The sequence below is a fragment of the Rattus rattus genome, chromosome 15 (assembly GCF_011064425.1).
Source record: "Rattus rattus isolate New Zealand chromosome 15, Rrattus_CSIRO_v1, whole genome shotgun sequence".
Taxonomy (NCBI): Eukaryota; Metazoa; Chordata; class Mammalia; order Rodentia; family Muridae; genus Rattus; species Rattus rattus.
Genome location: NC_046168.1, coordinates 7,907,294 through 8,195,651, shown reverse-complemented (window position 1 = coordinate 8,195,651; position 288,358 = coordinate 7,907,294). Strand labels below are relative to the sequence as shown.

The window sequence follows — 288,358 nt, the reverse complement described above, 5'->3', positions numbered from 1 at the left end:
TGCCAACCGCACGCCAGCTGCTCTGCTCTAAAGACAGAGACTCCTTTCTGGGAACGTCTACTCTAGAGAAGGTAAAGACAGGATCACTGCGGGGAACCTGAGCTAGGAAAAAACCCACTAGCCGGACAGTTGGTAAAATCAGAATGGACGCCACAGGTTGGTTAACAGTATTCTATCAGTACTGCAACTTCTTGGTCCGATCATTTTACACGTTGTATAATTTTTGGGAAGCTGGGCAAAGGATATTTGTGGATATTCTGCTGTGTTTGCAACTCTCTCATAAGTCTGAAATTATTTCAAAACTTAGAATGACAAAGGAAGTCATTTTAGAGCTGGGAATGGTGGTGTACACCTGCAATCTCAGCACTCAGCAAGCTGAGACAGGAGGCTAGCAAGGAAGAGTGACTTGAAATTATAAGCCTTGCTCCCTGTTCTTAGAGAGTCGTGAACAGCGGTTATCGTCTACCTATCTGAGTACTGTACTTGGGTACACAACTCAGATTTGCCTTTTTACTTCCCAGCCGTCAGACTGAGAAAGGCAGGAGTAAATTCAGTCATCAAAGCCAAGGAGCCACATTAGAGGGATCCCACCTGTACCTATACCTTCTTTGTCTAATGAGACCTGCACCCTGAGAATCAATGAGATCGCGATGGGGACAATATTGGGTGGAGGTGACAATTTTTAATACATTCCAGGTATGCTGTTTATGCCGGATGGGAGGCTGTAATGTCCACACATCCTCTGAAACTCCTTCTGTCTAGAGAGTGTATGTCTCCTACCCTCGAATCCAGTGGAGGCTAGTAACCTTTCCTTGGAGTAGGCTGGACCTTGTGGGTGTGATGTGTGACCACACACAGCTCCGCTTGCTCGGACAGATAGGAAGCTGAGGCAAGGTCCCTCCTTCAGTCCAGAACTGAGTGACGTTTCTATAACCAATAACTGGTGCCGGTTTGATCCCCACAGTGGTAGACAACCTAAGCAGTGGTCAAGAATAGTTAGAAACCGGAATCAAACAATGGGAAGAGACTTTGCACTGGACGTTGTCTTTAAGCAGGTGTCCACTTAAGCATTTCTCATGGAGTCGATCACAAGTCCTTGAGATAGCCACTATTATTGGCTCTAATTTACAGTGAGGAGAGCTGAGGTCAATGAATACGCCCCAGGTGATAGAGTTATGGAGTCACAGATGCATTCAACTGGCTGAATAGTCAGCTGTAAAGCAAGCATTTCATCCACACGAGGGATAGGAGAGGCCTTCAAAACAGGTGACACACATAGAGAAGTAAGGACAGCCCCTTAGGAAGCAAATGACCCTTTACAAAGTGGACAATGACAGAAGGAGAGCTCATGACTCGGATGAAGACAAGAAAGGGAGAGAAAGCATGAAAGGACATCCGAGAAAAACAAAAGCTAAACTTGTTATTACTGGGGATGCTCGTGGTGGGACCCACAAACTAACTTCAATTTTTAAGGGCATCCAGATCAACTGCAAGCCAGCATGCAACACCACCCCTCAAACTTATAATTGTGAGTAACAAACCATTCACAAAATAAGTCACTTCTGAACCACAGGATCAGAGTCCGTTCTATTGGGTCACCCTCTGTAACACCATCCCTTCTCTCTCTTCCTCTTAAAACCACCATTCCTTTTCTGGAATGATCTGGTTACTGTTTGCCTTCACAGATGAAAAAATTAAGCTGTCTTCCTCCCCTCCCCACACCTTTGTGTGTTTGTTTGTTTGTTTTCAGACACGGTCTCGCTATGTAGCTGTGGCTGGCCTGCAGTTATGTATAACAGGCTGGCCTCAAATTCAGAGATCCACCTGCTTCTGCCTCTCAAGTACCAGGATTAAAGGTGAGCATGGGGATTGAACCCACAGCCTCCGTGATGCTAGACAAGCACTCTACCCACTGAGCCACATCCCCAGATAAAATTCTCTTACTTAAGAACGTGGTTTGTGACCTTGGTTGGCCCAGTGAGCGCCGAACTCACTGGAGCTCTTCCAAACCAGATGTTTTCCTTTACAAGAAGCTCCTCAGTGCGCACTGAAGTTTTAAATGACTCCTCCACAAAGTGCCTCTAAAACCAATGCTTTCAACGTTTACTTCTGTCTAACAGGCTCTGTCTCCAAAGAAGACTGTTCACCAGAGACCGACACCATGCTACCATCCAGAAGAAACAGACAGGGAACAAAGATGTAAGCAGGGATGATGTTGGCTGAGGTGGAAATAGTATTCCCTCTCCCTACAATTCCCATCTACCCTACTCTCTGCTGAGTACACAACGTGCATGATGGGAACTACTCAGGTCATTTACAAGTGAGAATGAAGACTGCACCTTCTCCATCTGGGGTCACTCATGTGCCTCTGCCAACCTACCCTGAGTAGAAGCAGGAGGCACAGCCTCCTCCAGATCCGCATGCAATCCTCCCAGGTGCTGCTAGCATGGATCACATGTGAGGCTTCTCCAAGAATACCTCCTCCATACTTCTGGGTCCCACTTCAGAGAAACCAGCTTCTCTAGATTGACAAGTGAGGGAAGCAGAGTTCCTGGCAAATGGTCTTCCTTTAAGCCCTGAGCTTGCAAGGTAAAAAGACGCTGGCTTTAGACTATCTCAGTGAAGAGGTCAGTTAAAGCTTTGATGACCAAAGTGTGCAGAGATCCACAGCCTAGGGTCTTCTCAGTGTTGATCTGAATCACCGAGGCTACGCCCTGGAGGGGCCATCTGGAGGGGATCAATGTCAGTATCTGGCCAAGACAATTTAATATGCATGCTATTAAGAGACGATGGACCTCACTAAAGATGTTGGCAGATCTGTTACAGTTCCACGTCCCTCCTATCCCAGGTCTTACTTCTCCTTCCAATAGTGACTGTGAGATCTAAAGCCCAAGAAAGGATTGGAGACTCTGTGGTAGAAATTTACAGAAATTTTTTTCCTGATGTTTGGGGTAATGGGGCTGAGGAATGGCTGCTGCCTTTAGGTTAAGAGTGAGCAAATCAGAGGGACTGAGCAGGAAGGAGGATGGTGAAGGAAGCATCAGGTAAGGCAGTCAGTAAAATCCAGGAGAAGTGGCTATAGATAGGAAACCAGGACACAACTATAATTCAGCAGGCCTGCTGTGGTGGCAGGACTGACAATTCTAGATCTGCTTAAGCTACTTAGGAAGATGGGGTCTCAAAAGCAGACCCAAAAGGACACCCAAAACTAAAAAGTAGCTAATTAATTAATTAATTAAGAGAAAGAGAGAAAGGGAGAGACCCACTACGTAACAGCCACACAGGCTGCCTTCTAAAGAAATCTCCTGTACCCTGTCACAGACGATCTTTATTTATGGGCCTTGAGTTCACTCTGACGAATAGATCGTGTCTTGGTCTGAGACTTTCCCCTCCCTCTTTAAAACAAAACAAAACTCTTCTTTGCATTGTCTTTTCCCTTCAGCTGCATCAACCCACTCGATGCCTTACTGTTTTCTCTCTCCCAGGGAGGGATTCTGACAGGACGATCACCTACTTAATCTGGGGGTTCCATCATGCAGTAAATAATCGCTTTTTGTCCCTCTAAATCCACACAAAGCCAATCTGAACCAACTTGTCAACTACGTGGTGCTTGTGAAGCCCAGTCTAAGCCAGCTTCCCCAGCTTGTAAGCCACACAGGAAGACTATGCCCAGAGCCCCAGGCACCAGAGAAAGAGACTTGTGGCTCAAAGAAGGCTGACTGTCAGAGCCTCCTGTGAGGCCATGACCAGTGGCCCTCAGGACTTGGCGTTAGGCTGGAAGAGAGTTCCCTATGGAGAAACTACACCAACCTCCATATTTCTCACCTAATACTTCAGCCAAGCAGACATAGAAAATGCCTAATTCCTAGGAAATGGAGAAGGAATAGCGCAGACAGAATGTCTTATAGGCATTACCTGTCAATAAAAAAGCCGATGACCAATGAGCTGAGGCAGGAAATAGGAGGTGGGACACTGGCAGGAAGAGAGAGGATTCTGGGAAATAGAGGATAAAAGGGAAATTCGCCCGGGTGGCGGGGTGGGGGTGGAGGGGACTCGGAGGAGACAGAGCAACCTAAACCAGAAGAACCTGAAAGAGAGATGCTGGGAAATTCAGAGATTCCAGGGAAACGCTGAACACTAAGAAAGAAGTGGGACAGGACTGAAGAGAGGTAACTAACCAAGTGGTAGACATAGACTAGTTTGAATGGGTTAATGTGCCCCTCGTTGAAATCAAAAGATGGTTCTAAGAAACTATGCCTCCAGAAGTCCCCAATCTGCCTACTGAGTAAAAAAGGTACAGTAAACTCTGAACTTAGGCTCTTAGCTTAGGACCAAAATGGTACCTGATCATGCCTCTTGAGGCACTCGTGAGCAAGTGAGATAAACAAGCACCACTTGACACTCCTGTGGGAGTCAGAATCGAGAATATTTGGAAAGTCCAGGTGGCAGGAGAAAGTGCTAGATATCTCAGAATGCCAACCAACCAAGTCAGAAAGGAAACCTGTGCCAAAATATTGCCATATGTGAAGAAAACTGCCAATAGAGAATTCTAAAGTTCAGGAAAAGACAGGAGCTGCTTGCAAGAACATGAAGGGCACTACCCAGGCATGGTGGTTGCACACCTGTAGTCCCAGCACTTGGGAGGCAGAAGAGGATTGATGCAAATATGAAGCTAGCCTGGTACATACAGTGAGTCCCAGGCTAGACAGGGCTATTCGCTGTGAAAACCTGTGCCAAACAAACAATAATGGTGATGATTCTGTGAGAAGACCAGAAAAACACTAAACTGAAGGATGCCTGAGGTCTGAGTGTTGCTTTCCAAAGCAGTTCTGGCCCCTTGGGTTGTCGTTTGAGTGATTTCAAAATGTGTCCAAGCCAAAAACTAAATAAGCAGAGACATGTCCATCAGTGATGCTGGTGATGAATACTAAGATTGAAAGAATAAAACCCGAATAATTCTTCAGGATCTATGGCTAGCCAAGGACCTACAGGTTAATGGTACCCAACAGAGGGAAAGAACCTAAAGCAAGAAATCTTGTCCTATAAGCATCTAAGAAGCAAAGTATTGGCAATCAACAAACTGATTAGAATAAAATTAAATGCACAAAACTGCTACCTGTGACATGACCTCATTACTTCTCTGACTACGGGCCACTATCAGATCCATCACAACTCAGGCAAAAAAGGAGCCCACCCCTAGATCTGGAAACTCCAAATCAAATCAGGGCGAGTCGCGGAGCCTGCTTTGAAAATATAGAAGCTTTCAGCCGTTTCCCAGGATCTTTCAGCAACTCCCCCCAACAGCTGTAAAATGTAAGCTACAATCTGTTGAAGTCAGAGCAGGGACCCAGCAGGACTACAACAGTTCATTCACCCCATAAGCGTAATGCGATGTTTGAAGAAACACTGACAAGTCTGGACCTTAGACTTTGTGTTTGTGAAAATGAGAAAACAGTATCTACCACAGATGTCCCCCAGAAGTAACCACAACATATTCACAAGCCCATCAAGATCTGAAGCATATCTGGGCCCCCCACAAGGTCAGTATCCAGGGACTCCCATGGGCTATCCTAAGATAAGACAGCTCTTACACAACCCATCTTCCTCTCACCCCTCCCCAAACCCAACCCAGTAACTCTCAGAGTGAGCTTAGTAGAAACATCTGGGCAAACAAGATAGCTTTGTGTATGCTTTTCTGTACTCAGTACACTTCTACTTGACATTTTTATTTATCCATTCTTCCTGCTTACATTGGTCTAGGTTAAGAAGAAGAAACATTTGGTCAGGCTTGGTAGCACAGGCCTTTAACCCCAGCATTTAAATGTCAGAGACAGACTGATCTCCGTGAGTTCAAAGCCAACTTGGTCTACATAGGGAGATCTTAGCTAGCCAGGGCCACGTTGTGAAACCCAGTGAAGAGAAGGGGAGTGGTATGTTCCATTTTATATCTCTATATTCATAGCTATATTCATACCAATCCTATTAAATGACCACCATTCCCATTATATGGGAAACTAAGACACAGAAAGTAATTTACCCAGTAACTCCCATCCGGAAAACACAAAAGACGATTTCTAAGGCCAAGTCCACCTAACCAGAAGACTAAATCCCTTGGTTATTTCACTTGTATTTAGTAGGTTTTTTTATGGTTTACAGCAAGGGCATATTTTCAGAAACCTCATCTAACATCATAATTAATAATGAAAGTCTGGATGTTTTCCTCCATGAATAGAACGAGGCCGGCTGCTCTCAGCACTCCTATTCAACATTGTACTTGGCAGCCCGAACCGGTGCAAAAAGGAAAGAAAAAGAAAGAAATGACAAACAGACAGGAAAAAATTGAACTTTTCTGCTGACAACATAATCATGTGCATAGAAAGTCCCAACAAATCCAAAAAGGAAAAGCGATACTGGCACCAAAAAGGGTGAATTCATTAGGGTCACAGGACATAAAGTCAACATTAAAAATGGAAGGGTGGGGGTTACAGCTCAGCCTGTTTAGCGTCTGGAAGACATGGCCTTTAATCTCCATCACCACACTCAAAAAGAATTGCTATTGCTTTTAATATTGTCAGCCTTCCATATGTGCAGTTTGTATGCGTGGTTTATGCATCAGCAGACTGTACTGTACAGCTATGCCTGTGATAAGGTGGCATACACCTTCTTCTATGTGGAATACACATGGGCTTTCATCTTGCCATTGTCTCCTGAGCAAAGCATGACAATGACAATACAGCTTTCACCTCCTGTGAGGTATTGTACGTCATCTAGAAACAACTCTAGGAGGATGTGTAGGTTATATACAAACGCCGTAGCATCCATAAGGGATTTGAGCACCTACAGATTTGGATATTGATGGAGGGTCATGGAGCTGGCACCCCTTGGATACTGAGAGACAACTGTACTAGCAGTGAGAAACTGGAAGATGAGATCAAGTTAATAATATCGTTTATAATACCATCCCAAACCATGAAATACCTTAAAATTGACAAACTACATACAGGCCACATTCATGTATAACCAGACATTACCAAGACGTTTTTTGGTTTCTTTGTTTTAGACAGTCTCTCTACATAGCATCGTATATCTTGGAGTTCACTACATAGGCCAAGCTGGGCTTAAACTCACAGGGGTCTGCCCACTTTTGCCTTCAAAGTGCTAAGATTAAAGGCATGAGCCACCATGACTGGCTTTGTTTTGTCTTATTAATGTGTGTGTGTGTGTGTGTGTGTGTGTGTGTGTGTGTGTGTGTGTGTGTGTTGTGTGTGTGTTTTGCCTGCATGTTTGTCTGTGTACCACTTGTGTGTGCCTGATGCCCATGTAGACCAGAAGAGGGAGTCACTTCCCCCGGAATTGAAGTTACAGTGGATTGTGAGCCACCATGTAGGTCCAGTGGACGAGTAGCCAGTGGTCCTTACAGCTGAGCCATTTCTCCAACCCAGCAAGCTATTTTTTAAACTAAGACTTAAATGCTGCTTACCCAGGTTAAGAACAAACTCATCAGCCTAGCGTTCAGATGAAAGTCACTATACCCTAGCTCTAAGCTCCTATTTCTCACTTTCTTTGTCTGTTTGTCAACCACAGGCATGGCCTTCTACTACTGAGACTGCTGCTCTGTGCATGGAATCAATTTGTCTTGTTTTGTTTTTGTTTTTTGAGACAGGATTTCTCTGTGTCTCCCTGGCTGTCCTGGAACTCAGAGATCTGCTTGCCTCTGCCTCCCAAGTGTTGGGATTAAAGGCATGTATCAACATGCCCAAACAATTGATTTTAATTAATGGATTTCTCTCTCTTTACCCTCAAACTACTCTCACCCCATCCATCTCTTGTTAGAATCACGTCAAAACTGCTCCAAGGGATTTCTTAAATTCTTCAACAGACATGGCTGTCATTCCCTCCATGATGCCCTTATGTACCTCCCCAAAGCACTGTGTTGTCATAATTTACAACATTTCATACAGTCTAAGTTGCATTGCTGTTACATCTGGGTAGTTCAGAACTGTAAATTCGCTGATGGTGGAATCTATAGCCAGTTTATTGAAATAAACATCTAAAGGATAAACAACTTAAAAATCTCTTTAAATAACAAAACCTCTGGAATACAGATCACATGGCTGTCACAACAGAATTAATGCTACCCTAAGTGTTGAGTGGCCTGGGTTAGGTATTCAGCCATGCGGTGGCCTTCCTTCCTTTCATACAATTCTGAGTTAGCTCATTTTGGTTTTTGTTAGATGGGCCAATACCAAGATCAAGGCCAAGTAAAACATCTCAGCCTAATGGACAAGGACAGTCCATTCTCAGTCTTTATAAAGCAGATGAAGAGGAAAGGGGTAGGGAGCCAATGTCCGTAGGAAAGGGTAGGGAATCTATGAACGATTTTTTTTTTTAAAAAGACATAAAGATCCAGGAAAAGAATAGAAAGTAACCTGTCATATCTTGGCAGGGGTCTTAGACACAGAAACTGTGAGGATACCTGTGCCTCTACCCTTCTGGAAACATCTGCAAGGGGAAGTGAAATGTCAACCTGTGGTTGAAAATATTTAATCCCAATCCGGGGTTTCTACACCACCTTTGACCATTTCATTCCCGGATAAAAGACACACACGACCTTTATATTTATAATAAGCCTTTATTAGCACTAATGCTGGGCAGATATTTACCCTCTATATTATCAAAATCTATTTCCTATCAATAACCCTGAGTTCTTACTATGTTTCATCTGGGCTGCTTTTAACTCCAATTGACCAGCCCTCATGCCCATGCTTTCTTGACTAACCTATGGCATCTTTCTCCTCTCTTCACCCTCTTCTCTCTCCCCTCATGTTCTCCTGAGACCCCAAGCCTGGGAACCCCAAGTCCCGCCTACCTCAATTCTGCCCAGCTATACGCTGTAGGCATCTTTATTCACCAATCAGAAATAACTTGGGTGCAAGGTCACATAGCATCACTTGTTGTCTATGTGAGGACTGACTCTCTTTGTCTGTGGCAACCAAGCCTTGCCCCCTGAACTTAGCCTTACAATACATAGCAACAGACCAAACCGCAGCATCAACCACTTTTACCCACCCCCGGTGGCTAGCAGCACAACCATGGGCTGAGCAGAGGCTCACAGAAGCATTGGCTTTGGAGGCGCTCTACCTCTGTCCCAGAAAAGGTCCCTGGAGAGGTGTTTGGCTCTCGCTGCATATACAAAGTGGGAGGGAATGTGACTGTAGATTGAGCTCATATGCCACACTCTCCTTGAAGTAACTAGCTGGGGAAAGAGTCCTGGATTCAACTTGATTTCGTAATTCCGAAGCATCACAGGTGACTGACAGCAACTGATTTCAATCAGTATAATTTGTCTTTTGAGCCCAAGATTGGCAAGATCTTTGCCTGGGTCCTAGCACGTCTTCTTCATATCATCCTAATGCCCTCTGTTTGTCTGCCCAACTTCTTTCAGCCTTGCATGGCTCTCTAGCTCTGCACACTTGATCTGTGTGCACTCTTCTCTTCTCCATTCGTTAGTGTGTTTACTCACTGGCGTGTGTGTATGCGCCTGCTACTGTGTGTATGACCCAGGTGGTCAGCCTTGACAGCGAGCCTCTTGGCTCTCTGGGCCATCTTGCCGGCTAGGTCTGTGTACTGTTGAGAGCCTAATTTCATAAAAAGGCTAAACATTTCAGCAGGGAGTGGGTTTGAGCTGTTTGGGTGGATTAACTGGGCATTTTGACAACGTGGTTTCTCCTTTAGCGTGCTTAATTATGATGTTTAACAGACATCCTTGCAGTTTGAGATGACACTTTCAAAACAAAATTCTCTCCCACTAATGACTTGGACCCTGCCACTCAAGGGAAAAATCAGCAGATCATGTACGGATTTTATTTGAAGTTGGCACCCTCTTTTGGAATCTTATTTTTTTCCCTCACTACAAAGGAAAACAGGTAATGTTCAGTTTTAGATTTCAAGTGTTCCAGTTGCTTTACCATAAAAACTAATTGTAAAGACGAGAGTGAAACACTCTCAATTTTGCCGCGAGTTTGCCTTTCTCAGTCAGCTCAGCCACGATGCTCGGGAGCTGCCGACGTCGTCCCTTAGAATCCATAAACCAGGTTTACTTCTGCGTGCAAGTTCTAAACAGTCAATGGGCTGGGAGACTTAATTCACGAGGAACGGTAGAAAGTGATACCCACTTCACATTCAAATTCAAAACTGAGTGGGAGCACATCTTTAGTAAAAATTATACTAACACCATTTCAACCTTTGAAAAGAAAAGCCCAAGAGTCTGTTGTTAAAAACTGCACAGTACCCTGGGAATGTACCAGGGCATCATAGGAAGACCATGACTCAAAAACAGGAACTAAAAGAGGAAAAGAAAAGATGGTGCAGACTGATATTAATATATTGATATCACCATCCCTTTCCCAAGTCAATATTTAAAGCACCGAATGCCACTAAACCAACTGAGGGGGTGAACAGTCCCACTGTTTAGATATTTCATATTTATTTTCTCCTCTATTTACCCAAAAAGCACTTCCCTGATCCCCTCAAACACTCTAATCACTTACCTCTGTGAGTGTACATATGTATATACATATGTATGCATAATGTATAATAAATATGTATATCTACATATATCTACACATGCACACACACACACACACACACACACACACACACACACACACACACACACACACACACTACCGCATGGTTTCACTAGGTAGCCCCTGACTTGCTAGAACTCACTGTGCTGGGATTTAAAACCTGCACCACCATGTGTGGCCAGGGACTGTGTTTCAATGGCATAGCATCTAAAAACTAAGTTGAGATTTTAGATTCTAATCCCAGGATTGTATTTGTGAGGTAAAATGTGGGTGAAGTGGAAAAGAAAGGCTTTGACGAGATAACTTGACACAGAAAAGGACTCAGAAGTAACAGAACCCAAGCAGTTAAGATCTTGGATTGTAATGTAAGAAAATTTACCATAAAATTGTCTTAAAGGCAAAGTCAACACACTCCATCCATAAATAAAATAAAACAAAATAATTAAAACACGACTTTGGGGGAAATGCCTTTTAGAAAAAGACATATTTCAAAACTAAACACTTTTACAATTGTTTTAGAGTGGGGGAGCTGAGAACAGACAAGAGGAAACCATGCGATCTATATTCTGATAGATTTGCTGAGTTTTGAGCATTAGCAATGTGTTTCTTATATAAAAATGTAAGTGCAGTTTCATTATAAACATAAGCTGTTATCAGAGAATAAAATTTAAAAGCTCTGGATAATGAAGGATGGTAAGAAGTACAAAGGCCTTGATTAGGAGCTAAGAGGAAGTTAGTCATTTAGACTGTTGTTAACCAGGCTCCCGAGATCCCAAAACATTTGCTAATCAAATTAATAGTTCCTGTCTTTGCATTTAAAATTAGGGAGTGGTAACTCACCTCCTCCTACCTTCACCCTTAGAAAGCATCCTCCCCAGCAAGACCTTTCTTCCTACCTCTCAGATCCCATTAGCAACCAATCACCACACTGATTAAGCATATCATGGCCAAGTATTCTAATTGATAAGGGTTCCTTATCAATTAGACAAAAAGAGAAGACAAGTGGGTTCCCATAGTAACAAGTAAAGGCTACCATCAGACTCAGTCTCTCCCCCCCCCAAGTCCCCACCCCAGCACAAACCCCATGTCACAGATCAGGAAGTTGAGTGTGTTTCAACATGAATTTGGAAGCTCCGTTTTTGAACTTCACTTGACTTCATCCCCTCAAACGAGTGTCTCATCTAGACACAATACCAAACACTGCCAGGGGCAAGGATGAGGACAAAAAGGATCTCCGAGATGAGATGTTATTTCTGTCCCACAAATTCCATTCTGCAGAGGAAAGCAGTCGCCCAAGATATAATGGCATAGGGTGGTAATTCAGTCCCTGAGCCTATAACCAAGCCTGCCCCCCCACCCCCAGGACTGGCCAGTTTCTAATCTGGTTTCACTCTCCTGTCTTCACGCTGCAGCACGGCTGGTTTCCCAGCTGGCTGGAAAAGAAAAGATTCTGCAAATAAATAGCCTTTTAAAAATATTTGGCCACTTTTGCTATACTAAGTTCTGTGAACCACCTTCCTCTAATATGTCAATCTGGGTGACAGATTGATTTCAAAGTCCACAGAAGCACATCACACACTGGAGAACCACAAGTCAGCAAGTCCCCAAGGAAGACAGACACAGTCTTCTTTCCTTCTGCCTCCCAAACCTATTCAATTAGGAAATGGCTTGAAATGCAACAAGATGAGGTGCAATTACACCAAATATGTGTGAGCACCTCTTTCAAGCGGGCACTGTGTAAAGAACAGGACACACTGGCAGCCTGGCATAGAGTTACACGGTCCTTCTAAGGCCTTTGTAGCTCTACCTCTGTTTCCCACAGAAAGCTCAGAAAGCATCTTCATATATATATATATCTTAGAAATGCAAAGATTTTACTCTTTACCACTAGAGGTAGTCATTTTGATTAAATGCTATACATTGAAGCTATAAAATATGCCCTTTGTTTAGGCATTGCTCTTCCAGAGAGACCCCTAGCTGTCACTCTCAGGCCACGCGTCACAACTGCCACAAGCCCTTATGAGGACCTTTTGCAAGGGGTCCAGTAGGATCCTTGATTTGGTATGACTAAGGCATGTGCTTTAAGTACACTATACCCCTCTACATGGCACATTATCTCTGAGTCCCCTTCCCAAACACTGCCTGTAGAAGACGTCCCCAGGAACCACACCTCTCCAGCCCAGACAGCTCAGACCTGAAACTGACTGAACAAAGTAACAATTCAACCCCAGTTGCTCAACATAACGGCTACAATGACAGTTTCCAAGTGCCAGCTTCCCTATTTTGCAATGGGCAAATCTGCTCCAAGGAGAGAATGTTCCCAATGACCCTGTGGCCCACAGGGCTTTCTTTAGAATAGAAAACAGAAAATGAATGTGTTGGCTATTTCCTGCTGAACACAAGGAAGGTGTTGTGGTTAGTTAGGCCGATTCTGTTTCCTCATTTAATATGCCATTGCAGCACATGTTTTCTTTAACCACATTGTAGAAAATAAGAAAATAGAATTTCTGTTCTTCTGTCATATTGTCTCCAATTCCATAGGTTTCCTCTCACAGACATGCCCTTTAGTTTCTAGTCCTCTTATGTAAAGCTTCTCTGATGCCTATCTCCACACTACCATCCGTTTTTTTATTCCAAAGTATTTACTGCCATACACATTTCTGCTCCTCGATAATTTATGATGTGTGAGGGCCTTCCCTTTACAAATGATTGCAGTCCTAAATTTATCTCTGCAAGAGCTATACTACACATAAATAATCCTAGATGCCACAGCCTAAAAGCAGAGTATATCTATGACCTCAGATCTCTCATGATCTCTGCATTCAACTGTTGAAACTATTAAATGTGAAGCAAAAACAACCAAGGTGCAAGGAAGGAGACATGCAGGGGACAAAGGGCAGGGATGCCTGCCCAGATAGTGGCTGACAGACAATAGCTATCAGTCCTCAGTGACCCTGAGGAGGGATCAGGTGGAGACACGGACTGTGCATATTCAGGAGCGATTCTCCAAACATCCAAACAGAAACTGTCCTTGGACAAGGTTCAATACATGTTTTTACTATCTACTTCCCCTGCACAACACAGTTAGTTCCACAATTCCCCAAGGGATCTCAGATAAAATACTTAGAATGAAAAAGAAAAGGGAAGAGAGCAATTCTTAGCTGGTCTCAACTTGTCAACATAAAACATTTCAGAGCATAAAAATCCCCGTTAAAGAGCAGGCAACAAGGTTGCTTAGAAAAATATCCGAACCACAAACTGCTGTCTTTCCATAAGTTTTTCTCTCCATGGTAAGATTCTTCCAAGATTCTTCTCACTAAAGTGATCAGGGTTTAGTACAGTGCTTAGATACACTCCCACAACTAATTGCCTAAAATTTGCCTCCTGGGGGGAGGGGGAGCTGGGGAGGGAAGCTTCCAAAAGTCAAAGACATTGATCTCTCTTTTAAAAAAAATGAAAGCAGGAAATTTTCCAACTGTACAGTATTTTTGCTACTCAAGCCTTCTACACTACCCAGGTTTAGTCAGTAAACTGGTAAATACATCACCCACTTCTATGAGAGTTCAAGACATCTATTCCAGTTCAGGGATTCAACAGTCCAGGGTTACATTAAACACCACAGATTCAGCCCTTTTTAAAAATCATCTTATTGAGAAGTCAGTGGGACTCAAAGACAAGAAGAAAAGGCTGTTTTAAGCGTCATTTCTTTAACTTCCGTATGGGAGACCTTCACTCTGGGGCCGCCAGATATGCAGGCTAGCGTTTCGTTTACAATCCCCTGCATTCCTGTGCAACACCCAACATTGTGAAGACAGATGCAGATGCGGTCAGTACATCCCGCCAGGAAGATGTTAGAGCTGAACTTCAAACATTCAGCAAAAGCAAGTTACTCTTAACCACCATCACCACCACCACCAAGACCAGGTGAGCTACTTCACAAACTGCTAAAAGAGTGTCTCCTCACTAGTTCTGGGTGTTAGGAGGGAAGGCTGAGCTACTCGCTTAGCAAAGACAGGCGTAGCACAACCGAGGAAAAACAACCCAGAGCCACATGGAGAACGGGAAACGGTAGCAGAAAAAGTCCAACTCTGCCTGCGCCAGCGGTGGGGATGAGCAGAGCAAAGAGCCGGGGAGAGGAAGGAGGGGGCGGGGGCGATCATTCCCTAGGAGAACTTGTAAGCGGAGGCCTTCACAGCCTGGGAGTCTGCCCAGCTGCTCCTGTAGACCCTGCCAGCCTGGGCAAGGCAGGCCCCCGGGAGCTGAGCGGGCGAGGCCTCCGAGGGTCACTCCTGACTCACTGAGCCTCAGGCCAGCGCCTCCCGGACCTCACCGTCTTCCCTTCCGCTACTGGGCTATGATGGCAGCTTTCCAGCCCCACATGCCATACATCAGCCGCAGATCTCTGTTGGCACAGGCCAGCGCCTCCCCACCAGCTCTCGACCCTAGCACACACTTTGAGCCTGATCCTCCTTCGCCCCAAGCCCACATCTTCACCCACCCGCGACCGGCGCCCTATTCAGGGGCGGCCCCACCCCCCGGCGCCCGTGTGCTGCCAGGCCTGGGCACCTGCGGCACCTCTCCGCCCCACCCCCATCCTCCACCACCTCCCTCCCCCCCTTTCTCCAGCAGAAGGAGGGGGCGACTCACCGCAGTCAGTGCACAGGATCTTGCCCACCTCTTTCTTGATGTTTTTGCCGTTAGGGTCGACCGGGGCAAAGGCTGTCTTAAAAACTAAGGGCTGCTCGGTGGGCTCCAGGAAAAAGATGTAGCGCTGGTTCCTTTCGAGCGGCGCGCAGGAGCCCACGCTGATCACCTGCTCCCGCTGCAGCCCCCCGCTCCGGAGCGGCCACTTGTCCAGCACCTTCACCAGCGCCACCCGACCCGAGGCGGGAGGCTCTCGGGTGCTGTTAGAGCTGGAACCGCCTGCCGGGGCCAGTCCCTGTACCTTGCCCTCCACCACCACGGGTGCCTTGTACGCCTGGTCCTGCACCGACTTGAGGCTGGGCGAGTAGCAGGCGAGTGACACACCGAAGAGCAGCATCGAGAAGCCGGGGGCCGGGTCGCGCCTCATGCCGCCGGCGGCTGCGGCTCGCGAGCGGGCGGCGGCTCTCCGGGCTGCGGGGCTGCGGGGCTGCGGCTGTGGCTGCGGCCGCGGCTCTGGGGGCGCAGCGGGACGGAAGATGCTGCCGCTGTTGCTGCCGCTGTTCTCGCTGCTGCTGCTGCTGCTGGTGGTGCTGCTGCTGCTTCTGCTGCTGCTTCTGCTGCTGGTGCTGCTGCTGCTGTTGTTGCTGCTGCTGCTGCTGCTGCTGTCGCTGTAGCTGTAGCTGCTGCACCGAGCCTTCTCCAGTGGCGGCGGCAGCGCTGAGCAGCAAACCTGCCGCATCTGGCCAGGCCATTTGGGGGGCTCCGCCGCTCAGCCGCCGCCGCCTTGGGAGGGGAAACAGAGCCCTCTGGAAAACCGGAAACAGCGTAACGTTAGCGCCTCGAAGCCCTCCACCGGCAGCCCGGGGAGGTGGCCCAGCCAGGGCAGGGGACAAGCGGCAAGTGGGCCGCGATGCGCAGCCCGGGCGCAGCGCAGCGCTCCCTCCCTGTGCGCCAGGACTTAGAGGAGGTTGCGGAGGATGGGACGCCCGCCCACTTGCTCTCTCGCGCCCCCTCTATCCCCGGACCTAGTCAGGAGCGTGGCTTCTGCAGGGGAAGCTTGGAACTGCACTGCTTTAGTGCCCGCCTTCAGCCCGCAGGGGCGCGGGAGAAATCGTGCCACCCTTTGCTCTTGGGATCCATAGGCATGACAGTGGTGTTTAGTGCCAGGAGGTGAGGGTGGCTTCTGATAGCATCCCAAAAACAGAGGTGTAGGACACAGGGCGTGCCTCTCTCTGCCTTCAGCCCTAGGCTGGAAGTACTAGGGAGGGAGACCGGGCCAGGATGGAACGCCTGCTTCTTGTCTCTTCTTTCCCTAAGAAGACCCTGAAACGCCCCACTAGCCCCCAAAGAGTCCTCCTGCTCGACCCTGCCACCGCCTGGTGACCGCTGGATATTCGAGCTGAGATAGACGATTCCAGTCCCATCATTTTAAAAGAAGACAATGAGTCTTGCTTCGAGAGGTAATGATTGGAAGCAGGTCCAGCCTCCCAAACTCAGGGTTTTCTCCAGTTGTCAAGGGGAACCAGGCTGCGCGTTATACAACCCCGTTTCCTTTTTAAAAATCAGCTCCCTAAGGGGGGGGGGCGCTCTTGGGAGCCAGCTTAGAGCCAGAGCCTGTCAGGGCCAGAGAAGACTCCATGGAAATGCTTTCTTTGTAATCTGGTGCTTGCAAAAGTCAGTGTCTGACCCAAACATGTATTCCACAATCCATGCTTTTATCAGTGAGAGCCCAGGAAGTTTTCCATATTGTTCTGTTATCCTTGATAGATGTCAAGCTCAGAAATGCTAGTGAAGCTCTCCGAGAATTCAATACCTGAGGTGTGGGCCTCCCCGGGGAAATTAGCCCAAGAATACTGACTTGGGCTAGCAGAACTCTTCCAGGAAAGTAGGTGCTGACCCTTCCTTTCCTCCTGGTTCTCTTAAGTGGATATTCTAACAGAATATCCAAAGCCAACAGCAGTATCTCTCTCACCTGACTCCAAATTCCCTCCATTTCTTAATGATAGTACTTTATACTTGGGCATGCAAGCCATTCTCTAGTCTCGTTTCCTAACCGCTACCAACTGCTCACCCACCAAGTCCTTTAGCTCCACCTTCAGAAATCTCTGATGCATTTCCTTCCTCTCCACCTGCTGCAAACACCTTATGCTCAAGTCCTCGTTGTGAATCTGAACACTGCAGAGATCCCAGTGGTAATAATGCTTTTTGCCTCCTGGCACGGTCCCAGTTAGACCACAGCCAGTCCGCTGTCTAAAAATCCAAGTGAATGGATGTGACCAGACCCAAGAGTAAAAGCCATATTCCCAAGCAAAACTCTCCAGGCCTCCTTCTGCTTAGCAGCCTGGTAGCTGATCACACACACACACACACACACACACACACACACACACACACACAACCACCACCACCACCACCCCATTCAACACATATGCTCTCCTCTGGGTTACTATGTCACTTGCATAGCTCACCGTCACACCATTGACTCTACAGTACTTCAAGCAGCTACAATGGCATAGTTGATGTTCTATGAGTCTTTAGACCACTATTACATCCAACACACAAGGTACAATCAGCAAATCTTCAGAGAAGGAATGAGAAAAGAGAAGGAAAACGGGGGTGGGGCTGAGGATCAGTGTTCTTTTTAAAATTTTTTACTGTTTTTTTAAAAGTATGTGTGTGTTCTCTCTCTCTCTCTCTCTCTCTCTCTGTGTGTCTGTCTGTGTGTGTGTGTGTGTGTGTGTGTGTGTGTGTAGGTATGTGTACATGCGTATAAGTGCATGTGATCTCTGCAAGGGCAGAACACTCTCAACTGCTGAGCCATCTTCCCAGCATCAGTGCTCTCAGAGGCCTCAAGCCAGGCTTCACAGCCCCTTCACTGGTCATAGATACCATAAATCTCGAACTATTGCTATAGCGAGGGTGGCTAACCCCACCCCTCATTTTCAGTGGAAAGGAGCTCTCCAGAGAGGCTTAGATACTTAAGAGCACACACAGCAGCAGAGTTGTCAAGAGCGTGTACTCTGGGGTGAAGGAGAGCTGGGTGTTCTTTAGCCTGTTTTATAAGTTACTAGCTTCAGTAAGACTCCGCTTTACTCTCTAACCCCCAGTTTCCTCATTGGAGTAATGGGGGAAATTATAGGATGTGTCTCATGGCACCGTTTTATGTTTTTATTCAATAAATACTCAAGTCACCGTGCCTACGTGCCAAACAGCAAGCCGCCGCCCTAGTTCCTGGACGTATGGAAGAGCCAAATCAACAATGTCCCGTGCTCCCAAAGCTCTTGGTCTGGCTGGAGGGACAGCAACAAACAATTGAGTTGGTAACTAATTGCTTATAGTGGTCAGTATTCTGAAGGAAATAAACAGAACGAAATGATAGAGAGTAATGGGAGGGCAGAGACAAGGTCAGCCTGGACAAAGGAAGGCTTCTTTGGGAGATAACATTTAAAACCAGAATAGAAGGGTGTGGCTGATATGGGATGAGGGGTCCAAGGCACTTAGAACAATGCCTAGCTCGGAGACAGGGCAAAATTTATGTTGAACGAGAGGGACAATGGGTGACTTACTCTAGTGATTCCCAGGCAAAGAGATCAGAGCCTCTATGTGGTAAGAAATCATTGCACGGTAGGATTTCCTGTATGTTTTTAAAAAATGAGCTGGCAAGATGGATCAGGAGGTGAAGGTGCCCATCACCAAGACTGAGGACACGTGTTTAGTCCCTGGGGCTCCTATGGTAAAAGGGCAGAACCAACGCCCACAAATTGTCCTCTGACTGCAGAGATGCACGCTCCCACACACACAATTTTCTAGGCCAGCCAGGAATACACATAGAGATACTGTCTCAAAACACAAACAAACAAACAAACAAGCTTAAAAGGCAAATCCAGTCTAAAACAAAATGGTGGTGGTGGTGGTAGTGGTGGGGACCAGGACTGGAGAGATGGAGGTTAACAGCACTGACTGCTCATGCAGAGGAACAAGGTTCAGTTCCCAGAACCCACATGGTGGTTCACAACAACCATAGTAATACTGACTCCAGGGGAGCTGATGCCTTCCCCTGAGCTCTGTGGATTCTGGGCCTACATACACACATCCAGGCAGAACACTCATACGCACAAAATTAAACAAATGCAGGGCTGGGGATGTGGCTCAGTTGGTACAATTCTTGCCTAGCGTATGCAAGCGTATGCAACACACAGCAGTGTAAGTATGCACCATCAGATACATATGGCTGGAGATGTAGGTCAAGGCAAAGGTGCTTACCTAGCATGTATGAGGCCATGGGTTTGACCCTTGGCACTGCGTAAACTCAATGTAGTGGCACACGTCTAGAATCCTAACACTTGGGAGGCAGAAGCAATGTGTCTGAATTCAAGGTCATCCTTGGCTATATAACCAGTTGAAGGTCAGCCCAGGATACAGGAGACCCAATGTCAAAAAATAAAAATCTACTGCTAATTAGTACTAGAAGTGATTTCGTGGGGCTACATCCACCTCAGAGTCTTCAGGTGGAAAGGAAAGTTCTTATGTCCTAGCAGTGACCAGGTTCCTGTGGCCATAGACGATGCAGACCCAGGCGGGGTGTCCAAAGAGAAAAGAGACGATTGTCCCACTTTCCTGGAGGTGTGGTGTGTATGAGAATAACTGCAGAATTAGCTTCTACAGAGTATGGAAGGCCAGGGCACGTGGTGTCTCTAGGCAGCTCGTGTCTATGCCTTTCCTAGAATCCGAAGTGAATTAGTCCCCTGTCTTAGACATTTAGGCTTGGGACTCTGAGCCCCTAACTCTGCATCTGACTTAATAACTGATAACTACAATGGTGGTCTCCACTTATTGGGGGCATTTTGTGTCAACTGCCTCATGTACAGTATGTACTTGCTTCAACGGTTTTGCATTTTGCAAACTCAAAAAACCTAGAACATTGTCAAAGCAGTGTCGTCATGCACACCCCCAAAGCCCTCTTCCAATATCACAGAGACTCTATTTGGTGTTTGTAAGCAACATTTTACAAAAAAAGGGGGGGAGAATAGAGACGTATGAGAATATAATATAATTTTCTTTTCTTTCTTTATTTTTCTCAAACATAGACTTTTGTCATAACCCTGGCTGCCCTGAATATTAACTCTGTAGGCTAGGCTGGCATTGAACTCACAGAGATCCGCCTGCCTCTGCTACCCAAGAGCTGAGATCAAAAGTGAACGCAGTCAAACCTGATTCATAAATGATTTTCATTGCCAAGACTTATCATAAATTCAAAGCCAGGCTTAAAAATTTATTTATTTATTTATTTATTTATTTATTTATTTATTTATTTATTTATTTATTTATTTGTGTGTGTGTGTGTGTGTGTGTGTGTGTCCTGAAATTCAAACTCAAGTCATAAGACTTGATAGCAAGTGTCCTTACCAGCCGAGGCGTCTTATCACCCCAAATCAATGCTTTTGAACAAGAACCACACAGAGATGTGGATACAGCCTTGTTAATGTCCCCATAGCTCACCATAAGGTTGTGGGAGAAAAAAAAAACCAACTGGTTCATGTTAGCAGTGGGTTGTGTCACTATGTAATAGTCACTAAGAACAAAACCAGAGGTAAAGAGAATGATACAGACATTCTGAATTCAAGCTAGAACACCCACATGAAAACCTTGGCAATTCTCTCAGGGCCCTCCCACACAGGATGGGCTTCTTCCAGCTCAGGCTGGTCCATGGGCAGAAAGGACCCCTGACCCAAGTCACATGACTTGTTGCAGGCAGGAGAACTAGCTGGGCATGGGGGGGAAGTGTGACCTCCATCTGGTCACTGAGACACAGATCGAGCGAAACCCTTTGCAGGATAGTCTCGCTTTCTATATAAAGACATTTTTGTAAACTTCTTTTTTTTCTTCTTTTGAGATCTGTTTTCTAAATTTGGCTGCCAGAGTCACTTTCAGGTTCTGTGTGGTTCATTTCTTGTCCTCCAAGGATTTCAAACAAGGGACTAAATAGAAAGCAGTTACGGAGCAGCAGTGTTTTAGCAGTGGGCAGAAGTTTAGCACCAGTGTCCCTCAGCACATTCCCCTTTTACAGGGAAGAATTGAAGCCAGGAACCCTACTGATAGACTCAGGGTTGTACAACTGCTCCGTGGCAGGAAAAGTCCTAAGGCTCTACCTCCTTGCCCACCGCTCTTTTGTCTGCTTTTAAAACTGAGCTCAGATAAATTAATTTGCCTTTGTAAACCTTTATTGGGAGGACAATCGATCCACCTCCTAGGATTTGGTAAATGAACTCTTAGATAATTCGTACAGATTCACACACAAGGCTCGAGGCTGTAGCTCTATGGTAGAATGCTAGCTTCACGTGAGCGATGCCTTAGGTTCAGACCCCGGTGCTGCCAGAATGCCTCACAAGGTACCTGACACAGAGTGACCCACTAACTGTGAGGGCTTCAGCATCAATCACCTCCGTCTGAGCTTGGCTCTGCTTCATGTCTTTCCCACATTCTCCGCAACTGTACAACGGGTGACAAAATAATTCCTGTCTCATACCATTTGCTGTGGATCTTAAATAAATAATATCACCACCTATGTAGTACATTAGTCTATCAGTTTTCTTATTTTAAATAGCTACACAATCCCAAATTCAGAAGTTTTATAAGCACTTATTTTCATATTTGGGGCATATGCTAAAATACTAAGGCCTGATAGTCTACTTAATTTAAGGGGGAAAAAAAACCTCATCACTAATAACCTAGCCCTCCATCAGGAGAGGCCGTGACGCAGTAATTTATAGTATAGGGCTGTGTTCCGAGCTCAGGACTCCTTCTCTTTAACCTGCTGACAGGGCAGTAGCCCCTCTGTCTGACAGGCTCCATCTGGGATAATAATACTTATTTCTTTGTGCAGTGCATAAGTCCTTTGGATGAAAACTGCTATGTGAGCACAAATTATTATCTCTTTTCCAGATACCACTTTTAGATTAGAATCCAGAAGCTTCCTAAAATAGACTGAAGTGGAAGTATATCATGGATAGAGCTGCCTGTCTTGTATGATGTGGCAACTGGATAATGCCTTCGTGCATAACACCAATTTTAGTTTTCATTACAGATTGATATGTTGGAGCATATGGACTTGTTAGACTGGGGGAAAGGGAAATTCCCTTAGTGGGATGTTTCTGCTGTTTAACTTCAAAAATTTTTGTGTAGGTTGCATGCAAACACATGGGATGCCCATGCACTCACACATGCACACTCCCCCAACCTCCCACACGTGTGTGTGTTTGTGTGTGTGTGTTTTTGTGTGTGTGTGTGTGTTTGTGTGTGTGTGTTTTTGTGTGTGTGTGTTTTGTGTGTGTGTGTGTGTTTGTGTGTGTGTGTTTTTGTGTGTGTGTGTGTTTGTGTGTGTGTGTACAAGTGCAGGAACATATATATCTTCCTCTTTTTATACCCTACCTTTCCTCTGCCTCTTAGGAGTTGATATTCCACTCTTCTCCCAAGTCTAAAGGCAGACACAGACACAGACACAGACACAGACACAGACACAGACACAGACACAGACACAGACACAGACACAGACACAGACACAGACACAGACACAGACACAGACATAGACACAGACACAGAGAACCTCTATTTGCTGATGGGGCAAAGCAACAGTAAATGTTAATACATCTGTTACAGCCAGGATGACTCTTTAAATCAGGCCTAAGTGTCCAAGGCATCCCTCACTATATATTCTTATATATGTGTTTCTTTCAAAAGTATTTTTACTAGTCTTTCTTTTCAAAAGTCCATTTGGAGCTACTAATACAGCTCAGTAGAAGAACATTGGCTTAGAATGTTTAAGGATCTAAGTTTGATTCTCAAACGTACTAAAAAGTATAAAGATGTAAATTGATTAACTTATCACCCAAACTGCTTATAATTTCACACTGCTCTAACCTGAGGTTTATCCTAGATTCTGAGAACAGCGTGTAACACCCTTGTCCTTGAAGACTTTTTATCCATAAAGATGCAATCACCAATAAGGGAACAAACAACATTTCCAGAAGCGGAGATGGGGAATTGGGTTGAAACTTACTAGAAGCTACTCCTTGTAATGATGGCCTAAGGAGACAGTGTTTGAGCCAGGAACTGAAGAAGGAAAAGGAACCCTTCTTGCCAGTAACACTGGGATCACAGCATCTGAGGCAGAGGAAGGACTACCATACAAGGGCTCACAGCAGTCTGCCAGGGTAGTTACACAACCATGGACAGGGAAAAGAAGGAGGACCTGATACAGTTAGGAGAGCAAAGTACTTCTCAGACTCATGCTTTGCCTTTTGAGCTGTGTCCTGTTTGATATTTGAAGTAAGTGAGAGTTCACAGGAGGGGATCCATAAAGGAATACCACAATGTGCCTTATGATCGAAAACTATGACTTTGAGCAGGAGAGAAGTCTATGATAGGCAAACAGTAAACTCCAATTGTCAGGAAACTGCTTATGGCCTAGGTGAGAGGTGAGCATTGCTTTCACATGGGTGAGTGCTGGTGAAGTAAAAACAAACAAACAAACAAACAATCCACAAGTGACAGACTGAAGATGTGAAGGGAGAAGCAGCAGGGCACAGGGGAAAGGACAAAGAGAAGGACTCTCATCCAAGCCATGAAAGAGACCGTCTCTGAGTCCAGTGTGGTCATGCTCAAAAGTCTTGTGCCCCTCCCCCATGATGCAAATGAACTAATAAGAACTCAAATCCGATTTGGGGGAAAATCTACCTAAGGCCTATTTAATACTACAGATAGCTAGATGTTTGGGCCCTCTCCCATGCCTTTGAAACATTTGAGAACACTAGAGGAATAGGGAAAGTAGCATTCCACTCTAAAGAGTCTATTGAAAGTTACTTATCAAAGGCACTGTGTACAAAGATGGCGTCAGAGTTCAGGGAAACAAGAGGAATAGAGAGGCTCTACAGGGTTTCCATTCTGTGCATGGACAAGATGAAGATGTGTCTGCCCAGGCCGTGGAGGCTGGATGCTGGACAGCTACCAAAGAATGCCGCACTACAGCAGGAAGTTGGGGAGAAGTTTCTCCTGACTCCCTTTCTTCCTCCTACTCTCATATCAAGCATCCGCTGAGCCCATGGGAAGCCAGGGACACGGGAACTGCTGGTGTTGCCACAGAGGTCAATGCTTCTGGGCAGAGAAAGACAGTAGACCTATGGAGCAGAGGAGGTAAGGACATAGTTTAACCAGCACAGATAAGATTCCCGAAACAATTCAAGAAGAAAGTAAAGACCAATGTCAACTATGGCCTATCAATGAACCATTAGCACTTGCTAGAGATCAGAGATGGAGACGGAGAGCTAAGTCATAGGCAGACACAGTAACTCAGCTTTCATTCATTGTCTCAATAGGAAAGAGATTCAGAGGAAGACACTGATTGTACTGCGTGGCTTTGGGTTTAAGGATGCTGGAGTAGCAAATGTCTGTGAACGTGAGGGACTGAGGGAAGAAGAAAAGGGCTAATCCCACCCCCACCCCACCTCCACCCCACCCACCCCACCCCCATCCCAACTCCCAGGAGATGCTGGTTTACTGAAGCTTAAATTTAGACATAAGCTAGAGACAGACATTTGAGGTCAGTAAACTTGTGTCACCATGTGGGCACAATCAAATAGAAAGTAACACAGCACTGGAAGACTAGTTCTGACGTCAGATTGTTGGGGCTTACGTTCTTGCTTTACTACTTAATAACCATCATCCTTGAGTGAGTGACTCGTGTGACATGGGGATAAATAACAGCTGTCCATGGGGATTGCTCACGTAAAGACCTGAAGATACCACCCAGCAGGTAGGAAATGTCTAAGGAGAGCTAATTCTGATTCTGAAATATTATGCAGCCAACTTTCTTCTTAAACTTGGTCTTGGTTTCTTCCCTGTACCCCAATCCAAGCACATGCAGGCACCCACAAATAAATGTAATTTAAAAGGAAAAAAAAAAACCCTTGTAATCCAAGAAAACCTATGTCTGTTTTGTGAGTAACAATGATTATTTTTAATTATTATTATTTTATTTTATGGGTATTGATGTTTTGCCTGCATGCATGTCTACATATTACACATGTGCTTGTTCACACAGAAGCCAGAAGACGGTGTCAGGTCTTCTAGAACTGGAGTTGCAGATGGTTGTGAGTTAACACGGAGACACTAGGAATCGAACCTGGGTCCTCTTTAGCCAGTGACTTTAACCACTGAGCCATCTCTCCAGCCCCCAGCATATAAACTTTGGTCAAATTGCTATAGTTAAAGACTATTTTAAAGCTGAGCGTGGTGTCACATACCTGTAATCCCAGCACTCGGGAGGCTGATTGTGAGTTCCATCCAAGCTTGGGTAACACAGTGAGACCTTGTCTGAAAACAAAATAAAATGGGAGAGGTATAAAAGTGAGATAAAATGATAAACTTGTCTGAAAAGGTTACCATAAGACCTACAATTTTGTACATTCATTAAAATTTTAACTTAAAAGCAAAATCATGTGGTAGGACACACTCATTAATATATAATAATATCAAAGCTCAGATTTTTTTCAACTTCCAGGGGGAAAAGTGGACAAGCAGAATTCTGTGAGCTGCAAGTAAAACTGGAGGCCTTGCTGTCTGGTAAGGAAGCCATGAACTACTTTGTAGTTGTAAGTAATTAAAACCAACTCTCAAGCTTGAAGTGTAAGATTCCCCTCCCGTTTTCCTTTGCCATATTTCAGTGTTCAGGCCTGCCCTGAGACCAATACCTACTGTGAAGAGTAAAAATAAAAACTACGGTAATCACTGTGGAGAGCCTCTCTGAGCAGTCCTTCGGGGGTACTTTGGCTGTGAAAGACAACCTCATGACTTGGAAAGGAGAAGTTGAGAGGGGAATTTATTAGAAATATAAAAACCAGAGCAAAGATAAAAGTTGTCTGTTTTGCTATGTAGCCCAGGCTAGCCTTGGACTTGCACTCTCCCTGCCTCAGCTTCCTGAGTGCTATGATTATTGGTGTGCACCACCACACCTGGCACAACTTTTCCAACTTAGAATCCTAAGTTTTAGTCATCACTGTCATATAGAGGTGTCCTTTTACTGGTCCTTTACCCACCCAAAAAAGCACTACCACCCCCAGCCCCGTGGAAATTTATGTTCAATTCCAGATGTTTTTGCAGTGTGTTATTTTGTGATATAAGACAAGGCAAAAGCAGAAACAGATTTTACCTGTTCGTGCTCTCCTTGAAATGGAAAACTGGGTGCCTTTGTGCCCAGTGGCTTTTCTCAGAAGCTACTTTTTTTTTTTTTTTTTTTTTTTCTTTTTCAGAGCTGGGGGACCAACCCAGGGCCTTGCGCTTCCTAGGCAAGTGCTCTACCACTGAGCTAAATCCCCAACCCCGAAGCTGCACTTTTTAAAGTTGATGATTATCTCATGTTTCTGGCCCCACCCCTTCTCTCTCAGGAGTGCGCCGCTTTCCCAGGCTTCTTTATCTCTGCTCTTGCAGGAAGGCAAAGCTGTAGTGTAATTTCACAGACTGCGTATAAGGAGCCTGTTCTGGCCCCCCGGTGGGCTCTCATTCTTTCAGTACTTCCTTTTTATGGTATTTGACAGTGCACCAGAAAAATGCCACCGCTAGAATAGGGAGAAAATGGAACTTGTAAATTTTGTACCCTGGATAAATCTGCCATGTGCACACAAAATAAGCGGACTCTTGGTGACAGATAACAGTATTCCCCCTGGAAAAGAAACTCAAGTTCCTACAGGGGGAATGAAGCTTAGCTTATTTTCTAGGTCTCAGCAAAATCACTGCTACATTGTAGCTGCTGTTAAGAATTCTTATTCGGTGGGGGGATTGAAGGACCTGGAGGGGAAAGGGACTCCTCGAGAAGACCCACAGACTCATCTAACCTGGAACCTTGGGGCTCCCAGAGACTGAACCACCAACTAAAGAGCCCCCCACAAACATGTAGCAGATGTGCAGTTTGATCTTCATATGGGTCCCCCAACGACTGGAGCAGGGGCTGTTCCTGAGTCTGTTGCCTGCCTGTGGACCACATTCTACCAACTGGGCTGCCTTGTCTGGTCTCAGTGAGAGAGGATGCACCTAGTCCTCCAGTGACTTGATTTGCCAGGGTGGGACCATATTGGGGGGAGGAGGAGCATCCCCATCAAAGGAGAAGGAAAGGAAGTAGGAGAGGGGCAGTGTGAGGGGGACTGCGAGAGGGGTAAATAAATAAATAAATAGGGTAAAATAATTCTTATGAGAGCTGGTGAGATGGCTCAGCAGGTAAGGGAGCTTGCTACCCAGACAATCTGAGTTCTATCTCCAAAGCCGATATGGTACAACAAGAGAACCCTTAAATGTCCCCTGACCTCTAAATGAACACTGTGTGATACGTGCAACCTGATGTGCCCATACTAAATGAGAACACTGTGGTATGTCTACCCTGATATGCACATACTAAATCAGTAAATGTAATAAAATTTTAAACAGTTCTCACTGGGCAGTTTTAATTAGTAAGATAAATAAAGATATGGCTTCTGGATATAGATGGTATGTGTGGGTGAGTTTTTAAAACAGAGTCCCTAAAGGGACTCTATTGAGTCTATTGAATCTATTGTAAACAACCCAACTGACCAATGCATAAGAATCCCTTCTCCAGGAGAGCCTCAAAACTGAGGAAACCACCCATCAGGAAAGGCTGTTGTGAAGGAAGACCAAAGGCATTGGTCCACAGCTCCACTGAGCCCCCAGGTAGGAGCCAAAACCAGCTGCTGACTCGAGACTGTAGCTGCCATTCTTAGCACCCAACAACAACTTGACAAGCAGAACTACCGGTCAGTCTACAAAGGAACAAGCAACAGTAAGCACTTAAAGCTGCTAAACTTGGAAGTAATCTGTTAAGTAGCAACAGGCAGCAGACAGATGCCGGCAGCGAGGCTGTACTGACTCCCTGGCTTGCTTTATCACACACGTGCCAGGCACGTGCTTTGTTTAGAGGCGCTCAAGTCAGTCTGCATTGCGGTAGACTTTGAAAGAACAGGCATACACCTTTAATCCCAGTACTGGGGAGGCAGAGGCAGGCGGTTCTCAGTGAGGTCAAGGCCAGCTTGGTCTACATGAAGAGTTCCGGGTGAGCCAGAGTTCCATAGTAAGACCCTGCCTCAAAAAAAAAAAAAAAAAAAAAAAAGTTGTGTTTTAAACAGTATTTTCAAGGAATCATTCAATTATCACGTCCTTTTGCTACATCATCAAATTTTCCATCTGGTGACTTAGTCCCATTAGTAGATAAACACTGTGTGTGTGTGGGGGGGGTTGAATAGAGGGAGAGAGGGAGGGAGTAAAGAGGGAAAGAAGAAGGGAAGGAAGGAGAGAACAATGTGCAGGAATCAACTCTCTCCTTCTACTTTGTTGTTTCTGGGAATGGAACTCAGGTCATCAGTCTTGGTGGCAAGACTGACCCACCTTGCCTGCCCCACATACTACTCTTAGCACTCCCCAATCCATTTTTTTTCTTTCTCCCCCCCCACCCCCCGGAGCTGGGGACTGAACCCAGGGCCTTGCGCTCACTAGGCAAGCGCTCTACCGCTGAGCTAAATCCCCAACCCCCCCAATCCATTTTTTACATAAGAGCTTTTTTAAAAAGGTGCTCTTGCTGACCCCTCCCTGCTCAAAGTTCTCTGACATTTGCTATCGCACTCAGACTAAAACAAGCTCTCTGCCTGACCTGTGAGTTATAGCATTAGCTGGCTTCTGCTTCCTTTCTCAACCCTGTCTCCTGCCCCTTGCCTGGGAGTTGAGTCTGACTCCAGCTGTGCACAGCAGCACACCAGCTGCCCACCCAGAGCCCCATCGTTGGCCACTCCATAATGCCATTCCTCTGTGGATTTTCTTTTGAGTGACTGACTCCTTGTCCTTCAGGCTTGAATACAGATCTTAAATGATGTCCACCTAATGATGTCCCCCAGTCACTAACACATGTTATTTTCATTACAGTCATTCTCATTCACTGTTGTTTGCCTATATGTTCATTTTCTTGGTTATTGTCTGCTTTTCTCTACTAGGCTACGTTCCTATTGGTTCCCTGTTAAGAGACCTTTTGGTTTTATTTAATACTTTATTTCAAGAACTCAAGAAGGTTAATAAGTCAAAGGGCCCAAGTGAGGATGTCTCAATCCCACTTGAGAGGGAGAAGAAAGCAATGGGGGGGCTGGGAGGTAGAGGGGACAGGGAAGGGAAAAGAGAGACGTGGTTGATCAGGTATTGGGACATGGGGACAGGAGTGTAGCCCTCAGAGACAGCAGAAAGAATGGAATCAGACAACCTCAGGAGGTAGGAGGTGGAGTGACCCCCTAGAATGGACCAGAGACCTGGAAGGTGAGAGGTGTTCAGGACTCAAAGTGAGGGACCTTAGATGAAACGCCCAACAGTGGGGAGAGGGAACTCAGAGTTCACCTCCAGCAGAAAGACAGGGCATCAAGTGGAGAGATGAGGTTGTCATCCCACAGTCAAAAACTCTGACCCAGAATTGTTCCTGTCTAAAAGAACTGCAGGGACAAAATTGGAGAAGAGACTGAGGGAAAGGCCCAAATTGGGATCCAGCTCAAGGGGAGGCTCCAAGGTCTGACACTATTACTGATACTATGGTGTGCTTACAGACAGGAGCCTAGCATGGATGCCCTCTGAGAGGCCCAACAAACAGCTAAAAGAGTCAGATGCAGATACTTATATTAATCCAATGGACAGAAGCCAGGGACCCCCAGGGTTGAATTAGGGAAAGGCTGGAAGAAGCTGAGGAGAGTGACCTCATAGAAAGATCAGCAGACTCAGCTAAGCTGGATCCCTGAGATCTCTCAGACACTGAGCCACCAACCAGGCAGCAAACACCAGCTGATATGAGGTCCCTGACACATATATGCAGAAGACTGCCTGGTCTGGCCTCAGTGAGAGAAAATGTACCTAACCCTCGAGAGACTTGAGGCCCCAGGAAGTGGGGAGGGTTGGTGGAGTGGGGAGTGGGGCGTCCTCTTGGAGATGGGGGAGGAGGAATGAGATGAGGAACAGTCAGAGGGCAGACCGGGATGGGGATAACAACTGGACGGTAAAAAAAAAGATTAAAGAATAAAAAATATTACTTTATTCCAGGAGGCTGAAAGAATGCCTGGTACCTGCCTGGAAGCTACTCAAAGTGTGAGTTTAATGAATAGTGCTAAAGAAGAATAATAGTTGGGACTGGAGAGATGGCTCAGTGGTGCTGACTGCTCTGCCAGAGGTCCTGAGTTCAAATCCCAGCAACCACATGGTGGCTCACAGCCATCTGTAATGAGATCTGATGCCCTCTTCTGGTGTATCTGAAGTGTACATATATATAAAATAAATAAATGAATTTTAAAAAAGGAATAATAGTTATATATGAAGTTATTAGAGAACAAATTTAACTATTAAGGAAGAATTATTATGATCATTTCTTGGGGCTGTGGGCATAGTTCAGTGGTAGATTATTAGCCTAACATGGGTAAAACCCAAGGTTCAATTCCTGACACAATAATAAAAAAGAAATAATAATAGTATAATAATAAAAATGATGATGATGACATCATTTATTAATCTTATGTCTGTTGAAGAACTTTATATATCCCAGCATGACATATACAGGTTCATGCCTGTTAATTCATGCACCCAATAAGCAGAAGTATCAGGATCATGAATTACTTCAAGGCCAGCCTGGGTAACTCTGGGAGACATTGTTTCAATTGAAGAAAACAAAAGCATTATCTTAATATGGTTGGTGATCTAAATATTTCCTGTGCAGTGTTTGGAATTGTCTATGCTAATGTCTGTATAGTTTGTGTTACTTAGCTGTAACTGCTGCCTTCCTAAGAGAAGGGTTTGCCTCCTACCCAATTTTGTGTACTGAGATCCTGTGCGCTAGCTGACCTATAGGTTCTCAAAGCCTTACATACTGTCAATCAGGTTCTTCTCTGTCCTCTTCCTGCTTCTCCTCTTCCTTTCTCTTCTATTCTACACTAGGGATAAACCAGAGGCCTTCTAAATGCTAGGCAAGTGTTCCTCCCGTGAGTTGTATTCCTAATCCTCTTCCTTTTAAAAACTTGGAAGCAGTACCTCACTATGTTGCCCAAGCTACCCTTAGTCTCACTCTACGGCCAGGCAAGCTCAGAACTTTCCATCTTCCTGTTGCCCCTTCCTAACTACCTGGGATAGCACTAAATCACCAGGGCCCAGTGTCAGTCAAAGCCTTAATATCATCTTTGAGCTTAACTAGTGGAGTTGATATAAAAAATATATAATAAGAACAACCCTATGAGGGATTTGAAATCTAAAATGAGAGGTTGTTGTGTAAAGTTAAGACAGGAAATGATAAAGGGTTGGGGATTTAGCTCAGTGGTAGAGCGCTTGCCTAGCAAGCGCAAGGTCCTGGGTTCGGTCCCCAGCTCCGAAAAAAAAGAAGAGAAAAAAAAAAAAAGACAGGAAATGATAAAACCTTTATTTCTAGGAGTGCTTCAACAGTTGAAAGATAATATCTTTATAAACAGAGCTAATAGCCTTTCTTTTTTTGAGACAGAGGCTCTCTATATAGCCCAGGATAGCCTCTGGCTCCCCATCCTCTTGTCTCTGCCTCTCAAGAGCTGGTATTATAAATGAACACCACCATACCCAGCAAGTTGATGACTTTGATAGTGATATTGTAGATAATAATATTGCCACATTTAAATTCCTCTAGTTGTCACTATAATGCTATTTATGTAATAAATTCAATTAATGAGGATTCTGGGTTCCATGAATCACCCTCAGTGTCACTCATTACAAATTTTATAGGATAGAAAGATTTGAGAAATTACTTTTCCCAAAGATCCATAAAAAATAGTGACCCATTGACCATTGACCCTATTAACATTTCTTCCAGGCTGATATTCCTGGAGCCCCAGAATTCCCTACCATTACCAGGCCAATGAGGCAATAGGTTAGCAGGCAACTAGAGGAAGCATATCTGTAAATCTGTAAAAGCAATGCAGCATAATCAATGCAGCAACAGAAGTATGTGCAAGGTGCAGTCATACTAATGAGGACGAATCCACTGTGTCAAGAAACGCATCACAGGGCTGAAGAGATGTCTCAGCAGTCAAGAGTCTGATCTTCCAGAGAAGCGAAGTTCAATTTCCAGCACCTATATCTACAACTCCAGTTCTAGACTATCCTGTGCCCTCTTCTGGCTTCCAAGGGCATTGCACACGTGTGGCACACAGATATCTATAGGAAAAACACCTCCACACATAAAATCTTAATAAAAATAAATCTCAAAAAAGAAACTACCTTAGCTAAGGTTTCATTACTGTGAAGAGATACCATGACCAAGACAACTCTTATAAAAGAAAACATTTAATTGGGCTGGCTTACAGTTTCAGAGGTTCAGCCCATTATCATCATGGCAGGAAGCATGGCAGACTACAGACAGACAGGGTGCTGGAGGAGCCAAGAGTTCTACATCTTGATTCAAAGGCAGCCAAAAGGAGAATGTCCTCTGCAGGCAGCCAGGAGAAGACTAGGTTCCACACTGGGCGCAGATCCTGGGCATAGAAGATCTCAAAGCCCACCCCCACAGTGACACACTTCCTCCAACAAGGCCACACCTCCTATTAGAGCCATTCACTATGGTCTAACATTCAAACACATGAATCTATGGGGGCTAAACCTACAAACCACTATAGAAACATGTCCCAAAGAAGATAATGTTTTGCAAGGTTTCTAAATGATAAACTGAAACTCATTAGGATAAAGAAGAGAGACATATATAAAGAAAAAAATCTTTAGGTGCATTCCAATGGGAATATAGTTCCTGGGATAAGTCACGTGGTATGTCCACCTCCATAAAATGTTTTATGGCTAATAATCACTGCTGAAAAACACAACGCAAGGGTGGTGGTGGCACCAGGGTGGTAGTGGCGCATGCCTTTAATCACATCACCTGGGAGGCAGAAGCAGGTGGATCTCTGTGAGTTCAAGGCTGCCTGGTCTACAGAGTGACTTCCAGTACAGCCAAGAATACACAGAGAAATTCTGTCTTTAAAAAAAAAGGAAGAAAGAAGGGAAGAAAAGAAAAACACAACAAAATGTTTGAAAATAGATATAAGCAAAGCAAAATCTTCTAGTTCAATGTTATGGATTGTGTATAAAATATTCCCAAACCACCTCCCAGAAGGTTTATCTATTGAAGGTTTGGTACCCAGGTGGTAAATCTAACTATTCCGAGATGATTAGACCTGGAAAGCACTAATTTTATCAATGGGTTAATCCATTCATGAAGTCACACAGAATGACTCTTGGGGGTGGATCCTGGTTGCAGGAAGCAGAGCATGACTTTAAAGAGTATTACCTTACCCTGATTATTTCAAATCGACTCTTTCTGTACCCTGGACAGCCTTAGGTGAGCAGCTTCTCCCAGTGCACCTGATTGTCCCACTGACTTCTCCCTCCCAGCAGGCTCAAACAATGGAACAAGTGAACATGAACTAAAATCCCTGAACTCATAGCCAAGGTAAATCGTCCCTTTTTAAATTTTTTTTATTTTAATTTTTCTCAGGAAATTTGTCTCAACAGTGAGGTAGCCAACACTAGATTTGAGGAAGGAAAAGAGTTTAGCTAACATTAGAGAGGGATTATATTCTAAGCCTGAGGCTTTATACATGGATATATATTTTTTAATTTATTATAAATTAGCTGGTGTCTTAGTTAGGGTTTCTACTGCTGTGATTAAACACCATGACCAAGGTAATTTGTAAAAGAAAGTGTTTAATGTGGGGGTTATTGTTTCACAGGATTATGATCTGTGGTGGCAGAGCAAAGGCAGCAGGAACAACTGAGAGCTCTTGATCTGAAGTGAAGAGGCAGAAAGAGAGAGAGAGCGAGCATGCATGAGAGCACTGGGATCAATAAGAGTCTTTTGAAGCCTCAAAGCCTGCCCCTAACAACATACCTCTTCCAACAAGGCCACACCTCCTAATCCTTTCCAAACAGTTCCACCCAGGGTTCAGGGTCAGGGGAGCTAAGTAGTCAAACATGAACTTACAGGAGCCATTTTCATTCAAACTACTGCAAGGACCAAAAGCAATTTGGGGAGAAAAAGGTTTATTTCAGTTTGTAATGCTTAGATTACACTCTAGCCACTTAAATCACATTTAAATCCATCCTCAGAGGAAGTCAAGGCAGGAACTCAAACAGGAAGTTCGAGATAGGAACTGACACAGAGGCCATGGAGGGGTGCTGCTTACTGGCTTGCTCTTCATGTCTTGCTCAGGCTGCTTTCTTCTACAACTCAGGACCACCTGCCCAGGATGGCACCACCTACAGTGAGCTGTGTCCTTCTACGCAAATCATTAATCAAGAAAATGCCTGACTTACCTGTAGGCCAATCTTACAGATGCATTTTCTCAATGAAGATCCTTTCCCTGAATGTATCTAGGTGTGAAATAAGTTGACAAAATTCAAGAGCATAGCCAGTATTGAAACTGCTATACATTTAACTAAAAACCATCTCTCTAGAGCCTTCTAGTGGCAAAAGGCAATAAACACTTAAATTTCTTTTGGAAAAATGTAGAGCCCAAATGTTTAAAAACACTAAAACTTTTTCTTCATTTTTTAAGTCTTTATGTTCCCATCTGCAAAAGTATATTAATCAATGTTTAATTTCCCAACTAAAACTGGGATGTGTGTAAGAGTTGCTTGGAATCTAGATAGAGCTAAAAAATAGAATCAAACAAAATATTGTTTGTCTGGACCAGGCCAGGCATGTTTTCTAAAGGAAATTAACTCTGTGTGTGTGTGTGTGTGTGTGTGTGTGTGTGTGTGTGTGTGTGCGTGTGTGTGTGTGTGTATGTGCATGCATGTGTGCATGCGTGTGTGCATGTGTGTGTGTTTGTGTGTATGTGTATACATGTGTGCATGCGTGTGTGCGTGTGTGCGTGTGTGTGTGTGTGTGTGTGTGTGTGTGTGTGTATGTGTAAAGGAGATTTATTAGAATGGCTTACAGGCTGTAGTAGTCCAACAATGTCTGCCTACCAATGGAAGGCCCAAGAATCCAGTAGCTGTTCAGTCCACTAGGCTGGATGTCTCAGCTGGTCTGAAGTGTAGGCTGTCTTAGTTAGCATTTCCATTGTTATGAAGAGACACCATGACCAAGGCAACTCTTATAAAGGACAACATTTAATAGGGGCTGGTTTATAGGTTCTGAGGTTTAGTTCATTATCATCATGGCAGGAACATGGGCAGCATCCAGGCAAGCATGGTGCTAGAGAAGCTGAAAGTTCTACATCTTCATCCAAAGGAAGCCAGATGCAGACTGTTTCCAGGCAGCCAGGAGGAGGGTCTCAGTGACATACTTCCTCCGAGGCCACATCTATTCCAACAAAGCCACTTCTAATAATAGTGCCATTCCCTGGGCCAAGCATATTCAAACCATCATATATGCCAAGTTCTGAAGAAGTAGACTCTAACGTCAGTAAAGGAATGGACTTGTTAACAAGAGCAAGCAGGCAAAGAAAGAGCCTGCTTCTTCTTTCTATGTCTTTTGTATAGGCTGCCAGTATAGGGTGTGGGCTTTTCAATGAGGATTTTTCCCATCTGAATTAAAAGAAAAACATTCCTTATAGGTGTGCCTAGCCACTTGGGTTTTAGTTAATTCTGGATGTAATCAAGTTGACAATCAAGAATCGTCATCACAAATTCACCTCTTGTCAACTTGACAAACAATCATATATATATATATATATCCTTATGTCATGATTAATTTCCAAATGAAACTAATAACCAGGTAATATTTATGCCTAACATGCTATAGCTATCTCTTGTACAACTGCAAATGCATTTTATATTTAATATAGGTGGAGATGTGGCTTGGGAGACATGCTTTTATTATCTCAAATTTAGACATGAAAAAATTCTTTTAATTGATGTTACATTACATGATAAATCAAGGAATGAAAACACAAATATTTGTATAAACACATTTTTAAAAATTTATTTATTATAAAAAGATGTATTTATTTATTATATATACACTGTACAGATTTATTTATTAAGTACACTGTAGCTGTCTTCAGACACACCAGAAGATGGCGTCAGATCTCATTATAGATGGTTGTGAGTCACCAGGTGGTTGCTGGGATTTGAACTCAGAACCTCTGGAGGAACAGTCTGTGCTCTTAACCACTGAGCCATCTCTCCAGCCTGTGTAAATACATTCTAAACAAAATATGACAGAAACAAAGCTGTCAACTATAATCCTAGTTCCTGCACTGATTGTGTGGCCTAAGTTGGTCTTTATAGTTACCTTCTGCTATTCCTCATTCTGTAATTCCTCTACAGAAGCTGTAGATTTTGGCAAGTTGGAAGGCCTTTCCAAATATTTTAAAATGTCACCCATACTTTTAAAATTATACTTCTGTGTCTCTAGAACCACTTCTGTTACCAAAATATTATTAGTCAGGGCTCTCTAGACTCTAGAGTTCTAGAAGAACAAAATGTATGGAATATATATATATATATGTGTGTGTGTGTGTGTGTGTGTGTGTGTGTGTGTGTGTGTGTGTGTGTGTGTGTAGAGAGAGGGGGGAGGGAGGGAGGGAGAGAGGGAGGGAGGGAAAGAGGAAGAACACATAAAGAATGAATCTCTATATATCTATAAAGCCAATTTGTTAGAACTGCTTACAGGCTGTAGTCCAGCTAGTCCAACAATGGCTGTCTACCAACGGAAGCTTCAAGAATCCAGGAGTTGTTCAGTCCATGAGGCTGGATGTCTCAGCTGATCCTCAGTATCTGCCAGAATCCTGAAGAAGTAGGCTCTAATGCCAGTGAAGAAATGGCTTGCCAGCAAGAGGAACAAGCAGGCAAAGACCAAAAGCTTCCTTCCTCCGTGTCCTTGTACAGGATTCTAGCAGAAGTTGTGGCCTGGATTCAAGGAAGATCTTCTCACCTGTAAAGATCTGAATTAAAGGTGTATCTTGCCAAGTCAAAAGAATCAGGCTCGTAAATGGGCCTTCCTAATTCAAATAATTATAATTTAATAAAAAAAAAAAGCCTTCACAAGTGTATGCCCCTTGGGTTTTAGTTAATTCCATATCCAGTCAACTGACAACCAATAATACCCATCGGGGCATCATTATACCACACCATCAAACACAACAAACTATTCCAGCACAAGTAAAAACACTGGTTACAATATGCACTCAAGAAAAAAAATCCTCAAATTCTATCTATGAAGTCTATGTGTAGTTATGGAGTGTACAGCCACTCAATTAATCAGTAACTTCGAGCACGAAGACAATACAATTGAGAAGAGCACGTGGACATTTGAAACAACTCGCTTAAGAAAGTGTGAATGACGCACAAAGCCGCACCAGGCGTTGGGGAGGTGGCGTCAGCAGCTCAGCGAGGTCGCACCATTGATGAGACGATGAACGTTTAGAACACCAGTGCCCTTGTCGTAAGGATTTCTTTTTATAAAGAAGATTCACTGAAGAAAGTTCAGAAGATAGAGAACAAAGTGTAAAGATGAAGTTTCCTATCTGAAATCATTATCTTCTAGGTTTTTTTTTAATGTTAAATTCATTTAAAAAAATAGAGTTAGAGCGATCCTTCATACCACACACAACGGGATTACGATTTAAACATACAAGTTCTGGAACGAGGCTTTGGGGAGTCCCCTTCGTGCTCTATCTAAAGAGAACTTTGCTACCGAGATCTGAAGCCCCGAAGCAAGAGCTGGCAAAGACTGGAAAGCCCACAGTGACATGACTTTCATCACAGGGTTTAACTGGGCTTACTCTGCTTTATTATTAACTACTCACATTAGTTCCTTACTTGACCCAATCTGTCTTCTTTCCCTTTTATTGAAGACAGATTCCCTCCCCGCAATATGACATATACTGTTATGGTTTCCCCTCCTTCTACTCCTTCCAGTTCCTTCTCAACTCCCCTCCCACCTGGATCCAGCCCCTTTCTGTTTCTCATTAGAAAGCAAGCTGGCTTCTAAGGGAATATAACATAATAAAATAAATAATGATAAAATAAAATCTAACATTAAAGTTGGACATGACAAAGTTTTGGTCTCTCTCACACGCTGGAGGTCTTAGAATATTCTCCATAGACGGAGACCATTAAGTACAAATTTGCCCTTCAACATAGTAATCCCACTTATGTAAATTTAGCCTGCAGTCACGCCTTTGTCCTACAGTTCCTATTGCTCTGAAGAGACACTATGACCACAGAAGCTCTTAGGGAAAAAATCCATTTAACTGGCGGCTGACTTGCAGTTCAGAGGTTTAGCCCAGAGTCATCCTGCACACAAGCATACATAGCAGCACAGGCAGACATGGCGCGGGAGAAGTAGCTGACAGTTCTACATCTGGAGCTGAAGACATAGGAAGAGAGAGTGACACTGGAGCTGGCTTGACATATGAAACCTCCAAGCACCCCAGTGATGCAGTCCTCCAACAAGGCCACACCTCCTCATAGTACAACTCTCTCTGAGCCATATTTCTATGGAGGCCATTTTTATTCAAACCAGCACATCCTCCAATAACACAAAAAATACATATGCATCATTGCTTTAAGTTCATAAATTAGAAAGTATTTAAATAAGCAAGAGAGATTAGTTGAATAACCGTATGATGAATAGATGTGTAGATATATGATACACACACACACACACACACACACACACACACACACACACACGTATGACGTAGCTGTAAAGAAGAATATGAACAATGGACTGACTTGGATGGAATGGTAGTCGAGACAGTAAATTGAGAACAAAGTGGCCAGGCCTGGTGGTGCCCACCTGGGCAAGGCAGTGCAGAAGCATCACATCAGGGGCTGAGCCAGCTAGGGCCACATAGGGAGAGAAGCAGGCATAGCAAGCACACTGTAAGACATTAGATAACACAAGAAAACACATTATCATTGAGCTACAGAACAGAGAAACCTGCGAGAAACCCAGGTCCGGGCTGGTAGGAAGTGCCCTTCCCTGAGCACCTTTTTACATGGTTTTTGGTTTTTGTTTGTGCTGCTGATTCTTCATGCCATGCACAAAGATAAACTCTAAAAGGCTCAAACTTTTAAATGCCAAAACAAAACAACTATATGAATTATTGAAGAAAAAGTGGATGATTTTCTCATTGCCTTCTATGTAGGGAAAGCTTTGTTGCCAAAATTTGAAATACAGAGGCCAGAACCTCACATATGCTAAGTACAAACTCTACAGCCCAGCTGCACTTCCAGTCCTAACTTCTCAATTTTTTTGAAAACATATTGCATATTCAAGAATAAGTTAAAGCAATAAAAATATGAAGGAGAAAAACAAATCAAAGGCCAAAAGCCTGATGAAAACAAAACAAAACAAAAAAACCCAAACAAATAGTTTTCAGTGATTGTCATGACCATGTGGGACAGGGAAATGCTTTTTTAGAAAGAACTAATGCAAAGAATTTATGAACACAGCACTGGTGAGTGTGGGAAGGGGGGAAAGCACTGGCAACCTCGAGTTATTTTTAGTAGTGTTAATTGTAACGGTGAAACTACTCAAATGTGGGGCCAGATTAAGCCAATGAGAAGTAATGTTGATAAAATCCAGGAACCTCTGCTGGCAGTGATGGCTCCCAGCACTCAGGAGGCAGAGGCAGAGGCAGAGGCAGAGTGAGTTTGAGGCCAGCATGGTCTACAGAGTGAGGTCTAGGACAGTCAGGGCTACACAGAGAAACAGAGAAGCAGGGGTAGGGGGTCAGCATCCCCACTATGGAAGAAGACAGGCTTAAGTATGGAAGGAAAGAAGACATAAACAGAAATTAGGAACACTGGAACTGGTATCATGGTTGACAGAATATGAATATATATGCATTTACAGGTTTGTGTATGTAAATGCGCATATATATATGTATGTATGTATGTATATATATATGCATGTGTGTATATATCTTAATTTTCCTGTGTTTGTTCGAAGGTCTAAGAAGCAAATATGGCCCAGTGTCAATGAGAGTCTCTACAGTTCCCATCTCATTGTCTCTTGGTCCTCACTAAGGGAACCTGGCCTTCAAGGATGGTCAGTTCCAGGTCTGGCAGTGTAGGTGCACTGGAGCCTTGAACAGCTTGGTTGAGCCAGAAAATAAGGAAATATTAAAATTACAAATTAAAGAATACCCTGCTTTAGAAATAGCTTAACAAGACCCTTAAAACCAAATTTGAGACATTTAAGTCCTGAACTAAGTAACTACAGTAATTAAATTATAATTTGTTGAAAAATAGCAATCCATGAGACCACATTAATAACAGAGACAAAATCATACATTCACATATACATACATACATGCATACATATGATGATAGAGACATACATACATAATTACATGATTGTTATAAACATAATATACAAATGCTTGCATAAATGACTGACACACATGTATAGATACATATACACATACACACATAACTGATAAATGGTAGATATATCTATACATAAATGATTAATGCATTCATACTGTCTTAGTTAGGCTTTCTATTGCTGTGATGAAATAACTTGACCAAAGCAAATTGAGGACGAAGGGGTTTATTTGACTCACGTTTCCACAGCACTGTTCATCCCTGAAGCAAGTCAGGCGGGGAAGGAACCTAGAGGCTGATGCAGCGGCCATGGAGGGTGCTGCTTACCAGTTTGCTTCCCATGGCTTGCTCAGTCTGCTTTTTTATGCAACTTAGGACCACAGCCCAGGGATGGAAGCACTCACAATGGACTCGACCCTTCCCCACCAATCACTAACTAAGAAAGTGCCCTGCAGGCTTGCCTACAGCCTGGTCTTATGGAGGCATCATCCAAAAGGATGACTTTAGCTTGTGTCAAGTTGTCGTGAAACTGTCCAGTACACACATATGGGCATCGATAGATTTTCTGATAGATAGCTAATAGGATATACACCTCCACCTTGGAATTCCAGGCTGGTGTCCCTATGCGTGGCGGTGTCTGATACTTTAAAAGGCCCATAAAATATGTTTACGTTGCAGTTTCTTTTAAAAGAAATCAGGGGGAAATATAATGACGATATATCCATCTTGAGTTATGTTTGTGTTTATGTTAACATGGTCATAAGCATAATCCTGTGTTTGGAGGAAGACGCCCATGAAGGTGACTGTACTGTGGCCCATGAAGGTCATAATTCGGCCCCAAGAAGGATGAATGTGAATGTGGTCAGTGGGCAAAAGCTAGAAAGTCATTTACAATCGTCACGTAAAGATCAAATGAAGCAAGAATCAACAGAAGTCAAAGACAAGGGGAAACCTGGTGAAGAATGGGGTGCTGGCAGCCCTGCTAGTACACCCCAACACTTTGGAGGTGGAGACAGGAGGGTCAAGGGTTTGAGGCCAGGGCTGGGCATCTTAGCACATATCCTTAATCCCAGCACTCAGGAGACAGAGATCTTTATGAGTTCCTGACCAGCCTTGGTCTCAAAAACTAACAGAAGCTGGAGAGATGGCTCAGCAGATAAAAAACAATTGCTGCTTTTGCAAAAGACCTGCGCTTACCTCCCAGCAGCCACATCTGAAAGCTCATAAATGTCTGAAATGCAAGTTGGGGGCAGAATCCGATGCTCTCTTTTGATCACCTCAGGAATTCCATGCACGCAGTACACACACACACACACACACACACACACACACACACACACACACACACACACAATTTTTCTAATGTTTTAAAAAGAAACAAGCAAATGTGTTGTTCATAGACCTCTTACTAATTACAAGAAAAAAAGAGTTTTTATAAAGTGGAAAACTAAGGCACCGCCTTAAGTGATCAAAATTGTCTTTACCCACGAGGAACAGAGAGATATCACGGGTCCCGCTTGCTGAGACGGCTCAGTCTGATCATGAGGAAACATCAGACAAACAGAAGATGAAGTGTTCTTGTTTGCTTTTAAGTGGGAGAATTGCATCCTTCAAAGACGTCAATAGCCCTGGGGCTCAGGGGAGGCAGGCTATGGAAATGCTCTGTATTTAAAGGAGATATTGAAGAGTGACCACTAAAGGCAATAATTGACCCCCAAATTGAACCTGGGCTGAAGGAAAAAGCTATAGAAAGCATTATTACATCCTAAAAATATGAAGGGAAATTAGATAAGGTACCATGTTAATGTAAATCAATGAAGTTAATAGAAAAAAAACTATTTTTGAGAAATGCATGCTTAAATATTTTAAAGGTAAAGAGTCAAGACACACAACTCAGGGAGTTCAGGGTGGAAAGTGTGTGTGTGTGTGTGTGTGTGTGTGTGTGTGTGTGTGTGTGTGATGAATGAGATAATAAATGATGAAACAATAGATAAAATGTTAGCAATAATCGAATACTTGTAAATGATAAATAAATGTGTTTTTTTAATATTTTTGCAACTTCTTATAAATTTGAAGTGATTTTCAAGTATGTTTTGAAAACCTAAAAAGAGAGATTTTCTGTGGCACATCTAAGTGCCCACTTCACACTGCTCCCAGAGCCCTTCTTGCGCACGGCCACCGTCCTCTGTGAGCCTTTCCAGTGCTAGGACTACAAGCCTGTGCCAGATGCAGGGCCACCTTTAAACTGCTGAGATTTTAAAAATTATGGTCAGGAATACATTTATACATCACTTGCTATTTTAGACTGCACCACTAGGTGGCAACATGACCAATTTAATTGTCACTGTTCATATGAAATTTTTTTTTCCAAACTCCTATTTACAAAAATCCCAAAATAGAAAAGTAATTACTTGAAGAAAGTGTGGTCACAGCAGACACACAACCCCACGGTGAATCCATTGAGGTATTTCCATCCCAGGACCTTACTCATTCTTCGGCTAGACTTCTCTGAATAGCTTCGTCTGTCCCTTGGCTCCATTTCCTACCCAGCTTAGAAAACCGTCTCCTCTTTCGTTTCTTTCCATCTCAGTAAGTGGCGTTAGTACACTACATCTTCTCTGCTGCTCAGACCAGAAACTAAAAGTCACTCAGTCATAGAATGGAGGGCTTCGTGCTGTTAATTCATAATTTTGTTATATTATTAGGCGGTCCAGTGTTTTGCTTTGTTTTTAAAGAATGTGGTTTTATAGCTGGGTGTGATAGCACACACATTTAATCCCAGCACTGGGGAGGCAGAGACAGGAAGATCTATGAGTTCAAGACCAGCCTGATCTACAGAGTGAGTCTGGGACAGCCAGGGTTACACAAAGAAACCCTGTCTCAAAATAAACAAATGGACAAAGGAAAGAAAGAAAAGAAAAGGAGAATTATACCAACTCGATTTCTTGATAAATATCTGCCTCTGTGGGATATTTTATGTTTTCCCTGTATTCTTAAGAAGGACATGTAGGACAAGTAGCCATGCTGGGCTCAGTGGTAGAATGCTTGCCTGGCATAATTGAGCTGTAGCTCAATGTCCATGGAACAGGAGGCACGGAAGGAGAAGAGGAAGTAGCAGTTCTGTTGGGTGAAGTATTACCATGCTAGTCAAGTGTTCTGGATTTTTCCTGTACCTTCTGTAGTTTGCTAACGTTTTGTCAGCCTGCTCTGTCACTGAGGAAAACACGGTGAAGGAAGAACTTCCCACATTAACTGTTTTCTTGTTAGTTTCCTGCAATCCCATCAATGACATTTTATTTTATACACTGTGAGGGGAGTTGAACACTCATGTTCAAAATGGCTGGTTATTCTGTGGTGTTTTAAATGAGAATGGTCCCATAGCCTCATTGATTTGAATGCCTGTTCCCAGGATGGTAAAATTATTTGGGAAGGATTAGGAGGTGTGGTCTCATTGGAGGAGGTATGGAGTGGTGGGCTTTGAGGTTTCAAAAGCCCGCACCATTCCCAGTCCACTCTCTCTGTGTCCTACGTGAAGGATTCAAGCTGTCGGCTACTGCTCCAGTCCTGTACCTGCTGCCATGCTCCCCACCAGGATGGTCATGAGCTCTAACCCTCTGCAGCCATGAGGCCCAAACTAAACATCTTCTTTCCTAAGTTGGCTCGGTTATGGTGTTTGTCACAGCAACAGGATAGTAACCAGGACACATTCCTTCGCCGTTTGACAATGAAGACTACCCCTAATAGTCTGGAATGGCTATTCAAACCAGCTTCTCTTGGCTACTGATTGAATTTCTCTGCTTGGCCTCATACTAACTCTGGCAATCTGTTCTAATCTTCTAGCTCCTTCTCATTCTCTGGCTTGTTCTGTCTTCACCTGCAGCCTGTCTCTGTAAAATTGACCCAGTAAAACTGCCTCCTCTTCCTCCTTTTCTTCCTCTTCCTCTTTTCTTCCTCTTCCTCTTCCTCCTTTTCTTCCTCTTCCTCCTCCCCTTCCTCCTCTTCCTTTCTCTCTCTCTCTCTCTCTCTCTCTCTCTCTCTCTCTCTCTCTCTCTCTCTCTCTCTCTCTGCACTGCTCACTTAAGTCACCTTTCCTCCCTCTGTTCTCATACCCTATCTCTGACTCATTCTGTCAAATCTTTCTCTGATTCGTCACTTTGTTTGCTCCTCAATTAGACATCATTTTCAAACATGGCTGCTTCCTTCTACAAACTGAAATTACTTTATTGTTTAGGATTAAAGGTGTGTGTTTGTATTCTATCCAGAGAGATTAAAGGTGTGTCATTCCAGCTAGATCACAGACCTAGAAGTCTTGACTCTTGCCAATGTTGCTGTATCGCTGTATTAAAATTCCTCTACATATCTTTACACGTCAAAGACCTGGATTAGAAAGGGGTCTTCCCACTCAAATAATTTAATTAAGAAAAAAATACCTTGGCCTATGTCAGCCAGGAGGAGGCCCACACTGACCAATTCAGCTGCCATCTGTACCCAGATAGAGTGCTTTGAGATGATTCACCCCAACATTTACTCCATCTATAAGCTGCTGAAGTCCATGGAGGACGCAGTCCTGAAGGACCAGATGTCATTACTGAATAGGGCCATTCCTAGGCCTACTGGCAAGCCACACATGGAGCCACTGTGGCTACAGTCTGTGCTACTTGTCCTGCTTGGAGAACACAAGTACAAAGGTTGAGCTTAGCAAGCTTTAAGGGCAGCAGACATCATGGGTAGGGAAGTGTGTGGCAGCCTGGAGCCCATACAGAACCTGCCCTCAGATGCCCTGCCAGTCACAAGATCACCCTGACTCTGGGCAACAGCAGGATATCCGAGATGAGTCTCAGCCATGAGCCGTGCTCCAGTATTTATGGTATGTCAGAAACCTTGAACCGGACCAACAACTCATTGCAATGAATATTTTCATTTAAAGCTGTTTGGACAAAATACATACTGTGTGACAGACTGCAGTTTCTAATGCCACTGTGATGGATGACTATGAGGTGTCGAGGTGAGGAAGATGGAGGAATGGTGGGGAGGCAGAACTAGAGACCTGAGGGCAGTGATCTGTGTGGGAGAAGGCTGGGGTTGACTGGGGAACGTGTTGCTGCCTGGTAGGGTTGGCAGGGCGGTATGCAGCAGCTTGGAGCATTTGCAGACTCAGGGCCCAACATGCTGCCCAGCCACATGATGGAGCAATGATGGATGTCTGAGATGACGATGATTAATTTTCTGGATTGGACCTCTTTGAAAGCCCTCCATGGTCTGCGTTACCCCCTCCCCCAAGCTATGTTGGTATCTGTGGTCCATGCTGTGGCCTCAGGCCGTATTGAAGCATGAGGTTCATGTGGATGTCTGTGGACTGGGCTGCAGCTGGAGGTCATGTCGATGTCCAAGGCTCATGGAGCCCTGGCTATCCTGGTCTTGAACTCAGAGATCTGCTTGCCTCTGCCTCCCAAGTGCTGGGATTAAAGGCATATATTACCATACCCAGCAATTAGTGTATACTTTATATACTTTAAGTTGTAAAGTTCTATGACCTTTAAAAAACATAACCAAGGTAGCTTTATCTCTAGCACCCTAAAGAGTAAGCTTGTACCTTTTCATTCAAGGTTGACCTCCACATTCAGTCCCTGACAAATACTGTTGGATTCCCCCCCCCTCCACCCCTTTTCCAGAATGAAATATAAATGGAGTCCTTTAAGTTTGTTTTCTTTCACAAAGCAGAGTGCTTCTGTTGTTTATTTATAGATTACATAATCTTATTAGGTGGCCCAAGTTGGCCTTAAACTAGCAATCTCCTCATAAACGTAAGGACTGTGCTTACCACCATACTGAATAGCATAATGCTTTGAAAAGTCACTAATGCAATTGCATATGTTTCTTCTTTTTTATTACTAAATAATATCCCACTGAATGCCACAACTTGTTTAACCAGCTGATGGGCATTTGGCAGGTATCCATTTGGTGAAAAATACAAAATTGCAATAAATATTCCTTATAGGGTTTGTTTGTTTGTTTGTTTGTTTGGGGTGTATGGAAATACGTTATCATTTCTCCAGTGCAGACCCAGGAGTAGGACTTTTAGGTTATAGAGTAAAAATATGTTTATGGAAAATGACTCATCTCTTAACCAGTGTGGCTGCACCTCTTTGCTTTCCCACCAGCAATGTATGCGAAGGTCTGTTGTTCTGTTGTCTTTATTTTTTTAAATCTGGGTATTCGAATAGTTTTGAAAATGTAGTAGCACCTCACTGTTGTTTTAATTTACATTTTCCTGATGGCTAATGGTGTCCAATATGATTGTGTGTCCTTTTCTGTTGTCCCTACATCTTTTACGGCTTCATCTGCTCAAATCTTTTGTCTATTTTCTCATTTAGAGGGCTGCTTGTTCTTGTGGTTGGCCTTATACATTCTTAGTATACTTTCCCACATTCTTGAAAATGTCTCTTCTCAGCGTGGGGCTCACTTTCTCATTTTCTCATTTTCTTACTTATATTTCAAAACGACTGCATTTGGAAAACGCCCGTTTTTAATATTGTTTCTTCCCTATCTGGCCTTTCCCAGTACCACTGTTTCTTCCTCTTCAGGCGTGCAGAACCCCTCTCTCCTTGTGCAAAAATCCTCACTTGTATTTACTGTCACCGCCCGGTTCATTATTGTCTTTGCCTCCTTTGTTTCTCTGATGAGTAGTTGAATGGATAGGTTCAAGGAGGTTCCATTACTACTTAGTCACTTTTTAGGTCCCTGAAAGTTTGCTCCCGCTCATACCACACTACCAAAACTAGCCTCTTGATGTCACCAAAAACCTCTTACATATCGATTCCAGTCACATTTCTAGATCATGAGTCTTCCCTCCTTCCTCCCGGCACTTACAATAGCTGATGTATTTTCTCCGAAAAATTGTCTCTCAACCACTCGCTTTGAACATTTCCCAAGAGCCGATCTGAAGTTGGATATTATTTTCTTCGGAATCAATTCAGTTGCCGCTTAATGCCGTATGAGCAGGAGCTTCTTTGCTGAATAAATCCGGGCTTGTTGTTCTATGTTCAGACAAAAGCAATGAATATTTTAAAAAGTGGTTAACGTACATGTCAACTTACAGGACCTGAAGGCACCATTTGTTTGCTCAATGGTGCCATTGTGTTTTACATCCTATATTCCCAGCGACAGACATTTCAATGCAACCTATGACCAAGATAGTCACAAACTGTGCATTTTTAGAGTCCAAATGAATGAAATTTCTCTCTAATTATAACATGTATTATATAGTCAGAAGGGAGAGAATTATAGCCTCACTGGCTCATAGGCTCTCTCTGCCTCTCTGTCTCTCTCTGTGTGTCTCTGTCTCTGTCTCTCTGTGCCTCTGTCTCTCTCTCTCTGTCTCTCTCTCTGTGTCTCTTTCTCTCTGAAACTGGGTCATGTTATGTAGCTCTGGCCCAATCCTTCTGCCTCGGCCTCCTAAATGCTAGATTATAGGTATGTGCTTCCACACCCAGCTACCCAGCTTGTTAGAGCTGGAAATTGTGATGCACACCTATAATCTCAGCACTCAGGAGATGAATGCAGGAAGATCAGGAGTTCAAGGTCATCCTCAACTCCATAGCAAGTTTGAGGCCAGCCTGAGTTACACTAGACAGTTTTAAAAACAAGCAAATAAGAACAACAAAAAACCCTACCCCTTATAAGATAGAAAAACTGAAATATAGTAAAACAGATAAAAGCATCTCTTACCTCCAGCACGGATTAAAAGCGGCGGGCGAGCATGGCCGCACACACCTTTAATCCTAGCACTCAGGAAGCAAGGCAGGAGGACGTGCATCCATGTGCGTTCAAGGCCAGCCAAGGATACACGAGACTGACCCATGTGGTTGTCTGAATAGAATAACTCAATGGACTCATGTGTTTCAATGTTTGGTCCCCATTTGTGTGAAACTGCTTTTAGGGAGGATTTGGAGATGTGGCCTTCTTAGAGGAAGTGTGTCACTGGCAGGAATGTGGTAGAGGGTTGAGGTTTCAAAAACCCACACTAGGTTCAGCCTCTCTCTCTCTCTCTCTCTCTCTCTCTCTCTCTCTCTCTCTCTCTCTCTCTCTCCTTATCTCCTTCCCTCCTTCCCTCTGCCATGTGACTGTGGACTAGATGACAAGTTCTCAGCTGCTACCCTAGCACCATTCCAGCATGCTTCCTGCCATGATGATCATGGACTAAATCCCCTGAAACTATAAGCAAGACCCCATTAAATGCCGTCTTTTATAAGTTGCCTTGGTCATGGTGTCTTTTCGTAGCAATAGAAAACCAAGACACCCTGTCTCAAAAAACCAAAACATAATAGCTGCATGACTAGGAAGCCAATAACGTCTACAAACATGTTTCCTGTCTGTGACACAGAATACAGCAAAACCTACCTTAGAAGGAAACATGGGAAAGAATCCCATATTCAGTAAATACTTGACATATTGTAGTGTTAGTCCCTTCCTTCCACCTCATCATATGTCATTATAATTGGTCCTAATACCTTCTACCAGCTTAGCCAGAGCACTCTTGTCTTCCTAGTTAATCTGTGTGAAGACAAGAGTGTTGCACATCTTCCTGTGGACCAGGTGCCCCAGCCTGGCTTTTCCCTAGATGATGCAGTAGGGCACCCCCATCTTTCGACACAGGGCAGGCAAGACAACCACCAGCTCAATGGGGTCTACATCATGGGCAGTCACCACCAGATGAGCTGCCTTGTTCTCTACCAAGGTGACTGTATTGACCCCTGCTTGGAAGACAGGCGGTCCCTTAGTTGGGACGTCCCCTTTGCCAGCAGCTTTCTTCTCAGAGTGGGCCAGCAGTCTTTGCTTCTTCTCTTGCTTTGTCTCTGGCCTGTACTTGTGGGCAAGCTTAAGCAACTGAGTCGCTGTTTGCCTGTCCAGAGCCTGGGTCAACTGGTTAATGGCAGGAAGTACTTTGAGCTGCTTGTGGAGGATGGCTCTTTGCTGCTGCAAATGGCCCCTGATGTAGTGGGGCCATTTGATGAAGCATGTGAGATCTCTTTTGGGCTGCCCCCTTCCCCTTTCTTTATCTCCCAAGTTCCACAGGCAGGTGCCTCCGTGCCTAGATAAGCTGGGGGGTTTTGTTTGTTTGTTTAGTAAGTGTTAACTGAGAACTTGATACGAATCATGTGCCCTGGTGTACTATATTATAATAGATATATTCTGGTTATAAATAGCTATTAGTCCAATATATCACATATATCCATAAATTGTCCTTTCTTTCCCTGCCACTGTAATAAAATATCTCAACAAAAGCAATTTCAGATATGGTTTATTCTAGCTCACAGTTCCAGATTATAGTCCATTGTGGCAGGAAAATGAAGGCAGCAGGGGCTGGGTCAGGAAGTCCCATTCTGGCCTTTGTAATCAGGAAGAGAGAGACAGCAATGAATGCAGACTACTTACTGGTCCACTCCGTCTCTCCACTGATGCAGCCAGGATCCCAGGCAGGAAATGGTGCCACCCATGGTGGGCGGGTCTTTCTGCTTCAATTAGTGTAATAAAAATAATTCCCCACAGGCAAGATCAGAGGCCCTTCTCCCAGGTGACTCTGTCAATCAGACACTAAGTATCACCTGTGTTATGTGAGCTGTATCACGGTGATAATGACAGCATTAATGATAATTTTGCTATGACCATTCAGCATTTATTCTGAAGTAGACATTTTACATAAATGAGCTTGATAAATTCTCATTAACAAACTGGGCTGGAAGTAGATCTTAGGAGTTGATCATGTGGTTAGCATGTACAGGGCCCTGGATTCAATTCCTAACACCTAACTCAGGTACACAGTCATATCTTCAATCTGCATATTGGTAGAAAAGATTATCAAATTTTCATTCAAAAGAAAATACCTTCACGACTAGTAAAAATAACAAGAATAACGAGTGAACATCCCTTAGAGTCCCTAGAAGTTAGTAATTGTTCAGGTCTCTAAGCATACTAAACACATTGTTATGTGTTTTACGTTTACTAAGCTTACAACTAAGGAGGAGCAGAGATTGAAAGCCATTCTCAGATACATGGCAAGCTTAAGGCCAGTCTGGGATATATAAGACCCTGTCACAAAATAATAATAGTAATAGTAATAATAATAGTAATTAATAATAATAATAATAATAATAATAATAATAAACAAAATAAAACACTGAGAGACCAGAGACCAGATCTTTAGGGTTCAGACTCTACCTTAGAGAACCTGACCTAAGGCTGACCGCGAGTTAACTAACAGGCCTCCCAGTGCCTGGCATCAGTTTCCAGGCTACCTGTCAACAGGACCTGCATCTAGCACCAGTCTCCAGGTTATTCCCCAACAAATCTGCACCCCCAGGTCACAAGCCCATTCCTGACACTTCACATCCTAACAACCACCACTCGGAGGAAAACAGAAGTTAAGTTTATGGTTTGGCTCCTAGCACCAGCCAATTATGTTAAGGGCCATAATGGCCCACCAATCAAATGCGTGCCAGGATAGATACCCTCTTCTTGCCCTTACAGATGCTTGCCTGAAACTGGGATTGGGGTTGCGCCCTCTCGTTCTACTGCATTAGAGATGAGGGTGTGGCCCAAGCTCCAGCTTGTAAATAAAGACCTTAGTGGAATTGCATCAGAGATGATGCCTTGGTGGACTTTTGGGGCTTGTGAACAGGCACACTATTACCACCATGATCACTATACAGCAAAGAAGCATCTAAAGGAGTGGGACAATCCCAAAACCAACATTTAAGACAAAAAGTAGATATAGACAAGGTACACAAAAAATTTTTTTTCAGTTTCCCCAAAAGGTCAGTCTGTATACCCAGGCTTGTAGGAAGTGGTAGGTCCATATCATTCTAGGGAAGTGGTAGAGCCATGTCTTTTTAAACTTGCTCTGGTGTGTATCCTAGTTTGGGGAAGGGGCTGGGATTCACCATCAAAATTTAAATCTTCTCTCCTTCCACTTTCTGTTCTTGCTGAGTAAGAAAGAACAATGAAACAGAGTTGGAGCTCCTCATTGTGGCTAAAACCTAAGATCCCAATGTTTGGGAGGCTGAGGCAGGAGGATTTGCTATACAGCAAAATCCTGTTGCAAAAACTGAGAGACATCACACACAAACACACACACACACACACACACACACACACACACACACACAGACACAGAGACAGACAGGCAGACAGAAAGACAACACAAACTCTAATATGTCCTGCACATCTCCTTATCTTATTAAGCCAGATTCAGGTTTATTCACAAGCAGAATCTTCATGAGTTAATAAAGATTTTAAAAAATTTACTTGTGGGGCTGGTGAGATGGCTCAGTGGTTAAGAGCACTGACTGCCCTTCCAGAGGTCCTGAGTTCAAATCCCAGCAACCACATGGTGGCTCACAACCATCTATAATGAGATCTGATGCCCTCTTCTGGTGTGTCTGAAGACAGTGACAGTGTACTCATATATAATAAATAAATAAACCTTTAAAAAAATTTACTTGTGGGGTTGGGATTTAGCTCAGTGGTAGAGCGCTTGCCTATGCAAGCGCAAGGACCTGGTTTGGTCCCCAGCTCTGAAAAAAAAGAAAAAAAAAAATTTACTTGTGTTTTTAAATTGTGTGTGTGTGTGTGTGTGTGTGTGTGTGTGTGTGTGTGTGTGTGTGTAAATGGCTATCTTAGTTGCCAACTTGTCTAAAACTGGAATTAAATAAAACTCAGGAAGCCAGTTACACCTATGAGGGACTTTTTCTTTCTTTTTAACTTTTTATTGATATTTTTGAATTTACATCACTCACCACAATCTCACCCAACTCCTTGACTCTTCATACCTGCCCTCCTTGCAAACTGCCCCCTCAGAATGAAAACAAAACAAAATTTTAAAAAATCTCATTTTGGAAGCTCCCACAGTGTACCCTTTTGTCCACAGTCTTTTCTTGTAAATGTTCTTTGCAATGAGTCATTGGTGTGGTTCGAGGCCTCTGGCTTCTGCACACCATCAATGCTGGATCCTCACCAAGATTCCTCTTGGTTATCTTGTTGTGGTCCTGTGTCATAGAGTTCCTGCAGATCTGCAGTACTGGCCCCTTTGTACACTCATAGATGAGGTAGATACTGGGGTGGGCCAACTCAAAGCCCTGGATCTAGGCCTGGGTTGGACAGCTCACCAGCTCTCCCAGCACTCATATCACCAGGCAAGCTCATCCAATTTTGAAATTTATTTTTATTTTATGTATGAGTACACTGTAGTTGTCTTCAGACAGACCAGAAAAGGGCATCAGATCCCATTACAGATGTTTTGTGAGCCATCATGTGGTTGCTGGGAATTGAACTCAGGACCTCTGGAAGAGCAGTCAGTGCTCTTAACCACTGAACCATTTCTCCAGCACCCCAAGATAAATTTTTAAAGTATCTGTAATAGGCTTTCCAATTTGCCAACACCTATAGTTACTGAAGCCTCTCCTAGAATCTTGGAGAGTACTGAAATCTCACGACGTGAACTATCCTACAAACTGAGGGAGATACATGCATTTGATATACTGATTCACCACCTCGGAGAGGCAACATTTTTTGGTGACTCTCTATATAAAATTTAACAACTAGTGGGAAAATTAGGAAAATAATGATACTGATTGGTTGCTCCCAGAATCTCTGGATAAATTGACAAAGGAAAAGGAGGCACTCTGTGATCAAATTAACCACTTTCTGGCGTCTCAGAATACGGTGAAAGATAACAATGAACTCAGTGATAAAATTGACCGACTGCAGATGCACATAAACAGTGTAAAGGTTTCTAAGTGTGCCCTGGGAGAGAATCTCCTCTCCAGCAGCCACAGATCTCAAGCTGCAGGAAAATCAATCAGAAGCCCTCATTACAAAGTTGGCTGAATTACAAGGAAAATTCAAGTCCCAGCCTTGAAGGGTGTCAGTGGTTAAAGGGCATCATTGGTATAGAATGGGGTCCTGTAACTTGGGATGGAGGTGTGTGGGAAGACCCTATTGAGGCTGAAAGCTTTGAACCCTCAGGTTCTCAAGGGTTTACCTCACCTGAGGAAGTAATCTCTCCATTCCCACCCACATCCCCTAAAATGATGCCTTTTCCACCTTTCCCTGAGGAAATGAATCTTTCATTGTCTGCTAAACCAGCAGTGATTTCTCTTATAGAAATGCCAAGCAAGACAATGCTGATGCACCTCAGAATCCACCAATGGTTGTCTCTACACCTGTAACCAGACTAAAGTCCAAGCAGGGGAAAGAGTGTAGTCCATGAGGAGGTGAGCTACTGAAGAGGTTAATGAGTTTACTAATTCGTTCAAGCAGATGCCTGAGAACTGTGTGTGGGAATGGACTTTAAAGGGTATGAAATAATGGTGGAAGAATCATAAAACTGGATCTGAGTTTATTGATATGGGCCACCTTAGTGGAGACTCTAGGACAAAAAATTAAAAAGGTGTCAAGAGTTTGTTTGAATGGTCGGCTGAAGCGTTTGTCAAAAGATGGCCGACTGAAAAGGAGTTGGAGATGCCTGATCCGGGATGCCTGGAGATGCCTCCAAATGCCTGAAGATCCCTTGGCTTAGCATTGATGAGGGAATTTTAAGGCTCAGGAAAATTGTAATGCTTGAGTGGATATGCTGTGGAAACCTAATCCTCAACAATAGGAAGACCCAGAAGACATACCGTTCACTAATCCTGTAAGATGCAAAATGGTGGGAGGAGAACCAGCACATCTGAAGAAATTCGTTCTTGCCCTTCTCCTTTTGCCAGACCTCAGAGACGCTGCTGCTCAGTTGGGTGAGTTAAATGCAGTGGGTTTGACTGGGCCCAGTAGGAGCAGGGGCCAGGCGGCAGCCCTAAATCACCAAAGGCAAGGTGGGCGTACTTATCCTGATGGACAGCACAGCTAGAGCAATGTTCATGAAGGCCTAACCTGTTACATGGTCAGCACAGGCTAAGTGATTTTATGGTGGCCTGACTGGAATGGACCTTTGGTACTGGCTAATCAATTATGATGTCCCCCAAGTACAAAAGAAGCCCGTTGCATTTTTTTTTTTTGATCTGTATAAGCAGAAAAAAAAATCTCAAACAAATGAAGGAAAGGCCACATTGGATCATGGAGAAAGGGAATCTTGGCTCATGAATTAATTTCAACTTGAGCCAGTTTGCAGACACAGAACCCCTTGAAAGAAGTGACAGCCAGGTTCGCCTGTGGAAGGACCTTGATAAAATACCTTAGAGTTTTACTGTTAGCCTTTCCCCAGAAGGACCTTTGGCCTTTTACAAGGGTGACTGTACAATGAGGGAAAGGAAACAATCAGCACTTCCAGGATGTATTGGAAACGGGTTGTGAATTGACCCTGACTCCAGGAGACCCCAAGAAACATGGCCCTCCAACCAAAGTAGGGGCTTATGGAGGTCAGGTGATTAATGGGTTTTCCACTTAAGTCTGAAGGTTCAGTGGTCCTCAAATTGATTCTGTGGTTATCTCCCCAGTCCCAGAGGGTATAATTGGCATAAATATGCCTCGAAGTTGGCAGAATTCTCACATTGGTTCCATGACCTGTGGAGTGAGGGCTATTATGGTTGGAAAGTCTAAATGGAAGCCTTTAGAGTCGCCTCTGCCAGGGAAAATAGTGATTCAAAAACAGTACTGCATCCCTGGAGGAGCTGCAGAAAATAATTTCACCATCAAAGACTTGAAAATTGTAGGGGTGATGATGGTTCCTACCACATCTCCTGTTAACTCTCCTATCTGGCCAGTGAAGAAGACAGCTGGAGAATGACACTTGATTATTGAAAACCCAATCAAGTAGTGATCCAACTGCAGCTCCTACTCCAGCTGTGGTGTCATTACCTGAGCAGATTAACACATCTGATTCATGATATGTAGCTTTTGATCTAGCAAATGTCTTTCTCAGTACCTGTCCATAAGGACCACCAGAAGCAATGTGCTTTCAGTTGGCAAGGCCAGCAGTATACCTTTACAGTTTTGCCTCAAAGATATATTAACTCTCTGGCCCTGTGTCATAACTTGGTTCAAAGGGATCTTGGTGAGCTCTCTCTTCCACAAAATAATCACACAGGTCCTCTATATTGACGATGCTATGATGTGTAGACCAAGTGAGCATGAGGTACCAACCACTTTGGACTTGTTGCTAATGCATTTCTACACCAGAGGATGTGAAATAAATTCAACCAAAATTCAAGGGCCTTCTACCTAAGTGAACTTCTTAGAAGTCCAGTGATGTAGGGCATGCAGACAGAAATATTTCTTCTGTGGTGAAGGATAAGTCATTGCACTTGGCCCTTCCTACCACCAAGAAGCACAACATTTATTGGGCTTATTTGGACTCTGGAGAGAGCACATTCCTCATTTGGGTGTGTTACTCCAGCCTATATACCAAGTATCCTGGAAAGTTGCTAGCTTTGTGTGGGACCTGGAATAGGAGAAGGCTCTTCAACAGGTCCAGGCTGCTGTGAGGGCTGCTCTACCACTTGGATCACAGGATCCAGCAGACCCTGGTATCAATCTCAGATGGGGATGACGTTTGGAGCCTTTGCAGATCCCTATAGGAAGAGACCTCTAGGATTTTGGAACAAGGCTCTACCTTCATTTGCAGACCACTATTCTACCTTTGAGAGGCAGCTATTGGGCCTTAGTGGAGACTAGAAGTTTGACAATGGGCCACCAAGTTACCATGTGATCTGAGCTGCCCATCATGAAGTGGGTGTTATCTGACCCACCAAGCTATGAAGTAAGATATACCCAGCAGCAGTCTATTATCCAATGGAAGTGGTAAATACATACTCAGGTTAAGCAAGTCCTGAAGGCACAAACATATGGCATGAAGAAGTTGCCCAAATACTCATGGTTTCTACTCCCCTTACAATGCCATCTGCCAACAACCATGCATCTATAACCTCATGGGGCATGCTCCATGATCACTTCCTCAGTCAACTGATCATGACTGAGGAAGAGAAGACTGGGGCTGGTTTACTGATGGCACATTTGCAGGTACCACCCAGATGTGGACAGCTGCAACACTGCAGTTCCTTTCTGGGACAACCCTGAAAGGCACTGGCAAACTGGAAATCATCACGGGGCTGGGAATGGGGCAGAACTTCGGGTAGTACACGTAGTCATACATTTTGTTTGGAAGGAGAAATGGCCACATGTGTGATTGTTGCCTGACTCTTGACCTGCAACCAATGGGTTGGCTGAATGGTCAGGGCCTTAGAGAGTACGTGATTGGAAAACTGGTAAGACATCTTGGAAAGCAGTATGTGGATAGATCTCTCCAAATGGGCAAAAGATGTAAAGATACTTGTGTTCCACGTAAATGCTCATCCAAAGGTGACTTCAGCAGAGGAGTTCAATAATCAAGTTCATAGAGTGAGCAAGTCTGTGGATACTCAGCCTCTTTCCCCAGCCAACCCTATCATTGCCCAATGGATCCATAAACAACGTGGCCACAATGACACAGATGGAGGTTATACATGGCCTCTACAACACGGAATGCCACTTACTAAGGCCGACCTGGCTACAGCTACTACTGAACACCAGGTACGCCAGCAGCAGAGGCCAGCACTGAGCTCCAGGCATGGCACCATTCCCTGGAGAGACCAGCAGTGATCTGGGAGCAGGTTGACTACACTGCCCACGTCCTGCATGGAAATGACAATGCTTTGTTCTTGTTGGAGTAGATTCTTTTGTTTTGTTTTGTTTTGTTTTGTTTTGTTTTGTTTTGTTTCAGATAGGCTTTCTCTGTGTAGCCCTGGATGTCCTAGATCTCACTCACTGTGTAGACCAGGCTGGCCTCGAACTCAGAGATCTGCCAGAACTTTGCCTCCCAAGTGCTGGAATTAAGGTGTGTGCCACCACTTCCTGGCCTGGAGTAGATTTTTACTGTGATTATAGATTTTTGCCTCTCCTGCACCTAATGCGTCTGCTGAAGCTCATGCATGAGTTTACAGATTGTCTTTTCCAGCACCATAGTATTCCACACGCTATTGCTTCAGATCAAGGAACTCACCTTACAGCCAGAGAACGGAACAGTGGACCCACAATCATGGGATCCACTGCACTTACCATGTTCCCCACCGTCCTGAAGCTAGCCTTAGAGGAACACGACTTTTTGAAGACAGGTACAGGGAGAGAGGGCTGAAGCAGCACTCTCCCAGAGGCAGCGGAATATGCTTTGAACCAGCATCCAATATAAGGTATGGCCTCTCTGATAGCCAGGATATGATACACAGTTCCAGACATCAAGGGGTGGAAAAGGAAATAGTTCCACTCACTGTCACCCCTAGTGACCCACTAGGAAAAAATTTGTTTCCTGTTCCTGCGACCTTAAGTTCTGCTGACCCAGAAGTTTTGTTTTCAGAGGGAGGAATACTCTTGCCTGGAGCTACGACAAACATTCCATTGAACTGGAAGCTCAGACTTCCCCTTGGCTTCTTTGAGCTTTTGATGCCCTTAAGCCAACAGCCTAAGAAAGGGATAGCAGTGTTAGGAGGGGTGATTGATCCAGATTACCAAGGGGAAATTGGACTGCTTCTCCACTGCGGAGGTAAGAGAGATTATGTCTGAAGTGCAGAGATGCTTTAGGGCATCTCTTGGTGCTACCTCATCCTGTGATTAAAGTCAATGGGAAACTACAACAACCCAATTCAGGCAGGATGACAAAGGGCACGGGCCTTTCCAAAATGAAGATATAGGTTATAGGTCACTCCTCCAGGAAAAAGAAAAACGCCTAGGCCAGCTAAGGCCTCAAGAACAGTTACAGAAATGAGGATTATAACTGACATGTGTTTCTCTCCTACTTTGGGAAGAATTTATTTGTATAGATTTGTATTTATATTTTCTTTCCCCAATTTCTTTATTATGTAATGTAGTATCAATTAAGAGAATATCAGTATTAATTTGTTATATTTAATTATTAATTATCTGATTTAATTTTAAGATGCTTAAAAACTGTTACTCAAGGGACATTGCCACCTATTCTAAATTTATAATACATTAGTGGTTGTATGAGGAGTAGTTATATCATGCTAGGCATAATTGTGACCTGGTTATTATTTTCATTTGGAAATTGTGATATAAGGAGATGTCATTATGTGCCAAGTTGACCAGGGGTGGACTTGTGAACTATTCTTGGTTTTCAACCTGATGACATCTGTAATGAACTAAAACCCAAATGGCTGGGCACATCTGTGTGGGAAATGTTTATTTTTAATTACATTATTTGAAATAGGAAAGCCTACTTTTAGTCTGGATCTTTGAGGTGGGAAGATACACCTTTGATACGGCCCACATCTTATTTAAAGCCTGCGTAAAGGACACAGAAGAAGGAATCTTCTGCTCTCTCTCCTCTCTCGGGAAAGCCCACTCTTTCCCTGGCTTTACAGTCTCCATCTTCAGAATTCTGGCAGATATTGAAAACCAGCTGAGACATTCAGCCTCATGGACTGAACAACTATTGAATTCTTGGACCTTCCATTCATAGACAGCCATGTTTTGACTAGCTGGACTACAGCCTGTAAGCCATTTTTAATAAATCCCCTTCCTATATATATGGAGGGGGGAGGAGATTGATTCATTCTGTAAGTTCTGTTCACCTGACTCACACACAGTGTCTGTGCCTATGAGAGTTTATTCAGGTAGCCCTGGAGCCCGGAAGGAGGCATTGGATCTCTTGGTGCTGGAGTTACAGCCCTTTGGTGAGCCATTGATGTGGGTGTTGGGATCTGAATTCCAGTCTTAGAATTGAGCAGCAAGTGTTCTTAATTGCTGATCCATCTTTCCAACCCCTAAAAAAAAAAAAGAAAAGAAAAGAAAAGGAAAGGAAAAAGAAAAAGAAAAAGAGTGTTTTAATAGAAAAGATTGAAATGAGCCCAAGGCTAGCATGTGTGAAATGAACAAAGCATTCACTTCAGGGATCAAATTAAAGGAAGATTTTTTAAAAGGAAACTCAGTCACCAAGATAAATAATATTTTAATGCAATATCTTAATGAATCAGTTAGCAAACCACAGATATCTAGCTGCTCTCTGCAATTTGGAACCAGAGTCAGTTTTAGGGATGAGGCCATAGAGACAGGGTTAAACAAGCACAGGATAAACCCTCTCTTATTTCAGATGTTTAGATTCTATTCATTGTGGAGTTTGTTTTTTGTTGTTGTTGCTTTGTTTTGTTTTGTTTTTAACTAGTGGTGAATTAAAAAAAAAAAAAACCAACCTCAGGGCTCTCTTTAAATTCTCTGCTTTTCCGTTTTGCTATAGTCCTGGTCTGGCCAGGAGAATAGAGGAAAAGAAGGTAATCGGTGGTTTAAAGATTGGGGAATGGGGTCAAGACCTCCAGCAGAAAAGTGGAAGGTTCCGTTTTTATCCTGCTGCGCGCGCACTGTGCCCTGGGCGCCCTCGTGCCAGTGAAGGCTGCTCTTTCATTGAGCGCCTTCACTTGCTTGGCAGCTGTGCGCACTTTCATATGCAGGTTCTGGAATGCTGGGAGCTGTGCGGCAGCCAAAGCCTTTCCTCTCCCTTCTCAAATGTGACGTTCTCTGTAATTCAGCCACAGACACCTCTTTCCTCAGCCTTCTCACCCAGGGAGCCTGATCAAGGAATCTAAGAGCTAAGCCTCATTTGCCTTCTCTGAGTATGCAAGTGAATTTGCATAGATCTTGTGTCCAATTGCATTCCCTTCACATGGGCCATTTAGAATAAAAACAACATTCATGAATCAAAATGAAGCTTGTTCCATTCTTCCTCCGTCAAAGTATAGAGTAAGTAAAAGATACCACTGTGAGAACCGCAACGGTGTTTGCCAGGGCTGTGTTTAGTTTTAAAAGCAGCCCGATTGGATGGCATTTACTACCTTAGAACTGGCACTTAATATTTACAGCTTCAACCCTGAAAAACACAATCACTCAGAACTGAAAGGGCCACTCCTTCCTCCACCATTCTGGAGAAATTTGAGCCAAGTGCTCCTAAAGGCTAAAACTTTCCTCTTTTGTTCCTCACAGGTCGTTCGCTCCTCGCTCCTCGCAGACTGGAATGCCCTGATGGTCCAGACGGCTGCTTTCTCTGCTGGAGACAACACAGCTGAAGAACCAATTAAAAGAAGAAAGATAACTTAGTGCTCTCAATCCCCATACCCCCACTCCCTTCACCTTTAGGAGAGCCAGGACAGGAAAAGAATAGCTTAGGAGCCTCACTACCCTGGATCTCATTCAGAGAGAAACCATCCAGTGGACAGGGCATACTTGGAATTCTAAAGTGAGCTAGAGCCCATGTCAAAAAACAAACCAACAAATGAACGAACCCGTATTGTAAATAGCGAGAGCCAAGCAACATAGCGCTCTTTTGAAAAATAGAACTAAAGTAGGAACGTGTCAGTCAACCTGTCTACAGCACTGTCCGAGAGAAAACGCATCTAACTGAGGATATGAGGTACAGTCTGGTGGCAGGTAGACAGTTGGGGGTTGGGGGGGCTTAACCCATCATAGATTTTAAAAAAGTTATTTTATTGTTTAGTCTCCTTATTTAAAGATATTAGATTATTGGAGAAACTTTTACTTGTGGAGATAACTGATAACCAAAACAGGGTTGTCCCTAACAATGAATCTCCATTTCCAAATAGCAAATACTAACTGCTACTAGAATGAAGTAGTTTATAATTAATATAATGATCATGTGTTGGTTTCTAATTCGGAGTTTTGTAAATTTAGATAGTGAAAATTGATGCTCAATTCAACTCTTGGTTGAGGTGACAAAACCAAGCCCCTGAACAACCTGTCATCACGTGACCCTTGTCATTTCCTCCTTTATAATATCAGAGGATCTACTGCATACTAAGACAAGAATGCAGAGACTCATGAGTAGGAATATCTGCATTGTTGGAATAGATGTCCTCTAAAATCTTGAAAGTAGTCTAAATATCAATAAAAGGCTAGCTGAGTAGATCATGGCAAACATATACTCTATAAACATATACTCACAGTATTGAAAGGAATAATAAAAATGTATAGTTAATAATGTGAAAAATCTAAGATGCGTTACTATATAATTTTTATAAAATACTTTATTAAAATAATTATAAATTTTAAGGCAATGCAAATTACATGGAGGAAACCAAGAGCTAGATAAGCAGACAGACAGGGAAAGGGATGACAGACGATGATAAAGATGACAAACGTCCTGCTTCTTCACTTCCTAAGGTAAGACAAAGGGCGGGGGGCGGGGGCGGGGACGACACGACCGGGACTTTTCTCCTATCAACAGGGCCCTCCTTCAAGCTGACCAGTCCAGGCTGGCCAGACATGTTCAAGGGCGGTCCTGAACACATTTATCTAAAACTGTGGACCTATCAGATCTCCCCATCTCCCACCCCATCCCTACCCACCCTCCAGCCTTTCTTTCCTTTTGAAAAGTGTGTTTTGTCTGCATGTGTATCTATGTACCATTTGAGTGCAATACTCATGAAGGCTGGAAGAGGGTGTTGATCCCCTGGGAATGAAATTGCACACGGCTCTGAGTCACCACGTGGATGCTAAGAACTGAGGCGAAGTTCTCCGGAAGAGCAGCCAGCAATCTTAGCTGCTGAGTCATCTCTCCAGCCCCCCAGCTCCTTTTCTTTGTTTAAAATCAAAACCCATCCCAGACCACCAAACACCGCGCACGCGCGCGCATACCAACCCAGCCCTACACCAAAGAAGACAAATTCATTCAGACAGAACCCTGAAATAGGAATTTCTGGTTTCGCCGGAGATTCAGTTGTATCATGTGATGGTTTTCTGGAAACTGTCTTATGAGAGGATGTTTTGCTGAAGCAGACACATGGTCTTTTTCTGGAAGCTGCCTGGTGAAAGGCCTTTAACATTTTGCTGGAGCAGAGGCTTGGGACACTTGAGAGGACACATGTTTGGAAAGAGTTTAAGTATAACCCAAAGACATTGGACACCCCTGTTGCACTGGTTTGCCTTGCAACTCTTTGCTGGCCTTCCTTGGGCTCCGCTGACATTGGTCTTTCTTTGCTGATGACACTTCTTGCATTGGTTCACCTTGCCTTCTTCACTGATCATCTCTTGTCATGACTTCTTAGAAACCTACCAACGAACTTCTGGTGGTACTCTAGCTGCTTCTTGCTGCTTCCTCAAACTCTTGCCGATCCTTAAAGCCTTTCCTGAGTGGACTGCACTGATACATGCTTGATGTTTTGCTAGTGGACTGGACCACTGAAGTGAAGATTGGAATGGACCCAAAGAAGTAGTTCTTAACAGGTTCACAACTCCCATTTCCCATTAACCTCTCCTTCCCCTTACCTCTGGTAAATGGTGGTCTAGAAGGGAGGTTGAAGCTTTAAAGAACCATAATTAAAGTAGGTTTTGAAGAATCTAAGCCTACAGAACCCCTAGGTGGGTAACATTACAATGTAATTAAGTGTAGGAGCTGGGAAGGCGCCTCAATTGTTTGCCACACAAGCATGAGGACCCGCAGCACCTGCATGAAAAGCTGGGCGTGGCAGGCTTTGGTTGGGCCACCTCCACCCCCACCCCCACCCCCACCCCCACCCCTGAGCTGGTGGGTAGAAGGGAGGCAGAGATAGGAGGCTCCCTGAGGCTTGCTGATCCACTAAAATAGACAATCAGTGAACTCTAGGTTCAGTGAGAAGCTCTGTCTCACAAATACAATGTGGAAAATTATGAGAAAGAGATTATCAACCTCTGGCTTCTACACTTATATGCAAGTGCATACATCTTGCACACACCAAAATATCCTTGTGATTTAGATACTTAATGTATGTGTCTCTGTATGAGTATGGTGTTCGTATATGAACAAACATTTCTGGAAAAACTTAATTGTCATTACTTAATAGAGTAGGATTGGAGGATTAGGAGAATAGAAGTATAGACCTTTATGCTTTATAACTGTGCAATCTGCGTGCCTGTGAATAGTGGTTGAATTGATTTGCTGTAAGTCTATGAGGATTTATTAATTTATAATAAGCAAATGTATATTTATTATAGATGAACTCAGTGAGTAGGACAGAAAGCACCAGGGCCTGTGGTTGTGCCAAGCACAGAGCTGCTCACTAAATGCAGGGAAGCTAAAGTGATTTTCATTTTTCGTGGGATGGTTTCTCTTGGAAATATTAATATTTCTTCAGCTAAAAAAGAGCTCCATTTCCAAAGCAGAAAACTCTGAAGATTCATGTTAGAATAAAAGAACACTATCAAAATTCACTTCGAACCTAAGGATCCAGATGATGTGTGTCATTTGTTGATTGTTTGGGTTGCTGGTTTTGGCTGGTTTTGGCTGGTTTTGATGTTTTGAGTCAGGGCCTCTATGCAGTCCAGACTGGTTGAAGCTTCAGCCTCCAGGGTTACACCACCATGCCCACTTAACTGTGTCTTCCTAGTCCACATAAAACAGATTTTGTTTTATTCTTTGGGGTATCTATCAGAAGTGAGATTATTGGAGCATCTTATCTACTTAGCATCTCAACAGTGGGCGGGGCCATCTTACTTCCCCATCAGCAAGATTCTAGAGGGTCCCCTTCTTCACATGCTCTCCAACACTTGTCGTTTTCTGATTTTTGTCCTTAGCTACCCTATTCATACAGTAGTAATATTGTTATAGATTTGTTTGTGGTTTCCTAGTATTCAGTGATAGTGAATATTTTTCATGCTTGTTAAGTTGCTCATGAAAGTTCTTACTTTTAAACTAGCTTAATTGGTTAGGTTTTTTTCTGTTTGTTTGTTTGTTTGTTTGAGCGATGGTCTCACTCTGTAGCCCAGGCTGCCCTAGAACTCACAATCCCTGTGCCTTTCCCTCCTAAGCACTGAGATTTTTGATGGTCCAGCATACCTGGCTGTTGTTATTTTCATTTTTGAGTTCTAAATATTCTTCATAGATTATAAATACTCGAGCCTTATCAGATACAGTATTTACAAATATTGTCTCCATTCTGTAGGCTGCTTTTAGGTTTTCTTGGGCATAGTGCTGGAAGGTTCTATGCTTGATACAGATGGAGAAAAGCAATTAAAAGTCTTACCCAGCTGTGATCCTTGCAAGCTATACCAACAGTTGGCCCAGAAAGGCATGCCCTCTGATCCAATAGTGGCATGGATGTTATGGGGTAACCAACTATGCTTTATTGGATTTGAGGCCTACTTTATAATATTTAAATTTTGTTTTATTTTATGTGTATGGATAGATGTTTCACCTGCATGTATGTCTGCACTGAGCACATGCCTAATGCCATGGAGGCCAAAAAAGGACATCAAGTACCCTGATGCTGGAGTTACAGATAGTTGTAAGCCACTACCCATGTGCTGTAGATCAAATCTGGATTTTCTGGAACAGCAGCCAGTGCTTATAACTGCTGGGCCACCTCTCCAGCCTCTATAAAATTAAAAAAAAAAAGCAAGACAAAAAATCCCTAGGGTCTTGCCACATCATAGCTCAGGGTATCCTGGAACTTGCCATGTAGTGCAGACTGAACTCAAACTTAGATCCTTCTGCCTCAGCCTCCCAAAGACTGGGATTACAAATGTATACTATTACAACTGAATCATGTTCCCTTCTGTTCTAATTTATATTCTATTGCTATGTTATGTGCCATGGGAAGAAAGAGTTTATTTCACCTTGCAGCTAATGGTCAATCAGGAAGAGAAGTCAGGGCAAAAACTCGAGGCAGGAACCTAAAGGCAGGAACCATAGCACAGATCGTAAAAGAATGCTGCTTATTGGCTTGTTCTCCACAGCAAACCCAGCTTGCTTTTTATACAACCAGGCATACCTGCCCAGGGTTGGCACCATCCACAGTGGTCTGGGCCCTCTGACATAAATCATCAATCAAGAAAATGCACCACAGGCTTGCCTACAGGCCAATCTGATGGTGGCATCTTCTCAGTTAAGGTTCCTCTTCCCAGATGACTACAGTTTGTGCCAAGTTGACATAGAAGCAAAATTACCCAGAACTCCATCTTTTATCTCTGTCACCATTGTTAGCCAACTTGTTCCTTCTTATCACCTGAACTGGAAAGCTTTCTATGTAGTGTGCCTATCATGGGTAGATAGTATCCATTTACTACCACCAGGTTGTTTCTTTGCTCAAGAATGGGTGACGATTACGACTGTCTGAACTATTAATTAGAGACTGCCCTTGAAATGCAGTTATGTTAGCAGACTATGATAATCGTACCTTTAAGTCTAAATTAGCCAGCCAGATTTACCTACTGCCTCTACAATAGGTAGGTTGGAAGAAGAGCTGGATCAAATTACTGATTCAAGGTCGATGGAAGCAGATTCTTTTTTAACAGGGGTAAAAACAGTGCTTTTGATCCAAAGACCAACTTTCATTTACTCATTCCACAGATGTTAAATGGACACCTACTGAATACCAGTATTACGAGAAACAATGGTCCAAATACTGCACTCTAGTTATCACTTAGGAGAGAGTTTTAAAAATATCTAATAAAAGCACGAATGCAGTCCTGCGGGGACAACAGAGTGGAGTAAGTCTTTTTTTTTTTAAAGATTTATTCATTTATTATATATAAGTACACTGTAGCTGTCTTCAGACACACCAGAAGAGGGCATCAGATCCCATTACAGATGGTTGTGAGCCACCATGTGGTTGCTGGGATTTGAACTCAGGACCTCTGGAAGAGCAGTCGGGGCTCTTAACCACTGAGCCATCTCTCCAGCCCCCTGGAGTAAGTCTTATTAGAGAGAGATTCCCTTCTCACTAACAGATCTGTTAAATCGCCACTATTATTATCTAGAACAGTCCCCCTTCCCATCACCACTTTATCTTTGAACTCAGTCATTTACAAACATGTATTACTTATCTATCTAATCCCAACAAAAGAATAAAGGAATTCTAAGCTCCTTGGAATTGGACTGTGACATAGGAATGGTTAGGAAGTCGTATAGCTGTGAAGTTTTACAGGACACTTCCCAACATGCTGGTATGTTTTTTAAAATGTGTAAAACTGGAGGTTGACAAGATAGCACAGTGGGTAGAATCGCCTGCTGTGAAAGTCTGCTGACTTGAGTGTAATCCTGGAGGCCATGAGCAAGAAGGAGAGAAGTGACTTCACAGAATTATCCTTTGGCTTCCATAACTGTGCTTCAGTGCTCATCACACACACACACACACACACACACACACACACACACACACTTTTTAAAATTACACTAAATTAATACATTGGGGGAAATATAAGGTGAGTCAACATCAAAGCAGTGGCCACATGGCAAGAGCTGAGAGCTGAGAGACAAGTGCAGACCAGCTGCGGTGACTCCATAGTGCTGGAGGTCACATGGCAAGTTGCAACAAGGTACCTCCATAACGGCTAAAGTGGGTTTTGCACATTTTTTTCCATGGACACATTACAGGGAATGGAGACTAACTTGTGCCATTTTCCTTTACTTACATCCTGACTCAGATGCTTTGACCAGTGAGACGGAAACATCAGAGCATCCAGAAAGGAATTCACGACAAGCTCAAAGGATGGGCAACCTTCAGGAAGCAGACAGAATGGAAGACAGATCCCTGTATAGGATAGATGGGTGTTTGCTTAATGTAGGAAAACAGAGTCTGGGTGAGCAGAGATTTAAAGTGGACTGTAAGTGAGTGAACTGCAAAGTCTTACTAGTGGACACTCATTTTGCTGTCCAATGCCGATTGACTTTCTAGTTTCTGCTTGTAAACCACCATCTCTCCTATCTTCTGACTAAAGAAACTTCTAGTTGAGCTGACTCTACCCCAGAGCAGGAGTGAAGGTGCCCCTCAGACCTGGAGAACCATCACATATTCCCCTGGATGCTGAGACGGTCCAGGAATGGACTATAAGATATAAAGAGCATTTTCCCCAGTGGCCCTGTCTTTGGAGTTGTTCATGGGAAGGATGCTAGAAGCTGGAGATGATGCTGACATCTTAGAAGGCACAACTGAGAGTTGGTGTGGGGAGTGAGTCCCAGCCATGGGGTCCAGCCCCTGGGTGGAGTCCTGCCTGAGACTGCAGCCCTCAGTTATGCCAGCTGATTAATTCTCATGGGCATTTACTTCGTCTTATTAGACTTTTCTGTCACATGCAACATAATTGTCCATTAAAGACAATAAAAATAAACCCTGAACAATGCAAATGAAAGTTCCTTGGTGGGCATAGCTGTTTTCATTATCAAGGAATAAATTACCTGCAAGGTTGGATTGGAAACAGGCGTCAAAATGATGTTAAATCTCAGTCTCGGTAGGCCTCTAAGCTTAGGACACTCACCCTCCATGATGTTTGGTTTTTTGTTTTTGTTTTTTTTTTCTTTTCTTTTTTTTGGAGCTGGGGACCTGAAACCCAGGGCCTTGCGCTTCCTAGGCAAGCGCTCTACCACTGAGCTAAATCCCCAACCCCATGATGTTTGTTTTGTTTTGTATTGTTTTGGGCTAGGCACAAACTTTAAATTCCTGCACTCAGGAAACAGTGAATCTCCATGAATTCCAGGCAAGCCAAAGCTACGTAGTGAAACCCTGGTTTGGAATAAAAGTAAATAAATAAAAATTGTTTTGGAAGCTGGAGGCCAGAGAGATGGCTCAGTGGTTAGGAGCACTGGCTTGCGCCTGCAGAGGACTCAGGTTCCACACACCCACAAGGTGGGTGCCCAACTGTGTCTCCAGTTCCGAAGGACTCACCGTTCTCCTTCTCTGCTCTCCCTGGACACCAGGCACACATGTGGTATACATTTAAAAATGAATCAAATTAAAAAAAATTATTTGTGCCTTTAATCTCAGTACTCCAGAGGCAGAGGCAGGTAAATCTCTGTGGGTTCAAGGCCAGCCTGGTCTGCAAAGTGAGTGCCTTATTTAATGTAGAGTTTGCTTGTTAGCCACTGCATGCTTGGCCAGGAGCTGTGGAAGCACTGGGATTACAGATGTGCACCACTGGTATACTACCATGCCTGGTTTACCTGGGTTCTGGGGATTTGAACTCAGATCCCCACGCTTACATGGCAAACACTTTACCCACTGAGTCATCTCCCAGTCCCCTCTGCAATGTTTTGTAGTAGAACTCAGTTCCTCTCACTTGTATGGTCTACTTTTTAACAAGCCCAAATTAGATACAGAAATTATTAGACTTTGATCAAGTGGTATTCTTAGAGTTTGGGTCTTCTTTATGATATGTTCAAGATATATGGATATTCCATAAATATAATGCTGTTAATAGTGTTCATTTTAATAGCTAACCAAATGGCAGAAAAAACTGTCATATGTGATGGTCTCATCAACTGTCAGCTTGATGAGATCTAGAATCTGATTCCAGATAATAAGGGATTGTCTTGAATAGGTTAATGAAGGTGGGAAGACCTGCCCCACTGTGGGGGCACAATTCCCTCAACTGAGATCTTGGAGAAATTGGGCCAAGCATAAGCATTCGTCACATTCTGCTTCATTGATGAGATGCTCTAAATTCCTAACCTCACCACAATGGCCTGCAAACTCAAGCTGCAAACCAGAACAAACTTTCTCCCTTTAAATTATCAAAGCTGCAGGAAGAGTGCCTGAGACACTACATACTCCGTGTGTCTAAAAACCAGTGCATAGGCGGTGGCCACTATGTATGGGCTAATACTAACAACAGAGGCCTTGACTGCAAAGGCCTGATCAAGGGGCAGGGCTCCCCAAAACTTCTCTGGAGTTTTGGCATGAAACAACATCATCGTCAACACGGAGGCTGGAGAAAGGCAGTATCTGAAAATGGCTGTATCAAAAGTCAAATTTGGGGTTGGGGGATTTAGCTCAGTGGTAGAGCACTTGCCTAGCAAGCGCAAGGCCCTAGGTTCAGTCCTCAGCTCCGGGAAAAAAAAAAAAAAAGAAGTCAGAATTTTTCAAGATAAAAATAGAGGGAGGTCGGCTGGTTATAGAGCACCTCTTTAATCCCAGTGCTTGGGAGGCAGAGGCAAGCAGATCTCTGTCAGTTCAAGGCCAGCCTGGTCTACAGAGTGAGTTTCAGGATAACCAGGGCTACACAGAGAAACCCTGTATCAAAAAAACAACAAGTAGTAATACAGAAGGATGAAGGCCCTAGTTCCCAGCATAAACTTTCACTGATACAATTAACCCTATCACAGATTATTTAAATAGCGTGGGGCTGATAGCTTTAAAAAACAAACAAACAAACAAACAAAACCAAAAAGACAAAAAACCTGGGTCTGGCTCCTGACACACACTTGGTGGCTCTAAATCAGTTAAAAATTTAGTTCTAGGGGATCTGACACTCTTTTGGTCTCTGAGGGCACCAGTCATGCATGCAGTGCACATATATTCATTCAGGCAAAACACTTAGACATATAAAATACATCTCAAAACTTAAATGTGACTTTTAAAATTCTAAGTCTTAAAAATAAAATAAAGTAGCTACACTTATCCTAGTCTTTCTTCATCAGTAATTTGAAGAGCATTGGGGAAATATACTGCAGAAATATAGGAACAATGACAAAAGCTAAAACTAAATGATACCTCACAATGTCCTGGGTACCATTTTAAGTGTTTTCCTTGCATTAAAGGCCAAGTGACTCGGGGAACCAGTTTGAAGCAAGAGTGAGCTCAGGATGTGTCCAAACACTGATCTAGTCCTGAGATCAGGAGTCAGGACTGTTTCCTCTTCTCTCTGGGTCTGCATTCTCTGGTGCTTATAGTCTGAACGACGGCTACCCCCCACCACCCTTGAGGTAGTCAGACAGCCTGGTGGCCAAAATACAGGTTTAACTTCCTCTCTCCTTATAAGGACATGTCCAGCAAGCACCTGGAACTCCTCTTCATGCAAATGAAAAATTCCCAGAACCCCAGCCCCGGTCAATAATGTACACTTACCCCTGTCCTCAAAACTTCTACCCTTTTCCCAAGGTTTATACAGCCCTTGTTACCCCCAGTAAAAGAGAGCTGTTTCAAGGAAACCTGAAAGCTGTTTCTCTTGGTCCTCAAGCCAGTGGAGATCCTGAGAACCCACCCACCCAGATAAAGTTCCTTCCTTCCATTCCAGCTGCTGTGCACAGATGCCTGGATACCCTGAGGGCAGAAACAGAATCAGGCCTTCATTAAACCACGAATACCTCACAACAGCCCTACAAAGTAAACATATTAGCCTCATTTTTCAGAGGTTCAGAAGTTAGGATTCTTGCCCAAAGCAAGGAATACAGTGGATAGTAAGTAATTTGAAACAAGGCAGCTCTTTCTTGCTTTCCTACGTAACTAACAATACTAACTAACAATACAGGGAGCAATCCAAATTAGAACAGGAAACATAAAGGAAAAATCCAAAAGACTTTTCAAGAGTTTTCAGTGAGGGTGTGGTGTGTGATCCAATGGCACAGCACTTGGCTTACACACAGCATGCTTGAGGTCTTAGTCTATTCCACGAGAACACAAAATGAAAATAAATTGTGTCTGTCGATGTTTATGTGTTATGGTATGACACCATAATGCATGAATACAGCATGTAATGGTCAGAAGAGGAAAGCCAGCAAAGCCATCATCACCTCGGGCACGTGTCACTTTGACATTAGGTATAATTTTAGCAAGTCTGTCAATGTTTTGTCAAGTCCAACAGAAATGATGAAGGACAAATTAAAATGCTGGCTTCTGAGGAAAAAAATTAAGACAGGCAGGAAAATGAAAATGAAACCTGAAGCTTCCAGAAAGAATGTTTTCAAGATGGATTTAGTGATGTTTACCGCTGTGCGATGTAAGGGGATCACAAGTTCAAGGCCAACCTGGGCTACACAGTGAGACCCTCCCTTACCTAAGACATAAGAATGTAACCAAGCTTCAGAACCCTATGGAAAAGAATCTTTCACTATAATTGATGGATAAAATCAGCTAAGGGGGCTGGAGAGATGGCTCATTGGGTAAGAGCATGGGTTGCTTTGGACCAAAGAACAATTCTAAGTACCAAGTGGTGGCTCACAAATATCGATAACTCCAGTTCTGGGGCCTCTGTGGGAACCAGGCACAAAGGAGATGCACAGACGTACACGCAGGCAACACAAATACACACACAAAATAAAATCACATTAATAATTTTTTTTAAGACCAGTTAAAGAGACTTGAGCTGGGTTGGGGATTTAGCTCAGTGGTAGAGCGGTTGCCTAGGAAGCTCAAGGCCCTGGGTTCGGTCCCCAGCTCCGAAAAAAAAGAACCAAAAAAAAAAGAGAGACTTGAGCTAAGAAAGTCTTCAGTCTCAGAAACAGAAGAAAAATAAAGGCTGAAACAAAATAGCCCTGCTTCTCCGTGTTCCGGCAGTAGATGGGTGGTTGAGATGAGGTCTTGTGTAAGCATAGGTTGGCTTCAAATTCTTTTTGTGGCTGAGGATAACTCAACTCACCATTCTCCTGCCTCTGCTCCCAAATGCTGAGATCACAGGAAAGAAGGTAAAAAAAATGTTACTACGTCACAGCCAACTGCTCTCTTCTGTTAGCAAGAGAAGTCTAGGCTGCCTGTGGAGAGAAATAACTACAACGACAACCGACAACAAAACCCTTAGATGATCCTTTATTTTATTCCAGAATGGATTCAAGCACAAGAGCTGATAAAGATGCCCAGTCAATAAGAGCTCCTAAGAAAACTGCTTCGTATGCAAACCGTTAACTGAGTCTCTCGCAAACAAAATTCCATATCTCAAAATGATTAAGCAGAATGCAATCATATCAGGAGTACAAGGATAGTTCAACAATAGGAAATTTATTGCAATGATTAACCATGTTATCAAAAGAGATGAATTAACCAATTCATCTCTTCTGAATTGACTCATTCAGCCAATAGATGTTTATTAAGAACCCACTATGTGCTAGGTACTTTATTAAGTCCTACGGCTATGACAATGAACAACAAAATGTTGAATTGGTAATTAATAAGTATAAATTATATCTAATATATTAATATTTGGTAGTAGTAAATGCTATGGTAAAAATAAAGCTGGCTACAAAAGAGAGAGAATGATAGAAGAATGCTACTCAACGTAGGTGGCCAGGCCGGGCAGTAGTGGCTCACACTTTTAATCCCAGCGCTTGGAAGGCTGAAGCAGGTAGATCTCTGAGTTCAAGGCCAGCCTGGTCTACAGAGTGAGTTCCGGGATCCCCCAAACCACCTCAAAAAAGTGTGTGTGTGTGTGTGTGTGTGTGTGTGTGTGTGTGTGTGTGTGTGTGTGTGTGTCCGGAGCAGGCCTCACTGATGAGATTAAATTTAAGAAAGACCTAAAGGAAACGGGTAGGGGATGACCAAAAGAATATTTGAAGACAAAGGGTTCCAGGGAGAGAGAACAACAAACGCAAAGGCCTTTATGTGAGAGAGTGTTTAGTATTTTCAAGATCACACTTATGGCTAAACAAATTCAAACAGAACTCCACATCAGAGATATGGAAGGCAGAGTGGCAGGTGAGTAAGGCCAGTGGTTCACTGTAAGGACATTGGCTTTTGTTCTGATTGAGGCTGACAGTAACTAGAAGGGCTTAATTCTCATCCTCCCTTTCTTTCTTTCTCTCTCTCTCTCTCTCTCTCTCTCTCTCTCTCTCTCTCTCTCTCTCTTTCTCTCTCTCTGAAGCAAGGTCTCATGTAGCTGAGACTAGATTTGAACTTGCAATGTAGTAGAAGATGACTTTGAACTTTGGGTCTTCCTACTTCTAACCCTCCAAGTATTGTAACTAGAAGGTTTTGAATAAATAATTGACATTATCCGAATTTCATCGTAAACAGCTTCTCTGGTTGCTGTTAAGAATGGACTCAGGTAGCCAGGCAGTAGTGGTGCATGCCTTTAATCCCAGCACTTGGGAGGCAGAGACAGGAGGGTATCTGTGAGTTTGAGGCCAGCCTGGTCTAAAAGTGAGTTCCCAAACAGAGAAACCCTGTTTCAACAACAAAAACAAAACAAAACAAAACACAACAGAAAGAAAGAAAGAAAGAAAGAGAGAGAGAGAGAAAGAAAGAAAGAGAGAGAGAAAGAGAGAAAGAAAGAAAAAGGAACACCCCCCCCCAAAAAAAAGAAAGAAAAAAGAATAAACTCAAGCAAGATGGCTCAGTGGGTAAAGCATTTGCTGCCAAGCCTGGGACCCTGAATTTAATCCCGGAGAACATTGACTCTTGAAAGATACACACACAATAAATAAACTTAACTTAAAAACAATCAGTCATGGTGTGTACATTTTAAATCCAGCAGTCAGGAGAAAAAGATAAGTAGATCTCGGAGTTCAAGTCTAGCCTGGTCTACACATCGAGTTCCAGGACAGCCAGGACTACCTTGTCCAAAATCCAACAAACTAACTAACAAAAGGAATTGACTCAGTCAGTTGTGATGGTCATAATTAGCAATACTTTAGAGGCAGGGGTTCTCACCAATTACAAATAGAATTAGGCATTCAAGGCCAGGCTGGGATACAACCCATCTCTTAAAAAGGAAGGATTTGGTTCTTGATTTCAGACAAGATAGGAAAATGCTTCTTCTTCCTTCCCCTTTCCCTGATTCCATTCCTCCCTTCTCTGCCTCCAGAGTACTGGATTGATGTTTGTATCACCCTGGCTGAGTTTATTCTAAACCCAGGAACCAGATGTGCAACTGTAGCAAGAGTGCTTGCCTATCAGTCCTGAGGCCCTGGCTCATTCCCCCACACCAGAGGGAGGGAGAGTGTTAAGGTGGGAAAATTCTAGACTAGCCCAAGTAAGGGGCCGTGGTGACTAGTGTCAGGATGTCAGAAACACATGTGGGAAGTAGATACATCTTAGGTATGCTATGAGTCCCTGTACACTATAAAATTAGCTTTTAACAAGGAGGGACCTTCAAATGTCCGTCTATTTTTACAGAGGGTCCTCAAGACTTCTCTCAGAATAAATAACAGTTGCCAGGCAAAAACTGCAGTTTTTGAGTCAGGATTCAAATGCCTATTTGAAGTTTGTAAATCAGCAATGTAGTTACATATTTGGAATTTTGTATCCATCACCACAATAATTGCTGAAAGACTTCGGTCACTTCTGACAGAAACCCTACTTAATCCCATCACCCTGATCCTCCTCCTAAACCAGCATTAGGCAATCTACTATGGGTATAACTTAACCCATTCTGAATATTGCACACAAAGGGAGTTGTGCAACATGTGATCCATTGTGACTGGCTTGCTTCACTTAGTGTGGTTTTAAAGCTTGACTGTGTTGTAGCATTTTTTTTTATTGGGTGCTCTATTATTTGGTTGTTTTTTATTCTATGTCAGTGGAATTTGTTGTTTTTGCTCCCCTCTCTCTGTCTCAGTGCTGCTCTCTGTCTCTCAGTGTCTCTGTCTCTGTCTCTCTCTCTATCTCTGTCTCTCTCTCTGTCTATCTATCTATTTATCTATCTATCTATCTATCTCTTTGTCTCTCTCTGCCTCTCATCTTTAGAGATAAGGTCTCATGTACACCAGGCTGGCCTTAAACTTGCTGTGTTGTTGAGGATGACCATGAACTCCTCATCCTCTTACCTCTGCCCCTTAAGAGCTGTGGTTGCGGGGGTTGGGGATTTAGCTAAGTGGTAGAGCGCTTGCCTAGCAAGCGCAAGGCCCTGGGTTCAGTCCCCAGCTCCGGAAAAAAAAAAAAAAAAAACCAAAAAAAAAAAAAAAAAAAAAAAGAGCTGTGGTTGCAGGCATGCACCACTACCCCTGGGTTAATACCCAGCTTCCTCTTCCTCTGAGTCTGGGTCTTCCTTGGCTCCGCTACCAGGACAGTACTCCTAGCCTCAGAAACTATTTCCTTTGCAATTAGCCAAGACTCTAACTTAGCTTTCTGTCCCTAGGTCTTTGCAACCTCTCAGATTCTCGTCTTGAAGGTGACCTAGCACTATTTGTGTTTTCTTGGTTTATATAGACCACGATTCATGTGATGTGGGAGAGAATGTGAACGCCACAGACAGAAGTCACTGCAAGCCATCTTGGAAGCCACAGGAACAAGTATGTGGTTGTGTCGTAATTAAAGACTGAACATTTTGCTTTTAGATAACTCCCCAGAAAACAAAACAAATACCTCATCTATACCATCTATTACCTAAGGAAAGCCCTCGTCTGATGTTTTGAAAGGAATTAGTCTCTCTTTTTTAAATTTTTTCTTATTGATTCTTTGTCAATTTCACATCATGAACCCCAATCCCACTCATCTCCTGTCTCCCATATCTGCCCTTGCAACCTCCCCACCTAAAGAAAAGAAAACAACCAAAAAACAAAAAACAAAAAAAACCAAAAAACATCTCCCTTCCGTAGAAGCTGCAGTGAGTCACGGTGTGCCACGCAGGGCACCCTTCTGGCCAAACGGCTTCCTTAGCAGATGTTCATTGCAATGAGTCAGTGGCCTCTGGCTTCTGCCACACTTTCTGTATTGGATCCTCACCGGACTCCTGTCGGATAGCCTGTTGTTGCCCTGTGCCATGGAGATCCTGAAGCTTTAGTTCTGCTGGACTGGCCCCTTCACACACTCCAGCAGTTCCTAAATGAGGTAGATGATAGGGTGGACCAACTCAAAGTCCTGGTCTGGGCCCTAGCTGAGTTGGTCAGCTCACCAGATCTCCCACACCCACTCTACCCAGGCTAGCTTCCCTGCTTTGCCCAGGCAAGGGGCAGGGCCAGCTCTCCTGTGCCCTTGTTATCAGGACAAGCTCTTCTGTACTGCCCCCTTCAAAGGGCAGGGCTAGCTCTCATGCTCCTAGAGCTCCCTCCACCAAGGCCAGCTCTACTGCGCTGCTCAGACTGGGTGGGGGACCTGTCTTCTGAGTGCTGCAGCAGGGGTTGGGGGTGGGGTTGGGGGTGGAGCAAGTCACTCTCACGTCTTTAGGGCTAGTTCTCCCATGCCGTCAAGGCAAGGGCTGGGTCCAGTTCTCCTGCCTTCCACAGGCAGTGAAGGGCAGGGCCAGCTCTCCTCTGCTCACACCCTTGGGGCTGGCTCAGATGAACTGAACACCCCCTACACCCTCCTAACTCCCACTACTCACCCCTTCCCCCCTCCCACCTCCACCCTCCACTACCAGAGTCAGCTCTACTGTGCTGCCCAGGCAAGGTGCAGGCCTGCTAAAAAGAGTTGGTGGTAATTAGACTCCATATGGTGCTCTTTGATCAGTATAGAATATCTAGTAGTATAGGGATATAGAAATGACACTTTAAGGTTTGGTAGCAATGTGACTAACCACAACATTACTGGTGTGACGTTGACATTTTTGTTCACCTAGCATAACTACGGTCACTGGGAGAGCAATTGCTAACTAGCATTGGCTACCACACAATGGCTGTTAATCTTCATCCTGAACTTGATTGTGTTGAGAAAAGACCTAGATAGAAGATTATTAGTAAATAAAGCACACTTCTGGGTGTCTGGGTCTGTAGGAGGACTATCCACGGCAAGAAGGAACTGTCTTGAGTGTTGGTGGCACCACCCAATGGGCAGAAAACATAGATGGGATAAAAGGGAAATATGGGGAAAGGCCACTAGAGTATGGCCTCTTCTTCCTCTATTTTTCCTCTCCCTCATTCCCTCTCTTCCTCTCCCTCCCTCCCTCCTGGCCCCCATGATGTGAGCTACTCTGCTTGGCTACACTTTTCCACTATGATGGACTAAAACCTCATGAAGCCATGATCCAAATCTTTTCCCCTTAGATTGCTTTGTCCAGCTATGCTTTTATTTATAGCAATGAAAAATAGACACAAATTGTAAAGAGAAGCGCATATATCTATATCTATATCTATCTATCTATCTATCTATCTATCTATCTATCTATCTATCTATCTATCTATCTATCTATGTATCTATCTATCTATCTATGTATCTATACTACCTATTGTTTTGCTGATAGATATTCACTTGAACTTTTGTCAGACAACAAGAACTGGCACAAAGGGAACTTTTGCATTCAATTAATATCTCTGAATGATTGCCTCTTTGATATATGACACTACACTTAACAACGTAGTAAAGAAACACAAAATAAATGCACATACTCCTAAACATCTTTCACTTAAAGATTTTATTTTGATTTATGTGTTGATGCCTGTGAAAGTATAAACTGAATATGTCTAGTGATGGTGGAGGCCCAAAGACGGAACAGGATGCCCTGGAGCTGGAGTTAAGATCGGTTGTGAGTCACGTGATGAGAGTGCTGAGAACCAAACTCAGGTCCCCTGGGAGAGCAGCAGGTGCTTGTAACTGCTTGAACTATCTCCCCAGCCCTTGAAGTCTAATTTAAAGGAGGAAACAAGGTTGGGCATGGTAGTGAACATCTTTAATCACAGCACCCAAGAGACAGAGGAAAGAGGAATCTCTAGAGTTTAGGGCCAGCCTGGTCTACATATTAAGGTCCAGGGCAGCCAGGGCTATCTCAAAAATTAACTAACTAACTAACTAACTAACTAACTAACTAACTAACTAAAATAATGGCAAGAAACACAACTAACAAGCCATTATTTCTTTGTTTTTAAGGACAATAAACACAATTTCCTATACAAATTCTTAAAAGGGCATGGCTAGTTAACTGTGGTGTAAACCCTTACAGAATATGCTGAAGAGGCAGGGCAGGAAGATCATGAGTCTCAGGTCAACCTTGGGCTACCCATTTCTGAGGTAGAGAGATGAGTCAGCAGTTAAGAGCTGGCTTCTCTTCCAGAGAACCTGGGTTCAATCCCTAGTGCCCACATGTGGACTCAGAGTGGTATATCACTCCAGCTCTGGGAGATCTGATGCCCTCTTCTGCCCTCCATGGGCACTGTATACATGTGGTATACAGACATACATGCAGGCAAAATATCCTTGCATATATCATGCTTGGCAAAAAACAATTTCTAAGATGTTTTTTAAAGTGTGAGGGACTGGAGAGATGGCTCAACAGTTAGGAGTACTTAGTACTCTTGAAGAGGACCAAGGTTTGGTTCCAAGTACCCTGTGGTAGCTTATAGCTGCTTGTAACTGCAGTTCCAAGGAAACTGATGCCCTCTTCTGGCCTTCATGGGCACACACAGTGCACATCAACTCATGTAGGCTCACACACATACACATAAATAAATTTTAAAAAATTAAGCTGGCTGATGGTGGTGCACACCTTTAATTCCAGCATTTGGTAAGCAGAGGCAGGCAGATCTCTGAGTTTGAGGCCAGCATGGTCTATAGAGGGAGTTCCAGGATGTCCAGGTCTACACAGAGAAACCCCGTCTCAAAAAACAAACAAACAACAATTAAGTATGTGGTCAGGGACCAGTGAGATGAGTCAGTGAATCAAGACATTTGCTGCCAAGCCTGATGTCCTGAATTCTACCCCTGGGACCCACGTAATAAAATGAGAGCTTTGACTACCAAAAGTGACCCACACACATGTAACACACACACACACACACACACACACACACACACACAGAGAGAGAGAGAGAGAGAGAGAGAGAGAGAGAGAGAGAGGGAGGGAGGGGAGGGAGGGAGGGAGGGGAGGGAGGAGGAGAGAGAGAGAGAGAGAGAGAGAGAGAGAGAGAGAGAGCGCAGATGCCAATGGGAGTAATCCCAACACGTGGGAGGTTGAAACAATTTTGCTGTGAGTTCTAGGTCAACCAGAGCTACATAGCCACCCTGTTTCAAAAAAGGAAAAAATGGGGCTGGTGTTGCAAGCAGTTGAAAGAGAGCTTGCTGTGTGCAAGAAGCCTTGGGTTCAAGCTCCTGCAGCACATAAACCAGGCACGGCACAAACCTGAATCTCAGCTATTGGGGAGTGGAGACAGTGCTATCAGAGTCTATAGAGAGAGTTCCAAGCCAGCCTAGGATACTGGAAACCCTGTCTGAAAAGAAAAACCAGCAGGGGTTGGGTGATGGGGAGATGGGTCAGTGGTTAAAACACTTGCTATTCTTCCAGAGAACCTAAGTTCCGTTCCAAGCACCCCCCACATCAGGTGGCCCACAACCGTCTATAACTCCAGCTCCAGGAAATCTCATGAGTCTGACTTCCTGATGCATCTGCACTCATATGAACATGCCCACATGTAGACACATGCACCTATACATAATCAAAAATAACAAAAATAGATCTTTTTAAAAAGTATATCATGTATAGTGATACTTAGCAGTTGGAAGGTTAAGACAAGAGGGTTTTCAGTAGGCCACTTCCAGCAAGGACTACATAGAAATTCTACCTCAAACGAACAATGGTTCACATATCTGTATCTGTATCTGAATATACATGTATATAGTGTACTATTGTATGTATTATATTATATATATTGTAATATATATATACCTCAGCTTGGTCCATGGAACTGTTCACATGCACATGCTTTCATATGTGTGTATGTGTCTATGTGTAAGTATATCAATATGTATATTATTATTTCTCATGAATATTTTCTATATACATGTTTTTAGTTATTTATACAGATTATATATACAAAATTGCTTTTTTGATTAAAACACATTTCGGGGCACAGTGTAACAGAAGTGTCGGGTAGAAATGATCTTTATGGCTAATGCACATGGGCCAGCGATGGGTGCCTAGAATTTGGAAATTTCGCGGAGAGATTGATATGTGTTTTTATCATGTAGCCATGTCAAAAGAGGGTGAGTTGGAGCTCTCTGGTACAATTAAGATACGGAGAAATGTACAAATATATCTCGACTAAACTTGGTTCAGTGGAACTGTTCCAGATCAACAGACTGGAGGAGCCTTTTCTTAAAATAGTTTTGCAGATTGGTGTAAGCTTCGGATCACATTAATTTGTGATAGTAAGGAATAGTAAAGGATGTAATTTTATGTATTTCTATTTCTGTAATTTATCAGCAGGAATGTTTGGTGAACCCATAGTTTGTTGTTGAGCAACATGAACTTAGATGCAACAGTCAGACCACCTGGTTAGCTTCTCTCCCTCATCTACAGTCTTAGATTCTTTTGCTCAAACCATCATAGGAATCAATGGCTTTCTCGAAAAGAGAACTCCCAGACACATAATGTCAAATGAGGTACAAGCTCTTATTATAGAAAGGAAGAAGATATTTTTAAAGCTTTAGGTAAAGCTGACTTTCTCATTGTATATAAAAAATTAGTTACACAGCATTTTATTCTCACTAGGCTATCAAAAATTAAGAAGTATAGCAATACCAATCATTAATAATACATAGCATTCTTATGAACTATGAAAGAGTGAGAAACATTTGGCATTAATTATCTCACAAAATTGAAAATACATTCAACAGCCAAGCAACCCTACTTACTCCTATAGGGAGATATGCAAAAGCCATGTTTAACAGCAATATTTGAAATAACATGTGTAGGGGGGTAGGGATGAATTCAACCTTAGGTTATGTTGGAAACAACCCTACTGTGTCTCAAGAGAAGAGTAAATTCACAACAGGATGTTATTTAGAAATGAAAATGAATATATATATATACATATATATATATCACAGATAAACTTCAAAAACAAATATAATTTTTTTGCCCCGCCCCACAAATATAATTTAAAAAGAATATTGGAAGACAGTAAACTGGGCAGAGGTGTCACATGCCTATAATCCCAGCACTCAGGAGGCAGAAGCAGCAGATCTCTGAGTTAGAGGCCAGCCTGGTCTACAGAGTGAGTTCCATGATGTCCAGGGCAAAAACGAATTAAACAATATCTTCTTTTAGAGTATGTATACTCCTGATTGAATTAAATTTTAACACAAAGCGGAAGCCTGGTAAGCTGCCTCAGAGGTGTAGAGCACTGGCTGCTCTTTCAGAGAACCCAGGTTCAATTCCCAGTGCCTACATGGTAGCTCACACCCCCTGCAACTCAAGCCCCAGGGGAGCTTCTCCACTCTGAATTTACCAAGCACACCCACAGTACACAGACAAACGTGGGGACAAAGCATTCCTGTGCATAACGTAAAATGATGTTTATAACTTAAAAAACAAAGCGAAGCAGAGCCCTAGGTGTGCTGATCCGTGCCTGGAACACCAGTGCGTGGGGATGAAGACACCGGAAGAGGAGGGTTCAGGGTTGACTTGAGTTACATAGCATCTTCAAGTAGTTATCTCTAAAAAAAAAAGGGAGGGAGGGAGGGAGGAGGGAGGAGGGGAGGGAGGGAGGGAGGGAAAGATAAAACTAAAACTGTCATTGATACTAAGCACACAATTTAGGAGGCTTGCTTGTTGTTACCCCTGTGGGCAGGAAGCTGAGACAGGGGAAAAGCACAAGTCAGTGCAAGTGGCTAGAGAATGTTCTAGTTCTTAGGTTTGTGGATGTCCATTGGAATAGTAAGCTTTATAGTTAACATGTCACCCACGTATTTCTTTCATACTTCAAGGCAAGTTGTAAGCACTGAATCTAATCCATCCTGAGATCTTTTAATGAGAAATACAAATGCTGGTTCTCACAGGGTATGTTTGAAGAAAGAGAGAGAGAGAGAGAGAGAGAGAGAGAGAGAGAGAGAGAGAGATTCCCTTCCTCAAATAGAAATGAGAAAAAGTATTCTGGAAAATGAAACCCTCTCAAAGCTACTGGCAGGTTTTTAAGAGAGTTATGAATCTAGCAAAAGCCAGGAGAATATATGTAAAACGACGAATTGGCCAATCCCTAGGATTCCCACTCCACAGCATGCTAAGGCAGAGCACAAGCCTTCTTACCTCCCAGATGCAGGCTGGGTGTCATCACTAGTAGGTGAAGTTAAAGTCATTAATACTAAATGTTAAAATTTTAATCTGGCAGAAGAATATACATTGCCAAATACATCAAAGGTGTGTCACAAAAAATTTGAGGGTAGAATATCCTAGAGGAAATGGTGTGGACCTGGGTCTATAGGGCTTGGTCTTAGCATAAAACTCCTTTTTAAGTTTTTTTCTTTTTGTTCTTTTAAATCCTTCCTAATACAGAGGCAGAAATTTACCCAAAACAAGCCTCAGCAAAGCTGTTAGTTTGTGATACAATAAACAGATTTTTATATTTAATCTTAATACATATCCATTCAATCTCTCTTTTGTTTCCTTCTCAACAATAATTGTCTTGATAACCATGTGGGTTAGCATGTGCTGAGGAGGTGAGGTATATAGATTTAACTGCTTGCTGTATAGCTCTCATAACCATGCCATGAAACACTTTCTAAATGTAGTAAATGTGTGCCACAGAACAACAGAGAAACTGTGATATAGAGTAAGTTACACAAAAGGTATTGTTTTACAGAGCATGTCCTAGAACCATTGCCTTTGTATTTAAGAATAATATATTTGGGGTTGGAGAGATGGCTCGCTGCGTAAGAGTAGTAGCTGCTCTTATAGAGGTTCTGAGTTCAATTCCCAGCAACCACAAAGTGGTTCACAACCATCTGTGGTGGGATCTGATGCCCCCTCTTCTGGTGTGTCTGAAGACAGCATACTCATATAATAGATACATATTATGTATATTATGCTCATATACATAAGATAAATAAATATACAAATGTACTCACATACATAAATAAATATACATAAAATAATAAATTGTTTAAAAAGATAGTACATTATTTTCCACAGAGAACGGCTAGGGTGAGTTGCTTAATGTCTTACAGTGGATCTCTGAGATCATAGAGCATAGACACTTACAGGTTTTAGAGCGATAGCTGTGTTTCACATCATCGACCACTCTTGCAGAGGACCTGGATTCAATTCTCAACACCCACATAGAGGCTCAGACTGTCTGTAACTCCAGTTCTTGCAGATCTATTGTCCTTTTTTGTTTCCCAAGGCACCAGATATGCAAATGGTGCACAAACACATGCACAGGCAAATAATCTATACATGTAAAATATATGTTTTCAATTAAAAAAAGAAAAATGGAAGCCAGGCATAGTGGCACATGCCTTTAATCCCAGCACTCAGGAGGCAGAAGCAGGCTGATCTCTGTGAATTTGAGTCCAGCCCAGTCTCTAGAGTGAGTTCTAAAATAACAGAAGAGTCCTGTCTTGGAAAACAAAACAGAACAAAAAATAAAACAAAAAAAAAAAAGAAAGAAAGAAAAAGGAAAAAGAAAAATGGAGGAAAATTTGGTATACTGTACTTATTTAAATTGCCCTAACCTGTGTTGTGTTAGACTGTGTCCAACTTCATGACCTGTAATCCAATCAACCTGTCTTTCATATATATATAGCCAAAAATAAAGATAACAAATACTTCAACTTCTGATTACATAAAGAAAAACTTTTACCTGAAGACAAACTCAATTACAATTCAAATGTGCAAATTTAATATATAAAATAAAGTGATCTGAAGCAAATTACACAATTTATTAAGTGAGATTATAGAGCAAGCCACATAACGTTAACAGACGCTGTCACTCAGCAAACACTATCCACATTTGTAATGTTTTCTGACATCTGACAAGCCCACAACAGTAAGGAAGTTATCTCTTAACTAACCAAAAACATTCAGAGCAAAGGAAAAGGTGGTATAAGACGTTAACATGGAAACCCATCAGAGACTAAGGGGAATAAATTAACCAACAACAGAGACAGCGATAACAACAAAATCTTCTAGCTCAGTTGAAAACAAAAAAGTGTGAAATTATAACAAGGTCAAATAAGACGGAAAAATGCAAAGGTAAAGAAAATGTGTCTGTCTGGTGTTTCAGAACAGAGAGGACGATCGTACTCTGTTGCGGATTGGTTCTAATGCTTTGAATTAATACGGACACCAAAATCGGGAATCTGAGTGGCCAAACACTCTGGTCCTTGTCCCTAGTTGGTTTTTGATCGATCAACAAAGAGTCAACGGCCAATAGCTGGGCAGGTAGACTGAGGCAGGACTTGAGGATTTGAGCGAGAGAGAAATGGTGAGACAGGAAAATGAATTGCCATGACGGGGTAGGGGTGGGATAGGAGGCTGGGGGCGGGAGGCGTTGTGTGAGAGCTACAGGAGAGAAAGAGGGTAAGTGGCTACTTGTCACTTCCCCATCTGGGCCTGGGGTAGAAGGAGAAGGTTTAGGAGTATCTGAGGGGTGCGTTTGCTAGGAAGGGAAGGTATAGGAGTGCTCAGCTTTGAGCTCTTGGGCAGATGACTGGGCGCTCGACCAGCTGGGAGACTAAGCAGCATAGCTAAATTTGCTGTGACCATACTCTTAAAAGGGGCTGATATTAAAAATGTGTTCAAAGTGTAGTGCAGAGAAGGAATGAAGGAAATGGGAGGGGAAGAAAGAGGGAGAAATAGTTACACGACAAAAAGAGCATAAGGTCTACTAAAAACTAACAAACAAAACCAAGCCACGCTTGCTACTTTAATCCCAGCAGGAGCTTGAGGTCAGCTTGATCCACAGAGCAAGTTTCTGGCCAGCCAGGGCTGCATAGTGAGACCCTATCTCCAGAAACAAACAACTCATACCCACACCTAAAAACAAGTGTAAGCTAAGAAGGAAGTCTGCCCAGGTTCAGGTCCTAGCTCTGCTCTCCAGCCAGTTAAAATTCGCAAACTTCAGTGTTCCTATCCATAAGGTGGAGATCATAATGTTGTAAGAACTTTATGATTTAATCTGAGTGCTAGCATATCCGAGGCATATAATAAGGATGCTATGTGAACATTGTGATGGATAGTCTTGTCATTTTTCAGTGCATGTGTGTAGAGCAGAGGTCAGTGTCCTAATGATACCTACCTTGCCCCATCCCATCTCTCTCTCTCTCTCTCTCAGACAGGGTCTCTCACTGAACCTGAACCTGAATCTCATCAATTCACCAAAACTGTCTGGTCAGCAAACCGTAGAAATCCTTTGGTCTGGGTTGGGGATTTAGCTCAGTGGTAGAGCGCTTGCCTAGGAAGCGCAAGGCCCTGGGTTCGGTCCCCAGCTCCGGAAAAAAAGAACCAAAAAAAAAAAAAAAGAAAGAAATCCTTTGGTCTCTGCCTTCCCAGTTCAGGGGTTACAGGAATGCATTCCTAAGCCCAACTCTTCAGGTGGTCACTGAAGATCTGAAATCAGGTCTTCAGCCTTGCACCTCTGAGGCAGAGACGAACCAGTCTATGATTTTGATTTTTGAGGTAAGCCTGGTCCTCATAGTGAGTTCCAGGACAGTCAGGGCTACTTAAAGAGACCCTGTCTCAGAAAAGAAAAAAAGAAAGATAAAACATAAAAATGGCTGGCTATGGAAGTGATTGCCTTTAATCCTAGCACTCAGGAGGTAGAGGCAGATTTTATGAGTTCCAGACAAGCTTGTTCTATAGAGTGAGTTCCAGGATAGACACAGCCACCTTGAAAGACCTGTTTTGTGTGTGTGCTGGTGGGGGAGACAAAGTTTGGTAGGGAAAGGAATGAACATGAGTGAGTTCAAAGTTGCTGACAAGGATGATACAGAGAAAATAGCTGCTATAGTTGTTAGAGAGATTAGCACAAGCCTCTAGCTTGTAAAAGTTCATTCTCATTTGGAAGGGGAGAGACTGAATGGAGCACTAACTACCAAGGCAACTGTTTTCCCAGGTTTGGCCTACAAGGTACAGTGGCCACTACAGCTTGGCAAAACAGAACCAGACTATATATCAAACTGCCAGCAGAACTCAATGGCGTCATCCACTTGTTGCTGGTCTGGTAGACAGGTAGACAAGTGTTACGGGGTCATGGAGGCTTGCTCCAAGGTTCTAGAAAGCTACTGAGGACAGGTGGGGTGTAGCAGGGTGTGGCAGATTCCCTACAAGGAGACCTTGAGGGATCATTAAGTGAAACTGAGAATGCAACCTAAATTCCAAGGAAAACTCAAGGATGGTGGAGATCCCAGGACCTTGAGGCATCTAACAAATGGTGCTGGCAACAGCCCTAAATGCAGGGTTTGATATTTGCCCTGCTAGGTTCTGGTCTCGCTTAGTCCTATCTTTTCTTGCTCTGCCTGGTTCTTCCCAAAGGGATGGGAATTCTTATTCTGTTCCACTGTGTTGAGATCATGTAACCTATTTTTGAAATTTTACAAAAGATCATAATTAAGAGATCCCCCCAGTCTCAGCAGACAGTCTGCACTTATCCTTGAACAGCAATGAGACTGTTAAGACGGTAGGGAGTCACAGAGTTGGACTGAGTGCATTTTTTTCACTGTGAAATAAACATACACTTTAAGGACCAGGGATGGACGTTATGGTTTAAGTGTGGGGACCAGCAAGATGATTCAGTAGACAACGTGCTTGCCATTCAAATCTGACAACTCAAGTTTGGTGCCTGAACCTCCTAGTGTAAGGAGAGAACCTATTCCTGAATGTGGACCTCTGACCTCCATGTACACAGTCATGTGTACACATCATACACGTACATACAAAATAACAAATGAGGGTTGGGGATTTAGCTCAGTGGTAGAGCTTGCCTAGGAAGCGCAAGGCCCTGGGTTCGGTCCCAGCTCCGAAAAAAAACCAAAAAAAAAAACACAAATGAAAGAAAACTTTTTTTTTTTTTTTTTTTTGGGGGCTGGGGACCCGAACCCAGGACCTTGCGCTTCCTAGGCAAGCGCCTACCACTGAGCCAAATCCCCAACCCCTAAAAAACTTTTAAGTTATGTGTTTGTGGCTGTCAAACTGACAAGGAGTGGAGTCATGATTATTAATATTGTGAGACTGATAGGATTTAGATACAGCAAGAAGACAGTCCTCTAGGTGTGTCTGTGAGGACATTTCTAGAGAACTTTAACTGAGGTGGGAACGACGCCACTCATGGCTGGTGTCACAGGTGGAATGAAACCAAACTCCATCTCCACTTGTCTTCTGACAGCAAGTGCAATGCCACCAGCCACCTCAAGCTTGTTAGGCACTACTAGAACTGTTCTTGTACCACACCTGCCTCACCACGCCTGCCTCACCATGCCTGCCTCACCATGCTGGACTATGCCTAACTGTGAGCTAAAATAACCCTCTGTTCCTAAGTCACGTTTGTCAGGTATTTTCTTTCAGCAATGAGGTGGTAATGAATAAAATGTTACTATACATTTAAATAAAGATGTCTAAGGCCTGGCATGGGGGCACATGTCAGCACTCAGGATGCTGAGTCAGGAGGATCAAGAGTTTAAGGCCAATCTAAATTATATAGTAAGTTCTAGGCCAACCTGGATTATATAGCAAGAGCCATTCAAAACTGAGAAAAAGAGAAAGAAGAACAAAAAGGAGTAACATGGATAATGATGTTTAAGCAGTAATCAAGACAAAATCTGGTACTGATCTACAATCTTTTATCCAACATCCTTGGGACTAGATTTTTTTTTTGAACTTTAATTTTCCTCATATTTAAGAATGTAATATTATCTACATCTTACTGAACATGGTGTTCTGAGCAGGAGTCCTTAATCATACATTAATATTTCTATCAGTAGACACACAAAAATGCAAGAAATAAAGACTTAAAAGAGACTATATCAATTCCAATCTGATTTTGTCACCAAATGAGTTAACTTTTTTTCTTGGATTTTGGGACCACGGATAAATGATTGTGAATCTGCAGTTGTAGCAAATCATAAATCTTATTGTATTCAATAATAGAATTATCATGGGTTATACAGAATAGAAGTGGTATTAAATGAATGGCTTTGTTAAACATAAATATTCAAAAGCTCCTAAAGACCTTTGTCTCTCAAGGAAAAACTAGTATATACATTATCATAATAAAGGATGTGGCTGGATGTGGTGGTGCAGGCCTTGATCCCAGCACTCAGAGGCACAGGCAAGTGGGTCTCTGTGAGTTGGAGGCCAGTCTGGTCTACAAATTGAGTCCAGGACAGCCAGGGTCTATTACACAGAGAAACCCTGTCTCAGAGAAAAAGTGGGTGGGGTGTTATACCTGTGCATTATGTAAATTGTTCATAAGGCCCAGACTTACATGCTCCAATGACTATTTTGATCTCTGATCAAATGCTACCTCCTTAGAGAAATTTTCTTGATTTAAAACCCAAGGTGGAAGGTGTGCAGACATTCACACATATCGTGTGGACTCTCTCTTCCCTTGCCTACTTTCTTTTTCTTCTCAGTACTTATCATTGACTACTATTATATAATAATATCTGTTAGCTTATTATCTGCCCACTGTAGAATGAAAACTCCATGATATCAGCAATTTTGTTTGGTTTGAGGATCTAGAATGATGCCTTATTAGTGGACATATGATAAATACTGTTTAATAACCAAATCAAGGCAACAGCCTGACTGATAAACACCAAAGAGTTCCAAGAACTAGACCTGATCTTGTAGGCCATACTTAACTTTCCACAACGAAGTTCAAGGTGGTTTTAGAAAAGAGGGATGGGGCGCGGAGAGATGGCTCCGTGGTTAAGAGAACTGGCTGCTTTTCTGCAGGACCTGGGTTCAATTCCCCATACAGATGGTGAGTAACTGTCTGTAACTCAAGTTCCAGGGGACCTCTTACCCTCTTCTGCCCTCTGATGACACCAGGAATGAAAGTAGTACACAGTCAGACCTGCAGGCAAAATACCTATACACATAAAAATTTAATTACTAAATAGTTATGCACACACATAAATATGTAAAATCTAAACATCAGCTGTATTGTAACATAGCTAGCAATAGAATTCCAAAATAGTAATTAAAAACATCTCGTCGGGGTTGGGGATTTAGCTCAGCGGTAGAGCGCTTGCCTAGCAAGCGCAAGGCCCTGGATTCGGTCCCCAGCTCTGAAAACATCTCATCATCCTACACACACTTAAGTAGTATTGATTTAAATATAAGAAGTAAAAATTAATCATTCTATTTGTACTTAATAATTAATTAATTTTGTTTGAGTAGATGAGAAAGTGTGTTCCATCCATGATATTGTATGTCAGTAATCCCAGCATGCCAGAGGTTTAGCATAGGAGGATTAGGAGTTCAAGGCCATCTTTGACTAGAACACCAGGGTTACGTGAGTCCCTGTCTCAAAACTAAACTAAGCAAAGCAAAAGATTTAAAGAGTCAAATTTGGTAGTGCAGACATATAACTCCAGCTATGCTAGAAGCTGAGGCAGGTAGATCAAAACAAATTCAATGCCAGCCTGGGCTAGAGAGTAAGTTTAAGGCCAACCTAGGCAATTAGTGAAACAGACAAAAAAAAAAAAAAAAAAAAAAAACTTAAAAAAAAAAGTAGTGTCTTTAACCCCAGCACTCACGAGGCAGAGGCAGGCAGGTCTCAGTGAGTTCAAGGTCAGCCTGGTCTACAGAAGGAGTTCCAGGATTGCCAAGGCTGCACCGAGAAAACCGGAAGCCGTGACGGTAGCAGCGCTTATTTGTGCAAGGTGGCCTGTCAACATCCCATCACAGGTCGGGTCGGGGCTCATAAGGCCCATCTCTCCCTGAGAGGATCTGTAGGCAGCTAATAATGGTTGCTGGGGGAGGGGAGTCATTTTCCTTAGTGGTGTAGCCACTAGTAAGGTGTTCTTGTTCAAGTGACTTTACTTTAAAAAAAAAATAAATAAATAAAGTGGGACATTTATTGGGAAGAAGAGGTTCAGTGAGAAGGAGCACATTGTGTAGCCATATGAACTTATGAAGGAATTAAAATAAATTAGATGAGGAGGGTTGCAATTCCCAGAACAGCTTAGCTCTGGAGGACTGAGTGGGGTGATTCAGGAATGATGGAATGGCAGACACACATACATAAAAGCCTGAATCCGTTGGGCTGAACCCGCTCAGATGGAGAGTACCTGTAGTAGGACTGAGCCTGGGAGCTCAGTCCTTAAAGGTATACAGCGGGGGGGCGGGGGGGGGGGCAGGGGGGCCGGATTAGCCAGTCTCACTGGGAGGTCTCTAACCTGAGACTCAGTGGGAGGTCTCTGTAGTGGTGGGCGGTCTCTGTAACCTGAGATGGAAGTCTCAGGTTACAGCTGGGGAGGAAGAAGTTCTACTTGCTGGTTTTTGTGCGCGCACGTGTTTTCAGCGTGGGGACCAAAGAAGGGCTTTGCCAGTTCCATGGGTCTCCAGCATTGGTTTCGTTAACACAGCCATACATACTCACTGAGGACTTTATCCACTCCCCACACGACCCATATAAAATTGATGGGTGTGTGGTACATACTCCTCACGCTATGCTGGGGTTGGGCAGACACAGGAGGATTCTCGGGCTTGCTGACCAAGCCACTTTAGCCTAGTTGGTGAGCTCCAAGCAAGAGACCCTGACTCAGGAGGTAGATGGTGTTCGTAAGGATGACACCAAAGGCTGTCCTCTACGTACACGAGCATGAATTAAAGTGCATTCATGCACAAATAAAAAATAATAGTCTCGGGACACAGCTAGTAAAACACTCATGCAGCACATGTGTGTTCAACCCCCACAACCTGACAACAACAACAGCAATAAGATAAAAATGATTATTGGGGTTGGGGATTTAGCTCAGTGGTAGAGCGCTTGCCTATAAGCACAAGGCCCTGTTAGGTCCCCAGCCCGGAAAAAAAAAAAAAAACCAAACAAAAAACAAACAAAAAAAAAAAAGATTATTGCAACACACACAAAAATGTTAAACTTACTTTGCATTTTTCCCTTTGGATCATTGCCTCTTCTTTTTTCTCCTAGAAATACTTTACTCAATATACAAATTTTGCTGACCTCCATCAGGTCAAAAAGTTGCTATTGGATTAGGCTGTAAAACTGGTGTGGTTTAGCATCAGAGGTAAGCCACATGCATTTAGTTTTGATTCGGGCGGTACAGTGATGACACACTGATCTCCTAAAGGAAGCAGCAGAGAAATGTTGAAGTCTCTGTAAAATGCCAGCAACTTTCAATATAGAGATTCATACATTGGAAAAGCCTAGCTTTCTGACCACATCCCATCTATCTACTGTTTTAATAAATGAATAATTTTGTCTATTTTTAAAACTACTTTAAGGGCTGGAGAGATGGCTCAATGGTTAAGAACGCTGACTGCTCTTCCAGAGGTCCTGAATTCAATTCCCAGCAACCACATGGTGGCTCATAACATCTGTAATGGGATCCGATGCCCTCTTCTGGTGTGTCTGAGGACAGTGTACTTATATACATTAAAACTATTTTAAGACTGTGCATGATAATGCATCTCTTTGACCCTATTGGTGAAACAGAGCAGGTGGTTTGTGTGAGAGGCCAGCCTGACCTACATTGTGAGTTCCAGGTCAGCCAGGTCTATATGGCAAGACCGTGTCTCAAAAAACAAACAAGCAAAGCAACAACAAACCCCTCCAAAACAAAATTTAATTCAATTTAAAAGAGAAGGAAAGAAAAAGTTATAACTAAGAAGTTACACCCCACTTGGTGTAACTCGGTCAGCCCAGTGAGTAGACTCAGCAGGTAAAGGGACCTGCTGCCCCAAGCCTAACCACTTGCTTTTGGTCCCTGGGACCCACAAAGAAGGAGAGAACCAGTTCCCACAATTTGTCCTCTAACCTCTAAATGTGCTGTAGGTATACACACACACACACACACACACACACACACACACAATGTAAGTTAAAAAATTAGGCATGGTAGCTCATACTTTTAATTCCAGCAATCAGGAGGCAGAAGCAGGCAGATCTCTCTGAGTTTGAGGCTTGCCTGGTCTACAAAGAGAGTTCTAGGACAGGTAGGGCTGTTAATGCAGAGAAATCCTGTCTCAAAAAACAAAAACAAAGTTTATACCCTTGTATACCCTTGGGAAAAGTATCCAGGATATCCAACACCTTCAAATTACTCTACTTGTAGCCTAGAAATTGATATTCTATTGATTAAAAATGAGACAATTGGGGGTTAGAGAGATGGCTCACTGACTCCTCTTCCAGGGGTCCTGAGTTCAACCTACAGCGACCACGTGGTGGCTCCCAGCCATCTCTAATTCAGTCTGATGCCCTCTTCTGGTGTGTCTGAAGAGAGTGACAGTGTACTCACATACATAAAATAATAAATAAAGCCTTTTAGTATGTTACTTTTAGCAAGGCCTACTTTCTCCCAGCCTGGAATCATTGCTTAGTGGGAGCTGGCACAAACGCATCTGCTAATTTGTTAAGGGGTCTCTCTTCTTGGAAGCATACAGTCTATTTTCATTATTTCTACTTTTTTTTTTAGACAAGGCTGACCCAAAATTTGACATGAAGACCAAGGTGGCCTTGAACTAAGAGATTCACCTATCTCTGCCTCCCAATGTGGGACTGAAGTCATGTACAACCATGCCTGGTTATTTTTATTATTTTTTTCAAGACAAAAAAAAATCCTGGGGCAGGACTGATCTCAGTGGTTAAGAGCACTTATTGCTCTTCTTTTTTCTCTTTTCTTTTTTTCCCTGAGCTGAGGACCGAACCCAGGGCCCTAGCAAGCACTCTACCACTGAACTAAATCCCCAACCCGCATTTATTGCTCTTACAGAGGATCTGGGTTCAGTTCTTTTTTTTTTTTAAGATTTATTTATTTATTTATTTATTTATTATATGTAAGTACACTGTAGCTCTCTTCTGACACACCAGAAGAGGGCATCGGATACCATTAGAGATGGTTGTGAGCCACCATGTGGTTGCTGGGATTTGAACTCAGGACCACTGGAAGAACAGTTGGTGCTCTAAACCACTGAGCCATCTTTCCAGCCCTGGGTTCAGTTCTTAACATTCATACGATGGCTCACAACCATCTGTAATGCCAGTTACAAGGGATCTGTTGCTGTTTCTGACCTCCTCAGACTCATATATATATATATATATATATATATATATATATATATATATATATATATATATATATGGTGCATACATACACTCAAGACTCATGCACAACTTTGCTGAATCTGAGGTTGATAGTTTTAGCCATCAAAGGCTACAGAGTAGAGAATTAAAGGTAACAGTTACTGTTTGCTTTGTTTTGTTTTGTTTTTTGAGACAAAGACTCATTTATCAGTAACATTGGCTAGCCTGGATCTTGCTAGACCAGGATTGCCTTGAACTCATTGAGATCCACCTGTCCCCTGCTTCTGAATAGAGGTGATAGGTAGGAGGCTGAGGAATGGTCCAACTCTCCACAGGGAGGAGCTCATCTTCTGATGAGAGCTGCTTCAATATCATGTTAACACTAAGAAGTGAACTAAAAAGTACTAAATAGTACTATTCAGTAACTCTCACGCCAACAGAAAAAGCTGTTCATCGTGTAAGTGAAAATTCAGAAGTGCTTGCTTGACCTCTTTCACGATGCATGTGAACTCTGTCTCATGCTTCTGACCCACGTCTTCAAGTCTCTAAATTGCAATGAAACCAGATAAAAGCTCAAGGAACCACTTCACACCCTAAACACGTGCAAAGTTTGTTCAACAGAACATTCTACTGCCAAAATAGTGTTGGCAGAAGTTTGGAACAAAAGCCCCAGGCTGCATGGTTTGCTGGCACTGGAGTGCTTGAAAATCTTAACATAATACCATGGAGTTTGAGAATTACCAATTCACTTGAGACTCCTCCTCCAAGTTTGACTTGAGAAAGATGGAAGTGGCCATCAGGAAGGACTTTGTTAACATTTTATCCTCTCTCCAGAAATAATTGGATTTCCCATTCTTGGTTGTCATGCCTCTATATACCTTGTTTACACAGTAAATCTAACACAGGCTATTTTGAAATGGACATAAATTCAATTTTGTGAGATTGCTTTGGTAGTGGGTAATGAGAGAACTACTATACATAAACAAAATTATAACAAATTTCTACTTAGAGACACTTGATCCAAACAATTATCAACACATCACAATTTATTATCTTCAAAAAATGTGTGTGTGTGTGTGTGGTGGGCTCGGGGTAGCGGGTTTGAGACCAGTCTCAGCTACATAAAAATAAACAAAAAAGATGTGGGAGCAGTTAAGATATAGAATTACTTTCAGGTCACTACCACTTTATATTCAGTCTTCTTACTTCTCTGAGTTTGAGTGATGGGTGTTTACTTTCTATATGAATGATATAGAAAGTTAGGAAAGAAGCCAGGAAGTTTCTTCAACAAGGGTCAACAATAAAGTACAGTTAGGGGATAACTGAAAAGAAATTGTACTTAAATGTTAAAACTACAGTTAGAAGCCATAGTGGTGAACCCCTTACAGCACTCAAGAGACTGAGACAGGAGGACCTTTGAATTCAAGGGTAGCCTTGTCTACATAGTAGGTTCCAGTTCAGCCAGGCCTGTCTTTACAGAGAGGAAAAAATGCAGTCAAAAAACCAACATCTGGGCTGGAGAGATGGCTCAGAGGTTAAGAGCACTGACTGTGCTTCCTGAGGTCCCAGCAACCACATGGTGGCTCACAACCATCTGTAATGAGATCTGATGCCCTTTTCTGGTGTGTCTGAAGACAGCAAAAGTGTACTTATATAGAATAAATAAATCTAAAAAAAAAAAAAAAAAGAAAACCAACATCTACACTGACTTTAAACTATACTTGATAAATATGAAGTACTGTGAAACCATAGCTTGTTTTTTTTATTAAAAAGCCACTTTTGAAAGCACCACTTGCTTATCACACCGTAAACATTTTTAAAGTTTTAGGCTTTTCCTTCAGTAACTACATGTACTTTATTAGTTTCTGACAGCCTTCTCTAGTACCTGCCAAGTGCTCTTAATTCTTAGCTCCAGTTTCATATTTTCACCAGCTTCTAATTTCCACAATGGAAATATTTAGAACAAGATACTCCAGGATGTCAGGACGCAGAGACAATAGTTTTAAGGACATTTGTATAGTAGTGCTGCCACCTAAAGATGAGGGGAGTAAAAGAGCAATTCAAAGGAAAGGACCCATCATTGCAGCTCATTTTCTGACCTCTAACCAGAGATTAATAAACATTTTGTTGCTTTTTTTTAAGTATGTGGTTTCAATTGTTTTATAATGTATTACTATCATTTTCTATCAGCACAAATCTCAAATTCAAACCTTTTAAGTGTTCCCTTTGATTCCTCTTCTACTATTAACCACTATCTACAAAACATTAAAAGGTCATCAAAAGACAGTTTGAAGACAACAGTGGAAGGTAGTAGACAGAATGACTTAAAATATATCCTTCATGCATGATACAGTCCTTAAAAATTCTCGACTTTTCCAACTTAGAAGTTCTTATCTATAAAATGATATGTATCGAGTATTGTTCTTCTCTCACAGGTTTCACTAGATGAAATTCTTGAAGATTAATGACGTTTAAAGTTCCATCGCCTGCATGTATTTTCAAAATTACTTTAAAATCTGGTTAGGACATTTGCAAACAGCGGAATTCCCATACTTTAAAAAAAGCAACAAAATGTTCATTTAATCCTTAGGGGTGGGAAAATGTTTGAGATGGGTTGAAGAGAGCTGGGTCATTTCTTTGCTTTTTTATTCACCTCTTTATTTTCCTAAATAGGGTGACTTCCCTTGGAGATCTATTTAAATAAGAATGGTGAAAGCAGTCATTTATTCTGCAGATCATTAGTTTGATAATTGTGCAGTGTTCACTGAGATGTTATAGCGTATCTGACAGCAACTGCAACCAAAATCTTAAAGTTGGTAAGATTTCACAAACAAATGTCTTAAAGGATATTGTATAGTACTAGGTTTCACCCTTGCATAGCCATTTGTGAAAATTAATTTGTCCCCTTTTTCTTCCCTCTCTCTGCCCAAGGACGCATAAATAATATTTATCAGGGTTTTTGTCCTTAGTCACATTCCCTCAAAGGGGCCCAGCTTCACCTACACTGCGTGGGAGGCTGGGCAGAAACCCCACACTTCCTGTCAGTGGTTCCTGAAGCATAAGCCTGATCATCTAGCCTCTCTGCTTTATGCTAATTCCTCCCCTCCATCCCCTCTTAGCCCGCGTCTCAAGGCCAAGGTGAGACCCTCCCGGGAGATGAAAGGCTCGCTGCCTCTGAGCTAGGCGGAGGGAGGGGGCGTGTGACGAGGTGGCAGCAGCAGCCGCAGTGACGCTGAGGCCCTTAACGCAGAGCTGGCGCAGGCCCTTCACGCTCCCACCCGGGCCGGAGCCCAGCCTGGGCCTTGCGGACGTCCGCAAGGGATGAACCCCCTAGGGGCGCCCCGGGAGCCGGGTGGGGAGAGAGTAGCACCGGAGCCCAGTCATCAGACGCGCCCTGGGGCCTGGGCTGCGGTGTTGACGCGCCAACAGCAGCGAGAGCGCGTTCACGCGTGCGAGGCAGAAAAGAGGAGCGCGCTCGGCTACCGCGGCCGCCACGGAGCCGCGAGCGCGAGCCACGGAGGGGTGGGCAGCGCGGGGCGCGCGCTGACGTCGCCGGGAGTCACGCACGGAGCGCCGGGTTACGCGCCGACGTCTGGCTGCCACGACTCGCCGTGGCGGCGGCGGCGGCGGCGAGCGGATCCCGCTAGGGGAGAAGGGGAGAGAGCTGAAGGGGCTGTGAGTGAGCGGGAGGAGCGGGGTGCCAGCCCGGCCTGCCCGCTGGAGCGAAAGCCAGAGCGAACGAGGCCGGAACCCACCGCGCGGCCGCCGCCTCCGCCTCCTCCCCTCCCCTCGCGGCCCGCCCCCGCCCGCAGCCCGCCCTCCTCGCGGCTCAGCCCGCAGAGCCCGAGTGAGGCGCCGTTCGGCTCGCGCGCCGTCCAGAACAGGTGTGCGCGCGCCTCCCCCTCCCTCCTCCTCGCGCCCGCCTCGCGCGCGCCCGCCTCCCTCCAGCCTGCGCCCTCCCTCACCTGCGGCAGGACAGCGCCCGCCAGCCCGCCCGCCCCGGTAAGCCCCTCGCGACCTTGCTTGCTGTCACTGACACACTCGAGGTGCCGCCCACCTTGCCCCTGCAACTGTCCTCTCAGCGCAGGAATAATTATAGTGCCATTGCAGACCCAGGCAGTGCAGCAACGCCCCCCCACCCCGGGCCTGGCGGAGACGAACGAATGAACCCCCTCCCACTTCCGAGAAGGAACATAACATTTCCCCCTAAAAATTTAAGAAAAAAAAAAATTTTCCCTCCGCAGGCACTGGTGACCATCAATGATGCGGATTGTTTTTTAGCCATCTCTGAGCCCCCATTTCCCCAGACCACCGTGGCCCCGAGGCCTGGGACAGTGCGCTAGACGTGGCCGACACTCCCAGTTCAGCAATCCTTGAAGGTGGGGAGGGGAAGGAGGGATCTATAATTTAGATTCCACTACCAACCCTATCTCCTGCTCCGCCGCCCCCTCCCCCAAATTACATACACCCATCCAGGGTGCGTTGTTTAAAAAAAAAAAAAAAAAGACAAACAAATCTGTGCTGACATCGCAGATGAAGCCAGGCCCAAGGATGGGTAGCCGGAGCTCCAGGTCTGTCTGCTCAGTAGCAAACTCCATTTTTGTCGGAGGTGGGGGTCAAAAGGAAAGGATGTGAATCTAGAGGGTCTTCTCTGATGTCGACAGTTAAGACTAGAGGTGGGCTGTGATGTAAGAGAAGGGACCCTACAAACACATCTACTCTAAGCTTGAACTTTGGTAGAGACCTGAGAGAGACCAGCAAGGTGTCAAGGAGCTGTCGGCCTTCATCCCCCTCCCCTGAAAAAAAATTCTACCTTCTTTTCCTGTCTCTTCAGAGACGCCTGGAGGCTCTGTTTCGTTCTGATCAGGGCTCCTTACATATTTGTCAGCTAGGAGCTTTAAGGCATCTTTTAGCATCGGTGTCTATGTTTCCGTCCCATGTCCTTGGAAGGGAGATTTACAGTAGGCTGGATTTGTTTTGGCTTTTTTTGGGGGGGGGGTGGGTGGGTGGGAGGGTAGACTTTGGTAGAGGGAAAAGGAAAATTTTTATTTATTTTAAGACCCTCACCCCCGCCCAAAAGACTTAAGGGAATTGCGGCTTTGAAAATTGGAGTGTTGACTAGAGTGTGGAAAAAGTTGCTGATTTCAGTTCTTTGAGTACAGTACTAGTAACCATTTACGTATTAGACGAAGAGAGAGCATTTGATCTAAATGTTTTTTGTTTGGACCTTTGTGGGCACATAAAATGTCGGATTCTCTGAAAATTTTCATGGATTTTAGAATGTGTGATAAATTTAACTCTTCTGCAAATGTTTAAAATGAAAACATTTGGGAAATGGGAAGATTATAGATCACTAAATAGTTCTTTTCTGAATTTGAATATTTAGTTCATATCTTTATTTTTAAACACCAATACAGTGTCAAAGAAAGCTAATTATCAAGACTAGGTAGGTCATTGAAAGTTTCTTTAAAAGGATTCATGAAATGCCCGTTCTGTAAGATGATGGTGTTAATGTTCAGGTTTATTCGAGAGCGTTCTCTGAGCCATGAAGAAATGGGGAATCCCTCTGCATTGAATATTTGCAGCCTAACTGGTTGCAATTATTGGTTGTTTTTAGTGATTTAAGTCTTGAAGATGCTTGTCTACTTTTACCCAAATAGTACTTGAATGAAGTTCCAGTGTTCTCTCTTTGGGGGTGGAGTGGGGATGAAATTGGTGCTTTGTAACATGTTGCTTCTGTTGAGAACTATTCAATGAAGAGTTTACTATCCAGAAATAAATAGCCTCTCCTCAAGTTTATTTTATTAACTATGTGTTGCATTTTTCTCCTTTAAAGATAAAAGATGAATTACATTATTTCAGAATCAGTTTAAGCAGAGGAAAATTAAGGTTTTATTTTCTTTCTTGGTCTATCTTAGAATGTGTCTGTGTGCAAAAAAATGTGGGTAAGTTTCTTGAATATGTAGTGATTAATTTTTAAATATTGGTTCTCTTTAAAGAAGAATATGAGTGTATAGTGTTAAGAAAGAGGCTCAAGTGACCTAGAAATCTTTAGTAGGTAAATGTAAGCAAAATTTGAGGGAAAGGGGGATGTTTCTTTTCGATGATTTTTTTCATTAGTGTGGATATTTTGCTTCATACTATATTTCGTTTCTTTTTAGTTTTTCTTACATTGGCTGAAATTGTAAGATTAGTCTTACAGTTGTGTGCATTGAAGTAATAGATTCAAAGAGCTAAGCACTAGAACAGGTTTCCTTTTTCATTTATCAAGTTAGTCTATTTAGGTAGTTAACACATGGCTAAAAGTCTCTTTAAGTCCACACTTTCCTTATAGATATTCAAAGCCAGGATGCAGATAAAACTTTTAAATTCTACGTAAAGTTCTAAGCATTTTAAGCCTTTCCTATAAGTTACTATTCATTTATTCTGGCTGCCTTTGAAGTCTAATGTCATACCCGTAGCCTAAGGAAAGCAACCTTTTATCTTTTAGTCTGAGACAAATCCCACATTTAAGGGTTTATGTTGAAGTTGACGCTCTTGGTGAAGTAGTAAAAATATACTACCTACTTATTATTGTTGAATTATTAGAGGGAGAACCTTCAGTCTAGTTTACTTTTTAGATATAAAGTCTCAGTTGTTGCTGGTTTTCACTTAAAATTTCCATTTTAAGTGTGCAAATGATATTTAACTTGTATTTTATCTAGAAGCATCATCAATTGCCTCTGCTCCGGGGAAGAAGTCAATTCCTGGTCATAGCCCCATTTTCCCCCAGAAAATCAGGGCGCTCCCAAATTCCAACTGCTTCAGAACCCCTGGAAATAAATGTTTGGAACAGCAAGAAATTTAAACAGCGAAGTTAGTCCGGGAAGGCCATTTGGAGCCCCAAACCTGGAAGAATGTAGGGAGTGACTGGCTGCGGGTAGCCTCATCGAAATCTCATTGGCCTTGTTGTCTTGAGATCTCATTAGGGGGCAGGGTTTGGTTCATTGTAAACTCTCGCAGAGCAGCAGCCACCGCTCTAGATCGGGATTTCACTGAATCTTTTCTCCGTTTACACGTGGGAGCATAATACTGCTCTATTCTGTGCAAATACCCTGTCACTCGGCATTTAGGTTACTGGAATTACCGGGGTCTATCCAGGGTCCTGACTGTCAGAGGGAGCCTGTAGGGAGCATGTAGGGAGCCTGTAGGCACCTCTGTTGTCTTCAGGAATTTGTTTTTGTTGTGCGGAAGTCCTCTAAACGTTCCTTAACCCAACAGACTTGGAAGTAGAGAGAGCAGAAAACTCAGCACTGAAAAGGCCCTATGTGGTTCTAGAGATTGCTTCTAAATTAAGGAGAAATTATTTGGAGGCCCAAAGTAAAGATTTTGGCTTCAGAGTGTGCTTCCTCACTCTGAGCTCCTTCAGATATCACTGTTTGCAGGTGCATGTTTCTCAGGTTGGTTCACAGGATTCCTCTGATTTGCTCTTTGGTGGCCAGGATTCTTTGCTCTGTTTCTTCCTCTGTAATGGGAAGTAGTGAATGTGGCTAATGAAAAGTAAAATGGGCTCTTGCTTGGGACAGAGGATAGGAGAAAACGGAGGTGCAGAAGACATGAAGACCAGCACACAGGTTTTCCCTAAAAGTGAAAAGCTATATTAAGGGGCTTTGCCGGTTCAGGACTGGAACTGCATCTGTCCCTGGAATATTCTTACTTTAATTTCCCCCCCTTTGGGCAACCATCTAGTTATTGATTTCTGCAGCTAAGTGGGGAAGACCACTCTGTATTGTAGAAGGAAAGGCAGTTCAGCAGGAGTGAAACCCACAGATGTATAGGCACATTTCTAGGATGGAGGCAGCCGTTTATGTTGAAATGTCAGGGGTAAGGTGGCATGATCTGTATCCTCTACAGTGATGTGGATTTTGGGGTCATTGGCAAGGCCTTAGCTTTGTCACAGCTGTCAGGGCTGCACACTGCAGTGAAGGGGGTCTGAGCATTCACTGTCTAGGTGTTGGAAAATAAGCCCTAGATTGTGGATCATAGTTTAAGAAGAAAATTTTTGTTTCTGATCCCCATCTTTATTCTTGGACCCCTTTCTATGGCTACAGAAGATCCCCTTTAGCTATCACCATCCAAAGACTGATAGGTTAATTAATGACCAGCAACCTGTCAGCACAAAATGCAAGAGATCTTTTAATATTTTACGTGGGTGGGGGGCTTTCATTGATACTTGCTGAGTTTCTGGAAGAGTAAAGGGGTAAGTGAACCTGGTTTAATGAGTCCTGTAAGGAACTGCGTTTCCCAGGAAATTCCTGACATTTTTAGTTCATGAATTTCCGAAAGCCTGATTGGGTTTTCTCCTCCATTCTGGGTCCTTCTAAAGAAGAGTGGGCTGGGGTCTGAATTCTCAGCAGGGCCTGGTTCATCTGCAGAGCTGGCCGACAACCCAGGCTGGGCTGAGCTCTAAGTGGCGTGCCCCCCTTCCCAAATCTCAGAAGGGGGGGCAGCCAGGCAGTCGTGGTCCCAAAGGGGGTTGGTCGCAGGTTTTTGGGTGAACGTGGGTTTCTTTTTTATTATTGTTTGAGAGTAAGGGCATAGCCTACGGGAATAGGCACTGCGGGCACCCCGGCCCTGGTGCGGCTACTGTCCTCAGCCCAGCTCCCCCCTCTGGTGAGTGCGCCCGCCCGACTGTGCGGGGCTGCGGTTGGGGGGAGGGGGAGCGGGATCATCTGAGGCCAGAGCCGCTGCCGTGCGCGGGGAGGGGGAGCGGCGGGAGCGAGGGGAGGGAGAGGGGAGGGACGGGCTAGGTGTCTGCTGCTCCGCGCCACTGCTGCTGGCGCCTGGTCCTCATCCCCAGCAGCCCCCTCTGCAGCTAAGGGTTTACCACCGCAGCACCTCTCTTGGCTCGCCTGCCTCTTCGGCTCTGCGGTAGGAGACAGCCCCGCCGGGTGGTGGGTGACACTGTCTGGGTTTGGGTGTGGGTCAGGCCCACAGGGGAAAGGGAGGCCGTGACTCGGTGTCCCCTCTGCATCCTACTCTGCTGTGCTGTGAAGGCCCCTCCCCCACATCCTCTCTTTGGGGTCACTGGAAAGCAGAGACAGGCCTGGTATCTGTGCTCATTACGACATATTCCACCGCCCCCCCCAGCCCTAGTCCCCCGACTTCTCAAGTCGAGGCTGCTTAGGGTCTGGCCAACAGGGGTAGCAACGGCGGTGGCGGCAGAGGCTGCGGTGGCACCAGAACTGCGACGCGGCGCTCCCGCTCCCCCCTCCAGAGAGGGGTGTAGGGCGAGGGCCGGCGGGTGGGCGCCGCCTGGCGGGCAGGCAGGCAGGGCCGCTGGCCTGGGGAAGGGGCGCAGTCACGTGCCGGCGGGCGGGTGGGCGCGTACAGTAGGGCGCCCTGCTACTGTACTGGGGAGTCAGTGCCCTGTTACCGGGTCTCGTCTGTCTCGTCTCTCCCGCAGATCTCGCGAGAGTGGCTGACTGGCTGTGGGGGTTGCGGCGGCAGCAGGCGGAGCCGGGGAGGGAAAGCAGCGGCGGCTGAGGCGACTGAGGCGGCGGGCGGAGCGGCAGGCGGCGGCGGAGCGCAGCATCATGGCGGACCGAGACAGCGGCAGCGAGCAGGGTGGTGCGGCGCTGGGCTCGGGCGGCTCCCTAGGGCACCCGGGCTCGGGCTCAGGCTCCGGCGGGGGCGGTGGTGGCGGCGGGGGCGGCGGCGGCAGTGGCGGCGGCGGCGGGGCCCCGGGGGGGCTGCAGCACGAGACGCAGGAGCTGGCCTCCAAGCGGGTGGACATCCAGAACAAGCGTTTCTACCTGGACGTGAAGCAGAACGCTAAGGGCCGTTTCCTGAAGATCGCTGAGGTGGGCGCTGGCGGCAACAAGAGCCGCCTTACCCTCTCCATGTCTGTGGCCGTGGAGTTCCGCGACTACCTGGGCGACTTCATCGAGCACTACGCGCAGCTGGGCCCCAGCCAGCCGCCCGACCTGGCCCAGGCACAGGACGAGCCACGCCGGGCGCTCAAGAGCGAGTTCCTGGTGCGCGAAAACCGCAAGTACTACATGGATCTCAAGGAGAACCAGCGCGGCCGCTTCCTGCGCATCCGCCAGACAGTCAACCGGGGGCCCGGCCTGGGCTCCACGCAGGGCCAGACCATTGCGCTGCCCGCACAGGGGCTCATCGAGTTCCGTGACGCTCTGGCCAAGCTCATCGACGACTATGGAGTGGAGGAGGAGCCGGCCGAGCTGCCCGAGGGCACCTCCTTGACTGTGGACAACAAGCGCTTCTTCTTCGATGTGGGTTCCAACAAGTACGGCGTGTTTATGCGAGTCAGTGAGGTGAAGCCCACCTACCGCAACTCCATCACCGTGCCCTACAAGGTGTGGGCCAAGTTCGGACACACCTTCTGCAAGTACTCCGAGGAGATGAAGAAGATTCAAGAGAAGCAGAGGGAGAAGCGGGCCGCCTGTGAGCAGCTCCACCAGCAGCAACAGCAGCAGCAAGAGGAGACCACCACTGCCACCCTGCTACTGCAGGTGAGGAAGAAGGGAAGAAGATTGATCAAACTGAATGAAACACACACACACACACACACACACACACACACACACACACGCATACACATACGTGTACACACACACACACACACAGCCACACAGAGAAAATATACTGTAAAGAGAGAAATAAAAAGTAAAAAAAAAAAAAAAAAAACAAACTCCAAGGGAGCACCACCCACAGAACCTCCACCGACTGACAGTTTCTCTTCTTGACTTGCCACCCATCGCTGGATGTTGTCCACTTTATCCACCATATAAAACAGTAAGCAGCTGCTAAAAACAAAAAACAAAAAAAATATACAAAAGTAATAACATTATATGAACTGTGTTTCCTACTTGATTAAAAAATATAAAGAACTGAGTGTTTATTTCCCTAATTAACCAAGAACTTTTGTACACGTTTAAGCTATTATTATTAAAAGTGTTTGCAAAATGGTCAAGATTATAATATTGCTGAATTATATAAAAAGTCCTTTTCATGTTGAGCTAACATTTGACTTTAGCACAAAAAAAGAGATATTTTAGAACACGTAAAATAATATTTTTAGTTTTTCTCATTTTGTTACCAAATTTCAAACCTTACATGGAGGTTATTATAGTATATTTGACATCCTATATACCTGTGATTAGAGATGTGTATATATATGAGGGCTAGGCATGCTGTGTGTCTGAGCTTTGTCTAAATGTTATGCAGAAGTTTGTAGAGTTCAAGGTACGTAGGTTTAATTCATGCAAGGTAAACAATAAGTGCTCTCTTTTATACAATATGCATTGCATCTGGACCTTAAACATATAAAATGGTCAGTGAAACTTCTGTGAACATGAAGAAATTATTAAAAAAGGCATTTAAATGAAATTTGCTAAGTTGTGATTTTTATGGTTGGAACCAAAGTTATTCAAATAGTAAAAGAAAAAGAGAAAGAAAAAGGAAATTTCCCATAATATTTTTCTGCATCTGTTTGCTTTGACTGAGTAGGTGTTTTGTTATTATTGTGTATATGAGATGTACTTGTATTGTTCATAATATATATTTTTTATTATGTGTAGAAAGATTTTAAAAACCTAACTAACGTGCAGCAATTTCCAGTGAACCTGTACTTGGATATCAGGTAGTGAGTCTATTTGTGGTCACTAGCACTGTCTCCTAAACTTGTAAGAGGTCTGAAGCTATCCTTTGATTTTTGTCAGTGCTATTAACTTATGTAGACCTGTTTAAAAGCAAAGCAACATCATTCTAGTTATCCTACTGAGCCATGGATTCTGAGTTTCATTTCAAAAGTGAAAGCCAAGTTGGTGTATGTAAAGGATTTCCATGTAGCTGTGGTGCTAGTTATTACTGGCTACATTATATGCTAAGTGTATTTGTGTTCCCAAGTGTACAAGCCTTCTGTCAAAAGTATGTTCTATTATCACTCATATTCAAAGTGTAGGGTATGAAAATGCAAGCTTAGGAGAGCACTTTACCCAGCTGGTGTCCTCCACTGAAATTGTTTGTAACGATAGTCTTTTACAGGTTTTCATTTAAAGATGTTTGTGTGCTTTTAATTGACAACTAACTTCTTGCTGCTGTATAGTAAAATATTAATATATTTTTTATCATTAAACTGCTGCATGACTATCATCTTTGAGTGAAGAGAAAATGTTATAAAAAAGATGCCTTAAATACAGTACATTTTGGTTTGGAATTCTGTAGAAAGTATTTTGGTAAAAAAAGAAAAAAGAAAAAAAGAGGATCTTGGATCTTGTCTGACAGAGAGAGTTCTGGACATGCAATTGTTTCTTGGCAAATCCAGCCATCTAGATCTACCTGCTGTATGTAGAAGAAACCACCTGTAGGACTGGGAAGGGGTCAGTACCTCTCCCATTGGAAAGCATCGGCCTAGGAAGGCAGAACAGTTGTCTTTTTTGAAGGATTTTTTTTTTCCTGCTGGCTCTTTAGGTTTTGATTTGATATTTTTAAGCTTTCTGGTTGAGTGTGTTGTCTTTGTTTTTGAGATCTACTGTATGTGTTGAATAGCAAGCTATTTTCATTGTACTGTGCATTTTCCCATTGTTTGCTTTTCATATTCATACAATGTTAAATATGAGGTGACCGTAAAATAGTTAGGAGTTTCTTTACTTAAAAAAAAATCACTGGAAATTATTAAATTGCTTTCCCCTCCCCCCAAGGTGCATTTTTTTTTTATTATTTTCATATAGTAAAGTTGAGCTTTTACAGTGCATAATGTGACATTTGGAATGCTTATCAACTGCATGTAAACATTAATAACCTGCACTTTTTGTCTTAAGGTTTGTTGAGCTGTTTTGTTCACTGTACTTTAACTGTGATATGGAAAAGATTGCATTCTCTGTGCTGTTTCTAATTAGGAAAGAGAATTGCTTTGATTTTGTCTCTTGTTTACTATAGCTTCTTAAAGTTAAGCCTTGTGCTACGAGTTGTTGGAGTACTCCTAGATCAGTGTTTCGTAGTAGCCAGCAGTCAGTAGTGCAAGTCAACAAAAACACAGCAAACTTAGGCAAAGTGTCCTTTCTTTGAGATGCAAGTTCTTTCGTAAGGTTTTCTTTAGGGTCAGCTACCTAAAGTGAAACCTTTCTTACCTGTAGACTTCAGATTCTGCTTGGAATCCTACCGGATCAAGAAGCACATGTATTGTGCAGTTCTCTTTACACTATTAACAGTTAAACACAATCTTACTAGGACTTTGAATCCATTGTCTGATTTATGGTCAGTGGGTTTAAAAAGAAATCCACATGCAGATCTTTTAAGACTTAAAAAGTGGTCATAGAGAAGACTGAGTGACTGTAAAGATGCTCTTTTTGTTTTAAAGCATCTCATTTTCTCTCCCATTGACCTCCTGACCTCCCCTTCCCCTTCTCCTGTTTTATCCTTCCCTTACATTTCCCTCCCAGGTGCTCGGTACTTTACCAAGGTTCTATATTTCAGTGTATTATGTTAGAGTCTCTTCTTGTTTTTATTTTACTAGTGGATAGCCCCAGTTTGTGCTGAAAAGGGGGGGGGTATATTTGACCATATGTGTTACTCATTGAAAACAGTATGATCAAATGTGCCAAAAACAAGCAAACAGAACTTAATTCATGACAAGTATGCCTTATTTTTATTGATCTGCTTTGTCTTACAATTAAGGTCCAAGAGCTTGGTTAAACTATGTTATTTGCCTAAGTAAAAAAGAAAACTTGAAATGCATTGAAATATTGATTTTTTTTTTAAATGAGAGACACTGTCAAGTAATTTGATTCAGAGATCAGCCACCAGATTTAGAGAGAGAGAGAGAGAGAGAGAGAGAGAGAGAGAGAGAGAGAGATGGTTGTGGTGGTGGTAGTAGTGATGGTATTTGTGGCTTTTCCCCCCTTTAAATTACCAAATCTTATTTTAATGCTACCTTTTATTTGTGCCTCCTATTTATCATGCTGATGTTAGACGCAGCAGTCATCCAGCCACAGAGGGAGCTAAAGTTAACTAACCAGAACTGTAGAAATCATACATGCCTTTGACAACAAAGGAAGTTCATAGGAAAGCCACATTGGCTGTTCCTCTACTAGACACACATTGGAGGTAGATGAATATTTGCCAAATGAGGGAAAAAAAGACAAAGTAGTCAGGAAAGACAAACTGTTTTCCAGCTTCTTAAAGCCATGGAAAGTAGAAACCAAAACCAATGGGAAATTTAAAAGACCTTGAAAGTCTTACTTTCTAGTCCCATGCAGGGGTTAAAATTTGACTCAAAATGAGAAGTCTATCATTTAGAGATGGATAACTAGTCCAGTTTTGTTTTGTTTTGTTTTAGGGAATGGAGAAAGCTGCTAGTGATTTTAACCCCTGCTGAAAGGAGACAGATAATTTCATTTGGGAGCAAATACTTAATTGCCTTGAGAAATAGCACTGTAATAGTTTATGTTAATTAGTCATAGACTAACCTTTATCCCTTTCAAGCTATGCAAATTATTAAATAGGTATAAATTAGAATTGAATTAAAGAGTTGATTATATTGCAATCAGATGGCATTCACAAACTTAACTGAAGCATATACAAATAAAATCTATTAGTTTAAGAGTTTTTTTAATGCTGACATAAAAAATATAATTTAGCTACCTGTTCTAAAATGCTGAATACTATTAACATTGTATGATAGGTCTGAAAGACTGCCTCCTTTTTTGAAGAGAGAGATTAAGAATTTTTATAATTGCTTTTCATCAAATTTTAATATTTTTGTCAAGTTTTTAGATATTTAATTTGTAAAACAGTTTGCTTTGTACTGGCATACAGATATTAGGGTATATTGATTTTAAATTTTTTGAAGCCAAGTGATCAAGTACATTTGTAATAAAAGTCAATGGATCTCTATCAGTTGTACTCACTGTTTTCATTTCTTGTTCTTATCAATGTAGGAATTGGTACCTTTATCTGCAGGAAAATGGAGCAAAATTTGGGTGGAAGGGAGGGGAGAAGACAAATCTGTTGAGAAGACTCTAGGGTGGGATTGGTGGCCCAAGCACTTCAAAGCATCTTTATGTGGACTAAGATTTAGAGTGTTGGAAGGAATGTCATATTTTTATTCCTGATTTTTTTAAAAAAAAAATTTTATGGAACGTGATGTTTGGAGAAATCTTCTCAGTTTTGTTTCTGCACTTTTAGCATTTTTATGTTTTGGCAATGTTGAAACTTTTTAAACTAGCAACAGTTTATCTGTTAACATTTTTAGGTTAATCTGCCAACTATGGTGACCCTACCATGGGCATAGAATTATTTTTATCTTTACATGGCTTACCCTCTCTTCTCCAGTATTTCCATTAGTTTTTTTTAATGTTATACACTGTTCATATTTTCAAATGATTTTAGAATGGGCCTTCCCGAAATTACTTGGGTAGCTTTCATAGCTCCACCATTTTTTAAACACATAAGTGTACTTTTAATATTTTCTTCCCCATAAAAACTGAGATAGAAAATCAAATTTTCCCCTTTTTGTCATTTCTTAGATATCGGTAAAATTTTGTTTATTGTGTGAAAGAAAACTAAGACAAGGGGATCTTCAGCACTTTAAATTCAAAACTGGGTGAGAACTCTGAGTATAACATTCATGGTTGTTATCTCTAAATTTGAATATCAGTAATTTAGAGAGAGCTCATGTTTTGTCATGAGAATAGAATAAAGGAGAGATCTTTCTAATTGCCTAAGCCAATTTACTAGTTTTATAAGTTTATTTTAAACTTTATCAAAAATTTTAAATATTAAACATATCGAAACATTGTTTTCTTCATTGTAAGCCAAAATTAGGCCATTGATAGTATGATATCACATGATATGTAGTATCATACTCTATAAAACTAAAGTGACCACTACTTAAAGGGACTGTTAATCTAGCAGCATTAATTACCATAGCTCTACAGAGTTTGCAGTACATTTTTTAAGAAAAGCTGATTTAAAGATTTATGAAGCTATTTGATCCTAAAATCAAACCTAAATTTAAGGCCTAGGCCTTTTGGCTGCCTCTTTTTGAGCAGAAATTTCATTATTATGGGCCACGTAATGATGATCTAAACTAGCATTAGCATGGTCTAAATTAGCATTAGAATTTTAAGGTTAAGAGCAAGCAGATGAAATATGAGATGCTGGTTCTAAGCAGTTTGCCATCCTCCATCTACAAACTGACTACCAATTTTGAAGTTAAAGGGTCTAGGCAATTTGCGTCTTCAGAAAAGTTGGATATGAAAAATAGCCTCTTGCTGATGTTTTTCTTGTAAGGAATTTATATTATTCCATTTTTGCCTTCATGTTGTGTTTATGTCTCCTGCTTTCCATTACATCTGCTATCCTCTCCCTCCTTTTTCTTCCCTTCTGTTGTCTAGCTTTTGTGGTAAATTGTCTCATTGATAGATGTAGAAATGTGGTGGTGATCCTTTGTGTAAAACAAAGCTACTTTTTACAGACCAGAAATAGTTTGTTGTTCTTGGAATCATATTTTTGTGCTTCCATGAGTACATACTTTGTTTAATTATTAATTTGCATAGTAATTAATTTTTTAGCATTTTATGGGGGAAATTAATGAGTTTTAATTTTCTTGGTTTAGGATCCACTTTAGTAATTCAGAAGGTCTGTAAGGTGAAAAGTCACACTTGTATTTTGGAATTGTGGAAATATTGCTGGTATGTAGTTTGGTCTGAGATGTATTAATGCAAAAGACTTCGAGGAGGATTTAAGTGGTAGTTAAAAGTTACAGGACAGATGACACTCTTGAGTAGCTCAAACAGTAATAATAATCAGGTAATAATTTACACTGGTTGACATTAAGTTAAACTCTTCTAAAATAGATTGACAATTGGCAGTGAAGGTAGTTGTTGGTAGCTCTTGACCTCCATGGCAAGTATGTCCGACAACCTGGCTCCTTCATTCTCCTTTATGATCCTGTTCATAGCACCTGAGCTTTCCTCCTTCAGAAAGAAGTGAAATAATGACTCTTTCCTTTGAACATAGCTAATTGATGATCCAGAAAGATTTCTGTATTTTGATGTAATTTGGCCTCTCTTCCTCCCTTACTGCTGTTTCCCCCCATGATCTTAACTTGGCAATTTGAAGAGCATCTAAATGAGTACTTGTAAGGGAAGCTGGGAAATGAAGATTGTAAGAAGTATGTGTTTAAGCTACTGAGAACTGGTTCAGAAATTGGAGAGCAGAAAGAAAAAAGCTGTTTGTTTGTGAATGGGGGTGTGAGAGATACAGAAGAGAGTGATTGGAAATAAAGTAGGAGGAATTTTTATTGGCAGTAGAAAAAAGTATTAAGATGAACTCTGCATGAGAGGTGTTGACTAAGCAAGGAGGTTGGACTTCACTAAGGAAGTGTCAGTGGGTCCCTTGTTGGCTAAGTGAAAACTGTTGGTCTGTAGCTAGTAATGGTGGTGATGGATTATACAAATCAGTTTTGGTGTGAATGTACGATGGTTTGAAGGTTTATATGTCTGCGCCTCTGAACAAATTTAAGTAGCACAATTGTGAAATGGCAGCTTTTCTGATCAAGGCAGATTGGTGTTGGGAACTTATTATTTTGGGGGGAAAAGTTAACAGTTTACCCTTTTTCATTTACCCTTTTAAAACTATCAGTGACATTTATCATCCACTATTTTCTTGGGCTCTTGTCACAGCATAGTTTATGTTTGCACTTCAAAATAATCCTTTTAATCCATAAAGATCTATACCCAAAGATCCTTCTTTTATAGATACCTTTGGTCAACATGTATTTTTTAGAAAACAGTAAACCAGATACAGTCACTGAATTTCAATTTTAAGTATCTTTTCTATTTCCTTTACATTTGTAGCCATTAAACATTGTGGATTTTAAGAAGCCCTTGCTAATATATTTCCAGAATTAGATAATATGTCCTCTAACTCATGTTTTTGTTTGTTTTCCTACTTTAAAATTCCCTGTGGTTAGTGTACACAGAAGTTAATTATAATGTATCTCCCAGGTTCTTGTGTTCTTTGTAAGGTGAGTTGACAGTGATTAGTAATCTATTCTATAATCCCGAGAGTGTTTTAAGTTATTCAAGGTAAATATTTGTTTTCAAAGTTACATAACTCAAATTCACATTGACTATAAATTTACAATGGGTTTATTCCTAATAATTTTGATATATTACTTTCAAGTTTCATTTTAGTCAGATACCTATACATTCCTGTTAAGAATTTGTTTTAAAATAGCCAAAAGGAAGTCTTGGCCTGTACTTGGAAGGTGGTTTTTCTTGTCATGTGTCAAATTCATTAACATTAGTGATTACGTATCTTATTTTGCAGAGTTGACACTTAGTATAATTTCACATTTCATTGTGTGTCAGAATTTAAATTATAGCTAAATACTATAGTTTAAATCTGTGCAGAGCCTTCTTAAAGAGCTCCTCCCTTAGGAATTGTTTAAAAGAAGTGAAGAACAGTGCTTTAAATGACTGAGATGAGTCTGAGAGGTTTCCTCAAGTCTAGGCAATGGAGATAAACGATAGCCCATTTCTATGCTGCATACAGTTGTTAGGGTTTGATAATATGTAGAAAGTGCAAAAGCAGAAAAGACTGTGTAAGTGGCCTAAAAATTTATAGTTTTCATTATTGCACTATTTATCTTTGCACTTGAGTTTTTGGAAATTAAAGACTAGCACTTTCACTTTTGTTTCTAGTCTTTTCTAATTTCTTGCAAAATTGTTTTCAATATCCCACCCAAAGTTAAACTCATATGCAATTACATATGCTTTATAAGGCCAAGAAAATATTAATGTTATCTATATGACAGTAAATTTTGTTTTGATAAAAATTTTAATATAGATCTTTATTTGCCCATAAAATTCTTTATAAATATGAGCTTTATTAAGCTGTTAAAGTAGAAGCTTAGGATAGGAAATAATGTCTTCTGTATATAAAATTGTGTCTTTGAAATCCATTTTCCAGCCTAGTATGGCCTGGCTTTTGAGTGTTAGTATGTTTTCATTAGCAAGTGATATCTGAGTCTTACTGGGCAAGTGCTTAAGAAACTGGAAGTGAATAAATAGGTGGCAGTTCCCTCTTCTGTGTAGCTTTCTATAAGGTTCATATAACTTCTCTGTGGTTTATGTCATATGCTGGTATTTCATGAAATGAGTGTTTCTTTTGAAAATTTAAGATTGATGCTTTTTGAGGATGGTTATAGCAAAGGATATAGGACTTTCATTTAACCATTGGCGGTTTTATAGCCTCCTTGATACGCTCTACTCAGAGAACAAAGAGTGTACTTGTGAATATGTGATGCTGTATTCACAATTGCAAAAAGAAAAAAAGGAAAGGAAAGGAAACAAATTGAGTTTTCTCAATGGGACAGAGCGATGTATTTTTGGCGAGAATTGTTTTATAAGTTATTTAATGATCTTATTCTCTATCTTTTCCTGTAGTTTTTTACACACCTCATACTTAAAACCAGCAAGTCAGAGGCCTCTTTTCAGATTGTTTTGGAAGGTCTGAATGTGTTCTGGATGTGTGTTGATTGTGACATATTCCTCCCATCAGTTCTGCTGGTCACTGTGGTTCATAGTGTTTGCAAGTTCTGTTGAAGAGTCAGTGATGCATTTGAAATGAGAATATCTTCTACAACATGGTATGGATGTGTGTGGCTAGATTCCATGATGTAGCATGGTTGTGGAACAGTAGCCTTGATTTAATTTAAATAGAAAGTTTTAACCATAGTCCAGATTTTATGTACAGGAATTGTGCCAGGTACTTGTCTAAATGTGGACCAATTTTGGAAATGAAAGTTAATGGATGTGGATTTGACTCCAGATAATTCTGTACTCAAAACTAAAGTTAAAGGCTCACACCATTAGAGTTACCTACATTTGATGGCCTTAGCTCTTTAAATGTGGATGACATTCAGCATTATATCTGTGAATTTCCTTAGGAAAAGAAAAGTTCAGTCTTTATACCTTTTCTTGGAGGCTAAATTTACCACATATGGAAGTGAGAAAAATTGTAGCAAGTGTCTTTATTTTTGTAATGGAGTTTAACCAGCTTAATTAATTCCTTTTCCTACTTTGAATCACTTATTTCCCATATATAAATAAAGGGAAAGATCAGTAACCTCCCCACCCCCAGGCAATTTTTGTTGTCTGCCTCCATTTCCCAATCCTATTACACAATGAATTACGGGTATCCCTCTTAAGTCCCTGTAGTACTTTGGGTGGGGGGTGTCACAAATACCTTTGAAAATCTGATGAAAGTGATGGACCCTTTCCCCAGGGGAAAAATGCACATAATACAGATAATTTTGCTACAACCTCAGGGTCATCACTTACCTTCTGAAACCCAAGTTAGAAAATTTTTTGCTTTGAGCAAACTTTGGAAAACTTTAATAAAAAAAATTGATAAAGAGCTATTGGCTTAAAACATTTCAGATTGGAATTATTATCACATAGTGGCCCCTACTAGTGAAATGGGACATTGCAACTAGCTTTGTTAGGCTTTATAACATCCAGATAGAAGGGAAAGAGAAGTTCTGAGAGCTATTTATAAGGAGTCAGGTCATCTCCAGATGTGGGAGCCAGTCCTGGTTCAAGGTAGGGGTCAAGGTGCCTGACAAGTTTAGCAGGGTAGAGTTTGATAAACCATGCTCAGGATGCCAAGGGGTTAACCATTATCTTAACCCCTTCCTCACCAAAAGATTTTAGTTTTGTCTGTTGGGAAAGAAAGATGGCGCTAGGAAAAATGAGTTGCCTTACAACTTTGCTGGGACACATCAGTTTGGTGAAGTGTGGGACACTAGTATTATTTTTGAGAAGGTGCATAAAACCAAAGTAAATTATTCTCTATGTAGAACATTATTTACTAGTAACATTTGTTTGGGTGTATTAGCTTTGACAATTTTTACCAGTAAATGCTGATTTTATTTAGAACTGGGAGTCCAGTTTACATATAGGATAGTTGATATATCCATCTTTCCCCCGTGTAAAGAATTGTCTAAAAGATTTATGCATACTTTTTACTTTTCTCTCTTGATACCATGGGGTGGGGGTGGGGAGGACTTTGACTCGACAACTGACAAATGTCTTCAAATTTAAAAATCAAGAAGCAGCACTTTAAGTCTAATTCCACGCCATTTTAGTGCATGTTTTAGTTTAATAATGATTTTTGGTGCATGCCTTTGGGCTTATTCAAAAGTGTACAATAGAAAAGTGTATTTCCTTTCATAGAAAGGAGATGTTTTTCTACTTTGCAACATGTGATTACAAAAATCTTCCTCTGTGGGAAGATTAACCATGTATTGAACTACTGAAAAGTATATATTTTTAGATATACAGAAGGAATCTACACGGGGCAGCATTCAGACCTATATAGAAGTCATAAAATTCTGTATAGGACCAAAAGGAAGTAACATAAAACACTTAAACAGACTATGTTGGGTAGAAATACCTTTCGACCTTGCATTGACTTCCAAAATGAAAATGCCACAGAAGTTCGCTGAAACTTTTGTTTGAATTTTCTCTGTCAGTGTATATAGCCCAAATGCAGCAGCTTTGGGTTAGCACAATGTAAGAATCAAAACACAAAACTAAATAGTTCAGTCTGGTTTGCCAATCCAGCCTGACTGAAATAAGTAACCAATCACTTGCAAACTGAAAAACTGTCCAACTCCTCTAAGGTTTTGACAAAATAACCTTGGCTGATGTGGGAACATTCCCGCTTTGATTTCTGACCTGACAGCGAAGATTCATGCATGACATGATTTCAAACCTGACAGTGTCTGTTTAAGGAGCCATGGTACAGTTTGCTAATTCAATCCCAGATACCTGTTGATTACCTGTAAGATCTAGAGTTCAAAGTAGCCAGCAGCCGTATCCCTGAGTGCTCTGTGCCTATCAGATAGCATGAAGTAAGCAGAGTTGGGACAGGTCAACAGCTCTGAGGACTGACCTCAGAGCAGAGCCCCAGATTCAAGAATTGTATCTGCTTTCTTGGGAGTCACTGAACTATTGTCCCACACTGCATTACTTGCTGTAGATGTTCTCCAAGAGGAGGCCCAGAGCACACATCCGAATTGCTTGTGGTACTCAGAGAGGGGGTGCTAACTCTGATGCCCTGGCCAAATTCCAGTTTAGGGATGTGGGTCTTCTTGTCATTCTAATTGGAAATGTGCATCACTTTCCATTTTTTCCTGTTGCTCTCAGTGCAAACTACACAAGTCTGTTCCTTTGCCCCAATCCCGAGTCTCCAAGATACTGGTATTTTATGGGCCAGGTTCATGCCTTATCTTGATACACAAGAGTTGAAGAATGAGAGCTTGGCATCAGGATGCCTTATACTTGGAGGGTGGACTCTTGTGATGCCTGGGAATGAAACCTGCCCTCTTTTGGCATATGTTAGGGAGCTTGCACTGGTTGGAAGCTTCCAACCATAAGGTGTGAATGGAAACCAATTTCCCCTCTTTTCTTACAGCATGATGAGAAAATCTTTTGGGTTTTCAGTAGTTGAGGAAGGCCGGAGTTCTGCAGCTTTAATCTGGGTAACTAAGGCTGGTTTAATCTGGGTAACTAGCTGGTTTAATCTGGATAACTAGTACTGGTTTGAGCAAGACTTTGGTAAATTAACTCGGTTCTCAGATGCCACAGACTCCGTGAGAAGTCACCATTATTTTTAGTGGCCGTGATGGAGTCCCCCTGTAGCCATTACTTTAAGATTACATGCAGAGTTGCTTTATTTTGAGCTTTTTGTGTACACACAATCCCAAACTGGAAAAACTTAAAAAGGAATCCTGCTGTGAAAGGTATATATTACTCTAGATTTTTCTTACTGTAAATATTGTAAGATTGTAATACTGTCAATATTTTATTAACCAACAAATGTTAATCTATGTGAAATCAGACTTATTTTAAATGTGCTTCTTATTTACTGTGTGTGGTCCCTGTTGCTGACAGTATTAAGTTATATTCTGATGTAAGATTAACTTTATTAAAGAATGTAAACATTAAATGTTTCCTTATGGGAAAACAAATAAAGTATAAAGAAGACAATTCTTTTCATTGAAATATACTGTGTATTTACACTTGCTAGACCCAGCACCACTTATAAACTTAGTCCACTGTCCAGTTTCAGTTAACACAGCTGACACGGTTGTGCTCCACTTGAAGGTCTAAGCCTTGGTGTTGTTGGAATATAAACGGTTTGTATTTGTCTGCTGTGAATCATCTTGAGATTTCTAATCAAGTTTGTAAAATTTTTATAGTAAAACATTTTAATGACAATTTAAAAATTATCTTCTCTAAAGAATGGTCAAAACAATGTCCTTTCAGAAATACAGTTGCTCTTTACTATCTTTCCAAAATGACTTTGGTTAAACGGACCAGGTGTATATTAGTTAAAGTCTAGGGCTAAGTTCTTGATATTCTTTGAGTTTACAAGTTAATCCTTATTGGAGTTGTGCCAATATACAATAGAATATCATTAATTTGCACTGTTTGGGGACCCCATTTAAGAATGCTGAATTTTGCCAACTAAAAAGTAAGCAAATGCAATTTAAAAAGTAAATTTGAGCATTCTGTGTTAAATATGTGCAGTTATTATCATACGAAGAAGCGCAGTGTGTTGGGCTGTAATATAACCATATTTGCTGTCATGTTCTCCCATCTCAGTGCTGGGAACTCACCATGTGGAAACCAAGCAACCGTGTTGTGCGTCAGCCGGCTTGAGTTTGTTCAATATCACAGCTGAAGCTAGCAAGGTCTGCTGTGCTGCTTACTGAAGTATTGTGATTCTCTTAGGCATTGGTTCTTACAAAATATATACTGTAACAGTATACTTTGTACAGATTTAAATTTTATTTGAAAAAATGAAATAAAGTAGGCAAAAAATAAAGATGTTTATTTTTCATGTGACTACATAAACAGATCATCAGTCTTTTGTTTCAGTGTTTCTGTGGGGGAGGGATCTGGTTGACCCATTTGTTTTGGTTTGGTTTGGGTTTTGGTCAGTGGAGAGATCTCCAGGACCCCATGTCAGGTAGACTGTTTGCCTGCTACTCACCATCAGTTGGCTGCAGGCATTAAATGTGCTCTTACAGGAAAACCCCATTTTTAATTTTATTTTAAAACAAATTTATTTCCCTATAAGATTTTTTTTGTGTGAATAAACTTCTGTGTCTTCTTGGGTCAACTTTGAATAATAAATTATCTGGTAGTGTGATAGTTAGCCAAGCTGATGCACTGAAAAGAAGGGAGAACTGCTTGATTCCTGCGGAAGGGGAGCCTTTCTTGTTTCAGATCTTAAGTTTGAGTTTGGTTTGGGGTAATAGATGAGTTGCAAGAGTCCATGATATAAGATGAAGAGTTGTGCCTTGAAGTAAGGGCCTCTTCAGACTGCTGTTCACAGAATGGCAGACACACACACACACACACACACACACACACACACACACACACACACACACAGTACAGAAGGGAATCATCAGGACACTTACATTGGAATATTCTAGAAGAGTAAATGACCTATCCAAGGAGAACCACTTCAGTTTTGACCTCTGAGTAAGATTAAACAAACAAACAGAGGCCTCAAGAGCCTATAGGTTTATCTCCTTGGCTTTAGGAAGTGGAATTTAAAGTTCTATTTGTATCATTCTGTTTTTTATCATTGATGTTTTCACATACCTTCAAGCAAGATCAGAGATGAACTGGAACAAGCAGTTCCCCCAGTTGTTCTGGGAAGAAATCACACTTGGTGAGATCTTCTCAGTGAGGGGCCATGTTTCAAAACCTTATGCATGATCATAAAATGTTCTAATTTGCAGCTTGATGCTGTTCTGACTGAGTCCCAAAAAAAGTAAAGGGCTGTTTTGCCCTTTACCTAAGAAAATGCCCTCCCTTGTAGAGAATAAGCATTTTGGAGTAAGTTCCACAAGTGACAACTCTGATAAAAATAATGAAACTTTATCAAAATCTAAAGCTGAGGGTGCTACTATTTGGGAAGGATAGGTGGGGGCCCTAAGAAGTAAGTGTATGTGTGTGTATGTTGTAGTAGTAGTAGTAGTAGTAGTAGTAGTAGTAGTAGTAGTAGTAGTAGTAGTAGTAGTGAGAACTAAACCTAGACTTTTCGTATGCTAAGCAAGTATTCTGGCACTAAGCTATATCGCAGCCCTTAAAAAAAAAATGTTTTTGAGGGTAAGGTTCCATTAAATTGCCCAGACTAATCTTGAGCTCACACTGTAGCCCAGATAGACCTTCAATATGGAATCCTTCTGCCTCACTCTCCTGAGTAGTTAATATTATAGTTCTGTGTCACCAGACCTGGCTAAAAAGCTAGTTTCTGTAGTTGGCTATGACTTTAGGGGACACAAAGAAAACAGGTGGGTATCTCCCTCCTCAAGAAGCAAAGATCAGGTTAAATTCCTGGATCCCTTTCTAAGAGGAGCAGAAAATTCTAGTGAAGACTGTAGGGGGAACCTTCTCCCTGTAAATACAGGGAGTGAAAGGCAGAAGTCAGGCCCCTTCCTTATCCTGTGATCTTCTAAAGACTCAAATGGGACTGTGATAGATATGTCCAGTGGTCAGTTTGAAGAGCAAAAACCTAGATAAGGTTCTACTGCTGCTGTCTTGAAGGGTTAATCTCCCAGACTAAGGATAGATATGAAGTACAAGTCAAAGCCGGGTGGCTTGGAGACCTCCCACTCCTCACCTTCCAGTGGCTGTGAATTTTTTATTTAACCATGCAGCATATAACTTATTTTGTCTCTTTGGTTTGATTTTTTTTTTTTTTAGAAATTTTTTTTCAGTAACAGTTGCTGTCTAAGCAGACAGAACACAAAAACATACCTGTACATGTGCTCACACAGACATATATGCATGTATACACACACACACACACACACACACACACACACACACACATTCACAAATGAACATACAGACAGCCTCACACCTTTGAGTACCTGGGATTTGACAGGATTTGTTGATCTGGCATACTGTTTTAAAGGAGTTCCTACTCATTTCGAATCAAAGGGGAAATCATCTGTGGCGACTGACTTGCAGTTCTGCCTGGGTCCACACACCTCCAGTACTAGCATGTCAGCACCTCCCCCACACTCTGAGAGCCTCAGGAGATGTATATTTCCCCTGGAAATAGGATTCCACTTTAATATTGCAATTCTCCAGAGTGTTTCTGCTAGCATTATTACAGCTTTTCTACCAATGCTGATTTTACTCACTTTGATTGTTCACATCAGGCTGTTTGTACTTAAATTGTCAGTGAGAATGTCACAAAAGAGACTATGAATGTTCTAGTGTGTACAAGCAGGATATCCCCATGTTACAGCCAGCAGGGTTGTCCTGTTAAAGTTGTTGTCTTAGGCTGCCTGACTCCTCCATCCTGTTCAACACATACCTCGAATCTGTCAGTCTCCATAGGAGATTGGCAGCAGTATCAACCTAGCGATCCTTTTTGTCTCTGGTAATAGGTGTGTAATCACGGGCCTGTATTTTTCCAAGTCCCACCCCCTACCTCTTACATTTTAAATATTGAATGTTTAAAATTAGGTACTGAACTAAGTGTCTTACCTAGGTTACTTTATTTCATTCTAATTACAGCCCCTTTAAGGCGCACTCTTACTACCTCCAGTTTGCCAATGAGGAAGTTCCCTATGACATGGGATGATGAACCTCACCAGGGTTCCACCGTCAGAATTCCAAGCCCAGATAGTTTGAAGTCAGAGAACATCTGTGGTCTCAGGACTCTTGCTCTAGTGCCTTCCCATCATGGTTCTGTCTCTGCACCCACTCTGACTTTGACATTACCTCACCTCACCTATTTCGCTACATGGTAAAGCCAGTGTGCTCCTTACAAAAGAGTTTCCTCTGTCTAGTTCAGAGCCACATTTCCTGTTCTAGACTCAGCCTAATTCATGAATGAACGTACATTTTCACTTCTCCCTCCCTTCCTTGAGGGAGAGATTTAACTTGTAGCAGGTCTAAAAGAAGCTAGCAAATGGCCTTTCCAGACCTCATCCTACTGCTGTTGCTTAAAGTGAGCACAACCTGAAGTACTATTCGTGCTCTTAACACTCTCACCACAATGACCTCAACCACAGATTCTGTGAATTAGGCTCTGGAACTCTGTCATGTTGAATGTGTTCCCTCTCCATTTCCCCAGATTCTAACCACCACTACCCCACCCCCCAGCAAGCACCTGTTCTGTAGAGCAAACCTCCTGTCTGGACCCATGTGGACTCATAGAAACCCAACAACGGTATCAATAAGTCTCCAGAGAGGCTCTGGGCTGCCCAAAGTCCCAGAACCCCTGTGCATCAGCAGTTAGCCCAGTTTTGGATCAGCCAAAGCCAACCTCATCATCTTCCACTCAAGAGTTTTGACTGAGTTTTTAAATTCTGGAAGACATTTTCCTGCACCCTCTAAAATGCTATTTCCCAGATGTTTCCTGACCTCCAAGAGAAGGTCCAGTGCAGTGTGTGTCTGTGTCTGTCTGTCTGTCTCCAAAGGCTTCTTCCAAAAATAAAATCTCAAATTCCTTGGGACTTAGGGTAGTTTAGAGGGCTGTGGTGTCTGTTAGAATCTTGTCTAAAAAGGAAGAGCATAATTTAAACTTAGGACTCCTATGGGTTTTGTATCATTTAAATAAGTGAATTTTAAATTGTAAACCTAAATTAGAGCATTAGTGTCCCCTCGGAAACTGCTGGCAATACAAATTCTTGAGCCCCACCTGAAACCTACCAAATGAGAGCCTCTGGCACCAGAGTCCTTCAGGTGATGTGAAGCACACTAAGGTGTAGGTGTGAGCTTTGTTTTAAAGCCTTCGGTTTAAGAATATGATGAAAGAGTTGGAGAGATGGCTCAGCGGTTAAGAGCACAGATTGCTCTTCCAGAGGTCCTGAGTTCAGTTCCCAGCAACCACATGGAGGCTCACAACCATCTGTAATGGGAGCTGATGCCCTCTTCTGGTGTCTGAAGACAGCTACAGTGTACTTATATATAATAAATAAATAAGTAAATCTTTTTTTAAAAAAATATAAAAACGGGGGCTTTCTCAATTTCTTCATAGAACCTACTCCAAGATCCAAGTTAAGAAGTCCTTCCTACTTGGGTCTAGAGAGGTGGCTGTGTAGTTAAGAATGCTTGCAGCTTCTTACAGAAGACCCAGGTTCCCCAGTACCCACATGACAGCTCACAACTCTAGGGCCAGCCTGTGCTACACAGAGAGCTATGTAGGTGCTGTCTAAAAAGACAAACCAAAAAACATGGGCCAACAGTCCGGGCCTCTGGGACCAGATAAAGTAACGAGTTACTTCTGGAGCTGGGAGCTCAGTACCAGAGTGGATCTGTTAAGCTCACGTCAGCTGGGGAAGGGGCGGGGTTTAGAGCTACAGCTTCTGTCAATGGCAAACTCCCAAGAAACTCCCAAGGGTCCTTGGTTTGATTCCTCCGCGATGTTTTCACCAGAGCGCTCAGTGACTTGGACTGGCAGGCACACTCTGCTTCCTTCCTTCTTTCCTTTTCTTTCTTCTCTACTTTCGTTTTATGTATATGAGTGTTTTGCCTGCATGTATGTCTGTGTACCACATGTGTGCCTGGTGTTTGTTGAAACCAGAAGAGGACAAGAGATCCTTTAGAACTGGAGTGACAGCTGGTTGTGAACCACTGTGTAGGTGCTGGGATTCAAACCTGGGTCCTTTGGAAGACCAGCAAGTACTCTTAATCTCTCCATCCCCCAGGATTGTTTTTTTTTTTTTTAAGCCCTTGTACCATGACTCATGCTGGTACTCAGAGCAGCCTCACTGGGAAATTCTTTCCTCTACAACTGAGGCCTCCAAAGGAGACTTCCAGTCTTGGTTATCCTATAAATCTCTTGCTGTGGCTAGTTCTAAGACATGGCCCAAGCTTTATATGTATTTATCATCACCACCATCAATCATTAGAGTATCACTGTGTAGCCTTGGTTGCTCTAGACTCAAAGTGTAGACCCAGCTGGCCTGAAACTCAGAGATCCACCTGCCTCTGCCTCCCAAGTGCTAGGACCAAAGGTGTGCACCACCAGGCCTAACAGAAAGGCTTATTTTTGAACTTGCTGACTTCACACATACGAAGCAGAAGCTTCCGGTCCCTCACTAGCCCATTTCTTTTCCCATCTTAGCTCTCTGGCGCAGTAAATAGCGTTACTATATATACATTTTTAAAATCAAAACCAAAACTTGTTCTAGATTCTACTCTCCTTCTCCAATGGCTGCATTTGCTGAACACACCATTGTCACTGTAGCACAGTGACCCTCAAGCTTCACACTATCTCAGTCTCCTGGGCTACAATGACTGTAGCTCAGTAGGAAAGTACTTACATAGCACAAGTGAGTCTGGGCTTTGATCCCTAGCACCACAGACACCCATGCTACACCTATATCACATGTATGTTTCACGATAATGTCACGTCTTGCACACACACACACACACACACACACACACACACACACACACACACACACACACACACACACGTTCTGCTGAGCCTACCCTGGGTTTCTAATTTAGCAATTCTGAGATGGACCCTGAAGATTTTCATATCTAGCAGGTTCTCAGATAATGCTCCTGCTAATGGTCTAGGAAAACACTGCTCTGGCCTGTTACTAACTGCATCCTGTTTGGCCTGAGACTGTCTACTACTAGCACTGTCTACTGTCTAGCACTACTGCTCACATGGACATGTGCCTCGTTTGTGACAAACTGTTCATCTGTTTACCTAAGTCATCCCTACTGAGCTGCCCACCCCCACCCCCACCCCCCATATTATCTCTATTGGGCTTGCCGGGCTATTCTTGCCTCCTGAAGTCCATGCTCACACATTACAGCCTACGGGAGCTGTTTGGTTTTTGAGACAGGCTCACTCGGTAGCCTTGGCTGTCCTGGTACTCAGTGTGTAGATCAGTCTCCTACCTCCATCCTTGCTTCCCATCCACTTAGGATAAACTCTAACTCTACTCTAGTTGCATGGCCGCTATGACCTGGCTCTAACTCTGGCCTTTTCTCTTTCCTTTTAGCCCCTGTTCTTTCTCTCTAGCTATACTGGTTGCATACAGTCTCTTAAGCATTTGGAGCCCAGTGCCAGCTAAGGTCCTGTCTAGGGTTTCCATTGCTGTGAAGAGACTCCATGACCAAGGCGACTCTTTGAAGGACAGTATATAATTGGGCCTGGCTTACGGGTTCAGAGGTTCAGTCCACTATCATCAAGGCAGGAGCATGGCAGCACCTAGGCAGTCATGGTACTGGGGGAGCTGAGAGTTCTACATCTTTTTCCAAAGTCAAACAGGAGAAGACTGGCTCCCACATGGCTAGTAGGAGGGTCTTAAAGCCCACCCCCACAGTGACATACTTGCCCCAACAAGGCCACACCTTCTAATAGGGTCACTCCCTGGGCCAAGCACATTCAAACCACCACAGGGCCTTGCTTTGCTCTTCTTCCTGGAATGCACCTCCCCCACACCCTCATTGGCCTGTCCCCTTTCGCAGCCAGGCCCTGGCTCCTGTGTTGGCTCTTCAGAGGCCTTTCTTGACAACCCAAACTGAAAAGCCCCCTCACTCTCCTCCTCAAGTCTCTGCCTAGTGCTTCTCACTGTTTGGAGCGCCTCGCTCATGCATTTTTATCTACTGGTGGTGCAATGGAGAGGGCGTGGTTCCTGTGATACCTCTACTGCCCAGTCATGGCTGGCACATACTTCCTCAGCCTTTCTCTTGGGGAGTTGGGTGCCAACTTCCTGTGAGATCTGCTAACTGAGCAAAGGGAAGAGACCAACTATTTAAGGGACAATTTGCCCTATTTCCAAATGCTAGCTCCTCTCCTTCCCCAAGTATTTAAAGTGGAAATGACACCAACCAACCTGCCAACAACTTTCCAGGAATGAAGTATAAAAGAATTATCTTCATTTAACAGGCTGTGGTGGCACATGCCTGTAATCCAAGCACCTAGGTAGATCAGGAGGATCAGAAATTTGAAGTACAATTCTTGAGTTCAAAGCCAGCCTCTGCTATTTAAGAACCTGACTCAAAAGGAGTGTGGGAGTATGTAGAAAATTCTTCCTGATTTTAAACGAGGTTAAAATGAGGCTCAGCTGAATTTAGAATAAATATAGGGTCCTTGATAATGTTAAGTTAGACTCAAAAAGCAAAGTCATGGGGCTGGAGAGGTGGCTCAGTGGTTAAAAGCACTGGCTGCTCTTCCAGAGGTTCCAGGTTCAATTCCCAGCAACCACATGGCAGCTCACAACTGTCTATAACTTCAATTTTAGGGAATCCAACACCCTCACACAGGCATACATGCAGGCAAAATACCAATCCACATAAAATACAAATACATTTTTTAAAAAGCAAAGTCATATAGGACAGATTTGAAACTTACCAGCTAGGTCACCAAAATAAAAGGATAACTTCCTACGAGCCAGGTTTCTCCTTGGAGGAGAGGGACAGAGACGGGATATGACCTGACCAGATCATCCCAGTAGATTTCCAAATCCTTGGTATGAGCCTGATCTTTTGGGAAGGAGCAGTGGGGATGGGGCTTAATGCCAGACCCACATGCAAAACCAGGTTCCACTGCTTCTTAGCCCTGTGGCCTTACACAACTCTACCTAAGAGTCCCTGGTCACAGTGTTCTGGTCTGTAGTCAAGGACACCTACCGCCTTTGATTACAGGTGAAATAATTTACATCCAGAGCTTACAGTGTGGTGCTGGAAGAGTGGCATTTAATGCATGCTGCTGTTGTCATTGTCTTCTTCATTTTTCTTATTGTTGGTTTAAAAAAAAAAAAAAAAAAAAAAACCAGGGGCTGGAGAGCCAGCTCAGCAGTTAAGTGTGATTACTTCCCTTCTAATGGACCTGAATTCAGGTTTCAGCACTCACATCATCTAGTGGCTCCCTCCTGTGCTTGTAATCCCACAGAATCTAGTGTCCTCGTCTGGTCTGTGGACACGACACACATGGCATATACAAACACACATATACCAAATAAACATAAATCATTCGGGGGGGGGGTGTGTGTGACAGTGAGTCGGCAGAGTTAAAGGCTGCAGCAGCAGCAGCAGCAGCAGCAGCAGCAGCAGCAGCCACATTCCAGGCAGAATGACATAGAAGAACGGTAAGCATGTCTACAGCATGTGCAGCTTTGGGCCTCTCTACTCCTTTGGCTGTGCAAAGAGGACCCTGATATCGATACAGCTATATACCGGGTCACATTTATTTGGAGCTTTACACCTTGTGTCTGTGTCAGGTGGTTGGGGACTTCCTGGCTGGAATAGAGGAAAGTGCATACACAGTACGTGGCCTTGGTCTAGGGACTCTGCTTCGTTCTGGATTCAGGCAGTAGCTCTGCCGTCTGCCAAGGTGTGGGATGACTAGAGGTCAACGTTAATTTGTCTGTTGGACATCTAGGATGGCAACTAATCAACCCCAGAAGTGGCTCTAGAGTCAGAGGAATTGGTTTTTACCATGGCTAAGAACATTCTAGTCCCGAAATGTTCTAGAAATTTTACACTATACCTGCAAGGACAATGTACATTTTTCTGATAGAATGGTCCTTGATTTTCATTAAAACAAAATGAAACAAAACAAAAACCCTCAAAAGAAGCCAAAGCTCAAGAAATTTAGAATCACTGGTCCTACACTGGCCACAGGTGACTAAAAGGCATGTATTAGACAGTATGCCTAATGGTTAGGACTCCTAGACAAAGAGCAGCAAGGGAGGAGAGCCACTCTCCTTCATAGACCTTTCCTGGTTGGAGCCCCTCATGTGTGCATGGGAAATTGGAGATTCTTTTTTTTTTTTTTTTTATTTTTTTTTTTGGAGCTAGGGATCAAACCTAGGGCCTTGCGCTTGCTAGGCAAGCGCTCTACCACTGAGCCAAATCCCCATATGCCCATTTCCCCCAAAATGTGGGAACAGTGATAGAAAGCACTCAGCCATGCCCACTCTTGCCTGAGAGGACTTCTGTGATGTCATCTCAGAGGTAGGAGGCAGAGTCAGCTGACTTTGGTTGTAGGACTGGTGTTGGTGGGACAGTCTCTTCTTCATGCTACTCTCAGGTAAATACCTGGCTCATGGTTGGCCCACAGAGGTGACATATGAGCAATAGGAAGGAGTTGTTTCTTTTCCTTCTGGATACAATGAATCTAAGCTCTTGAGTCTGTTTTTGATGTTGTTGTTTTGGGGGTTTTGTATTGTTTTAAGTTTCCCAGGGGCCAGGGCTTCTCTTCACCTTATCTCTGGGCTATCCTTTCATGAGGAGTCAGATGTCTTGGTTTTATCCCAACTGCATGTATTATTCACTCCTTATATTTCTCTTGAAATCTTACAATATAGCGGGGTTGTGATGGCACAGACCTTTAAAAATTAGCATTCAGGAGGCAGAGGCAGGCAGATCACTGAGTAGGCCAGCCTGGTCTACAGGGTGAGTTCCAGGACAACCAGGGCTACACAGACAAATTCTGTCTTGAAAACAAACAAACAAATCCTATGACATATCTCTAAAATCTAAACTGGAGCCTGAAGGATTACCTGGTGCTTCTTGATAGAGACTATCCAGTTCTGGCTGGTCCTGATACCTGTCTGTGTTCCTCTCAGTGCATTTAATTCCTTGTAACTCAGGTCACGTTCAGCATCTCTTCATGAAAACGCATCTACTCCCTTGATGAGAACATCTTCCTTTCTCTCAAACCCCGGGTACATGTGTCTAACCCATGTTACCTGTGGGCACTGAATACCATGAGATCCCTAAGAGTTGAATGTGGCTGGCATCCTAGCTGAATCAGGTAAACTTATCATCAGCTACAACTGAGGAATGAGAGCTGGGAAAAGCCTAGCACAGAGGTTCCTGAATCCAGGAGCAGACCCTGATCTCCGCAAAATGCATAAGTGCCTTGACTGCTGGAAGCTCCACAGGATATTAGTTTTCCTTTGAGGGTCTTGTCTGAGTGTTCTCTAGACTTGATAGCAAGTGAACTCTGCACTTATGTTCTCTAGACTTGATATCAAGTGACTTAGGCCTCATAGACTCAGCGGTCAGACTCTACACAGTACCTGGCTCAGCCAAGAACCTCAGATTACCCAACAGGGTGGCAGAAGAGGCAGGGGCCAAGATCCTAGAACTACGCAAATCTGAGGGTGTCTTGGAGAAAAAGCCCATACAGGGTGACATTTTCTTTGTATGCTTTCCCAAAACATCCTTCTTTGCAAGGGAAATAAAGACTTGTTTTGTTTTGTTTTTTTTTGGAGACAGGGTTTTGGTATGTAGTTTTTAGCTGTCCTGGAACTCACTCTGTAGACCAGGCTGGCCTCGAACTTAGAGATTCACCTGCTTCTGCCTCCCCAGTGCTGAGATTAAAGACATGTGTCACTGCTACCCAGTGAAAATGAGGACTTGGGAAATCCTGTTGTGTTCAATAAAGTCTGAACGATGATCCTGTGATGACTGCAAAGGCAGCCCTTCCTCCAGCTTTCTGCCTAAGGCTGAGGTACGGTTGTCCCTGTTCTTCCCGCCATCTTTCCTTATCCTCTTTGCACCCTGCTCTCCTTAGTCGGTGTATATTGAACAGCTCCCAGCAGCACTAGCCTGAGTTAGCTGTTGATGGTAGGACACTGGGGATGGTGGACAAGGAGAGACATGGCCTTTCAGCAGAGTCAACTTCTCCTTCAGGGAAGGAGATCTGTCTTAGATCTTTGAGGCCATCTCTTCTCACACGCTGCTCCCTGTCAGGATGGTCCACCCCTTAGTCTTGGCCAAACCATTTTAGTTTTCATGTTATTTACAAAAGGTTTTGCCTTTTGATATACATTCGATTAAATGTATCTGTCTTTCTGCCACAGCTCTGAGTTCTGTGGTTCCTAAAGGCTTCCTAACAATTTTCAGATTTTTTGTGCTTCTTTCAGAATTGGATTTCCTCTTAGATCCTTAATTCATCTGGAATTAATGTGTATAACTCTTCTCAGAGGTTTGCTGTTGACCAGTGCTCGTGGCTCCATGGGCATCCTCTCCCAAGGCCTTCAAACACTACTTTCATACTGGAACTCCCACAGATACCTGCGGATAATTCTTGATTCTTTGTTGCATTGGACTTTTTCCTCTTCCTGGTCCTGAACTATAGCATTTTAATTACTGTGGGGTTGGGGTGTGACTTGATGGTACTGTATTTCTCTTTTTTCCTCCCAGGTATACTTACTAGGCTTAATGGCCTTTTTTCCATTCCAGGCACTTTCTTGTTTTTGTTTGTTCAGATTGTCTTCTCGTTACCAACAGAGTGTTTATTTTTTTTTAGAAAACAAGTTTTCTTTGCTACAGTGCATAGCTAATCACAAGAGTGTCAGTTAACAGAAGAGCCCCTGCCTCCAGGCTTACTTTCCAAATAGTTGATCAAGTTTTATTGAACAAATCCTCTTGGGGTCCTGGTTGGAATTTTACTGATTGTACGTATTTCCAGGGGAGAGTTGGTTCATTTACAGTAGTAAGACCTCTCACCAGAAACAAACTCTCTGAACCATGTTCGCAGAGACCTTCAAGGGAGACCTTGTCTCTCAAGCCACCTCCTACGGCCCCTCATGGTCCCCGGACTGGAGCCCTGAGCCACCAACCCGTGTAGTGCTTCATCTAAAGACTCCAGTGGGTTCACTCCCCCATTCCTCTCAGGTGGCTGAACATTGACTTTTGCTCAGGAACTCTGAGTTTTTAATCTTTCGAAGCCCAAAGAACTGCAGAGAGCCTGGCCCTGTTTTTCTCTCTCACACTTCAGCATGTCATTCTCAACCTCTCCCTTTTTGTCACGTGTGAAGCCCAGCATTTCTAAGCTGGAGTAGGGCAGCGTGGCATCTCCAGTCTAAGCATCCCTAGGAACCTAAAGGACTTGAAACACAGCTCTTCCTTCTGACCCTGCCCTTCACATTGTCCTGTGCCATTCCTGAGCTCTGTGAATGAGATGGCACCTTGTGTTCTAGAAGATAGGAGTGGACTTGAGGAACAGGTACAGTGAAGTCCAATGCAACCAATGACGGTGCATGCCTTTAATCCCAGCACTTGGGAGGCAGAGGCAGGCCGATCTCTGTCCTGAAAAACCAAAATGTTTAATAATAATAATAATAATAATAATAATAATAATAATAATAATAGGCACAATGTCAGAGTGAAAGCACAGGCTCTTTGCAAAAGTCACAGAGTCCCAACACATAGACACCTTTTGCCATGCTCTTCTCTGTGTCTGCATGTCCCTGGTCTCCCTATACCCTCCTTTGGGACCAAATCAGCCCAGGTTTCCACGATACCTTCACACATGGTCATAAGGCATCTTCATCCACTGCTTGTCCATGGTGGAATACATAACAGCAACTAGAAAACTTCCCTAACAGCACTGTCACCAGAAATGTTTCCTTAGGCATTAATGTTTTAAAAGCCAGAGAATGAAAGCAAGGCATGGTGGCACTGGTAATGACTTCAGAGGCTGAGATGGGAGCTCAAGTTTGAAACCAGTGTGGACAACATAGCAACACCCTTTCTAAGTAAGTAACCAAACAAATATTTTTAAGGCTGAAGGAACCATTCCCCCACCAGAATGATCCAATGCAGAGACAAGAATCTTCCATGGGACCTGAAAAGTTTTGCTAACACAAACAACACTTCAGCCTCTCATTCTTTGAGATCCCATCTTCCAAAGGCACACGCTGCAAAGATCCCTCCCCAGCCTAACCTCATCCAGCTCCCAAGTTGCTCAAGGCCCAGCCAGCCACCCAGTTTTACATGTCTAAATCTGAAATCAAAGTCCCCAGCAGGGAAAGGGATTGTCACAAGTAATTGCAACATCCCACAAGAATTTGGGAGTTAAAGGGAGCCAAACCTGGGCCTTCTCCAAAGCTTGCAAGTCTGAGCTTTTTGAGAACCACATTTAATCCTTCCAAAGTGTTAAATGTAAAACGTCTATCTTGGGCCTGCCTGGAAGCTCTGGGGGACTATGCACAGCCCCCTGCTAGCCCACTGTGGTGACAGGTGTAATATTTCCTTGAAAGAAGACAGAGTAAGGAATGGCCTGCCATGAGCTGCAGGCCCTCAGAAGTGGCCTCTGAACAACACCCACGGGAGCAGGGAGCAGGAGATCTGTAAGAGTCAGGACCCGGATGGATGCCATGAGAGATGTGGATGGGAAGGAAAAGGCCTAGCATTCTGCTTCACCTTTGTCAGTAGCTTACATACTAACTGCCCTTTCCTAGCCCCTGCCTTACCTCATTTCACGGTTGGCCTTTACAGGCATCATTTTGAGATTATACTTACCATCTATTTTCACATAAGGGGGTAAGAGCTGTCTTAAGAAACAAAGCCTGGAAGCTGCGTGTAATGGCATTTACATGTAACCCTGGCACTAGACAGGCTGAGGCAAGTGGATCAAGATTTCGAGGACTTAGTAGTCAAACCCTGTGTTTACAACTGGAGATGAGGGTGCTGGAGAGCTGGTACAGTGGTTAAGAGCTCTGGCTGCTCTTCCAGAGGACCCAGGTTCTATTCTCAACATAGATATGATGGCAAAACCACATGCAACTCCAGTTTTAGGGTATATGACATCCTTTTCTGGCTTCCTTAGATATCAGACACATGCTACATAGACATATATGTAAACAAAACACCAATACACATAAAACATGTCAAAGGTAACCTGTCATACAGTTGTTACCATCTTTTTCATATCAAATAGCAGAACTTGGCCCTTTGTGCAAGGCATAAACAACATTAATCTTTGTGAATCTCTCAACAACCCCCCTGTTTGTTTTTGTTTGTTTGTGTTTTTGTTGTTTGTTTGTTTTGTAGACAAGGTCTCTATATAGTACTGGATAACTATATACTCTATAGTATTACTTTGTAGGCCAGGCTGGCCTTGAACTCACAGAGATCCTCCTGCTTCTGACTCCTGAATGTTGGTACTAAAAGCATGTGCTACCACTGTCTAGTGAGGCCAATATTTCTATTCCCCATTAAATAAAGGAGAGACCAGGTCTGGCAAGATGAAGTAGCTTGCTCTTGGCATCCCAGTTGTTTGCCTGACTTTCAGAGGACCTGGTGAAACATCGCCATGGCACATTTTTCTTCATCACCCTTCGGTGATGTTCCCAGCCTCAGCAGTTTAAAATATCCAGGCATGGTTGGAAGGGATGTTCATGTCACATCTTTCCGGCCTTCCCAGGCTCCCCTAGGTAACCCAGAAGTATTGATGAGAGATGCTTAGCATGGGGATTATGAGGACAGGAGAGGGCGGTAGGTCGTATCTTGTGGTTTAGATACGTCTGAACTCTATGTCCTCCTAGTTCTTCAGGCTGTTTCAGAGGAGTGAAATCATTTCTCACTGACACCACTGTAGCCCTGACTAAATAAATAAATAAATAAATAAATAAATAAATAAATAACAAACCAGGGGAAAAAAAAAACAACAAGCCTCGAAGTCCAGACCAAACAAAGCAAGATTTTCTGCTTGGAAGCCAAGGGTATAACTGACCCTCAGCCCAGCTTCCTTTTAGCATAGCCCAAACCTCTGTCCCCTCTGCTGTTTTACATGGTAGGTTTATTTAATTAGTCAGAGGTAAAGTCAAAGTGCAGCTTGTTCTCAGAGTCAATTAATATTTACGGAGTCACCCCACAGAGCATGACGCCAAGGCTGCTGTGTGTTATCGGTATCAGCTTAGGGAGCAGACTTCAACCCCTCGAACCTGGCATGAGCAGGAAACAAGAGCCAGCCAAGGAGGAGCGCTTGACAGGTCTCTGAGCCAGTGTGAGGAACGGGTAAGGTCCTGACCCTAACATCCCTAACTCAGTGGCCATGCTAACCACAGCCCTGGGACAGAGGGAGTGGCAGAGAAGGTGACTGGAAGATCATGTCCCTCTCTGGGACCGATTCAAGGGGACAGAGGTGTAATGGGGACAGAAGCTACAGGGAACACATGCCCTTAGCTGTGCTCTCTAAGCATCATACATGAATAAATGAGGCAAGAATCTTTCCATTTGTCACCTAGTTCTTCCCAGGAAAAAGGACAGGATGGAATGACTGATGCTGGAGAAATTCAAGCATCATGAGTTAATGGAGTCACCTTTAGCTGTGGCTTGGTTGCAGAAGGAAGAAGACCTGGCCTGGGCAAAAGAGCACTAGACTGTGTGGTCCCATTAGGCCGGGGCCCTCCTCTCCTTGTGCTCTCTTCTGTGCCTGTGAGAGTCGCACTCTTACCCTGAAGCCTTGTTGCCTGCCTCTTTTCCTAGAGCCATTGCTGTGACAAGATCTTGCCATGGTGCTTGCCCTCTACCCTCGGTGTCCTCCTGGACTGCCATACCTGACAAGCATCTCACAGTTGCCCTGACTTTCAGCGTTGGGTGGCATGGGAGTTCAGTGCTCTGAGCTGCCTTTATGGGCGTTAGTTCAGGAGCCTCCTCCTCCCTCCCCCAAGAAAGTGACAGTGTAGCCAGATGTGTCTGGCATTTACAGATGTACTCCTGGGCTTGGCCTACCTGGGTCAGACTGTAGGGGTTACCATGAGGCAGCACCACCCCCAGGCATGGACAAGCCCTTCTGGAAGCCATAATCAAGTAAGTAGACATGCTGCTGAGATAAGTCTGTCTCCAGCTTCCAGAAGAAATGGCTTTTATAAGTCAAAGAATGGAGCATGAGTAGCCTGAGACCTACTCCACCCAGGTTTGGACAGGAAGACACAGGAAAGCCTGCAGGTGCCATTCCAGGTTTGTTGTCTCTGTACAGAATCAGAGACTGTGTGGGATGGGAACTGCTCAGCCACCTGAAGGACTGATGGGGAAATAGAATGAGTAATGGGGCTGAAACTGACATAGCCAGATTGTCAGCTATGGTCAGCCCTGCTGGGTCGAAGGGTCAGAAACGCCAGCGCCCCCTGCTGGTCCCTCAGTCAGGCTTTTGGCTTCCTCCACAGGAAGCTTCAGGGTCTTCTTTCCTTGCCACCCTGTACTGGAATGGCTGCTTCATGGCTTGCAGCATTTTTGCCTAATGGGGAACTGCTTTCCTGCCCCACCCCAAGTGTTCCTTCCTTCCAGACAGATATTCCTGAATCTCGCCAGTTCTAAAAGAAGCCCAGGACCTGTACTTCCCAGTATGCCATTCAGGACTGTTAAGTGGCGGCAGCCTTCCCAGAGTGCTTGCCTGCCTCCCCCAGAGAGGCTTCCTCCTCGAATTTCTCAACGCTGAACCATACCCTCATTGGGTTTCTGAGTTCGGCCACTCTCCTTTCCCAACCAACCCTCCATTTCACTTCAGGCAGACCAGGAGTATTCCCAGTTTCTCCTTCACACATCCTGTCCAGTTGGGGCATTTCCATTTCTCGGTTGGTGCTCTTTGTCACCCTCAGCATTCATCCCTGGGCACCTGCCACTAGGCCTTCTGCTGTGTGTGTCTATTGTCTCCCAGTGTGACCTTAGGAGACTGGAAGCACCCATAAGTTGAAAGCTTTAACTCCCATAAAGCCAGGGCTGTGTCATTCTCCCTAGGGGCACTCAAGGACCTTTCTGAATGCTGCTGCCTCTCCTGAGGAAACCTGACACTCACTTCCTCCGAGTGACACTCACTTCTCCTGGGTGTGGCAGGCCCAAGTTGGCTGGAGGCAAGGCTGTCATTGTCAGGTCACCTTGTCAGGTCACCACAAGAGGGGATGGGGGAGGGCTTTGATTTCCCAGGAGATTGGGTGAGAGTGGGAAACCACTGGAAGATAAGAACCCTAGAATCCTAGGTGTCCTCCATCACACCAGTGGAGAGGCTCACACAGGATTTGGAGCATACAGACTCAGAGACAACCTCAGGTCTCATGATGGTTGTCATTTGCCCCTATTCCTCCCCAAGGCCGCTTGCCTCCCAGGTTCCCAGCCCGGCGCCAGATACTGGCGTGACCTCGGGCGGGCGGCGCCCAGTGCTGCTGTGGACAGCTCATTCCGCTGCGAAGGCGGCCGCGCCCTGCGTGTCCGGGCGCCGCCAGGGGGCGAATACGGTGCCCGGCGGCTCCCTGGCTCCCGGGCTCCCGGGCTCCTGGTGTGGCCGCACCGCTTCGGAGAGGTCCGGGGGTAAGACGCTGCCTTTAGAGACCTCCAACCTGACTCTCGGGTGCGCCTCACAGCTTGGGCTCTCAGGCCGGGGGATAGGATGCGGCCACGTCTCCCGGGTGTCGGGGCACAGTGTGCGTGGGGGCTGAGCGGGCTTTTGGCGCTACCTCTCGTCCATCAGTCCCCCTTGGCTGCCTGGGCCCAGCCTCGCGGTCGCCCACACCTCGAAGCTGGCGGCCGAGTAGGCCGCATCCAGGGCGCCGCGAGCTGAGGATGCTGGAATGTCAGGAGGGGCGAAGAAAGACGCAGCTTGCTTCCCGGCTCTCTTCTCACCCCTCGAAAGAGGCCGAGCGGGCCAGTGTCTGCCGGGTGCGAGGGACAGACCCCGCGCCCGCTGCTGGAGTATGCGGCTCCCTGGCGCGGCGCGCACCTGTTAGCGCGGGCCTCCGCCCGCAGCCCCCGAGCGCGCGCGGCCTCCTGCGGCATAGCCTCCCAACTTGGAAATGATCAGTTTTAGGTTGTAAAGGAAAAGAACAGGGGGGTGGGGGTGGGAGTAGGGGGGTGGCTAGAGGGTGGAGGGGGTGAGTTTATAGTTACATTCCAAGGCTGCTGTCTGAGTCGCCTCGAGGCTGCTGCCTAACACCCCAGCAGCTCACAACAGTTCCAGGCCCGCATTAGACAGACTGGTAAGTGGTTCTTCCCATGGAGAAATACTCTGGAATTACAAATTAACCGATGTGAAAACTGCCAGAGTAGGGGTTGGGAAGCGAGAGGAGCTCTCTTGTGTCCACACTAACCTCTTTTCTGTCTAGGTATTTCTATTGATGAAGACATCCTTCTTTCCAAAAATGAAGTCAAGTTGAGATAACATTTTAAAGGGAAGCCTTGAAGTAGCACATCCCTGATTGTGTGCTGATCTGTCCCCTTGCGTTTTGGGTTCAGTTAGATGGTTTTGTTAAGACCTGGGGGTTTCTCAAGGTAAAGGATAATTAACTCTCAAGTCCCACATAAGCATCCATTTTATGTCCAAATATTCAGAATAGCTTTCCATCCTGGGAAAGCCAGGTCAAACCTGAGTCAGCCTGTATTCGGATTCATAGCTGATCATGTGGCCACTCGAATCCTTCAGGGAGGGAGAGGGTCTGAATAAGGGTACTTCCTCTGCGCTCCAGGATGTCCACAGGACACTGGCCTCCCAAGCAGCTTTGAGACAGTACTAAAGACAAGTATAGCCTTGTAGTCCTAAGAGCACCAGGTCAGTGGCAGATGCAGACATGAGCAGAAAATTACAAACAACGAAAAAAGAATTCTAGAGTGTTTAGAGCACATTGGGGTGGGGGGCAGTGAGAGGAGAGGGCAGTTTGGAGGAAGGGAGCATCCCTGACAGAACCTGACCTGCTGTCTCTCCACAGGAGGCTGCAGTGTCCTTAATATCACTCAAGGTTCCTGGCCAGCTTAGTGGTGGCGTACCTCCATCTTGTCCTCCATCAGGAGGAGTTAGGGTTTGGAACTTGTAATAAAAACTTCTAAGACAGGAGCAATAGATTTTTTTTGTGCACTATTTTCTCACTGCCCTTCCCAGGTAACCTCCATACCCCTGGCTGCCCCCCTGGCTGTCTCAGTTCCAAGGTCTAGCTAGGATAGACCCCTATCCCTCAGTAAAGTGCAGGACTTAGGCAGCAGAGCTCCAGGCCTGGGACCCTTTCAACAACACAGATATCCTAGATGCTAGGGTCTGCCTGGATTGTGTTTCTCTTCTGCTCCACAGTCTAGCTTGGATCTGGGTGCTTCCAGGTACAGACCACACGGCCCAGACAACCAGCGACTGCTGTGTTAAGGACAGAACAGAGACGCAAGAAGCAGCCCTCGGGTAGCCCAGCCCTCCACAGCCTGGTCTCTGCTCCCCTGAGCCCGCGGGCAAGAGTCCTCAGAAAACTGAGAGCTCCTCATCACGATGGGAACACCATCCATGGCTGGAGGATGGGAAGGTGTTCTGTATAGTACTGGGAACTTGACTTAGGCCTTAAAGAGCAACAATGTGGCCAGAATCACCAAGTACTTTAAGGCTTTGTGTATACTCTACCCTCCCTAGGAGACAGCTCCAGGGTGGTCTGCCTGGGAATGCCAAGTCCCTCTGCAGACACACCAGTACCCTTGCCAGTGACGGCCTGCTGCAGCAGCCTGTGTTTGATGAGGCAGCCTTTAAACTTAGTTTGCTTCTTTTTCTCGTTCCAGCCCAGGCGTCCCTCCTGAGCCATCCGCCCCGGCTCCTCAGCGTCTGGAAGTGGTGTGCAAAAAGGAATGCAGTGCCTGCCTTGGACCCCAGGGGCCCTGTTGCTCCCTTATCTTAGTATATTGAGCTTCTCTGTACGGTAATGTAGGTGTTAAACAAACCCACTGTCAGGCTGGGCAGCACTGAAGAATCCTGAGTAGGTGCTAGGAAGACAACAAAACCAAACAACCAAACAACCAAACCTTAATGTGTATACTTAGAGCTAAATGCATGAATCTTATTATTTAATCCTTTTAAATTAATTAGTTATTTAACCCTATTTATTTAGCCCCTGCAAGTTTCTAAGAGACATGTACTGTTGTTACTCACCTTTCATAGCTTAGGAAATAAGGCTTAGCATGGTGCTACACGCCTTTAATCCCAGCACTCAGGAGGCAGAGGCAGGCTGATCCTTGAGTTCGAGGCCAGGCTGGTCTACAAAGTAAGTTAAAGGAAAGCCAGGGCCGTGTAGGGAAACTCCATCTCTAAAGGGTGGTGGGGTATTGTTCAAGATCACCCAGCTTGTTCGCTTTTGGGGTTCATGATTTTTATTCCTCCACTATTCCTTCTACCCCCACGGGATTGGTCTCCCTGGTTCTGAATATGGTGACTTAGAGGTGGGCAGGGGCCCTCCAGTGTCGGGCAGAGCAGTGACGGCTCATCTCAGATTCCCTGCGTCTGGTGGCTGACTTCCCCACCTACCTCCACTGCCTCCACTCCTACCCTGGGCCTAATTAGTGACCTTCCAACAGCCCTGGCACCTAGCAGGTAAGCAACTGAAGACCTATAAACCTAGAGGTACCCTCTAAACCTGGAGCTCAGCACAGCCATGTGGTGACTCCCCAGCCCCAGGAACTGACCCCTACATACCACACACAGCCACGTGTTGTAGGGCAACCCCACAACACAGCAAAGAGAGGCCCAAAGAGGGGGGTTGGGCATGGGGATGGGTGTTTCAGAACTGCTACAACTGGAGTGAGTACTCCCCAGCTACTCTCCCTTTTCCAAAGGCCTCCTCCTGTGAGAACAAGGAAAGGGAAGAGTGTCCTGAGGGAGAGACCACCCTACAGCTTGTGACAAAGGGATGGGGAAAAGGGAGGGGAAAAGAAACCTTGCCTGGGGCAATGTTAACTGTGGGAAAGGAATCTCCCCTGTGCCTGCTCCCCCACCCAACACCCACAGCTCAGCTGTGTGCTCTTAAAGGTTCCAGATTTGACCACTATTCTCTGCACCCACCACTCGGAGGTCTTACGTTCTAGGACCAAACACGAGACTTGCCCTGTCCTTAGCCAATAGCAGTTGTAAGATGAAACGATACTTGAAAAGGCAAGTATGCTGGAAACAGCATAATGACAGCCACTTGAAGTAAAAGTCCCAGGCACTTAGGACAGATGCCGGGGATAGTCAGACCATTTGAAGGAGGGGAGGAGAGGGAGAGAAATCAGCCGGGCTGCTTTGAGGGATTCGAAGGAAAGAGTAATCAGCAAGACGGATTGATAGGTGCAGGTTTCCCCCGCAGAAGGGCCCCTTTAAGCGTGAGCCTTTTGAGGCTGCTGTAATAGGGTCAGGGGCAAAAGCAGAGTCGAGAAGAGAGATGAGTAGGTAAGAAGTCAAGGCCTAGGGGCAGGGCCTGTGGGTTTCCAAGCCGGAGGAAACAGGGACAGCCAGAACCTCCCACGGTCTCCCGGACCTCGCTGCGAAACAGAACCAGCCCGGGAACATTCCAGCCTAATCGCAGCTCAGATCGGCAGCTCCAGAGGGCGAGCCTAAGGACTTGGCGCCTGCTGACCCGCCAGTTCGTTAGGGGCAACCCAGCTGACCCAAGTGGGGACTTCGGAAATCCTCCAATAGCTGGAGGCCCAGGGGGGTTTCCCGTCTTCAGGTCGGGGGGAACTGAGTACAACTGGAAGGGATGGGCAGACATTGAGCCAAAGCCCCAGGTTGGGAAGGAATATAAAGATCCTGTCAGAAACGAACGGACTTCGGGACTTCCGGAGTCACCACAGCCCTGGGAGGCCCTGCTCTGGCCTCTATTTCTGGAAAGATACGGGTGTGTCGAAGCCCAGGTCTGTGCATCATCTGATCCAGGACCGGTCCCGCTGCTGTCCTCCGCAGGAGGGGGAGAACAACACAGGTCGGGACAGGGGAGCGACACACCCCGCCCTAAAGGCGTGGTCAGAGGGCCAGCTGGACAGATTTAAACGACAGAGACGGCCCCTTTAGTGTCCTCCTCGTATTCCAGAGGGAACCTTCATCATCATCCCATCCCACCCCAAGGCCTTGGCCGTCTTTACCCTGCTTCTGGGAAGCGGGCTCGCAGGCATTGAGGGAGACAAAAGTTAAAGGCAGAGACACCTCAGGCTGCAGGGTCCCCATGCCACTTCTCAGGCCAGCCGTGATACTTAGCTTTCTGGAGAGCTGTAGCATGAAACTGGAACTCTGAACTTCCTGTATGAAGCCCAAAGATGGGCTGCCAGCTACCACAACACTAGATCCAGACACACCCCCACCTCAGCAGCTACCTCAGGGACAGCGTCCTAGGATATCATTTCCCTAACACTTGCTGTGCCTCAGCTTTGCTCCACAACTTTTCATTCATTACCTTTTTAAACATTATTTTACTTTATGTGTGTTAGTGTTTTGCCTGCATGTGTGTCTTTGTGAAGGATTTAGATCCTGGAGTTATAGACAGCTGTGAGCCTCCATGTGGGTGCTGGGAATTGAACCCCAGTCTTTGGAAGAGCAACCACAGCTCTTAACCATTGAGCCATCTCTCCAGCCCCACCTTTTTTTTTTTTTTTTTTTAATCCTTCAACAACTTCATGAGAGTTTAGTCCTGTTTTACAGATGAGGCTCAAGAAAGTGAAGTTGATTCCCCAAGGTCATATACCGTATAGGCGACAGAATCAAGATTCAAGCTTGATCTGCCTGAGTCCAGAACCTTCATAAGCGCTCAAGCAAAACAGGGAAACAGACATGTACCCTCCCTACCCCACCCCTCCCCACCCCACGCTACCCCACCCCACCCCAAGCTTCCCAGGTAACATCCTCACACTTCAAAGCCACTCGTCCTTCACCACCATAAGGATGTCCGGAAGTAGGCCATCCAGAGCTGGAGAGAAATCACAGCGGGTTCAGGAAGATTCTACTTTCCCACACCCCTAACCCCTTCTCCCAGGGCTGTTCAATTCCAATGTCTCAAAAATGAGAGCCACTTAGGTTTTCATGAGGGGTGGGCAGGCAGCAAGCCAGGATGGCCTGGCACATGAGAAGAGACTGAGCTGAGCTTGGCACACTGGCCAGGCACAGCCTGGCCAGCATCACAGGACACGTGGGTGTGTCAGAGTAGCCATAGTTGCTTTTGTTAGTTGGGAATGACTGCGTTCAGAAGTGGGGAGGAAGGGCCCAGACCAAATGAGTGAGGGAGCCCCACAAAGGCCCGCAGTTACAATGCAGAGCTCTGCAGCCGAAGCTGGCAAAGAAGGCTCGATGGGGGACCTGGCTCCTCCCAGCACAGCCCCCAACCCCGGGATTCTGTCTACCTGCTGCAGGGCCTTTCTCCTTGTCATTCTGGAAGCTCTCAGGGCTCTCATGACTCCTGTGCTCAAGAAAAAAAGAATGGGACGTTCCACCCTTACTCTAGAAGAGCTGTGCCCGTCAGTGACGTCCATGAACATAAGACTCAAAAAGACTCAGTTTCTCTCCGGGCAATCACTGGATCTGCCTTCACCTCCCAAAAAGGAGCCCAGATTTTAGAGCCATAGAAAGCTGGATTGAAATGTCAATGCCTTTGCCTTTAGGTGTGGGAGTCTAAGCCTTCCTGAGTCTCATGTTGCTATTCTCCGAACTGGCAAGAAGTTGTGGCAAAAGTGACCGTGACGGCTGGAAGGATCATGCAGTTGCCAGCATCTACCTCAGACAACTCACAACCACCTATGATACAACTCCAGTCCCAGGAGGATCTGATACCTCTGACCTGCAAGAGCACCTGCATTCCTGTGCTCATAACCACGTGTGCATGTTTCTGAAACTGCCCTTAAACATGATTTCTACTGTTTATCAAGGGCCCACCACACACCAGTATATTTCATGGATTATTGCACTAAACCTTCAAAACTATTCTGTGGGTCAGGGGGAACTGAATTCAATGTCCAACGTGCGCACGCGCGCACACATCCAGATGTGGTGGCACATGCCTTTAATCCAAGAATCAGGGAGGGCAGACACATGGGATCCCTAGAACTTGCTGGCCAATCAATTTAGCAGAATTGGTGAGTGTCAGGTTAAGAAATCTTGTTTTAAGAATATGGAGAGTGATTGAGGAAGACAGCCTTTGCCCTCTGTGCACACTCACATTTGCATATGCATGAGCACACACACAAACACTCTGTGAGACTGGTGCTATTAACTGCCCTCACCTTGTAGACAGACCACAGCTTGGGTTAAGGTGCAAGCTGCACAGCTGGAATGTAGCTCCTCTATGGTTCTCTGTGTTGTCAGCTAGTCCTGTGTGCTCCTGACTGGTATGCACAGATATCCACAACTGGGTGGCTCCCTACCCCTACAGTAACAACCGGAAATGCTGAGCTCAGCCCCTGTCCCTGCCCCCTGCCCTTTGAACTTGTGACAAGCTTTTCCTGGCCACCTCCCTGAAAGTCCTTACTCCTTCCCCAGGGCCCAGCTGTGGTCTAACATCCTGTGGGTGTGTGCGGGACTCACAGTGAGGGCAGTTGGTTCCTGGCAGCTTGTGTCCTCTGCTGTTTGCTTTTGCCTCCTCCCATATGACCACTCTCCAGGCCCAGGAAACCCTGTTCCATCGGGTCATCAGTGAGACCCAGGAAGGACTTTTCTTGGACAGCCCCTCTTGCTCATCTGCAACTCTCAAGCCCTCCTCTCACTCCCTCAGGAGGCATCCGGAACCAGACCTCCCCCACCCCCATGCAGTCAAAACTACGATTCCCTTTGGGCTTTATTACCTCACTCCCAAACTGTTTGATTTTTTGTGAGCAGGTTCACAATGGCTCTGCTCATAGTGATTTCTGAGCTGAGAAGCTGCAGGACGGTCCGCCCGACAGAGACAAGTCTGTATTCAAGCAGAAGGCAAGACCTGTCCCCATCCTGGCTTCCTGAATCAATTCACAGCAGAAACCAAACCAGCCTGCTCAGCTCAGCAGCCCGGCAGCCCGTTACTTGAGTATTAAGGCTTCAGCCTGGGCTGCCAGTTTCTGATACGGAAGTAGTCCCAGAGACAACGGCTGGTGTCATTAAGTCCTAAGTCCCAAGCCCTGCTCTTTCTTTCAGCACCTCACAATAGCCCTCATAAATAGCATTTCTGTTTCCATTATACACTGGGCGAGGCTAAATCTAAGAAAAACCCTATCTGCAAAATTCTCTAACACGAATCCAGTGAGTGATACCACATGATCAGGGCTGGCATATCTTAGTCCCAAAGTTATGCTCCTCTGAGACATGCAGTCCAAGGTTAAAATCTAGATGAGGTGCTACTAGTAGGCTACGTGTATTCAAGCAGGCCGAGTTCTCTGAATTCCGAAGACAGGATTCAGTGTCCCTTAGGGCACTGATTAAGTTAACAAGTATTTACAGAATATGTACAGTACACTAAACACTTTAGCAAAAAAACCAACCCAGAGTTCGTTCTTATAGTCTAGGCTAGTAGGAAATAGGCAGATGTGTGTCCTATTACAAATAACCGTGATGTAAAGGAAAAACGAGAGCAGACACCGAGTGATAACATGACAAACAGAATTTAGACTAGGGTGAAGGAGTAGCCAGAGATAACATTTATACATTAATGCAACAAGGCTAATCAGCTGGTTGGTTAGTCTGGACCAGAGAGGTAGTCAGGGCCTCCTGCCCGGGCTGCCGAGAACCCAGGTTTTCCCGCGATAGGGGATTGTGGGGAAAGAATGCCACAGCCTACGGCCATTTTGCCATTTTCTGAAGTAAAGAGCTCCTGAGATTAGAGATCCCTGTGACTTCAGAATAAAGGCGACAGAAGTCATGTCATACGTGACTCTTTTTTTTTTTAATAGTCGCTCTGGGCTAAAACAGGAAGGGTAGGGTCTTCCACGCCCTGATGCATTGGAGCAATTGGCTTCTTGCCGCCCTCCCCAACCCTGAGTGTGGTGCTTTGTCGCCACCTGGTGGTTGTAGCGGACACTGCATGGGGTGGCCGGACCCCGCCGCCTAGGGTAGGTAGGCTCCAGAGCGCAGCTCTTTTGGCGCAGAGGCTAATGAGCCCGCAGGAGGTTTGGGTGACTTCCCGGCAGGGGGCAGAGGTGGGGAGAGGGAGCGAGGGTGGTGCATGGGGAACCACTGCTTGAAAGTCAACTGACTGGGGACCGACAATGGTTTCATTGTGTCTGGGGCCTTGACCTTGATTTCCTGCCACTCTCAACCCTAGAATATGGCATCACCAGGGTCTGATTGGCCAGGAATCCTCTTGGCGACAGTGGGCGGGCTGCTCGGTTGGACACTTGTCCTTGGGCTCCCCAAAGGCCGAGACGGGGCTGGCCCTGCCCACTCCCAGGAAACCCACGGGGCGGGGCAGCTTGTGGCCCTTGGTTCCTGGGAGTCAGCTGGAGGTTCTTCACCAGCAGGAGGCAGACGCTGCGGTTCCTGAAAGGCAGTGAGGCCTAAGACCCCGGATCTGCAGTTTTTGTTCACCAGGCTCAGTCCAGCTTAGTTCTAGAATTCTTGTGCTAACTGGCGTTAGCGCCTCCAGTTTTGTTTTGTTTTGTTTAATTGCTCACACGTAGTTACACATTTCTAATATAAAAGGCTTTACACAATGTAATTAAAAAAACAAAAAACAGGTTGGGGATTTAGCTCAGTGGTAGAGCGCTTGCCTAGGAAGCGCAAGGCCCTGTTCGGTCCCCAGCTCCGGGGGAGTAAGAGCTAAAAAACAAAAAAACAAAAAAAAAAAAAAAACCCCACCAAAGCTGCTGCCTTTGGTCAGCACTCCTCAGGCAACTTATTCCTTTACCGTGTACCCTTCCTGATCTCGTTCAATGTATTTATACCCCAGTTTGTGCATAGAAAAATGTTTGGTTAGGGCAGAGCCTGGTGACACAGGCCTGGACGCCCAACGCTGGAAGCTGAAACACGATAGAAGGATCAAGACCAACCAAGATATCTTAAGGAAACCCTGTTTCGATTTTATTTCTTCCTCCTCCTCCCCTTCCTCTTCCTCTTTCACCTTCTCTTTTTCTTTTCCTTCTTCCTTCTTTTTAACCTAAAAAGGAGACCGACGATATAGCCGAGTGACAGACGGCTTGTCTAGCCATGTGGTGAGCTCCTAGATTCAGTGTGTAGCACCAGCACCACAAAATGAGGGGAAGAAAGGACAGGGTGTTCAGTTGGAGGTATAAGCCAGCAGTGGAAACCTTGACTAGCACATACAAGGCTCCAGTTCAATCTAGCACATGCGTGTGTGCACGCACACACACACATTATTGTGTTCTAATTCTGAAGATGGGAATGAGAATATCGGGGAGAGAGGTTATCTGGGACAATTAGCGAAGTACTTGGCATACAGTGTCTTAATTTTGTTCTTGTCATTGTCTTCGGACCCCAGGCCCCAGCCATTCTTTCCTCCCTGCATACACAGCCTGCTCATTCTTCCCTCCATCTCCTTCCCAGGGACCCAGACGGATAAGAATCTGTGTCCCTAATGCCTGTGTTCTTTGAAAAACTAGAAAGAGCAGCTGGCGTTTTTTGCAGCATGCTCTCCCCCTTCCTCCCATAGTTGACCTAGATGCGACCACTCACTGCAGAAAGAACATTCCTATCCTGTGACAGAAGAAGTGTTGATGGCCCACATGATACTGAGGGTCTCCACGGTGACGCTACATACAGAGCAGCCCAGGAAGAATGCTGAAGGGAAGGCCAAGAGCTCTGAAAGCTCTCTGGAAGACAGCCAAAAGTGCACTGCTTAACCGCTGCAAAACTTAAGTCCTTACCTGTCCAACCTGTACGGTGGCTACCACACTCCAGGTCTGTGAGGATAACAGATGGAGGAGTGTCTGGAGGGACCTGCCATTGAGAAAGTCCCTAATAAACAATGAGTTTTGTTGTTGTAAAGCAATGTAGTGTGTTCACTCCACACTTCAAGTAAGCTAAGGGAATTACTAACATCTTTCTTCTTTTTAAAACAGGCTGGTCTTGTTCGTTGTGATGGCCTATACTTATAACCACAGCACTTGGGAGGCTAAGGCAAGAGGACCGAGTTCCAGGCCAACCTGTGCTAAATAGTAAGGCCCCTATCTCAAACGTGCGCGTGCGCGCGTACCACACACGCACACACACACGCACACGCACACACACACACGTCTCTGTAGCACGTAGGAGAAAATCTGGTTTTGACTCACGAGTCACTGAAGAAAGGGTAATGACCTGGGGTTCCTGGGGTCCCTGTTAGAACATCTGTTGTCACCTGTTGAAGTTTTTGCTGGTCCCCTAAATGCCACAGAGACCACAGAGGATGTTATTCCAGAGGATGCAGTGGAAATACATGAAACCTCAAAGGAATGACCCAGGGCCAAACCCCAGGTTCAGCAAGCACCCGTAGCCACCTGCCGTGAGCAGAGTTGGCCTCCACAGTGATTCACAGCCAGCCAGTCCTGACAACACAGTAATTTCATTTGGAAAAAAAAAAAAAAACACTTGCTGTGAATATTGGACTAATATTTTTCTGAGTTTACTAGGTCCCTACTGTTTTAAAAGACATTAAACAAGGCGATCAGATTCTTGCCTTCAATGACTTTTCTACATATGCTGTGTTCTCTATTATTTCTAAAGGCCCAGTTTACATGCACTCACCCTTTTAAGGTTATAGTCCTATGAGTGTTGACAAAGGCGGCTGTGGAACTATCATAACCAAACTATAGCAGTACACTATCACCGCCTCTACAACCTTCTAATCCATCCTCCAGCTCCAACCACTGACCACTACTGCCCCCATTTCTGTTCTTGTAGCTTCTTCAATCTGAATGAAATCTTACAGTGGGTAACCTTTCTAAAACAGTAGTGTGTATGTGACAGACCTACAGACACAGAGACACAAAGACAGAGGCTGACTCAGAGTGCACATGTAGAGCGCATGCCCGCAGGAATCAGAAGACAGCTCTCTCTTTTGGGAGCCAGTTTGCTCCTTCTGCAGTGGGTTCCAGGTCTCAAACTCAAGTCATCAGGCTTGTGTGGCAAGTGCCTTTGTCCCCTGGGCCTTGCTGGCCCCAGTGTGTAGCTTTTTGTGTATTTGTTTTGTTTTTTGTGTGTTTTCTCAGTGCCGAGGACTGACTCTGGCCCTGGTGCCCACTAGGCACGTGCTCTACCACTGAGCTATATAGCCCCACACCCCCCAAGGCCTTTTGCCCTTGCCGCAGTGCTTTGGGGGACCCATCTTAATTAATGTGCTCACCATCGGTTTATTTTTCTATTACGAACATTTCCAATATAGAGATAAGAGTAAATAATACAACCAACCTTCACGCACATCTGCTAGATTGAGTGACTGATTGCATTTTGCCATGTTAAGAAAAACCTCTAAATATAAACATACATTTACTGAACCATTAGAAAGTAATTTATAAGAGCTGGAAAGATGGCTCAGTGGTTAAGAGTACTTACTGCTATAATAGAGGACATGGGTTTGGTTCCCAGCACCCACACCAGAAAGCTGCCTATAATTCCAGTCCCAGAGAATTGACACCTCTTCTGACTCTCTTGGGTGCCTACAGACACGTGTACACACACACACACACACACACACAGAGAGAGAGAGAGAGAGAGAGAGAGAGAGAGAGAGAGAGAGAGAGAGAGAGAGAGAGACCCATGGGGCTAAAAGAAGACACTGGATCCCAGGAAGCAGGAATTATAGACAGTCACAAACTGCCCAATGTGGGTACTTGAACTAGGGTCCTCTAAGAGCTGCAAGCACTCATAACTCCTGAGCCATCTCTCTAGGACCCTTATAAACATTGTGTATAGGGTTTTGTGTGAGCGTGAACCTGATGTCCCTTGAGGGAGTCAGTAGGAGTGAAGTTGACGTGACTGCACTCTTACAAACTACACTCATTCTCTCTCCAACGGTGTGTAAGTTGCAGTTGCTCTGGGTAGAATCTGTTTTGTTATTGATACGGGGTCTTGCTGTGTAGCCCAGACTGGCCTGACACTCAAACACAGCCCAAGCTCAGTTCAAACTCCAGGTTTTCCTTCCTCAGTATTGCCTGCTGAGGCTACAAGCATCCATCACCATATCTGGGTTGATAATTACTGGTTGTCTCCCCTCCCTGCCTTCCCCCACCCCCATCCCATCAGGATAGAACTTGGCTTTCCAACAAGAATCTCCAGTGTCTACGATCCTACATGGTGCACAAAAAGCATTAGAGTTTGTGGGGTGAATGTGACTAGGAAACCTCTCGTGACCCTCCTCTCATCCTGTGCCTTTCGGGGGGGGGGGGTGTTTCCCCCTGCTGTCACTGTGGCAACCAACTTGCAGTAAGTGGAGCTGCTTGGCCTGTCCGCCCCTCTCAGGGTTGCCTGCTTTCCTCCGCCCCACCCCCACCCGGATCCCTGCTGTGCAGACTGGAAGCCAATGAAACGCCATAGTCTGATGCTCACTGAACACTCCGGTGCAGTCTATGCTGCTGAGGTACATTCCCTCCGGGTCAGGACCCAGGTGTCCCACATCGGTGGTCATTTTGTTCTCCGTGCTCCTTATTACCGTTTTCCAAGTGGCATCTTAAAGACATCAAGCAAGCCTTTTCCTTGCTTTTCAGCTTGCAAGGAAGTGGCAGAGATGGAAAAGAAACTAGAACAAATAAATACATGGAACCTACAGACCGGTGGGAGAGATCAGTAATAATTCAAAGATAAACATTTGAATGATTATAGGTGAAGCGGTACTTCATAAAATTAATTTATTCTCTGAGATTTTTATAAGATATAGAATGCATCTTAATCATATCTGTCCCTATTTCCCACCTCCTCCCAGGTGTTGATGCTGTGTTGAAACAGGGTCTCACGGTGTAGTCCTCAATAGTCTAGAACTTACTCTGTGGACCAATTGGCCTTGAACTCACAGAGATCCGCCTGCCTCTGCTTCCCAAATGCTGGGATTAAAGGTGTGAGCCTCGGGCTGGAGAGATGGCTCAGCGGTTAAGAGCACCCGACTACTCTTCCAGAGGTCCTGAGTTCAATTCCCAGCAACCACATGGTGGCTCACAACCATCTGTAAAGAGATCTGATGCCCTCTTCTGGTGTATCTGAAGACAGCTACAGTGTACTTATATATAATAAATAAATAAATCTTTAAAAAAAAAAAAAAAAAAAAAAAAGGTGTGAGCCTCCATCCCCCAACTAACAGTGTTAGAATAAGTGAGTATTTGGCTGGACAGGAAAATTCCAGTGGGTACAATCAGTGGTTCAGACTGTACAAGCTGGAAGGCGTGGAGTGATCCCCAGAACTCACATAAAGACGGAGGACGACGACGACGACTCCCAGGAGCTGTCCTCTGACCTCCACAGAGTACCTTGGCAAAAGCACCTACAGAGAGAGAGAGAGAGAGAGAGAGAGAGAGAGAGAGAGAGAGAGAGAGAGAGAGAGAGAGAGAGGGCGCCAACATACACATCATACATACACCATACATCATACACGAATAAATACAATGTAAAAAGAATTATTAACTGTCTTTGTCAGGGTTTCTATTCCTGCACAAACATCATGACCAAGAAGCAAGTTGGGGAGGAAAGGGTTTATTCAGCTTACACATTCACATCGCTGTTCATCACCAAAGGAAGTCAGGACTGGAACTCAAGCAGGGCAGGAAGCAGGAGCTGATGCAGAGGCCATGGAGGGATATATCTGACTGGCTTGCTTCCCCTGGCTTGCTCAGCTTGCTTTCTTATAGAACTCAGGACCACCAGTCCAGAGATGGCACTACCCACAGTGGTCTGGGCCCTCCCTGCTTCATCACTAATTGAGAAATGCCTTACAGCTAGACTTCATGGGGGCATTCTTTATGTCTTATAAATGACAATATTTAATTGGGCCTGTCTTACAGGTTCAGAGGTTCAGTCCATTATCATCAAGGCGAGAGCATGGCAGCGTCTGGACAGGCCTGGTGCAGGAGGAGTTGAGGGTTCTGCATCTTCACCTGAAGGAAGCCAGGAACAGACTGAGCATCCTCAGGCAGCTAGGAGGAGGGTCTCCAAGCCCACCCCCACAGTGACACACTTCCTCCAACAAGGGCATCCCTTCTAATAGTGTCACTCCCTTGGCCAAGCATATGCAAACTATCACATACTATCCATATGGAAAACACTGCAATCAATCTTAATTTCACACAATGCTTAAAATAGACCCAACAACTGATTGTTTTTTTGAAGGAGTTTTTGAATGGACCCCAGCTTAGTAACTACTGGAGCATGTGTGAAGTCTTGTGTTTGATTCTTTTTTTTTTTTTTTTAAGATTTATTTACTTTATGTATGTGAGTACACTGTAGCTGTCGTCAGACACACCAGAAGAGGACATGGGATTCCATTACAGATGGTTGTGAGCCACCATGTGGTTGCTGGGAATTGAACTCAGGACCTCTGGAAGAGCAGTTAGTGCTCTTAACCACTGAGCCATCCCTCCAGCCCCCCTCCTTTTTTTAAAGATTTATTTATTTACTATATGTAAGTACACTGTAGCTGTCTTCAGACACACCAGAAGAGAGCATCAGATCTCATTACAGATGGTTGTGAGCCACCATGTGGTTGCCGGGAATTGAACTCAGGACCTCTAAAGGCTCAGCCAGCGCTCTTAACCGCTGAGCCACCTCTCCAGTCCTTCTTCTTTATTGTTAAGTCATGGTCTCACTATGTAGATTAGCCTGGCCTTGATGTAATGGAGACCCCAGAGGCAGCTTGGATCTCCAGTGAGTCATGTTTGTTTGTTTGTTTTGTTTGTTTTGGTTCGTTGGTTTTTGTTTGTTTGTTTGTTTGTTTTTGTCTAGTCAGGTAGCTAACAAGCCTGAGCCATCCTCTGGCCTCTGGCCTCCATAGAGCTGTAACTACAGGCATGTGAGGGACCAGGCAGTTTTTATGTGGGTGCTGGGATAAGAACTCAGTCCTCATGCTTCTGCAGTGAGCACTCTTAACTGCTGAGCCATCTCTTCAGCCCTAAATATATATATTTTTCTCTACAACAGATTTTTATTTAGTAAGAAATCTTACAATTCAGAGTACTAAGATAATCAAATTAAAATATGGATGAAAGAAATTTAACAAGTCCTCAAACTATTTCTAATAAACACATGGAAAGTTTCTCAACATCATTAGCCATCAGAGAATTATACATTAAAATTCCAGTGAGGTAATGATGTAATCCCATGCGTCAATGAGAATGGGTAAGTTTATTGTTGTTGGTAGTGGTGATGATTTCTTTAGTTTATTTGTTTGTTTTTTGTGTTTTTTTAAGACAGGGCCTCACTATGTAGTCCTAGCTGACCTGGAACTCACAGATCTCCCTGCTTCAGCCTTCCACAGGCTGGAGTTTAAAAGCAACCACCAAGTTTGGAATAGCTAAACTTTAAACGACTGAAAAGGTCACATGCTTCTAAGCCCAGGGATCAAGAGGCAGAGACAGGTGGATCTCTGTGAATTCAAAGCCAGCCTGGTCTACACAGTGACATCCAGGCCAGCCAGGATGTCATAGTGAGGTCACGTCTCAAAACAAACAACAACAATAATAATTTAAAGAAAGAACTGTAAGTAATATATGTTGGGAAGAATACGGAACAATTAAAGTCCTAGCCAGCATCGTCGCTGCAGCAACAGCACTTGCGGCTTTGCCTAGGGATCAGAGTTCAGGTCCCACTGCCCACTTAGGGTGGCTTACTGTAACTCGAGCTCCAGGGGAGCCAATGCCTCCAGCCTCTGAGGGCACCTGTACTCGTGTGCACAGACCTGCACATAGATACACACACACACACACACACACACACACACACACACACAGAGTTAAGAATTAATATATTAAGGGCTGGAGAGATGGCTCAGAGGTTAAGAGCACTGTCTGCTCATCCAGAGGTCATGAGTTCAATTCGCAGCAACCACATGGTGGCTCACAACATCTATAATGAGATCTGGTGCCCTCTTCTGGCCTGCACGTGCAACGCTGTATACATAATAAATAAATCTTAAAAAAAAAAAAAAAGAATAAATATTAAAGTTTAAAAAAGAAAGAAAGCTTGCATGTTGTTAACAAGAGAAGTGAATTGGTCCAGGAAGGCCAGGGCTACAGGAGAAACCCTGTCTTCAAAAAACAAAGACAAAACAAAAAGGAGCATGAACTAGAACAATTACTTTGGGGGAAAGTTAGAATTCCTTGTAAAACTGAACATAACTCTTTTCATAAGCCCAGCAGGCGCCATAATCAATATTCACTAAAAGAAAGAAAGAAAATATCTGGCCATACAAAGACAGGGTTTGTCACAGCAGCTCATAATATCCAAAACTGGAAATGGCCCAGGTTTCCATCAACGGGGAATAGATTACGGTAGATTCCAACAGTGGCTTATCATTCACTAATAAAAAGGAACAACAGACTGACAAATGCTACATGAGTTTGTGAGTATGCTGATTACTCTTTGTCAAGCTGACACAAACTGGAATTATCTGGAAAGAAGAAACTTCAATTGAGGAGTTGCCTCAAATTACTTCTATCAGATTGGCTCGTGGGCATGTCTGGAAGGCGGTTTTTTCTCCCTTTGATTAATGACTGATGTGGGAGGCCACAGCCCACCGAGGGTGGTGTCACTCCTAGGCAGGTAGTCATAGGTTCTATAAAAGAACAGGCTGAGCAAGCTGTGAGGAACAGGTCATAAGCAGCACCCCTCCATGACCTCTGCGTTAGTTCCTGTCTCCAGGTTCCTCCTTGAGTTCCTGCGCTGACTTCCCTTAATGATGGATCATGACATGAAAACGTAAGCCAAATTCCCCCCAAGTTGGGGTTGGTCAGAGTCTTATTACTGAAGCAGAAAGCAACTGATACAGTGAGTGAAGTTCAAAAACACGCTACCTCAAAGAAGCCAGACAGAAGACTGCATGGTATGCATGTTTCAACCAACATCCTGAGACACGCTAAGCTGAGGAAAGGAGACAGAAAACAGACCGGGAGACCCTGTCTCAACAAACAAAGCAACAAAATGAATGGGCTGTATCATGTAATAAGTCCTAGTGGGAAAAAAATGGCATATTATGAGAGACACTGAGGAGGGAAGGACTGTGATTGGCCAGCCAGGGAGAGAGGCGACTTCTGAGCAGTGGGTGTCAGCCAGGGAGAGGGGCGACATCTGAGCAGTAGGTATAAGGAGGGAGCTACCCATGCGAAAACAAGTGAAGGGCATTCCAGGCAGAAGGCCTGAGCCAGAAGTGGTAATATGCCTTTAATCCCAGCACTCAAGAGGCTGAGGCAAGTGGATCTCTGTGAATTGGAGGCCAGCCTGGTCTACAGAGTGTGTTCTAGAACGTCCAGGGCTACACAGAGAAACCCTGTCTCAAAAACCAAAACCAAACAAAATAAAAAAGGACAAAGCCCTGGGATCAGGAAGAAGTTTGGCGAGTCTGGGCACGATCTGAAGGCTGTGGTAACTGACCAGGAGGATCGGACAGAGAGGCTAGAGAGGGAACAAAACCCAGATCCTACAAGAACTTATCAGTCCTGTTAAAGACTTAGAATTTGAAAATGTGAATCCCTAGTGAGCAGAAACAGACGGGTACATGAAAGAGTCATGGATGACAGCAGAGAGTAGCCAATGCTCCGTCTGGGAGGCCTTCATGGAGGTGACATTTTACCTGAGTCAGGAGAGCTGCAGAGTGGATGGGTCACTTCAGTGGAGGGTACTGCGTCTAAGGTGCCTACAGGCATGAGGCCACCTGGACCATTCAGAGACCTCGCATGTTGTATTATTGAAGCGCTTCCTGCAGGAGACAGGAGGCTTTGATCTCTCAGCCTAGATCCTGCAGAGCATGGAATCCCCCACCCCTATGGCGGCCAGAGGGAGGGGGGACTCTTAAGTCTGGGAGAATCAGAGTGAGGTTACACTTCAGGTGAGATCTCCAGCCTAGGCCCTCAGAGAGCAGGAACCAAGGTGTGGTGCGAGATAATGGAAAAGGCCTGAACAGGGTGGAGGTGGGGCCTGGGGAAATGGCAAACTGCCAATCATCAGTTGGCCCATTTAGGTTGAGGAAAAGAGCTGCACAGTTTGAGGACCCAGAGGGTATAACTGCCAAAGTTGATGTGCACCTGCTCTTGAGAAGGGCTCGTCACACCGGGAGAGCCAGGGGTTCCAGAATCCTGATTCAGATGCTTTGGATGGAACTCAAGAATCCACATACATTTAAAAACGTGCAGGAAAATTTGGCAGGCTATGGAAATATTACTTGAGGGGTGTGATCAATACAGGGGATTTGTCAAAATTCATTTAACTGTGCACCTTAAAAGGTATGCAGAACGTAAGATTTACCTCGGGAATAAAAAAGTGAACCAACCAAGTGTGGTGGTTCGCGCCTACTCTGATACAGGTGGGCTCGTATCTTGTGGCTGCCAGTTGAGCCTCTCCAGGCTTCTGGAGCTGAGGGCAGAATGGGCGCACTCTCACCTGGATCGAGACTAAAGTAGCCAGAGAGCCAGGTAAAGGCAGCATACATAAGGCTCTGGATGTGACGTGAACAAAGGTAGCAGTTCGTGTCTCTACCACTGCAGCTGAAGAGTAGCAGTTGACTGGCCATGGCCACCCCACATCACAAAGGCTCCTGATGATCTTATATAAAACGAGCATGGGGACACACTCCTGTAACAATAGCACTTGGGAGTTGGAGGCAGAAGAATCAGAACTTTAAGGTGAGAGTTTTAAGATCAGCCTGGATATATGAGAGCCTGTCTCAAAAAAAGAAACACGGGGTTGGGGATTTAGCTCAGTGGTAGAGCGCTTGCCTAGGAAGCGCAAGGCCCTGGGTTCGGTCCCCAGCTCCGGAAAAAAAGAAAAGAAAAGAAAAAAAAAAGAAACACAAACAAAACAGAACAAAAACAAACAAACAAACAAACAAACAAACAAAAAAACCAAGAGACCCCGCCATTCAGTGCTGCCACCTCGTATGGTGTGAATGGACTGAGCAGAAGTCTCCTGAGCCTTCTAGGTGGTCAGTCCTTTTGTTATACTCATTTAACAGATGAGGAAACTGAGGCTCGAAAAGATTAAGTTAATGGTTCTGATCCCAAAGTGAGAACGTAGGAGGCCACAGCCCCTTGACACTCCCAGCCCCACATAGTACTGTGCTCCCTCCCCCAGAATGAGAGACCCCCAGGGTGATCAAGTGACTTTTCACAGCAGAAGGGGCGGGTGGGTGTATAAGCTATGTTCATGCCTCGCAGGAGGTATGGAAGTCCTCCTTGTGTGTGGTTCGAGTGGCTTTCTTTGAGAAGATACCAGAGGAGTTGGAATTTGGAGCCTCATGGTGCAAACAGAAGTAGCAGGTTCCAGCTTCAGCACTTGTCTGGATCTTCTAAGAATCTCGCAGCAGTGCCACATGCTGGTGCTTTCTCCAAGCAACAGAAGGAGGAGGTGGAGGCAGCAGCAGCAGCCGCAACAGCAAATCTGTCCCCCTTGCTCGACAGTGCTGTTTTGCTCTGATGAAACACACTGGCAGATGGTTGTAAAGTCACTATCTTGAGAGCTGATAGAACCGGGATTTTTTTTTTTTCCTGTGCCAGATCTCATTTCCTTCTGAAACAATTCTCGTAGTAAACAGAGGTTTTCTGATCTTGTTAAGATCCAAGGATGGGATTCCTTTCTACGGGTTTAAGGATGAATATTTCCTTGTGGAGTAATGGTCCGTTGATGGCATGGGGTTTCGTTGCTTTGCTGTTATTTTGTTTTTGAGAGTGTTTCTCTCTGTAGCTCAGGCTGACCTGGAACTATGTAGTCTGGGCTGGCCTTGAGTGCTGCTTGCTGGGTAATTCTCCTGTCTCAGCTTCTATAAAGCTGGGCTTAGAGGCATGGGCCAGGACATTTGGTTTGATGCAAATGCAAAGACAGACAGAGACAGACAGACACATATAGAGTGTATGTGTGTACGCTCTGTGCATGCAGGAGCCCTCAGAGAGCAGAAGAGGGCGTCAGATTCCCTGGAACTAGAGTTATATGCAGTTGTGAGCCACTGTGTGGGTGCTGGTGACCAAGCCCGGGTCTTGTGCGAGAGCAGGCAGTGTTATTAAACCCTGAGCCATCTCTCCAGTCTCAGATGGGGGTGGTGTTTTGTTGAAGCAGGGTCTCCTCATGAAGCCATAGTTAGCCTTAAACTCCATGTATAGCCACGGCTGACATTGAACTCATGACCCTTCTGCATCAGCCCCCCACAGTGCTGGGATTGCAGGCATTCTCCAACAAGGCTAACTGGAGCTAATCTATTGGCGGCAGAAACTATTCCGTGTCTCTCCTCTCCTTTTCTCTCCAACGACCAGGCTAGGAAGATGCCCTGGCACCACCAGAGACCAAATCCCGATACAGACCACCCTGAATAAACCTTTCCTATGTTTCTCTGTTGCTACCTTCTCTTGACAAATGGGCAGCAAGACTGAAAAGCTTGCTGGGCGTGGGAGGCCCCAGGCAGAGGCAACATGGAAGGACCAAGAAGTGGGTAGATTGTGACTTGCATGAGGAGAATTATTTTGAACCAAGTCTTGCGTGCTGACAGCATAATGATCATTATTAGGGCCTCAGATATAACATGAAGCCCGCCCTAAAGTTAAATTTTCCCTTTCAGATAAGCATGGCCTGTCAGCCTTGTGTACAATGGTTCTATGCCAACCTCCTCCACGACTCGGGGTTGGAATGTTCCAGCTGCTCCCTCCCAGTTACCATCCCAAAGGCCTTTGCTTCTTTCTTACCTTACTTTAAAAAAAAAAAAAATCAACCTAAGAGACTGGGGGGTGGGGAGGTGATGGGGTGTGCACGTCTTTAATCCTAGCACTCAAGAAAAAGGCAGGCAGAACTCTGAGTACCAGGAGAGCCAGGGCTACATAGAGAAACCCTGTCTCAAAACAAAACAAAACGAACCCAGGAGATGTTAGCTGCTCATAGACAGGTTTTTTCTCATATTTAGATTCAGGCCTTCAGCCTGGTTTCCTACCACTCCAGGGACCTAGCAGGCACGGTGTGGCCCCTCACACAGGGACAGCTCTGCGGCCAGGATTATGCTGAGCAGATTTTGTTTGACTCTTACAGTATTTTGAAACTTGGCTTTGCTTTGTTTTTGTTTTCCCAATAGATACAGTTTGCTGGGTTTTGTTGAAAAGAAAAAGAAAAGGGAGCTTGAAAAGCAAGAAAAGTGCTTGCTACACACGCAGGAAAATGAGTTTGTACCCCCACATAAAGGTGAACAGAGCGGTACACATCTGTTCTAGCCCTCCTCCAGCGAGATGGGAGGCAGAGATGGGAGCTCATGGGCCAGCAAGCATTGGACATACAGGGGACACCAATAAGCCCTGTCTCAAGGTGAAAGACAGGGGCTGACGAGGGGTTTTCCTCTGCGCTCCCTCCCCCTCTCCCTCTCCCTCTCCCTCTCCCTCTCTCCCCCTCTCTCCTTCCCTCTCTGCCCCCTCCCCTCCCCTTCCTCTCTCTGCCCCCTCCCCTCCCCCTTCCTCTCTCTGCCCCCTCCCCCCTCCCCCCCACGGGGGTGGGGTGGTGAGAAACATTTGGGAGACATCCAGAAAATTAACGTAAGTTTGAGCCCAGCCTGGTCTACAGACCAAGTCCAAAGCCAGCTAGGGCAAAATAGCAAGACCCTATCTCAAAACCACCATAACAAATCAGTCAGCCTGCTGCTGCTTGAATAGAGTAGTTGCCTTCTTTGCATAAAGTTTGTTCCGGGTTCACTGTCATCCCCTCCTCCCCCAATCACCCCCCAGCCACAAGCTAGAAGGAAATTAAAGCGAAAGGCAGGTGAGGGTCTATGGATCTCAGCCTCAGCCCTGCCTCTTAATTTCCATGCTCCTAGCAACAGATATTTGCCTCTCTGTCTTTTAAGACAGGGTCACATGTATCCCAGGCTGGTTTCCAACTCAGTCTGTAGCCGAGGATGGCCTTGAACTCCTCATCTTCCTGTCTCCACTTCCCCAGTGCTGACAGTACGTCTTAGCCACTGTGCCTGGCTAAAAGGTTAAAAAACAGGAAGATGTGTCAGAGTTGTTGGGACTTTATTTTAGTCAGCTGAGACCCAGCCCAGGAGAAAAATGTCCTCCAGGACTGGCTCTTTTAAAATCACTATCGGGATGCCCAGCCACGTCAGAAATCAATGCTTCAGAAGGTAACAATTTGAAATGCATGCATTTATGTGCTGCCTCTTGAGAGCCCCAGATGCTGTACAAACACACTTAGGGCATTAAGTGCTCCTTGAAGTGCCTTCCTCAGAAACTATGCTTTCAGAGAAGGATGCATTTCCGTAAAACCAAATGCCAGTCCATCGCTCTCAGTGGCTTGTCTCTGTCTCCGAGTGCCGGAGTTACCTCCCCATTGGCTGTCCCATCGATGGAACCCCAGAGAAGGTGAGTGATTCTCAAGTGAATCGAAGCCTATCAGAATGGTCTATGACATAAGCCTTCTAGAACTTTCAGTGGGCTGATGCTCACAGTGTTGGCGGCCTGCCTGGAGGGGTCAGCTCCTACTTTCAGCTACTGAACTTCTGTTTTCCTTGGGAAGCCATTCCTTCCTCCCGGGGAATTTAAGGAGAATGAGTTTATGTCTAGCTTCAGAGAACACAGGACCAGCCGAGGCTTCACACTCCTGCCTACAACCACACATTCAGAAGAAAGCCAGTTCCGTATACCATTCAAACCCAAGACTTCACATTGGAGCTTTGCAGGTGCCGTTGAAAGCCTTTAGTCTACTGAGACTTTCAGCTGGGAGAAAGTACTCAGACACTGAAGGACTGGCTGCCTGAGGAGTCCTGAATGAAGACACAGGGAGGAAACAGGAGAGAAGCAGAGAGGAGATTCCTGCTGTCGGGTTTCACCTGGATCCAGGTACAGCTGTCCCTCAGATGAACGCTTGGAATTTTAGGCTCAGGAATTCACATATTATCACTTCCACTTAAAGTGATTTGACCAGTCCTTCCGCACTTGCAGCTAAGGCAGTTGTGACTAGAAGGTCAGAATTTGCAAATGTAGATGATAGGAAGGCTTGGAGCTGAGACCCATTGCTCAAAAGACCATGGCCAGAGACCAACAGTGACGTTGAGTTTCTCTCCTTTGCATGCACTTTAAATTCCATGAGAGAACTGGACGAGGAAACAGTAGTTTTGCTTTGGTTTTGAGACAGGTAACAGGTTGTATCGCCCAGGCTAGTCTCAAACTCTGAAGCTGAGGCTGACCTCAAACTTCTGATCCTCCTGCCCCCACCTCCAAGTACTGGGTTTACAGGCATGTGTTATCAGCCTGAAGTGATCTCTCTCTCTCTCTCTCTCTCTCTCTCTCTCTCTCTCTCTCTCTCTCTCTCTCATTTCTTTAATCCTACTTCATAGGAAACTCTGGCCATTCTTCCCTGGGTTTTGAACATGTCTGGTCACATTCACATCCGTCTTTTGTCTCCCTTACGAGTGGGAGTGACTCTGAAATGAGCCAGGTCTTGGTAGATTTCTCCTGGACTTTAATATTTGCTGTGCTCGACTGAAGAGGATTTTTCCCCCCAGTATTTCCTGGTGGCCTTGTAAGCTCTAAAAAGATGTTCGGTTTTTGTACCTACTGACATTCACTAATTACTCCCATACAGGGACCACGACAGGTAGGAGCAGGCTTTCTTTCTTGGGCATGGTAGCTTCTAGCTACTGGTCTGTCCTTGTCCTTTGAGTCTGTGTCTTTGCCATGGCGCGACTGACCCAACCTGCATTCTGCTCCCAAATGTCTCTCCACCGAACAGTGCCATTTCATCCCATTTCCCTATTCAAGGAGCTTGAGTGGTTCCTTCTCCTTTCCATACTTTGGATAGCCTCTTCTGCTTAGCTCTTAAAAAAACACTTACTGGGCCCCAGGCTTTGATTCCATAGGTTTCCCAATCAATCCTTGGGGTTGCTATAAAGCAATTAACAACCTTATCTCCCTTTTTACAACCTAGGGAACAATTGCATAGGAGTTAAGTCAACTTGTTCTAGGTCACAGGGTCAGTAAGTCACAGTGTCCCACTGCAATCCTGTCCTTCCAGATCCACACCCTGTGTGCCTAACAGAAGAATCCATTATCTCAAAAACCCCTCTTCGATCTGTTCGGCCTTTCTTTTCCCAGAACTTCCTGGTTTTCACAGCCCGCTTAGGTTGGTCTTCTGGCTGTCTTACCATTCTGTCATCTTTGCTTATGTGTTGAATCATTCATCCACTCCTTCATTCACTCAATAAAGGAGTCATTAGGCTAACCTCACATAACCGTAATTCAGTTACCTTTGCCTATCCCTTTATCTGTTCATTCATGGAGTCCCTGATGCAGATGTGCTGAGACCCAGAATACCCACTGTTACCGAGGCTTTGATCTAGACCTTAGCCAAGTAACTGGGATGGCATTCCTTCCATGAGGGTACAAAGGATATGGCAATTTACAATTCTTTTTTAAACACCCATTTGTGGTCCAGACACACGGGTGGGTTTTTTGTTTTGTTTTGTTTTGTTTTTTTTAACTGAGGACGGAACCCAGGGCCTTGTGCTTGCTAGGCAAGCGCTCTACCACTGAGCTAAATCCCCAACCCCCCAGTTTACAATCCGGTTTCACTGTGGCCAGGGAACTCCCACGCTGCCTGGTCTTCTTGTAGGTGTTGGATATCTGGAAGACCCAGCCGAGGTAATTAGAAACCAGCTCTCTTCCTTCTCCTTTGGAGATGGGGTCTTATGTATTCCAGGCTGCCCTGGAACTTGCTGTGTAGCTGAACACAACCTTGAACAAGAGTCGCCATGTTCCTGCTTCTGCTTCCCAATTCCTGGGCCTATGGGTATGTACCTCCACTCCTGGTTTTATATGGTGCTATTTACTGTTTTTGTGGTACAGTTCTGTTGAATCTAACCCAGGGCTTCATGCATGCCAGGCAAGCACTCTACCAACTTAGCCACACCCCTAGTCCAAGAAGCGGTTTAATTTAAAAAAAAAAAATGTTCACCGTGAATTCTCTATAGCCTGGGATGAACTTTGAATCCTTCTGTCTTTGTATTTGAACTGCTGTGATTATAGGTGTGTAGCACCGTGCCTGGTTTATGTGGTTCTAGGTCAAATACTGGGCCTCATGTACCGCTAACCAAGGGTTCTATCCGCCAAACTACATCCATAACTCCTAGAATGGTTTTTGGAATAGGCTTTTGACAGTGTGAAGGCTCTGGGAGTGTAGTTCAGCGTTAGATCACTTGTCTAGCCTGTGTGAAGAATCAAATTTGATCCCTGGCACCACAAGAGCAAAAAAGTTATGAATTTGGATTTTCTTTGCCCTGGGAGTTACGTAGAATTTACGATAGTTTTGTGAGGTAAGTGGTGTCATCATGTGGCTGATAGAAGCGAGACTTGCCCAATTTCACAAGTGAGCAAACCTCAAAGCAGAGACTCTTTTCACTGAACTATGCATCGTCTTTGGATGACTGCTGTGGATGAACACATGTTGAGACTTCTGCGGTTAGCAGACCTCCCACGAAACACGTTTTACTGCACTTCTTTGGTCCCCCCCGCCCCCCTCTAGGGACAGAAACACCCACTGCTATTGTGAAGAAATCTGTTGAAAGTCCTGCAACTTCTACGCAAGGCCTAATGTTTATCCTAGGACATGGTCCAATCTGAGAAGGCATGTGGCTGTGCCCACCCGCTGGCCACATCACTGGTTCTTAGATCCTGTCAGCAGCAACCCTGAGGTTTTTTTTTTTTTTTTTTTTTTTATTCACATGCTAGCTGCTCCCTCCATCAGCAATGGAGGTAGGGTAATGAATGTTTTGATTTTTCTTTGATAATGATCCCTTCACTGTGACCCTGCCTACTCAGAAAAAGGGAGTAGTCGGAGGCCATATTGAAAGAGATGCCCTTCTCTTCCCCAGAGCAGCCCTCCTATGTCCCAGCCTTAAGCAGATGTCATAAAGCTCTTCTCTTCAAGGCAATGCACTTCTTCCTCATCTCCACTTCTCTCACCAGAGTGGAGACAAGGAGACATGATGATAGCAAGGGCCTAGAAATGTTCCAGACAAAAAGACAAAGCTGGTATTCTATTAGGCAGGGTTCTCTAGACAAATGGACAGGGTGTCTTGATGAGTGCTGTCGGGATGCAGTTATGGATCTACCCGGATCTGCTTTCCCCCTGCCTCATAGTTCTGCAGAGTGGTGGCTCAAGCCACATGATGTTCCAGAGATAGTTTTGGGGGTACACTTGGATGACCTTTAGTCCTCAGAGGCTAAGGAACAATGCTGCTCTTCTCTGTCAGCCTGTCATGTGACCCTGAAGCCACGTCATCATCTTGCTGACCCTGTTTCTTCTTTTCAGGCCTTCCTCTTGCCGCCTCTCAGCTGCCCTGTGATGCTCTTAGCCTGCCTTTACCTCCTCTTCCCTTTCAGCACTGCCAAAACCACTGCCCACTTCTCCCTTCCCCTATCCCCCAGGATCCCTCAAAGCTCATTCTGGCCCAACTCTCTCCCCTCGTTCTGGATCTGACTTGTTGTCTAGTTGGAGGTCTCCTCAGTTCTGCTAGACACCGCAGGCCTGCCTGCTTCTGCCCTGTACCCACTTCCTCCTCACTGTTCTCCTCCTGGACTCAAGTTTTCTTTCTTTCTTTTTTTTATTAAGACAAACAAACTAGGGTCTCATTCTGGAGCCCAGGCTGACCTTGAATCTGTGATGACCCTCTTACCTCCCACATCCTTTTATGCTGGGATTATAGTCCAGGGCTCTGTTTCCAATCTCCTCTCTCCTTTCTCCTTTAGCTCTTTCATAATAAAGCTGTGGTGCTTCTCTGCTTTTCACAGCTGTCTTTCTTCCATGTATATGCTATTAACCAGACAAAACATGAAACCTAAATGTAGAAACGAGGAGGTACTAGTTGGTGGGGTTCTTACCCAGCATGAGTTTGATCCTTAGCAAATAAAACCAGGAATAATTTCACTCACCTGTAATCCTAGCACTTGGGGTAGAAGCAGGAGGATCAGAAATTTGCCATCCTCAGCTACATAGGGAGTTCAGAGCCAGCCTGGGAAACATGAGGTCCTGTTTCAAAATTAATATGTAATGAATAAAATAAACTGAGAAAATGGCTGGGCGGTAGTGGCGCATACTTTTAATCCCAGCTCTCTGGAGGCAGAGGATCTTGAGTTTGAAGCCAGCCTGGTCTACAGAGCAAGTTCCAGGACAGCCAAGGTTCTCGCTCTTTTACACAGAGAAACCATGTCGTGAAAAACAAAACAAAAGATATGGTCGTACTACCTATGTATTCTTGATTTTCCAATGCAATGTATCTTAATCAGCCTGGTCTCTAAGTTAGTTGTAAATTAACTTCTTGGTCAAAGATCCTATTGTGTGAAAGGCAGGGAGGACAGAAAACCTCTTTTGGAGATTGAGGGAGTAGGAGACTAGAGCTGAGGTGGAAGGCAGCAAGAGTGAGCCCCTCCCCCGTGGGGTGTTTCATTTTCATCTCATTTCTTTACATTTTCATGGTCTATTTGTTAAGACTGGGTAGTGACAAAGGTGTAAAGATACCGGTATAGCAATCAACGCGAGGACTTTGGACGGCTTTCCCCCTCTCTAGGCAGGTTCAGGGAGTCAATCTAGGTTTGCACATGCTTCGCAAGCATCAACCACTGAAATACATATTACAGCCCAGCCCAGAAAAAACCAGTTTCCAAAGTGAAAAATTAAGCTTTACTTTTTTTTTTTCCAAGTAGGACCGGTTCAGGAATTTCTCTCCCCGTGGCAATAGGGGACTTGAGGAACAAGAGGTCCTGGCCTGGACACTGGTTCCAACCTTCAAATTCTTGCAATTTGTCTTGTTACATTCTTGTGCATTGGTCACACTACTGCAGCAAGGTTTATGGGAAGTAGCTAAAGTGCAACTTAGTCATCAGCCTCAGCTCTCATTTGCAGCTCTATAGTAGGCCCCTGAACCTAGCAGCGGAGAAGAGGCCAGGCGGCAGCAGCAGCTCACAGCAGCCCGACATGCTGTGTGCCAAACCGCCCTTTTTCCCAGGCTTCCGTCTTAGGGACCTGGGGCGGCGTGCTCGCAAGGATCCGGAGAGAAACCCGCCCGAGCATGCTTGGGAGTGGGAGCCTGGTGGCAGTGTGAGTCGGTGCGAAGACCAGGGAGAAGCGGAGGGGCGGGGCTGTGCTATGACGCCGCCCTCGCTTGGTCCCGCCCCCTCACGCGTTGCCAGGGAGATCAGGTGACTCCGGGCTTCCAGCGCTTGAGGCTCGGGTGACGTCAAGCGTGCCGCTGCGGCTCAGTGGCTCGGGGCAGGTGCGGCGCTATTAGCGTAGTCGGGTCCGGTCTTCTTCAGTCCGGACACGGTCAGCAAGCGGCCGCTTCGTGGAACAGAGAGGTGAGGGTTGTGGGGTTGGAGCGGGGTGGCCAGTCTGGGCTGGGGCGCGGTGAGACACGGGCGACTGCGCGGTGAGAGCTGGCGAGACCCGCGGAGCGGCGGGTTGGGGCGCGCGGCCCCTAAGGAAAGAGAACCTCACTGCTGCCATCGCCCGGCGCCCTGGGGCGGACTGAGTGTCTCCCGCAGTCTGCCCGGCCCTCTGGGCTAGGGAGTCCGCGGGCTGGGAGCGGAGCGGGGCTCGCCCCACCCTGTCTCCAGGGATGTCCGCCGGAAGCTGCTGGATTTCTTCCCCTTAGGCTGCGGTTCCTGAGGCTCCGCGGTTTCTGTGTAGGGTCGAGCTTGTTGGGAGTGGCAGGGTGACCCGGTGTTTTGTAGGTGTGGGCACAGTGAACTCCGGCCTCTTGCTAAGGGCGCAGGATCCGAGTGTACACCTGTTGAGGTGAAACCGGAGAGAGTTGAGTGAGGGCATGAAAAGAGGAATCTGAGGAAAAAGAGCCGAGCCTTGAACTCCAAGGAGTGCTTACTGGGCCTGTCTAGGGTGGAGAGTTGGAGCTTTAAGTTGGGACCTGTTGGGGAAAAGCTTGAGTGTCTAGCTGAGACATTGTATGCTCTAGAGAGCCATTAAGAGGTAGACTGTTTTGGGGAAGTGGGAACAGTATGATAAGGAGACTCTGAAGTAATTTTTGTCTTTATTCTAGAAGAGACATACCCAACAGTGTGTTATTTTCTTGTATCCCATTTGACTGGATAGAATGACAGGATGAGAGATATATGCTTTCTTCTGTCTGCATGGAGACTGGAATATTCTCAGCACATTGTCCTTCAGAGACCTCAGAATGTCTTGCAAAAAATACCCCTAACCGTAGAGTGAAAGCCAAATCAAACTAAGGACAGGGGTTTTAATGTGGGAAGTTAGTAAAGAGAATTAGCACCAAACTATGATATAGAATGTTGAGTAAGATGTAAATTTTAAGATGGATTTTTTTTCAGCTCAATTTTTTTTTTCTACCCAACTTCTCTCTGAGTAAGATTGTTTAACTTTGCTGTATGTGAAGGGTGTGTGTGTGTGTGTGTGTGTGTGTGTGTGTGTGTGTGTGTGTTTCTGGTTTTGATTTTGAGGAGATAGTCTTGAATGTAGTCCAGGCTGGCTTCTGTTCTCATATAGCTGAGTCAAGGCATTAAACACCTCATCCTCCTGTCTCTACCTTCCAAGTACTGGGTTTACAGGTACACACCATAAACAAAGCACTTACACTTTGTTTAAATATTAGGCTATCTTATTTTGATTTCCCGAGAAGCCAGAAAAGTGTATTTTGGGTTTATATGGAGGAATGATTTGGTGATTTTTTTTTTGTATTCCTTAAAAATATATTGATACTGTTAAAACATCAAATCTTTTGTTTTCTGTAAAGAATCAAAGTGACCAAACCAATTTGTATTGTATTCGTTTGACTTCAGAAAACAAAATTGGACCTCTGGGGATTTTGTACAGTAAAAAGCAGTTTAGGGAATTGTTGAGAACTTAGGAAGGTGTCCTCAGCTGGTTTGTGTTAATGTAGAAACTGGTACAGCACTCTGGAGAGCCTCTCTAGGGTGGCTGAGATGGGAAAAACGAACTGCTTCCAGCCAGCTCAGTGAAATCAGTCCTAAGAGGTGATTTTAAAACAGCTTCAACCACAAAATTGCAATGTGCCTAAAACAGGGGTTTTTTCGTTTGTTTGTTTTGTTTTTTGTTTTTGAGACAAGGTTTCTCTGTGTAGTCCTGGCTGTCCTGGAACTTGCTCTGTAGACCAGACCAGACTAGACTGACCTGGAACTCACAGAGATCCACCTGCCTCTGCCTCTGCCTCTGCCTCTGCCTCTGCCTCTGCCTCTGCCTCTCTGCCTCTGCCTCTGCCTCTGCCTCTGCCTCTGCCTCTGCCTCTGCCTCTGCCTCTGCCTCTGCCTCTGCCTCTGCCTCTGCCTCTGCCTCTGCCTCTGCCTCTGCCTCTGCCTCTGCCTCTGCCTCTGCCTCTGCCTCTGCCTCTGCCTCTGCCTCTGCCTCTACCTCTGCCTCTGCCTCTGCCTCTGCCTCTGCCTCTGCCTCTGCCTCTTCCTCTGCCTCTGCCTCTGCCTCTACCTCTGCCTCTGCCTCTGCCTCCCTCTGCCTCTGCCTCTGCCTCTGCCTCTGCCTCTGCCTCTGCCTCTGCCTCTGCCTCTGCCTCTGCCTCTGCCTCTGCCTCTGCCTCTGCCTCTGCCTCTGCCTCTGCCTCTGCCTCTGCCTCTGCCTCTGCCTCTGCCTCTGCCTCTGCCTCTGCCTCTGCCTCTGCCTCTGCCTCTGCCTCCCTCAGTGCTGATTAATGGTGAGTGCCACCACCATGGGGTGCCACAGAGGTTCTTAAGTGTCTCTGCAGGAACCTAAGAATTGTTAGATATTAGATGCCTTGGGGCACATCAATTTTTTTCCTGTTAAATAAACAGTTTTCCAAATTTCTGATCATATTTCAGCTGGTGAACTGCTTTTGCCTCCTCTGGAAAGAAACAGGTTTTCCTCCTATCCTCCCTCTCCCAGTCACTGGGAGCTGTTAGGACAGTTAAGTAGGCTGAGAGTTCTTTTGGAATTTTTCCACTTCCATTCACCCTTGCCACCCCCACATGTTTTTCTCATTGGTTGAGAACTTAAGAGTTCATTGTCAGGAGAAAAAAAAATGTTGGTGTGTCTTCCTAAACACAGGCTGTGATAAACACCAGGGCTGGCCTTCCAGCATTCAAGACACAAGGTTTTCCTTACATGGAGCGGAGCCAAAGATTAGTGAGGTAGCTCACTGTCAGAGTGCTTGCCACACATGCACATGACCCGCATGAGGCTGGATCGCAGCACCATGTAGAAAAAGATGTTTGCTATGGTACTAATTTAATCTCAAACCTGAGTTTTACCTCACATTAGTTGTTGTTCCCAGATAAAAAAATAAAAGACACAAAGCTTTTATATGTATAATAAGTCTTAGAAGCACTAGAGCTGGGCAGATAGCTATTATGTCTACTTCCCTACCAGTAACCCTGAGTTATTACTTTCCATGTTCCATCTGGGCAGCTCTTGCAGCTTTTATTGGCCAACTTTCATCACCATGTTTTCATAATTCACCCACCCCATGACCTCTTTTCCTCCCCTCCACCTTCTTCTCTTTTTCCCAGTCTGGTCCTGCCTCAGACCCCAAGCCCAGGGACCAAAACTCCACCTCTCTCTCTTGTGCCCAGCTATAGGGTAATATTATTCAACCAATAGTTTTAAATTAATGAACAAGGTTACACTATTTTGCTTAGGTGAAGATTTCCTCATTCCCGTGGGGGATGGGGGGAACCATGGCCAGTATTTAGCATTGCAATACATAACAACCTCAATAATGTTGCAATTCCAGTGATAAGGGAAATTTCTAGTTCCAGGTGGGTTGCAGACTGAATTTGAGCCAAGCTTGGGCCATGTACACTGTCTCCAAAATAAAATAAAGTAGATTTTAAAAAGTCAAAAGAATTGGGCTTAGACTGGTAATTTTTGAGCCCTTCATCTTTGTCACTCCCTTCTTGTCATGGCCTGTACCCTCTTCACAGAGATATAATTAATATGAAGCTATATGAGATTTGAAGTGCTCCAAAGCAGGACATTACAATTCCTGGAGGAGGTGTATTTTGAGATGTAGCAATTTTTTTTAAAGGAGGTGAAAGTTAGGAACTTTTGCTGAAGTATCATTTACACTTAGAGCCCCCCCCCATCTTTAGAATTAGTTACTAATCAACCCATGATCAAGATGTAGAGGCCTGAGATCACACAGCTGTTTGTATTTCATATGCAAATAAGCACACATTTCATCATCCTATACCCTTTCTCTGTCACCACGAGTTGATTCTTTGAAGCATTTGCAGTAAACCAGTAACAGGGCAGGCTGGGGCTCACAGCTTCCTACCCGGGACCCTTTGACAGCAAGATTGTTACTGGAAACTGTCTCAGGCCTTAAGGAGTTAGTTAGTCCTTGGAGCTGTCAGAGGTAGAAGTCCGCATTACTGCTCACTACATTGGATGAGAATCGAATAGTTATTTTTGACATTTCCCTGTCTTGTTCAGCCACAGGTCTGGCTATAGTGAGATTCAGGCCTTGCTGTTGTTGCAGGAACTCTATGGAGCTGTGAAGGTCAGCCCTCATATTTCTGACCTTTGGTGCCTGAGTAAAGCTTTTTAGACAGAAGAGACTTCCTGTTTTCCTCAAGCTAAGCTGAGTACTGTGTCCCAGTCCTCAAAGCTCTTACATTTGTCCAAGGCAACTAATTGGCTTGGCTATAAAATGGGAGTCAGCCATTAAAGACAGCAGGATGGGAGTGTTGGATAGGAGCTGACTCCCTAGCCTCTTATGCAAAAGTTCATGCCCCCTTGAGACCTGAATAAAAGGGCTCAACAACAGGTAGGCTTTAGGAAACGTGGAATATCGGTACCCTATCTACCAGGGTTCAAGTTAACATTTTTCTACTTTATAGCGGGACAAAGTTTTACCCATATAACCATTCTTTCTTTTTTCCCCTTGTATAATGTTCAGTAAATTACAAGAGATTTTCTAGACTCCTCCCTGCTACATGCACCCCCCCTTTTTTCTTTTTCTTTTTCTTTTAAATGAGATCTTTTAAAAAATAATAGTCTCATCTTGAACAGACTGACCTCAAATTGCCATATAGCTGAGGCTAGGCTTAAACATCTGGTCCTCCTGCTTCTACTTCCCAAGTGCCAGGATTTTAGCCATGAGACACTATACCTGCCTCTCAACACTTTACTGTAGAATGTGCTTTTTGAATAGTTTTGTACGACTTTTTTCTCATGGTGTTTCAAACACATTCAAGATAGGGTTTGTCAGGGTGTCAGCCCATCATAAGTAGAGGAACACGGGGACTGATTTAGGCCTCATAGCCGAATATGTACAACTGGTAAGATCCTCATATCTAAAACAAAGAAGATAAATGGTTTGAGTCTGACCTTTGGACAGCAGACAGCATGAGTGATTGATAGTTTTCTGAACTCTTAATTAAAGATGGCTTGAGGCAGTGTTGGTAGTCATAGTGAGAGGATGGTTTGCTTTACCTGAATGTACTCATTAGGGAGTAAACGATTTTTTTATTCAGAGATGCCTATCATTAGTTAGTTCCCTGATGACTTGTGCTCAAGAATTGTTACTTAGTCCCAAGAGCATTGGCTAGAAAACGTATCACATTTGAAAACTATCTAGACATGCTCAATGGGAAGAGAACAGGAACGGTGAACAGTTGAGCCATAGAAATTTCTGGGAAGAGGAAAACCTGGGGATGTCCTAGATGTTGTCCACATTCATTTCAGCATCAGAACTGGAGGCAGGGAGCAGTTGGTGAGATGTGCGAGGAGCAGACACTCTAGGAATGTGCCTGTCTCAGTCACTGAGTCTACACTTGATGCTTCCCTGATGCCAGTAGTAGCCTCCTGGATGCTCCAGCCATTGTGAATCTTCTTCACTCAGCTGTTCCTGCAAAGCCCACTGTCTAGCTAACGGCAGATCCCAGTCAGAAGGCAGCCTCAGCCTTCTGGCCCTGCTGACTCTTGAATTAGGATAGTTGATTCATCACTGTCCGGATGGCTATGAAACCACTGGGACAAACTTTTTCAAGTGAAAAAAAGAAACCTCAGATGTTTAAGACATTTTTCATTAAAGACATTTTTTTTTCATGTGTATGGCTGTTCTGCTGTATGTATGTATGTCTGTGTATCATATGCATGTCTGGTGCTCATGGAGTGCAGAAGAGGGCATTGGATTCCCTGGAACTGAACTTAAAAACTGTTGGGAGCTGCCTTGTGGATGCTGGGAATCTTCTAATTTGGGCCCTCTAGAAGAGTAGCCAGTGCTCTTAACCACTGAGCCATCTCTCCAGTCACCTTTAAAGTGACTCTGAAGTGACTAGGGTAATGACATCTTGTCCTAACTATTTTGTGCATGCCTAGAGACTCCTCAGCCTTCTACCCTCCAGTAACCACATCTACCAGGAGGACATCTACCCTGGCCATGGTCCAGATGTTAACCAAAATAATTAATGTTCGTGCAAGCTAAAACATAAAACTAAAATGACTAGAAGTGTAAATCGAATTAATTGTTGCATATTGTGTGGAAAATACTGCTAAGCTCAGCAAAAGGACAAATGTTATAAGGCTACTCCAACCCCTTGAATGCTGATGTAATTGTGAGTGTTATCTTTAAAAATGCTGTACCCATGAGCTTTGGCACCAAGGAACATTTCGGAGGCGTTAGCTTATTCTTGGTCTGACCATTATTACAGGACTATTATTATTTTTTATTATTATTTTGTTTGAGGCAGGGTTTCTTTGTGTAGCACTGGCTGTCCTAGAACATGCTCTGTAGACCAGGCTGACCTCGAACTCACAGAGATTCACCTGTCTCTGCCCCTCCCAAGTTCTGGGATTAAGGACATGCACCACCACAGCCCCCCTTTCATCTCTGTTTTTAAAACTTGAAGAATTTGATCCCAGGACTCACAGTAGAAACAGAGAACTGACTCCCACAGATTATCTCTGACTTCTACTGTGCTATATGATACATGGGTACTGGCGTGCAGACACACATACTAGTAATAACGTTTTTTTTTTTTTTTTCCTTCGGAGCTGGGGACCGAACCCAGGGCCTTGTGCTTGCTAGGCAAGCGCTCTACCACTGAGCTAAATCCCCAACCCCAGTAATAACGTTTTTAACTTGAAATTTTTTTTATAAGGGAAACTATCCTATCACTGCCTTTACATTGAAAACTACTGTGTCAGCTGCCACAAATAGAAGGCGAATATTATAAGCTAAAATTGTACATGATCTCTAAATCATAGTGCATACATACTCACCCACCGAGATGACTCATCCATGGTGAATTTTCCAGGTGGCAGTAGGTGGGGGTAGGGCTGGTTTGGGTAGGCAGACCTTCAGAAGTCTCTTCAAACACTGTCCTAAAATTTATGCAACAGTAAGATATTAAGAAAGCCACAAAATGAAGAATCTAGTTACTCAGAATAAGTAGCTAGGTTTGGTCAGGAAGCTAAAGTTAAAAAAGAATGCAAGCTCAAGGCCAGACTAGGCTACATAGCAAGACTGTGTCTCAAAAAAAAAAAAAAAAAAAAAAAAGGAAAAGTATAATATAGAAATCTCTGGGTTCTTGTTTTTTTTTTTTTTTTTCTTCTTCTTTCTACAAAGCCAATCTAATACTCTGGGAGGCTGGTGGAACCTGGCTTTGTTGGTGCCGTGAAGCAGTCCTGTCTTTTCTGTCAAGCGCCCCTGGAAAATTCAGGTTTTATTTATGCTATTAGTTTCTAGTTTCATCGGAGCCACTAACCGCTTTGAACTCTCTGTCTTTTTACATGTCAAGTGTCCTTTGTGGGTGCTAACAGTGACAGAAAATTGTCACTTAGCATTTGTTTCATCTAGTCTTTATTATCCTTAATGCTTAGCCCTTTAGAAATGTTAGAAGAGGGGGTGAGAGAGTGCTGCTGGGGTGCTAGGCATAGGTACCGCAGGTGTGAACTCAAATTTGCTGTTGTCTGTTAAGAGAGCTGCCGGCTGCATTCACAGAGCTGTGGCTCTCCGTGTGGGTTAGAAAAGTGGCTTTCATGGTGCAGCAAAGAGGGCCGGCTGAGTGTTCATCAGGAGTCAGGAGTGCTTAGTTAAATTGCCAGCACATTAAGCTATAGGGGCCTTTGACTGAACCATCCAGACGTCAGCGTTCCCACAGAGCCCAATCTAATGGTCTGGGAGGCTGGTGGAACCTGTCTTTCAGGGGCTGTGCTGGTAGGGGACCTGACCTGGGAAGTAGCTTTATCAGGCTTGTTGGGAGGGATGGCCCTGTCCCTTTACAGCGTGTCCTCTCAACTTGGCAGGGGGCAGAGTTCTTCCCTTCTCTCTGGCTTTCTATGCTCTAACCTCTCCTTTCATTCCCCTAACTCACTTTCTGTGTTAATAGCTTTCTTCCCCCTTTCCCTTCCCTTCCGTTCACTGCTGCCCCCTCTTTTGATCTTTCCTCTCACCGGGTCTCATTCTCTCTCCATTTTCACTTTGAGGGCTGACTTGTTTGAAGTTCAGAGTTACAGTGCTGTCCTGTGACTGGATGTTATTCAGAGGCCCTATCCTTTTTTTCTGAGGAGCAGTGTGACATAGGCTTCAGATAGCAGCACTGGTGGGGCGCTGACCCAGCGTCTGGGCTGAGTGGCTGAGTGAGGCTCCAGGTACAGCCTCGTATGAAGCTGGTGTGGGTTTCCCAGCAGTACTTTGTACACTGGCCACCATCTTTTTTTTTTTTTTTTTTTTTAACAGTAATGTTTATGAGTGATTCTCTCTACGTAAAGCTCTTAGTCAGGCAAGGGGCTATCCTTGACTAACTTCAGGGAAAATAAGTTGGAAGCATCCTTTTCTTCTCAATAAGTAAATATTTTTTCCCTAAAAGCCATGTGGCATTTAGTCAAGGATAACCAGCAGGAATCTGAACCTTTATTATTAATGTGCCGTACAGGGCATGGTGGTACATACCTTTAATCTAGCATTCCCGAGGCAGAGGCAGGCAGATCTCTGTGAATTCAAAGCCAATCTAGTCTACATAGTGGATTTCAGGACAGAGAAGACACAAAGTCACCCCATCTCAAAAAAACAACAGCAGCAAAAAAACAAAACAAAACAAAACAAAACAAAAAAACCCCAAAAAACCAAAACCAAAACCAAAAACAAAAACAAAAAACTCAAACCAAACTAAAAGACCAGCTTGGTCTATGTAGATCAGCCAGGGATACAGAATGAGACCTTGCCTCATTAATACAGCCACTTATTATGATCTGATTTTTGGTTTTGTTTGTGTTTTGTGAAAGGGTGTTGAGTGTAGCCTGGGTGACTTTGAATATATAGTATGTAGTCCAGGATGGTCTTAAAATCTTATTGTTTAGTTCTCCCAAGTACTAGGAATATAGTCTTTGACAATATAAATTGATTTTTACTTACTTACTGCTTGATTGTGATTGATTGAGAGAAGATCTCCCTGTGTATTGCTGGCCAGCCTGGAATTTAAATTTACTATGTAGACCAGGCTGGTCTCAAACTCAGAAATCTACCTGCTGCTTCTTCCCAAGTGCTGGGATTAAATCCCTGACTTAAAACTTGGTTTTTGAATCCAAATAGCTAAGTGAATGCTGCAGAATGCTTCCTAGGTTTGCTGGTTGCTGCTGCTGTTTAACTACACTGGTCCATGGAGTTCTGTCTCGTTGTTTTGAAGGGAGGGTCTCAGGCAGCAGCGTTACTCCTGTCTACGGTTTGGGAGTACCTGGGTTTATTTTGCCATCACAGGATGCTATCCTGTGTGTGTTATAAACCTGTTATGAATATACAACAATAAACCTGTGCATATGTGTATAAAGCTTTAGAATCTTAGCATACTGTTACAATATATATATATATATATCTGTGAGATGAAACCCCTAGAGGTTGACCTTCCACTTCAAAAGATAATATGTTCATTTAATTATTTGAGGGATACTTTTAAATATGATCTGGACATAATGGCAAACACTTATAATCCCAGCACTTGGGAGGCTGAGGCAGGAGGAGCTCAGGTTTCAGACTAGCCCAGCCTACATAGGGAGATGTTAGGAGGAAGCAAGGTAGAAGCTCTTCAGTAAACAGCTTGCGAGTTTTGGGTTGACTCTGAGATATTTTCCTCAGCTGCACGTTTACTGCTGCAGTCTGACTTCCCTACTGAGGGTTGCTCTGTTTGTATCTCATCTTCAGTAACATTTCAGTAAGCTCTGAAATTCAGCTCCTGGGTTTCCTAACTCCAGTTTGTCCATTGAGCGTAGCAGACTACTTTACAATACCTTTGAATTAGAAAACTTGCAGAGTTTCCTTCCTGATACAGTAATGGACAAGATTGGTAAAGCCCACACGGATGTTAGGTCTTCTTCAGTAGTTAGTTCATACTCTGGTTGAGTGATCAGCTCAGCTGGTGGTGCCTGGCAAGCTGATGGAAATAAAGTTCTAAGAATCTCTTAGAAAACAGTACAGAGTAACTATAAAAAAGCACCCCTAGCAACTGTCTCACCTCTAGCCTCTTCTGTACAACAGCCCCCACCATAGTGACCCTGTCCATTCCTGAAATGTACTTTTTTCTTTGATATTTCCCAGATTGTTGCCTCTGACTAATGTGTAGAAGTGGAGTCATTGAAATTTCTGTTTCTGCTTACCTCTTGATATGATCATCACTTCTGCATAGAAACTGAGTTTCCCTGACTGTTTCCTTTTGTGCACATAGTACTCTGTGTTTCCTGACACATAAGTTGGTCTGGAATGGCTGCTGCTTTCTGTCTCTGTAGTCTGAACAGGAACTGACTCATGAAACATCATCTCAGTAGTGCCGGGAACTGCTAGTGTTGAGTTACCGTTGATGTTCTGGGACGTTTTCGTGGAGTGAATAAATGATCTGTGTGAGCACGCCAAAGTTACAGTTTAGTGAAAACTATAAATCAGTGAGATAGATGGTTGTGAAAAAATGTGAATAATTCTAGAGCTTTTTTTATCACAACAATCTGCATTCAAAATTAAGAGTGCAGATTCAAAAGTTGAGGGGCCTAGAATATAAAAGTCTCTAGCTGTGACGGTCCTGTTACAGGGGTAGCTAAAAGAGATAGGGGCCTTTAGGTTAAGATCTGTCCTCAAGAGCTTTTTAACTTTAAAGACAACTATACAAGCTGCCAGAAAGATTCTTAAGGCTAGGAGTATTGTGACTTCAGGCTTCAGTAAGAAGAATCATAGCTGGATAAGTGTGGCTGTAACCCAGAGCAGTTGTATTTAATACTGTCTTTACCCAGCCAAGCATCTTCTTAGTTACGACAAAAAGAGTCACAACTACAAAAGCCACAGCAAAAAAGCAGCGGAGAACAGATGTGTAGTAGAGAGTTACTGAGGTGAAGCTGGTAATGAGGGAAATTGGCTTCTCAGAATTGGCTGAGACTTAAGAGGTGAAGTAGAAATTAAAAAGGAGTGAACCACACGCACATATCAGAAAGCACTAAGAAAACTTAGTTTTCCCAAGCATACCAAAAATGTCAGCTACCTTTAAGTATTAATAATAATAATAATAATAATAATAATAATGATCTGCCTCTGATTTCAGAATCCTAAGCAAACTGTTGCAGATTTTTCCCCTTATAATAGCTAAGTTTTATGTTTGCTTTACAATGTAGCATATGAGAACTTGACTGTTTAACCCAGTGGATTTATATATATTTTTAAAGATTTATTTATTTTATGTACACCGTCGCTGTCTTCAGACACACCAGAAGAGGGCATCAGACTCCATTACAGACGGTTGTGAGCCACCGTGTGGTTGCTGGGAAATGAACTCAGGACCTGTGGAAGAGCAGCCAGTGCTCTTAACCGCTGAGCCATCTCTCCAGCCCTGGATTTATATTTCTTATGCAAACACAGCCCAGCTCAAGATACAGGCCATTTCTGCTGGCTGAAAGTTCCACCCGCATCTCAGTGTCTTAAAGTCAGGGCTGCTGCTGCTCCAGGTGAACAGAACCATAGACCATCATGGTGGTGCTCGATTCCAGCTGATTTCGCTTGCCTGTCTCTGGGAGTCACAGAAATAGTTCTTTCATTGAGTACTGCTAGGATATTGTTGTTTCCCCAAATAAATACACCATAGTCAATCTGTTCTGCTGCTGACTTAGATGGTTTCCAGTTTGGAGCTGTTATAATTCAGAGCTACTTTGCTGTATCTGTCTGTGTAGGCTTTTACACTCTTCCCTCTAGCGTACACGCTGAATACATTTTGGCCAACAGCTGCTGCATATACCGTAGTGTCCCACTTAAACTGCTCAGTGATGCTGTAGAGTAGAAAGATACTCTGCAGCGTTTGTACAGATAAGTCACCAGTGACACAGTTCCTCAGAAGCCATACTGAAATTTAAACAAAGCATGACACTGTGGCCTCCCTGATTTCTCAGAAATACCCTGCAGTTAAGTGAGGACAACTGGTTATCAGGACAAGAATTGCTGAGTCATAGGCAAACTGAACATATGATGTGTGTTTTTCTAAAAGTTTGATGCTTTAGCTTTTATTTATAGTTCTATGATGTGTTGTGTTATTTTTGTATATAAAGCTAGGAGTTACTCGCTCCCCACCCCCCTAAGATAGCCAATTAAACCCAGACTGTTTACTGGAAACATGATCTTTTCTTTTCTCAATGATAGTGGTGTCCTTGTGTTAACCTAAGTGACTGTACTGTGTGAATTTGTTTTAGGACTTGTCATTGAATTTAAATGCCTTAAAGTTTAATTTAGGGGCTAACAAAATGGCCCAGCAGGTGCAGGCCCCTGCCACCAAGTCTGATGACCTGAGTTTAGTCTCTGGGACTCACATGATAGAAGGAGGAGACTGACTCCCAAAAGTTGTCTCTCACCTTCACACAGTGTCATGGCATACTCATGCTCACAACACACACACACACACACACACACACAAAATTTGGGTAATTGCAATAAAAATTGAATTTTATTTACTATTGGGGTGTGTGTGTGTGTGTGTGTGTGTGTGTGTGTGTGTGTGTGAGAGAGAGAGAGAGAGAGAGAGAGAGAGAGAGAGAGTGTGTGTATGAGAGAGAGACCGCACACGCAAGAGAGAGAATATGTGTGTGTTCATATAACATGTAGAAGTCATATATTTGCATAGAAATTTACAAATGAGCTGTCTTTAGCCCAAGACTGTTCTACTATATCTTTTTATTAGTATTTATTTTAACAAAACTACGAGATTGTGCAGATTATATAGCTTTCTTTTTTCCTGTGTGTTTGTACATATGTGTATGACATGCATGTGTGCATGTACATGAGTAGGTCAGAGGGTTGATGTCTTTTTTTTTTTTTTTTGGAGCTGGGGACCGAACCCAGGGCCTTGCGCTTGCTAGGCAAGCGCTCTACCCCTGAGCTAAATCCCCAACCCCGAGGTTGATGTCTTTTTCTAGTCTCCATCTTGTTTTATTTTGTATGCTTTAGCAGTCTTGTGTACACACAGAGTAGTCCTTATCACCTTGTTACCCTGTCTTATATTCTCTCCCCTCTGCTCTGCTTCCATTTTATTTTTTAGTCAGAGTCTCACCCAACTGGAACTCACCGTTTTGACTAGACTAGCAGGCCAGGAAGCCCCATCATTTTCTCTCCTTATCCCCAGCACCGGGATTATAAACCCATGGCTGTTGTGCTTAGCTTTTTACAGGGGTTCTGGATTGAACTCAGGTCTGTATGCACTCCTGGTAAGCTCTTTACCAACTGAACCCCTCTCTGGCTCCTAAATTTTCCTGCACAGCATTGCATTTTATTTCAGAAGCATAGAACTGATGACTGAGGGTGTAGATTAATGGTAGAGCGCATGCCTAGCTTGTGTAAGGCCGTGGGTTCAGTCCTCAGCACTAGACGCCATAGAAACTCAGAAGTGAAAACAGAACCCACCACAGACTAATTATGGAGACATACTGTAGTAACTTGTTTCCTTGTTCAGGTGTATGCGTTGTGATTTCTTTGCCCTGCTTTACTTAGTACCAGCATGGAGGTCAGAGGATAGTGTGTTAGCCAGTGCTCTCTTTCCACCCAGTGAGTTCCAAAGATCAAATTCTGGCCATCAGGCCTGGAAGGAAGCATGTTTACATGCTGAGCCATCTTGCTGGCCCTTTTTGTCTCTCATGTTGAAGGCCTCACCCTCCAGTGTCTGATAATCTTTGTCCATTTATTTATATATGAAGCAATAAAAGTCAGAAGTCCTCTATGCATGGTTTTACTGTAGCTAGAGAAGTTTCTCTGTTGTCCTCTCCTGTATCACTATCCGATTTTTTTTTTCCTGAGACAGGATTTTACTGTGTAGCCCTGGCTGTCCTGGAACTCACTCTGTAGACAAGGCTGGCCCTTAGCTTGCCTCTGCCTCCCCAGTGCTGGGATTAAAGGCAGAAGCCCATATCTGAGTTTTGACCATTGAGATCGTTCAGTTTTTCTGGAGGAAGTGTAGTTACCATACTGCCCACCGGAACAGTGCCAGCAGCTGCCAGGTAGGTGGTAGCAATGATATTTTCCAAGGTTATTATATTTTTATTTCTTGGCTATTTCGATGAGGCCTTATAATATCTTACTCTGAAAACAACTTTCACCAATTGTTTCTGCCCTTCTGGCGAATGACTGTATAATCTTGTGACTGTGTTGTGTGTGTCTTTGTGTCTTGAACAAGATCTTGGGAGAACCATGGGCAGTCTAATGTGCTAATGGATCCTGACTGCTGCACCCCTTCCGGTCCTCCCTTCGAAACTCGTTCGTCTTTAGTGCTTCACACTGTTTACGTTTAATCTTTAGTACACACTCTACTTTTACCAAACATATGAAGGAAACCCGTCAAGTTACAAGTCCAGTGTCTCCAATTTAAAACTCATTAGTACTTTGCTTATGTAGTGTGGTCTGTAGGATGTGACTGTTAGGTGGTCTTGGTCAAGCCGGTTTGTTTCTTTAGTGGCTGGAGGACAATAGGTTTGTTCCAAGTGAAGTCCTGCTTTTCAAATTCTAGTTCTAGGACCTTTGATTGCATTCAGACTCCCTCTGTGTGGCTTTTGCTGTTCTTTTGTTGCAAGTGGCTTTTGGCTGCTGCTGCTGCTGCTGTTAGAAGAAACTGGACACAGACCTATCTGTTTCTTTAAGAGGACTGCCTGGGAAATGCAGGGGTGAGTGAGGAGGAAAGGGAGTTAAGGTTGCTGGAGCTACTGGATGGCTTCTGCTTTCTGTAGGTGTCTCCGAATAACAGATATTCTTCTCCCTCCCTAGACATGTTGTTCCCTGGATAAGGGGGAAGGCTCATACTAAAACTGAGGGGGGATGCACCTGAGGAGGAAGAGCGTTCAGAAAGAGAACTGCAGGATGGTGAGGAGAGAAAACAGACAGATGGGTTAAGAATAATCCCGAAGCAGGCAGCAGAGCACAGAGGTGCCAGTGTGGCAGTTCTGAGCTCTTGAGTGTCATTCTCTTCTCCACTGCTCACTGTTCTCAGAAAGGTATTGTCAGGGAAGATAGCTTTGGCTTTGCCTAGACTAAGAACTTCTATTAATGTATAGGCTTGCTGGATGGATCAGGTTAAACCACAGTTTTAATGAAGGCAGGTCATGCGTACTGAATTTCAGGACAGAGTAGTTACAGTGGCTGGCTGTGTTCTGTGGCAACTTAAAAGTAAACGATGGAATGGCCACATTCGAGTTAATAAGAATGACTTCTGTGTTAATCAGCCTTCCTGCTGAAGAGAGGAGACAAAATGCACAAGTGGTCAGTGCTTTCCCACCAGGTGATGTAGTGTCAGTCACAGTGGGGTGAGGCGTCCTAGATTAGGGTGGGTGTCACACTGACGTGTAACAGAGGTCGGAGAACAGGAGAAATCAGGGGTGGCTTCTGTTGTTATTTGTTCTTGGGGCGTGCGGTGTGTGTGAGTGCACATGTGACGCGCATGTGGAGGACATCCTTAAGTGTTGGTCCTCTCACCCTCCACAGTGTTTGAAACAGGACCCCTCTCGTGTATAACAGGATTACAGACATTCCTAAGTGCCACTGAGCCTGGCTTTGTGTGGGTTCTGGAGATGCTGGCCCAGGTCCTCCTTGAGCACACACACCAAGCCATCTCCTCAGCTGCACCAGTTGTGTGCTTGTCTGTTTGTTGTTTGGTTTTTGAGTCTCTATCAGACTCTGGAAAAGTAAACCTTTAAATGGGAGGCATAATGCACATGTGGTAAAACAGATCCGGATTCCATATTAGGCATTATAATCGTCTTCAAGGGACACTCCCTCTATCCCCATTCCTCTGCTAGGTTGAAGCCAGTACCCTAGCAGTCATTGTATTTGTCTTTCAACCATTGTCCAAGGCAAGAGTTTGAGTCACACTGATACGCGTGCCTGCCTCACTACTTTAGTCCACGTGCTAAATGTATGTTGAGTTGTGCGTCACCGCGTGTTTCTTGGCATGCTTACCATCGGTCCCCAGGGCTGGAAGCACAGTAGAAGTGGGTTAAGGTGGGCCAGTAGGTTAGGTTAGTTCAGTCTTTTGTAGCGTTCTCTGCATCTTAAAGCTGACAGTTGCTGATTGACTAGTAGCAATTTGGTAGGCCATAGCTTTCATAGACCTTTATGTGCCTGTGTCACTGGCTTGGGTTGTTAGAACTGAAAGAACTGAACTACTTCAGTCAGTCCTGCTGACTGAAACGGCATTTATGATCAACTCAGTTCTGGGTTCCTTGAATCATTTGTGATGAAAAAGGGAGATGCTGGCCTTGATTAGTGTAGCAGATTGGGTGCTTCCTCTAGAGCTGGGACTAGATGAGCTTTTCTTGAAGCACATGAACTATAGCAAGAACTGATGGTATCTAGCTGGAAATCTGATATTATTTGGAAGGAAGAATATGAAAGTTACATGCATAACCTGTTACTTTAATCCAGAATCCCTAGGGAATCTTATGACAATTCTAGCCTTTATGACATTACTTAAGAATTTATTGATTACATATTCTAAAGAAGAATTAATGGGATTACTAATTTGTAGTTATTAGATTCTTTCCTACTATTTAATTTGGGTTCCAAGGTACTCGAAGTAGGTTAAATGTTCATCCAGGAGATGGTTAACAGTGAGGCAGTGTGGTATCACAGGTATCAGGTTGTTTAAGTGACTCATGTAGACTACACCTTGTTCCCCAGTTATGATTTGTTTGCTTTTAATCTGGACGTCTCTGTGCCAGGCACTGTGGTGATTGTAGAGATGATGGAAGCAATATGTTGGCCCTCAAAGCCTCAAGTCCAGTCAGGGAATATTTTAATAGGCTAGGGGGCCAGGAAGCATAGGCTCCTTCACAGATACAAACCACCAAGGACAGGAACTTGTAAACACAGTGAAGATTCCTGGTGAATCTTTCAAAGAACCCTGGCAGTGTGGAGCTTGGAGGAAATTTTTGCTTGGCATTCTCTATAGACATCTCACTGCTTAGAGCCATGGGTCTGGAAAGCACAGCTGTGTTATCTTAGAGCCCAAGACAAGGGGTGTGTCTGGTCACTGGCAGCAGGGCTGCCTCTTAGGAGACACCACTGTAGCCTGACCCTGTTTATGGGAGGGTTTTCTGGTGTTGGACCAGCATCTGCTGATCTGGTTGATAGTTAGTGCTATTAGATTTTCTGCTATCTTAAAGCTAGCCAACCACGTTTATGGGCATTTCAGGGAAATTAAAAACAATGTATCCTGTTATTCATTCAGCACATTTATTGAGGAGACTACAGGCACCAAGCGCCTCTAAGGACATGGTGGCAATCCCAAACTGACTTGATTGATTCTGTTGTCACAGCCTACTATCTGGAATAGGAAAGAGGACAAGCAGAAGAAAAGCAAGCAGATAGGAAGATAAGAGCTGTGTGGTTGGGATGAGAATGAACCGACATGAACAAGGCTTTCCAGAGTCACTGGGGAACCTTTAGGGCATTTAGTAAATGATCTGATCAGTTGGAAATTTTTCTAGTGAGTTCCACATGCAAATGATTTTTATCCTCTTTGTCTCTTAGGTGCATTGCCAGGTTCCTGATGAACCCAGAGAACCCTCCACCATATCCGGGCCCCGGGCCAACAGCCCCATACCCACCTTATCCACAACAGCCAATGGGGCCTATGGGAGCCCCACCTCCTCAGGGGTACCCCTACCCACCACCTCAGGGGTACCCCTATCAAGGATACCCACAGTACGGCTGGCAGGGTGGACCTCAGGAGCCTCCTAAGACCACAGGTAGGTGTCTGTGAATTTGCAAATGTTCATGTCTTGGTTTCACACAAGAGAGCGTTTGCATGATTCGTTGGCAGAGAAGAAATCATCTTTGTGATTTCTGATTGATGTTTGATGCTGGTGGCTCAGAGTGGCTTTCACTCAAGATGACTTACTGGCCCACATGTTCTCTAGGGGATTTCTCCTAGAGCACTGTTGGGGAAAATACCAACTGGTGTCTTTCTCTTGCAGTTCCTTTTGTTTTGTTTTAGCTTATTGGGGTTATGTTATCGGTTAGCTTGTTGGCCCTTGAGTCATCCTCAGGCCTTGCTGCCGAGGTTGGTTTCCTTATTATTTTCATAATTCTGTTCAATCTACTACTTGAGATTGCCCTTGTTTTCTGGGTCTGTATGATAGAACAGTGCTACTCAAGGTAGTTCATTTATTGAAGAGTAAACTGTTACTGTGAGAACTAAAGAAAGTGAGAGCGGATGTTTAAAAACGGAGAGCAGCTTAGCACTCCTGACTGTCAAGCATATAATCACTCTTCCTAAACCTACCAATCAGTGCAGGATTAAAAATAAAACACTGCGAGAAGCATTGTTCTACATACTTGTCTGGTGACTATCTTATAACCCTTTGTTTTACAGAAGAGCTGTTTCAGCTTTTAAAAACAGTTAATTTTACCAAGTGCTTATTATACACCAAACGGTTTCCTAAAAGCTTTATGTATTTCAACATTTAATCCTTGCAACAATTCTGTGAGCAAAACTAGGGCCTTGTGTATGCTGGACAGGTGCTACCTCTGAGATGGCCCTCCTGCCTGTCATATTTTATGGTTAATCTAGGTATACACCTCTTTAGGGTGTACAGTTACGGTCTGGCACTTTACTGGGCTGTCTGCCAGTGTAAAAAGAAAATAGTCCAGCATCTGCTTATCTAGTAGATTCTGCCCAAATTGAAATTCATAAACGTTCCTCTGGTTTTCACCCAGAACGCTTTTTGCCAATTCCAGGCTTACTCTCTAGCTTGTGTTTGATGAGTTGAGAATGTTATTCAGTTTGTCTAGAACAAGTGCGTCTTAAGTTTTGTGGACTTCATGCAGAGAATACAGATTTGAGTTTCTTTTTGTTGGTTTAATTAATATTGATATATCTGCCATTTTAAGAAAAGGTTTCTTTATTCCTAAGATTAAAAGGCTCTATTAGTTTAGTGTTAGCAATCATAATTCACACAGGTAACCTCCCTTCCTGCAGTTGTGAATCAGTAGCTCCTGCTTTCATTGTGTTCCCAAGGAAAGTAGGCACTGCAGCTGCTCAGCCGCAGTTCTCACTTAGGGCCCAGGACCTGTGGACAGAATTCCGGAGGTGACGTCATTGTAGAGTGAAGCCGTCGGGCGTTGTTGCACTCCTGGTTCTTGGTATCGTCTCTGGGATCTCCAGTCAGAACCATCTGCTGTTCTGTTATGTGTCTGAGCTTTGTGTGGACATTTAAGCCTTGCTCTCCCGTTAGGAGATCTCAGATTTATCTGCTTCTGCTCTCTCTTCCTCTGAAGTCTGAGTGTGTGCTGTAGTTCTTCTGGTTAACAGCTGCACGGGTGGAGTGCCTCCTCCTCCAAAGCAGGGAGGCCATCCAGCAGCCATTCTTTTTTTTGGGTGAGAGGGGTTTCGAGACAGGTTTCTCTGTGCAACAGACCTGGCTGTCCTAGAACTTTGTACAGCAGGCTGACCTCAAACTCACAGAGATCCCTCTGATTGCCTCTGCCTCCCAAGTGCTAGGAGAAAGGCGTACACCACCACGCCCAGCTCCTTCAGCCATTCTTACTGATTTTTGGTAATCACTAAAGGCTTAACATGGATGTAATGTACGGGTGGGCAGGGAGCTAACCTAAGAGCTTTCTTTGGGACCTTTTATGACACACAGTTCATTTTTCAGGCCTTGTAGTGAAGGGCCTGCAAGATGGCTCTGTGGGCAAAGGAGCCATCTGTTTGATAAACCCCTAGACCTCACTTGGTGAAAGGCAGGAACCTACTCCTGCTCGCTGTCCTTTGACCTTTGGGTACTTGAGCTGTGCCATGAAGGCGTGCGCACACAAGCAAGCAAACAAATAAAAATTGTAGCTCAAACTAGAAAACAAAACAAAACAAAAAACCTTCCATCTGTCTTAGAAAATCACCCTTTTGGAAATCATATGAGTGGAGGTGCCAGTGGGGATAAGGCTTCTCAAAGGGGATGCCCGCAACTAAGTTCAGGATCGCATATGACTTCTCCTAACTATAGCAAGTATTTCTTGTTATATTATACTCACTATCAGCCTCAGGCAGTGGTAACAGCAGCCCCACGCTACAGCAGTGGAGTCTGAGGCTTATTCTGACTGTATTTCATAGATAGAGATAGAGATAGAGATAGAGATAGAGATAGAGATAGAGATAGAGATAGAGATACAACAGCACACCCCAAAATCACCTACTTAAAACAATGAGGGTTTTATTATCACTATTCCTGAGTTGGCAGGGAGATTCTTTTGCTTCATGTGATCTCTCATGGGGTCACGTGATTTAATTCAGCTGTCAGCCTGGCGGGGGCTGGGATGTCTAAGACTGTCTCACTTTCATGAATAGAGTGTCGGCTTGCCCGTGTGAGCCTCTCTATACATAACTCCCTTCTTAGAAGAAGATATGTTTTGTCATTCATATCTCCCCCATGAATTAAATAGCGTCATATCCAAGACTACCAGGTATCTTAGCCAATAACTACATTAGCTTAAACGATACACCATTGAGGGGCTGGCAAGCTCAGCAGTTAAGCTCAGTAGCAGCTCTGACTACTCTTCTAGAGGACCCAGGTTCCATTCCCAGCAGTCATGTGGCAGCCCAGAGCCATAGGTGGCTCCAGTTCCAAGAATCTGACACCTTCTTCTGTCCTCTGCAGATTGCAGGCATGCATGTGGTGCATAGATATGCATATAGACAAAAATAAAAAACCCATCACTGAAGTAGCCTCTGTGTGGACTAGACCTGCTACTAATCTTCCCCAGGCTACTCTCACTCTTGCTCCTCCCCGCCCACTCTGTCCCGCTCTGCTCTATACAGCTCTGCAGATCAAAATAAAATACCTGCATGACACCTGTCATCACCTAAGCCTCACTCCATAGAAGCTACTCCTCCGTGCACTCCACCTGTACACTAATGGACTCACGAGCATGTCCTCTCCCCAGATTCAGGTAGTTTTCATTTTATATTGTCTGGCCCGTCGGTGCCCAAATTCAGGTAATTTACTTAGTGGTTTAGGCTTTGACTGAAACTGTTTTCAGTCGAGACTTGTAAGGGCACACACATGTCACAGAACCTCGGGCCTTATTAATGAGCAACAGAGAACTGCCTGCTGCCTAATAAAGTGGCGATGCAAACAGGAAAAAGAGGAAGTCTGGGGGTAGAGGCTACAGAGACAGAAAGCCACTGACAACGCGGACGGAGGAAAGCCTGGAATATGTTTAAGACGCATAGGGGGTAAATAACCTGGGATGCTGAATGGAAGGGAGTCCAAGACAGACGCACTCAGCCAAGAATGTGAAAGATCCCAGCATAGGATTAAATAGGAGACATATTTGGCAAACCAGAATCTTGCCAAGCAGAATTTAAGGCTTTTGCTGACAGTGGAAGTTTGGTATACATTTGGTCATCTGAGCAATAAAGATTATAATTGTAGTTTAGATAGGACTTTGCAGGAAAGTTGATTCATCTCTTTTCTGAATACAGCTTACTAGGGCTGTGACACAGATCATAACAATGGCTTGCTCCCCTGCAGACTCCTATCTGCTTTTAAGACACAGGGTCTTACACACAGTCCAGGCTGACCTCAAATTCACTATGTAGCTGAGGATGACCTTGAACTCCTGATCCCCTGACCTCTGTCTCCCAAATGCTGATTTACAGACCTGCACCACCATGCCAGAACCAGTGCACCCTGTCTTCCCTGTAATAAGTTTTATAAGCATTGCTGTTGGCTTTGCTTCAAGATCCAGCAGTGCTATTCAGTTTACCCCGCACTGCGGGAAAGAGGAGCGGCTGAGAGGGAGAGAAACGTGGGGGCAGGCTGACTTGGGAAGGCTGAGAAGATTCTGTTGTTAAGGGGACCTGAATGCCTTTGTTCTTGTGTGTTCCCCACCAGCCTCGGGCTTCTCTAACTGGCTCTGTTTGCCTTTTTTAGTTTCCTTAAAGGTTTCATTCAATTGAGCCACATGCTATCTGTCAAGATTTTTAGTTTTGGTGGGAATTTGTACTCTACTTTCTTTTAACCAGAACTCCATAAAAAATAAACAAGTTACCTATCAAACATCTTGGTTGGGTAGTTGAAAAACTTTGGTGCTGGGTGTCCCTCTCTCTGCCTCTCTCTTCCTTCCCTCCGTGGACAGCTTCAGGGTGGTTAGTTAGATCCCAAATCTTCCTTTAAAAAAAGGAAACAAAATACTTATTTAACGTGACTCTGAAATAATTTCAGACACATATAAACATTGCAAAAGTAATTAGATGACCCGGACTCCCCCAGCCACATACACTCACAGTACAGTCATCTGCTTGTTCTTCTTACCCTCAACAGTCCAAGGGTGGCATTTCTCTACCAGACTCTGAGGGGGATCTTGCTATGTATGTGTAACTCGGGCTGGTCTTCCTCACCTTCTTGAGTGCTAGGATTACAGGCATGCATCCCTGACTCTTTTAGTCAGTCACAGCTCTGTAGCATACATTCCATTCCGAGGGGGAGAGTAAGTAGACGTCACTCCTTTGTGAGGATGGTGGCATCAGTTTACAAAATACCACATACATGAAAGGTCTTTGGAAACAGTTCTAGTAGTGGCAGGTAAATTCCCACACAGTGAGACATCCTAAATAACGATTCTAGATTCTTATGAACATACCATAGTGGTAACAGGTAAGAGTAAAAAATTAGACCTAATTGTATCTCTCTAATCTTGTGTCAGAAAACAGGTGCCAGGCTTGGTGGAGAATGTCTGTCATCCTGGCTACTTGAGAAGTCGAGACAGAAGAGTCACATTCAAGGCCTGCCAAGGCTACAGAGAAAATAAGTAATCAGTCTTTAAGGAAAGTTCTGTAAACTGTTAGAAGGAATGGAAAGGGATTTTAATTCTTTCACCAAGTTAAAATGACTCCCACTCAGGTACATCAGTCCCGAGAGATGAGAGAGTCCGGCTCAGGTGACCCCAGGTTAGCCACAGCAGCAGAGTCACTCAGGTCACGGCAGGCATCACTGATCCATTACCCATGATCCTGCTATGCATGGATTCGGCCCTGCATCCTCACCCAGCCCTGCTAGACAGCCATTATTGAGTGCCTTCGAGCTTCACACAGACCCATTTATCCTTTCTTATTTTTCTTAAGTCAATTCCCTCTTTTTAGAGAAACCAGTGCCACAAAACCATTCGTGATTTGCCAGGATTAGTGAACTCTTTGGTTTGAGTGAGTTTGGTTGTGTGTGACAGGGTCTTACTCTGTAACCAAGGCTAGCCTCCTCCTGATTGAGCTTACTGGTGTGAGCCATCACTCCTGGCTGAGAGCCAGGCATGTTGACTTAGGACAGGGCTCTGCTTTCAAGCTAACATCCCCTCCTTGTGCTGTGCTCGGAAGATCCAGCACAGGCTTGCCAGAAATTCTGAAACGCCCTCCAAGGGAAAATATTCTTCCAGCTCTTTTCTCCTTATCTATCTCTCACAACACAAACAAATAAAATTGTCTAGTATTTGTAATATGCTAGTAATTTAGTCCTCTTCCTCCTCTTTCTCCCCATCATCACTCCACCTTTTTTCGAGACAGGGTCTCACTATGTAGCCCTGGCTGGCCTTGAACTCAGAGCCCACCTGCCTCTGCTTCCCCAGGTGCTGCAATTAAAGGCATTTGCCACCACACCTGGCTTCCAGGCAAGTTTCTTTCTTTTTTTTTTTTTTTTCCGGGGCTGGGGACCGAACCCAGGACCTTGTGCTTCCTAGGCAAGCGCTCTACCACTGAGCCAAATCCCCAACCCCTCCAGGCAAGTTTCTTAACATCCCTGGTCTTTGACTGTGCTCACCTGCCCTTGGAAATCTCATAAAGGCAGTTTCTTCTCTTTTGTCTTTTCTAGAACAGTGCTGAGTACGTGGTGAACATTTGGAAATGTTTCAAAAATGGTTATGAGCTTGTTAGTTATCTGGGTCTCTCCCGACCATCTCTTTGAGAGCCTTTCCTTGCTTTTTAGCCGCAAGACCTGGTTTTATACCTAGTGTTCTAGGACAAGACTATGGTATTTGGCAACGTACTGATTTAACACGAATTCTACTTAGAGCACCATCCTTTGGGACGCCCACGTGGAGCTGCAAAGCCCAGCTGGCCTTAGAATTAGGTTTCTAAGTTGGAAGCCTCCCATTGACCCCATTTTTGTTCTTTGTAATCTGAAGGAAGGAATGGGAGTAGCTCTTCAGGGTTTGATTTCTCTTGGCTAGTAATAATTGCGTCAGAACTGAGGGGGGCTGAGGGAGACCCATGTTTCTCTTTCTGGGCTCCATTTGTGACGTCTCATGTGCTTTCATCAGTGACTACGAGGAGAGAAGGAATGGAGATGTAGCATTTCTGACTTCTCTGGATAACTGGCCTGTGTGGGACTGCAGCCTGGATTGTGTGAGCCTCCAATGCCTTCCTTCATCAGACACTCTGAACCCTCCCTGGTCATGCAGTTATTTTTCTCTGAGAAGCCTCTCTAGCATGAACAGTTTGGTGCCTCCCCTTCTCCCTTCCCTTCCCTTCCCTCCCCTCCCCTCCCCTCCCCTTCCCTTCCCTCCCCTTCCCTTCCCTCCCCTTCTCCTTCCTTCCTTCTTTCCTTCCTTCCTTCCTTCCTTTTTTCTTTCTTTTCCTTTTCTTTTTTCTTTCTTTTTCCTTTCCTTTTTTCTTTCTCTGGCCAGGACACTGAAGCCACCAAAACCCACATTGATTTAGTACTCTAAGTAGCATTTATCTAGTCCTGTGGATGACAGCTGCCCATCCTGTAAAAACGGGGTTATAGGCCCATGGTGACCGTGAATGCAGCTAGCACGGCTTATGACACATTGTGGATGGACAGAAGTGGGGACAGCAGGAATGCTGCAGAGAGGAGAGGGGACTGGCTGCTAAGGGTCAGTCCTGATTGTTGTGCAGGGCCTGCTGTCATCTCACTTGTCACCCTAGCCTGTAGTGGGTCTCCCTCCTTGTGCTTGTACTCCTGCTATGTTCTTCCTACCCAGACCCCAGAGTAGCTTCCATTTTACTCAGGTGAAAACCAGGGTCCCTGCAGGGTACCCAGCAAGGCCCTGTGTGAGCCACTGCCACTCTCTCCCCTCTCGGCCTGCTCTTCTAGGGCCATCCTAGGCACTTGCGAGGACTCTGGGCCCTTTGCACAGGTTGTTCCCATCCCGCAGGCTTTGTTTGCCTTGCTGCTCTTTGGTCTTGTGCGCCTGTTACCAAGCTTAGAAAGGTCTTCCAGCTGCTTCTTCTCCCTCGGTCTTTGTGTGCAGCACTCAGACTAGCCCCTAGTGTTTCTGTTAGTCTACCTGTTGCCCCTCCCTGACATACTATTTACTGGTGCACTGGCTGCACCTTCCCCCCTATGTAATGTAAGCTTCTTGAAGGGAGGGGCTTCTGTGTCGTCGTCGTCATTGCTGCTGCTGTTGTTATTGTTGTTTGAGAAAGGGATTGACTATGTAGATTAGGCTGCCCTAAAAAGACAAGTGCCATCATACCCAGCAGAGTCGCCTTCATGTTACTTCATGTCACCACTGAATTCTGAGCACTGATTGAGTGGTGTCTGGCGAAGTTCTCTCTCAGGCCTTCTCTTTTCCTCTTGTCTTTTTGGAATGGAACTTACTGGGTTACTATCACGAGTCAGCCCTAGCGCTGAGCATTGCATACACGTCCTTTATCCTTCAATCGCATGACAGTGAAGCCTGTAGAAGATGGGGACTAGTAAAGATGCTGGTTTGTTCAGGATGTGAGATAGCAGGGGCAGAGATGGCATCTGATGGTGCTATGCGGCTTAGAGCCTGCCCTCTGCGGTCACTGCTATGGCTGCCCCAGCCTGCTCCAGGTAGGCACCAGCCCCTCTGACTCTGCTTACTCCACCGTTGCCTCCTTACTTCATCTCGGACCCTGCTGCACTTGGTGTGCCTTGTGCCTCAGTGCTGCTTCCTCCTCCACCTTTGACTTCATCCTGGTCTACTCCTCAGTGGCAAGAGTCGGTTGGCGAGCAAAATCCCTTCCTTAGTTCATCCTGTTCAGTCCCCTAAAATCCTTCCCTCGGTCACATCCTACTATGCTGGGTAGAAGTCTGGGAAGAGCCTTTCTATCTCCTCCTCCTCTTCCTCCTCCTCTTCCTCCTTCCAATTGCTTCTGCCTCCCTTGGTCCTTTGTATGGTACTCAAACTAGTCCCCAGTGTCGTTCTTCTTTTTTTTTTTAAGATTTATTTTGTTATTTTAATTATATATATGGTATATGTGGTGTGGTGGTGGTGTGGTGGTGTGGTGGTATGGTGGTGGTGGTGGTGTGGTGGTGGTGTGGTGGTGGTGTGGTGGTGGTGTGGTGTGGTGATGGTGTGGTGGTGGTGGTGTGGTGGTGGTGGTGGTGTAGGTAGTGGTGTGGTGGTGTGGTGGTGGTGTGGTGGTGTGGTGGTGGTGGTGGTGGTGGGTGTGGTGGTGGTGGTGTGGTGGTGTGGTGGTGTGGTGGGTGTGGTGGTGGTGGGTGGTGGTGGTGTGGTGGTGTGGTGGTGTGGTGGTGTGGTGGTGTGGTGGTGGTGTGTGGTGGTGTGGTGGTGTGGTGGTGTGGTGGTGTGGCGGTGTGGTGGTGTGGTGGTGTGGTGGTGTGGTGGTGTGGTGGTGTGGTGGTGGTGGTGTGGTGGTGGGGGTGGTGTGGTGGTGTGGTGGTGTGGTGGTGGTGGTGTGGTGGTGTGGTGGTATATGCACATGAATGCAAGTGCCTGCAGAGGTCAGAGGTGTCAGAGCCCTCTGGAGCTGGGGTTATGGGCAGTTGTAAGCCAGCTGATATGCTTGAGTTTAGGTCCTCAGGAAGAGCAATGTACTCTTATATACTGAACCACTCCAAGCTCTTGCTTTTCTAGTTCTTAACTCCTATCCTAGGACATTCTTTTGGGTGTTTTAAAAATCCTTTGGGAAACTTCCCCTGGTAGTTCTATGGTTTTTTGTTTTTTGGTTTTTTTTTTTGTTTGTTTGTTTTTTTAATTTATCTTTTGAGGCAGAGACAGTACCCCTGGCTGTCCTAGAACTTACTCTGTAGACCAAGTTGGCCTTGAACTCATATTCTCCAACTCTGTCTCCTGAGCATTGGGATCAAAGGTGTGTGCCACCACTGCCCAGCTCCCCCTCAGTCTTATCTAGGCCTGGACAGCATCTCTTTAAGAAGGTATTTGAGCTTGCCATAGGTGTGAGATGTTTGCTTGACCCAGCATGGGGATCTGGACACATATTCTTGCTAGAGTAGAGACGTGAAGCTCTTGGTGGCCACAAGGACAGATGCTTGACTTCTCAGCTGCCTGTGTGATCTTCCCAGGGTTTGTGACCAAGGACGCTCGCTCTAGTTCATCTTCATGGTCAACTCAGAAACGTCCTCTGTACCAGAGAAACTTGCTGATCCTGTGTGGAAGGAAGCCCCCTCCTTCCTCCCTGCAGTGTTCTGTTGCCCTCCTAAGGTAGAGGCTTCACCAAAGTGTGGATTTCTTTTTTCTTAAAATAATGGCCAGGATTCAGAAGGCCGAAACCTGTCCTGGTCTGCCCTGCTTCAGGCCCAGTTTTTGTTCCTTGGGCTTGCCAGGCGTCCATTCCTACTCATATCTCACAAATGCCATCTCCTCTGTATTGCTTGAGACATTCTTCACTTCTTTCTGAGGTTCATATTCAGACTGAGGCATCAAAGGAATGAAGAAAGTTCAGTCATACCCACAGAATGCTGGGGGGTCAGATGGGCTATGTACATTCCAAGAGAGCGAGCGGCACCAACTACCACACAACCTGGAGCCCCAGCATTGTTGTTATAGACAGCACAGTGGGAGGGGTTAGTTGTTTTGGTAAAGGAAGAAGCCCCAGTTGTTTGTTTTTGTGCTCACTGTTCAATTTTCCTAAATATCCATACTTGGACCAGAGAAAGGCCTTTGCTAATTCTGAGCTGGGGATGGGGAGGACTTGGCATTTCTCCTGGGTCTGTGGCATTGGTCCTTAACATGGCTCTGCTCACCTCCCAATTGGGGTTAAGTTTCTGACCTTCACTCTGCGGTCTTCATTTAGAATTTTATAGCATCACCTCTAGTTACAGATTTTTTTTCTCTAATCTAAAAGCACCATGATAGATCTTGTCCAATTTGACTGACCATTGGGTTCCCCAGTAACTGTTTGAAAGTGATTGTAAAGTGTTGAGCTGGGCATGGTGGTTAACACCTCTCATCTCAGCACTAGGGAGGCAATAGCAGAAGCAGGCACACTGTTTGAGGACAGCTCACACATACATTTTAGATGTAGGACCGCACAGAGTGAAACTAGAAGAGCCTTCTTAAGCTGTTAGACCCAGCTTGATTTTGCAGAGAAGATGGAGTACTTTCCTCCTTACCCTGGTCTCTTTTGGTCTGGGACTAGAGCAAGTGTTTACAGTGTGGTGGGAGCCTGGAATATTGTTAGCATGCCGGCAGTCACAAAGATCTGAGGAATGTGACCTGGCTGAATGACCCTCGGGCTCAGAAAATTCTAACAATAGTCTCAGGGCCTTAAGTTCCATTTATAATCCAGATACTCCATCATCGCCATTCATTTTCATGGTATTTCCTGGGCCGTTGTTGCTTACATGAACATGGCTGACACTGTGCTATTACATCGTGGACACCATGTGTGTTTGGTACAGGCACCTTTCCTGTAGGGCAGGATTTCTCAGCATTATTGGCCCTTCTACCAGACATCTTTTACGGGTGTTTTCCTGCAGCCCTGTAGGGTGAGCAGCAGTGCACCTCCGTATTAGCTGTAGCAAATACTTTTAGTTGTCTCCTGGTCTTATCATGTCCTCAGAGGGTCCACAGCACCTTCCCTTGAGAACCTGCTGTGGAGTCTGAGTCATTCAAATTTAATCCAGAGAAGGAAAAGGCCTTCCCAACCAGCTTTGTCAACTCCTGAAAACATAGAACGAGTTCTGCTGGCCTGCTGGGGAAGGTGGTTTCAGAATTCGGAACTAGGTAGAACTTCTGGACCGGACAGACTTTGTCTATGCAGTTTGGGGTTAGAAAAGTGGATGCTACCAATTCCTCTATTAAAGCCATTAGAACAAAAAGTTTCAGGCCAGTGTTTTTTTTATATTAAATATTCAGTAGTTCTTTTGTTAAAGAATAAATACTATGTAAATCATAGAGCAAATATTTGCCAACCAGTTGCGTATGTTGGGCACTTTTATCTGCTAACTCATTTAGTCCTTAGAACAACTCTCTGAGGTAAGCCTTCTTGTTCTTGCTGCTCTGTAGATTAGAAGTGTAAGGGCCAACATGTCTCTGGGCAGTCGGGAGCCCGGAAAGCTGAGATCCCACCCAGCAGGCTGAATCTGCAGCCTGAGCCCCTTGGCAATGGCTTCATTACTGAGCTCTTACTGCAGTCCCTGGTTCTAGGCTAAGAGATTCGTGGATTAATTTCTGGTTCCTTTCCTTTCCTTTCTTTCCCTTCCTTCCTTCCTCCCTCCCTTCCACCCTCCTTTCCTTCCTTCCTTCTTACCTGGGGTTTCTCTGTATAATCCTGGCTGGCCTAGAACTCAGAGATCGTCCTGAACGCTGGGATTAAGATGACACCACCACTGCGCCAATAATTTCTGATGTCTTAACAGTCTTCCAGGATACGTGATAATATCCCTGTGAGACCAGGGACTTACAGACACTGTAAGGTCTTGCTGTGGTCACTCAGGTCTGACTTGCTTCTGTGTGTCATGTGGTCCCCCACGCACGAGTTTAAAAAAAAATCATGGGGGAGAGGGGCATTGGGTAAATGTCCTCACCATCAAGCCTGATGACTTGAGTTTGAGCCCCAGACTATGTGGTGAAGGAGAGAGCCAACTCCCTCAAGGTCATCCCATCCCCACACAAACACATTTTAAAAGGTTAAACCATTTATGACCTTGGACCACACTCTTTCATCCAGTTCTATGCATCTCCTAATTCAGGGCTGGTCACAGCTGTCGCTGGGCCTCCTTAGACCTTATTCATGTGAAGACTATCTTCCTTAACCCAACCAGCAGTCCCAGGGAGACAGGAAATAACTTTCCTATGGTCTGTTGCAGCAGTAGCTAGCTGAGCCTGATTTGAACCCACGTCTATCTGGTTTCAAGCACCTTTAAATACAGCATTAGCAACAGCACACACTATTAGTTGTAAAAGGATTTGTAGAATTCTCTGTGGGGACACTCAGTGAACATCACAAAGTCAGGTGACAGTAGCCTTCAGGAGTCTCTTAGGGACTTAGCACCAACTAGGTCCAGCTCTTCAAGTGTGGTCTCCTTGATAACTGAGCTGTCTCATGGACCTGTTGGTTATGTTAAGACAGTTTAGCCAAGCGTGCTGGTCTGCCTTTAAGCTCAGCACTTGGGAGGCAGGGGCAGATGGATCTCTCTGTGTTTCTTTTTTGAAGGGCTGGCTTGGCTTGCCCAGCACCCAGAGTTAATGGAGTGTGAAAACACAACTACTTTTTGCATATTCCTTTTCCTTGGCTGGCAGGAATATCCAGTGCTTGCTGACTGAAAGCAGGCTGGGTTGTTGAGACAAGTTTGTCATTGAATTCTTGCCCCCCCCCATCCATGTACAGCCTGGATTTTCTGCTCGAATATCACACCACCTCATTTTGAAACAAAATGCTCTCCATCCTTCACGTTCACAGCCTCCTTCTGTAGTTGGGCCAGCAGAAGCAATGAAGACACTGGTTTGGTGGGCAAGGAAACAAGTCCCAGAAAACACTGCTCTGTTCAAGAGGCCGCTAAGGACGTTTAAGCGTGGGTGGGATGAAGTGTGTCAGTCTCAGAACGACTAACTGAGCACTCACTGCTGGAGCTTCTCTTTGCAAGCCTCTCTCCTGAGTAAGACCAGTGCTTCAAGTCAGTAGGTATCGGGACAGCGAGGTGACAGGGATCTCCCTACATCGTGATTTCTGAATAGGCATTAGCTGCACTGCAAGGACCTAGGCTCCAGGCTGCTCAGGGCAATGTGGCTCTTGTCATACCAGCTGCCCATGTGGCACAATGCCCAAAGCCACCTAGCACCATTCTCCCAGTGGCCAGTGTGGTTAGCCATACTGGAAACCTGAGGAAAACCTCTTTACATCTGAAGTCTCCCTTGGGTTTTTATGGAAGCCACTTTCAGGAGAACTGGCTACCCAGGAAATGGTACCTTTTAAGAAGCCTACATTCCACCGTTGTTGTGGCTCTCCAGAGTTGAGTTGATCTAAAATTTGAGATTTCCACAGGATGATTATCATTAGGCCGCTGACAGGGAAAACCACAAGCACTGGTGTCTGCACTGCCAAGTGAGGACTCAGCCTGACAGACAGTGGCTGCGTGAAGGCCAAATCCAGACTCACCAGTGCCCACAAGACCCGGATTCTTCCAAAGCTCAGCTCAGTCGGCTCTCCTAACAGTCAGATCTTCAGCTCTGGCTAGACCTAGGTTCCTGTACCAAAAAACGTGGCCACTTAAAAAATAATCATCTTATGGAGAGATGGCTCAGTGGCTAAAAGCAAGGACTGCCCTTCTGAAGGACTGAACTCCATCCCCAGCACCCATATTTGGTGGCTTACAACCTCCCTTAACTCCAGCTCTAGGGACATCAAGTTCCTCTAGTCTCCATGGGCCTCTGCACTCACATGCACATACCCATACACAGATACAGCACATACTCACACATACACATAATTAAAAATAGTAAAAACAAATCATTTAAGAACTTTGTAAATCGCACAGTTGTATCTTCCTGAATCTGGGAAATGGTGGAGCTTGGGTTGGGTCAGTGGTAGAGCCTGTGACCAGCATGCACTTTCATTCCACTGTGTGAGTCCCAGGAATTGAACCCAGGTTATCAGGCTTGGAGGCAGACGCCTTTGCTGGCTGAGCCACCTCACCAGTCCATGATGTAGTTCTTTTTGAAACTCATCTAATACATGGTCTTGATCCACGGGATATACGTGAGGCGAATCCTGTACTACGTAAAAGTGTGCAGGGTGTTCTGTTCTTGTTTCTGTTAACATTTTAAATTGTCAAGACCAACCTGAGTGCATCTTGGCTCCAGAGAATTGGAGTCTTCAGGAATGCGTGTTGGTTTATACTGAGGTCTCCATTCGAGACGTTAGTCTCACTCTGCTGACTCCATCTACCCCAATACAGTCTGTGCCTCACTTATGATATCGATATTGGACTGTCTTCCCCAATTGTTTGTTGTTCTACCTTTTCAGGATTTCTTCTTCTTCTTCTTTTTTTTTTTTTTCTTTTTTTCAGAGCTGGGGACCGAACCCAGGGCCTTGCGCTTGCTAGGCAAGCGATCTACCGCAGAGCTAAATCCCCAACCCCTCAGGATCTCTTCTTGAACCTGCAGTTCACTGTTTCTGCCAGACTGGGTGGCCAGCAAGCCCCTAGTGTCTGGCTGTTCACCACTGTCCCCAAGGACTGGGGTTATGGACAGGTCCCCGCACTAGTTCTTTCTGTGGCTCTTGGGGCTCTGAGTTAATGTCCTGTGCTTGCACGGCGAGCACTTCACTCACTCACCTGTCTCAAAAGCACCACAAAAAGGCCGCTTTGCCTTTTAGCCCTTGACTAATTTAGAAGTAGAGTAATAACAGTAACAGCCACAAGTCTCTTCTGGTTTTGTGCTAGGTACCGACTGCTTTATCTATCTTTTTTTTCTGTCGTTATTTCAATTTATTGTAAAAGGGTGCCAAACTAAGGCATCAAAAAAATAAAAAGCTTTTAACACACCTTTCTATACTCAGAGCTTCAGATATTTCTTGATGTTGCAGATGCTACTGTAAATGCTTCTGGGTGAATACAGTGTATTTAATGATTATCCTCAGAGGAGCTCAGTTTGCCCTGCGATCCCAACAAGTCATTTCCTGCACAAGGAAACCAACCCCAGGAGACTCCACAGAGGAAAAAGAGGACACATAAATATTACATAAACAAACTCACCGATTAATAAAAGAAATCTTCTGTGGAGAGAGAACTGGCACCTCCTGCAAGGATTATCTATCTTATGTGAGCTTTCTAACAGGTTGGTGCTTTTTGTAGCTATTTTTCCACAAAAGAAACTGAGCCATGGAGAGGGTAAGGGACTTGCATTTGACTTTAAATGGACTATGTCAAGTATATTAAGCACAACCTAAATCTAGTGAACTTGTGTCTGTAAGAGCTGGGCCTTGGCCATACAGAACTAAAGAGGCCTACCTTCTACTGAGCTGAGCTGAGAAGCTGGCAGGAACCTGGAGTCCACAGAAACAGATCCAGTGGCTGGACCCTGACAATATTTGAGTCACTGCTCTTCTCTTGTCTTGCCTTGGCTCCCTGGAAGAGTAGGTCTCCTCTCCAGGAAACTTTCCTATCAACTTTTAGGGAAAGTCTTACCAGCTCACACCAGGAAGCCGGCTACTCTATGCTGGCAAGGCTGCAACCCTTGAGTTTTGAGAGGCCAATTGTATTCCCTTCTTTTTCCTTCCCTGCTGGAGGAGTTGGCTTATGTATTTAGACTAGGATACTGATTGGAAAAGACCCCCCTACTGGGGGGGGTATCTTGACTCACTCTTAGCGTTTTAGACATTACCTTTCTGAAGCAAGAGGGAGGAATGGATTGCACATGTTCTTGGGGAATAGCCCAGGTTTCTTCCTGGGGTCCTAGGCATCAGACCTTGTTCCCTTTAACAGAGAGAGCATGGGACAGCCTAGAAAAGAGTCTCAGGCCATTTATTTATACTTTCTCCTCCTCCTCCTCTTCCTCCTTTTCTTCTTCTTCTTCTTCTTCTTCTTCTTCTTCTTCTTTTCTTCTTCTTCTTCTTCTTCTTCTTCTTCTTCTTCTTCTTCTTCTTCTTCTTCTTCTTCTTCTTCTTCTTCTGCTTCTTCTTCTTCTTCTTCTTCTTCTTCTTCTTCTTCTTCTTCTTCTTCTTCTTCTTCTTCTTCTTCTTCTTCTTCTTCTTCTTCTTCTTCTTCTTCTTCTCCTTCTCCTTCTTCTTTTCCTTCTCCTTCTTCTTTTACTTGTTCTTCTTGTTCTTCTTTTCTTTTTTCTTCTTCTTTTTGGAGGTAGAATCTCCTTAGGTCTTTATTTTTAGTAGTATCTAGATTCTCCCTGAATTGTGAGAACAGAGCCCAGAGCCTCATATATTTAAGGGCATACCCTGTCACTGAGCCACACCACTGACTCTCAAATACTTGCCCAACGTGGAAGACTTTACAGAAGTGGTGTGAGATTGAATTATGAAGGCCAAACATGAGAAGGCCAGGCATCATGGCACACACCTTTAAGCCTACCACTAGGGAAGCAAAGGCAGGCAGATCTCTGTGAGTTAAGAGGCCAGCCTGGTCTACCTAGTGATAGTGAGTTCCAGGACAGCCAGGGCTACATAGTGAGACCCAAAACATACAGTAACCTCAAAAGATACTTTGTTGTGAGCAGAATGACTTTTGTTCTTGTTTTTGTTTTGCTTGTCTCATGTACCATGTGAATCTTAGGTCATTTATGGATCTCAGTTCCTTTCCCTTCCCAGAGTTCCCCCAAAAGTCCTGCCCAGGATCCTCTGTCAGCCTTTGAGTAACCATGAATTTCCCTGGGCCATGGGCAGGGTATTCTAGGGCTACAGCACTGAAAAAAAAGTTCCAAAAATGCCCCGTGGACGGGGTGTTTTGTGGTTCAGGGCTTACTCTCCCTGGGCCACTGCTGTCAGCTCCACTGCTGTCAGCTCCACTGCTTGCTTTCTCTTCTCCTGAGTCTAAAGCAATGGCCTGATACCAGGCATTGCCACCGGCCCTTTTGAGAAGTTTGGGGTATGCCCAGATCGTTTGACGCTTTGAACTGAGCGAGACAGGGGGAATGGCAAGGCTGTGGTGGGACATGCCTGCCGTCTCGCACTCCAGAGGCTAAGGCAGGGGGATTGTGAGTTTGAGCTAGCTTGGATTCTCTAATGAGACCCTGTCTCAAAAACAAAGTTTTGTGACTGTCTTCTCTCAGTACTTGGTTGGTTTTGTTGCTTTTACTGCTATTCATAGTTCTTCAGAGAGCAGCTTAACTAAATCTGTGCCTTCAGCTTGCTTTCAAGTGAGGTTTGAATAGCTATCCTAGTGGCAATTGTTTATTCATTTGGTGTCTTCTGTGTACTGGGCCTACTGAATTCCCTGTGGCAGGTTGTGGGCAAAGGGTGATAAATGGCGTTGAAGTCCTGAACAGTTTTATCAAGGTAGAACTAGGAGCAGGGAGCTCACCAGAGCTTTTCTTGAAGATCAAGGGGGATTCCTAAATAAGATCACTGCCCTCTTTAGCATAAGAGTGATTAGGGTAGGGTTACTACAGGGTTCTTGTTAGCTGCTAGCTCCAGCCTTCTGGAACTGTGGGCATACATGGTAAGGACGACTGTGTAGTTATGTTTTATTAAACTGGGAGGTGTCACTCCTGGCCCTTCTGGATTGTCAGCCAGTCACTAGCATTGACAGCTCTTTTACCCATTCCCTTGTCTCTTGTTGGTTCTTCAGAAACGCCTTAGTTTATTATATAGGAGTATGTGTAGGCTCTCCTGGCTTTATGTAATGCCCACGGTGCCTCCAGTTAGCTCAGCCCCAGGGGGCTCTGCCTGGCCTTCTTTAGGTGTCTGTCTGGGGAGTAACAATAGCTGCTAATGTACACTGAACATTTGTGTCCTGTGTGTATTCATTCACTGAGGAAACATGCATCTTACACATGGGGAAACTAAAGCTGGAGAAACTGTGGCTTTAAGAATGACCTTGAGGGTGGTGTAGGACACCTGCCCTGTGTCTCTCCTTTCTCTGCACTGTGTTCCTTGACAGGACTGGTTGCCAGGTGAGACACTGGTCTGCTTGTGCACAGGTAGGTAGATGTGGAATGTTGCAGACAGTCCAAGCGTGTTCTCTAGGGTGAGAGTGTAGTATGTAGAGTTCTCTGAGAGTGATTCTGTTCTCTCTCCAGTTTCTCTAGATGGTGACACTATAAATAAACCCGCTGCCTTGGGCAGCTGAACTCTCCTCAGTGGTTTGGGAAAAATCAAATGTGTTCTAGACTTCCTGGCAGAACAGAGCAGAGGCTCCAAGTATGGGTGCTTTACCCCCAAGGCCAAACCATTTCAGAGTTTTATTGAAAAGATTTCATTTCAGGGTGTTATTGCCTGTTTCAGTGGGAATGTGATGATAGTATATCTTTTGAATGTCATAGTGACAAGCTGGCCAGACTGAGTGTTGATCACGGGAGAAAGGTGTTTCTCTAAGTGCTGGCTCTGTCTCCCAGGCTACCAGAGTTCCAGTCACAAAGTCTGGCTCCCCCTCTGTCTCCCTTTCTCCACTGGGAAACCTCTGGCCTTAACAAATAAGTGTGTCTGTGAAAAGAGAGTGGTTTTCAGGACCCATTGGCATTGACCTTCAGGTGGATGTTAGCTTGTCATAGTTAGAAAAACTGTGTACGTGACCAGCAGAGCGTCTCACACCACTCTTTTCAGATGTGCAAGGATAACCTATCCTCTAACTCTGGGCAGTGTGCTCAGGTACTCAGAGGGGAGACATAGGCCCGTCAGTGAGGGCTGTGCCATGTCAGCACACTCAGTGACAATGTCCTCCTGTCTCCTCCTTGACCTCAGAGCTCACTGGGTTCAGGGCTCTACCTGCACTCAGGAGAAAACAGCTATTTTTACTGTCATATAATTACGTCTGTTGGTCAAGGAAGAAAACAGCCTGGGGTGTTTTTGCATAAATACATCTGTGGGAGCTGTTAATTAGTAACCTAGAAATCTGTTCTGGGTAGAAGCCAGTTGTGGTCTGTATACCTAAGATAAAACATGATTTGTATTCAGTAGAAATGATATGCAGTGTTTGCTCTCCTGGAGAATGTGGCAGATACTGTTTGAATGAGGCTCATGGGGCTGGCACTGCACATGAGTCAGGCTGACCTTGCTGATAACAGGTGCCTGTGCCTTTCTGTGCCTGGGCATGAACAGGTAAGACCGCAGCTTCCTCCTGGGCGATTCTGCCCATTTGGGCAGGTTCCAAAGAGCTGGCTCCCCTCACAGTAACCTCTCCATAATTTTCCTATAATTCCTTTTCCTATAATTCTAGTACTAAACCCCCAAAAGCAGTGGTTTCCCTGATCTCTCATTGGCTCTCTAAAATCATTGTAACAGTTTTACTTTCTGGGCCATCTACATTAGAGGCTGGGAAAACTCTCCTACTGAGCTATACATCTCCAGTCCTTCACCAGAACATGAGGGCTATGTTAGTCAGAAGGCAGGGCCAGCCCACGGTGACACAGGACTGGCGTTCATCCCCCCACAGCTCATCACAGGAGGACCCTGTCCTGATACAGAGTTTCAGTTGTCTGACCTGTTGGTTCTCCCTAGTCTAGCATGCACCAGCGCCCTGAGTTAGACAGTCTCTAAATTCTAAGCTCTAAAATCCTCCAGGGTTGGCTGTGTCAGGAAAGGAGAAGTGAGCATTGAGGGGGGAGACCGAGGAGCGACCACAGCTAGTTTCTCCTGGAGCCCTGGGGGTGAGGTGTGCTCGGAGGGACAGTCTGGAAGAGTCTATGGGCCAGGAGAGCAGGCAGACCCCAAGGCAGAGCCTTGGATTTCCGTAACCGTGACATGCCGTGCTGACTGGAGTCCAGGCTAAGGGGAATTGAAGCTGCCGTTGGAACAGAATGTCCCTGTGCCACCAGCTTAAAGAATTTTGCTGCTGTGAACTAGGCTCTGGTGTCCTGAATGGTGAAGAGCTCTGGAAGGCTCTCGAATCCGTAGGAGCCTGAAGAATGTGGGTTTTGATGTCACTCAGGATCCCTGAAAGGATGTGTATAGTTTATAACATAAATCCGCTCTTTTGACCGTATCTGAGGACATACAGCCCTTTGGCGTTAGGTGCATTGACACTGTTGTTCATTGTCTGTTCTTCCCAGACTGAAATGTGGCACCTCTTGAATCACAGACCCCATGCTCATCCCTTTGTCATGCCCCACAACCCCATTCCCCTTTCTGCCTGTGGATTTGACCAGTCTCTACTTCAGATCAGTGGAATCATAGGGATCCTAGTAGCAGCCTTTCTGTGACTGGCTGATTTCCTTTCTTTAGCACTTACCCACTTTTTCTTTTTGAGGCTGGGTAATTCCCATTGACGATAAACTCCACATTTATTTTATTCATTCATTGGTAGACATTGAGCTGTATTCACCTTTCAGCTGTTGTAAATAACTTCAAATAGTGTGAATAATGATCTTTGTTATACAGTATTTGTTCAGGTCCTTGCATTCAGTTTTTTGGGTGAGGGTATTAAAGCAAGATGTCTTTAAAGATTAGTTGCTGATGAATTCCCTTTCTCCACTGAGGGCTTGACTTTCAGACAAAAGTCAGCTTTCCTCAGCTTCTAAGTTTAGATGGCAGTGTACCCCGAGTGGTCATCTCAGCCTCGCACTGCATTTGATATTTGATCAGCTTTCATAACAGGCTACAGTCGCATTCTTACATATCATTTTCCACCAGGAGTTGAGTGGTGAGTTCCTTGTAACTGCAGGGGTAGCCTTGTGCTAAATAGAACCCTGCTTTGGTGGGGGGAGGTTGTCCCTAGAAATGGCTCCATTTTGAGACTTGAGCTGTGAGCTGTTGAAGCCCGAGGACTTGCAGCAGCAGCAGCTTTGTTGCAGCACACAGCGTCCGTTTGTTGACTGATAATCTGCTTCCGTTTCATCTGGTTCTTGTAAAATATAAGTGGAATTACATGTAGATGTTCCCTGGGAAAATGGCGCACTTGTGAAGTTCCTTGCTGTTGGGAATTGCCACCCAACTGGTTGCACGGGCTCCTGACACACCTGCTTCGGAGTGGGCCTTGTACAGCACAGCTGTTGTGTATGGAAAGGCTTCCCAGGCCTGGATCCCCCGTATTTACCTGCCATTACTGCTGGAAGTAAGATGGCTGGTTGTGTGAAGCTGAGGTCTTAATGGTCATTGGTGTTTTCTTTGTTAATTAGAAATTCTCTAGACCCACAGATGAGTCACTCAGATTTCTTCTGCGTAGCCACAGACACGGTAAGGACCTAGACTGTGGGCCATGCAGCCCGTGTGAATGGTGCAGAGATCCTGCTGGCCATGTTTCGGGCACCCTGCCCTGAATCCCAGGCCTTATGGATGCAGTGTGTAAGTGAGGAACTCAGAAGAAGGAAAGCATCACCAGCTGTAGCCTTCGTTACTCCTGCTCACCCTGTCTTACCATGTGCTGTGCAGCTTGCACTGGCCTAGAGTCGGTCCTTTCTCATCTGAATGTTGACTTGAGTCTCTCTGCCTCAGAGCTCAGCCGACAGGGCTGGATTTGCATGCTCGCCAGTGAGAGTGCTTGCCGGACGAGTGTTGATGGGCTGGAGACCGTGCAGAAGCTCCTCCAAGGAGCCGTCAAAACTTGGGTGGGGCAAAGCAGAGGAGAATGCTCCTGACTTTTCTCTGGTAACTTTTTCACTGCTCTGGTACATGGCTGCTGAGACAGGAAGCATAATCAAGTGGTATTTTGTTGACAAGACATTTTCGGCTTTGGGCATTTACTACAAAGCACCAATATCAAGGTGCAAGGACAGTCCAAGTTAGGAGCAGGGCTGACCTAGGGAGGGAAGGGGCATCAGGCAGGTTTGAGGTAAATAAGGGACCTGTCAGGACTGTGGCCTGGGTTTTGTGCTCTGCTGTTTGAGTTTGTTTTGAATGCTATAGAGTACAAGCAGATAACTCTCAGGAACAGAGGTTTTATGGGGGCAGAGGGCAAGGATGATATTTTCACAAGGTGATCCAATCTTGAACGGAGTTTCTGACGTCACCGTGGGAGGAGCCAGCTAATGAGCCAGGCAGGTGGTTTAGGAGCTGACTTCTCCGCGTCCCACAGGCCATGCCTTTGACGAGGAAAGGAAAAAGGGTTATTCAACAGATATGCCGCCAGGCCAGTTCCTGGAGGTGGATGGGCGTGCTTGCGCACAGGTGTTCCTGCCCATCTGGTTCCTGGGAGGCTGAGACACAGCAGGTGGTCTAGGCAGGTGCAGAGAAAACCCCTGGGAGGAGCAGAGTTCCTGCTGCGGTGCACAGGATGTCCAGGCCTTCAGTGGGTGAGGCATTTTTCTGTTGGGCATGGGCCTGTCTGACTGCACCTGCGTCTGTGTCCCTGGGCTCTAGTCCTGATGCCTCCTACCAGTGCTTCCTGTGTTTTAGGCTCAGTATTTAGATCCCCTCCACTGCTCTTGGAGGCACTCTGCCTGGACCTTACTGGGCTTCTAAGCATTGGACTTCCTAAAGGTGTGACCTAGATTCCAATTATGTTGAAGCCAAAGGAAAAAAGTAACAGGAACTGTGTGGAGATGTGTGCAGCGTGGAGCAAGGGAAGATACATAGGCAAGAGCCCGATTTCAAGGTTCTTCCCTTCTCCCATAGGCCAACCAGCTCTGCTTTCAATCTCTCTTCCCTCATGGTGGCGGCTCTTCCCACACAGGAACAGTCCTTTGCTACTTACAGCCGGACCCCTTGCTTCTAGAACAGCATGTGGCTTTGCCTCCTGACCTCTTGCTTATTTCAGAAGCTTCTCCCTAGAGTCCAAGGGAGCCCCTCTCAGTCTTTTTCATCTAGATCAGCCTGTACGAAGCCTACTTTTGTCTGGCTGGTAGCACATGGCTGTCATCTCAACATTTGGGAGTCTTAGGCAAAAGGATTGAGAGTTTGAGGCTAGCCTGGGCTAAACAGCAAGACCATTCCTCATTTTATCAGGTGGGGCCCTGCCTGAAAACTCACAGTCATGTGAATAACGGTAAGAGTTCAGTGAAGTTTACAGTGATTCACAGTGTGCCAGCGCTGCTCTGATGATGTATTGTCTTTTAATTTTCCCAACAACTCTCTGGGCTGCAGATCACCAATATTACCCCTCTTTTATTACAGAGGGAACTGAGGCTAAGAGAGATTATTAACTACTCAAAGTTGCTTGGCTAGGAAGTAGATGATTGTATATTTAAATTCAATTTGATATGTTTTATTAAAATCACTACTCTAAAATCCTGAATGTAGTATCCCCAACTAAATGGAGACATGATGTCTTGAAGTTTGTGGCCTGGCTTGAGGACATCTGTTCTCATGTGTTCTCTTTGTACTGGTGTGATGAAGGCCATGCCCAAGTGCAGCCCAGGAGGAAAGGACTCAGTTGTCTTATATGTTCGGATCACAATCTATCACTGAGGGAGCTAAGGCAGGAACTCTAGTAGAACCCCTAAAGGGACGCTGCTCCTGTACCTCATTTCTATTTCTTGCTCAGCCGACTTCTTACACATTCCAGGACCACTTGACCAGGAATAGCACTACCCACAGTGGTCTGGGACCTCCCACATCAGCCATCAGTCAAGAAAATGTCCCACAGACTTGCCTACAGTCCAGGCAGTTCCTCACCTGAGGCCCCCTCTTCCCAGATGACTTCAGCTTGTATCCGGTTGACAAAAACAACACAATATTCCTTTAGGATGCCCCGGAAAACCAAAGTGCCCCCTTTGCACCTCCCCTTATCCTCTTATTACCCATCAATACAGAAGATGTCTATGACCTCTAACAACAGCTTGGGAAGTCTCCCCATCAAAGAAGCAAGCATCTGATTCCGTAGCACCAGATGCCAGCCTGGGCATCGTCTGAGCCATTCTCAAGTTGTCCACCCAGAATGGCATCAGCTCCTGTGTTGAAGGCTCAGTCTCTACATGCGTTCCTCCATCCAGTCTCAGTCCCCACAACCCCCTCCTCCTGTTCATTGGTTTGCTTGAGTGACTCAGGGAACACTTATGTTTGCTGGTTTATTATAAAAGCCAGTACAAAAGACAGACAAAGTGATGTAGACCATGAGGGTGCAGAAAGTTGTATTTTTGCCCTCTCCAGGTCTGACATCCAGGGACTGCCATCAGTTTAGGGCTGTCTAGAAGCCCCAAACTCTGCCCTTTGGAATGTTTTATGGAGGCATCCATGATTGGACTAATGCAATGACCTTTTAATAAGTTCCTCATTTTGTGGTGACTGCCAACCATAAAATTATTTTCATTGCTACTTCATAACTATAATTTTGCTAGTTATGAATTGTAAATATCTTGTGTTTTTCCATGGTCTTAGTTGACCCCTGTGAAAGGGTCATTCGACTCCCAAGGAGTTACAACCCACAAGTTGAGAATCACTGGACTAAAGGGTCAGCTAGAGCAGGGAAACCAGCATGGCCTGTCAATGTAGCACTCCTCTCTCTGGCGCTGTTGGGCAGGATCCTTAGGGAATAAGGACAAACTTCTGACCTACTTTAAGGTAAGCCAGAGAATTCACCTTTTTTTTTATTTATTTTGTTTGTTTGATTATTGAGACAGGGCCTCACTACATAGCTTTGACTGTCCTGGAACCCACTTTATAGACCAGGCTGGCATTGAACACACATGCGCCACCGTGCCCAGCTCTTAAGGGAGTTCATTCTTAATAGCCAGTTCCAACACAGAGAGGTGGGGAAGGGTTAGTACTTCTGTGAACCTGATTTAGGGAAGAGTCCTGGTTTCTATGTCTGCCTCTGGGCAGGAGTTAGGAGCCAAGGACCGTGGGATGAGACCTCAATAACAGATTCTCACGTGCGTCTGTGTGCAGTTGTCAGGTAGAAAGGATCCCTTCTGTTTTATGTGAACGTCATCAGCAGAGTCCTGGCAGAACCTGCTGCCCCTTCCCCCACCTTGCTTACTGCTTCCAGCTGTACCTCAGTTCCTGAGGTGAGGAGAAAGACCAGGACAGAGGCAGCTTGAGCACGCAGTGAGGGCTGCCTTGTTGCACACTGCAGGGAGAGGCACGCAGTGAGGGCTGCCTTGTTGCACACTGCAGGGAGAGGCACGCGGTGAGGGCTGCCTTGTTGCACACTGCAGGGAGAGGCACGCAGTGAAGGCTGCCCTGCTGCACACTGCAGGGACAGGCACGCAGTGAGGGCTGCCTTGTTGCACACTGCAGGGAGAGGCACGCAGTGAGGGCTGCCTTTTTGCACACTGCAGGGAGAGACATAGGATATACTGTTTAAGACACCTTTATGCCCTATACATTCAGAGGTCTAGTGTGAGCCACTCAAGGGTGGTAACACACACAGCCAGGCACAGCTGGACGACATGCTGGGTCCTGGCCCAGCAGACTTTGCCTTTAATCTCTGATATAAACACTGGCTGCCTGAAAGCAGTTCCTGTCACCCAGCTTTCAGTGACCAGAGTTCTGCAGACTTCCACACTACCAAATATAGTCCTTAGTGCTGGAAACAGAATTTTACACATGAAATTCATACTTCTGTTTGGAGTGTTCACAGCCTAGTACTTGCTTTTACAGGGCACGTGTGTCCGCAGTTAGGTCCCTTTACTCTTAGGAAGAGGGGGCATTGGTGATGTTTCTGTGATTGCTGCAAACTCTCTAAGTGCTATATACTCTTGTCAAACTGCTAGGCAACCTGCCTTGGGGACAGAGGTCAAATGAAAGTCTCACATGTTCAGAAAGGGCACTTGGTTGAGGTGTCTGAGGCCCCACACACCCATAGGATCCATGGAGTCTGAATAGTTCAGACAGTAAAGGGAAAAGTAGGTGTTGTTGAGCAAATGAGTGATTGGTTGGTGGGTTAAGTGTGGGACGGTGAGAGGTGCTGCAGATTAGCTGCGAGATGGGGAGGACATGCTGACAGCTGACTTTGGACAAAACCAGATTCTATCTGGAGCAGTTTCTTCTCCATAAAATTGGACCTCAGTATGCTGGCTCCCTGTAATGTGCAACACCTCCTGTGTGTGGGCCCCATGATGGCTGGGAGATGAGGGCAGCTGTGCTGACTTGGAGGCTGCAGTCCTGTATCCTTGTGTTCCAGATGTTGGAGGGCACCTAGAAGAAATGGCAAAAGGAAATGTTTGCAGAAGATATGCATGTCCTTAGTGTTGGTGGATGGAGCGAGCAGGCTCTTCCTGATCGTGTACCCCTGAAGAACCAGGCCAGCAGCAGAGGAGAGAAGCTGTCACTGGAGTTGAGATGTAGGGACTCTGCTTAGGATGTGAGAAGAACATAGATAGGGTTATAGTGTGGTGAGCAGGACCAGGGGATCCAGGACCTAGAATCCTCCCAGATGTTCACTGCTTCCTGTGCCCTCTTCCTCCAAGACCCAGATCAGCTGAGCTTTCAGCTCCGTAGAAGAACCCAGAGAAAAGAGGGTGAGGCTGGGGCTGTGTGTTAATAATGTTATGTTGCTTTGGGGAGAGAGCAGGGGTCAACAGAAACCTTGGCATGTTTGGGGCATGGCATATAGGGGAGTGTAAAGAAATTATTCTAATTAGCCCATATAACAGACACAGAAGCCTGGTATTTTATTTACCAACTCTAATCCTGGACTGGGCAGGTTCTAAGCTATCCTCACCTGTAGCCAAACCACACGCCCCTTGTTAATTGCTGTTAGTCTCTCCCGGGCTGCCTCTGTCCTTCAGCCTGTCCTCAGGATGCAGTTCTCCTGGTCACATGCTCATGAACCATCCAGCCTCATACGGATGCCTTCTCTTCCTCCTCTCCCCCCCTCCTCTTCCTCCTCCCCCTCCTCTTCCTCCTCTCCCTCTTCTTCCTCTCCCTCCTCTTCCTCCTCTCCCTCTTCCTCCTCTCCCTCTTCCTCCTTCCCTCCTTTCCTCTTCCCCCTCCCTCCGTCTTTCTCTTTTGCTCTCCTCCCCCGGTTTCTCCTGAGCCCCCTCACTCGATCCTCAAGTCCCACCTTTCTCTCTATTGCCCAATCACAGGCTCTAGCCTTTTACTAACCAGTCAGCTTTAAATTGGGGAGCAAGGTTTACACAATAAAATCGGGTATTCCTGAGAATGCACTCCTCTAGACCGCAACCAGGTCTTGGGCTCAGAGTTTAGCATTTGTAAGTGTAGCAACAGACCGACAGGGGAGGTTGTGTTTGCACTCACAGGGCCCAGCTCTAGGAATGGCACAAGCACAGTGCTGCTCACCCTCTAGGCCCTGAGCCTCTTAGAGGGAGCGTCAGTAATTTGATCTGGCTTCTGCTGCTTGGCCTGAGTCCTGGCATTCACTCAGGGCCCAGAGGCAGCTAACTCTGAGGAGTCTGACTAGAATCCTGATGGGTAGATGGGAGCGGGGATCAGACACTGCCAGCTGTGGCTCCGAGGGGAGCACAGCCTGGGTGGAGCCTGGCTGAGTGGACTTACAGTTTATGGTAGTGGCTTAGGAGGAAGCCAGGTCAGGGCCACTGAGGCAGTCAGTGCCGGGCAGTGAGCAGCACAGCTGAGCTTGCTGAGAGGACATGAGGGGTTCAAGGCCGCCAAATGAGACCGGTACCTTCCTGCTGGAGCTGGGTCTCTCTCTGCTTCCCTCTCTCCTTCCATTTTAGAAAGAGAAACCCCATTGAGTGTGGCTTATACCAAATAGATTTAGGAAAAGTGGAAAACGTGAAGTAAAAACCTCTATTCTTCCCCCACACTCTGACATTTAAGTTTCTCATATTATCTCAGAAATATGGACAACTCTTTTCATATAAATAATAAGATCATTACTGTATTCCTCCCTTGCTTACTCTGTTGGCCCCATAAAGACCTACTGAGCTCTCTTTAGTAGCTAGTATTCTCTGTCTGTTCTCTGGTATATGCTCCGCAGTGCGTTAGCTGATTGGACTCTAAAGTAAATTCATACTGATTCTTTCTCCTTATCCGAAGTAGTTGTAGCTCATCACCCACCCACACACACTATAAAGGTGTATGACAATGTCACCGTGATGGCTGGTAGTCAAACATGATTGTGAGGAATTAAATGAGTGGATAAAGCTTCTCCAGTGCCACCCGCACCAGGCTTAGGACAAGGGCTGTGAGTGGGCTCACTCATTCAATTTTTGTTGTAAATTGACAATATCAAATGAGGTGCTGGATGGGGTTTCATAACTTAGGGAAGTGAGTGACTGGGAACAGTGGTCTGACAATTTCTGATGTGTGCCAGGCACTGGAGTGGCCCCTGGGCTGCCCCTGCAGAGCTGACAGTTGTGTGCGTGTGAGTCTTACAGTGTGGTAAGTGCTACCAGACAGCCACTGCTCCAAGCCCCTTCTTAACTGCTCTCTCTCTTCCCCCGCCTGCCCCTTCCCTGCTCTCTCTCTTCCCCCGCCTGCCCCTTTCCCAGTGTACATTTTGGAACGGGAAAGGAAGACGAACACGGATGTTGGGTGTCAGGCAGTCCTGGCTGCATGCTGGGCCGCGCTCTGCTGCTGCTGCCTCCTGGACAGCTTGGACTGAGTAACCAAGACCCAGTTCTCTCACAGCCGCTGCTGTTCCCGCTGCTGGAATAAACAACTAGTGTTACACAAGTAACACTTTGACTGTTTTGGTTTTCTTTCTTTGGAAAAAAAAAACCCTATCTGTAGTCTTTCAAAGTTTAGCACATGTAAAGGGATGTGAAATAGTATTCCTCTTTTTCCTTCCAGATTACCGTTGACCTTGAACAAATACACATTTGTACATTACCAAATGTGTATGCATGCATACATATATACATATATAATTTTATACATTTACATATTTAAGTTTTATGTGAGCGCATGAGTCTGCCATGACACACATGTGCAGGTCAGAGACAACATTCAGGAGTTAGTTCTCTCCGTTCACCATGTGGACCCAGGAGTTGAACTCAGGTCCTCAGGATTGGTAGCATGTGCTTTGGCCTCTTGGTATATATTCTTAAGACCATTTTTCCCTATTGTCTTTTCCTACTGATTTTTAGAGAACCCTGGCTTGGTTTGCTTTTGCAGGGAAAGGGTCTCGTTATGTAGCTCTGGCTGTCCTGGAAACTAATTCTGTAGACCAGGCTGGCCTCAAACTCACAAGAATCTACCTGCCTTTGCCTCCCAAGTGCTGGGATTAAGGGTGTGTGCCGCTGTGCCTGGCTGAGAAGTTTCTTTCTGATGCATGAATGCTTGTCTGGTTTATAAACTTGCAAATTTCTATCAGGCTCTCTTAATTTTTGTAGCATAGCTTTAGTTGTTTTATTTAACTGTGTGCATGTCGTCTCTGTAATTCTTCACTTATTTCTTTGAGGTAAGGACTCTCCCTGAACCTGAGCTGGTATCTGTTTGTCAACTAAGTTGGTCACCAGCAGGTCCCAGGGCCATTATTTCTGTGCCCTGAGCAGTGCTGGGTACAGGCATGACTAGGAGGCTGGATTTGTACCTGGGTGCTGGAATCTTAATTCTTAATCACGAAGCATCTCTCCAGTCCCCTCAGTGTTTCTCTTGTTTCTCACTGTCTTCCTGATTCTGCCTCTCAAGTGCTGGGATACAAGCATGTAGCGCCATCCCCAGCCTAAACTTACGATCATGGTGGATAGAAGTCTCACCTTTTCTGTTTTGGTAGTTCTAGCCCCAGTTTTGATTAGGTCGTTGAGTAGAAAAGAAATAGAGCCTGATTCAGTTTCTTCTGTGTATGCTGTCACAACACATCTCTTCTGACACCAGAGTGGGAAGGTTTCTAGGCACCAGGCAGTCTGAGCAGCACTGGCAGACACCAGCATATTGTCCCCAACTCAGCTCATTCTGAAGATGCCTCAGAGGAGATGGCATTAGATCCACAAGCTGGGGGTGGGGGTGGGGGCACAGCGATGGAGATGGCGGACGATGACTACACTGCGTTATTAGGGCCGGTCCCATATCAGATGTCAGGCACAAGCCTCAGGAAGCTTTACTGGTCCTTCTGATCCTGGCTGTGTAAGTCGTTCCCACAGCCTTTCCTTGAGTGACTCAGAGCTCAGGGATCCTGCTAACTGGTGTATTCTAAAGACATTACAGGTGGAGGGGTCTGAAGAAGAGGTGTAGAGAATGAAGGAAGGGCCTATGTGCCTTTTTCTGAGTTCACTACCTGTTTGGGAACCTCTACGTAATCGAGTTTTCTGAACCCCACATCTTTTTGGGTTTTCCTGGAGACTGCATTGTAGCAGAGTGGCTGTACTGTAGCAAAGGCAGCCATGGAGTTGTGGCAGGGACTGGAGGAAAGGAGTCTAATGCCCACAGACTGAGTGGGGAAACCCAGTGAGGCCTGGCCCTTCCAGTTGGTCTCCATGCAGAATTCTTTCCTTGCTAAGGATTACTCTGACAAGGCAAGTCACAGGATTTCATGATGGCCAGCTCCAAACAGAGGAAGGGAAAAGAGCTTTCCTGACCTGCTTTGAGGAAGAGAAATCCCAGTTTCTGTGCTACCTTGGGAAGAAGTTATGAGCTATGGGTAAAGCATGTTTATAAATATCACAGCCATCTCTTCCCCATTAATTTGAAATGAGATCAGCCAAATTCCCATATATAAATGAAATGGTAATTATCCACTCTGCTGGCTCCTTTCATTCTTGAACTGGAAACAGAGCCCAGTCAAGCCCCCTCGACCGTATTGCTGTGACCAGAGATCTGCTGTAGACCAGTCTGCTTGTTTTGAGGTCTTTTCCCTTTCTCTTTCCTTTTCTTTCCTTTGAGACAGGGTCTGTAGCCTGAGTGACTGTATTGTGACTTGCTGTGTAGAATAAGCTGGCTACAAAGTCACAGAGATCTGCTTGTGGGATTTAATGTTGGGTTTAAAAGTATGCACCAAAAAAGGGAGGGGGTGTGTGTGCACCACCATGCCCAACAATTAAAAAAAACCCCAAGATTTATTTAACTGTTTTTCCTGCATGTCTGTATATGCAACTGTGCATGCCCGGTACCCTCAGCAGTCAGAAGAGAGCTTCAGGCCTCCTGGACCTGGAGTTTTGGGTGGCTGTGAACCAAACCGAGTCCTCTGCAAGGACTCTTAGCTACTGCACCGTCTCCCGATCCAGCCTCTCAGGGATTTTTGTTTGTTTGTTTTGAGGGTTTCCCCCCCTTGTTTATATGTGTTAGAGTTTCATGTAGCCCCAACTATCCTTGGACTGGTTATGGAACCAAGGAGAACCATGGACTCCTGACATCCCTGTCTCTACCCCCAAATGCTGGCATTACAGGCACCTGTCTACCATTTTATCCTGTTAACACCATATTACAGAGTAAACGCTTTTAATTTTGATAAAGTCAGGTTGCCAATTTTTCTTTTATAGATATTGCTAAATTAACCTCAAGTACTGAGGATTTTTAAATTTCTTCCTAAAAACGTTCCTATTCTATTTAGAATCATGATCCATTTTTAGATTAATTTTTAAAATAAAGTGTTTCGGTTCTGGGGTGGGGCCAGGTGTGATGTGCATGCCCTCTGAGTTCCAGGACAGCCAAGGGTATTCTCAAAAAAAAAAAAAAATGAAATAAAATATACTCAGGATTGTATTATTTTCTACATTCCATTTTTTTCAACATTCTTTATGGAAAACTCCCCTTGTTTCAGGGCTTGCTCTGCACACTTGTGAGCAAGCCAGCCATGTTTGTGCCAGCCCTTTTGTTATTTCTGTTCTATCCCTAGACCTAAGGAGACATGGACACTAATCACAAGTACTGTTAACTGCTGACCTGACCACTCTACTTTATAGGGAATCTTGTTTTAATTATCACGTCCTTTTGTCTTTCCATAATCTATCTATGCTGTGTCTTAGGATTTTTATTGGCATTGCATTCAGTCGCAATCATTGTGGGGCCTGGTCTTATTTCCCCACTTATTTGAGACAGGGTCTTACTGTGTAGCCCTGGCTGGGGCTCCAGCCTGACAGGTATTGAAGTAGGGTCCTTGATTGCTCTCTGTTCTTGCTCTTCACTGCTGTGACAGAGCTTAAGCCCCCAGCACGATGAGGTGTCTGCTGAGGTGAGACAGCACGTGAGGTTCCTGAGGACTTCCCTGCCTCCAGGTCCTCACACTTGTCAGGACACAGACCAGCTGCATAAGAGGATAAGCCTACATCACAGAGGCAGTCTAGACTTCTGTGAGTTTAAGGCCAGTTTGGTTTACATAGTGAGTCGTAGCCCAGTTAGGGCTACGTAGAGAAACCCTGTTCCAAAAAAACAAAATTCCTGCGTTAGGATATGTATGTGATGTGAGACAGTGACCTCTGTTGTCTGCTGTGATGTTCCCCATGCTGGGTTTGGAGCACCAGAGAAACTGTCTTCCCAAGTACACCTTGGAGCCGTCCATAATTGACTCCTTCACCTCTGATCCTCACAGCACATCTTCCCAGTTCCCACTCCCATTTCCTCTGATCTGCTCTGAGTGCCAGCTGTAACCCAGAAGGTACTGAGTGACTGCTGTGCCCCAGTGCCCCTCCCATCAAGTCTTCTGGCTGACCTCAGGATCAGAGGAATCTGGTCTCCGGTCTCACTAAATGTGCAGCGTTATTTGCTTAGGCTCTCTTCCCTCGGGGCATATCAGAGTGCTCCCCAAGGTCCGCAGCAGGAAATGGCCGTTTGGGATTCTCTTTGTGGCTTGTTTCCTTCTTTCTGCAGCATGGGAAATTCAGAAACACAAAAGCAAAATGAATTCTTTGTTTTACTTGTCAGACTGTAGGCCTTTCATTTTATAAGCATATCTGGATAGAGCCCCAGGCAGTTTGTGCACTGGGTGTGGCGTAGGGTGAGGCCCTATCAATGATGTTTGCTGCCATTTGCAAAGCCAAGATCTGCATGCAAACCAGCCAGCCCTGTGCTACACTGGAGGGCCCTCCACTCGCCAATAGCTCTGTCGGGACAAACAGTGCAATGTTTTAAGATCCGAATGCTGCCTGGGAAACTCGGGGAGGAAACTTTATATGGCTTCATATTGAGAGCCATATAAAGTGAAGACTTTTGACCTGTCTTAATACTGCAACAGTTTCCATGACTTCATCTTCTTAGTTGTAATAGAGCAGCAGAGGCTTTTCAGAGAGGCCCCATAATTGATCTGCGGGCCCCTCCTATAGAAGAGTAGGTCCAGGACCTCAACTCAGTCCTGGCAATCACCCCAAACTCCTAGCAAAGGGTCCTCCATTAACTTCTCTATTTAAATACCTGCTTACCCTGTAACATCATCTTTACAGGAGAATAAATAGTGAACCCCTAGTATCTTGCATCCCTGGGGCTGGCTTGGCTCATTCAGACTACTCACATTGGATTGGCCTTTACAAATAATAGGCGCAGTCAGTTCAGTGCAATGTAAGGACTGTAGTTCATTCCCAACACCCAAAAAGCTGGGTGTAATCATACACTTGTCTGTAATCCAGTCCCAGCACTGGGGACCAAATTGTTAAGCTTCAGGTGCAGTGAGAGACCATGATTTTAAAAAACGAGGTGAAGTGAGGCTGAGGAGAGTGTAGTGCTCGCATGCAGGCATGAAGTTTAGCTCTCCAGCACCCATGTAAAAGACAGACATCGGCGAACGCCCGGAACACCAGCAAGGAGTAGGACAGATACGGGAGAGTCCTGGAGGCCTGACAGCCAGTTATTGATCTTTACGTTCAATGAAACCTCACCTTCCAAAAAACAAGATAGAGGGGCCAGTGAGAAGGCTCAGCAGGTAAAGGGGCTTGCTGCCAAGCCTGATGGCTTGAGTTCGATTCCTGGGATCCGTACAGTGGAAGAAAAGAACCAACTCCTGCAAATTGTCCTCTGACTTCCATGTGCACGCTGATGAGGGACAGATAACAGCAGGCCTCCGCAGGCTCACGGTTAGGGGGACTCTTGGGGGACAATGCTTTAGAGGCTCTTTACCCTTTACTCCAGAATGACCTTTAAAGATGTGTGTTCACATCATTACATGTGGAGACCAGAAGCCAATATTGGTGGCTGCTGCTTCCTCCTCCTTCCTCCTCCTCTTTGCTTTCTTTCTTTTCTTTTGGAGACAAAGTTCCTCGTGAACCTAGAGCTCACCCATGTTTAGTTAGACGCTGGCCAGTGAGCTGTAGGGATTGCCCTGTCTCACCTTCCCCGTGTAGGATTACAGGCACACACACCACACTTGGCAGGGATGCTGGGCATGGAACTCAGGTCCCCACCACAATCGTGTGACAGTTTACCACCTGAGCCATCTCCTTGTTTTCTTCAGAACTTTTATCTGTGTTAGTGATAGTTGTAGACACCACACCCAGGAAAATGTTGCCTTGCCCTGTGTCTATGTGAGGTTCTTCCTTTCATCCAGCAACTAAATGTCTGAGTATTTCACCCTCCTCCCGTCCCTGCAGGGTCTCATCAGCTAAGGCTGTGAGCATCTGCCTGCTACCCTGGCCTGCCACACAGATCATCTTTTGTCATCCGTGTCCCCTCCCCCAACACACCCACACCCCCTTCACCTTGTGCCCAGCCTGCTTTCTCACCTCTAATAACATGAAACTGCACTGATTAGAAATACGCATTAATACTGGTTGGTGGGAGCCCCTTCTCACAGACCCAGAATAAGAACACCTGTACTTGCATGATTTCTCCTGTAGGATGTTACCTATTAGTTCCTGTGTGTCCTACCAGGTCCCACCAAACACGTTACCTCCTCATTTTGTTCATAATACACTTTGTGTTACTCTCTGGTCTGTAAGGTCAGAGCTGTGTATTAGTGGTGGTGGGCCAGTGGCAATCCAGACTGGAACTGGAACATAGGTGCATAACCATCATTCTCAGAGCGCCAAGCAACAAGGAGTCGAGGAGCAGCTGAGGAAAGGCTAAACAAGCTCTCTTGAGGGGCGCACTCAGCAGGCACATAGGAAATGTACTCTTTCACAGTTGACTACTGGAGCAGGTCCTTATCAGGGATGGGCTCTGACTCTAGAACATTCTCAAGCAGGGCAGGAGCTAGACCTTGACCAACATGCTGACCTTTGTCAGCACCGAAGGGAAACCAGAGGCACAGGAAGCAGATCAGTTTCTCCCTTTCACAACAGCCATATCTCTTGGCACCTGTACTGTAGCCAGACTGCTTGTCTTTGAGGTGAGCCATCCTGATGTGCACAGCCCAGGCTAGGAGGCAGTAGGGTGGAATGAACAGGTGAGGATCTGCCTTTAACTACATAGTCTCAACAGACTTTTTGACACTCAGAATCTTTAATATGGCCAAGGCGATCTCGGTTTTTCTGCACATCACCTGAACCTAGCTCAGAGGCTCACGCTGCCTTAGCCCCTAACCGGTCTTGTCCTGTGCTTGTCTAGAGGCGCAGTGCAGACCTACGTATTAGGCCAGCACTACTTGTACAGATGCACCAGTTGTGGTTTAGGTCTGGGGACAGCACCCCCTGTGTAGCCTTTGAGTGCTGAGCTTCTAGGAGTTCGTTGTGCTGCCACTCCCCTTTGTTCTGTTTATCCAGTGATGCTCTGGGGTGTCCTGCTCACAGATTTGGGAGTGGAGTGCTAAGCCCTGGCAGGATTACTTCAGGGCTCACCTGGATGACCCAGGGGTTCCCTAGGTTTCTTTAGCCCCTCAGCTGCACTTGAGACTAGGGATAGGACCCATACCCATACTCTGATCTTCCCCACACTAGTCCGTGAACATGGAATAAGTGGGTGGCAGTCAAAGGTGTCCCAATCAGTGGGAAACTGCCTGTCCAGCTCTGTCTGATCTGCTTCAGGGAATCTAGGGGCACTGAAGTAGGGAAAGAATAAGAATTTAGAAGACCTGGTTTCTCATGACTCAGTTCCACAGAAGAGATCATGAGGTCAGAAGTGAAGCTTCTGAGGGCAGCTTGAGACATAAAGGTGTGAAAGGCACAGGGGCTGAGAACAGCCAGACTCAGCAAGCAAAGGTAGCTGTGGCCATGAAAGCTGGCTGAGGCTGTAGGAAGTCCTGATAGGCCTGTGACAGTCTAGTGGGAGAGGAAGGGGCATGTGGAAGGGTCTCCTGACCTCTCACACCCTCAGCCTGTGGAGTCTAGGGGAGACATTACTGACAACCTGCAAGCTGAGCCCATCCCACCGCAGTCCTTGTTGCTATGCATACCCTCCACACATACTTGGTGCTGTGGGCTAAACAGGGGCCTTAAGCAATGGGACTTCTCTGTGCAGGCAGTAAATGTCTCTGGCATAGGTATCCTCCTCCAAGGGGTGAGACAAGTGCCTTTGCCTGTATGTCCTCCCTTCCCTGTAAGGGCTACAAGCCGTCCTATTTTGAGGTTCTTTTTATGATAGCACTTAAGATTTCTCCTTTTGTCTGCCTCTTGGTCTAGATGGTCGGAAAGCATTCTGACATCTTCTGTAATCTCAGGAAGGCCAGTTAGCTGCCATCTGTCTGGATGCCTTATGTGGGGTGGTGGCAACCAAGACTCCACTGGTGGCACTCCTCATGGGTCAGTGTGGCTGTATGCTCCTGACAGACAAACCCTAAAGGGCTGGGGGACCTGTCTCTGGGCTGGAACTTCTGCTTCAAGGTGCAGTCTTCTTGCTGAAGGTTCTTGCTCCTTGTAGAAAAGCTGTGGGTCAGACTGTTGAGATGTACTCACAGGCGTGCATACACAAGGACTTGTCCACTCTACCAGCATACCAGAGCCTTTGATCAATCATTTAGAGGGTCAGAGTAGAGCAAGTGAAGGTTTCAGATGTCAGGCTGACATCACCTGAAGCCTTTGCTCACCTTCTGGTGACTCGTCCCTGCCCTTGGAAATGAAGCCTGTGAGGTTGTAGACTGCCCTGGAACCAAGGGCCTTCTGGTGTGATATGTCTGGTGGCCTGGAGAAAGGCCCCAGGGATTGTTGCACAGACACTTGGTACAGGACACTGAGTGCCTCCTGGCATGGCCCGTCTACCTCTCTGGTAGCATAAAGACAAGAGGCGGGTAACTGCCCTGCCTGTGACCATCTGAGTCCTCCCAAACTCGCTCTGCACCCAAGGCCTTGGGGGCCACCCTGACCTACACTGGGGCCATCCTGACCTACACTAGGTCTCCAGATCCCACCCTGCACTCTCCTACCCCACCACCACCTCTTGTATTTACACCCAGGTGCAAAGTTCTAGGTCCTTGATCTTCTAAGACTCTACCCCAGACTGAGAAGACTGACAGCTGGCCCATGGTGGAGGGATGGCTTCAACAAAAGAGGCAGGGCAATAAAGGAGCCCTGATCTGGTGTCACCCCAGCCTAATCACTGGGAATAGACCCTTTTTGCCTGCGACCAATAGAGACCCCTACCAGTGGTTAAACAGAATAATCTGTGACCCTCGTGAATGAATGAGGTTAGTCTTTTGATTGAAATGAATGGAACCCAGTTTTAAAAGTCCTGTGTACCACAGGACTAGAATGTTTCAAGTCTGGCCACAGGGGGGCACTCGACCTTCAAGGAGGATCTCAAGCTGAGCAAGCTCTACAGTGCCAGAACCATTTTCCAGGCCTGAACCAGCCTGTTCCCATACCTACCCCATTGCTTGTGATTCCCAACCCCCTTTTCCTTCTTTTAAAAAAAAAGTAGAAAAACTGAGAGGGCAGAGGTGTGGGGACAATCTCACAGTGCCAGCATAGTTTATGTAAGGTATTCAGCCGTACACACACACTGCTTTGCCTATAAAGGCAGTTACTGGGCCAGTCCAGCTGACCCGGGTGCAGAGCCCTCCCTGCTGCAGCACCTGCTGTGTGACCACCTGGCACTGTGATCTCAGCCTCAGGACAGGCCCACTGAGCACAGAATACCTGACTGATTTGATAGTGGGAAGGTGTGAGAATCCTCAAGGCAACTGATTCCCTCATAGAGCTGACAGGGACAGTGGCAACACAATACAGAGCCACGAGAGTCCTGGGTTGATGGAGATTCCAAGGCAGAGGCCAGGCTTTGCTAGTCAGTAAAGACGCGTTCTGGAAACGCAAGGCTGTTCTCCGGTGAGCACATGGAAGGTTTACCATCTCTAGGCTCTTAGCACATGCTGTGACGCTCTGGAAGGCCTTCAGACTTGCTCCTGGGTCAGTTACTACTGCTTTGGTTAACTTGAAAGTAAGAGGCAGGTAGGAGACTCAGACCCCACCTCTCCCCATCCCCATCCTTCTAGCATGACAGGGAGGGTGGTCAGGAGAACTTTGGAAGACTGTCATCTGGAAATGAGTGCCTTGGGCATCTGGGGGGGATGAGCTGAAGTCCCTAGGTCGCCAAGCTTCCAGGAATTTGTGAAAGAGGCCTGGCAGCAGTGACCGTGGCTGAAGTGGAGAGGAAGGCAGTGAAGGAAGCAGGACTTGGTATTTGTGTTGATGCAGCTGAGCCAGATCAAGGTGCCCACAGTGGGAAGGCCTGTGCCCGGGCTTGGGAGGTGGTCTCACCGAGAGGCAGAACTACGTGTGTCCTGTGCCTGTTCCTCAAGAAGGCAGAGGGTTGGATGACACTGCGTGGTGGGCTTTTCACTGAGTCTTGGCATTACCCTCCCCATGGGTAAAAGCTGGAGACTGAGTGGTCTAGAGTTGAACCCGTGCCAGTTTCCTAACAAGCTGGGCTCCTACTCCAGCCCCAGAACTGCCAAGGTATAAAATAGAAAACGCAAGACTAGAGTTGAAGGCCCACTGTATAACTGGTTCAATTTGTAAAATCCGCAAGTTCCTGTGCTGTGTGAGTTTGAAGGTGTGGATTTGATGAGGGTGCCAACTCCTACCCACCATAGAACCAGCCCCTGGGGGAAGAGAAACTGAGGTGCAGTCAAGTGTAGGCTCGGACTTGCAGCTCCACTCTGAAGGCCTCCAGGCGTCCGCACCCCCTGCTGCAGTGCTCTACAGTGTAATGTGCTACACCAAGTTGTTGGTTTTTTGGGGAAGGAGTTGTTGTTTGGTCTGTGTGTCTTTGGCTGTCCTGGAACAGATATCCCCCTGCCTCCTGAGTGCTGGGATTAATGGCATGTGCCACCACTGCTTGGTGGGGGTTTTGTTGTTTTGTTGCTTTTATTCCTGATCATTCCTTTAAAATACAGATTTGAATTCTGCTTGGCTTATCTGAATCTGCAGGAGTGCCCCCAACACACACACACACACACACACACACACACACACACACACACACACTGTGGTGTAGGGGACAGTGCTTCCTGGCTTCTCAGCTGTTTACGGGTCACCAGCTTCACTCCTTGGTTAGGTCATTCTATAGTGTCCCAAGTATTCATTCCCAGGAGGAAGGTTGTCCTCTAGAGCAATGGGAGAAGAGAGGCCAGCCTCCTCTGTGCACCCTTGGCAAGCACGGAGAAGCAGGCTGCATACGCCGCTGCTGCCACTCTCCTCTGGTCCTGAGGTGACTGCAGGCCTGAGGTGTACACTGGATCCGTCTCACTTTCCCCCTCCTTTCTCTTTCCAGTGTATGTGGTAGAAGACCAAAGAAGAGATGACCTGGGCCCATCCACCTGCCTCACAGCCTGCTGGACTGCTCTGTGTTGCTGCTGCCTGTGGGACATGCTCACCTGATCACCTGATGAGCCTAGCTCTTCTGCTTGGCCGCTCTGTGCCACTCCGATAGGTGTGCCTGGGCCCACCTCTTCTGATTGCTGTATTGGCTAGCTCTGCGCAGACACCTCTACTCTCAGTCCTATGGAGTTTTAGACTAGTGAGGGTTTCTGCTATTTAGTTCAGTGACTTGATCTTTTTAATGTTCAAAACTCATTTCTTACTGATCTTTAACAAATGTGCTAAATAATTTCCCTTTTTTTTTTTTTTGGCCAAAGGCTTAGTTATGAAATATATATTTATAATGTTTAAATTATACACTCAAGGTAATGGCAATATGTGACACACCACTAGATCTCTGCTCACACCCTATATGTTTCAATAAATCTGTCCAAAATCTGTGTGTCTGAATCATTCCAGGTAAACTAAACCTCCTTGGGGCTGTGCTTCTGTATCTCCTAGGTTCTGTTATACTCCAACCACCACGGCTCGTAAGATGTGAGCAGGTCAGCTTGTGATACCTACCACCCAATTCACAAAGGGGAACTTCTCTTCTATTCTGACTAATGTCTTAAAAGTGCTGCCCAAGGCCCAGTGTCATATTTACCAACACAGCTCAGACTCGCTTATGCCTAGGCCCTGGGAAAGGGACCTCTGGGGGACTCTGAACTGCTCCTGCTCACCAGGAGTCCATAATCACAGGGTAAACAAATCAGAGGCTCTTCCTGCTCCCACCCACTCCTAAACTAGTTAACCAACCTGTTGTTCTCACAATAGCCACAGGGTGTCGCTAAGTTGTCAAAAAACAAGTCAGAGTCTCCTTGGCCACAGAGCACCAGGGCAGCCTCGCCTGCTGTCCATCTAAGCAGCAGTGGAGGGCAGTGTGCTTCCATCACTCAAACTGAAAGTCCGACCTAAGCTAGAGAGACAACGCCTCAAGAGAAACAATTTCCTATCTTCACACACTGGATCAGCCCTCCCAGCTAAGCCCACCACCAAATAACACTCTGGCTGCAGGGAACAGGGAGGGAGGTGTTCTGAGTGTTCACTAGTAGTTTTTTCTAAATACTTAGTTTACATCTAGTTTTCAAGAACAGTTGTGTTCAGCTGACCTGCAGTAAATTCCTGAAAGCTGCTCGGTGAACGGGCTGTTCTGAGAAAACGAAGGGGAGCTCAGAGGTGGCACCATGGCCAGACAGAGCCAGAGGCCGGAGATGCTGCTTGCTACTGAATTTTGTTTTGGAATTCTGAGGAGAAAACAGGGAAGGAACCGTGAAGCCAACTGTGGCTCTGTTCACCTCACCTATCAACCTGTCTTCCTTCTTCTATGCTCGACAGGGAGGCCCATGAGTCACCTGTCAAGGGACAGGAGGAGAAAAAAGGGACACGAGCTGAGTTAGACACTTGCCTCTCTCTCCTCAGTTGGAGAAAAGCAGATGTCATAGAGTGAGACATAGTTTTTTATTGGTCTAACCTGGTCTAACCCACATGCCTAGTGACAGGCTTGGGCAGCTTTCTCCCTCTGCCCTCCATTTCTTCCCTCTGTTGAGAGCTCCTGGCTTGCCCCAGGAAAGAAGAGTGTCCTGGGCAGTGGTTGGCAGACATTCAGTTGGGACCTGAAGGGCCTCAGGGTGACGGAGAGATGGGGCCACAGGACAGAGGGAGGGCAGTGCCCTGCACAGCCCCTGTCTTGACAGGATGAGAGGGATCAGCAGCTCCTACTGTGCCCTTCGAGCCATCAGCATCTCTCGGATGTTGTCTTCCGCTTCCTTAACGCTCCGCTCCAGGTAGGACTTTTTCTGCTGTAATGTGAGGAAAAAGGGTTAGGACCAAAGTGAGCAGGTGCAGCCATCACAGCCACAGGTTCTGGTGTCCTCCCTGAAGTGATATTAGACATGCTCCCAAACAAAAGGCAGGTAAGCTCGCCTGTCTGTCCACAGCATTCCCCTCGGGCAGCAGGAAGAACTGGCTAGGTACAGGGAGCACAAAGGCCCTGTAGAGGGCAGGCCATAGCAACCTTTCCCCCAGAGTAAGGACAACCAGACACAACCAGACGAAGGCCAGAACAAAGCTGCTGCCCCACAGTGGACAGTCTCTCTGGGGTTTCCATGGTCTGAGCCAGGCATCCACAGCCTCTGGTGGACAGAGCAGACAGCATGCACCACGCTACGGTGAGCCCAGAGCAGTCTCTGCACATCTCACTCAGGCAGATGAGTCAGAGTGCAAACTGCTTTCCTAATGAATCTGCTGCTGCCACAATCCAGAACAATGACACATGGGTAAAGCAGGCTTGTGGAAGCTCACCTTCTGTCCTAAATTAAACTCTAAACTTCGACAAAGAAACTTAACTACTTTCTGAAGCCACATCAGGACTGGGACCACAAAGATTAGTCAAAGGAAATGATGTATATACATTTTTTGTCCTGTGCTCATCCCAAAAGCATGATGGCTTTACCACAGGCTCCTGCCCAAGGAACAACATTGTGGCTGTGTTCCCATCTAGCAGACAGGAAGTGCCCATTAGAGGAATAGTACACGTCTTCAAAGAATACCAGGAACCACTCCCAGGGTCAATGACTGAAGGAGCTGCACTGGGGCTGCTAGAGCCAAGGAGGTGCCACCAGTGTCCTCCACATTTCACAAAAGTGCCTACATGACCCAGGGAAAGTGTACAGTGGAGGGCTGGTGGGCCACATATCACTGTGCTTCTAGAAGCATCACAACCTGCTTGACAGATCTTCCGGACCTGCTTGCTTGGGACATGAAGGTAACAGACAGGGAAAGAGCCTATCTACAAGGTGGTCATTTGTACCAAAGCTCTGCCTTAAACTTCTCCTACTGTGGCCAGACAGCTCTCAAACCATGCGTTCCAAGGCTCGCTCTGCAGAAGCAAGACACAAATCTGTACCAGCTCTTGTGTGAGTCTTTTCTAACCTGACTTTCCAATTAAATTTCCTCTTGGGCAGGAAAAGCCCAGACCTTGACTCATCTACCTTCTGCCAACTTGCACCTACTTCCTTACAACACCAGGAGTGCCATAAAAGCCATCAGGACTGTGACAATTCAGCAGCCCCAAATGTGTACTGTTGCTATGGAATTTTGCTTAAGTACACTGCTAACCCTGATACGGCCTATCACAGTGATAGAGTGGGGACTGAACTTCCTTTGATAAACAACCCTTACTTGTGAGTTTAAGAGGCAAATACTGATAACTGCTGGCTCATCACTAAAGAATGTGCCCACATAGGATAGCAGTCATAGTTCCACATGCCACCTGGGCAACTTGGACCCAGCCTCATGAGAAGAGCTGGCAGAGGAGCAGAGCTCTCCCAGCCATAGCTAGTGCCCAGGGACTTGGGTCTGTTGCTTTTGGTCTGACAAAACTGCTGTCATAGATGACAAAACCATAAACTTAGAATCACAGCAAGGGCCACTTCATCCTGCCCAGGTTTCCAAACAAATGCAGATTATAATCCCAGCATCAGTACAATATCTCACAGCATTTCTTCCTTCAGTCTTTCAGAAATTTTATATTAGTATAACCCAAAGTCCTCGAATTTAAAAACAAAACAAACAAACAACCCGGCAGAATGGTGGCTAGAGACCTAGCTCAGCAGTTATGAGCACTGCTTGCTCTTTGCAGAGGATCGAGGTTCAGTTCCTAGCACCCATATCATAACTCACTCTAGTTCCTGGGGACCCAATACCTTCTTTTGATGTCCTTGGGCACCAGGAACACATATAGTATACATACACACATACATACATGCAAACAAAACACAATATGTGAAAGTATTTTTTAAAAAGATAGCATAAGTAAGCTTTTAAGTCTCATTGTCTGGTTGGCTTTTATTTTTAGAGACAGGATTTTCCCATGTAACCTGAGCTTTCCTGGTACCCTATGTGTAGCCTAGGCTGGCTCTGAACTTGTAGTAATCCTCTTGCCTCAAGTCTTCCAAGTGCTGGGGTTACAGGTATGTGCCATCAAACCCAAAACTTTAAATCTTCAGTTTAAATAAACTTAGTGGACAATTCTTTAAAAACAAGTAGTTTAATAATGGAGCTTTCCTAAGTATTTCAATAGTTCCTGTCTCGGCATCAAGTATAACTAAGCCCAAATGATATCCAACCCAGACGTGCTGTGAGGGAAACCACCTGATCCCTGCTACCCTGAACACACTCTTAATCAGGAACAGAAGTCTCCAGATATGATCCCATTATGGATTCTAAATCCAGTTAATGTCCTTGAAAGAAGGGGATGTAAAGGTCACAGAGGGAGAATGCCATGTGTGCTCTAAGACTTGCATGGTCGGCCTATAAGAAAGCTGGAAGAGCTAAGCAAGCATCTTTCTGCGGCCCTTCAACACCTTAGTTCTGGACTCAGCCTCCGGGAAATGGGAAAAGATTTTTTTCCCAGTCTATGAGTTTGTAGTGAGTATAGCTAAGAAATCAACACAGAACACGAGAAGAGGTGTGTCTACAAACGCTTCATACCAAAGCTCTCTAGACCTGAAGGACCATGTACCTCTGGTCACATCAATTGGCAAATGTCTCTAAACATTTTTATGCTGGGATTGTACTTCTCTCAAAGACGCGTTAAGGACTCAAGCGTTAGTTGGCCTTTTTTCCCTTGACTTCTGTACTTAAGTCCTAAGTCAGGGCCTGCCTTCCCTTTCTGGAACAGCAGCTCCATTCTTGCCTTGGGTCTACACAAAGCCATCACGGGTGTGCCATCCATGAGCCTGTCACACCTTGCTAGCCCTGTCTCCAGACCTTCATGAAGTGACTGTCTCCTGACTTCCTGACTGTGGCTGGGGTCTTCCCTTTGCACTCAGAGCTTTCTGTCCGACAGCCTTCAGTCTGTAAACACCAGAGCCACTGAGTCTGTGGTTGCTAAGGGCAAACAGCACAGCCGAGGTGGCTTTAAACCTAAGTGTCCTGCAGGCCAGGGCCATTCAGAATCTGGGTGGCTTTGTCAGGCTCACAGTGTACCCTTCAAGTGTCACATGAGCTCCTTGCTTCCTTAGAGCACCAATCCCATCCAAAGAGCTCCACCCCATCCATGGTCTAACCACTTCCCAAACCCAGCTCTTCTAGGCCTTCCTCGAGTGTCACCTTATCTAAGAGGGAAATGTCTCGTGGGCAGCATTTGGTTCTGTCCACGCCTGGGTCCTAGAGTCCAGGACGGCCAGTGCACAGCAGCACTCATGCTAGTTGCATGTGGTGCATTCGCTGGAAGAGCATCTTGGGAGTCTGTTCACTGTCCTTGTTGTTTCCCTCCCAAGTTCAATAACTGGGGAGCATGCACCAGAGGAAGCAAAGGCAGAGAGTGACTCCTTCACAATGCCTTTCCTCTTTGGGCTTTGGCCTCTACCCTCTTGCCCCTGGATATATAGAATTTACAACTAAAACTTCTCATGCCACAGAGACCTCAGAGCCTTGATCTCTGAACAGGCCCTTAGGTTTTAACCAGGTCAACTGCTATAGCTGTAAAGCAAACCTTTGCAAGTTCCCGCAGTTTAGACTCTGGGATCTGGTGCCAGCCTCTCAGCTTCTGTGGACTGCACCAGACAATGGTCACCTGTAAGCTCCAGGGGCCCCAGAGCCCACCTTCCTACAGCAGTCCAGGGAAAGGTATGTGCTGTCCTGGCTGCAGCGGCCTCCTTCCTTGCACATAGTTCCCTCACAACCCTTCCCTTCTCTGGTTCCATCAAACCACAGAGCTCTGGGTGCAGTGACATTCTTGTGGGACCTTCTTTTGATTAAGAGTTTCTGAGACTTCTGCAAGGCTCAGCATAGCTAGGGAGGTGGCACTGCTGAAGTTACTGCCCACAGGGGAGACATCCAAAACTGGCTTTCAGTCTCACCAGAGGGACAAGGTTCAAGCACCCAGAACTTTCCCGACGCGACGCAATCTTTTAGACTCTTGAGATAACACCCCCATGACTCCATGCAGGCTTCTCTCTCTTAGGAACTCTCCTAAACCTGCACTTTCCCCCTTCCTGCTTGTACCTTGGGGATAAAAAGAAGATTCGGGGTTTTCTTTCTTCCTTCCTTCCTTTCTTTTTCTTTTCTTTCAAGACCATGTAGCTTGCTTTTTAGTCTAGGATGACTCTGAACTCACAATCCTCCTGCCTCAACCTCTCAAGTGTTGGGAATATGTGTGCAGCACCACACTAGCTGTCAGGTTCTTCACTCTAATCCTCTCTAGGGTTTTGACATGTCTCCTCTCTATGCCATTCCGTTCTCCCTCAGCCACAGACTCTCAAACATTAAAGTAAAACAAAATGGTGATAAGGGGCGAGGAAAGATGTGGGGGACCAAAGCAGGCCTCTAGCTACCCTGTGCCTCCAATCCCAGCTGCAGGAGCAACAGACAGGGTTGCCTTACTCTTCTACATCAGACTCGGGAGGCTCCTGTCCTCAGAGCCCCTTTGCTCTGAGTCTGTCCTATCCACAGCCAACACACTCAACACTTTCTCTACGGTGAGTCCAGGGATCTGCCAACCTCAGGTTTCCTACCAGTCAGAGAACGGAGGCAAAGGCTGCTTTCTCCTCGCTGTCCCCTGACCAGGTCAAGAGTGGGAGAAACAAGCACAGTCTTACATGCCTATGGACCTAGCACATGCCTGTTGTTTAAAAGATGAAGAGGATGGGGAGGAGGAGGAGGAGAAGAGGAAGGGAGGAGGAGGAGGGAAGAGGAGGGAGGGGGAGAGAGGAAGAAGAGGAAATAATATTAAAGGGTGGGGAGATGGCTCAGTTGGTGGTATGGACTATCAGCACATACAACATGCGACAACACATGCCTAAGATCTCTGCAGTAGACAGCAGGAGACAGGATGACCCTGGACCCCCTGGCCAGGCAGGCAGGCAAATCGACAAGCTCTGGGTTCACTGAGAGACCCTGCTTCAAAGGATAAGGTGGAGAGCAACCAATAAGGACACCCGATGTTGACTTCTGGCCTCCACCCACACTCATGCATGCGCATGCACATACACAGCAGATTCCTGACTTCTCTCAGTCTTCAGAAGTGCAGCGGGTCAGGGGGTGGCAGCTGCCCACCACGATAAAGCTGGGAAAGGCCGCGATGGCTAAAGGGAAGGGGATGTATCTAGGCAGACAGGAAACCAATGTGGAAAGCAAGAGGGAGAGAAGCAAACGGAACAGACAGAAGGCATGAACAGGAAGTCAGGAGGCAAAATGAAAGGCCGCTGCAGCCAGCGGGAGCATCTGTGACCCAGCAAGGACATCTATGACCTGAGCTGAAGACGACAACATCACAAGGGCAGGAAGTCAGGGTCTGATGGGAGAAACGGTACTGACCATTGTGACCCCCACTGAAGATGCCAGGATCCATGGTGACTGCACAACAGCACTGAGGGACGAGCTCAAAGCAAGCAACTGCCTGTCTCAGCAGGGTTCAGTACCTCATCTTCTAGAAGCAACGTTAGGGACGCCCTTGGAAGCTGCTGGGCTGAAGGCCAGGAGCCCAGAACTCGTTCAGTCAGCAGACATGGTGTGGTTTTCCTGCAGAGAAGCTGATGCTGCTCCTGTGTGGGGTCACACCCCAAAGCAGCTGGATCCCCTGCTCCCTGTTCAACCCAATCCACCATGACAAAGTGCCACACTGGCCTAGCACCTTTCTTCTTCCAAACCACTGGCCAGCCAGCCCCTCAGTCTCCCTGACAACTTCCATTTAAGCTGAGGTCTATCAGACACTCTGGAAAGACAAGGGTGAAGGAAAGCTTACAGGAATGTAGTGGCAGTGGGGACAACTTGTCCAAAGCAAATGGCACCAACGAGCTTCATCCAAAGAGCCATCACCAGTAAAGACGAAAACCCAGAAATCCTGTGGTTTAGCTGGCACTGATACAGGCAGGGACATTTGGATTAACAGAGTCGTAGAAGAAGAGCCCTGAAGGGCAGTGCTTCTCATGTGGGTCCCATCCCAGAAGCAAGCATCAGCAGGGGCTGTCGGAAGTACCCGAACCAAGGCTCACTGGATCAGAGGCACTGGGCTGAGTCCAGTAATCTGTGTTTCCACAGCCATGCAGGGATTCCAAAACCCGCTGAAGTGTGAGAGCTACGGTCCAAACCGGGAGTCAGTACATTTTTCCTCTACAAGGCCAGATAATAAATAGTTTAGGTTTTATGGGGTTGTCTGCAACTGCAGCACAAAAGAAGCCGTCGACAATGTGCAGACCAGTGGTGTGATCTAAGTAACGGGGCACAGCTGGCCTTTAGGGACACACACAAGGCCGCCCTTCAGCAGCTGTAATGTGCTGACCTCTCTCCAGGGTGGTAAGATTCAGTGAGAGCTGACGGCCATGCCAGTCTCCATTCACTCGTTTTCCCATTCATCCACTCGCTCGCTCACTCGCTTACTCACAGAACAGCTTTGCCTACTTTTTCCTTCAGCAATTGGACAAATTCTCCCAGCTGCCTGGGTGAGCCCTCATTCACTGGGGGCTCTCTGCCTTCCCGCCCAGAGGCTACATCATCAAGTGACTTAAAGTAGGGAGCAGACAACAGCCCGCTGACGTTACCCCATGTTCCTTATGTTCCTCGTCAGCCACCTAGCTCAGACCCTCCACTAGATTCCACAGCTCCAGTACCTGTGCCTGACCACACAGCACTCTCACCACCACAGCCTTGAGACCTTCTGGACCACTGCTGTCTGACACTGTGCTCTACCATGTCCAGAGTGCCACCGTTTCCCTCTCCCTACCTACCCAGCCTAGCTGCCACAGACCAGCAAAGGATTTTTAAATTTTCTTAAAAAACAAAAATAATATTATTTTACAGGCACACACTTTTCTCCTTTACCCTCTCCCCTTGTTGCACTTATCTGGCAAAATACCAGTCTGTATTAACCGTATCCATGCCTATGGTGGCTAGGAACTGCTGGAAGAAGACAGTCCACAGACCACAACCCTCAAAAGATACTCAAGCCCCACTGTCTGTCTACCTGTCCACACTCCAAAACAAGTCTATGCCTGTTGTCTTTGATTCTCAAACTTTATTCTCTCTCAGCTCACCAATGGGGGAAAATATTATAATTACTCTGCTTCTGCTGCTGCATCTAAGCAACCGGTGGTGTGACGGTCCCTCCCCACTGTCAGAATGGTCAGTATCCCCATGTTTCTACAGGAATCAAAATCAGCCCCTTCGTAAGCACCGAATGCATCACTGCCTGCCTTCCCAGAAACCTCACGCAGCTACCCATCTTTCTTCCTAAGCTATTTAAGATCCATCCTTGGCAAGGAAAATCATTAAAATGAAATACTGAAAAAATGTTTCCTCTGGGTCACTGACAGCTCAACAGGGAGGAGAAGCACTTGCCACATAGACCTAACAGGCTGAGCTCAATCCCCAGGACCCAACAACAACAACAACGAGATCGGCTTAGCTGCACAACCCTGGCACTCCTACAGAGACAGGAGGATTACCTAGGCATTTGAACTCACAGTGATCCTCCTGCTTCAAGATCCCAGAGTGAACACCTCCAACAGCTACAAAACCATTAGCCAATCATTTCAGCAGCTGCCTCTACCTCCCACTTGTTCCTCAGCCCTCTCCAATTCGGCTTCCATAGGACCTACAGCTATAACCCCTGCCTGTGAGCCCTGCTGCCCAAACACCAGGGCTTCTCTGTGATTTGCTTCGGTCCCTCACCAGCACCCACCATCCTTCTTGAAGCACCTCCTCTCAGTACCTCAGAGTGTCAGACATGTGAAGGCCTCGTTAAGCCTGGAGACGGTTTTGCTTTCTGGTTTTAAAGAGGTCAGCGCGCTTACAGCAAAGGTGATTATACGTATGCTGCTCAGGCTATCTTTGCTCAGTAACTGGCACTCACCATTTGCTCAATTCTTAAAAATGTAAAATCCACATAGCAGCCAGGTGTGATGTTAATCCCAGCACTGAGGGGGCAGAGGCAGGCAGATGGAGGCCAGGAGTTCAAGGCCAGGCTGGTCTACCTAGCAAGTTCCAGGTCAGCCAGAGAACAGTGAGATCTGTCTCAAAAAAAAAATAAAATAAAACAAAGAAGACTCCTTTCCTAAATAGTCAACTAAAGGCAGCTCCAAGGAAGTCTGACATGGCCCCTCCCCGATGCAGCCTCTGGCTTGCTTTGCAGTGACAGACCACAGGTACAGACTCTGACACAGCTTATCTGACTTGGGAAACACTTCAGCACTTGCACAAGAACTGCACCCAGCACACGGCAGGCCCACAGACTGCTGGGCTTAAAAGAGTGAGCAAGTCACAGGCTTTCTATCACAGGGTGCTCACAGCAGGGAACTAACTCCTGATGCAGATAAGAGCTCTCCAAAACAAAATAAATAAAGGTGAATTTTAAAGATGTCTTTAAAGGAAACACATGTGGCCTCATGTAGGCTTTTGAAACTGCAAAGCTCACTGCCAGTGATACACCTCCCACAGCAAGGCCACGCCTCCTAATCCTTCTCAAATAGCAAGACTTTCTGATGACTAAGCATTCAAATATATGAGCCTATAGGGGCCACTCTTAGTCAAACCACCACAGAATACAGTAAGAGCTCTGAGGAAAAGCAGTGTGCAGGAGGAAGCATCTGAGGTAATCAAGGCTGTTGCAGAGGTTCCTCAGAAGACAGGACAGAGCAGGGTGTGTCTGGGAAACAAGGTATGAATAACACTGAAGCACAGAGACGGGCAAGTGAGAACCAATCGGATCACACAGGGCCTTTTTGGTTTTGGTTTTGGTATGGTTTTTTTGACACAAGCCCTACATAGTCCTAGCTGTCTTGGAACTCACTGTGTAGCCAAAGCTAGCCTCAAACTCAGATCTTCCTACCTCTGCTTCTAGAGTACTGGGATAAAAGGTGTCCATAATCACATCCAACCTATTATACAGGGTCTTAAGCCACCAATGTCTTAGTATTTATCGTGAAGCCACTAGGTTTTAAACTCTAGTGAGTACAGCACCTCCTTCTCACTAAAGCCCAAAATGAAAAGTCAGCTTCTCACAGAAGGGACTAGGAGTTGTGAACAGCTAACAGGCATGCCCAGGACAGGTTGCTTTATCCCCAGAGGCTGAGTGGGTCCGGGGCAGCTGCTGTCAAGGCTGAGCATCTGGTCCAGTTGCCAGTGATGTGCAAAAACAGCTGTCTAAGATCTGCGATTTAGAGATGTTATGAAGTACAGGACTACAGAACACACGTGTAAATGTTGAAAATATATTAGAGCAGTGGTTTTTCAAACTTTCTAAGGCTGTTGAAGAATTAAAAAATTAATAATAAGCCGCCTAAGAAGAAGTGGGGTCTGTAAGAGCTTGAACTTTTCACCCTCCCCTGCTGTACAATGGTTCCCGGAACATTCTTGCATGAAAAGTTTTCTGGAACAGCCACAATGACCCATAGCCTCCGGCCACAATGCTCTAATGACCCTGTAGAATGTCACAAAGCCCTAGGTGTGTTGCCTGGTGTTAACTGTATGGGCTGTTTATGGTCTTGGAATTCCTCCCTCCCTCTTGCTCCCCCTAAATTGTTTTTTCCTTTATAAAGCTCTGTGAAAATTCAGGTGAGTGTGGTGTGAGTCTCGAAGCATGCAGCTCATCATCATCTTGCTTACAATAAAACTTCCTCATGTGATTGCAGGTCGGGTTGACTCTGTGTCCTACTGGGTGCAAGAGACTTGGTGGGGGGCTCCATTTGGGGTCCAACATTTTTGGGGCTCGTCCGGGATCAGCCTTGACCACCAGGGTCCAAAGACCCACTTGGAGGTAAGATTCTCTGTTTGTCTCAGCGCTGTGTCTGTGTTCTGTCTGGAAATCTGGTAATAAGATAGACGTGTCCAGGTGTCCACCGTCCGTTAGCCCTGGGAGAAGTCCCAGGAGGAAACGGGGGAGGACCAGGGAAGACTGGTGAACCCCTTCTGGTAGGTCCAGAGGAGACTTTATCCTTGACGACCGATTTGTTAGGCAAGGTCTGGGACCTGCCGATCAGTTTCAGTGCCTCTGGTGGACAGAGGTCTTTTGTTTTCTGTTGTCTTTTTTGTTTGTGTTAATTAGAAAACTGCCTCCTTTGAACTTTGGATCACTGGACTGAAATGGACTAGAGCTCACAATTTTTCAGTAGATGTTAAAAGGGACCTGGCAGACTTTTTTTTTTGTTCATCTGAATGGCCGACCTTTAAGGTAGGATGGCCACCAGAGGAGCCTTTAACCTGTCTCTCATTTTTAAGCTGTCAAAGCCATCTTTCAGGAAGTAGGAGGACATCCGACCAGATCCCCTATATCACCGTCTGGCATTGGTCCAGAATCCCCCACCTTGGAGTTCGCCCTGGACCGTTCTGGCAATTCAGCAGCAAACCTAAGCAGACCCAACCGTCATAATCGCACCCCAAGATCTACCCTGAGATCGAGGACCCTTCATGGACAGAGCCACAGCCTCCCCCCTACCCTCTGTTGCCATCTGCAACCCACCGAGAGGGACACCTCTGTGCCCAGAGGGAGATTTCACACGTTGCCTTGCCCCTCCGCGCCTATGGCCCACCACCGGCCCCGGCGAGCTCCCTTTGCAGTAAGAGCTGACCTATATATTGGAAAAATAATCACCCTTCCTTTTCAGAAAATCCTGCAGGCCTGACCAGGCTTCTTGAATCCATTATGTTTTCTCACCATCCCATTTGAGATGCTTGTTAGAGGAAAGACCCTACTAGAGGCCAGAAAAATGTTCCAGACACGGATAGAAGGCCCTCACTTCTGCCTGCTCTCTTCAGACGCCTGAAGGTAGGGAGTGCTCCAGGTCTGCCGCCAGGCTCCAAGGGTTCTCTGAGGGGCTGGAAAGTGCCCCCACCAATCTGGGCAAGATAAGGAAAGGATCAGAAACTTGAAGGGTTAAGTTAAGTTGCTGAGAGTTAGTGTGTTACAGAAAAGTAAGGTTAAAGAAAAGAAGGTAAAAAGAGCAGAAAGCTAGGGAAGAAAGGAGACAAAAGAAGAGGAAGTTAGAGAGCTAAAGAGAGATAAAAGACGGAGAGGAACATATACTGGCCACAGTAGTTAGGGAACCTAGGAAGATAGTACCTGGCAACAGAAGAGAATTCCTGGCTAAAGATCAGTGTGCCTAATGCAAAGAAAAAAGGACACCGGGTCAGTGACTGCCCAAGAAAGAACAAGAGGGCCACTGGAGAGCTTCTTGGTCCTAGGAGTGCTGGCTATGTACAGAGATTTGGAAGTGTGGATACAGGGACCCAATGTTCTGTGCTCCCATGCCTCCAGTGGGCCAATATCCAAAGACCTTTGAGTGCAAGGGGCTGGACTGCCAAGAACAGTGGACCTTGGCGTGGGCCGGTAACCCACTAGTTCATAGTCATCCCTGACTGCCCCTATCCCTTGCTCATGAGAAAATTGCCTCAAATTGACTTGTGGGCTGAAATGGCTGGGTGAGGCCATGTGTATGCATATCTACAGACTGTATGTGGAGCTTAAGACTTGTCTCAGTGCAATAAAATACCTGATGCTGGGAGATGAATGGCTTAGCACTGTTCTGCTTTTGAACATATCACTGCCAGCCAACTTCATAACAATTATCACCCAATCCAGGACTTAAACTGTGATAGAGTGGCTGATGTTTGCCTTTGAATAAGTGTCCCAAAAGATGGGACCACTGGTCAACTGCCATGGACTAGATTCTCCACCGGTGGGGACAATCTGGTCACCTTGCTGCCAGTCTCGGACCTGGAGCCACCACAGCACGAGTGTCATGTACTGGCAGAAGCCCATGGGTGGAGGAAAGACCTCTGACTGGCTGATTGACCAGCTTCTGAAAGCCGAGGACCTTGTCACAGACGGAAACAGTTCTCTTCATGAATGAAGGTCAGAGATGAGTGGTTGCATACAAAATGATGTCATCTGGGATGGCAAACTTCCAGCACATCAGCACTGCAGATGCCTTTGCCATCTCTTGGATGCCCTGGTGAAGCCAACAACTGTGAGTACTACTCATTGCCCAGGAAAACAGGAGGGAAGAGATTCAGTGACATGGGGCAGTAACAAAGCAGATAAAGTGGCTGGGAAATAGCTATGCAGGATATCCTGGTTGGCCTGCAAGAGACAGCCACTGGGAACTGGATTGGACTAAGGGATGGCCTCACTTAGAATGTAAAAACAGAAGAAAAGGCTCAAATTGGGAAAAAAAAGAAATGACAATGACACTTGAGGGGAAATATATACTCCCCAGAGAACAAAGAAAAGACTCACTTTGCCAAATACAGAAATGGATTCATTTAGGAGATAAAAAGTTTGTCCAAGTAGTTAAGTGTATGTAATAGACTTTAAGATTTTAGCCAGAGAGACAGTAAAAAAAATATAAGGTATGTCAGTAATGAATGCTAGTCCTAGAGAGTTTAGTGAAAAGTCAAGTGAACTTCACTGAGATAAAACCAGAAAAAATATGATCAAGTATTTCCTAGTGCTTGTAGATACCTTTCAGGAACAGATAGAAGCTTTCCTCACCAAAAGAGAGACCCTCTGCAATCATCAAGAAGATACTGGAAGAAATCTTCCCCATTTGGAATGCCCAAGGTAATCTGGTCAGACAACGGCCCTACTTTCGTTGCCAAGGTAAGCCAGGGTGTGCCAAGTATTTAGAGGTCAATTGAAATTACATTGTATTTACAGACCTCAAAGTTCAGGACAGGTAGAGTAAATAAAATTTTAAAAGAGACCCTGACCAAATTAAATTGACCATGGAGACTGGCACAGACTGGGTGACACTCCTTCCTCTTGCTCTCTTCAGGCAAGAAATACCTTCCAGATTCAGCCTTTACCCTTTGAGATCTTAAATGGGGCCTCAGCCCCCTGACTGTATTAGATGATGTTACTGAACCAACATGTCATAGTGCCATGTAATAATGATTTGTGTGCCAGGCTAAAAAGACCTATAGGTGATACAGAAAGAAATCTGCAAGCAGCCTATGCCCTGGAACCCCCAGAGACATCCCATCAGTTCCAGGTCGGAGATTGCAGCTACACTGAGCCCAGACACTAGCCTCCTGGAAAGGACTGGTGCTGCTGACCACCCTGACAGCCGTCATTCTCAGCCCTCACCAGCCGTGGGATACTAGCTGTTAGGGGCTGAGAGTTGGGACCTAGAGGAAATTCAGTCATGTTTGTCCTGGGTTCTATCAAGATAGGTGTGGGATAGGCTTGATTTCCATTACAAATGATGTAACGCTTGCATATTTAGTACTCCCAACACTTTTGGGACTGTGCCTCAGGGACACAATCTATATAAGTTTAGAAGTTCTGAAAGCTAGTCATGACCTTGGTGTGGGTTTAGATAGTGTCCAGATTGGAATCTTGATGCAACGACTTAGTAAGACACAAAAAAGGAGTTGAGAATTACTTAGGGCTATATCTTGGGGCTATCTAGGTGCTGCAAGGGCAGCACAAGGACATCTGCTGTTGCAATACAAGGCTTATAGAGAGTCAGAACTGCCATTCAGAGTAATTAAAGACTCCATAAATAAACTTAGAAAAGGTTAGACAAAAGGCAGACAGAGAAGCATCTCAGGGATGGTTTAAAAAAGTTGGTCTAATAAGTCCCCATGGTTAACCACTCTCCTCTCTCTTTAGTTGGGCCCATCGAATTCTCATGTTCTACTTACATTCGCCATGCATACTCAATAGGTTGGTGACTTTTATAAAAGAAAGAGTGAGTGCTGTTCAGGTACTGGTCCAACCAAGAGCTACAATGGGATGAACAGTGGCTCTAGGATTAAGAGCCCCAATAAAAGAAAAAAGTGGGGAATGAAGAATTAAAAAATTAATAATAAGCCTAAGAAGAAGTGGGGTCTGTAAGAGCTTGAACTTTTCACCCTCCCTGCTGTACAATGGTTCCCGAACATTCTTGCATGAAAAGTTTTCTTGAACAGCCAAATGACCCATAGCCTCCGGCCACAATGCTCTAATGACCCTGTAGAATGTCACAAAGCCCTAGGTGTGTTGCCTGGTGTTAACTGTATGGGCTGTTTATGGTCTTGAATTCCCTCCTCCCTCCCTCTTGCTCCCCTAAATTGTGGTTTTTTCCTTTATAAGTCTCAGAAAATTCAGGTCGTGGTCGAACCCTCTACTCCTGTGTGGTGTATGAGTCTCGACCCCCAGCATGCTGGCCTGAGCTCTCATATCATCTTGCTTACAATAAAACTTCCTCATGTGATTGCAGCAGGTCGGTCTCTGTGTCCTACTGGGTGCGCGTCTCTCCCGAGACTTGAGTGGGGGGCTCCATTTGGGGTCCAACACTGTGACCCTTTAATATAGTTCCTCACGTTGTGGTGACCCCCAGCCATAAAATTATTTTTGTTGCCAATTCATAACTGTAATTAATATAAATATCTGTGTTTTCTGATGGTCTTAGGTTACCCCTGTGGAAGAGGTCTCAACTCAGGTTGAGAACCACTGTGTCAGAGGTTTTGCAATAGTCTAACAACAACAACAAAAATCTGGACACCTTTAATCCCAGCACTTAGGAGGTGGAGACAGTTGGATCTTTGAGTTTGAGACCAGTCTGGTCTACAGAGTAAGTTCCAGAACTGCCAGAGCTACACAGAGAAATCCTGTCTCAAAAAAAACAAAACAAAAGACAGCCCCTTAATGGTGATTGTGAACAGTGAACGGGTAAAGAAAAGTCGAAGGATTTATGAAATACCAGGAGACAGCAACAACAGAACCTCACCAAGTCCCTCACTGTCACCTGCACTAGGATCAGATGTCAGGGGAGAAATGAGACAGGAATGCCTTCCCAACCCACACACCTAGCTTGGGCCGGGCTAGTGTTACCCTTTACTAAGCTAAGGATGCCAGAGCCAAGACCAAGACTGGAAGGAAAGATTATGAATTTTATTTTCACCAAGTATAATGCACCTATGACAGACTGTGAGTGATGGGAGACAAAACTAGATTGATCTGAAGTTGTGAAGGAGAGTGAGGCTGAGGATGTAATTGTTAGGGTTGGGGAAATAGCCTGGCTAGTAAACTGCCTGCTGTGGAACTGGGGAGGCGGAGCGGTGGGTCCTTAGTTACTGGCAGCCAATGCAATCTACTGGGTGAGTTCCAGACGCAGGAGAGACCCTGTCTCAAAATATGAACAAAGATGAAGGTTGGCCTTTGGCCTCCACACACATCTGTGCATGCACACAAGCACCTGAACACACATGTGCACTCACACAAACAAAGCATCAAAGAGTGATACAGACCTTTAATCTCAGCACTGAGTAGGCGGAGACAAGAGAACCTGTGTTTAAAGCCAGCCTGGGCTACAGACTGAGTTCTAGACTAGGCAGAGATACACAGTGAGATCCTGTCTTAAACAAAACAGAAAGTTGGGAAGTATAACTTGGGAGGTTGACAATGTACGTAGTTCAGTGCACATAACTTGCCTAGTACATGTGCCCTGAATTCAGTTCCCAGTACCACCAAGAGATGAGAAGTAAAAGCAATCTCTCCCCCTCCCTCTCCCTCTTCCTCCCTCTCCCCCTCTCCTTCTCTCATGTATACAGGCAAGAGGATGGTTGGTAAGGGTGACTATCACCATGACCTCTGGGTTTGATCCCCAGGACTCACATAATGCAGGAAAAAACCCACTCCTGCAAACATCATCAAAGTTAAAATAATAAAATCAAGGAATGGCCCTTGAGGTCATGAGAAAGGATGAAATTCTTAGAATAAGGAGGATTTAGCCTTAAAGAAATTCAACATTTTATGACTGGAGGAAAAGGAGAAACTAGGCTAAAAAGGAGGGGAAAAACCAAGAGGAAAAGAAAGAAAAAAAGGCTTAGGAAAGGAGATCAACCAGAAATCACTAGATGTATTCAGACAGGAGCAGCGACTATGGCACTGGTGGTGCCTGAGAGAAGGACACACAGACACAGACACAGACACAGACACAGACACAGACACAGACACACACACACACACAGACAGACAGACACACACACACACACACACACACACACACACACACACACACACACAAATTAGGAAGGCTGTGGCAGAAAGCTAGAAAGTCAGGCCGACCAGGGCCACACAAGGAGACCCTGTCTAAGAAAAACAGAATAGAACAAAAGGAGAAGGAAGGAAGGGAGGGGGAGGGGGGGAGGGAAGACAGGCTGTGTGGGAAGAGAGGGATGCCATATTCAGTTTCTAGGATACCTTCTACCCTGAGGACTGACCCCAAAGTTTCATGAAAGAAATTAGGTAATATTTTCAGTGTCAAGATCTTTCCAGTGAGACACTGGGCCTTGTAAATGCCCCAGACTGCTGAGACCTAATTACACCTAACAAATGCTGAGAGGCTGAAATGCTTTGTTCAGGAAATAATGCAGCCAAGGCAATATCCTCAGAGACCACACAAGGCCAAGGCTGAGAATCCCATTAAGTATAAGGAGACCAGCAAAAGGCAGCAGAGAACTGCTGAGGTCCCACGGAAACCCGAGTGAGTGCAGCGCTTGCTTGCCTTGTAGACAGTACAGCCTGCACACCACAACTCAAGTCCCTTTGCAGGAGAAAAATATGAGCACTTGCATGTGATAAGAAAAACACGACATGCTTTTTTTTTTTTTTAAATAAATCAAGAATGTCCTTAATATATATTGTTTTTATTTTTTCCAGGATTAAAAAGGTTCCTGGGGCTGGAGAGAGGGCCCAGCAGTTAGGAGTGCTTTACTCCAGAAGAGTCGGAACAGCCACTAGAACCTACACTGTCTGTGACTCACAGCCACCTGTGACCCCAGCTCCAGAGGATCAGACAGCCTTCTCTCCCCTCCCTGGGCACTATACATGCATGGCATACACATACACACACAAATTGTTGTAAAGGTTTTTATAAGGAAGACAATGGTCTCAGTAAGAAGGGCTGAAGGACTTCAGACTCCAGCAGCAAGATAAAGCCAGTGAGTGCCTGCCTTTAGGTCTTAGAAGGAACCAGAAACCAAGTGTCTGGACCGAAGGCCCAATAAAGCAGAGAAGAACAGGGTGTGCCAAGGCTGGAAGAGGAAGCAGAAGCCAACACCTCACATTCTTAGAAGTGGGGGTGTGACTGACTCAGCTCAGTAGGGGGTAGGACTCAGCCACGCAGGTATGTGGACTTGTGGTCTAGCTCTCCGCTCCAAATAAAAGAAAAACTGCTGTTTTCTTACAATTCAACAAGAGCAATTAAAAAACAACCGAAGGGCTGGAAGGTGGCTCCCAGGGTAACTGCACCAATCTGTATGTTCAGTCCCCAGGCTCACAGGGTGGAAGGATAGACTGACAAATTATCCCTGACCTCAATCAAGCTAACCTCAAAAGCCACGTTCCACAAAAATCAAAAACAATCAATTCAGCCGTGAGGTGACTCAGCAGGTGAAGGGGCTGGCATGCGGCCCACCGCAGCCTGTATCCAAGCCCTGGAACCCACACAGGAGAACAGACGCCCAAAGGCACAAAACGAGCAGTGTAGAATCAGAAAAGAAGAGAACGGCTGCCGTAACAGGGAAGTACGATGCGCTCGTCTGGGGTGACAAGTATTCTGGGGTCGCAGTAATGACTGTTACACAGCGGCTTTATGCTAAGTGTATTTTACTCAGCTACAAACTGTATCCTCACCAATGCGCCACACATGTGAAGCTTTATGCTGCAGCCTGTCTGAAACAGGTACAACCGAGAGGAAGGTTCTAGCAGATTATTCCCCAGTGGTACCCCAACTGACCCGCAGCCCACCCAGAAACTTGAGTAATTCATACATAGACAGACTGCCACACTGATTTCTGAAAACTATCTTAATAATCGGAACAGAAGCACTAAGCACTTAGAGCAACGAGTTAATAAGGAGCTCTGAGAGCCAATGAACAGTCGAAGGCTATGTGATCACACTACTACACTCCAATGAAATTAACATATTTGTACAACTGAAAAAATAGAGATACGGCAACCGGAAACCCATAAAAGGACCTGGAGACAGTGAACACAAGCTCAAAGCCACGGCAAGCACAGAAGCATGAGTCACAGGCACCGCCTGGCTGGTCTATGTGGTCAACAGAGGGCACAAATGGAGACTACAGTCCACTCCGATATCAAAGCGCTATTTATAAAGCTTTCCAAAACCCTGGCTCTTGCTTAGATGGAAAGGAAGGAAGCTCACAGCTATACCTGTCAGCATGATCCCAGGAAACACTGCTCTGTCTCTAAGCTAAATTTCCAGGCTACACTAGCAAGCGGACCTGTTCACACCCCAGTGCTCTGATGAGAAGATCAGGTCCACATCACTAACTTCACGGTGCAGGATGACTGATGCAGAGTTCAGACCATGATGAAACCATTCAATGGACCAAACGTCACAGTTGTTATTTGTCTCCAACTCCACACCCACCCATGCTACCATGGAACTGGTGTAAACAGACTGGAGTTTCATATGCTATTAGCTCTAAGTACTGACATAATACCAATTAAATTTATAATGACTCTCGAGTAATAAAAGAGTCCTTGGCACAATTCTCTATGCAAACATGATTCAAGGGGTGGGTTCCGTTTTGCCCTTTCTTCAACCCCTAGGTTTAGCCATAGAATCTCTATAGAAGCCATGCACAATCTCTATAGACAGCTGATGTTTTAAGACAATTATCATTTTATAAAAGGATCAAAAATCCTAGAAAATTCAAGAATTTCCCAGAATGCCTGCATCTTGGGCTGGCAGGGGACTCAGAATAAAGAAAGAAGCCTGCTATACAGATCTCTGGAACCCACACAGTGGGAGAGAACCAAATCCAACAAGCACACGCACACACACACACAAGTAAATAATTAAGTGTTTGAAAGATTTTTCATTTCTTTAGAGCCAAAGTGAATAACAGTAAGAGTTGGGGTCTACAGCCCAGAGTCCTGGGTTCCTACTCTGGTGTCCCTCTTTTTCTCTGAAGGATTCTAGCCCCACAAGGCACAGGTAATCTAGTTCCAAACTGTGAACGAAGGACACCAACTCATGAGATGGTTTTCTCTACTGTCCACGGCTATTGAGGAGTCAAAGCAGCAGATCTCACATGTACGACGCCCTCATGCCACGAAGCCAGTCCTCCTGGCCCTGGGAGTTTATGTTTCTTAGAGGAGTCTTAAGCCTCATGGCCACACCTACGTGGGATAAACTATGGTATCAACACTTGATTCTTCAAATACAATACAGAAAATTACTTTTTCTTGTGGAATTTCTACAACAGTTAAGAATCAACGAGCCACATCTATTTATGTAGTAGTCAGAGCTATGAAGCCTGCTATTGGGCGGGGAGCGTTAAGATATATGAGTGGCTTGTCATCCACCCACCTATACGCCATGAAAGCAGCCAGCCTTCTTGATGGTCGCTGCTTCTGGCAAACCAGTGAGACTCCACTCTCATCAGCACTGTGGTGTTCTGGTGATGGTGTAGGCTTCTGTATATGGAGAGGGCATTTTGGGGGTCATCTTGTTTTGCCTCACTATGTAGCCCTGGCTAGCCTAGAATTCACTATGTAGATCAGGTTGGCTTCCAGCTCACAAAGACCTGCCTACCTCTGCCTGCAGAGTACTGAACAAACATTAGGAAATGCTGAGGCTGGGGTGTGGCTCAGAGGGCTTGCCTGGTATGTGAAAGGGTCAGAGTTCACCCTCCAGCACTGCCAAAGGAGAAAGAGAAAAAGTTCATTTGTTATTTCTGAGTGGTGACTACAGGTTTGTTTGAGACAGGTTCTCACATAACCCAGGCTTGCCCCAAAAAGCACTGTTTAGCCAAGATAGACTTTAAATGTCTGACCTTCCTCTTGAGTGCTGGGACTGCAAGCCTATGTCTAAATGGCACCGCTGACCAAAAAGAATTGAGTTACATCCCAGTCCCTGACGTTGATTTTGCATATCTATGTATCTTGATTCTTTCCCAACTAAAAAAACCTTTATAAACATTTGATGGTGATATGCAGGATTAGTAAACAGGTATGAGGAAGCTGGTGTAGTGGCACGCACCTCTAATCCCAGCACTCTGGAGGCAAAAGCAGCTGGGTCTCTGTGAGTTCAAAGCTACCCTGGCCTACACAGGGAATTCCAGGACACTCAGTGCTACATACTGAGACCCTGTCTCCAAACAAACAAAACGACAGGACTCGGCCTTATACCTTACATAAATAATAACCTAATTGCAACGCACAGTACTGAATAGTTTACACATGAAGCTGTAGGTGGGTGTGTATAAGGAAGACATGCTTTTCTTCCCGACCCACTCCCGTTAGTTATGGTCTTGAGAAACCACTGAGACGGGAGAAGAGCTCATCTGAAGCGCACATTTTCCTTCTGAGGTGAGAGGGTCTGTCCACCTCTGCTGCCCTGTGACTGTCTCACCCTTCACCTCTATGCCTACTCTGGAGCGGCTACAGAACCCATATTACTGCTGCATGTTATGCCACCCTCTTCAACTGCATCTTCACCACTAAGGAAGGACATAAATATATGTATATATTTAATTTTTTTAAAAGATGTGACTTTGATACTCATCTGACTTCCAACTGACTCCATCCTGGTGGGAAACTGTCACCCCAACTCCAGTAACAGCTCACACAGGCATTTTTGAGCTATAAAGCAGTAATTTACCCAAGATAGCAATAGGTGAGAGCTACAGTTCTTGTTCTTTTATATCCTACCCCAAGAATTCATAAGGTCATGTATTAATACTGGGTATATCACAGCTAATAACATCTACAATAGGCTAAGATCTTCAAGGTAAACAAAGTTATTCGAAAGCTGAAGTTTTTCTTAGTATATCCTCAAATCTTAAAGAAAAATGTATACGTGTGACTGCATAGAGAGAAAGTACTTGGATTTGTTTTGTTGTTGTTCTAAGTGCATGAAATAAGAAACTCTGCTACATGGGATGGGGGATCCTAACACATGGGAGACTGAGGCAGGAAGATGGAGATTTTCCAGCCTAGCCAGGGAAACAAAGTGAGCCTCTATTGCAATAAACAAATCAAACAAACAAAAATCTGTGCCATCTATCTATGATATCTTCAGTAAAATTTGAGGTGGGCGTTTCCAGTTAGAAGGAAACATGCCTGAAGGTAAAAGGCCCCTAAAGAGATGCTCAGAGTCTTCAGATGCTCCCTGCAGGGTGGTTCATGAACATGACACACTCAGCTCAGGGATAACGTGACTTCAACTTTTACCTTCTGCATACCCACTTAAGAGCAAACCGGCCTCCCTCAGTCATCTAGGTGTGGCCTGCTCTAGAGTCAGAGCAAGTAAGGGAAAGTTAGAAAAGGTATTTGCAGGTCAGGACTGAAAACTAACAGTCCCTAGGCTGAGAATGTAGCTCAGTGGCAGAATGTTTGCCTAGCATATGTGAGGCTGTAAGTTCAATTCCCAGCCTCCCAATACACACACACACACACAAAAAAAAAAACATTGTTTAAATTTTTAAATTAAATGCAGGTGTACTGAAATAACATGCATAGTTGGCTTTTTTAAAACAACCTGACTCAAAACAGCTGGGGAGGACTACATACATTTCTTTTCCCCACATTCACTTTCCCATTTAAACTACCAACCCTCATTTGCTTGCTAGCTTTTTCCTCTCAAATTTCCCCTATCCTTCTCTCCCCATTCCCTGAATGGGGAGCCATCAGCACAAGGCTACAGCTGCATGGTTGACCTTCAGCACAGACAGATGGACAATTAGGTGTTCTTTTTGAGCCCCCAGGCTCTGGCTCTCCACTGTAAACTGATGTGGGTCCCCAAGTGCTCTGGGGTGTGAGAAAAAGGTGCCTAAGACAATGGTTTGTTTGGTTATTTTAAACAAACAAACATCATCATTCAGGGGAAATGGTACCAGGTTCCGTTTGCCTTTTCCCTCAGGAACCACCCTGAGCAGTGAGCTGTGCCTCTCATCAGTGAAGGCCTTAGAACGCACGCACTCCCTATTTGTTATTTTTAGCAATTTAGTGGACAACGCCTGACAAGTAACCGTGCCCAGAATAGCTAAAGGGAGGGGTTACAGATACCACCAGCAGAAGACAACAAAGTTATCACTTCCTCTAGCCATAAGGAAGACTCATTTTCCACATCTTTGCAGCATCACAGTTTAACCTTTAGAGTCACATATAAAAATAGTATTTCACTATAAAACACTAGTGGAAACTGATAAGGTTTCCTGAACTGGGCACTGTTCCACACTCATGTCTATTTTCTTAAAAACAAAGGCAGAAGCCGGGTGTGGTAGTGAATCTCTGCAATCCCAACACTCCGGAAGACAAGGCAGAAAGATGACAGCAAGTTTATTAGGGCCAGGGCTACCCTGAGACCCCATCTCAAAACACAGTCAGGACTGGCTGGCCAGTGGGACAGCTCAGTGATCAAAGGCACTCGCAGCGTGAGACTGAGCCCAGCACCAAATCCCACTTTGTGGAAGGAGAGAAAGGTCTTTCACAGCCATCTATTGAGCTCTAAATGTGTACTCCAGCATGCACAGAGGGATGTGCAAGTGCACGAGCATGTACACACACACACACACACACACACACACACACACACACGCACACAATAAATAGATAAATAATTAGCAACATAAAGTCAACCTGAAACATTCTACTTATAAGTGAAATATGGGGGGGAGGGGGCTGGTTATTGTCCTGCATGCTTTTAATCCCAGCACTTGGAGGCAGAAGCAGTTTGATATCTGAGTTTAAGGCCAGCCTGGTCTACACAGAAAAATCCTATCTTGAAAAACCAATAAATAAACTTTAAAAATAAGTGAACTATTACAAAACCATTTTTAAATGGCACAGGAAATTAAAATGGCAAATAAAGTTTCAACAAGACCAGAGTTATCTACATTAGCAAATGACTTGAAACCAATACGAACTATCAAGAGACAATTTATAAAACGTCCATGTACAGTCAGGGAAATCTAATTCTTTATCAGCATTTGTTGAACACAGGGACAAACAGGTCAAAATTCTCAGGGCTGTATAATTTGTAAGACTGTAAAAGTGCTACAAATGAATAAAGCATCTTCCTGTGTGTGCGACTAATACATGTGCACTTAAACACTGGTGATGGCTAGTATGAACTTCGTTTAAAAAGTTGTGCGTACATGTCACCGTGAGTTTGTACATGTGAATACAGGCAGGTCCCCCGAGATGGAGTCACAGGCAGCTGTGCTTGTGAGGCCCTGACACGGTGCTAGCATGGAAGACTGGTAAATACTCTCAGTGCTGTCATCGCTCCAGCCCTCAGTATAAACTTTTAAGGACCATATGACCCTCTCTTTGACATAGTGACTGCTACAGAAATATGAAAGGAGATGACATCATGCCATGAGCACACTTATTAACAGGTGTGCCCTTCCCCACATTGAGTACTGAACACTCTGGCTTCTTCTGGCAAGTACCTTTTGGTCTGTGTGTCTGTCTGTCTAAAACAGGATCTTACACAGTCCTGGCTGTCCTGGAACTCACTAGGTAGCAAAGGAAAACCTTGTACTTCTGATCCCCACTGCCTCTGCCTCCCAGAGTGGTAGGGCTACAGGTGTGTACCACAGCACCTGCTTGGCCAGCAACTGTCACTTGAGGCTGAAGATCACCTGTCCCGTAAGAACAGCAACTGAGAGAATGAGGACTAGGGTAAGTGAAGTCACCAATTCCTGATTACCGCATGGAGCTGCTGGCTAACGTGAAAGAAAATTAAAAGTCTAACTTATCAAAAGAAACAAGCCTGCAGTAGCCTGAGGAATATCTGAAGACCTCCCGAGCACAGGGATGCGGAAGGTAGGGCTCCTGTACTCAAATGGACACAAATGTGTGTAACAGCCACGGCTGAGGTCAATAACTCTCAGAAGCACTCAAAAGGAGGTCTGACAGGGGCTCAACATTGCAAGGACACAAAGCTCCCTGGAATCAGATCTGTGAGGAAAAGCACAACATGCATCAATATGCAGGAAACCCATCTCTGGGCTCATTGCAATACGCATTTAATTACTGCAAATTTTCACCTTAACCATAAATTAAGGTACACCATCAGGAAACAGTGAAGCAAAGGCTATGCTGCACATGAGATACCTGTACCGTGTATCTGACAGACAGATGAACAGAGTTATCCGGTTAAAAGGAATAGTGCATTTGAACTGTTCACGTCTAAATTCTCCTTAGACCACACACACACACACACACACACACACACACACACACACACACACACACACACACACACAATTTCTACTGAGAATATGAAATATACAAAGTCTCTATTTGGGCAAATTTTAGTAGGGAATCACAACACCCGAAGACACTAGAAATAGTGACATAGGGAACACTTGGTCAAGGCTTCGAGGGACTATGGCTACCTCTGAAGGCATGCAGATGACCCTGTAGCTACATTATCCCTCATGGCATCAGGACTTAGGATCTTACAGAGTCCACCACTGACTCTAGGGTTTCCACCCACTGACACCATAAATGACCAAAATCATTTGAAACAAACATACACTTTTATAAATGCTGAGAACGCAAAAATGGTCTCTCTGAAGAAATGGCCTGTTACGTCTGAAACCTCAATGGACTTGGGAACTTAACCTTTGTATTTTTAAAAAATAAAAAAGAAATATGCCCATTAGATCCCTTTCTGTACAGTTACTCTCCTGACAGCCAGAAGTCTGTGGAATTAATTCTTGACACGCTTTTTATTTCTAGGACTCATGCTCTGCTGGGGTGAAGGCCTCCTCAGCAAGAGTGTGTTTTAAACAGTCACGCTGAGGTCTGCACGAGGACGATGGACTGTCTGCTAGCACTTCTGCACACTGTGACACTAGACATCAGGAAAGATGAGCAAATCACCTTAGAAACAAGCACTTCACACACACTGAGCAAAGAAACAAGAAAAAAAAAGGACTTGCCTTTCTGTATGCCTCTGTACCCTGTGCGTGTCTGATGCCCACAGAAGCCAAAAGAGAGCAGCAGATCTCTTGGGAATGAAGTTACCTATGGCCGTCAGGCACCATATGCGTGCTGGAAATGAAATCCGGATCCTCTAGAAGAGCAACCAGCCATTAAGCTCAACTGCCTCTCTGCACTCTGAAGGGTAAAATGGCTGGGGCTGGAAGGGTGGCTCAGCCATTAAAAGCACGGATACAAATCTGAACCCAGCACCACCACGTACCCACAGTTCCAGCTTCAGGGGATCTGACGCTGGCTTCCTCAGGCACTGGCAACTCCTGTGCGCGCGCACTCGCTCGCGCACACACACACACACGCACACACACACACACACACACACACACACACACACACTGACATACATATACTCACATTCAAACCCACATGCTGACATACACACAAATAATTTAAAATAATAAACTAAAACTTTAGATTTTTAAAAACTTTATCTTATATGTAGGAGTGTTTTCCCTGTGTACATGTATGTGTAACACATGCTGCTTGGTGTCCTTGGAGTTCGAAAGAGGATGTCAGGTCCCTGAGAACTGGAGTGATGGGTGGTTGTGAGCTGCCATACTAGAGACGGAACCTGGGTCTTCTTCAAGAACGGCAAGTGCTGGCCCATCTCTCTAGCCCCAAAATAAATCTTTTTTTGAAAAATAGTTACCTCAAAGGTTAAGGTAGTAAAAAGCAAACAAGTAAGCAAGCAAGCCAGGCCTGGTGGCACATGCCTTTAACTGCAGCATTAGGAATCAGAGGCAGGCAGATCTCGGAGTCAAGGCCAGACTGGTGTACACAGGAAGCTGGATAGCCAGGGCTATGTAGAAAAACTGTCTGAGGAATAAAAAGAAAACTACGAAAACAGGCAGGCTAGTAGCCAGGCATGGTGCCTTTACACCCTGAGCTCAGGAGGTAGACGCAGGAGGGTCTCTGCTGCATTTGAAATAAGCCTGAGGTACCTAGGCCAGTCAGAGCTACAAAATGAGACCCTGTGTCAAAAAAAAAGAAAAAGGTCAGGGTAGGGGTTAGCAGTTGCCTGTGGGGAGGGCAAGCGGAATGGTGGCTTAACCAGGAAATGGGAACAAACGTGCTGGGATACCTCTGGTGCCTTGTCCATGTCTGATTTCTCAGCCTTATAATTATATGGGTATTTTTTTTTATAACCACTAAGCTATGTTTAAAACATTTCTTCAAATTCCATATCTCATTACAACACAACTAATTAGACTACAAGTGTAATGGGTTCTAACATGAGTTATACAAGCTAAAAAGGGTATACTCCATTACTAAAGATTGTGCCATCTTTAGACTGTTTCATTTGTAATCGTGTGTGTATAGGAAGGGAGGTGTGCATGTGAGTGCGGTTGCATGCGAGGCTAGACCTGCCAATTTGCCTTGAGCTGCAGTCACAGGCAAGGTGAGCAGCCTGCCACTGAACTCAGCCTAGTGAAAGCAGTAAGGCTCTTAACCACTGAGCCATCTCTCCAGCCCTCAGGCTTAATGTTCTTAAAACATTCCAGTGACCTCCAAAGGCAGATCCATCACAACCAATGCCAGCTCAAAAATGAAATACTTATGGCAAAGTTGGACATCCATCCAGATGCCACCTGGGCTCTGGAAAAAATTATCCTCAAGGGCAGAGTAAAATTTCCTTAATCATAGGAACTCCTTCAAAATATGTTCTCATCAGGGACCAGAGCTAAGCCAAGTACAGCATCACAGACACCTCATATCCAGTTCTCAAATCACTCTTCTTTTTCTTTCAGAATGTTTTGGATTTTACTCACAGCCTGGGCTGTGTATTTCAACAACCCTAATACTGCAACCCTGCGTCAGAAGCGGCAGTAAGCCAAGGGCAGAAGCCTGTATTTCCTCACTCTTTCTGTCACTGCTGAGCTAACCAGGGTGGTGGGGAGGGTGGAAACCCTGTTGGAAAGAGAAGGGAATGGCAAAGGCAAAAGAGCATACAGAGGTGCCTCGCACTGGACAGAACCCATAGAGAGGGGCCACTCTAGCCAGAGATCCCGAAATGCAGCAGGGGGCAAAAGACAAATTAACAACAGTTAGACGGACATAAAACTGACAACAATGGATACCAGAAATCAGTGGAATGTTTTCTTGAGAAGAGCTGAGAAACTCCTAAAAATATAAAACCTACTCTGAGGTGTACATGCAGTAACCATGGAGACTCACACACTTCCCTTTAAGTACCACTGCCCACTAAACTGACAGATGAAAGACATAAATAAATACCCTTACAGGAGATCCCACAAATCTCTCATCAACTAATTGAATAAACAGAAGAAAAACCAGAAGCAGAAAGAATATTATAATTAATGTGAGTCTGTTCAAGTACACAAGTAAGTTTTAAGCCAAAGGAACAGTCTATTAATGTGTGCAGTTAAGAAGGACCTAAGTGCTTGGAGTAGCACACACCTTTAATCTTAGCACTGGGGAGGCAGGGCCAAGTAGATCTCTTGAGTTCAAGGCCAGCCTGGTCTACACATCAAGTTTCACAACAGCCAGGGCTACCTAGAGAAACCCTGTCTCCAAAAACCAGAAACCAAATCAAATCAAAACTAAAAAAGAACATAAGGATTGTTTCAGGAGAAACAGGAGCATGTGGGGCTGCTGATAAAACAGGGATTATGGGCAGAATGGGAAGTGCACACACCTCCTGCGGCTGTTCATAGCTACTGCACTTCCTTCATATACTAGTTCCTTTACAGTGTGTGCAGGAGGGTGCACGCGTATGTGGGAGGGTACATGTGTGCAAGTGCACCCATGCCTGTGGAGGTCAAGAGGACAACCTGCAGTCCGTCTCTCCCACCGCTGGGTGGGTCCCAGGGAATGACACCTGGCCTGGCCTGGCACCTTTACTGGCCGAGCCACCTCTCACTGACTCCAAGGTCTGTCACAGGACTGTGCTGGGCATGCATGCCGTCAGCACGTCTTCAACAGCAGATGCGAACTTCTTTCTGTGACACATTGAAGCAGTTTTCAGGATACTTTAAACTTTCTCATTATTATTGTATCTGTTGTTGGTGATCTAAGCTTGATAACTAGTTTTTTTATACTTAGATTTATTTATTTTTATTTCCCGCATATGAGAATTGTACCTGGCTACATACATGTATGTGCACCTCCCGTATGCAGTGCATACAAAAGCTGTTTAGAGTTACAGATGGTTGTAATGAACCACACGGGTGCTGAAAACCGAACTGGGTCTTCTGCAAGAACAGCAAGTGCTCTTAACCACTAAGCCGACACTGAACCTTTGATGTCACTAGTCTTTTAGGATACTTCAAACCATGTCCACATAAGATGGCAAACGTAACTGATAACTGTGCTCACTAAGTCTACTGGCGGGTTATTTCTCCATTTTTTCTCTCTTCCCAGGCCTCCTTATTCTGAAACAACAGTATGTAACCTCAGGGTGTGCATAGCTTCCTATAAAGGAAGAGTCCAACATCACCTACTTAAACAAAAAATCACACATAGTTAATACGACATGATACCAGGACTGAGATAAGCCAAAAGAAAGGCCACTTGTGGCAACAGCCAGGCTGTAAATGGAGAAGAAAACGGCAGAAATGCAAGCGCTCCTCTAGGGAGCACATGAATTAGAAGCACAGCAGGCTTCACCATGGTGGAGGAGACTCTAGCAATCCAGACAAAAGATCAAAGCAGCCGCCACAAGCCCTCAAACCAAAGGCAGCCTTTGCCGCTTAACTCTGTAAAGGCTGAGAAAGCTGCAGTCTTACAGCTACAGCGGCTGACGTCTCCACTGCATGAGTGCAAGAAGCAGCCAGCGGAGGGGCCACAGCTCTGAAAACTTCACTAACAACGCCTGTGCCAAACAACAGCCTCCCGGTGCAAGATGCCGCCTAGGGCTCCCATAGCTAGAGAAATCCATTCCTGACTTTAGAGCCTCAAAGGACAGTCTGGATCTCTAGTTACTACAGACTAATACGGCTGATGATTAAAGTGAAGACGATGGGTCATTTACTATTAGAACCTTCACAGGCCCGGGACACTGCATCTTTGACTGCTGCCTACTGTTTCCAGGATGTTCTTCTGAAAATGTTAAGGTTGGTGCTGAACCTACAGCTCAGAGAAGAGATCCTTTGCAACATATTACTGAGCACATCCCTGGTCACCCAACAGCTCAAGTCCTCACACTTGCTAACACAGTAAGTATGGCACAGTTTCCATCTTCACCATTCACTTACAGCTTTTTTAAAGCGAGGCAAGGTGGTGAGTGCGTGTAACCCCAGCACTTCGAAGGGTTCAAGGCCAGCCTGCCTACAACAGTGAGAGGAGAGAGGAGGAGTGCGTGGCTAGCATTCTCAAGGTCCTGGATGGCTCGCCAGCACAGCATAACAACTTGGATGTAATGGCACGTGCTGGAAACCTCAGCACTCAGGAGCTCACTGTTGGGGCTGAGAGGTGGTGTGGAGGTTAACCACACACATGAAATAATAAAACAAAACTAGTAAGAAAATTTTAAAGAAAAAGTTCAAGGTCGTTGTCAGCTAGACAGAGGACTGAAGGCTGCCAATTCAAAAACAATTACTACACTGATGGACCCTTCAGTGCAGCACATGATACTGTTCAAAAGCGTTCTGCCTACAGTGCAGCACCTTACTGAAGTAGAGTGCTAGGGTTTTGCTGTTTACGAACCCAGGGCATGCGAGGCAAGCATTCACTCTGGAAATGTTAAGTTTTCAGGACAATGCTATTGTCTTTTAAAATTGTCATAGTCACCCCAGCATTCAGCAGCCACCACCCTAATCAGTCAGCAGCCATCTATACTTCTTTTTTAAAAGATTTATTTATTTTGTATATGAGTACACTGTAGCTGTCTTCTGACACACCAGAAGAGGGCATTGGATCCCATTAGAGATGGTTGTGAGCCACCAGGTGGTTGCTGGGAATTGAACTTAGGACCTCTGGAAGAGCAGATGGCTCTAACCGCTAAGCCATCTCTCCAGCCCCAGCCATCTATACTTAATATAGGCTGTCCAATACACACACACACACACACACACACACACACACACACACACACAAACACACACACAATCAAAACTCACCAAAGTTTAGATGATCATTCACACTTTTCTACAACAAAGCATTTTTAAATCTTTTTATTTATTCATTTTGCCACACAGTGGTGTCACCTGCCTTTAATCCCAGCACTCAGGAGACAGAGGCCAGCCTGGTCTACAGAGTGAGTTCCAAGACAGCCAGGCTACACAGAGAAACCCTGCCTCAATTTTTTTTCAGTTATCTTGTTTATCTTCTGTGGTGCGGTTATCTGCTTTGCATGTATGTCTCTGTGCCACATACATGCCTGGTGACCACAGGGGTTAGATGGAGTCTAAAACTGGAGTACAGGGTGTAGTTAGCTGCCTCGTGGGTGCTGGGAACGTGACCTGAGTCCTCTGCAAGAGCAACAAGTGCTCCTAATCACTGAACTAGCTTTCCAGCCTTTTTTAAATTAAGGCATATACATTTTTATAGCACACATTTTATATATGCTAAATATATATATATATATATATATATATTCTAAAGTATGATGTAAACACAACTCTCATAGGTATTGAGAAACCAAAAAGAAAAAAAAATCATTTTAGCCTTAATAATCGTTATTACTATCACAATCTGGGCTATCTTCAAAGCCGGTGCAACATAAGCTCAAGCGATAACTGAATGCAGAGGCAATAAGAGTCTGACCGTAGGAGAAATGCAAAACAAGAAACCAAATACCAGTTCACAGTGTTAAACCAGAAGGCTAGTGATAATTATCAAGTGACATAGAATAATGTTCTTTTTTTTTTTTTTTTTTTTTTTTGGTTCTTTTTTTTGAGCTGGGATCGAACCCAGGGCCTTGCGCTTCCTAGGTACACCGCTGAGCTAAATCCCCAGCCCTAATGTTCTTTTTTAATGTGTGTGTATATATGCATATTAAGTGTGAAAATACTTATACTGAACAAAGTTGAAATAATATGTACCAAATTGTGCGTATAACACTTGGAAGAATACTGGAAGACAAGACTATATTTTCATGTTTAATTTTTCTCTAACTTTTTTTGCTTTTTATAGTACAGATTTATTATTTTTATAATATAAATAACATGTAAAACTAAAGACCTGAAAAAAGAAACAACATCCTAGAGCAGAGACTATGTAGCCCTAGCGATTTTCTACAGATTTAACTGATCCCCTAGCACTCATTAGAACTGAGCAATATGCTGAAATCATCTGTGGCAAGCTTACCTTGGTGGGGTGAGGGAGAGAGAGGGAGAAAGAGAGAGCGAGCACATGTGTGGTGTGTGTGTGTGGTGTGTGTGTGGTGTGTGCTGCGGGGGTGGTGTGGTGGGGGGTGTGGGGTGTGTGTGTGTGTGCGTGTGTGTGTGAGAGAGAGGTCCATGTGGTATGGTGTGTGTGTGTGTGTGTGTGTTGTGCATGCATGTAAATGTGGTGTGGGTGGGTGGGTATGTGTGTGTGAGTGTCCATGTGGTGTGGGTTTGTGTGTGTGTCTGTGTGAGAGTGTCCATGTGGGGTGTGTGTGTATGTGTGTGTGTCTGTGGGGTGTGTATGTGTGTGTGTGTGTGTGTGTCTGTGTGAGAGTGTCCATGTGGGGTGTGTGTGTGTGTTGGGTATGTATGTGTGTATGTGGGGTGGGTGTGTGTGTGGTGTTTATGTGTGTATGTGGGGTGTGTGTGTGTGTGTGTGTGTGTGTGTGTGTGTCTGTGAGAGTGTCCATGTGGGGTGTGTGTGTGTGTGTGTGTGTGTCCATGTGGGGGTGTGTGTGTGTGTGTGTGTGTGTGTGTGTGAGTGTCCATGTGGGGTGTGTGTGTGTGTCCATGTGGGGTGTGTGTGTGTATGTGGTGTGTATGATGTGGTGTGTGTATGTATGTGGGGTGTGTGTGTGTGTGTGTGTGTGTGTGTGTGTGTGTGTGTGTGTGTGTATGTGAGAGAGTGTCCATGTAGTGTGGGTTTGTGTGTGTGTGTGTGTGTGAGAGTGTCCATGTGGGGTGTGTGTGTTTGTCACCTGGATGCAGGTGCCCATTGAGGATCTTTTTTTTTTTTCATTTTTTGTTATTGGATATTTCCAATTCACATTTCAGATGTTACCCTTTCCCCCACAGAGGATCTCTGATACAGAGGAGCTATGGGTGGTGGTAATCTACTTGATGTGGGAGTTCTGCAGGAGCTACACATGCTCTAAACTCATGAACATCTCTCCAACTCCCTTTATTATTTTTTTCAAGACCGGGTTTCTCAGTGTAGCTCTGGCCTGAAACTTTCTCTGTAGACCAGGCTGTCCTTGAACTCACAAATACCTGTCTGCGTTTGCCTCCTTGCTGGGATTAAAGGTATGTGCCTTTACCCAGCCCCTTGGAAAATTAAGTATAAAAGCTAAGAAGATAAGAGTGGGGGGCTGGGGGGAGGCTAAAACCCTGCCACAGAAACCTGACCACTTACGTCTGATCTCTAGACCACACACCCAACTCTCAGAAGTTGCCCCTGTGTCATATCTCACACACACACACACACACACACACACACACACACAATTTTTTCACAAAGTAGGCAATGTATACTTATAATTTATTCAACAGATTATATGAAAAAAAGAAGTCTCAGGCTAACAAGGCTCTCTGCCGTAAAAGCACTGGCTAACAGACTGATGACCCAAATTCAATCTCTAGGTCGCACAGGGCAAAAGAAGACTCTCCTGCAGATCTCCTGACTGCCACACAAAGCACAGCATGTGCATGCCCGTCACCATATAAATACATAACAGTTTGAAAGAAAAAATCATTCTATCTGGATGCCCTAAGTGATTTCCGTATGGTAACAACTGCTTAACAATTTAAAATTTAGCTTTACATATCATTTAAAATATTCAAAAGCCAGGAATGTTGAAATATATGTGTAATCTCAGAATTTGGGAGGTAAAGACAGGAAGTTCAGGAGCTCAAGGTCATCTTTGGCTACATGGCAAGTTGAAGGCCAGTATGAACTAAAGGAAACTCAGTCTCAAAACCATAACACAACAAAATGTAAACTTACATTAATGGCTTTGATTCTGGTTTGTTTCCATAAAATGATTAACCAAACGGGGCTGAGGAGATGGCTCAGTTAGTAAAGTGCTTGCCATACATATATGAGGACTTGAGTTCAGATCCCCCACCGCCCACATGGAAAGGCCAGGTGCGATGCGGTCCTCCGGTCACGTCGGGGCTGGGAAGGCAGACATGTGGGCTCCTGGATTGCTGGCCAGCCAGTCTAGTTAAATCAGTGAGCTCCAGGTCCAATGAGAGCATCTGTCTCAAAAACTACAGTGACAGAGGAAGACAGCCAATGCTGACCCCTGGCTCTCATGTGTGCACACACACACACACACACATACACACATGCCTGCACGCACGCAGGCATGCACACCTCTTTACATTCTGCTATTTATTCATCAGGACAATTTATAAATTTATTTACCTGGCTGCAAAAAGCCAATTTTTTGTTTAACTATTATGAAATGGTTTCATTTGGATTTTTCAATATTTCATTTTTTTCTGAGTAAAAGCTGCAGGAAGGGAATTTGCTGTAAAGCAGCTGGAGGCATAAGGGCTGCAACAAGCAACTGGGTACTACAGGCTGACAGGCTTGTTTCCCTATGGTCTCTGCTTTACTTTACACTGCACTTTCCAATGCACAGACATATTACATCAGTTTAAATTATCAGCCAAGCTGGGCAGTGGTGAGGCTCACCTTTAATTCGAGTATTCAGGAGGCAGAGACAGGCAGATCTGTGAGTTCAAAGTCAGCTTAGTCTACAAAGTGAGGTCCAGGACAGCCAGGGCTATACCGTAAAACCCTGTCTCAAAATCCCCTATCACCAAGAAAAAAATTATCAGTCAAACTAAAATAAGACTAAGAAACCCTTAGGTTTCTTAGACACTCACTACACACTCCAAGGCCACACTAGATCAGTGCCCCTGAGGAATCCCCACAGACCAGAGGGGCTGTCTCCCCAATTCAGCAGAAGAGTGAGTCATGGTCTAAACCACTGCCTCAATAGTACTGACAGAAATTAGATCACGTGACCTATGAGATCATGATGTATCCACCCTCATCACAGGAACAGTTGGTGCCTAAAAAAACAGCCAATTTTTTGATCTAATGTAGCCTCTATGACATACAGGACAAACCCTTCTCCAAAGCCCCAAAGAAAGTCCCATCAAAGGTTCCAGCACATGAGGAAACTGTAATGATAAACTTGAGTTTCCCTGCACTCCCTAGTCTATCGTCTTTTACCCAAGTTTTAAAGTTTTGTTTTCCTCACTGGAACACACAACATCCCTCAGATTGTTTACCAGGTATTAAGTAATTAATAATTAATTATTACTGTTTATCAATTATGGCTCCCTACTTCGTCACTGTCTGAAACCCGAATTTCAGATAAAAAGAGTTGCATGTAAAAGAACACCTCCAGCACTGTCACTACTGCCCGTTAGTCTGCCTATCTGCCATAATCTACTACATAAACAATGCACTACTGTTTCGTTTATGACTTTTTAAATTTATTCTTTTGTTTATGACTTTTATTTTTAAAGAATTTGTCCACTAAAAGACAGCAGAGGGGGCTGGAGAGATGACTCAGTGGCTAAGAACAGTAAAAACACTGACTAAACTTCCAGAGGACCCAGGTTCAATTCCCAGCACCCACATGACAGCTCACAATTGTCTGTAACACCAAGACCTGACCTCACATCAACATGCAGGCGGAATACCAATATATATAAAAAATAAAATAATTTTTAAAAAAGCAGCAGAGAAAATACATTCAGATCCACACCTTATCTTTAAAATTGTCCACAGTTTTTTTTTTTTTTTTTTTTTTTTTTTTTTTTTTGGTTCTTTTTTTTTGAGCTGGGGATCGAAAAGGGCCTTTACGTTTTATTTAAATCCCCAGCCCTTGTCCACAGTTTTAAAAATGTTTTTTTTCTTTTCTTTTTTTTTTTTTTTTTCGTTTTTTGCTTGTTTGTTGGTTTGTTTGTTAGTAGTCCTGTCCTAGCTAACCTGGGGCTCTCTTTGTAGACTAGGCTAGCCTCAAACTCACAGAGATCTGCTTGCTTCTGTCTCGGGAGTGCTGGCACTAAAGGCATGCGTCATCGCTGTCCAGGAACAGTTTAGCTTCTTATCTTTGTATGCTGTCATAGATATGGCTGTTCCATGGTGTTCAAGATAATTAGAACAAATTAGATAAAACCAAACTATGGCTAAACTCGTGTCTGCCATCTTTCATTTCACATAACAGCGGGATTACCACTTTTGTCCCTTGAAAGGTTCTGGCTGCTGTGTGGGCATACCTCCAGCTCTTTAATTTTTTCTTCTGCTATTTTCTGTTTTTCTAACAGCTGGTTGTGAATTACTTCCTTGGACTGTAGAATAAACCTAGAAAACAAAAGAGTTAAAAGTTAAACCACATGGCTACTGTATTTAAAACCAGTTGTTATAAACCACAGTTAACGGTAGTCAAGAGGATAGCCTCTAGATTCAGGACAAAAAAACTGTTCCATCAAATAAACCTTGGAAACCATAACGGTTTTCAAGCTTTATTGGCCAAGGAAAGGTAAAGGGATAAAGGTAAATTATGTTTTCTTATTTAAAGGGCATTCTGGTGTTGAAAATATTTACAGATAGGAAAAAATGGCAAAAGCATTAAAAGTCAACATATAACAAACTTCCAGTAACTTTGGGTTGTCTTTCTGTGTGGACTTTTTAACGCGGTATTTGTACATTGGAGCGTCCTTCCATCTTTTTGGCTTTTTGTAACAGCAGTAACTCATGACCTTTAAAGTCACAATCGAGCACTGTGTTAAGATCAATGCCTTAGTGTCTCTCCGCGCTCCTCACACAAAGGCTCTACATACGCCAGAGTGTCTTTTATTGCCATTCCCAGTGTATGATACCTCTGAAGAGCTCAAGACGCACAAACAGAAATCTCAACTTTTTCCATTTCACAGTCAGGCATATTATTCACCACTGTTGAGGGCCCAATTATGGGGAAATTTTATGTATTAACACTGAATTGTGACATTAAATTCATAATTCTTGCTGCAGGAAAAGGAAGAACAAACTGTTTCAGAGCCTCAAGTAAGGGAATTGAATGAAGTATTTCTCTTCTGAAACCATGGAAAAACTCCAATTCCTCAAACAACTTTCAAGATTATTTAACTATGCTAAAACAGATTAAGTAACAATTATGATTACTTTTAAAAGATAATTTATTTTTTGTATGCATTGTTATTTTGCCTGCATATGTATCTGGTGAGGGTGTCAGAGGGGTGCTGGGAATTGAACACGGGTCCTCTGGAGGAGCAGCCAGTGCTCTTAACCACTGAGCCATTGCTCCGGCTCAACAATAACAAATATGTAATAGAACATTTTCACCGCTCTACACTTCAGGATTCAGCAGCAAAGAACTAAACATTATCTTTTAACAAAAAAACCCAAACAAATTGAGGTGTCAACATGTGATTTTTCTCTGCCAACTTCAAAGAAACAACAGGATGCCTAGGTAGGATCTCACCAAGAAACTCTGTTACTATGGATACGGAACAAAGGACACTCACAGAGCAACTGTAGACCTGACATCTGAGAAAAAACTTTCCTTCTCCTTCAGGAATATATCTTACCATACATGTTAATACAGTTCCATGAACTCGATCACGCCAGTAATCATTACACCTCTTCATCCATGATGTCAATCACCCAGATATTTTTTTTTTTACTTTTATGTGTATGATGTTTTGCCTGTGTGTATCTGTGTGTACTACATGTATGCCTGGCGCCCACCCACGGAGGTCAGAAGTGGACATCAGACACCCTAGAACTGGAATTAAAGATGGTAATGAGCCACCATGTGGTGTGGGAAATGAACCAGGGTCCTCTGCAAAAGCAACAAGTGCTCTTAATGGCTGAGCCACCTCTCCAGCCCTAAGTCTAGCTATCTTAACTGATGATTCTTCATTATATCCTGGGAAGATGGTTCACACACAAAAAAATGATGATGATGATGATTAATTGTAGGTCTTTCCCTATAGAATTCATCACATCTAAATGTTCTTACTGGACCCAAGAGACAAGCGCTATTTCAGATAAGGCGGGGTGACACCGAGGGGTTTTTCTCTTTCAGAATCAGGGAATGTTATTCACAAAGAACTGTCTATACTACACCGGGTCTTAATGACATGAAAAGCATCACAGGCAAGGCCCAGGAGTGGCCAATTATCACGCACAATTCTAAAACAGCACTGACTGTCTACCATTGAGTAGTACTCTCGAATGATAGACCATTAGACATCAGCTTTCTTAGTGTCTGGGAAATTTTCAAGGCTAAGATTAGAGGGCAAGTCATTACTTTATGTGGCCTTTAAAAGGAAAGTTATCTGAACAGATACTAAATCCCTTGAGCAGAAAATAAAGTCACTAGAAAGCAAGAACAGTAAACAACAGAAACACGTTCGTTGTCCATGGCCACACATCCCTAAGGACGCTGTGTCAGCCTGGCCAACTTCACAGGCCAGAGCCAGCCAGCCTACTACTGTGAACCCAAAACCTCTCAGTCATTCAGGTTTTAAACAAGACAAGTAGTTTATAAGCCTGAATGTTTACCTAAGGGGGCTGCTGCATACAAAACTCAAAAACACAATGTACGGAAAGTTGTTTGAGCCCTCAATTCAAAATGTGGCAGAGATACTCTCTATACAGCTATTAGAAAGACTTCCAAAGGCTAAGCTTTCTGAAAAGTCCTTAGCAAATGAGTTATCTATGATCTAAGAGGTAGTGAATTATTTGGAGACAATGTATCCCGAGTCTTATTATCACAAACATTAAGTACACAGAAGAGAGTCTTAGAGACCCTGCCTAATTGTTTCTATAAACAAAGAGATGATAAAATGACAGCAACTGAAATACACAAAACAAACAAGGAAAAGAATTCTCCTGTGACAAATGATGAGCAGTGTCCAGGTGACAGCTGGGATTACACAACCTTTATTAGAGCCACTGCTTCAAAAAGGACCTCCATTTTTACCTGGAAGCCAATGCCCTGTGGCCATGCAAAGCCAGCTCTCAAAGACATGTGACCTTCTGCATTCACTCTTAATTTATTTGCAATTGTGTCACCTGGATAACATACTTCTCTGATTTCTCCCCCTCTATGAGGAACAGCACAGGCTATAATTTAGATCATATGACAGGGCTGACAGAGGAGCTTCACTCTCTAATAATTCAGTATGGATCAAAAATATAATTCAGAACCAGTGGCAATAAAGTTTGCTAGGTACACTTCGAAATATGATCGACTGAACATATGCCATCCAAAAAACAAAATGCTTACAACATTTGACTTGGTTTGGATAAGTTTCTTAAAAAATCTTAATGGCGTTTCATTTTCAGGACATCCACAAATTAAGTAGCACAGAGAGGGATGAAAAGAATGAACCAAACTGGAACTAGACAAGGTGGTATACACTCGTAATCTTTACCCTAGGAAGGCAGAAGCAGGAGAATTAAGAGTTCAAGATCACCCCGAGCTATAGATCGAGTTGGAAGCCAGCCTCAACTACATGAAACCCCATCTGGTAAAGTCAGTTTCTAAAAGAGACTCTTTTTTAGATTAGAGGTTAAAGTCCCTGAGGTTTTGGAGGCCTTGAGCATTTGAACTGACAGGAAAACAGAAAACAGTTGGTAAAAACAGGCCAGCATAAGGGTACACCTAGAATCTTCTATTCAAGGCAGATTCCCAAAGGGTTCCACCTTTTGCCTAAGAGTACTGAAAAAATAAATTTGCCTCTTTGTAGGACACAATAAAACTACCTTAGGGTGAACAGAATAACCAAGTAAAAATTATCTTTTAAGAATATATAATCAAGGGCTGGAGAGATGGCTCAGAGGTTAAGAGCACTGACTCTTCTTCCAGAGGTCCTGAGTTCAAATCCCAGCAGCCACATGATGGCTCACAGCCATCTGTAATGGGATCCAATGCCCTCTTCTGGTGTATCTGAAGACAGCTACAGTGTACTTATATATAATAAATAAATAAAATAAAATAAGAATATATAATCAAGCCAGTACTTGGGAGGCAGAGGCAAACTGATCTCTGTGAATTTGAAGCCAGACTGGTCTATGTAGTAAATTCTAGGCCACCCAGTGCTATATAATGAGATCCTCTCACAAAACAAGCAGACAAAACAAACAAACATAAAAGGATATGTAATCAGGAGCTGGGGCAATGGTTCAGTGGTTAAGAGCACTCACAGATCTTCTACAGCACCCAGATTCGATTCCTAGCACCCACATGGTTGATGATAACCACCTACGACTCTAGTTCCAGTGGATCTGATGCCCTCTTCCAAACTCTGAGTGCACTAGACATGCTAAATGCATTCAGGCAAAAGACTCATACATATAATCTTCACATGCACACACACACACACACACACACACACACACACACACACACAGAGGAGCTGGAAAGATGGCCCAGCTAAGAAGACAGCATACCATTCCTTGAGTTTGATGCTCAGCCCCCACATCAGACGGCTCACAACCACCTGTAACTCTAGCTCTAGGAGAATCCAACACTTCTGGCCTCTGACACATGAACTTACCCACCCACAGACAAAATTTACAGCAATAGAAATTAATCCAAGCTAGGCAATGATGGTGTATGCCTTTGTGAGACACAAGCAGGCAGATCTGAGTTCTCTACTCAGCAAGTTCCCAGGACAACCAAAACTACACAGAAAGATCCTGTCCTGAAAAACCAAAAAGGGGAAAAAAAAATCTTAAAAAACAAAACTTAAAAAAAAGAAGAAAAAAAAGCTGTAGAGAGCCAGTGTGGCTCTGTGTGAACAAGCATTCATGACATGTCATGTACACCAATGCCTCAGATTCATGGGAGGGCACCATGTCCCCTGGTCCAAGTGCAAATGCTGAGAAATGGCCAATCTTTAGCTAAAAACAGGATCTGTAAAAAGTGTGAAGTGAAGCTTCCTCCTCCTGGATAACTGTATGACCAGCTCCCAGACTCTCCCTTACTGAGACCCCTACTACTAAGGTGAGATAGCCCACCCTTCCTTCATGCTGTACACAGTAAATGTACTTGGTATCCAGGATGCTGGTGCACCCCCGTGCAGCCAATCCCAGCTTTACATTGCTTATGTCTGTCTCTCTTAATCTCTCTTTGTTCCCACTCAGGTTTCCAGCACCAGCCACACGAGCCATGGCAGTAACCAATAACCATAAGCTGCTGGCTTTCACAGACCAAAGTATACAGCAACCACAGACCCCCAAGTATGTTAAGATCAAAATGTAACTTACAGTTGCTCCTAGTTAGACAAGTGATATAGTTCGAATTAACTATAAGAACGGCTAACAAAATGGACTCAAGGGGCCAACAAGACAGCTCAGAAGGTACAGTGATTGTTGTGGGAGCCTGAGGACCCGAGTTTGATCCTCAGAGCCCACATAATGGTGGAGAGAAAACCAGACTCCTGTACTCTGGGCACAGCATGCAAGTATGCGCGCGCGTGCGCACACACACACACACACACACACACACACACACACACACACCTACCTACATATCTGAGTTTCTTTTGATAGATTATTCGACATAGGAACTGGAGAGATGCCTTAGTGTTAAGAGCGATTAAATTCCCAGCACCCACACTGGCTGACAACCATCTACAATACAGCTCCAGGAAATACGACTCCCACTTTTGGCCTCTGCAGGTCCTGCACACATGTGTCATGAACATTTATATAAATATAAATAAAAACAATTAACCTTTTCTTATTTATGTAGAGTCAAAAATGAATGATAGAGCCTACTCAAAAAGGGCCTCAAATTCTCTAATGTGGTCAGACCCGGGAGGAAGAGAGAGAAAGAAGCATGTAAAGATATCATGAACTTGCACTTTCTTCTTTGGTTTGTTTTTGTGACAGGGTTTCTCTGTGTGGCTCTGGCTGTCCTAGAACTTGATCTGTAGACCAGGCTGGCCTCAAATTCAGAGATCCACCTGCCTCTGCCTCCTGAGTGCTGAGTTTAAAGGCATGTATGATCACTGCCTGGCCGAACTTGAACTTGTACTTTCTTAAACAAAACAAACCAACCACCACTCTCATCCTAGCCAGTGTCAAAAATGAAAACACACGCACACGCGCGCACACACACACACACACATACACACACAAACTGGACAAAGTATAAACTACTGCAAACCAAAGACAATGACAGTCTTAAGGGCAGCCAGAGAATGACACAGTTTTTAGAGATAAGAATCATAACATAAACTATGCAAGAAGACAATGGTGTGACATTTTCAAGGAGCTTTGAAAATAAATAGGTACCAATCAGCATAGGTGAAAATATACTGCAAAAATAAAAGAAATGCAAGCAAAAGCTGAGAATATTTATCTTGGCAAACATACCACAGAAATGCTACCAACAGTTCCTCCACCAAGAGGACACAGCTATGTGTCAGAGAGCAGTTCTGCCTAGCATGTTCAAGCTGCAGGTTCAATCTCCAACACCTGGAGGCTAAAAAGCAAGAGAATCACGTTTGAAGACAGCTGGGCTACATAGAGAGCTCCAGGCAAGCCTTGGCTACATAGACCCTGTCTCAAAAACAAGCAAGCAAATCCCGCTTATCTATACTCAACTAATTCTCAAAGGCACCAAAAATATACACTAGAGGAAGAACAGCCTACTAACAAACTTGACTCCTATCTCTTCCCATACAAAACTACATTAGAGATCTAGATCTGTCAAAGACCCAAAACTCTTAAACTACTAGAGGTAAACAAAAAAAAAAAAAAAAAACAAAAACAAAAAAAAAAAAAAAAAAAAAAAAAAAAACACTTCAAGACATTCAATTTGGGGATCCTGGTGGGAATGGCTTGTGCCTGTAATCCCAGCACTTGTACAGTCTGATACAGGAGGCTTGCTACAAATATGAGGCCAGCCTAGGATACATAGTGAGGTCTAGCCTCCTTTATAAATAGGACATCCTACCTCAAGTAGATGAGACAGAATGACTTTCTGAACAGGACCCCCAAAACCATGGAAAACAAGATGCTATTCCATTAAACTACCTTGTTATATGAAACATCTCCCTATGTAGCCCTGGCTGGCCTCAAACTCCCTATTACAGGCTGGGCTGGCCTCAAACTTACAAAGATTCACCTACCTCTGTTTCCAGAAGACTGCGATTAAGGATGTGAGGCACCATCCCAAACTCTACCTCACCAATCAGGGTAGGCCAGGTGACCAAAGAGCCCTTAGTGAACCGGCTGCCTCTGCCAGGCTTGCAGGGATATTCCATATGCATGCCCACCTTTTTATCTGGGTGCCAGGGGCTGAATTCGGGTCTCCATGCTTATTTAGCAGAACCTTTCTGATTGATTATATGTCATAGACAAACAGACAAACAGACAGACTGACATGCACGCACGCACACACACACACACACACACACACACACACTTTAAGATGAATCCTAATTTTCACAAAATGAAGACATAATAATTAATTACCTAAGTATGGTGACAAATACATCTACTCTCAACACTGGAGGCCTGAGGCAAGGGAACTACTAATTCCAGCCAGCCAGAGCTACACAGTGAGAGTCTTCCTCATCTTTAGTCCCAGCACTCCAGAGGTGGAGACAAGTGGGCCTCCATATTTGAGAGCAGCCTGGTTGTCATGAGTGACGTCCTCCAAGCCAATCAATTGCCATCTTAGAGAGTTCGGTTGTACCTCCTGGCAAAAAGATAACCCAGTTGGGTCTGTTAACTTTTTACACCACTTCACGGAGGGGGAGAGTCAGGAGATTATCACCTAAGTATCTACACCTTACTGCTGGTGTATGTAACTCTGCCGTCTAATTGCACGTGGCCTCTGAGAAGTGTTAGACAGACCAGGGAAGACGAGGAGGGGCTCCATGCAGTTTCACGGACACTCTCATCCCTGATGGGTAAAGATTTTCCAGGTACAACTTGCTGAGGAGGGGGGCTCCCACATCCCTGTCAGTAACCCCAAGAAACTTGTTGATTCCCCAGAGTGAAGTCCAGCAGAACTGTGCCTAAGTTGTCCTTGGGACCATTGCTCATGTCTCCTCCTGGGAAGTAATTTTAGCAAAATGGTCTACTTAGAGACACACAGTGAGTTTAAAAAAAAAAAAAAAGGCAAAGCAAAAACAAGGCTGAAACTTTCTATGCTGATGGCATGCTACATGCTCCTAAAACTTGCCAGATCAAATTAAAAAAAAAAAAAAAAAAAAAAAAGAATGCCCCAAGATTTGGAAGCACTGAAAGGATAGAAAAGCCATTAGCTGAAATGAGAAAGACTGAGCAATATGGCATAAAAAGCGAGAACTTTATGTTGGCCAAGTAAATTCTGAGATACATATTAAAATACCAACAGAGATGTAGACAGCTGGATAAACAAGTTCAGAATGCAATAAGGCAGTTCAAGTTAAAGATACAATGTGGGACTTGTTAGTACGTAAGAAAGCATTTGGAGGCTGGTAATATAGTTGAGCCATTACAAGGCCTGCCTGGTATGCAGAGTCCTGGGTTCAATCTCCCAAAGCATAAACCAGGTGGTTTATACGCCTACAATCCCAGATCTTAGCCAGTTTAATGTCTGAGCTGGAGATATGGCTCAGCAGGTAAAATGCTCACTCTGCAAGCTAAGGACCAACATTCAGATCCACAGTGCTCAGGTAGAGCCTGGTGGTGCACACCTGCGATCCTAGGGTGGCCAGGCAGAGGCAGGAGGTTGCCTGGAGCTAACTGGCCAGCTAATCTTGCTGAACTAGTGAGTTCTAGGCTCAGTGAAGTCTTCTTGTCTTTTAAAAAGGGCTGAGGACATGGCTTAGGTGGTTAAGAGCATTTGCTGCTCTTCCAGAGGACCCACATCTTCACACACACACACACACACACACACACACACACACACACACACACACACACACACACACACACACACATAAACACATAAACATGTATACAAATGGAACTTCAAGGTCATTCTCAACTATATAATAAAGGCAAGGTCAGCCTGGGCTATGTAGGATATCCTATCTCAGGGAGGGGGTGGGGGAGGTACCAAGAAGACAATTAAACATAAGGCAAGGGAGGAGAAAATCTAGTTGGTAAGCACAGGGGCAATCTAGTATTTACAAAATGTGAAGGAAAAGAAATCAGGATAAGGGTGGGAAGGATGCTAGTCAGGTCCAGGGGAAAGTCAAGCCAGAGAGAAAGAATGAGGCACAGCTAGACTCCTCTCTGAGGGTCAGCTGAGGGAGGAGAGTGCACTCCAGGGACTAGCTGTCCATGGCTCCTGAGGACCCCAAGCCCACCTACGAACATTCTGTGTTCGAGATAAAGACGTACACTGGAAGGTTCAGTTTGTACTAATTTAAAACACTGTCTATTTTTAAGTCAAAACCATTACTCCTGAAATGGAAGCTGTAGTACGTTAATCTATTTTAAAACACGTGTTTATTTTGGGTTACTATTTGGCATTCTAAGTGTTCTGGTAAATAATCACCTCTGATGTTTACCACTTTTACTTTGGCCTCATCAAACCTCAAATGTTGAAGTAAATAGTAAGAAAGCTTACTTCTTTCTTTTAAAGATGTAATCTTCATTTTACTAGTAGGTTAAAATACAACACTGGAAACAGATAGTCAAGGCTGTGAGTGTTGATGAACACGTGCTGGCAGAAAGCCAATAAAGTTAAGTCAAAAGTCATTCAGAAACATACGTATTGGAAGCTGGTGTGGCAATCCCAGCTCTTGGAAGTCTAAGTCAGGAAAATCAAGCTTAGTTTGAAACTAGCATGCTCCACATAATGAATTCCTCCAAGTCAGGCTAGGCTACAATGTGAGAACATGTCTCAAAATGAAGCAAAACAAAACAAAAAATAGACTGCACATTGTCATCCAAATCTCTTAGTCTCAGCAAACATAAAAAGATGGGCAGAGAGAAGTCATGAGTTCTTACCTATTTAGAGATGTTTTTAATACTAGGCTCTAGATGCTTGAAAGTTTTGGTATCAGAGTAATTTAAGTCCACTTTGAAGCCAAAAGGATACCGGCTTCCAAACATCTGCTCCATTTCAAAGTAACTGATATGTGTCTAAACAAGAAAAGCTGGGAGGGCTCAGCAGGTGACTGCCACCAAGCCTGGCCACCTGAGTGTGTCCCAGGACCTACATGGTGGAAAGAAGGGTGACTCAAGTTGTCCTGACTTCCACCTGTGCCCCACACACAAGAGACTAATGAATCAAAATTATTACGTTTTTAGAAAAAAGGGAGATAGGGACTGGAAAGTGGCTCAATGGTTAAGAGTTCTTGCTGCAGTTCCAATGGCCGCAAGTTCAGTTCCCAGTACCCACATGTGGTAGCTCATAATCTCTCTCTCTCTCTCTCTCTCTCTCTCTCTCTCTCTCTCTCTCTCTCTCTCTCTCTCTCTCTCTCCCCCTCCCTCCCTCCCTCCCTCCCTCCCTCCAAAAGCCATGACTCCTAGAGCCCAGCAATTTTTGATACAAGTAACAAATCATTACCAACTATGTGTGCATACAATGGTTTGAGCCTCTCACTCTGGGACAGTTCTTTTGAGTCCTTTTTGGGTATTTCATTAAGCAGGCTACAGTCCTTGACATAAGCATTTCAGCCATCTCATTCAAACAGATTAGACAGCAAACTGTTCCTAAATTTATCACTATGACATAAGTGGCAGTTAAAATCAGAAAATTCTTTAGTACAATTTAAATTTTACTTTTTCTTTTCAAGTAAACTACAACTAATTTCTCAGTAACAAAGTAACACATATTGCTACAAGTCAGTGGCACTTGACCCCTTCCCTGAGTTAACAATATTGATTCTTGTTATCATCAACTTAGGCTCACCCTGTTTCTGTCAGGTTGCTGAATAACTGCTACCTTCACACCACAAAGGCAGACTATGTTTAATCCTTTCTGTGGGAGATATATCAAGTCTTTTTTTAAAAAGGTATTTCTAATTATTTTATGTGTTATGTGTATTGTGCCTGCACGTATGACTGTGCACCGTATGTGGGCCTTAACTCATGGAAGCCAAAAGAGGATGTCAGATCCCTTGGAGTTATAGATGGTTGTAAGCTATGATGTAGGTGCTGGGATTGAACTCTGGTCCTCTGCAAGAGCAAGCAGCCAGAGCTCCCAACCACTGAGCCATCCCCCCAGCCTTGATATCAGGTCTGTTGATGTCAGGAAATGTAGATGCTAAGTACCACAATGAATGGATTACGTTCTTTACAAACAAAAGAAAGAAAGAAAGAAAGAAAGAAAGAAAGAAAGAAAGAAAGAAAGAAAGAAAGAAAGAAAGAGAGCGAGCCTAAAAATAAGTAACCCTATAACAAGGATACATTAAATGAAAATTTATTTTAGTGCATTTGCACTATTTAAGAGACTCATTTTTCCTTTTAACAATTGATTGTAATTAGCACATTTTCAAAATTAATTTCCCGTGTTTCAGTGAGAATGTTTACATTCTGGGAAACATGGGAGGGGAAGAGAGGAAGGAATTATTAAAGGCTTCTTCTTCTGAAGAAACATGACTATGTAAGACTTACGCAAATGTCTGCTAAGCTCTGCGACCTAAAAACAATTATGTCACTGTACACAGCAGGAGGACAAGTTGTAATGAGCATCGAGTTTTTAAATCATTGACAACTTAGGGAAATTAAGATTACTCAAAGGCCCCTCTCTGGAGTCCTAAATATGGGAAGAAGGAGATGTGCCCATCTGGGGTTCTATACATATTTCACATCAACAAAACTGAAGTCATTTTTCCCACACACAACAGGAAGCAGTGTTTTTCTTTCCCTAAGAGCTGTGAGCAATGACAGCAATGGCTTTAAATGGCTCTGTATAAAAACACAAGAAGGGTGAGTCCTGTCCTATTAGTAAGTGCAGCCAAGCAGCAAGAACCTCTCTTCTTTTAAAAATAAAAAGAACCTTTTAAAGTAAAAAAAATAAAAATATTACCTTTGAAAATTATCTTTGCAGCTGAGTGGTGGTGTGGACCCTTAATCTCAGCACTGGGAAGGCAGAGGCTAGTGGATCTATGAGCTCTAGGCCAGCTTGGTCTATAGAGCAAGTTCCAGGACAGCTAAGAGAACACAGAGAAACTGCCTCAAAACACCCCCCACACACACACACACCAAAAAAAAAGAAAAGAAAAGAAAGAAGGAAAAGGAAGGAAGGAAGGAGAAAGAGAGAGAGAGAGAGAGAGAGAGAGAGAGAGAGAGAGAGTGAGTTATCTTTACATTGCTTTCTAAACCAAAAACTACAAGTTACTCCCTATGGAAAGAATATAAAAGAAACTTATAAATTTGCATTTACAATAGGGCTCTCCCATCAAAAGTATTCTACACATTTTTTCCTATCTGCACTTAGCATTAAATATCTAAACCTAGGGCTAGGAGAGATATTCCAACAGTTAAGAGCTGGCTGCTGCTCTGCCAGAGGTTTTGAGTTCAATTCCCGGCTTCCACATGGGGGCTCATAACAATCTTTAACTGTAGTTCCATGGGCTCTGATGCCCTCTTCTGGTGTGCAGACTGTACATAGAGACAAAATACACAAAATCAATAAACAAGTCTTTAAAACTAGTAATAAACAAACAAACCTGATTCTTGTGAGAGCAATAGTACAGCTATGTTTACTGGACCAACAGCAGTATAAACAATGCCAACAATGTTTGCAGTGCTACACTTTCTAAATATTATTTCCTAATCTCCTGGAAATAAAATACAACTTTCTTCAGCTTTAAAATTACCTCACTTAACTGGAAGATAAACTTTAGATAGCTACATGAGATTGTAAAAGGGCTGCAAACCTCAGATTCGCAACTGTTATCTCCATTAATATTTAACGTTCACTATTCATCCTACTTTTAAGGGATGTCACAGGTAAAATTATGTATCAACAGTCACAGTGACAAATAAGATAACAGCATGAACATTAAAATTTGAACAAAGGGCAAATTGCCTGGGCTGTGATGAAGAGTTTAGCTTTTTTATCCTAATTAGTTGGAAATCTGTGTGAGTGCTTTCACAGAGCAGCTCTTAGCTATCTTGCACCTCCTGTTTTACCTTCCACCTATGCAGCGTTTAACTTAAGTTGACACTTCTGGATCCTTCAGCCAACAAAGATCAACCATAAAATTACTTCAAGTAGAAATAGCCACGCTCTGCAACAGCAACCTCTGCATTGCTAGACGCTTATCCAGATGGTAGATTTATACCATTGTCATTCTTAGGTCCTTAAATGTAAAAAATACCCACAGAATGGAAGCATACCTCTAAATTGGTTTAAATATGGCACCAAGTTATTTTTAGTCAAGCTTTAAAAAGGGACTTATCATTCTTCTCAAAGGCTAATCTACTCAAGTTGCTCCCATGTTAAAAAAAAATAAAAATAAAGGGCCAATTTATCTGTTTTGAAAATTAGAAATGTTATTTATGCACTGCTCAACAAAATGTTAGGAGAGTCCTCACATCAAATCAAGGTCAGAATCATGCCTATTGTTTATAAAAACACAGTCTTTTCGAGCACTAACATGGTTAAATGTTATCTATGTGTACTTAAAATAATTCTTATCAAAACATTAAAATTATTTTTTGAAACTTCTCATCCTATACTATACAGAGTGAAAAGGAAAACTCACATGACTAGAAGTTGTTTATTTGTGGAAAAAAAAGAAATATTCACACCACATTTATTTGAAATCTGGATTCCCTCCTTGCATGATAGAAAGATGCAAAGACAAACACTTCCAAATAGCCAGACAGCTCATCCCACAGTTGTAACTTTCATCATGCTTCTCAAAGTGGAGCGGTGAGATCAGCTCACAAACAGCTTAAGCAGCAGAACTAGAAATCGGTGGTAGTAGTATCAGGCTACATAACAGCCTCTCCGAAGAATATGAAGTAAGAGAACGAAAATGTGCTGGCAACAACCCAAAAGACGGACAGACACAGCTTTGAGTGATGAAGCTTGGGGCTTACAGTGGAGAGCAATTCATCTTCCCTGACCCCACAGCTTGGCTTCCCTTACTTTAACCCCAAAATAGCCACACAGAAGTTATTTAACTCGACCAACCTTCTCTCTAAATAGAAGCTGAAGGGCACGTGGCCTTGCAAAGACCTGCTTAGATACAATCATCCCTAAGAAGGGAGCCTGTCTTCAGCTATGTGAGCATGGAAATCAGACAGGATTATACTGAAATTACGCTGTACGGAATAGCCTTTGTTCCCCCAAGAACTGTGCCCACAGCATCATTCTGAAGGTCTGGAGATATCTTTGTTGTCCCTTTGGACACTTTGAAACTGACCAGCATTGAAAATTAGTCAACTTTCTCAAAAGAAGAAATCCTATCAGATTAATCAAGTCATATCAAGCAATTCTGTTAAGAAATGATTCTTCTACTTTAGTCAAAATGTTACTTTATTTGTCAGTTTAGAGTTGGTATTACTATGTAACCAGGCCAGCCTGGAATTCCTCCTGTAGGCCAGAGTGGCTTGAAATTCAACAATCCGGGGTTGGGGATTTAGCTCAGTGGTAGAGCGCTTGCCTAGCAAGCGCAAGGCCCTGGGTTCAGTCCCCAGCTCCGGAAAAAAAAAAAAAAAAAAAAAAAAAAAAAAAAAACAAACAATCCTCCCGCCCAGCCCCCAAGGGCTGGGATTTAAGGCATTCACCACCACTGGTGGCTTTCTTTATATATTACTTTTATAATTCCATCTTGACCAAATCATTATTAAAATAGGATTGTAAATTCCAATTCTTGAACCTCTGATAACTTCTAAGCATAACTTTTCTCTAAGGGAATCAAGAAGCTGGGTGTGTCAGTGCAGGCCTGTAATCCTAGCGCCCAGGAGATGTAGGCAAGAGGATCAGGAACTCAAATCTACCCTCTGTTATAGAGTTGAAAGCCAACCTGGGCTATCTGAGACCCTATGTCAAACAAGCAAAAAAAAAAAAAAAAAAAGGAACCCAAAAAATGTCATTATTTTAGGCTGAAAAAGATCAGATTCGACTCATATCAATATGTATTTATTTAACATGTATTTTGTGCCACACATTATTCTGAGAGTGGAGGAACCAAAGGTGATATATGTACATGGTCTCAAGGGAGTTGATCTGGTTGGGGACATCACATGACACACTCAATGTACTCTACTGACAGTCAAAACAAAGAGCCTTGATATTGTTGAAGAAAGAATGGGTAAATCTAGAAAAATTCCAAAGTTATCACAAGATTTGAGTGGTACTTGAAGAATGAGAATTTCACAAGGGAAAGAGGAATGCTGAAGGCCAAAAATGGAATAAACAAAGATTCCCCACCCCTCCAAAAACAAAACAAAACCCACAAAACATGACATGAAAAAAAAAGAAAAACAAAAAAGCAAAACCCATGCAGCAAGGGTAAAAATGTGTGTGGAGTGTGTGCTGGGTCTTCTTCCCTCGCCCCATGACAGACACCGCCAATCAGGCAGAGCAGATTTAAAAACCACACAAAGTCTCAAAATCCTTCTGAACAGATAAAACAAAAAACAAGACCATGATAGGATATGTCTATGCTACTCTGAATGTACGAACAGGAAGCAGTAGTACCTGAGGCTAGATGAGCCAATTAAAAACGGAGTATATGACCATGAATTTGAGGCTAACAAGATTAGATTTTTCCCCTATAAGGACTGAGGATAAGCAAAAGGTTCTGTGAGGGATAATTGGTTCTGGCACTATGAAGAATAGATGTGAGCTGATCCGCAGGATTAGCCCTACCTACACTCTCACTCTGTGGGAGGCCAGGGAGGTGATGGGAGCTCTACACCATCTCAGCTACGTTAACAGATTCAGGCTAGGCGGGGCTACATAAAACCCGTTCTACCTCATAAATAAATAAATAAATAAATAAATAAATAAATAAATAAATTTAAATAAAAGGTTGACAATGTAGTTCAGGGACAGAGCACCTGTCTAGCATGCATGAAGTCCCCCAGTTCAACATACAGAACTCCAAAAAACAACAACAGTGGCTGTGGGCCAAAAGAAAAGTGGAAAAACCTACAGCAGGCTCTAAAACAAAGCAGGGTTTTTGGATTTTAAAAACCTTGTTTCAAAATACAAACTATGGGGTAAAGTCACATGATCAGAATTCTCAAGTAGTACTTAGAAAGGAAGGGAAAGGCTGGAATTAAAGAATGAATAACGATGAGACTCAAGAGTACTCAAGACCATAAACTCGGAAGTAGGTGTTCCAGGGTTAGCATCAAAAATGGGAACATCCTCATGACCAGGCTGGCACTCAGCAAGTCTCTCCAGCCCTGAGGCACCAATACTCTGTCTGGCCAAGTAACAGACACATTTTACCTCACATGCCCTGGACCCGGGGCAAACTCAGGCTGAATGAAGAGCAGAAAGCAAAGCTCATTTAAAACCGAGGCTCACCCAAAGCTCTAAAGCTGCACATCTCTCATCAGAGGTGTAATTTATATGAAATGATACCCATGTGCAAGCTTTAAACTCTGTTACTACTTTGCATGGAATACAATTTATCTGTAGAACTTTGGACAATATTAAAAAAAAAAAAAAACCTAACCCCCACAATTTATGCAAAATGTTTACTAAATGTCATTATTCTAAAGAAATATGAAGCTTCAGGGCTGGGGATGCACCTTAGGGGCTGAAGACTTGCCTGGCATGCTCAAAGCCCTAGGTTTAGCTGTTATAAACAAAGGCTAAAGTAACAGTGTGGATTCCAACCATAGTAAGAGGCTGGCATCACGGTTCTAAGACTTAAGGGTATTCAAATTCAGGGATAAAATTACCCCGCAGTGAATGCCAACAATACATCTCACTCTACATGACACACGATCAAGGGTTCTACTTGGCTCCCATTCTGCTCTGTACCATCAACAACCTCACAATTGGAGCCAATCCTGGACACCTGTAATCCCAACACTTGGTGACGTGAGGCAGGAGGATGTAGAGGAAGGAGGACATGGAGAGTTCAGTTGCCCTCTGCTACACAATGAGTTTGAGGCCAGACTGAGAAACAGTAAGACCATCTCAAAATTAAAAACAAAAACTCACAAAAGGGACTCTCGTTCTCTTAAAAGAAGGCAAAATGAAAAATATGAACTGAAGAGAAAATGTATACGGTTGGTTTAAGAAAGCAAATCCAACATTTATCATTGCTTCTCTCTTAGCAGAAAGAATGAATTAGTCACGGGAAGGGTCACCTTGTCATGATGTCATGCTAAAGTCATTACAGAACTTTACACATGTTACGCTTCCTCCCAGTCAATCACAAAAGAAGTCATCCCAAGAGCGAGGTCAAATTCCATTCTAACTAAAAGATCTCCAAACTTAAAGGGCTACCTAGTCCATAATATCCAAAGGCCAAACGCAGAACCCCCTCCTCCCCACCTTAAAAAAAAATCAGTCCTTCCCCATTAGCTAACTGTAATGGAATGTGGCCCATACACAATGGCTTTCCCAGTCTTCATTTTCTCAGAAAACATAAAGAAGACTTAATCTCTCTCATAACAAGACTATGTTTTTGATATAAAAAAAAGTGTAGCGTTAACTATATTAACAATCAGGGCTTTTAAGCCCTTTCCCTGCTCACCAGCCCACTCCCACTCTCAGGAGTGTTCTGCCTTTCTCAATGATCTGTCCCTATTTCCACTCATTAAGAATACTTTAAAATAAATAATTGGTAGAAAGCATAAGTTAGTGGGCACCTGTACTCAATTGCAGAGACCAACACACAGCCATACCATACATACATAGTTAATAAAAATATTTTTGAAAGGGGAGTGGCTAGAGAGAGTTCAGCAGTTAAAGAGTTCTAGCTGCTCTTACAGAGAACCCAAGTTCAGTTCCCAGCACCCACATCAGGAAGCTCTCAACCACCTACATCCGGTTCCAAGAGATCCGACACTTTCATGGACAAGGTGGGTGGGAGAGGGGGACAGGCACACCCACACATACCCATGCCCCGAGAGAGAGAGAGAGAGAGAGAGAGAGAGAGAGAGAGAGAGAGAGAGAGAGAGAGAGAGAGAGAACGAGAACAAACACATACAACCTGGGGTTTTACTCCTTTTTTAAAAGAAAGCTTTTGCAAATTATTTCTATATTTTAACCCAAGTCATTTTAAACAATTCTACCATTTAATTCATCCAAAAATTCTCACAAGAAAACCCCATGAAGGATATAATTTACTTACATTCTTCCTACACCTTCATACATGTTAGTCTCATCCACCAGTGTCATGATCTCCGTGTCCGTAAGGTGTGCGTGCTTTTTCGTCCTGTTTAGCTGTTCAATCTGTATGTCTGCAAGCTTCACCTTCTGTTGAGTATCAATAACTTTGGCTTGAAGCTCTGTGAAGGCCTAAGAAAAACAAGTGCTTGATTTAGTAGGTTAAACTTAAGTCAAATTTAGATTTGTTAAAACAGAACATGCTAACCAGACAAGGCTGTAAAATTTACCAAGATAATGAGAGTCAACAGAATTGTAACAATATGTAAATTCTAAAAGTACACTATTCATTGACTCTATTCATAGAGGATGTGATCAACATGAATAAGCAAAATAAATGTGCATTAAAAAAATAGCCATACATCCAACTAACCACAGAGTAATAAAAGAGATAAATAAAATACTCAGGAGATAAACCCAAGAGATTCAATGCAAGAAACAACCTACTACATCTGTATTATGTAACTAGAATCCAAAACACCTCACATTATATCAAAATCCTGGCTGGAGAGCCAGACCTGGTGTCTCCCACCTATAATCCTAACGACTGGGAGGCAGAAGCAGGGGGTTCAGGAGCTGTTTGGAATTCCGACTCATAAGATATTTGAGGCCAGGCTGGGCTACAAGACACCTAGTCTCACAAAAGAAATTTTTTTTAGGGGATAGAGATTGACTCAGCAGATAACAGCACTGTCCACCAAGCCTAATGACCTAAGTTTGACCCTGGGAACTACATGGTAAGAGAACACTTGAGCACACTTTCAAATGCACAAACTACATTTTAAAATTAATTTTTAATCTATCTATAAATAGATAAATAGATGGGTGGGCAGGCAGACAGACAACGGTTCACAGATGCCTCAGCAGGTAAAGGTACTTCTTACCATGCCTAACAACCTGAGTTCCATCCCTGGGACCTGAACCTACATGATAAAAGGAGAAAACACTTTATATAAAGATGTAGATATATAGCTGAGATTTACATGTCAGGCACAGAAGTGCATTAATCCTAGCCCCCAGGAGGACCTCTTGTGATTTCTAGGCTAGCCTGGTCTACCCATATAGTGAGTTCCAAGCTAGTCCAGGATGCATGGTTAGACCATGTCTCAAAAAGAAAAAGAGAAAAAGAAAGAAAAACTTACAAGGCTGAGATTTATAGCATGAGAGAATGCTATCTAAGGCTAAGTTTACATGTTTCAAAACAAGAATGGCAGAAAGATGCACATATTTAGCATCCCCAGAACAATAACAAGTGGCTTCTTTTATTAGGAACAGCTGTTTCAGCTGTCGTATTACTTAGGCACAGGTTAACCAGAGGCAGCTACTTATGATGTTACTTAAGGGAGCTAGGGAAACAGTGCAGTCAGCTGACCAGGGTTCACTCCCCAGGACCCACAAAGGTGGCTGAGCTTGGGAGCTGATGGGATGGCTCAGGGGTTAAAAGCACTGGCTGCTTTTGCGGAGGACCAGATTTGGTTCCCAGTACCCACATAGCCACCCACAACCACGTTAACTACAGTTTCAGGGGGATGCAAAGCCCTCTTCTAGCCTGAGAGGGATGCACACATATGGTATACAGGCATTCGTGCAGGCAAGACACATACATAAAAATACAACTTGTTGTTGTTTAATGCTAGGCATGAAGGGTAAGGGGGAAATAAAGGTCCCTGCAGCTCACAAGACAGACAATCTCGCCAAAGTGGCAATCCCTAGGTCCCAGTGAGAGGTCTTGTCAAATGCAGGAAGCCCTGAGTGCAAATCCTAACACTAGGGAAACTGGGTGTAGGGGTGCATGCCAACTACATAGCCAAGTTCCAGGCCAACCTAGGCGACATGAGACCCTGTCTCTTGGGAAAAACAAAACCAGAATCTAGATCTGGGCCAGTAGATGGCTCAGCTTGCCTAGAAGGCCTGACACCAAGAGTTCAATCCCCAGGACCCACCTCATAAGAGAGAACTAACTCCCAAAAGTTGTTCTCTGACCTCCACTAAGCACCTTGCAAGATGTACACACACACAACTTTTAAAAATGTTTCTCACCTAAAAAAAAAAACCTACTGAACAAAAAAAAAAAAAAAAAAAAAAAGAATTACAGTAATTCCAAATGCTAGACTCCGTTTTAAAAATGTGTTTACAGGGGTTGGGGATTTAGCTCAGTGGTAAAGCGCTTGCCTAGCAAGCGCAAGGCCCTGGGTTCGGTCCTCAGCTCCGAAAAAAAAAAAAAAAAAAAATGTGTTTACTATTGTTTGTGTGAGCACCGAGCAGTGTATTAAGGAACAACTTTGTGTAGTTCTCTCCTTCTACCGTTGGTTCCAGGGATAGAACTTAAACAGCCAGGCCCTGGCAAGTATCTTCACCACTGACCCATCTTGCTGCCTGGGGCTCGATCTTTTAGGACTTTTCTTGTCAGGGACCCTAGCACATATCTGTTACCCTAATTCTCTGAAGGCAGCAGCACTAAAGTACATTAGGGGTTCAGGGCCTGACCAAACTAAACCAAGCTAACCAGAAAAACAAAAACAAAAACAAAAACACTAGAAGTTTACCTTTCTAGAAAAGTACATTTAAACAGAATGAGTTCTAGGGTCCTTTCTAATTACAGCTAACTCTCCACAAAGATAGCACAGCCAGGGTCAGTCCTAAGACTGTTAAGTAGCAAAAATGTTTCCAATTAACAACCCATTTATAAACAGGCATTTGACTCAAGACTAATTCCCAGAACTCAAGAGGCAGAGGCAGAAAGACTGCCTGGAATTCAAGGGCAATAAGTCCCATGCCAATCTAGAACACCCTGAGACATTGTCTCTTTAAAAAAAAAAGCAAAATAACAAAATCATTTCTAAGCAACGGACTGAACAAAATAATAATAACAACAACAACAATCCAATTCCTCTGAAAGGTCTTTTGGAAAACTTACTTGGGGAGGAGGGGTAGTGTATGAGCTCTTTACAAAGGTGATGGGGAAGGGAGGATTAGAGCCTTGACAGGAGTCAAGCAGTGTCTGCTTATTTGAGGTGTAAATACAGAAAGACCTTTCAAGGTATAGTGTAGAATAAATGACCTAAAAGCAAAGATTGAACCTGGAGTTTTTCGAATCAAATGAGGAAACCAAACTGCAAGTTCTCCTGCAAGCATCCTGACAGGCATCATCACTGTGAGACACTGTCTTCAGTTCTTGCTATGAAATTGGTACCCGACGGCTCCAAAACACAGAGAGATGTCTCTGAAGTTCCAACATAAGGACACACTGCAGCCCAGCCCGCGTGCGACCCAGCAACCTAAACCCGCCAGAAACAGCTCCTGCCAGCAAGAGCCTCCACCTGAAGCAGAGCGGGTCCCGTCTCAAGGCTCCGGGAGGCCAGACCCCGCCCCCTACAGTCTCCTTCCTCCAGCGAAACGCGAGCTTTCCCCCTCCTCCCTCACGCCCCCATTTTCGTCCCTACTCGCTTTATCATTCAAACAGAAGTGTCTGTCTGCTGAAAAATCCCCCCTTACCTTCTTCAACTCCAGATCCACGGAGGCGGCCATATTGAAGCACACTATGCGCCTGCGCTAGAGGCAAGCCGGAAAGGGGTGGGGGAAGGGCGCTTGCAGGTTTTATTGGTAGGCTTCCTTCTGCGCCTGCGCAAAGGTGAACTCAACTAACCCAGATTTCTCAGCTTGTAATCTACCCTATTCTACCACTTTGCCACAAGACAAGTGACCCTGAACATTGAAATTCTGATTATATTTGATAAACGTGTAACTGCTGAGATGTAACTTGCTCCTCCACACACAATTAGAAAAACATCTTCACTTGGGCTGCGGAATTGAAACAGGTTTGTGGGTCAGCTCATCAATCATTCATTCAGTCCCTGTGCTGTCAGCCCAGCTTCGGGCATGCCAGTAAGACCATTAGCAATATGGTTCATCTAAAAAGAACCTAATTCTAGGGTTGGGGATTTAGCTCAGTGGTAGAGCGTTTGCCTAGCAAGCACAAGGCCCTGGGTTCGGTCCCCAGCTCTGGGAAAAAGAAAAAAAAAAAAAAGAACCTAATTCTGCCGAAGCTTCCTCATATATCTTCTAGACACAGTGCTTCTTGAGACAATTCTGTTTGTTGAGATCAGATTCCTGACTGGGGTGTAGTTCAGTTGGCTGAATGCTTGCCTAGCACATTTGATACTCTGAATTGATCCACTGCCCTGTACAAAACAAATATGATGATGCATTCCTGTGATCCAAGTGCTAGGTAGGTTGAGGCAGGAGGATCATACGTTCAAGGTCAGGTCAGCCCAGAGAATAAAGGTGCTTGCCACCATAACGAAATAAATGAGTTCAATCCTGAGAACCCACATGGTGCAGAGAACTGATTCCCACAAATTATCCTCTGACTCCCTTCCATGTGTGTACCTCCACACATGCTTATGAACGCGCACATACACTGAATAGATTCAAATTTAAAACTAGGAACTGGAGAGATGGGTCAGCAGTTAAAGAGCTTATACTCTTATTCCGGCGAATCAGAGCTTGACTCTCAGCACACGTTAGATGGCTCACAATGACCTGTAATCTCCAGTCCCAGGAGAATGCACACCTCTAGCCTCTGCAGGCACCTTACATGCTCTCACACGCATGCACACGTGTAGACAAAATTAAAGATAATAAGAATAAATCTTTTTGTACATTAAAAAAGTTCAAGTTATCCTCAATGACATAGAGAGTTGGGGTTCATCTTGGACTGCATAAGACTTGTCTCAAAAAACAAAAACCCAAAAACTCAAAAATAATAGATGAGGGTCAAACATTGCGGTCCTCCCCGTGATCCTAGGACTGGAGAAACTGAGGCAGAAAGCTCGCCATGAATTTAAGGGCAGTCCGGCAGTGATCCCAGACCAGTGTAGGCTGCTTATACAGGGGCACCACGCTAAGAGACAGGGGCAGGATACAGACTGAGATCTTACACAGAGATCCACTTTGGCTTGGGCACTGTCATTCTCTCATTCCTGCTTGGCACACAACATACTTCTCTCATCTAAGGGATGTAATTCTGGAGAATGTGCAGTCAGTGTCTGGCTAGAAGTGTGTCGAAGCATCCATGTCTCTCAACCTCTGCTTTATGCTTCATACCTTCCTATCTCGGTGAGCTACGCTTCACTAATGTGAGCATTGTCCCTTCAACTGTGTCTCGTTTGTCATTTCACTCTTCAATTGAATTTTTACTTCAATGACTATAAACTCTAATGTTTCATTCAGTGCTTTTCTTCTCCACTGAGACAGGATTTCACTCTGTAGCCCATGCTAGCCTTAAGCTCCTCATCTGCCTGCTTCAGCCTCCGAAACACTGTCGTTCTAGCTATGCATCACCGTGCTCTGTTAGACTACAGTTTAGAAAATTCTACTTAGGCCAGCTAAGTTAAATTAAAGGCTACAAAGTTAAATTCTGCCTCAAAAATCCAGAAATAAAAACTTTCCAGTTGATCATTTTCAAATTTATCAGCTCTTTCCCATGCTACTTAATGTTGAATACAATTAGAGCATACTCATTCTAAGTACTGGACGCTTTCTTTACAATGCCTTGGGCCTGAGGTTTTCTGGATGTGATTTCTTTCATTGAGGATGTCTGCTGGACCTCTCTTGTGATGATTTTCTTTGATCCCAGGGCTAAGGAGACAGAAGCAGGAAGATCTCTGTCTAGACCAGCCAGGACTACATAGACCTAAAAAAAAAAAAAAAAAGAATAAAAAAAGAAACACCTTTGTAACTGCCTTCCATTTATATCTACCAAAAAAATCTTATGAAATATATGAGTCCCAGATTGTGTGTGTGTGTGTGTGTGTGTGTGTGTGTGTGTGTGTGTGTGTGTAGGTCAGAGGACAACTTTGGGTTGAAACAAAGTCCTTTTTGTTTCTGTCACTGTGCATTGTGCACCCAGCACTGCTGGATCACTGTATCCGGCTTTTTATGTGAGTTCCAAGACCCAAACCCAGAGGTTGACTTCAGTTGTTGTCCTCTGTCACTCCCACCTTCTTTTTTGAGACACTCTTTCACTGGGTCAGGAACTGGCTGACTGTCAAGACTGACTGGCCAGTAAGCCATGGGAACTTCCTGTCTTCTCCCCCCAATACCAGGATTACAGACAGGGCCTACACACTCAGCTTATGTGGGTGCTGGGGAGCTGAACCCTGAAACTCGTGCAGTAAGCACTTTACTCACTGAACCCTCTCTCCAGCCTTGAGCAATACATTTTTTTATTCATTCAATGAATATTTATTAAATATCTGCTAGACTCCATCTCAGCCCTCAAAATACAGCCATATCAAAAGGAACAATTCCCTGGCCTCAAAGAGCAATGTTCTCTTGAAGAAAGACAAACAAGAAAAAAAAAGAATATAAGTAAATGTCAGTACATGGTGGCACATACCTGTAATCCCAACATTGGGAATAGAGGCTGAAGGATTGGGAGTTCAAAGCCTGCCAGGTTGCATGAGACTGTGTCTCTTTCATATACACAAATGTGTGTGTGTGTGTGTGTGTGTGTGTGTGTGTGTGTGTGTGTGTTGTCTTAGTCAGGGTTTCTATTCCTGTACAAAATATCATGACCAAGAAGCAAGTTGGGGAGGAAAGGGTTTATTCAGCTTACACTTCCACATTGCTGACCAAAGGAAGTCAGGACTGGAACTCAAGCAGGTCAGGAAGCAGGAGCTGATGCAGAGGCTGAAGAGAGATGCTACTTTCTGGCTTGTTTCCCCTGGCTTGCTCAGCTTGCTTTCTTATAGAACCCAGGACCACCAACCCAAGGATGGGCCCACCCACAATGGACTGGGCTCTGCTGCCTTGATCACTAGTTGAGACAATGCCTTACCTCTGGGACTCATGGAGGCATTTCCTCAACTGAGGCTCTTTTGTCTATGATAATTCCAGCTTGTGTCAAGTTAACACACAAAACCAGCCAGTGTGTGTGTGTGTGTGTGTGTGACACATATGGGTCAGGAGCCAAGAGCACCCAGCATCCACATGGTAGCTCACAACTGTCTATAATTCCAGTTGTAGGAAATCTGACATCCTCTTCTTCTGGCCTCCCTCAGCAGAGGCAAAATATACAGACACATAAAGCCCTTAAAATATATAGATAAATATAGATGGCTGGAAGTCACTTAAAGGTGGAACATTTGCAGGACAATGAAACATTTGAAGCAAGACTTGAAAAAAATTAAAAGGAGCCAAAGAAATGACGAAAGAGTATCCCAGACAGAGGAAATCAAAAGAGCTAAGAATTTAGAACCAATGCAATGACTCATTTGGTGAAGTGTTTGCCTTGCACAAGAACCTGAGTTTGGTGCCCAGAATCAATGAAAAAAATTATTCAGAGCCTCGTAGCCTTGGGGAGGTAGAAATAAGCTAAGTACTGGTACTTGCTGACGGCCAGCAAGTCTATTTGGAAAGTTCTAGTGAGAGACCTTCAATTGAAGAAATAAAAAGTTGGGGGATGGAGAGGCAGCTCAGCACTTTAGGGGACCTGAGTTTGATTCTCAGCACCCACATCAGGAGGCTCATAATTGCTTGCAACTCCAGCTGCAGGAACTCTAATGCCTCTGGCTTTCATAGACACTGGAATATGCCCACACAGACAGACACATCCATATATGGTTAAAAACCTCCCCCACGCTGTGTGTGTGTATGTGTGTGTGTATGTGCGTGTGTGTGTGCGTGCATGATCTACAGAATGATACCCAGAGTTGCCCTCTGTTGTCTGCATGCACTCATTCACACACATACACATACACTCACAAACACAGTTTAAAATGGGGCAAAGTTGGCCTATTAGAAAAAATAAAAACAGAAGAATCAATGAGGCTAGATGGTAGACGACGGCTGTGTAGAAATGAATGAGGTCAGATTGGAACCCCATTTTGAGTGTGATTGGAAGCCACTAAATCATTTCATATTACTTAGTTGTTAATTTTCGTGTGTATACTGTGGGGTATGTTACAGTGTATGTGTGTGGTGTGTTTGTGTATAGTGTAGCTGTTGGTGTGTGCAGGTGTGCATATGGGCTTTTGTGTACCTGTGTGCAGAGGGCACAGACGTTTGGTGTCTTTCCTCGACTTCGAGCATTTTTATTTTATTTCTCTGAGAAGAGTCTCGTTATTTAGCTAGATGAGCTGGCCAGTGATCTCCAGGGATCCACCTGACTGCCCACTCAGCACTAGTGATATGCTGTGCCACCGTGACTGCATTTTTAACGTGGGTTCTGGGGATCTGAACTCAGGTTCTCATGCTGAAATAGTGCTCACTTTATGGCCTGAGCCATCTCTCCCGCCCTGGAAGTCACTACATAATTTCAAGTGAAATATTGATATGATCTCATTTACGAAGGAGCAGAGTAGGTTCTAAGCGGGGGATGAATTGTAGAAATCAAGAGTGGAAGCCAGACAACCAGTTAGGACAGTGTCGCAATAGGCCAGTAAAGAGGAGGTAATGAGAGCAAACTGTTGTTTTATTATGGAGTTGGATTCCCAAATATGAGGGTATTAAATTAATATATTCAGATTATTGTTATATGTCAAGTTTAGCTCAAACTCTGTTTTAAAAAGCCATGTATAGTGGCATCCAACATTCAAGAGACAGGAAACATGAAAATTTTGCATCTAGGCCAACCTGGACTTCACAGTGAGTTCAAGACCAACTATATAGACCAGCCTGGACTACTTGGTGAAACCCTAACTCAAAACAGAAAGACTGCTAACTGTTTGACCTAGTCAAACTACTGGAAACTTTCCTGCCCGGGGGGCATGTATGTAGTGTCTGTCTACCCTGTAGTAGTAGATAGTCCTCACTCTTGTGAGTAAACAGCATAGTATAATACAGATTCAGATGCTGTAACAGGGATCCAAATAGTCACTGCTCAAACAGGATAGAACCTGTCCTTCTCCAACACAGCCATGCATGCACAGTCTAAGACAAGTGCATGAGCCCCAGGCTCCTTCTGTCTTAACATATCCAAGCGACCCAAGATTATTTGTCATTTTGATGCCCACAGTCTAGCTTGAAGGAAGGAGAAGAGAAAGCTCCCTCTCTCCTTTCTCTCATCCTCTTTGTTTAGAGGAAAGCTTCCTCCTCCTCTTCCTCCTCCTCCTCCTCTTCCTCCTCCTCCTCCTCCTCCTCTCCCCCCCCCTCCTCCTCTTCTTCTTCTTCTTCTTGTTTGAATTTTGGTATATGTGTTTGTATGTTTATATGTGTTCCTGTCTGTACATGTTAAGGGCTGTATATGTAGTTTAGATATCAAAATTAGGGTTTTTATCATTTTCTACTTAATTTTTTGAGACAGTGATTCTCACTGAATATGACAATAAAACCAGACTGACTTTCCAGCAAGCTCCAGGGATCTTCCTATCTACGCCTCCTGATTAGAGATGCACACTGCTACACCAGCCTCTTTACGTGGGCTCTGAGTAGGTCTCCATTATTTGCACAGCAAGCAATTTACCAACCTCACCAAATCCCAACCCTTATTTTATGTTTTGCTTGTTTGCTTGCTTGATTGGCTGTTTTCTTTTGTTTAGTTTTTGAGACAGAGTCTCATATAAGTTGCCTTGAGCTTGTTATAGAGCTGTGAAACGTCTTGAACTTCTGACCTTCCCACCTCCACCTCCCAAGTGCTGAGGTCCTAGACCTGTGCCATCATGCCAGGTTACTTTGTGGGTTGCAGGGTTTTGTTGTTTAGGATACTTTGCTGTTTAGGTAGTGCAGGAAAGCATAGCTTCATCTGAGGATGGCCTTGAACTCTTGACCTTTCTGATTGCCTTCGGTTGCTGCAATCACAGCTCTATGCCATTATAATCTCTTTTTCTTATTTCAGTGCCTTTGATTCTTCTAAGATTATCCTTTCTCCTTTGTCAAAAAACCTTATTTCCCTGCAAGACTCCTGGGTAAGTCTAGGGATGTATGTGGTTTGGTGGTCAAGGGTCTGCCTAGCAGGAGCCAGGCACTGCATTTGATCTCTGCAAGAACAAGATTTCTGGGAACCTCTTTAGCTCAAAAGCTATGAAAATAAGGTAACGTGGTGAACTAGGAAATGGCTCCATAAACGAAAAACTTCGAGCAGAAACTGATCACTTCCACCACGCCTGTCCTCCATTTCTCTTTCGAAGTAACAGAATTCATGGTCTTTAATTAGGCACATGATTGCCTGAAGTGGAAACTTAATGATTCTTTGGGAAGTTGATTGGACGCCAGTTTGCTAGGGCAAACACGTGAAGGAGTGAGTGTTTTCCTGAAGCGGTCGTAGGTGAAAGGATGATCTGCTAAAGCAAGCATGTGAAAGGACACATGATGAAGGATTCTTTACTAATGACATGCATTACATTGTGTAGTTGAGCTGCATTTGTTGGGACTCCATAGAGAGAAATGCACCAGAAAAACTGGTGATGTGCTGCAGTTTCTTGCTGCTTCTGTGGACTGAGGCTGATTGGTGGAATGATGTCAACTGAGACAGACACATGCTGAGACAAGACACATGCTAAGGCAAGACCTGAGGAGGACATGTGATGCTTGAAGGGTATAAGTAGGACTCTACAGACAGTCATGGAGGCTGAGCTTGGCTTCCTTGTAGAACTCGCTGTGCAACGCTTGTGGGTCTTGCATCTTCAATGATCTTCTCTTGAATGTGAGGCACATCTGAGGACTTCTCTTGGTGTTCCTCCTGGTCCCTCCTGCTGACTCTTGTGGAGGCTGAGGCTTGCCTGTCTCTGCTAGGTAGTACCACAGCTGCTGATTCATGTTGCTATCCCTACTCTACTGAACCGGACTGCTGATATATCCATAAAGCGTTTGCAAGTGGATCGAGCTGCTGCTGCTGACCTGTGAACTGAACTGCCAATTTCTAGACAACACAAACTGGAGTTGTTCCAAAGAACTTTTCTAAACAGATCCACTTCCCCCATATCCTTTCTTCCCTCTACCTCTGATGGGCAGTGGGCTAAAAGGGAGGTTAAAGCATTTAAGAACCATCATTAAAAATAAGGTTTGAAAAAAATTAAAGTTACAATTGCCTATGGTAATAATAATGACGTTTTCCAGCCATATTTGGGCAGATGAGATGGGACAGAGGCGAAACTTCTGCATGGCTTCAAGGGGAAGAGATGTGCACAGAGACTCGGCCAGATAGCATAGAATACATAATATTGTAGGAACCTGGAGACCGAGTCAGCAGGAAGCCTGTGGCTCTGCGATGATAAGGAAACTGAGTCACAGAACGTTCCAGTGGCTCCAAAGCTCCTGGGTTTTCTTCTATAAAGCTTCGGAAGCCACAAATGTCATGTCCTCGAATCAGGAGGCCCAAACTCCAGATAGTGTGACAGATGTGGAAGTTGTGAGACACGGAAGGACTTATCAAAGAAGGGGAAGATCTGGAAAGGTTCAGAAAATGTTGGCGTAAATGACCCCTTATTTCAACTGGGGCCTTGAAGACTCAGCTCTGGTTATTAGTGACTCACAGCTGACTGCTGGCCTCAGTAACACAAAAAACACCTGAGAGCCAGCAAGACAGCTCAAGGAGTGCATGTACCTGCCCCCAAGCCTTTTGCCCTAAGTCTGGTTCTTGGAAACCACATAGTAGAAGGAGAGAATCTATGGTTCTTACAAGTTCCCCTTGACCTTCATGCAGATACACCCAAATAAATAAATGTAAAAGCAAGAAAACAAAACCAAATAAACAAATGAAAAACTAAACCTGAATGAAAAGGCAAATAAGAAACAAAGAGAAAAAAATCAACAAAGTGGGGTCTGGTAAGATGGCTCATTGGATAAAGACACTTGCCACCAAAGCAGGCAACCTGAGTTTGAACCCATGGAAACACATGGTAAAAGGTGAAAAGTGACTCCTTCAAATCCTCTCATCTCCATATATGTTTCATGGTGCATGCATTCACACACACACACACACACACACACACACACACACACACACACACTGCACATGATACACACCTATATATACACAAAATAAATCAATGACGTAATAATTTTTTTTTTCTAAAGAGAAGTTCTAAGCCAGCCTGGGCTACATAGTGAGACCGTGGCTGCATCAGGGAACATGTTCATCTCTAAGGCCAGAGGACACAGCAGCACTGAGGGCCAAAGCTGGAGGACCTTCCAAGTCTAACTGAAGAGCTAGAGTTTTTCAGTCATGGACAGCACAGGGGGTTGTAAGCAGGGCAGTCACTGGTCATATTACCCTTTTAAAGGTTACCACGGGTGATTTGTGTAACATGATTCCCAGATCAGAAGCTGTGCTGGCAGCTACCCAGACACCAAGAAGCCAGAGAAGTATGGTAGACAAAAAAAGACAGTCGTCAGAGGTCATCAGACTTTCAAACATCTCATGCTGTTTGGGGCTAGTTCTCTCTTGGTTTTGCCTTATCAAAACTGCTTCTATATCAATTAATATTTTTTTTCTTTTTCTTTTTCTTTTTTCTTTTTTTTTCCGGAGCTGGGGACC

General features: G+C 44.6%; 6 protein-coding genes across 11 annotated transcripts in view; 4 read left to right on the top strand and 2 right to left on the bottom strand.

The window, feature by feature from the left end:
- The window catches only part of Nrg2 (neuregulin 2), a 180,799-nt gene extending 164,296 nt beyond the window's left edge, over positions 1 to 16,503 (bottom strand). The window contains 1 exon segment of the mRNA XM_032886174.1: positions 15,237 to 16,503. Coding sequence (XP_032742065.1) covers positions 15,237 to 15,972 — 736 coding nt within the window. The 5' untranslated portion in view covers positions 15,973 to 16,503.
- An 80,001-nt stretch (positions 16,504 to 96,504) lies between these two features.
- LOC116884914 (vegetative cell wall protein gp1-like) lies at positions 96,505 to 97,350 on the top strand. The gene has a single exon (XM_032886138.1). It carries the CDS (start codon positions 96,505 to 96,507, stop codon positions 97,348 to 97,350), a length of 846 nt encoding a protein of 281 aa, XP_032742029.1.
- Positions 97,351 to 101,961: 4,611 nt separating this feature from the next.
- Pura (purine rich element binding protein A) lies at positions 101,962 to 108,081 on the top strand. Its single transcript, XM_032885978.1, has 2 exons — positions 101,962 to 102,093; positions 102,629 to 108,081. The coding sequence occupies exon 2, from the start codon at positions 102,759 to 102,761 to the stop codon at positions 103,929 to 103,931; it is 1,173 nt and encodes a 390-aa protein (XP_032741869.1). The 5' UTR covers positions 101,962 to 102,093; positions 102,629 to 102,758; the 3' UTR covers positions 103,932 to 108,081.
- Positions 108,082 to 109,047: 966 nt separating this feature from the next.
- On the top strand, positions 109,048 to 117,123 carry Igip (IgA inducing protein). The gene has a single exon (XM_032885977.1). It carries the CDS (start codon positions 116,785 to 116,787, stop codon positions 116,944 to 116,946), a length of 162 nt encoding a protein of 53 aa, XP_032741868.1. The 5' UTR covers positions 109,048 to 116,784; the 3' UTR covers positions 116,947 to 117,123.
- Positions 117,124 to 162,714: 45,591 nt separating this feature from the next.
- On the top strand, positions 162,715 to 220,915 carry Cystm1 (cysteine rich transmembrane module containing 1). Of its 3 annotated transcripts, none has more exons than XM_032886239.1 (3): positions 162,715 to 162,903; positions 180,800 to 181,017; positions 209,417 to 209,604. In XM_032886239.1, exons 1-3 carry the CDS (start codon positions 162,875 to 162,877, stop codon positions 209,527 to 209,529), a joined length of 360 nt encoding a protein of 119 aa, XP_032742130.1. In that variant the 5' UTR covers positions 162,715 to 162,874; the 3' UTR covers positions 209,530 to 209,604. The 3 variants fall into 3 exon arrangements, 2 of the variants coding, with proteins under 2 accessions (XP_032742130.1, XP_032742131.1); XM_032886240.1 differs by lacking the exon at positions 209,417 to 209,604 and adding an exon at positions 220,431 to 220,915 and having other exon boundaries at positions 162,730 to 162,903; XR_004385912.1 differs by lacking the exons at positions 162,715 to 162,903; positions 209,417 to 209,604 and adding exons at positions 163,009 to 163,160; positions 220,431 to 220,915.
- Positions 220,916 to 221,958: 1,043 nt separating this feature from the next.
- On the bottom strand, positions 221,959 to 279,462 carry Pfdn1 (prefoldin subunit 1). Of its 4 annotated transcripts, none has more exons than XM_032886237.1 (4): positions 279,376 to 279,462; positions 275,846 to 276,012; positions 257,858 to 257,942; positions 221,959 to 222,318 (listed from the first exon to the last, which is right to left on the bottom strand). In XM_032886237.1, the coding sequence occupies exons 1-4, from the start codon at positions 279,406 to 279,408 to the stop codon at positions 222,235 to 222,237; spliced, it is 369 nt and encodes a 122-aa protein (XP_032742128.1). In that variant the 5' UTR covers positions 279,409 to 279,462; the 3' UTR covers positions 221,959 to 222,234. The 4 variants fall into 4 exon arrangements, with proteins under 4 accessions (XP_032742128.1, XP_032742126.1, XP_032742127.1 ...); XM_032886235.1 differs by lacking the exon at positions 221,959 to 222,318 and adding an exon at positions 241,752 to 241,952; XM_032886236.1 differs by lacking the exon at positions 221,959 to 222,318 and adding an exon at positions 242,052 to 242,174.
- Positions 279,463 to 288,358: the final 8,896 nt, after the last annotated feature.

What these genes read in the sequence shown, in the direction of transcription:
- Pura (XM_032885978.1), top strand. Translation starts at nt 102,759, where the DNA reads ATGGCGGACCGAGACAGCGGCAGCGAGCAGGGTGGTGCGGCGCTGGGC.
- Cystm1 (XM_032886239.1), top strand. Translation starts at nt 162,875, where the DNA reads ATGCTTGGGAGTGGGAGCCTGGTGGCAGT. An exon ending in AGTGGGAGCCTGGTGGCAGT is followed by an intron (nt 162,904 to 180,799) that starts GTGAGTCGGTGC and finishes TTTGTCTCTTAG; the next exon opens with GTGCATTGCCAGGTTCCTGA. An exon ending in GGAGCCTCCTAAGACCACAG is followed by an intron (nt 181,018 to 209,416) that starts GTAGGTGTCTGT and finishes CCCCTTTCCCAG; the next exon opens with TGTACATTTTGGAACGGGAA.
- Pfdn1 (XM_032886235.1), bottom strand. Translation starts at nt 279,408, where the DNA reads ATGGCCGCCTCCGTGGATCTGGAGTTGAAGAAG. An exon ending in TGGATCTGGAGTTGAAGAAG is followed by an intron (nt 276,013 to 279,375) that starts GTAAGGGGGGAT and finishes TGTTTTTCTTAG; the next exon opens with GCCTTCACAGAGCTTCAAGC. An exon ending in AAAAAATTAAAGAGCTGGAG is followed by an intron (nt 241,953 to 257,857) that starts GTATGCCCACAC and finishes CTCCATATACAG; the next exon opens with AAGCCTACACCATCACCAGA.
- LOC116884914 (XM_032886138.1), top strand. Translation starts at nt 96,505, where the DNA reads ATGAACCCCCTAGGGGCGCCCCGGGAGCCGGGTGGGGAGAGAGTAGCA.
- Igip (XM_032885977.1), top strand. Translation starts at nt 116,785, where the DNA reads ATGTGCAGTTATTATCATACGAAGAAGCGCAGTGTGTTGGGCTGTAAT.